This window comes from Callorhinchus milii, unplaced genomic scaffold (genome assembly GCF_018977255.1).
Source record: "Callorhinchus milii isolate IMCB2004 unplaced genomic scaffold, IMCB_Cmil_1.0 Scaffold1, whole genome shotgun sequence".
NCBI classification, from domain to species: Eukaryota; Metazoa; Chordata; class Chondrichthyes; order Chimaeriformes; family Callorhinchidae; genus Callorhinchus; species Callorhinchus milii.
The window spans coordinates 135,846,982-136,135,339 of NW_024704742.1; the positions used below are offsets into that span (position 1 = coordinate 135,846,982).

The 288,358-nt window shown below is 46.7% G+C and overlaps 2 protein-coding genes and 4 non-coding genes across 6 annotated transcripts in view; 4 read left to right on the forward strand and 2 right to left on the reverse strand.

Annotated features, from left to right (window-relative positions):
* Nucleotides 1-26,403: 26,403 nt before the first annotated feature.
* Nucleotides 26,404-215,917, reverse strand: dcc (DCC netrin 1 receptor; the record flags this gene model as incomplete). Its single annotated transcript, XM_007904042.2, has 28 exons — nucleotides 26,404-26,493; nucleotides 26,957-27,096; nucleotides 35,149-35,370; nucleotides 35,815-35,964; nucleotides 38,453-38,569; nucleotides 43,239-43,468; nucleotides 43,978-44,140; nucleotides 47,677-47,748; nucleotides 52,127-52,159; nucleotides 54,544-54,738; nucleotides 55,387-55,494; nucleotides 56,092-56,230; nucleotides 56,381-56,622; nucleotides 60,300-60,395; nucleotides 61,291-61,485; nucleotides 63,122-63,232; nucleotides 65,183-65,324; nucleotides 85,096-85,145; nucleotides 90,492-90,630; nucleotides 91,014-91,162; nucleotides 96,036-96,190; nucleotides 99,453-99,609; nucleotides 120,076-120,196; nucleotides 123,137-123,291; nucleotides 158,149-158,285; nucleotides 161,215-161,365; nucleotides 168,651-168,935; nucleotides 215,545-215,917. Coding segments are annotated over 28 exons (4,317 nt in total), but the record flags the coding sequence as incomplete, so codon positions are not given.
* Nucleotides 82,875-82,948, forward strand: trnaa-cgc. The gene has a single exon. It is a non-coding gene; the product is annotated as a tRNA-Ala (tRNA).
* On the forward strand, nucleotides 129,812-129,883 carry trnas-cga. Its single transcript has one exon. It is a non-coding gene; the product is annotated as a tRNA-Ser (tRNA).
* Nucleotides 170,848-170,919, forward strand: trnat-cgu. Its single transcript has one exon. It is a non-coding gene; the product is annotated as a tRNA-Thr (tRNA).
* A 36,015-nt stretch (nucleotides 215,918-251,932) lies between the features above and the next one.
* The window catches only part of LOC103187355 (RNA-binding E3 ubiquitin-protein ligase MEX3C), a 120,379-nt gene continuing 83,953 nt past the window's right edge, over nucleotides 251,933-288,358 (forward strand). Inside the window, exons 1-4 of the mRNA XM_042331976.1 lie at nucleotides 251,933-252,013; nucleotides 253,717-253,803; nucleotides 255,050-255,216; nucleotides 256,571-256,575. Of these exons, the coding sequence (XP_042187910.1) occupies nucleotides 251,933-252,013; nucleotides 253,717-253,803; nucleotides 255,050-255,216; nucleotides 256,571-256,575 (340 nt within the window). The remainder of the gene's footprint in view (nucleotides 252,014-253,716; nucleotides 253,804-255,049; nucleotides 255,217-256,570; nucleotides 256,576-288,358) is intronic.
* Nucleotides 266,748-266,820, reverse strand: trnaa-cgc. The gene has a single exon. It is a non-coding gene; the product is annotated as a tRNA-Ala (tRNA).

Here is a 288,358-nt window from a genome sequence, read left to right on the forward strand (position 1 = left end):
AAGCCAGTCCGGAACCTTGGAGTCTTGATTGACCCTCAACTATCCTTTCTACCCCACATCCGTAACACTACCCGCTCTTCCTTCCCCCACCTCCGCGACATCGCCCGGCTCCGCAATTGTCGCACACTGCAGACTGCAGAGACCTTCATACACACAATCATAACATCCAGGCTCGATTACGCAAACTCCCTACTTGTCGGCCTCCCCAACTCCTCCCTCCACAGGCTGCAGATCATCCAGAACTCTGCAGCAAGTGTCCTCTCCTGCTCCAGACTCTATGACCCTATTATCCCCATCCTCAGCTGACTCAACTGACTTTTCATCACACAGGGAGTCCAGTTCAAGATCCTGGATTTTCAAAGTCCACCATGGCTTCCCCCGCCCAGCGGGCTCCGGCCTGATTCGCATCTCCCGCCTCGCCCGCCCCACCATTGTCGAACAGGCCTTCAGCCACTCTACCACCACCCTCTGGAACTCCATCCCGCAATCCCTCCGCTTTGCCCAAACCCACCACCACCCCCTTTCTTGCCTCCTTCAAGACCCGTCTCAACACCCTCCTCTTCAGGCACAGGAGTGACCTTGGTTTAATCTCTAACCCAAAGACAGCACCTCTAACGATGCAGCATTATCTCCCATCCCCACAGCGCTGGGCTGGAGCTTCAGGTTGGACTGTGGCTGTGTTGTGCACAAGTTGTATGTTAATCCAGTAGATGGAACTCTTGGGGAAGGGATATTTTGCAGTGCCTTCTGACAAGATGAGAACGTGATCAGAATGGGACGAGGCAGGCAAAGCAGAATGATAAAGAAAGCAGGGAGTTCTCTGTGAACAAAGGGATCTTGTTCTTCATTTGTACACAGAATCCAATTTCAGACGCACAATTCCTGGTGGGTGTAGACTCAAAGCACTGCACTGCCCTTCATTCAGCACTGAATCCGCAATCTCATTCAACAAGAGACATGAGGATAATTAAAGGGGAGGTGAGAAGAAATGTTATCACGTCCAGAGCTGTTACAACACAAATGCTTTGTCACGCACAAAAAATGCTGAGACTGTAACAACGTTTAAAATGGGGCTTGGATCAATGTTTATTGAAGAGGAATCTTTTAACAGGGTATGGGGGGGAGGGAGAAGAGATGAGATAGACCAGGTGATTGGTATTTTCAGTGCACTGTTCACACTGCTCTGCGCAATTGTCTACCAAGTTTCGCCCATAAAATACACAGTCAGTCCACTTTACAATACATTCTGTGAAGAGCTTTGAGACATCTCAACGCCATGATATGTCAAATGCAAGGATTAATATTATTATTATTAATAATGCAGTGGGACAGCAAAGCCAATGCAGGCTTGGTGGGCCTCCTTCTATGCAAGGATTGGTGTCCTGTAGCGTATTGGTTAGAGCACTCACCTCGCAGATGAAAGGACCCGGGTTTAATTCCTGGGCAGGCGAAATGTAAGGCAACTTTCCTTATTCCACACGCCTCTGTTTTCCTAACAGTAAGTAGGAACCGGATTGTTAGTCGATTGGTGGATGGTTTTCCGGGGTTAACAATTACTTCCAAAAAATAAGTAAAACATAATAATTTGGTTACTCAATCCACTACCGTTTGTAGAACACTGATGTGCAGTAAGCAGTAAATATATAATGTTTACGAATACAGGCTGCTCGAGCTAAGATTTTATTGGATCCAATCAGTCAACAATCAAAATGTTTGCAGAGCTAAGCTCCTTAAATGAATGAAACACGCTGGAAATTGGTCCAAAAGCTCTTCCGAAAGAAGCTGCACCTCTGGTTATTTATAACTCAGTTTCAATTGCAGACGGATTAAGGTTTACGTACTCCTCAATCCACTGCCTGCTGCGTCCACTCGACTGGCTCTGACCTCCTGCATGTCGCTCGTGCCCTCTGCTCCACCGTTGGTGGACCCACTTCCCACAACGACAACAAATTACATTTGTACGGCGCCTTTCACGTCTGGAGGACGTCCCAAGGTGCTGGACAGTCAGGGATCCGCACCCGAGATGGTGGTTGGGATCAGGAAGGGTGAAGGGCGGGGAGGGAGGGTGACCAAAGGAATGGTCGAAGAGGAGGTCACTACACCTCAACACTTTGTAATTCTCTGCTCAATCCTTCCACCTTGCTCTCTCTCTCCTTCCCCATGTTCAGGTTGCCCTTGAAGACCTTTTCTTTGATCGTGTTTATGGTTATCTCCTCCCAGTTCAGCGTCATGCTCCACCACTGTCAAGCGCTCTGAGACGCTATCCTGTCTGAGGGGCGCTATATACATGCAAGTTGTTGTTGTTGTTACTAGATTTTGCTGCTCTTAAAGGGACAATATTATTAATAATACTAATCCTTGCATTTGATATAGCGCCTTATCACGTCGTTGAGACATCTCAAAGTGATTCAGAAGATACCGTAAAGTGAAGTGATTGTATATTTTGTGTGAGAAACACATGATTAATACTATTCTCAGTCTCACAGGTTTTTGGAGGATTACCCACTGAAAACAATCTGCCAATCGACTAACAACCATGTTCCTACTGACCGCTAGGAAAACAGAGGAGTGTGGAGTGAGGAAACTTGTCTAAAGCTCTGCGTTGTCCTGGAATCAAACCCAGTTCCTCTCGTTTGTGAGGGGAGTGCTCAAACCAATGTGCTACAGAACTCCTCCCGAGATGGAGAACGGGAGAGACGGGGGTTATAAATCGCTAACATGAATCATCGAGCCTCGGGAGGAGGTATGAGGGTGAGGGAGGGTCTCTAAACCATTGGCTACAAGTTGTTGTAGTTGATACTTTTCCTGTAAGGATCATAAGGAATTTTTGCCTATTAGTCACTCTCCACTGGACCAAGACTGTTACATCAATCATAGTGTAGCCTCCGGCAGGTTACTACAGATGAAGTCTACTGGTGTCACCTTCAGACTGGAGGGGATAGGGGTGGGGGGGTGGGGGGGGTTGGGGGTGGGGGGTCTCGCTTAGAGTGCCTTGGGTATCCCAGCCTAAATACATTTGGAATTAAATGGTTCATCTTAAAGGGACAGGCCTTTAATAGCCTTTAATAATACCTTCAAAGTCAACAGTTACTACACTTCACAGTGCTTCCTCCCAGACATCCTGTCACCTTATTAAAGATTATGAAGGGATTTCATAAGGTGGCCATTAATGGGCTGATTCCATTTATTGGTGAGTCCCAAACGCGAGGGTGTAATAATAATAATAATAATCCTTGCATTTGATATAGCACTTTTCACGTCTTCTCGACTTCTCAAAGCGCTTCACAGAATATTCCGTAAAGTGAATTGACTGTATATTTGTGGACGAAACACGGCAGCTAATTGCGGACAGCAGCGTCCCACAAACAGCCGTGGATCGAGTGAGTGACCACATTGTTATTTTTTTTGAAGGATGATTATCCCCGGAAAAGAGATCCGCCAATCGACCTACAACCAGGTTCCTACTTACTGCCAGGTAAACAGAGGCGTGTGGAGTAAGGAAACTTGCCTAACATTTCGCCCTGCCTGGGAATCGAACCTGAGTCTCTCGCTTGGGGGTGAGTGCTCTAACCACTGAGCTACAGGACTGTACAGTGCTCTCGGTAGAACACACCTGGATTACTGCGTCCAGCTCGAATCAGGTCACGCCTGATTAAAAGAAACTTAACCAACCTGTGCGTGAAAATATCTCTCCCAATCTCTCTATTTATTACCTATTTTAAATTGAGGCCCTCTAGTCACTGACTCACTTACCAGTGGGTATAATGTCTCCCTATTGACTCTATCCAAACTCCTTATCATTTTGAATGTGGAACTCACAGTTTGGTTTGGATATCACGGTGATGTGTTTCCGAGTGTGTGTGGCTCAGCTCCTGAACCATCGAGGCATTCACAGAGGCTTGACTCATGTCACCTTGGCGCCTGTTCTGGCCTGTTTCTGTACTTATACATTTTTAATAGATCTTTGTAGGATGTCTCCAAGCGCTTCACCGGATTTACTGTAAAGTGCAGTCACTACTTATTTGTATCCAAACAAAGCAGCTGCACAAAGCAACGTCTCACACTCTGCCAAGGAGCGAGTGACCAATTTTATTTGGGGAATTGTCGGCCAGAAAACTCCCTTCTCTTTTCCAACAGCGCCTACAAAGATCTACAGAGAACGTATATTACTGATTTTTTTTACGTCCACATGAACAGACATAAACGGGACTGCGGTTTAACGTCTCAATTGAAGGACAGCGTCTCGGACAACGCCACACACCCCCATCGCTGCATTGGACTGTGATTTCGAAGTCCTGACGTGGGAGCTTGAACCCACGATTTTCTGACTCTGAAGTGAGAGTGCTACCGACTGAGCCAGGCTGACACGCATGTTAAATGTCAAATGTCCCGCAGACCAAGACTGGGCGGAATTCGAGGCTGTGATATGGCCCTCCCTTCCCCCCTCCCCACCCAGCGTGTTGTTGGCCTTTGTGTCTGATTGTGGGCTGGTTGCTGGAGTCTGTATATGGGTCTGATCATTGCCAAGCTGCATTTTGCTCCGCAAATTAATTGCAGGCAATGAACAACAGCACTCAAGTGGAAAATCAGTGATGAAACCAACAATTACAGACACCGTTTCCCCAGCACTTGGCTTATCCTTACCCAAGACTCCACACCACACGAGATGCGTCATCAACCACAACCACCACGACAACAAATTGCATTTACACGCCGGTTTTGACAGCGGGAAGACATCCCAAAGCGCTTGTCAACGAGGGGTTTGCACCCCAGCTGCGGGATGCGATCAGAGAAGGTTGGAGGGCAAAGTGGTGGGGGAAAGGGAAGATCACGGTTCAAAAGGAAAGGTCTTGAGATGGGCATTTCGCCTGCACCCTTCACATACGATCACGTCTCAATATGTTACCTCTTTGCCCGTGCTTTCGGCCATCTTTCCTTCTTCCCAGCAAGCCTGCCGACCACTATACCGCGGCTTTCACGGGTTTCCGTACATGTGCCAGATACCTGGCTGAACCCCCCCACCCACCCAAAAGAATAAAATTTGCCTCTAAATTTAAGGTGGGGGGAGAATGGGAGAAATTTCAGCTTTAATTTGGGAAGCTGTTTTCTTTTTCTAAAAGAAACTCCGAAAGAAAAACAGGTTCCGAACTGAGGCCGGGAATAGGAATTGTCCACTTAAATGTGAAGTTTCCGATCGAATGGTTCCGGCCTCCTGTTTGTCCCTCATACCCTCCGTGCCACCGTCGGTAGCTGAGCTTTCGGCCAATATACCACGAAACTCTGGAACTCCCTCCCTCCGACTTGCCCCTTCCCCGTCTTCAGATCGCTTCGAAAGACCTTCCTCTTCGACCGCACCTACGGTCACCTCCCCCTCGTGTCATGCTCCGTCACTGTCAAGAGTGGCGCCATATAAGTGCAAATGGTTGTTGTTGTTGTTGTTGTTGAAGACATATGGTGTCAGAGGCTCAGCCTAGGATGTGAGCGTTGTGAGTACTTATTTATTATTGCAGAAATACAGCAAAAAATCAATGGGGAGAAGATTAATTCCCATTAGCTTGTGCGTGGATTCATATACACAGTGAGGCTGATGTAAGCTAAGTGTTGTGGTTATAATAATAATAATAATAATAATCCTTTCATTTGACTTAGCGCTTTATCACATCGTTGCGTTCCAACGTCTCAAAGCGCTTCACAGAATATATTGTAAAGTGGATGTATTTAGGTATTGTTTTGGAGGGATTATTCCCCCGGATCCACTAATCGACTAACAACGAGGGTTCTACTTACTGTTAGGTAAAAAGAGGCTATTAATCTGCCTGCCCACTGCGCTCTCTGGCTTCCTCTGAGATTGGTCGGGCAATTGCTCAGCTCAGGCTGTTTATTAACCCCATTGCTTAATGGTCTCATTTTTCCTCGGTCTGTACTCAGCCAGTGAACACTGAGAGACTTTGCCCCATCAGTCAACATCGCTGCCAGCCTGACCCTGAGAGAGGAATTCAAAGAACTTTAACATGTAATTGTACCTCTCCGGCTTGGCTATTCAAAATCCAATTTCTTTTTAAAATACATTACTTTTCATTTCAACCCAGCTTAGCTGGCGTCTATCTGCAGATGAAACCGAGACTTATTTTTTGATTGGAACTTTAGATAGAGTATAAATAAGATCTTCTGATACTTAAACCTGCACTACCCTAGGGAAAGCCCATCAGCTCATGCCTGCTTCAATCCTAAACCCCCCCACCCAACCCCCCTTCCCCCCATCACACCCGGACCTGTAGCGTATTGGTTAGAGAACTCGCCTCCCAGCGGGGCAAAACCTTAGGAAGGTTTCCTTACTCCACATGCCTCTGTTTACTTAGCAGCAGTAAGTAGGAACTGGGTTGACTATATGACTGTACGGGGTAATAACACATCAGCCCATAAAATGAAATCACTCAGTCCATGACTGTTTGTGGGACACTGCTGTGCACAATTGGCTGCCGCACTTCACCCACAAAGTATACAGTCAATTCACTTTACAGTATATTCTGTGAAGTGCTTTGAGACGTCTCGAAGACGTGATTAGGCCCTACATCAAATGCAACTATTATTAATTTATCGATATCCAGTCAACACAAGTCTGACGATCTTTGGAGCTTGAAGTAACGCGGTAATAAATCCCTCAGCTTCTGAGTGAAACACCAAGATACCAAGTCAATTATTAGAGGAAAGTTCCAACTGAATGGCAGACACTGCAACTTGTCAGCAGTTTTCTGCCCTCAGCCTTCTGTGATTGTAAGTGATTCTACGTTACAGGTCCGGGTGTGGTGGGGGGGAGGGGGGTTGGGTGGGGGAGTTGAGGATTGAAGCAGGCATGAGCTGATGGACTTTAGTCCCTCTACCCACCGCCCTCTGGAACTCATCTTAAGCCCCTCTGCCTCGCCCCCCCTTGCCTCTTTCAAGTCCCATCTCAAGACCATCCTCTTTGACCGCGCCTTCAGTCACCCTCTATACCTACCCTCCCTGCCCTCCACCCCTCCTGATCCCAACCCCCAGCTCAAGTGCAAACTCTTGACTGTCCAGTGCCTTGGTACGTCCTCCCAATCTGAAAGGCGCTGTACAAATGGAATGTGTTGTTGTTGTTGGAGTCAATACCTTCCGAATTAATATTTTGCCCTTGCGTTAAAAAGGCTGTGGGTTCGAGCCCTTCACCGGAACATGAGCCCACAGTCCAGGCTGACTCTGCTGGGGGAGTGATCTGGTATTGGAGGTGCCGTCCTTCGGGTGAGATGTTAAACCTCTGGACCTGTTGAGATGGATGTTAAAGATCCCATAGCCTTGTTGGTAAAGAGAAGGGAGTTCCTCCCGGTTTCCTGGTTGACAATTTTGCAGATAAATTACTTCACTTATTCCACGATATTGCTGTGTGCGAAGTGGCTGCTGTGTTTGCCTTGATGGGATAAGGCACTATATCATGCAAGGCAAACAGAGGCTTGATAGTCACAACACTTGACACCAATTGTTTGTGATGTGGGTTTCCACTATCTGGACATTTTAGTACTAAACGTGAGGATTAATATTAGTCTCAATGACACACTATGCCTTTGGAGGGTCTATGTTTCAGGGGCCCTGGCAAACAAATGCTCCCACATATAAACACAGACACATAAACACACACGCATACACACATACACACACACACATACACAAGATACATACATACACAGACAGACAGACAGACAGACAGACAGACAGACAGACAGACAGACAGACAGACAGACAGACAGACAGACATACATATACAAAAACACACGTGCACACACACAATAATAATCCTTGCATTTGCTATAACATCTTATCATATCTTCGAGACGTCACAAAGCACTTCACAAAATATACAGTAAAGTGAAATGACTGTATTTTGTGGGTGAAATACATACACACATATACACACACACACTGTTCATACTTACCAACTTACCATTGGTTCTGACAGTGGAGTCAGCAAATTATTCCCCTCTGTTATGTGGATGGGTCAGATCAATAATATCAGTGTTTAGGTAGTCAGCTTATCACTGTTATTTCACAGGAATAGATCATATTCCAGGAAAGATCTAGGGAAAGATGTGCTTTATCATTCCGGGTTCAATTCCCAGGCGGGGCGAAACCTTAGACAAGTTTCCTTACTCCACAAGCCTCTGTTTGCCTTACATTTGATATAGCGCCTTATCCCATCATTGAGACGTCTTAAAGCGCTTCATAGAATATAATATAAAGTGGATTGCCCGTGTATTTTGTGGGCAAAAGGCGGCAGCCAATTGTGCACAGCAGTGTCCCAAAAGAATGGTGGATTGAGTGACCGAAATATTATTCTTCAAAAAAGTGTTTTGAAGTGATTATTAACCCTGCACAAAGCGATCCGCCAAGCAATTAACAACCGGGTTCCTACTTACTGCAATCGAACCCAGAACTCTCTAACACATCACCCCAATGTGGGGGTCTTGACCCCGCAAACTTCTGACCCAGAGGTGAGAGCGTGAGCGACTGAGCCAGACTGACAGCCGTAAAGCAGGGGTATGCCAACAACCCGAGTCTTTGGGAACAAAGCCGTTGACTGATTTTCTCATTTGAAGCGTGTCATCTTGTTTTGAAGCATTGCCGTTTATGGCACCAGGAGTAAAGCAGGTCATTTATTGCCAGCCTGGGGTATGTTTCACTCGTTTTAGAAATGACGTCTACGAGGGCTGATTCATAAGCGTTTGCACCGACAATAGGTTCGAGCTTAAAAGACCCGCGTCAATCTTCCCAGCTTCAAGGTCAAAGGCACTGCAATATTTGCTGTCGCCTCTTTGTCAGAGCAGATGTTGAGTTGCTCCTCTGATCTGAAAATTCTGAGTCCTGTAGCGTAGTGGTTAGAGCACTCGCCTCGCAATTGAAAGGATCTGGGTTCAATTCCCTGGCAAGGCATAAGCTAAGGCATAAGTTTGCCCACTCCACACACCTCTGTTTACCTAGTGATAACTAGGAACCCGGTTGTTAGTCAATTGGCGGATCGATTTCCACGGGTAATAATCCATTCCCCAAGAATTAATAAATAAAATTGGTCATTCAATCCACGACTGTTTGTGGGACACTGCTGTGCGCAAATGACTGCCTTATTTTGCCCACAAACATACATACAGTCAATTCACTTCACAGTATATTCTGTGAAGCACTTTGAGACCTCACAACGACGTGTGATAAGGCGCTATGTCAAATGCGAGGATTATGATTATTTTTATTCTTATCACCCTTTGCGGTTTTCACCTCAATATGGGTAGTGACTGCGGTTAACCAGGCAAACGGCCTCAAATGAAATGTGAACGGTAACTTTTTTAAAAAATTGCATCCTATTATCGATTGAGCATGATTGATTAAACACAAGAGATGCTCAGAAGGAGTGTTCTGCTCCGGTAGAGAAGCATTACACAGACTGACACATACAGAGTGAGCAAAGCACTTTATCCACTGATTCATTCAGATACAAATCAGATGGATTTCTTGGAAGGAACTTGGGAACATGACTTGGAAGGAACAGGCAACTTTGGATCTAAGCTTCCCAAAGCTTCGTCTGTGTTGTAGACTAATCCATACAGAATTAATCACTAACAACATCTCCATTATTGTAGCATGTGACTAACAACAACAATAAATCATATTTGTACAGTGCCTTTCACGTCAGGAGGACGTCCCAAGGCGCTGGACGGTCAGGGAATTGGACCCAACTTGGGGGTTGGGATCAGAGGGGGTGGGCAGGAGGGTAGGGGTAGGAGGTTGACTGAAGGCGCGGTCAAAGAGGAAGGTCTTGAGAGACCGGCCTTGAAGGAGGCAAGGGAGGGAGCGAGGCGATGGGACTGTGGGATGGAGATCGAAAGAGTGGGGGCTATCAGGATTATTTTTTTTAAACCAGTAGGGGAAAGCGAGCGCTGAGTGGGGAGGGGGGGGGTGGGGGCGGGGGCGGGGTGGGAGAGACAAGGGAGGATGAAAGACTCCTGTGTGATAAACATTGCAATTCTCCGAGTCTGAGTTTTGTTAGCGAGAGCCAGAGAAGGGCGGGCGGAGGGAGAGAGAGTGAGGGAGTGAGAGAGAGGGGGAAAGGGATGGGGCGAGCCAGTCATATGGAGCGCTGGCACCAGTCCAGCTTGCTTTGCTCTCGATGAGTCTGTGCTACGCTTGCAGTTGTAGCACAGATGGTGTATTCTGTGGATCTGGCGATTGGCACACTTGACTGGCTGCCACAGGAATGTATAATACCCATTGAGCTGGGCTCCTTCCATATTCATTGCCAATAATACAGCACACCTGTGGCTCCGAGCTGCCTATGCGCACTCGGAATATAGACAAGATTGTTGCCTTTCCCCCTCACTGTTTTGTGCCAAACAGTAAAGCTATTTTATAGAGAAATAATTATTTTTACACAGAGGGTTGTTACGGTCTGGAATGCACTGCCTGAAAGGGCAGTGGCAGCAGACTCGCTAATAAATTTCGAAAGGGAATTGGAAATTTACTTAAAAAGGAAAAACTTTCAGGGATATGGGGTATGAGCAGGGGAGCACGACTAGTTAGCTCTTTCATATAGCCAAGTGGCCTCCTTCTGTGCTGAAAAATTCTCTGATTCTATAATATAGAGATCCATACATAAACTCTACAGTGAAATCTATTAATTATGATGTAGATTTATAAATAATGTGTTTGTCATATGGATCGGTATATAATTTCTGTATAATCTGTATCATATACACCTATACAAATTTAATGTTAATAATCCTTCCGTTTGATATAGCAACTTATTACATCGTTAAGACATCTCAAAGTGCCTCGCAGAATATATTGTAAAGTGAATTGACTGTGTATTTTGTGGGCGAATTTTATATATGTATAATATAAATCATGTAATAGATAATTATTTGGGGGAGGACAAGTTTGCAGGGCTATGGGGAGAGACCGGGGGAGTGGGATTGATTTGGATAGCTCTCTTCAAAGAGCCGGCACAGACATGATGGGCCGAATGGCCTCTTTCTGTGCTGTATAATTCTATGATTCTATGATAGAATATATGATTAATTTGCACGTAATTTAACCTATACATAAAATACATAGTAAACCTTGCTTTGACAGCAGCACTTTTCATGCCAGGAGGGCATCTTAAAGTGCTTCACAGGATTCACTGTAAAAAGCAGTGACCATGAGTTTGTAGGTGGACGTGGCAGCCAATTTGCGCAAAGCGACGTCCCACAAACCTAGTTGTTAGTCAATAGGTGGATCGCTTTCAAGACGTACTAATCCCTCAACGAAAAATTACTCACTGAATCCACGACTGTTTGTGGGACACTGTTGTATGCAATTGGCTGTCGCGTTTCGCCCACAAAACATACAGTATACATTATTCTTTGAAGTGCTTTGAGATGCCTCAACAACTTGATAAGGCGCTGTATCAAATGCGACGATTATTATGATTATTATTCTGCAATGTTCTGGAGCATCAGCCTAGACTGCTGGTTAAACGTGCCGATGTGCGGGGGGATTTGAACCCACATCCTTTTAATTCAGAGGCGAGAGATTCTACCGACTGAGCCAGGCTGACACGTGAGAGAAAAGGTAAGTCATAAGCGGGTCTCAGCCAACCGTCTGGCAAAGGTAAAGCACAAGAGAGCGTCAGGAATCGATCGCAGCCAAGCTATTGACATAGGGATTAATTTAATGCCCTGTTTCCAGTTAACACACCGGCGCTAATAATGCCTCTCTTTGATGGTGTATTCTAGGACCCGGACACACCACTGGAGCCACCAAGGCATCTTTTGGAGCAGTGCCATAGGTTCTATCATCAACATGTATTGACGTAACCTCTCCTGGTGATTAATTCCCTTTCAAAGAGAGCAGTAGATGACAGCGTCAGTGGGGAATCAGAGGCAACCGCTTGCCATCGATTTACTCTACACAAAGGTGACTGCCTCATCCTCTTTGCTGACCTGCTGTATTTCATAACAGGAGTTCCGTAGCTCAGTGTTTAGAGCACTCGCCTCGCAAGCGAGAGGACCCGGGTTTGATTCAGACCCAGAGGATCGAAGGTAACGGGTACTGTTTTGAGGAGAGAGGAGGTCAGAGAGCTCGGGGGGTGCAGAGGAGTGCAGGGACTTGAATACAAGGGTGAGGATCTTGAAATCGATCCTCTCTGGGACAGGCAGCCAGTGCAGTCTGGCAAGGACTGGGGTAATCGGGTTGTGGAGTCCTGTAGCTCAGTGGTTAGAGCACTCACTTTGCAAGCGAGAGACCTGGGTTCAATTCCAGGCAGAGGGCGAAACCTTGGGCAAGTTTCCTTACTCCACACACCTAATAATAATCCCTCCAAAAAAACAAAATAATAATAAATTGGTCATTTTTAATCCACGACTGTTTGTGGGACACTGCTGTGCACAATTGGCTGCCGCGTTCGCCCACAAATATACAGTCATTTCACTTTACAGTATATTCTGTGAAGCGTTTTGGAACATCTAGAAGACGTGAAAAGCGCTATATCAAATGCAAGGATTATTATTATTATTAACGTAATTTGATGCGGGTAAGAATGCGGATGGGAGAGTTTTGGATGATTTGGATTTTATGGATGGTAGTGGATGGGAGACTGGTGAGGAGGGCGTTAGAGTAGTCCAGCCAAGAGGTGACAAAGGCATGGACTAGGGTTTCAGCGGCTTTTGGGGAGAGGTATTTGCAGAGAAGGGTGACGCGTCAGAAGTGGAAGAAAGCAGTGCTGGTAAGGGACCAGATGTGGGGGAGGAAGGACAATTTGGGATCGAACCTGACTCCAAGGTTGCATAAGGGTTCGGAGAGTTTTAGGGGGAAGTCGGGAAGGTGGAGGAGGTGAGAGCCGTGGGATTTGAGACGTGACCAAGAGCAAAAGAGTATGGCTTCTATCTTGTTCAATTGAAGGAAATTTGCACTCATCCAGCCCCTGAGGTCTGAAAGAACATCAGGGGACTGGGGCTCTCGCAAAGAGAGGTGGAAAAACAGAGTTGGGTGTCGTCCGCATACATGTGGAAATGTACCCCATGTACCTCAAGGATGACATCCCCAAGAGGGAGCATGTAGATCAGAAAGAGGAGGGGGCCAAGGATGTCACGCCGCATGTGACCGGGTGAGAGTGGGAGGAGAAGCCATTTGTGCAGATGTACTGCTGGCGGTTTGTGAGGTAATAATAATAATAATAATCCTTGCATTTGACAGGACTCAAACCAGGCGAGTGCAGTCCCACTGAGGTGGATGACAGAGGAAAGGCAGTGGAGGAGGATGGCGTGGTCGACTGTGTCGAATGCCGCAGAGATGTCCAGGAGGACAAGGAGGCAGAGGGAGCCCTGGTCACAGATAGAGAGGATGTCGTCTGTGACTTTCACAAGCGCAGTCTCTGTACTGTGGGTAGGACAGAAACCGGACTGGAGGGGTTCGAAGCGGGAGTGGGAGGAGAGGTGTGTGCGAAGTTGATTGGCAACAATGCATTCTAAGACTTTAGCGAGGCGCTAGATGATGGTTGAGGGCTTGGTGGAGGAGAAAGGGATGTGAGAGGAGAAGGAGATGAGGAAGTGGTCCGAGATGGCCTTGTCCATAATGCTGAGGTCGGAAATGTCAAGGCCGTGGGTGATAACGAGGTCAAGGGCATGACCACAGTTGTGGGTCGGTGAATTTATATGAAGGGTGAGGAGGGCAGTGATATCGGCAGAAGTAGTGCAAAGGGAGCTTAGATGGAGGTTGAAATCGCCCATTATGAGCAGGTGCTCGGAGCAGAGGGACAGGGAAGAGAAGAGAGTAGAGATGTCTGTGTGGAAGCAGCCGGGGGGCTTAGGGGGCAGTAGACAAGGAGAATTTTCAATGGGAGAGAGGGGTGGAAGAGGGTGAGGTGCTCAAAGGAGGGGAAACAGCCAGAGGAGTAGGGGGTAAGACCAAGGGAGGCTTTGGAGATGAAGGCCACCCCGCCACCACGTTGGTTTGGACGGGGGGGTGTGGTGGAAGGTGTAACCTGGAGGGGAGGCTTCCACTAGGGGGACGGGGTCATTGGGGGAGAGCCAGGTTTCAGTCAGCCCAAGAATGTCAAGGTGCTCGTCCAGGATAAGGTTGTGGATGCTGAGAGCTTTATTTGTGAGGGAATGGACATTTTGGCGGGAAATGCGGATGGGTTTGCTGGAAGGAGGGAAGGGAGGAGAGGGAGGGAGTGTGATGCGGAGAGGATTTTGGGTGTCCGGGAGAGATGGTTGTGGAGAGTGGTGTGAGTGGAGAGTTGGGAAGGGTACGTATGAGAGAGGGGGAAGTTGGATTTTGCCTTAAGGAGGTGGTTTGAGCGGAGGGAGTGAGTGATGGAACACGTGGGGTTGCTGCTCTGGGACAGCCAGTGCCGGGAGCCACGATGGGCCTGACGGAGGATGCCCAGGCTGGAGCAGAGGGAAGTGGTGATGGGGTCCAGGAGAGAGAGAAGGCGGGGAGGGCGGTGGGAGAGAAGGACAGAGGGGGAGTAGCGGATAGAGTGGAGTGGGAGAAGAGACATAGAAGGGGGTAAGAGGAGAGACATAGAGGGGGAGGGTCAGGGCGAGACCGGGAACGAGCGATCAGCAGGGAGCGCCTCGGTTTACCCAGCAGTGAGTAGGAACCCGGTTGACAGTCAACTAGCGGATTGCTTTCTGGGGGTAATAATCCCTCCAAAAAAAAATCAGGACAATTACCAGGACAATCCCCTTCATTTTACAACATGGGATTTTGAAGCCGGTTTCTTTTAAGTTTCTTACAGGAAACCCACAGGTTGTCCCGCAGTTTGCGAACAGAAACCTTCTCCCAAATTAAATTTGAATTGAAAATGTTTCCATCACTAACGATAACAACTCTTGCATTCGATATAATGCTTTATCACCTTATTGAGCCGTCTCAATGCGCTTCACATAATATACTGTAAAGTGGATTGACTGTGTATTTTATGGGCGAACAGCGGCCAATCGCACACAGTGTCCCACACTGTCCCACAAACAGTGTGGATTGAGTGACCACATTTTTTTTTGAAGGGGTTATTACCCCCAGAAAGTGATCCGTCAATCCACTAACAACCAGGTTGCTAATTACTGCTGGGATTTGGGCGCTCTCTCTCTCCCTGGAGGGACACATCCTGCTTACCTAATTCTGGAAAATATTAGGTGAAGGTAGGCAAGAGCCAAGGCTTGGGGACCCCAAAGTATGTGTTTGGGGGTAACTGTTGGAGTCTAACCAGCTTAGAGACCCAGTTGATGAGTTGGTGAGGAGTGTCAAGGATGGAGGTGACAAGAGCACGGAGTAGTGCTTTGGCAGTGTTTGCTGTGAGACAGGATATGGGGAGAGGGAGCGCGAGAGAGAGGATTATTAACCGGCCAAAGATCCAATAACTATTCATTCAGAGGAGAAGTGGCGCTTGCAAGAGTCTGTTAATTTAGTCCGGGGCAGTGAAGTGAGTCAGAACTCATTACCTTCTGAAAATACTGAAGACATTGCGCCATAAAGATCTGAATTCACAGAATAGGTCTGCTTGTAAGTTATAAATCTGACATTAAATTACCTGGGGTTAGTGTAGCAGCCAGATCAGTAGGACGTAGCTGGCTAGACTGAGAGCTGGCCAGGACTATTGACAGCTGATCCCCATTCAGATTTATTATCATATTTTATATTCCAGACAGAGAGAGAGAGACCCAGAGCCAGCTTCACATTCAGGGCTTGGAGACTGAAGGTGCACGGAGCGTGTGTGTGAATATCATGCTGCATTCTCCCACCTGCTTAGTCCCCAGCCCACTACCTGCTGCCTCCACTCGACTGGCTCTGGCCTCCTGCTTGTCGCTCGTGCCCTCCGTTGCAAGATAGGTGGCCACACTTTCAGCCATTACGCCCTGAAACTCTGGAACACTCTTCCTCTATCCCTCCGGTTTTCCCATTCCTTCCCCAGCTTCAGGTCGCGCCTGAAGACATCCCGTTACCCTGCATGAGGGGCTCTGCAAGTTGGTGGTGTTGGTGTTGCTCCTGAGCCTTGCCACAACAGGCTGATGCTCTCTATCTGTCTGTGTGTCTCTCTGATACTGTCTGTCTGTCTGCTTGGCTGACTCTGCATGTTTCAATCTGTCTGCATGTCTTATGTGTCAGCCTTGCGCAGTGGGTAGCGCTCTCGCCTCTTGAGTCAGAAAGTTGTGGATTCAAGCCCCACGTCGGAACTTGGGATCACATAGTCTAAGCTGACACTCCAGTGCAGTGCCGGGGGCTGTTGCATTGTCGGAGGTGCCCTCTTTTGGATGAGACGATAAGTTCCCGTCTGCCTGTTCAGGTGGTTGCTAGACATCCCACGGCGCTATTCGAAAAGAGGAGGGAGTTTCTCTTTCCCGGTGTCCTGGCCAACAATCCCCCAAATAAAATGAATGCCTCACTGTTTATGGTACGTTCCTGTGCGCAAATGTGCTGCCACATTTCACCCACAAATACAGTTAGTCAATCCTCTTTACAGTAAAGTGCTGTGAGAAGTTGTGACGATGTGGTAAGGCGCTATATCAAAGTACAAGGATTATTATTATTATCCATTACAGCCTTGGCGAGCAGGGTTACAAGGAGCTGAGTGGGGAGATTCTCTGCTACTATTTTTAGGAAGTAAAACGGTAGATTGATAAAAAATTAATAACCTTTTCATTTGATACAGCTCCTTATCACGGCATTAAGCCATCTCAAAGCGCTTTGTGGGATTCACCGTGAAGTGTGGCAATGGTGCATTTTGTAGGCGGATAGTAATGGGAAAATTCCTTCTGATCTCTCTGACCCCCTCCCTCCCGATTTCTCTGCTGACAATCCTGAGACTGTAGCCACCACTCCCTCCACCATCATTCATTCTAGGTTGTGAGGAAGGTATCTGATAATAATAATAATAATCCCTGCATATAGTACCTTATCATGTCGTCGAGATGTCTCAAAGCGCTTCACAGAATTGATTGTAAAGTAGATTGACTGTGTATTTTGTGATCTCAGGCTCTGTGCGTTATTTTGTTGGTGCTTCTCTTGCAGCTGTGGCCTTTCCAGAATAGAATGATGTCCTATTCGTTGTGTATCCTTAATCAGATAATTGTAGTGTTTCAGAGGTCACTGCACCCATTAAACCTCTCCCTCCGCATTTCACTCACGTCCCAGTTTATGGACATCGACTGAATAATAAAACACACTGAAAAGCCGCTTGACATCTTAATGCACTGAAATTGGTAGAACAGCCACTTCACTTCACAGTAGGTTCTTGTGAAGCAGTTGGGGACGTCCTTCTGATGTGAAAGGTGCTATCTTAATGTACATTCGTATTGCATTTGTGTATTGCAATGTAACCAGAGGACATGGGTTTAGAATTGCAAAGGGCAATTTTAGGACAGACACCAGGAATAATAATAATAATCCTTGCATTTGACGTAGCACCTTATCAGGACATTGAGACATCTCAAAGCACTTCACAGGATATACAGCAAAGTGAATTGGCTGTATATTTTGTGGGCACATTGCAGGCTAATAGCGCACAGCAGTGTTCCACAAACCATTGTGGATTTAGTGACCGAATTATTACCATCTTTTTTTGAAGGGATTAGTACCCCTGGAAAGCGATCTGTGAATCGAATAATAACTGGGTTCCCACTTACTGCTTGGTAAACAGAAGCGTGCGGAGTAAGGAAACTTGTGTGAGGTTTCGCCCTGCCCGGGAATCGAACCCGGTCCTCTTGCTTGTGAAGCGAGAGTGCTGACCAATACGTAGTTTAGCTACAAGTACACATAGTCCGCCCTTGGCAGCAAATCATTGTCTAACCCCAACCCAATCGTGAGAGCACCATCAGCTCAAGGACTGTAACATAAATAATAATCCTGACATTTGATATTCCACGTCAGGAGGATGCCTCAAAGTGCTTCACAGGATTTTACTGCAAAGAGCAGTGACTGTGTACTTTGCGGGAGAAAGAGTTACCAGGAAAGGTGCTTCACACAAGGACACATTTAAGAAACAGCTTGACTTTGTGATGGGAGGACAGTGTTAAGTGTTGAAAGTTCAATCACCAATTTACCCAGACAACTGAGGACCGGCAATAAATGGTGGTGAAAGGCGATAACAACAACTTGCATTTATATAACGCCCTTCACACGGGGTAGCAGCACAGAGCGCTTATCCAGATGTGATAGAAGATAGAGAGTTGGCCTGACGCACGGACAAATAAAACAGCAGGTCAAATAGGCTTTTTTTTGTTTTGTATCAAAACATTTTATTTATCAAACAAAAATGCACCATCGGAATAACATTTCTATAAAAAACGAACATCTGACTGTTCTACAGTGCATTACAAAACCCCCTTTTGTTCATTTCCTCTCATGTGTACGTTTTATAACCAGGTAGAAGGAAGCCCCTTCCCGGGGACACACTAGATACCGTGGTTTCTAAGCTAAATTTTGGTTAACATTGCCTATATTTCAACATGGGAGGGGATTGGGGGAGGAGGGAGGGGGAGAGGGAGTGGGTGGGAGGGGAATTAAGTCCGTGAGCTCCGCTAGAAAACCTTCCTGTTTAACACCCCCTCCCACCCAGAAAATAAATAGAAACACCTCCAGAGATGAATTGCCCACCCACCTCTGCGGTCTTCTTCTCTGTCTTCCCCCCCCCCAGCCCCCATCCCCAGCCCCCAGCCCCCATCAGGTACGTCCACACTCTCGTCATAAATTATCGCAATTAGCCTAATAAATAAAATATTAATTATTAAAAAAAGTACACTTCCCGCCCACCCGCCCACCATCCCCAAACCCCTCCCCCCAACACATCACCCCCATCACCGAGTGGGCAATCCAATCCGAAAGGAATTAATTGCCCGCATCCATTTTACACTAAAAGTGGCACTGTTCTTGCTATGTGGTTACGAGTCTTCAAAATATGCCCCGCCCCTCCCCAAAATGTACAGTACTGTATATAGTGATAGGTTCATGCCCGATTGAGATACATTTGTCATTAACGTGTGCGGAGGGACAGTTGTCAGTGAGAGACACACAGCTCTGGTCTGCAATGGGGTAGTGAGCAAACCATAATGCGCTCCCAGAAAAGCGGTGTGATAGGCTTTCACCTGGAAGGAGATTCCACAGATTGGGACACAGCAAAGTTGACCAGGACATCTTTCTTGGAACCTAACTGAAAACCACAAAGCGCTGACCTCAGTGCTATTTTTCAGGTGATTTTTTTTTGGTCAGCCGGGTGTCTGACACTCGCGGAAACCCATCACCGTGCGTAAGAGTCTCCAAACCCAACTGAGAATTCCATGCATCCCACTTACACATGGAAATCTCAGAGATAGATTATTGGAATGGAATGTGCTCTCGCTCCCTGGAGGGACACCTGCTGCTTAGCTAATTCCAGGATGTATTAGGTGCGGGTTGACAAGAGCCAAGGCTTGGGGAGACCCCAGTGTGGGTGTGAGTGAACCACACTAACATGTGTTGCATCTCTTCTGAGCAGGATTGGGGGGAGTGGGGGGGGCACGTGGGAGAGGTCACCCCTTGCTTCCCTCCACCCCCCCATCCCGACTAGGGAATGGACATCAAGAAGTTCCAGTGACAGGAGTCACCACTGTTAACTTTCCTGAATTCCTTTCTGTTGGGCAATAACTGCTGTAATTCCACCCATTATTGGAAGAAATGTTTTGAGAGTTGAGTTGCCTAATGAGCATTGGCTTCTACAGTGCTCTGAGCACTTTATCCAACATAATTGATTCTCAGGGTGAGTGTGTAGTGGAGGGACATAAATATAACATAGCCACAAGCTAATCTCAAAGAAAGTTTAACAGGAACCTCTTCACACAGAGGGTGAGAATGTGGAACTCACTGCCGGAAGCTATGATTAAATCAAAGAGCATCAAAATATTTAAAGAAAGCTTAGTTGAGGGAGAGGGGAATAGGAGGGGGGAATAGGAGGGGTGGGGCCTTGGACTAGCTGGGCCAAATAGTCTGTTGCAGTGCTGTACAGTCAGTGTATCATTAGAAATGAAATTCGACAATGACCCTATAAAGAAATGAGTGGCCAAATTATTTGTGTATTCTGGTGAGGAGATGGGGGAGGGGAGCGGGTGGGTGGCTATAAGTCAGGACAGTTGGAGTTGAGGTTAGATCAGCCATGATCTAATAGAATGGCGGAACATGCTCGAGGGGCTGAATGGCCTACTCCTGTTTCTATGTTGCTGTATATAAAATGGGGGGAAAAGACTCCACAAATTAGCGGCCAACGGTTGACAATCCTTGGAGCTGAATCACAAGCAAATAGATCGCAAAATTAATGAGTCAGAGAATTGGCTCTGGAAATAAATAATAAGCCTGTCCGTGGTTCACAATGTTATACAACAATGACAACTTGCACTTATATATCACTCTCCACGCAGGATAGTGTCTCAGAGCGCTTAATGGTGGCCAAACCGACTACGAGCCGGGGGTGGGGGTAGGTGGCCGTAAGCACGGTTGAAGAGGAAGGTTTTCAGGCTGGTCTTAAAAAAGGGGAGAGAGGAGGCAAGGCGGAGGGATTGAAGGATAGCGTTCTAGAGATTTGGGGCATAGTGGCTGAAAGTGTGACCTCCGATAGTGGGGCTTAGGGTGAGAGGGACGAGCAGGAGGTTGGTGTCAGTTGAACGGAGGCGCCGAGTGGTGGATTGGGGAGTGAGGAGGTCCGAGAGGTAGAGAGGGACCAGAGAGTTATGTTGTTAAACCAGTCACGTTCCCCAACGCACAGCAAGCTTTGGAATTCCAGTGGAAAACTGAGCACAGTATTTTCAGAGAAGGTTTCGACGTGGACATTGATGCCGAGGAGGTATAGGTTTTGAGCTTTGGGTGTGAAGGATAATGATATTACTACACTGGAAACCGGATCCGGTGAACAGCAACAACAACAACCAATTATATTTACACTGCGCCTTTCACGTCGGGAGGATGTCCCAAGGATTTGGACCCGGACTGGATATTGGGATCAGGAGGGTGACCAAAGGCGTGGTCGAACAAGAGAGTCTCGAGAGGTGCAAGTAAATCCAAGATGAGAGCAAGGGAGGCGCACACAGGCAGAGAGATACATACAGGCAGAGAGAGAGAGAGAGACACACACACACGCAGGTAGAGAGTCACACACACAGGTAGAGAGGCACACACAACCAGGTAGAGAGACACATACACAGGCAGAGAGACACACACACACACAGATAGAGACACACACGCAGACAGGCAGAGAGAGAGAGACACACACACACATGCAATGCATAGATACTGACTTTGGCACACGGCCACAGAAGGTCTCACACACACATACACACAGCTAGAGAGAGGCACAGGTAACCAGAGAGAGAGATAAACACATGTAAAGATAGACAGAGACATACATGCAGAGAAAGACGCACACAGACAAATGCACTCGTTCCCAGTCATACAGATATCAGGCTCTGGTATCATGTGTTACTGAATACATTAGTGAGTGGTGAGAGTGGCTCAGCCACTTCATCTATGATTGCCCCCCCTACCCCCCTCAAATAGCCAGGACGGGGCAGTGAGCCTGTCAGTCAATGACACAGACTATAGAACTCCGTCAATTAACAAAATCAAGAGGATTATTTCAAATAAAACCTGGACGGTAGATTGCTTATGTCTGCAATGCTGTTGGATATTCAGACTGCAAGACAAATTCTCAAGCTGAACAAGCCCTTCAGATAACCACAGGTTGTTGAACACACACCACGATGAACGGAGAGACTTTCCTCTATTTATTGTAAAGTGGAGCAACTTTGTGAATGCAGCAGCCAATTTGCACACAGCAATGTCCCCAAAACAGCCATGAAGCGAACAATCAATTTTATTTGGAGGGGTGGGGGGGGTGGATTGTTTGCTAGGACATCGGGAGCGAGAAATCCCTTCTCATTTTTTTACTAAACAAAATCCACCCGAACAGGCAGACGACATTGGTTTAACGGCTCAGTGTTTGGGGCAAAGTCGGGTAATTGGAATTGAGGCACGGATCGACCATTGATCTAATTGAATGATGGAATAGGCTCGAGGGGCTGAACGGCCTACTCCTGTACTTATGTTCCTCATCCGAAGGACGGCACTTCCAACAATGTAGTGGTGCTCAAAGAGGTAGGTTTTATAGTGGGTCTAGAGACAGAATGGGGGTGTGGACAAGGAGTTGGAGGGGTAGAGGGAGGGAGCTCCAGAAGTTAAGTGGAACAGCTCAGAGTTCAACATATCTGACTCGTCTCATCCTTCACCCGCTGAGCCTCACTGGCTCCATAAAGTGATTTTAATGCCTTTTAATTCAATTAAACGCAAACAAAGTTGGGATGTAATAATGAGCGATTATTAGAGTGATTATGTGCGTAAGGCAGCGATCTCAAATTGCTTGCCATGTGTTCAGCCTCCCCCTCTCCCCACCTCAGGCCATTAGTCATCCATTCCTCTCAATTAACAAGCCAATTATTTGAGTGTTAATCATTTGAGCAACTTATCGGAGAGATTCAATTCTTCCCTGACGTTTCTGTGGCTTAAAGCCAGACTCTATTGTGGATTTTACATTAGGAAGATAGCAACCTAGGAACAAGAGTAGATCATTCAGCCTCCTGAGCCTGTTCCACCATTCTATTAGATCAGGGCTGATCTGTACCTCAACTCCAATGACTTGCCTTTGCTCCATATCCCTGGATTTCCTAACAGTAACATGCTTTTATACAGCTCCCTTTGTGATTATCCACCTCAGTCTTGAAAATGTGAATGGATCCACCATCCACAGCCTTTTGGGGGAAAGAGCCTTGGGACGTCCTCCTGACCTGAAAGGCGTTATACAAATATAATTTGCTGTTGTTGTTGAGAGTTCCAGATTTCCACTACCGTTTGGGTGAAAAACTGCCTCCTGATTTCACTCTAATTGCCCCCTTGTTCTGGGTTTTCTCACCAGAGGAAACAGTTAATCTATAGCTACTCTATCAAATCCCTTTATTATTTTCAACACCTCAATCAGATCACCCCTCAACCCTTGCGACCACTTTACACTGGGGATCAGCTGTAAGACAGGAAGGCCCCCGGCTTAAACTGAGGTGCAGTTACACTCCCAGTTTACCCCCTTGGCTGACCGTCTGACTCCGTATCTGCACTGACCTCGGTTACAGGGACTCTGAATGACACTCACACATCCCATTATAACACAGGATCTCAATTTATGCCCCCACAATTGCCTCATTATAAGGCAATCGGACTATATTCTGCAGCCATCAAAGTATAGTTTTGTTTTGGTTAACATATTGACACCCAAAAACCCATCACCATGCTTGAAAATATCCAAGCCAGACAGAGTTCCGTGCATGTCATCCATTGGGGTAACTGCGGATGTTAACTAGCTAGAACCTCACCATTTGCAATTGAGAGCATTGTTAGGGCTTTGGTTCTCAGGGTTAACAGGAGCCGAGTGGGTAGAATCCCCAGGCCCCGGAGAAAATTCAACACATTAAATGATAATTATCACATGGACAGAAACCTGCGGTTAAAGGCTGTGCTTAACATCGGGTTATCACATGGACAGAAATCTGCGGTTAAAGGCTGTGCTTAACATCGGGCTTACCCTCCACCGCCCCCCATCCCAGATAATGTTGTTGAGATAATGCTTTGTGCCAGAGAGTCAGTCTCAGTCTAAACTAAAACGCAGACACCCACACAATAATTCAGACACAATGCAAGGGTTTAAAGGTAATGAGAGTGTTTCAGAGGATATATGTTGACGAGCCCTTTTAGTGGGCAATTTGAGGGACAAGAGAACATGAGTCTAAGATTATAACACAGAGAGTAATTTGTGGAATCACCTTTTCTCTATTAAGGTGGTCAGAATATGGAACAAGATGCATATTTCTTATGAAGAATTTTTTGAAGAAATATCGCAATTTAGTTTCCCCCCACACACTACAGAGAACTAAAGAATTAAATTGGAGTTGTGTCGGATGGATAGCTCCAAGTTTGAACCAGAGCTGTAACAAGATGAAAGGATATTGGGAGGGAACTGGGAAGTAGAATTGATATTTTATACAAAAAAACATTCATTTAGACAAACGGGCAAACTGGCATTGATGTTTAGTTAGGTGTCAGATTGGTTCAGTCAATAGTACTCCCGTCTTCGAGTCAGAAGGTTGTGGGTTCAAAGCCCATAAGAGGAACTTCCATACAGTACTAGGCGAGCACTACATTATCAGAGGTGCCGTGGGATGAGACATTAAACCATCCCGTCTCCCTCTTCAGGTGGACGTTAAAGATCCTATGGCACAATTGGCAAAGAGAAGGGTGACAATTGGCTGACAATTCCCCAAATAAAATCGGTCACTCACTTCATGGCTCTTTGTAGGACTTTCCTTCGCACAAATTGGCTGCCGCGTTCAGCCACAGTCACTACAAAGTGGAGCCTGTGAGATGTGCTGCTGGCGTGAAAGGCGCTATAGCAAATGCAATAATTATTACTCTAAGAAATGAAGAGGTTGAGGGAGTTTTGTTACAGAATTAGTGGATGCTAGCTGCGGGCTGTGTAAGAATTCTGGTCTTAGTGTTGAAACTCGCTCCCCAAACTCGGTGTTTTTTAATCTTTCTTTCTATATTATATTTGGGGAATGAAACAAGGGTTTGAAGAGAAGGCGTCTTCTTAGTTGCTTATTGCTGACAGTGTGTGATATTGCAGTGGGGCCATGAGCCTACAGATATTTGATTTCAGTGGGGGGGGATAGAGAGAGAATGATGAGGAGAGAGAGGATGGTGGGGAGAGAGAGCTTAAACTGTGGCTTATTGACAGGTGTTGTTGTATCGCCCTTTATTTTGCTCCTGACACTGATCTCTGATATACGAGGGTGGCAATTGGGAGATGCACCCACTGGAATTCCAACCAGTCTCAGCCTTGTGCGCTCATTTTGCCTTCAAGCTTAATCTCACTCACACACAATTGTGGACGATGGTGAAATCCAGTCTTAATCTGAAAGCCAGTTTTTTTCTTACAATTATTCAAAAGGACCTGACTCCCAAATACTGAGGACCCACGTGGCTCAGCAACCGGACTACCGAGCCCACCACAGATAGCTATGACAACAGTAGCTTGCACTTTAACAGAGCTGCTCATGAACACCTTGAAGACAATAAGAGAAGCAGGAGAAAGGGCAGAAAATATAACTGTGTTGACCAAAGAGAGGGTTTTTGAAGGCGGGAGGAGAAAGAGCTTGAGGGAAAGGGGTTTGGGGAAAAAGTTGGAGAGCGTGGAGTGGGGCACAATGGCTGATAACATGGCCACTGATGAGAGAGTGAAGAATGAGTAGTCAGAATGGCAGAGGGTATGAGTGGGAGAATAAGCTCCAGGAGATAACTAAGGGAGCCAAGGTAGGGAAAAAGGGGATTTGAATTCAGCACTAAAGGCTTTGAGTTGAGCTTATTGTCGGAGGTGCCATTCTTCAATGAGATGCTAAAGTCCTCCTCAGCCTGTTAAGGTGGACGTTAACGATCCCGCGGCGCTATTTGAAAATGTGAGAAGTTTCTCTCCGTGTCGTGGCTGATAATCCCCGCAAATAAGATTGGTGATTCACTTCATGGCTGTTGGCAGGACATTTAACGACTGCGTTTATCTCCAAAAAAAAATCTCTTCCAAATGGACAGCACCTCCAACAATGTAGGGTTCCCCCAGCACTGCAGTGGAATGTCAGCCTGGACTATGTGAGCTCAAAGTCCTATCGCCGGGCTTGAACCCACAACCTTCTGACTCAGAAGTGAGGGCCCTGCAACTGAGCCAGGCTGACATGTGCAGGGAGTACTTGGGGGGAGGAGGGAAGGGGGAGAAACTACAAGCAGTTGTTTTTATCCCCAAACTAAATTGTGCTGGAGTGTGCGGATTATCTTACGACTGTTGTGGTGGGTGGGGTGGGGTGGGGGGGGTTTGGGGAGAGAGAGAGAAGTTCCTTGTTTCAAGTCAGCCGGTGAAACCCATTGCAAACGCACAAACAAACAAACAAACAAACAAATAAATAAATAAATAAACCCCTAACAAAAGCCTGGCGTGGTATTCTCGGAGGTCTCAGACGTACGAACACATAGAATGATATGTTGCTGATTTGAACCAGGGTACTTGTGCCGGCATTTCCTTGTTTGAACTGAAGCACGTTGAGGAGAGAGCGATATGCGTGTCCTAAAAAACAGTACGCCAACACCTTCCTGTCTGTCCTGCCTCCCCCCCCCCACCCGACCCCACTTCGTGGTTCCCCCCTTCCACTCCCTCCCCTTCTTCCCTCCTCCCCCCCACCCCCCCCTCCACACACACCCCACCCTTCCCCCATGTTGGCTGGTCTCTGGCGGGCAGGTTGGTGCTGGTTAGAAAGCGGAGCCTGTGATGGCATTTAGTTGCTTCATGAGACCCTCCAGACTGGCCATTTGCTCACTTAGGTCATCCTGTTCGTACACCTACAGGAGGGAAACGGGACAGGGTTAGGGCCGAGCCGAGGTTTCAACAACTGGGAGCAGCTGTGGGGGGAAAAGGGAAGGGAGAGGAGGACAACTGACACCCACGGAAACCTGTCACCGTGCTTAAGAGCCTCCAAACCACACCCTCCCCACCTGATCTCCCAGAGTTTGAGTGTAGGTTGGCAGGGGACAAAACTTGGGGGAATTTAACTAAGCAAACCAAGCATTTAAGTTGCCTTGGCAAGCTTTCTGTTATTTGTTCAGATAGGAGTAAGAGCGGGGGAGTGGGATTAGTTGGTAGTTCTTTCAAAGAGCTGACACATGCACGATGGGCGGTGAGATTGTATGACTCTAAGGTAAGCAGGAAATCCTTGGACCTGAGCTGGTTCCCAGTGTGACGTGTCTTGCTTTGCCTTGCTGGGTTTCTTTGTCACAGATATGGAACTGCTTGTATTGACCTTACATTAGAATGCTCCTCTGTCCTGTGGCTCTCCTCTGTCACCTCTGGGGCTGTGGGTACGGACACAGGAAGCAGCGGTGATCTGGCTTTGCCGGCCAATCCCAGCGAGGCTGTCTTGCCGTGACTCAGGGTAAGGTTAGAACCTGTAAATGCAGAAGGAGACCATGAGTCAGTGACAGGTCTCCAGAGCAGTAACCGTGTGGACCAGACTCTCAATACAGCCACTCTCAGTCCCGCTCACAACAGGAAACACTTTACACGGTTAAAAGGGCATAAGGGCAGGACAAGAGCAGGAGGAGGCCATTCGACCTGTTGAGCCGGCTCTGTCATAAAGTCTACGGCAACTCTTCAATCTCAACTCCATATCGTTTAATGTGTGTGTCTCGATCTATCTTATCTCTTTGTCTCTCTGTGTCTCTGCGACTCGTATCTCTGGCTCTGTCTCTCTCTCTCTCTCTTTCTCTCTCTCAGTTTTACCCAGAAAACACGCTTCACAGTTTAAATTGGGTTTAAGATTTGGATAAATTGGTCAGACAGGCTAATGCTGGGCAGAAGCTCAGACCTGAACTCAGGTTAAAGGGAATGTTACACAGCAGGAAATTGTAGGGGCTAGACAGAACCTATAATAATAATAATTCTTGCATTTGATATAGCGCCTTATCATGTCTTCAAAACGTCTTAAAGTGCTTCACAGAATATACTGTAAAGTAAATTGATTGTACATTTTGTGGGTGAAATGCGGCAGCCAATTGGGCGGAGCAGTGTCCTACAAACAGGCGTGGATTGAGTGATCAAATTATTATTTTAAAAGGGATTTTACGTCCGGAAAGGCAATCCGCAAATCGACCAACAACCGGATTTCTACTTACTGTAGGTAAACAAGGCGTGTGGAGCAAGAAAACTTGCCCAAGGTTTTCACCCTGCCGGGAATTGAACCCTCTCGCTTGCAAAGCGAGCGCTCTAACCACTGAGCTACAGGCGTATCCGTTCACTCAACATTAATCTTGAACTTGTCTCTTGAATTAGTTGGAATTGATATGTTTCCAACAGATAAAATTGTCTAAGATATTAACCTGATCGAAATTGACAATGGAATTATCGTCGTTAGTTTCATTAGTTCTATTATATTTGGCCAAATGAATGGTAAATACTGTTTTTTATTCAATTCTGATATCATCTGGCTCCTCACCCAACTCCCCAGTTCCATTATAAATAGGGTCCAAATCATATAAAACTCTGCCGCCTGTGTCCTCACCTTTCCTCCGCACCCCCATCACCCCAGTTCTTGCCACACTCCACTGGCACCCTGTTGCAGAATAGGTCAATTTCAAAATCCTTGCTCTTACTTTTGAGTCACTCTATGCCTTCATCTCTCCGATCTGCTCACATCCCACTCCACTACCTGCTGCCTTCGCTCAGCTGGCTCAGGTTTTCTACAACAACAACTTGAATTTATATAGCACCCCTCACGCAGGGCAGGGTCCCAGTTCGCTTCTACACGTCGCTTGTCCCCTCCGCTCCATCACTGGTGGCCATGCTTTCAGCGATTATACCCTGAAACTCTGAAACTCTCAGCCTCAATCCCTCCGTCTTGCCCCCTCTTTGCTCATCTTCAAATCGCACTTGAAGAATTTCCTCTTCGGTCGTGCCTTTGGTCAACTCCCCTCCCTCTCCAGCTCATCATCAAACTACGCCGTTACTAAGTGGTGAAGGACGCTATATCAATGGAAGTTGTGATTGACACATCGGGAGGAGATAATGTTGATGAACTAACTCCACTCTGACTATCCTCCATCGCGGAATCCCTCTACTCGCTCCCTCCCGCAAGAACGTCTCATAATGTACCTCGTTGGCCATGCATTCCCACACCCACCCCTCCAACAACCCCTCTTGGCTCCACCCTAACCTCAAGTGCCCCATCCAAAGCATTTTGTGATGTCCTCCAGATGTGACAGGTACTGTATAAATCTCAGTGGTACTATATTGAAATGAAGCAAGGGGAAACATGTAGAAATGCCTCATATTAAATGACAGCAACACTGTAATATAAAAATCCTTGCATTTCATATGGTGCTTTATCACATTGTTGAGACATCTTCAAAGTGCTTCACAGAATATACTGTCAAGTGAATTGAGTGTATTTTGTGGATGAAACATAGCAGACAATTCCACACAGCAGTGTCCTACACACAGTCGTGACTAGATTGAGTGACTACATTTTTTTTTGAAGGGATTATTACTCCCGTAAAGCGATCCGCCAATCGACTAGCAACCGGGTTCCTATTTACTGCTGGGTAAACAGAGGCGTGTGGAGTAAGGAAGCTTGCCTAAGGTTCCACCCTGCCTGGGAATCGAACTCAGGTCCTCTCGCTTGTGAGGCGAGTGCTCTAACCACTATGATACGGGACTCCATTTGCAGCCTCTGTACACAGCAGCCTCAGTGAACTCGGCTGCTTATCCCACAAAGTGGTTACAGTAAAAAATCCTAATTCCTTAAACAAGACTTGGACTGTAGTATAGCCTCTTAGATTGGCAGTAATGGCCTCTTACTGAAATGCACTCCCATTGCTCGGCCCGTATTAATGCATTAGCTGCAGATTGTCGCTGGCTCCCACTGCTGCTCGCGCTGAGTTGATGACATTAAATGCCACCATCTGCTGTACCTTTACCAGCCAGGCACCACAGTGGGACCCCGAGCTCGAGTCCAAATCCCTGATTGTCCAGGGCATTGAGACATCCTCTCGACGTGAAAGGCGCTATACAAATATAAATGTAATTTATTGTTGTTGAGACCTTAATAAGTTTCAGTTGTGGAACTTCTGCGATTTGGTCTTGGTTTGGAGGCCCTTTCAATAATCATCTAATTCTTTGCATTTGTTACAGCGCCTTTCACGTTAAGAGGACGTCTCACAGGATTTTACCATAAAGTGAAGTCATTATGTATTTTGTTTGCTGCAGTTCTTCAAAGAAAACAGCATCCAAGTTACAATTGGATTGAAGAATTTTCCACAATTTCACTCAAAGGAACATAGGAACAGGAGAAGGTCATACAGCCCCTCGAGCCCGTTCCGCCATTCTATTAGATCTGTACCTCAACTCCAAATACCCACCTTGACTTCACAGGGAATTAGCACTTCCGACAATCAAGTTGTGAGGTAGTTATGCATTAATCAAAATAGGGTGAATATTTAGTCATGGAGAGGGGTCATAGGTGTTTAGAGCCTGATAGTCTGTTGAATTTGTTAGATTGAGATATCAATCTGTTTATCGCTCTTAAGGTGTAAAAATGTTGGTTAAGTGCTTTTGGGTTATGTTTTTTTTGTTAGATTTTGTGAGTAAATGGATTTTATGGTCCTGTTGGAGTCTTTTAGTCCTCTCCCGCCCCAGACTCCGTGACCCCATCACCCCCACCCTCGCCCAGCTCCGCTGGCTCCCCATCCCCCAGAGGAGAGAATTCAAAATCTTCGTCCTCACTTTCAAGGCCCTCCACGGCCTTGCCCCCTCCTACATCTCTGACCTGCTGACCCCCTATCAACCTGTCCACTCCCTCCGCTCAGTAGGCTTTGGCCTGCTCCTTGTCTCCCGTCCGACCTGCCCTACCATCGACGGCCAGGCTTTCGGCCTCTCTAACCACACCCTTTGGAATTCCATTCCACAATCTCTTCGCCTTGATCCCTCTCTTGCCTCCCTCAAGGCAAGGCTCAAGACCCTACTTTTTGACCGTGCCTTCAGCTGCCCTTCTAACTCGTCTGCCCTCCTTCATCCCAACCCTGCCCCACACACTCAGGTCCTGATCCTTGATTGTTCAGCGCTTTGGGACGTCCTCCGGACGTGAAAGGCGCTTTACAAATGTAATTTTGTTGTTGTTGTTATTGTTGTTAGTCTGAACGACAGTTGAGTAAGCGAGTTTATGTTTTCAAACCGTCAAATTGCAAAAGATTTATTGGAGGAGATCGTGCTTAGTCAATTAGGAGTTAAGTTTGTCAAAATACAGAGATCTGATCGGGTAAAAAAAAGTCACATGGGCATATTTGAGACATGAAAGAGATGGAGTGGACAGTTGTTGGGTTTGGAGTTTTAAATAACATTTGACTTTAATATCACTAATTATAAAAATTCTGAATTTCGGAAACTTAGAAGAGATTTGAATTTATAATATATATATTATAAATAATCCTTGCACTTGATATTTAGGGTAAGGTTACTCCTTGGTGGTCCAAGTGCTGAGGCTCAGTAGTTAGATATCTTCTAAAGGATAAGTTATTTTGGCTTCATAGAATCATAGAATTGTACAGCACAAAAAGAGGCCATTCGGCCCATCGAGTCTTTGAATAGAGCAATGCAATGTCAATCCCACTCCCCGGCCCTTTCCCCATAACCTGCAAAGCTGTGCTCCTTAAATACCCGTCCACCACGTTTTTAAAAGTAGTTATCGAATCGGCCTCGACCGCCATTTCATGTGTTCCAGATTCCAACAACTCGCTGAGTGAAAAAATTTCTTCTCACGTCCCCTCGGCTTCTTTTAGAGACTATTTTGAATCTGTGACCTCGAGTTACCGACACACCCACCAGTGGAACCAGTTTTTCCCTTTCTAACCTATCAAATCCCCTCATGATTTTGAAAACCTCTATTAGGTCTCCTCGTAACCTTCTCTACTCCAATGAGAATAATCCCGGCCTCTCTCGCCTTTCCTCCTCATCATCACGATCCCTCATTCCTGGTACCATCCTCGTAAATCTCCTCTATACCCTTTCCAATGCCTTAACATCCTTCCTATAGTGCGGTGCCCAGAACTGGGCGCAGTATTCTAACTGAGGCCTAACCAGTGTTTATATGGGTTAATCAGAACCTCCTGACTCTTGTACTCTATGCCCCTTTTTATAAAGCCCAGTATCCCATATGCCCTTTTTACAGCTTTATCTACCTGTCCCTCCACTTTCAAGGATTCATTTACCTGCCCCCCCAGGTCTCTCTGTTCTTTCACCCCCTTTAAGATTGTATTACCAGCCTATATTACCTCCCCTCAATCTTTCTTCCAAAATGCATTACCTCGCATTTCTCCACATTGAATTTCATCTGCCACGTGTCTGCCCATTTTACCATTCTGTCTATGTCTTCCTGCAGTTGGCTGCTATCCGTCTCACTGTTTACTATCCTACCTAACTTTGGGTTGTCCGCAAACTTGGAAATGGTACTTGCTATTCCCAAGTCCAGATCATTTATATATAAATTGTGGAGTCCTGTAGCTCAGTGGTTAGAGCACTTGCCTTGCAAGTGAGACACCTGGGTTCAATTCCAGACAGTGCGAAACCTTGGGCAAGTTTCCTTACTCCACACACCTAATAATAATCCCTCCAAAACAAAAAAACAATAATAAATTGGTCATGTCCAATCCACGACTGATATGCACAATTGGCTGCCGCATTTTGCCCACAAGTATACGGTCAATTCACTTTACAGTCTATTCTGTGAAGTGCTTTGAGACGTCGAGAAGTCATGAAAAGCGCTATATTAAATGCAAGGATTATTATTATTATATTATTATTAAGAAGAGCAGTGGTCCCAATACCGATCCCTGGGGGACACCACTGCACACTTCCCTCCAGTCAGAAAAGCAGCCGTTCACCACAACTCTCTGCTTTCTGTCTCCCAGACAGTTCTGGATCCATACTGCCACTGTCCCTTTTATACCAGGGGCTTCTATTTTTCTTACAAGTCTTTTATGGGGCACTTTGGTAAATGCCTTTTGAAAGTCCATATAAACTACATCTACTGCACTACCTTCAACCACCCTCTCCGTTACCTCATCGAAAAATTCTATTAGATTTGTTAGACAAGATTTGCCTTTAACAAATCGGTGCTGGCTGTCCCTAATTAACCCATTTTCTTCTGAGTGAAGATTTATTCTGTCCCAGATTATAGCCTCCAGGAGTCTCCCCACTACTGATGTTAGGCTGACTGGTCTGGAGTTCCCAGGTCTGTCATTCTGCTCCTTTTTGTACAAGTACATTGGCCACTTTCCAGTCCTCTGGCAGAACTCCTGTGTCCAACGAAGATTGAAAAATTGTAGCCAAAGCCTCCGCTATTTGTACCCGTCCCTCCCATAGTAACCTTGCCTGCACCGACCGGACCGGGCGACTTATCTACCTTGAGCCCAGTCAACTTTTTCAGTACTTCCTTTCTGTTTATACTTATCCTATCCATTTCCTCTGACCCTCTCCTCCGATACTGCGGCATTTGGTGACTTCTTTTGTGAAGACAGATGCAAAGTACTCATTTAGTACATCAGCCATGCCCCCTGCCTCCACAATAAGATTTCCGCCTTGGTCTTTAATTGGCCCCACCCTACCTTTGACTAACCTTTTTTTCTTGATATGTTTGTAAAAAATTTTTAGGATTCCCTTCAATGTTACCCCCTAACCTTTTTTCGTAAAATCTTTTTGCCCCTCTTATTTCCTAGTAATTAGAGAAGAGAAGGTTTGGTCCTTTCAGAGTGCACGTGGAAAGAGCGTTTTATTCTCAAAGATAAGAGAACCATGACACAGTGTTCCTCCAGCACCTCACTGGAGTGTCAGCCTAAACTGTGAGCTCAAAGTCTTGATGTGGGAGCTCGAAATCACAACCTTATAAATCAGAGACGCGATGCGATTGAGTGAGCCAGGCTGACAATCATATCTCTCCTTAATCTCCTCCAGAGTAGATAACCCATGTCTACCAACCTGCCATCAGAACTAAGCCGCTTCATCCCAAATACTAATTCAGCGACTCGTGGCTGGGTATCCTCCAAGATTAGTTTGTCCTTTCTGTGTTTGGGCTCCCAAACTGAACACAATGATCCAGCTGAGATTCCTACTGATGCCAATTTGGCTCCACATTCCACAACCATCACTCTGGTTATGCTCAGTTTTTTAATCAGAGACTTAATAACTACTTAGAATGCTGACAGAATGCTGGTCTCAGTTGCCAAAGTTCTGATCCCCAGACTTCAGGCCACAGCTCGACTGATCCTCAGTGTTAGAAGCATATGGTTTGAGTAACGACTGCATAAACTGTGGGCTCTTCAGCATTGAAAAATGCCATAGGAACATAATAACAATGATAATAATCCTTGCATTTGATATAGCGCCTTCTCTCGTCTTCGAGACGACTCAAAGCGCTTCATAGAATACTCTGTAAAGTGAATTAACTGTATACTTTGTGGGCGAAAGGCGATGGCCAATTGCGCAGAACAGTGTCCTACAAACGTCGTGGATTGAGCGACCAAATTATTATTATTATTATTATTTTTTTGAAGGGATTATTACCCGTAGAAAAGCAATCTGCCAATTGACTAACAACCAGGTTCCTACTTACTGCTAGGCAAACAGAGACGTGTGGAGTAGGGAATCTTCCCCAAAATTTTGCCATGCCTGGGAATAGCCCCACAAGCATTTTGCCTCCAAATGTGAATGGACACAAAGGGCGATCAGATGTAATTGTGGTGGGAATACCAGTGACTGAAGGGGAAGGGGGTAGGAGCTAACAAAAAAGAAGGTGAGCTGGGAGGAGGTGGGGGGAAGAAGCAGGAAAGGCCTTTTTTCTTTTGCAAAGTATTATTGCACGGCTATCAGCTACAAATTTCCGGCAAATGGAAAGTGAGACACGTCCAACTGACTCTTAGTCATAGCACGAAATAATGGGCACATCGTCCAAGCTCAACAACAACAAATTACATTTGTAAAGCACCTTTCACGTCGGGAGGATGTCCCAAGCAGCTGGACAGTCAGGGCTGGGGGTTGGGATCAGGAAAGCTGGAGGGCAGGGATGATAGGGTGCAGGGTGTCCAAAAGTTCCAAAGGGTGGGGACAAAGAGGCTGAAAGCCCAACCGCCGATGGTAGGGCAGGCTGGACAGTCGACAAGGAGCAGGCCGGAGCATGCTGAGTGAAAAGGTCGACATGGAGTAAGCAGGTCACAGAGGTACGGAGGAGCAAGGCCATGGAGGGCTCCGAAGGCGAGGACGAGGTTTTGAACTCTATCCCCTGGGGGCTATAACTCACCTCAAGTACTGCTCAAAACATGACTCAAACTGAGTGGAGACACCAATACACATACCCACACATACTCATATATGCATACGCACACTTGCCCACACACACACTGACTGTGCATACACTCAGATACACTCACTGACACACCCAGGCTGCTGCTGCTCACCTGGTTGTTGAGAGAGGAGAGGTGTGTAGGGGACTTTGGGCTCCAGGGCACTCATGGGGGGAGGTAGCAGGGGGTTTGCGAAGCTGCGGAGTGGATGAGTGGGTCGGACACAGGCTGTAGGGATGGTTCTGCTCGGGGCCTCCTCCCCCGACGGGTGTTCAACCTGGGTCTGGGTTAACATAGACGGCTGCTGAGTGTGCGAGACTGGGACCTCACTCATGGCTGTGCGAAAGAAAGCAGAGGGTGAGACAGCGGTGGGTCAACAGACAGAGACAAAGCCCAGGAACACACTCACATCCATCAGGCCTGGGTCACAAAACCAATAGTAACCAAATAACCCTTGATTTGATACAGCGCCAATTACAGCCGAAACATCTCAAAGTGCTTCACAGGGAATTGGTGTCAAGTAGTGACTGTGTATTTGACTGTGTGGTAAACATGCGGTGAATGTGTGGTGAACATGCGGTGAACATGTGGTCAGCGTATTTTAAGCATGTTGTATGGAGCCAGCGTACATGTGTCACATTCACCTGAACAGAACTCAAGGCTGATTTACTGACACGATCCACACATCGTGTGCAAACGACAACTCATTCCGATTCAATGTCACGAGACACAATGAGGAGGGAGGGAGGGAGGGGAGGGGGGGAAAGGCGAGGTTCTCACCTGATACGAACCCCCGATCGACGGTGAGTGTGGGGAAGGGCATGGTGCGCAGTGTGAACTGCGGGTGTGGGTATCCGCAGGTCGGGGAGGGCAGGATGCCAGGATACTGGGCACTTTCCAATGTCGGGACAGGAATAGCACTGACCACAGCTGGAGGAGAGAGAGGGGAACAAACCATGGGGAGGGAAGCGGGGAAGAGGGAGGAGGGGAGGGAGTAAGGAGGGAGGGATGGATGGGGAGAGAAAGAGGAGAAGAATGGAGAGGGGGAGAGAGGTTTTACACACACAGTACTTTTGTTTTCTCTTTGTGAACAAATTGAACGATTTACATGTAAGGTACGATCAATCTCTTGGCGTTGATTGGTGCTGGTTTCAGAAAACCAGCTCTGGGAACCCACGGCATTGTTTTATATTTGGAGGAGCAAATTATCTTACGTTTATATGTGGGTCATTTACGTCCTGAAAGCCACACACCACCCCTGATCTGATAAACCCTCGGAGCTCCTCAGCGCTCCACCAAAACACATCATAATGAGATGTTAATTAACAAGAATAATCCTTAGATTTGATACAGCGCCTTTCGCATCGGAAAGACGTCTAAAAACGCTTCACAGGATGCACTCTAAAGTGTAATGACTGTCCGTTTGTGGGTGAACGTGTCAGCTAATTTTGAACACATGTCCCATGGACACAAACAGCCATGGAGTGAGTGACCAATTTTATTCGGGGGGGGATTGTCGGCCAGGACACTGGGAGAGAAAAACTCCCTTCTCTTTTCGAATAGTGACACAGAATCTTTTAACGTCCATCTGAACAGACAGACGGGACCTCAGTTTAACGTCTCATCCGAAGGACGGCACTCCTGACGAATGCAGTGCTAGACCCCACCACCCAGTACCGCACTGGAGTGCCAGTTTGACCGATCAAAAAGGGAGCATTGTCAGCCGGGGCACCAGGAGAAACTAGCTTAATACTTTTACAATAATGTCACAGGATCTTTCAACGTGACCAGGCAGCAACTTGGCTCATCTGCATGACAGAACCTCAGGCGATGTGGCATTCCTCCCAACACCGCATTGACTTGCCAGCCTAGATGTGGGGTTTGAACCCATAAAAGAGAGCGCTTAACCAACTGAGTCAAGCTGATACAGTCACATCAAAGTAACCTGACAAGACACTGCGAGGTAGAAATCATCGCAGACCTGGATTTACTTTATTAAATTATTATTGATAACTCTTAATTTATTTCCGTGCTACTTGTAAATTTTTATCCTGGTGTGCTGGCTGACAATAGGTAAGATGGATGTTGATAGGGTGTTTCCACTTGTTGGTGAGTCCAAAAATGAAGGGGTATAAATAATATAAGATGGAGCAGTAACAGATCTAACATTTAGGAGGAACTTCTTCACACAGAGGCTCGTGAGAACGTGGAATTCACTGCTGTGATTAAAGCAAAAAAAAATCAACAACAAATTGCACTTACACAATGTCCTTCACATAGGATAATGTCTCTGAATGCTTTAAAGGGACGGTATCAACCTCGAAGCCAACGGGAGAAGTGACCATAGGTGCAGTCGAAGAGGCAGGTTTAGAGACAGGATAATAATAATAGTAGTAATAATAATCCTTACATTTGATATAGCGCCTGATCATGTCGTTTAGACTTCTCAAAGTGCTTCACAGAATATGTTGTAAAGTGGATTTACTGTGTAATTTGTGGGTGAAACACGCAGCCAATTGTGCACAGCAGTGTCCCACAAACACTCGTGACCACAGTGACCACATTTTTTTGGGAGGGATTATTACCCCCGGAATCGATACGCCAATCGATCAATAACCAGGTTCCTACGAAGTAAACAGAGGCGTGTGGAGTAAGAAAATTCGCCTACTCGGTTTCACCCCGACCATGAATTGTACCTGGGTTCTCTCGCTTGCGAGGCGAATGCCTCTACTATGATATGGGACTCCATAAGTCTAAGAGCCAGGTTGTGAGTGGAGCCTGGCAAGAACTGGGCGCTGAGTTTGGCGCACGCAAGGATATGAGCTCTCGAGATTTAAAGTTCTCTCACTGTCAGCAGATCAATGGAATCTCATTACAAATTACTGATGACTGCATCTGGCTCTTCGTGGAAACGGGATAAAGAGCTGATCTCTGAGATATCAGAGTACACGTCAGCAATGGTAGTGTCCTGCTATAATAATAATAATAATCCTTGCATTTGGTACGGCACCTTATCTTGTCATACACAAAGCACTTCACAGAGTACATCGTAAAGTGGATTGTCTGTGTATTTTTGTGGGTGAAATGGGGCAGCCAATTGCGCACAGCAGTGTCCCACAAACAACCGTGGATTCAGTGACTAAATTATTTTTTTTTTTGAAGGGATTACCCCCGTAAAGCGATCCACCTGACAACAAAATCAGCCATTCACTTCACGGCTGTTTTTCGGACATTGCCCTGTGTAAATTGGCTGTTAGGTTTGTCTACAAAACACAAAGTCACTGCACTTCACAGTGAATCCTGCAAAGCATCTTAAGACATCCTCCCGACCTGTCAAGGTAAAATATATCAAATGTAAGGAGAATTGTCGCGTTAAAAGAGAAGGGGTCTGAGTGTCAGAAGCAGTGACGTTACTCACTTGGGTTGCTGGGTTGAGAGTCCATAGGAATCATCAGTTTAGGACGTGTGCCTCTACGAGCAGTGACTGAACGTTCAAGAGTTGACATGCTGCTCCCCACTTCATCAGGATCGGGCCCTGTGGGGGGAGGAAGAGCAGAAGGAAACATTTAGATCTTTTTTCCTATTTTCACCCACAAACTATACAGTCAATTCGCTTGACAGTATATTCTGTGAAGCGCTTTCAGACGCCTCGAAGACGTGATAAGGATAAGGCGCTAAATCAAATGCAAGGATTATTATTATGTCCAAGTTGCTGTTGTTGATACCTAGTTGGCTAATTGGCTAAAGACATTAAGTCTTTTCTACCGAAAGGTCATCGGCCTGAAACGTTAACTCACTTTCCTTTCTCCATAGATGCTGCCTGACCTGCTGAGTGTTCCCAGCGACTTGTGTTTTCAAGTTTATTATGCGTTGATTTTTAATGGCATTTCCTAACAAGGAAAATTCAGTAAACAGCAACAACAACTTGCATTTATGGAGCACCCCTCACACGGGGTAGTGTCCCGGAGCCCTTAAGAGCTCTGCGGATGGGTAATAAGCGTTTACACTTGCCTTATAGACCCCCTCACTCCCCCGCTTCCCTCAACTCAGACTTCTTATTAAAAAAATCCAGTTAGAAATTGTTGATTTGATTAATTTCTCCGCTAACGGTAAGCGCTCTGAGACGCTACCCTAAGTGGAGGGCGCTATATAAGTGCAAGTTGTTGTGGTTGTAGAAATGATCGCATGCTGGAGAGCTTAGAACGCTTCCTGTTAGAGAAAGTTGAGGTGATACTGTCCAGCCGTTTAAGGTAATGATTTGCGGGAATTAATTGGGAAAGGGTTTTTCCCAAAGAGTAATGGTGGTGTGGAATGATTCACCGAGGGATAGACGAATGGGGCATTTAACATGCAGAGAATTGGGCTTAGGATGACAGTCTTGGAGGAGCAATGATCGACACCAGATTATAGGTCAAAATGGCCTCCTACTGTGTCTGTTTTTCTCTAGTTTCTCTGGTATCTGCTGAATGAGATTGTGGTTAGCTAGCAGGGATATTACGCTCCAACACCATCAGTAAGTAGCTGCCCGCAGGCTTAAATCCTTTAATACTGGAGCTGCATGGCTTCACGTCATTGGAGAATGTAGATTGTAGAGGATTTGCAGGTCCCAAATCAAATTATATATGGTCCCATTTACCGACATTTCCTACACACAAGTAAAGTTGAAAATATTCGATAATTTGATATTATTATTTCAGTTCGTTTCATCAAATTTGACATGCCGTCTTATCACGCAAATAATACATCGGAAAGACGCCTCCATACACTTCGCATGATTTTCCTACAAAGTGTAGTGACTATGAGTTTTGTCAGTAAAGATTGGAAAAGACAAGGGAGTTTCTAATTCAAAGTTTGATAATGTTTAACTGGGGGGAACTAGTAGAAGTATTTAATATTATAAATGGGTTTGATAAGTTTAACACAAATGGGCTGTTTCCGCTGGTTGGGTAGTCCATAACCAGGGGACAAAAATATAAGATAGCGACTAGGATCTAAAAGATAATTTAGGAGGAACTACTTCACATAGAGGGTAGTGAGATTGTGGAACTCGCTGCTTGAAGTGGTGGTTAAATCATGTAGTGCAGAAGCATTCAAGAGGAATCTAGACCTTTATATGAGGGAGAGAGGAATAGAAGGACGTGGGAGGAAGTAAGAAATGAGTGAAGACTCCTGAGGAGTATAAACAACGGTATGAACTGGTTGGGCCAAGTTGCCTGTTTCCGTGCTGTAAAGGCTTTGTAAATGTTGGTAACTCCTGACTCCAGGCTGTTTGCATGAATATTTTCTCCCAATGCCCCGGGCAATAACACCAGATAAATCATTCATGGCGGTTTGTCATGGCTGTCAGTATATTGGCCGCAGAGTTTGCCCACAAATCTTCAGTTGGTACACTTAACAACAATTTCCTGTCAAAAGTTATTCATGGTTATACAGGTGATGTATCAAAAGAATCATAGAATCATAGAATTCCACAGCATAGAAGGAGGCCATTTGGCCCATCGTGTATGTGCCGGCTCTTTGAAAAGAGCTATCCAATTCAACCCCACTCCCCGCGCTCTCCCTGTAGCCCTGCAAACTTGTCCTCCCCAAATAATTATCTCTCTTAAAACCTGTTATCGAATCGGCTTTCACCACCCTTTCAGGCAATGCATTCCAAATCCCAACAACTCGCTGTGTGAAAACATTTCTCCTCACCTCCCCTCTGTTTCTTTTAACCGGTTCATCATAACCTTCCTGACTTTTGTATTCTATGCCCCTATTAATAAAGCCTAGTATCCCATATGCTTTTTGAACAGCTTTATCTACCTGTCCTACCACCTTCAAAGATTTACTTATACGAATCCCCAGGTCTCTCTGTTCCTTCACCCCTTTTGATTGTACCATCAGCTTATATTACCCCTTCTCATTCTTCCTCCCAATTGCATCACTTCACATTTCTCCACATTAAACTTCATCTGCCACGTGTCTGCCCATTTTACCAGTCTGTCTATGTCCCCTTGCAATTTGCTATTATCCTCCTCACTGTTTACTACTTTTCCAGCTTAGTATCATTGCAAATCTGGAAATTGTACTCCTTATACCCAAGTCCAGGTCATTTATATAGATCAAAAACAGTGTGATCCCAATACTCACCCCTGGGGGACTCCACTGAACACTTCCCTCCAGTCAGAAAAACAACCATTCACCACCACTCTCTGCTTTCTGTCTCCCAGCCAGTTCTGTGGCCATGCTGCCACTGTTGCTTCCTTCCTCGTTGGGCTGGACACATACTGATCCAGATAGTTATCCTGCACAGATTTCAGGAATCCTTCCCCCTCCTTGCCCTTTACACTGTTATTTTGCCAGTCTATGTGAGGATAATTGAAGTCCCCCATTATCACGACTCTGTTGGTTTTGTATCTTTCTGAAGTCTACTTGCAGATTTGTTTGTCTATCTCCTGCCCACTATTTGGTGGTCTATAGAACACACCTAACAGAGTAACAGCTCCTTTTCTGCTCCTTAACGCCAACCAAATAGATTCCGTTTTTGGACTCTCTGGCACATCGGCCCTTTCAATATTTTTAATCAATATTGCCAAACCCCCTCCTTTTTTTCCTTCCCTATCCCTCCTGACTACATTGTAGCCAGGCATATTCAGCTCCCATTCCTGGCCTAGTTTGAGCCATGTCTCCGTTATTGCCACAACATCATAACCCCATGTGGCAACTTGAGCCCGCAGCTCCCCAATCTTATTTGTCACACTCCGTGCATTTACACACAAGCACTCCCAAGACCGACTCTGCATTTCTCCCCCGTTAATCATCCTGGAGTTCCACATGGCACGCATTGTGTATGTAACCAGTCTCAGCTGCTCTGCCATATTCCCAGACATGTTTTAATATAAGCTATATTATTTTAATATAATATATAATATATATAATTTTATGTGATATATTATTTTAATATAACTTATACATTTTATAGTTATGCAGCTCTTTCCCCCTCTGCACCGAATTCCCACTCTCACCAAACTTCTTAACAGAATTCTCACTCTGTTCCACCTCACTCAGTTTCCTCCTCACGCCGCTGGGCTCTCTGCTCAAGAAATAATTATTTAGCAGTAATTTGAAGGTTTTTCATTCTAATCTTCAAATGCTTCCATGCCCTTACCACTGTGATTGCCTGCTGTCCTATTCCCCCTCTTGCCCCTTCCTTCCAGCCCCCCAACTCAGACCTGCTCCATATTCTTCCCTCCACCACCCCCCTCCACCCAGCCAACCTCCACCATTGCTGGGCAAGATTTCAGTCACTGTGCCCCTGTTCTCTGGAACTCTCTCCCCATCACCTCACTTCTCCATCTCCATCTCCTTCTCCATCCTAGATGTCAGACTGGCTTAATCAGTAGCACTCTCGCCTCTGAGTCAGAATGCTGTGAGTTCAAGTCCTAAGGTGGGAATATGATCTTTCATAGTATAGGCTGACACACTAATATAGTGCTGGGGGGAGCACTACATTGTTGGAGGTGGCATCGGATGTGATGTTAATTCCCCAATCCTCTGGAATTGTATCCTAGAGTCCCTTTGCCTTGACCCTTCCCTCCCCTCCTTCAAGGTTCATCTGAAGACCTTCCTCTTTCACCACACCTTCAGTCATGACCTACCCCGCTTTGCCCACCCCTGCCAAATCTAATCCCAGTTCAGGTACAAACCCTCGACTGTCCAGCGCCTCGGGATGTCCTCTCGACATGAAAGGCACTACATGAATGTAATAAAAATAGAAGTCGCTGGGAACAGACGCCATTCTGACAAAAGGTCATCGAGCTGAAACATTAACTCACTTTCCTTTCTCCATAGATGCTGCCTGACCTGCTGAGTGTTCCCAACGACTTCTGTTTTTATTTCAGATTTCCAGCATCTGCAGTATTTGCATTTTGTCATCGGGATGGTCCAACCTTTTTGGTTGCTGAGGGCTGAATGCCCTAGTTGAGAAACATTTGTGGGCCTCATAAGCAATATTTTTGTGTTTCCCTTCCAAAAACATAACATTTTACTGATTATGAATGGAGCGGTTGGACCAGATGAATTGGGGGGGAGAGAAATCAGCCTGTGGACTGCTTGTTGGACCACCTAAGTCAACTTAAATACAATTTGGTGGTGTTGTTTTCTGCGTGCGAGGTGCTGTGCTGTATGAGTTCAGGTTGCTGTTGGTATTGACTTGAGCTTACCTGAGTGAGAGCCACTCTTGCTGGTCAGCTGGTGTTCTGACTGGCTCTGGCTGACGGGGGTGATGTTCTGACAGCTTTGGTGTGCGGGTGAGCTTCTGACACTGGGCTCTGTGCCTGGGGGCTTCTCAATGTTTTTCATCTCCATCTCCTCGTGGTGGATCCACAGGTCTGGGGGCCTCAGGTCTTTTTGGCTCCCCTTCCTTTTACCTCCACTGTGTGCTGCACGTTTCCTGGAGACAGAAACACATTAGCAAACGTTGCATAATAATAATTTGGTCACTCAATCCACGACTGTTTGTGGGACACTGCTATGTGCAATTAACTGCCACTTTTTGTCCACAAAATATACAGTCAGTTTACTTGACAGTATATTTATTCTGTGAAGCGCTTTGAGACGTCTCGAAGATGTGATAAGGTGCTATATCAAATGCAAGGAATGTTATTATTAAAAGGTCACAGGAGTTTTGAAGAAGAGGACTCGTACAGGAAGGGCAGAGATGAGCAGGAATACTCCTCTGTGTTAATTAGCATATGGAACTCATTAAGGAATTTCGTATCAATTCCTTAACTAACGTCATTCTCTAACCTGTCCCTCACACCCTGCACCCAGTCTGCTATACCTCATACCCTCGCCCGACTTTCGCCGGAGGGGAGGAGGTGGGGAGGCAAAAGGACTGTGGGATGGAGTTCCAAAGAGTCTGGCTCGCTGTTTCTCTGTTGATCCAGACGAGGCACCTACTTTCTCTGCTGTGCTGAGGAACGGCGGGTACAGATGATAGCCACCACAATGACCACGACCACGGTCACGGCTCCGATGGACACCACGATGATCACCAGCAGGTTACTGTTCTTCTGAGGAGTCACGCTGCCGTGCGGTGGGTGCATCTGACCAATCGGGGGCTCTGGGGAGGAGACAAGCAAAAGCCAACAAGAGTTATTACGGTCTGGAATGCACTGCCTGAAAGGGTGGTGGATGCAGATTTTATAGTAGCTTTCAAAAGGGAATTGATAGCTACAATGCAATACAAAATTACATTTCTACCGCGCCTTTTACATCGGGAGGACTTTGCAAGGCATTGGAGGTGTTTATAAAGTCCCAAGGTGCTTAAAAAGGAAGGTTATGGGGTAAGAGCGGGGGAGTGGGACTAGTTGGAAGCTCTTTCAAAGAGCCAGCACAGGCACGAGGGGCCGAATGGCCTCCTTCCGTGCTGCAAGATTCTATAATTGAAATTAAAAAATACTGGGTATCGTTTGCAGTAGTTTTGAAAAACATTCCTTGTGTTATTTAGGAAATATTGATAACCACCCTCTGCTCTCACTCTGTTCTCCATGTGTATTTTTTTGTCTCTTACAAAATACCCAGGCCACCATTATTTTTTTTCCTCTGAGGCGAGCGATTTTTGATTTTGTGACCTTGTGTTTTTTTAATCATAATAATAACCCTGTGCGCAATTGGCTGCCGCATTTCGCTCACAAAGTCAGTCCACTTTAAAATATATTCCTTGAAGCGCTTTGAGACGTCCCATTGATTCGATAATCCAAGGATCGTCAATAATAATTATGGTATAATGGCATAACATTTGGTATAAGACTGAGCGCTCAACTTGCCCAAAGAGGGACGTAAGTCCTTGTGACACTGGAATGAGCGCAGTCAGTTGAGGAAGAGCTCAAATCCCCTCTCTTCCTGTCTGAGAGCAGCCCGGATACTAATCACAATGAACAAATCCCTTCAGAGAAGACCACTCTCCTTCCAGCTGAATTATTGGGAAGTGAAGCATGTTGAGCAGGAGCAGGCCGGGCAGGCTGTGGACATGGGAGCGGAGAGGAAGGCACCAATCCTGCCAACAGGACAGAGCAGTCCCACTTGACTTGGGGGTGGTGGGGGATTATCAAAGTGAGCATTAATTGGCAGCTTCATAGACTGCACACTGTGCCTTGAAGTGACTGCGGGGAGTAACTTCATGGCAAGACATCTGAGGACCTTTCAATGTTGTAACATTATTATTCTAGTAAAAAGGCACGTCTCCTTACTCCACACGCCGCTGTTTACCTAGCAGTAAGTACAACCCGGTTGTTAAGTCAATTGATAATAATAATAATATAGCGCCTTATCACGTCGTTGAGACATCTCAAAGCGCTTCACAAAATGTATACAAAATACATTATATTCCGTGAAGCGCTTTGAGATACCTCAATGATGTGAAAAGGTACTACATCAAATGCAAGGATTATTATTATTACAGAAAAAAAAGCTTAAAAAATTAAAGACTGCGTTTGTTGATTTGACAAATTGTGAATGCTGTGAAATGCTGTGTTATTAAGAGTAAATCTAGACTCCGAGCGGAAAGCCTAGCCATTGATGTGCTGAACACCACTAAATAAATCATTCCCTGTAAGAAAGGCACAATCCCTGAGGGGCTTTTATAGAGATGTGCAAGATGCTTAATGTAACAGCTAAACAATCCTTTCAGATATGCCGAGACACCAAGACAAGAGGGCACAGGGTCAGGTTGGGTGAGGGGCAATTTCAGGACACGAGGAAGTATTTCCTTACATAGATGGGGATTAACCAATAGGGGATATGGGAAGGGTGGCTGAGGGCAAGATTCATTTAATAATAATAATAATCCTTGCATTTGATATAGTGCCTTATCACGACTTCGAGACTTCTTAAAGCGCTTCAGAGAATATACTGTGAAGTGGATTGACGATGTGTTTTGCGGGTGAAACACGGCAGGCAGTTGCAGACAGCAGTGTCCCACAGACGGTTGTGGATCGAGTGACCAAATTATTTTTTGAAGGGATTACTACCCCCAGAAAAGCGACCCGCCAATCGACTAACAACTGGGCTCCTACTCACTGCTGGGTCAACAGAAGTGTGTGGAGTAAGGAAACTTGCCTAGTTTCACCACACCCGCGATTTGAAACCCAGGCCCTATCGTTTTGCGAGGCGAATGCTCTAACCACTACGCCACAGCGTAGCGGAACTCCACAGCTCGATGCGAGGACGGTGAGGGGAAGGGGATTCTGGAAGGATGAGATCAAAAGGGCCAAAGGGCCTTATTCATCCGAATCAATCTATGTGATGTTGATATCTGCCAGAGAAAATTTTCCGACTTGGATCTGTAAAAGCATCCGACCCACTTTGTTAAGCTTCAGGAGCGTTGAGCAGAATAGATCTCGTGGGCATTTCATAGGGGGCCACAGGTACTTGTGAATAATTCACAATTACCCGCTGGTTCCCCAGTGCCCACCAGGACCATTTGTTCCGCCTGCAGCCTTTGCAATTGATATTCACTGAAAGCAGCCTGTTCACAGGCAGCCAGAGTCAGGCAGGAAATTAACACATCCCAAACACAGACCCCAAGCCTCAACCTAATAACAATTACCTACTAACACACACAGTCACCACACTTTCCAGTATATCCTGTGACGCAAAATTTATATTATTTGATATCATTGTGCGATGATGAAGGCGCCATATCAAATTTGACGATAATAATAATCCTCGCATGTGATATAGCATACCATCACGCATTCGAGACGTCTCAAAGCACTTCACAGAATATAGTATAAAGTGAAATGACTATATTTTGTGGGAGAAACGCGGTAGCCAATTGCACACAGAAGTGTCGCACAAACAGTCGTGGGTCAAATTATTTTTGATTCTAATAATAATGAAAAGCTTTTGCAAAGGGAGTAAATGCTTCAGATGTGAAAAGAGCTTTACCAAATTTGATAAAGAAAATTCATATTATGTGGGGCTGGGGACTAATTGGCTAGCTCTTTCAATAGCTGGCACAAGCACGATGGGTCGAAATGCATCATTCTGTGCTGTAGGATGCTATGATTATTTGATATGCAATGAATACTGATTTTCACTGATTAAAATCGTGAAAGGTGCAAACAGAAGAATAGAACGTGAGAGAGAATGAGAGTGAGACAGACAGACAGACAAACAGACAGATAGAGAATAGACCAGAAGCTTCACTTGAATAATGTCAATTAGACCCACTCATGGTATCAATCCGGAGATACCTTGACATGTAACGGGTATAATGGGAGTGAAGTGGGGGATCAGCTTTAGCGGGCTGATGTGAGGGACTGCAGTGTGAAGCACTGCGATAATAGATGCATTCACACTGCTTATTGCCACTCATCAGCAGCAATGCTCTATCCCCTCATTATAAAAGCAGTTAACTTGGGTTCCTTTATATTCCCTTGATTTGTGCCAAATGACCTTGAATTGATGAGCAAATCTCTGGGCTATCAGCCCTCCCCCCCACCCCCCTCCCCATTCACACTGTCCACAATCCTCCCTGTTGAAGAGAGCGGCCATTTAGAGGCAGACAATTGCTATATCAAATGCAGGAATGATCAGCTACTGTAGCTCAGCCTGCCCTGTAACTCTTGTCTATCCCTCAGGTCAGGACCTCACCGTTCAGGCTGCTTCTGTCGATCAGGTTGGTGTCGGCCGGCCAGAAGCCTCCATCTCCGTGCACGCTCCGACCTGCTGGGCAAAGCAACAAGTCAGGGCTTAGGGTCTGAGTGGGCAAGAAGGGTAGGGGGCAGAGATGGGAGGTAGGGGTTAGGGGACGCAAGGCAAGGGAGGAGGAGCTGAGGTAGGGGAGGGGTGAGGTAGGAAGGGGGTGAATAGGGTATTAGGGGAAGAGGAGGAGAGGGTAAGGTAGGGGAAGGGGTGATAGGAGGTGAGGGAGTGAGGACCATCAGGGCAGAACATCATCAAGAGAGAAATCAACCATAGTAGAACTGAGCTGAGCATCACATTGAGAGTGAGAAATACCAAACTAATGGGAGGAGGTGGTGGGGGAGGAGAGGGGAGAGGAGAGACAGAGTGGAGAGAGGAGGAGGAGAGGAGGAAAAGAGAGAGGGAAGTGGGGGGGGGTGGGAGAGAGTGGGAGAGCTGGGATGGTTTGGGGAGTTTATTGTCATGGAGTGTGAGCCTTTTACGCACAAACACCACTGATTGAGAGGTTCTGCTGCCCGACACCGCCCCCCACCCCACCATCATCATCAAACTGCAGTGATCAGCAAACACAAACACGTTCCTTCAGACAGCGAGGTGACAGATGCCACGTACTTTCAAAATTCTAATAACAATCAAATGATAATAAAATAATAATTTATAACGTTAAATTTACGACTGTAAAACTTTCAGTTTGTGTCCTTTAAACTTCTACCATCCTCCTCTCCTCAAAAGTTTCGCAGCTCAGAAATTCCGCCCAGTTGTACTTATTAACGAGAGGGGCAATTTGGTGTTAAGATTTAAGAAGGCGCAGAATTGCGGAAAATTCAAACCCACCTTAAATCAGGAACTGGTTTCTTTGTAAGAACGGCAGAAAAATGACGGCTTCCAAATAAAAACTGGATTGAAGACCCAATCCACAACTGTGCTAATTGGCTGCCGCGTTTCGCCCACAAAATATACCGTCACTTCACTTCACGGTACATTCTGTGAAGTGCTTTGAAACGTCTCAAAGATTTGATAAGGTGCTATAAATGCAAGGATTAATATTATTATTATTGTTGTTGTCACAATTCCTTGCTACCTTAAATTTTATTGCAAGATAACATTTATAGGCTGAGACTAAATGATATTTGGGCATGAACCTTGACTCTTGGTTCCATTTATGTGGGGAGGAGGAATTTGTATACACTCTAACTCTCTAGCGAGGTCACTCTGGTGATCAGAGCTACCAAATTCCACCTCGCCTTATCCAGCAAGATTGCTTGGACTTAAGATTTAAGGTGACGCAAAAGTGTGGCATGTTCTTCAGCTCTGTGCCTGGTCTGCACATCACAAGCTGTCCTGTAAAGGTCCTCCACCAACCAGATACCCATTGAATAGCTGATGAGGAAACTCTGAGGCTTGGGACAACAGCTAATGTTTTAGCTGGTTAAACTCTGAGGTCCCCCAAACCTTGGCTCTTGTCAGCCTGCGCCTAATTCTCGCTGGAATTAAGTAAGCAGGGTGCGTCCCTCAGGGGAGAGAGTGCCATTCAATTCATGGGGATTCTTCCATGCAAAGGTGGAACTCTGAGTCGTTTGGTTTTGATGAATCTTAAGGACAGTGATGGGTTCCTGCGTGTGTCAGGCATCCACCCGGCTGACCAAAAATAACATCTCCACTTTACTTTGGATTTGGAAGCCTTTTTTCCCCGCAATTCTTACAAAGAAGCTTGCATCTAAATTAAGCCCAGATTGGCAAATGTTCTGCACCGTCTGAACATTTTAAGGTCAATTGATGACAGCACAGCCCAGCCTGACTTATCGGCAGGACTTGGAAGGGCAGACCAGTCCCTGTGGGCAGAGAATCCTCCAACTCAGCTCCTGTTAACCCAGCAAACCAAAGCCCTAATGGGTAAGAGGGTCCTAGCATCTTAACAAGCAGAAGGAAAGCTTGCCAGTCAGCGATATCCATGGCAAGCAATGCAGGTTTAGACTCCAACAACAACAACAACAAGATTTCATTTATAGAGCGCCTTTCACGTAGGGAGGAGGTCCCAAGGCACTGGACAGTTGGGTCGGGACCCGACCAGGGGGGAAATGGTCAGGGTGAGGGGAGGAAAGGGAGGGAGCGAGGAGGGGGGAAATGGTCAGGGTGAGGGGAGGGAAGGGAGGGAGCGAGGAGGGGGTAGGGAGTCGAGTGGGGAGCTGAAGGCACGGTCAAAGAGAAAGGTCTTGAGACCGGCCTTGAAGGAGAAAAGGGAGGAGGCGGCGAAGGCACTGGGGGATGGAGTTCCAGAGCCTAGGGCCTGAGAGGCTGAAGGCCCGGCCACCGATGGTAGGGCGGTTGGGGCGGGGGATGTGGAGCAGACCGGAGCCAGAGGAACAGAGGGTATGGGCAGGTAAGTAGGGGGATAGTAGATCGGAGAGGTAGGAGGGAGCGAGGCCGTGAATGGCCTTGTAGGTGAGGATGAGGATCTTGAATTCGACAGTTACCCCAACACACACCCTGGGGTCCCCAAGCTTTGGCTCTCGCCAACCTGCATTTAAAACTCTCTGGAATTAGGTAAGCAGTCTGTGTCCCTCCAGGGAGAGAGAGAGAGAGAGAGAGAGCATTCCATTCCAACAATCTATCTCTGGGATTTCCATGTGTAGGTGGGATGTATTAAATTCTCAATTTGGTGTGGATACTCTTAAGCAACGGTGATGGGTTTCCACGTGTGCCTAACACTCAGTTGACTCCCCCCCTCACCCCCAACCGTCAAGACAAGTTGGCACGTCAGGCCTCAGAAGCAGGTTTTCCTTCTCCTTAATCCTGGAGTACAATTGCACTCCCAAGTGTCATCGCCACACTCAGTGAGGGCTGGGATTCGAACCTGTGACCTTCCCCGCTATGTGATCCAGTGCTGCCTTTACCCGTCATGTGTGTGGGATTGGGATGGAGGGGGAAAAGCTCTGGCTTCAAGTGTTGAGTGCACCTTGAACACGCTCTTCAAGTAACATGCACTCTGCAGCGATTTGTGGCTCATACTACAGGAGAAAGGGGAGAGGAGATGGGGAGAGGGGCAGCAAGCAAGTGCAGAGGAGTAAGGATGGATGGGAGTGGGGAGGGGGAGAGGGAGAGAAGAGTGAGGGGAGAGAGAGGGAAATGGGAGAGATGCAAAGCAGAGGGCAAATGGGTAAGGGGAGAAGTTTGAAAGGGATGAGGGGAGAAGAGATAGGGGAGAGAGGAGTGAGGAGGTTGGGTAAGAGGAGAGGGGCAGGCTTGAGGGAAGAAGAGGGAAAGGGATGAGGGAGAGAGAAAAGGAGTGAGGGAAATTGTGCAAGAAGTGAGGGGGAAAATGAAAAGAAAAATGGGGTTCAACATAGAATTATAGAACAGAAAAAATATTTTAGGAAAAATAAAGAAACATCTGATTCGGAAACTATGTACAAAGAGCTGACTGGATGCAACAAGGTACAGAAATGGTCGACAAAGGTTCTGAGTTTAGTGTCTCAAACTCCGTTCAGTGTTTCCCATTGCAATTCTGCTATTTAACGGCATTATATTATCTTTTCTTTTTTCTTTTGAAAATAAATTCAGGTGTGTAAATTCAGCATTCATGAGCCAGGGAGCGAACATCACTGAATCTCCACACCTCCCTCTGTGCCAGGCTTTATTCTGTGCTTGCCAATTGGAACACTTATTCAGACACAATTTCTCAAAGCCTCTCTGTCTCTCTTTCTCTCCTCCCTTCCCTCTCGCTCCCATTTGAGCTCCGCGCACACTCACTTACACACTCGCTCAAAAACGCATACGCGCACGCACTGAAACATGTCAACACGCAGCAGAAAGGCATACAGACACAGAAATATGCACAAACTAGGAATCACACATGCACCACGGACACAAACCCAGAAAATCACGCTCGCTCAGACAAACATGTACACACAGAAACGTGTGCACACAGAAACACCCATCCACACATACATAAACATATACACACACACACTCAAAAACACAGACAAACAGAAATAAGCACATAGAAACATGCATGCACGGAAACATGCGCACATATTAACACATGCAAACATATTAATACACAGACACATATTAACACGTGCAGATAGAAACTCACAAATGCAGACGTACACACAATGTAAGACTAAGAAGCACGACAGCTGTGAAAATCAGACATACCAGAGTGAGAGGGCTAGTGTCACTCAGGAGACCTGACTCTGATCATTAACCACAAGACTTTCCTCGGCTGGAGTGAATATTTACCCGGGGGTAGGGATGTGGGTGGGGGTGGAGGGTGGGGCAGTGAAGAGTGCAGCGTCTCCTTCAGGTAAACAACTGAATAAACACTGGCACTGGACACAGTTAACCATTACACATTTCTGATTGAGTCAGTAGGTTGACAGGTTGGGGCCTACCGTACCTTGGTCATTAGCCATTTTATCAGGGTGTTCAACTGCAAGAGAAGACAATATCATTAGACCTCATGAGCTTGAGGGATGTGGACATGGGATGGGAGGGGCATGTGCTGCAGACATTACTAGCATGGGGCGAGGAGGGGCGGGCGTGTGGGAAAGGGAGCAAACAGAAGATCGCTGCATTTCTCAAGCCAACCGACATCTGACTGGAAGAGGGGAGGATAAGGGAGGGGAGGAGGACAGCCATTTTCACGTCAGCATCCCATCTCTCTCCCCCACAGACCCGGGAAGAGACACACAAAATATTCATCACTCGGCGCTTCAACTCTCTGTGGCCATTTTGTGCACAGCAATGCTCCACAAACAGCTATGACGTGAATGGCCAATTGGCCAGGACACAGGGAGAAACTCCTTTTTCTTTGCCAACGGCATCGCAGGAACTTTAGGCAGATAACACCTGGTTTAACATTTTATCTGATGCAGTGCTCCCCCAAGATTACACTGGGGCATCAGGCTATGAGATCAAAGTTCAGTAACTGGTTGAAACCTTGCACTGAAACATATAGGGGCAGAATTTGTGGTATCACTTAGCTCTTTCCCGGTCTTAATTAGCACAAGGAATGTCTTAAGAGATACAGCAACATTTTAGGGTATGGGGTAAAAGCGGTAAATGGGACTGAAAGGATTGCTCTTTTAAAGAGCACAGACTTGATGGGCTGATTGGCCTTTTTCTGTGCTGAAAATTTCTATGGTGACACGGTGATTGGGAGCCACAAAATCCCAACCCCACCAAAACAAGGGGTGATAGATAGGTCATGGGTTCAAGCTCCCACATCAGGGGACTTTGAGCTCACAAGTCTAGGCTGACGCTCCAGTGCAACAACAACCACAACAAAATTACATTTGTAAGGCACCTTTCATGTCGGGAGGATGTCCCAAGGCGCTGAGAAATGCTTTACAAATATAATTTGGATGTTGAAAGACTGCAAAGAGAAGGCACTTTCTCCCAGTGTCCCGGCCCCCGTTGAATTGATTGCTGACTTCATGGCTGGGAGTTTGCTGTGTGGCAATCGACTGCTGTGCTTTACAAGCGCTCAGGAATGACAGTTTTGTCAGCAGTTTCTCGTAAAATGGGTTGAGATATTTTGGCATTTACAGGCGCTGCTTCAAACAGAATTATTCTTATTGCAATTACAATTCTCTGTATTATTCTTATTACAGAGGAGCCTTATTATAACAAGGCAATTGGGATCCATAAGATCCCATCCCCACCAAAGCGGTGTAATAGCCAGTTTTGCTGGTCTTCCAGGTCATCAGATCTCCACCAACATCACTGCCTGTGAGCTACCTAAGAGCAAAGCAGGAAATGACATTGGAATTGATCTGATGACCCCCAAAACCGGATATTTTAAGGAAGCCAAAAATGGCCGACGTCCGGTTCATCAGGTCTCCACCGATATCACTTCCTGCGTGTAGCACTAGAAGTGGCATGGGCGATGACACAATGACCCACAAGTTGGACATTTTAGCACCGCAGCAGTATCACGTGGGGCTGATCTAAATGAGGAATGCTGCATATTCAAGCTCAATCATTCATTTTAATGACAATGCGGAAAAATAAACAGCTCCGTAAGTCAATCTCCCAAGTCAATTCTAAGGCGTTCTAATCTGCATGATCGCTCCTTGTTACCTGACTCCTGCAGTTGCACAAAATCATTTTAGAATTATTAACATTATCATTTCCATTATTCTTCCTGTAGCTAAATTTACAGCCTACTCGGCAACTGACTCTGCACTCCACGAGAAAGACGCGTTTTCACTATTGTGATTTTTAGGGAGAAAATAGAGGTGGCAGAGGTGGGGGTGGGGGTTAAGTATGTGTGTGGAGGGGGGGAGAGCTGGGAACAGGAGGTGCTGGAATAATAGGGAACTGTCTGTAGAGATTGTTATAAACCGTGTCTGCACATCATTAACATTGCTTTAAGTACAACTTATACAGTACAATACAATTTACATTTCCTATCTCGTCGGAAGGATGGCTTAAAGTGCTTAATATAGCTGGCTGGTCCCGAGCTGGGGTTGGAGGGATGGTGAAAGATGACTGAAAGCACGGTCAAAGAGGTAAGTCATACGTTGGGTATTATGAAACTGTAACACAAGTGGGAAGGGGGATGTGGAGCAGGCGACAAGTCAGATGGACTGTGGTGATGGAGTCCAATTGTCCTGTGAAGCTGTTTAAATGTGTGTTCCCGGTCAATGCCAAATGCCTTGTGACACACTGGCCGGGGTGGGGGGGGATTAAGTACGACTGCGGAGAGCAGTCAAGGCAATGAGCAAACAACAAAGACTACACGAGGGGAAGGACGGTCACTGGGCGACAGCAGCCTCTTTGAGTATAATGTTTCTTGCTGAAACCCCCAACCTTTAGGTGTTCTGAACAGGACGGGGTCTGACAGGGGTCCCAGGCCCTTGGCGTTGCGACCCTGGATTCGGAAGTAGTAGAGCGCGTCCAGGTTGAGGTCCAGGATCTGGTGGGTCAGCCTGTCCCCACTGACCGGCTCCATCACCCAGTCATCAATTGGTGCGTTCTTCTCAGTCGTGTAGAACATGGAGTAACCTGAGGGGAGGAGGACACGGACAAGGACGATCACCAGTTAGAGGATGAACTGTGAGCAACGATTAGACACTTTAGGGATTTTCAAGAAACGGGTATCTCAGAGATAGGGTGGTCTCCAACTGCCTTTTTTACCCATTTTTTAACAAAAAGAAATGATGTGCCTTTTTGAATGGTGAATCGCTTTCTGGGGGTAATAATCCCTCCAAAGAAATGTAGTCACTCAATCCGCGACCGTTTGTGGGATACTGCGGTTGCTATATTTTGCTAACAAAATATAAAGGCAACCCACTTATTAATATATTCTGTGAAGCGCTTTGAGACGTCTCAACGAGATGATAAGGCACTATATCAAATGCAAGGATTATTATTATTATTACAACCCACAGCACTCTGCTCCTTAAAGTCCCAGCATCCCAGGATTCAACCACTCTTCCTCTTAAACCCCATTCCAGTCATTCATAACCTCTTCCTGGTGCCTGGCTTGAAATTGCCCTTCACACACCCTTGAACTGTGTGGAGTCAGAAACTTGCCTAAGGTTTCGCACCGCCCGGGAATTGAATCCCGGACCTCTCGCTTGTCAGGCGAGCGCTCTAACCACTATGCTACAGGACTCCACAACCTAAGAGTTAGAAGGGTAAGGAACTCACCGATAATCTTTCCGTTGGCCTCTATTGGTGGCTGCCAGCTGATGATGACAGCTCGAGGCTTACCCTCTCTGCTGATGATCGTCAGATCCTTTGGGGCCGAGGTGGGTGCTGGTGCCGCAAGTAGGAGGCAGAAGATAGGGAGGAGAGTGAGCGTTAGGAGGAGAGACAGTGCCAATGTGGAGCATTGCAGAGGCTTCTAACACAGGCACCAACCACACACGCGCGCGTGCGCGTACATTTCAACCCCAGGTACAAACTCTGTCTCGTTGTATCACATCTCAGCCGAGGCCTGTCAACAGCTGCCTGTCAACAGTTATAGGTGCCAATAGGTGCCTGTCAATGGGCGTTTGCTGGAGTTTAAGCAGCTAAAACTACATAGCTTGATATTGACATTGTCTGCAAACTTTCCCGGTGCTTGTCCATCTAGGACCACCCTTATCCGTTAGGAATATGGCTTCCAGGTTAATGGGAGTTGAGTGGGATAACTCCCTGCCCCCAGTGGTCTGCCCTTCCAGATCCTGCCGATGTGCCAGGCTGGCCGTGCTGTCATCAGCATTACCCTGGAGTAATATAGTCTGGTTCAGGAACCGGACTACATACCGTCACAATGGGTTGACTCCATTGCGATATTCTATTGACAGTTCATCACCTTGGAACTAGTTGAACCGCAAACAGGCGCCGCTGACAAGCAATGAAAGGACTCACCGGCTTCAAACGTTTTAGAATGAGCCGTCATGCTCCACGTGCTGGACCTCCGACCTTTGGTTACCATGACGGAGAACTCATACATGGTGTTGGGTTTGAGGCCGGTGACGGTATGGCTCAGGGCTGTGGTATCTGCAGACTGGAGGGCAACCAGAGAAACAGAGAGAGAGAGAGAGAAAGAGAGAGAGACAGGAGATCAGGTCAGGACAACCACAACAACAGTTACGTAGCGCCCTTCAACCAGGGTAGCGTCTGAGAGGTCGGTGAGGAGACTTGAGGTCGAAGTTACCTTGAACTTGGTGTTGGCAGAGTAGCTGGTCCTCCATCGCACGGTGTAAAAACGCACCTCAGACACCAACCGCTGGTTCTTGGGGGCCGAGTTGTCTGCCCAGCTGACACGGACAGAGTCGTGGCTGACCGACATGGCCTGGACACCTACAGGTGGTAGCATGGGGGTGGAGGTCTCTGGGACTGAGGTTGGGAGGTCACCAAACAAATGGAACAAATCAACATCTAAAGGGTCAACAGGGTCTGGGAGGCGAGACCAAAAGTCATGCATCGAATCGAGGAATGGGGAATGGGGAACAGGGGTGTGGGTGCATAGGTGGGGGGGGAGGAGGAATGTGGGGGTTTGGGGACAGAGAAACAGCGGCAATAATTGCAAACGTGGTCAGAATGTAAACAATGACGTGAAATGGTGTGAGAAGATCACGGAGGAGGGAGGGGGAAAAAAAGTGCAGATTAATTGAGTCAGGAAAAGACCGTTTGACATCGGGATAATCCCCTCTCGGAGCGGTCTTCCCATAGGGAGTAAACAGGACCGATCTGAGTAACGAGCATTGGGATAGAGCAAAACAGGATAAGGCCTCTGGGGGCCATTAGATCAAAGTTACTCTATGTCTCACACCTCAGTCCATTTCTTTGTGATAACTATCTGATTCTCTCTTGAATTTACTGACACCATTGCCTGTTAGAGTTGTCTGTCCCACACACTCACTGCGTTCTGTAGATCTCTCCTGAGCTTGGACTCATGTTCCCTATTGTGTGGAGCTTTTCACCAAATTAACCATATAATCAGTTTATTGCTACACTTCAGTGTCTCTATCGTTTCAACAGGATCTCTCAACTCAGATTCCCTTCACCGGTGTTAACATTGCCAAGCTCTGTAGCCTCTCCTCATATCGGGGCGGATGGGATGGAGGGAGGGGGCTGGGGAAGGAGGGAGTGTGGGGAAGGAGGGAGGGAGGTAAGGAGAGAGGCAAAGGAGGAAGAGAGATCAGGAGAAAGGGAAGGAAAGTATGAGAGAGCGAGGGACGGAGGTGTCAGGTCCGCCATTAACCGGTGTAATGTGACATTGTAAATATGAGTACTGTCCATACTGTTACACAAGCAGAATGTGGATAGGCACATTGGGGGGTGTGGGGGGAGGCAGCGGACACTAATGATCGGGGGAGAGTGGGGGTGGGGAGAGAGAGAGAGAAGTAAAAACAGGGGGAAATTTAACCAAACAGAAATAAGATACATTGAAGTGGGACGATTTTGTCACGTTTCTTAACAGATTTCTTGTTAATTAAATAATGAGTTATGTCATCCTCTGTGCTACCTGGGCAGTCTCATGTGGCAAGTGAGCCGACCAGCAAGCAGGACTCCATGTGTGGACAGAGCACAGCACTCACAGAATCATAGAATTATAGAATTATACCGCACAAAAAGAGGCCAATCGACCCATCGTGCCTGTGCCGGCTCTTTGAAAAGAGCTATCCAAATCAATCCCACGCCCCGCTCTCTCCCCATAGCCCTGCAAACGTGTCCTCCCCAAATAATTATCTACCTCTTTCTTAAAAGTTGTTATCGAATCGGCTTCCACACTCTTTCAGGCAATGCATTCCAGATCCCAACAACTCGCTGTCTGTAAAAATTCTCCTCACCCCTCCTCTGTTTCCTTTAAAAAGTATCTAAAAGACCGACCCAGCCGCCAGTAGAAATAGCTTCTCCTTGTTCACCCTATCGAATCCCCTCATAATTTTGAAAACTTCTATTAAGTCTCCTCTTAACCTTCTCTGCTCCAAGGAGAATAATCCCAGTTCTCTCGCCTCTCCTCATAACTGAAGTCCCTCATTCCTGGTACCATTCTGGTAAATCTCCTTTGCACTCTCTTCAGTGCCTTGACATCCTTCCTAAAGAGTGGGACCTAGAACTGAACACAGTCTCTAGCTGAGGCCTAACCAGCGTTTTATAAAGGTTCATCATAACTTCCTGACGTTTGTATTCTGTGCCCCTATTTATAAAGCCTAGAATCCCATATGCTTTTTTAACAGCTTTATCTACATGTACTGCCACCTTCAAAGATTTACTTATATGAACCCCCAGGTCTCTCTTGTTCCTTCACCCCCTTTAAGATTCCACCATCAGCTTATATTACCTCTCCTGATTCTTCCTCCCAAAATTTGCATTTATCCACATTAAACTTCATCTGCCATATGTCTGCCCATTTTATCAGTCTGTCTATGTCTGTTAGCAGTCTGCTACTATTTTCCTCACTGTTTACTACTTTTCCCAGCCTAGTATCATCTGCAAACTTGGAAATTGTACTCCCTATACCCAAGTCCAGGTCATTTATATGTACTGTACAGCTCCAATGTGCTTGTGCCAGCTCTTTCAAAGTGCTGTTCAACTAGTCCCTGTCTTACGCTCTTACCCCATTGCTCTGCAAATGTTTTTAAGTACCTATCTAATTCCCTTTTGAAAGCTACTATCGAATCTGCTACCACCACTCTTTCAGGCAGTGCATTCCAGTCTGTAACAACTCTTTGGGTAAAAAAAAAGTCTCCTGGTCTCCCTCTGGTTCTTTGGCCAATTAGCTTAAATCTGTGGCCTCTGGTTTCCGACCCACCCACCAGAGGAAACAGTTTCTCTCTATCTGCTCCATCAAAACCCCTCATAATTTTGAACATCTCTATAAAATTTCCCCTCAACCTTCCCTAAGAGAATAATACCAGCTTCTCTAATCTCACGTCTAGGGATCTATCCCGAATGTTGGCAGTGTTACACATTAGGACTTTTATCCGAGTTTTCAGCTTTTTTTCCCTCGATCGGTCTGGATGCAGAAAGATCTGATCTCATCCCTCCAACTCGTCTGCTCTACTGTTCCTCCCCATTCCACCACAGCATTGAGCTGCTTATTAAAATTATACCCAGTGTCCTGGCCTCCACCATCTGTCCTGAACCAGTCATTAACAACCCTCTGGGTAAAGAAAGACTTCCAGGTGTCAGTCTGGAAAGTCCAGGCTGCAGATTGCGAGCTGGATTAATAATCATCCTTGCTTTTGATAGGGCACCTTATCAAGCCTTCAACACGTCTCAAAGCGTTTCACAGAATATACTGTAAAGTGAATTGACTATGTATTTTTGTGGGCGAAACACAGTAGACAATTGCACACAGCAGTCCCACAAAGAGTCGTGGATTGAGTGACTACATTTTTATTTCTAATAATAATAATCCTTGCATTAGATATAGCGCTTTTCACGTCGGGAGGACATCCCAAAGCGCTTCACAGAACACACTGTAAAGTGAATTGACTGTACATTTGTGGGCGAACGCGGCAGCCAATTGCGCACAGCAATGTCCCACAAACAGTCGTAGATTGAAAATGACCAATTTATTATTGTTTTGTTTTGGAGGGATTATTATTAGGCTCTGTGTGGAGTAAGGAAACTTGCCCAAGGTTTCACCCTCTGCCTGGAATTGAACCCAGGTCTCTCACTTGTAAAGCGAGTGCTCTAACCACTGAGCTACAGGACTCCACAAGACTCCTAGAAGGGATTATTAACTCAATCGACTAACGACTTTACTTACTGCTGGGTAAACAGAGGTGTGGAGTAAGGAAACTTGCCTGAGGTGTTGAGGGCTCTAACCAATACTCTACGGAATTCCAATGCGGTTGGGGAATGGAGATTGGGGTTGTGGTGGGGTTTAGTGTGGCGTTTGGGGAGAGTTAGGGTATAGGATGGAGTTGGGGTTGAGCATGTGATGGGGGTTGGGGTAGGTGTTGGGGATGGGGGTTGGGGTGAGAGCTATAGAGTATTGTGGGCTGTGTTATCAAGTCTAGGTGTCGTACTAATCAATATGCGTAGAAATCTGTTCCACATACATACATGTGACTTTCCTCTCGCCCACCCCTGTCCCCACCACCCCAGCAGAGCTGTACCTGACAAGGCCCTGGTGGTGGCACTCTCGTACAGCGGAACTCCCTCCCCAGCGTTGTTTAAGGCCTTCAGGGAAATGACATAGTGGGAGCTGGGTTCTGCAAGAGAAAGAAAGGTCATTGTTACCCTCTGAGTTTACCAGCAGTCAGACATTGAGGGTGATGTTCTCTGAGCATAAAACCCACACGATTTTCCAGACGGGTTATGACATACCACAATTTCTCAACCCTCCTCAAACCCCTTCCGACAATAGCTTTGTGAAGAGCCCCAAATTCTTTTATCTTTATCTTTTAAAGAGCCCCAAATTCACCGCTGATTATAGGAACTACGCTTGTTTTAAATGGCACACATACACCCGCATTCAATTTGTGGATCGAATTGATTAATAGTTGTAATCAATGTATTGTTGTTATTGTTATCATTGTTTTTATTATTATTATTATATAACAATAATAATACTTGCAGTTGATATAGCATCCTGTAGCTCAGTGGTTAGAGCAATTGCCTCGCAAGTGAGGGACCTGGGTTCAATTCCTGTCAGGGCAAAACCTTAGGCAAGTTTCCTCCACACGCCTGACAATAAAGCGCTTCACAGAATTGACTGTGTATATTGTGGGTAGAAATTATCATTGATATTATTATTGTTGTAATTATTGTTATTGTCATAGAATCATAGAATCACACAGCACAGAAGGAGGCCATTCGGCCCATCGTGCCTGTGCCGGCTCTTTGAAAAGAGCTATCCAAATCAATCCCACTCCCCCCGCGCTCTCCCCATAGCCCTGCAAACTTGTCCTCCCCAAATAATTATCTACTTCTGTCTTGAAAGTTATTATCGAATCAGCTTCCACCATCCTTTCAAGCAATGCGTTCCAGATCCCAACAACTCGCTGTGTGAGACAACAACAACAACAACAACAACAACAACAAGATTCCATTTATTGAGCGCCTTTCACGTCGGGAGGACGTCCCAAGGCGCTGAAACCGATGTACCTAGGTTTTCGATGGAGAAGTAGCGCTGTTTGCTGTCCACCCTCACAGTCTCGGCATAGGGGCTCCCCACCCCATAGCCGATGATGTACCCCCTCACGGCGATGTTGGGGTTCAGAGGTGGAGTCCAGCTCATCACAATGCTGGTGGTGAGTGGTCTAACATGTAGGGAGCTTGGCTGGTCTGGAACCTGAGATTCTGCCGGTCGGACAGAGAGGGAGAGAGAGAGAGAGAGAGAGAGGGACGTGAAAAAATAATAAATGTTAATAATAATTAATTAACAGTAGTAATTCTTGTTCACAGTTCATGTAGCGCCTTATCAATTCTTCGGGACATTCTCAAAGCGCTCCACAGAATATACTGTAAAGTGTAGTGACTGTGTGTTTTATGGGTGAAACACGGCAGCCAATTGCGAACAGTTGCGTCCCACAAACAGTCACGGATTGAGTGATTGATTAGTTTATAAATGTTAAATTGGAATTGATGTATAGAACAGCCATGATCTGACAGAATAGTAAAACAGACTCAAGGGGCTGAATGGCCTATTCCTGTTCCTATAAATGTCTCACCACTTAAACAGGTCCACGCTTTTGCTTTTATTTTTATTCTATTATAATAACAAAAAAAATCTGTTTTCACTCACTTGTGTGTATCTCAGATCTTCTACGTCTCTGAGATTCAATTCACCCTTTCCATCCCTGAACTCGTTGGGTTCTCTGTCCTACTGGTTTGGTGTCAAATTATTGTCACAGCCTGTAAACCTACACTTTTCGACTACACCTAATGACCCCTTTCGCACCCCACTCCCCTCCCCTAGTCCAACTCTGGCCTAGTAAATCGCTCCCAGACCCTATTTAAATGCAAGTCCTTGTTGTTCTGGGTTTACTTTCTCAATCCTATTCAGCCTCATCTTATCTCTGAGATACATTACAAATTTACATTTATATAGCGTCTTTCACGTCGGGAGGATGTCCCAAGGCGTTCAACAATAGTGGCTTGGCATTCAAGCTGACGATCAGAGCTGGGGGGCGGGATGAGGTGGTGGCATTGCAGTGAGTCAATTGGTTATTGTGTTCATCCACAAAATACAGTCACTCCACTTTACAGAGGCGTTGAGACGTAATAGGCGCTATATACGCAGGGTTTATTATACAAAAGTCAACCAGATCCATACACAGTCCACACTCCAGGTGAGGTCTGAAGAGCGCACTGTGCAGTTAGCGTGACTTCTGTTGCAACCAAGAAACAGGGTCTCTGGCCCATGAAGTTGGCAGTGCAGGTTTACAACCTTCCCGATCGGACTGTTTACCGACCGTTATCCCTGTGGAACCCTTCACACAACATGAAAACCTCTATCAGGCCAGAATGGTAAAACCAGAGGACACGGCCTACGATTAAAGTGGGATAAATTCAGAACGAATCTACGCAAACACTACTTCAGCGAACGAATAGTGAACCTGTGGAACAGGCTCCCCAGGGGAACAGTTGAAGCAGGAAATGTTGATTCTTTCAAATACAGATTAAATAACTTTCTTTTGGGAAATAACCTTATGGGATACAGTACATAGGTAGTTCGGGTATATGTGCATGAGACCGCCAGGAAGGTGGAAGGCGAACTAAATGGACCTTGGTCTTTTTTCGTCTAGCATTTCTTATGTTCTTATGCTACTCAGCTGCAGGGAGAAAACCTTCTCCAAATTGCCCCCTCAATCCTCGATCACATCCTTACAGAGTTTGTGTGCTAAATTGGCTGCTCCGTTCACCTACAAAATACACACTTCACCTACAAAATCTCAACATCTTATCTGATATAACAAAGTACATAAGGACTTACCGTCCAGGTCATTTTCAGGTGTTTCGACCGTGCGCCACTCAGACAGTGGGCCTGTCCCGTTCACTGTCATAGCGGCAACTTGAAAACTGTAGTGTCCGCCTTTGTCCAGACCTGTCAACCAAATTCCAGCCGTTGGTCAGAACAGGTAGAGGGTATTGAGTGGAATCTGTCTCCGTCACTATCTTACCCGCAATACAGCCCAAACCCTTATCCTGACATTCGGCCACGCCATACATTGCCCTTCATGCAGGTCAGTGTCTCGGATCCAGGGGTGGGTCAGGCACTGACTGCGGGGGGAGGGGACTGATCATAAGTGTGGTTGAAGAGGTGGGATTTAAAGATGGATAAAGAGTGGGGGGGGGGAAATGCAAGGTGGAGGGATTAAGGCAGGTATTCCAGAGGTGAGGAAGCATACAACACAACAACAACAACAAGATTCCATTTATAGAGCGTCTTTCACATCGGGAGGACGTTCCAAAGCACTGCACAGTTTGGTCAGGACCCGAGCAGGGGGGAAATGGTCAAGGGGAGGGGAGGGAAGGGAGGGAGCGAGGAGGGGGTAGAGAGTTGAGAGGGGAGCTGAAGGCACGCTCAAAGGGAAAGGTCTTGAGACCGACCTTGAAGGAGGAAAGGGAGGAAGCAAGGCGAAGGCACTGGGGGATGGAGTTCCAGAGCCTCGGGGCTGAGAGGCTGAAGGCCCGACCACCGATGGTAGGGCGGTTGGGGCGGGGGATGTGGAGCAGACCGGAGCCAGAGGAACGGAGGGTACGGGCAGGTAAGTAGGAGGATAGTAGGTCAGAGAGGTAGGAGGGAGCGAGGCCGTGAATGGACCTGTAGGTGAAGATGAGGATCTTGAATTCGATCTTCTGGGGGATGGGGAGCCAGTGGAGGCGAGCGAGGGTGGGAGTGATGTGGTCCCGAAGCCTGGTGCGGGACAGTAAACGAGCTGCAGAGTTCTGAATGACCTGCAGCTTGTGGAGGGAGGTGCCAGGAAGGTCGTGGAGTTTAGGATAGAGGAGGAAAGGTAGAGTTGGGTGTCATCCGCATATATGTGGAAGTTAACCCCATGTCTGCGGATGATGTCACCACAGGGGGAGCATATAGAGGGTGAAGAGGAGGGGACCGAGGACAGAGCCCTGAGGGACACCGCACGAGCCAGTGCGGGGGCTGGAGGAAAAGCCGTTTGTGGTGGAAATGTCCATAGACCGCCTGCTCTCCGGCACCAGGCTCCGCAAGCACATCGACACATGACATTTTCCTTTAACACGTCACTGGTTGCCAGTGCAGCAGTCAGGTTCTGGGCTCTCAACCAGTCAACCCCAACAGTCTCCTCCAAACCTCCCAGTGACGGCCATCTCGGGCACGAGGCTGGGGCAACCGGGTTAGGAAAATTTGGGTTTCCAGTGTTTGTTAAAGCATTTCCTTGTGATAATTAACCCAAGAGGCATAGTTTGTAGCATTTTCGAATGCATTTCCTGTGCTACTTATCACACAGAGTAAAGCATGTGGATTCTTGGCACCCATAGCTCTGGAAATTTCAATGCTTGACTCACCCGCTCCTGAATAGGCAGTCGTGAGCTCGGGATAATCTCATCCGAAAGACGGCATAACAATGTAGCCATCGGCGGCCGTGCCTTCAGCCACTACGCCCCGGAACTTTGGAACTCCCTCCCTTAACCCCTTCGCCTCGCGCCCTGTTTCTCCATCTTCAGGTCACGCCTGAAGACTTTCCCCTTTGACCGCGCCTACGGTCACCTTCCCCCTCTCCCTGGCTGGGCCACTGTTAAGCGCTCTGAGACACCGTCCAGCATGGAGGGTGCTATATAAATACAAGTTGTTGTTGGTGTAGTAGTCTACCAGCACTGCACTGGAGTGCCAGCAGACAGGAGGAGGTCTAAGTCCCAATATGGGGCTTGGGACGCACATCGGGACTTCCTCCCGACGTGAAGGGCACCGTACAAATGTAATTTGTTGTTGTTATTTGTGAACCCACAGTTTTCTGCCACCGAATGTATACACCCACGTGCACATCATGCACTCCACAGATAGGATGAAACTTACCTGTGAAGAGGTACCAGAGGTTATTGGGCTCCAGGGTTTCCAAGTCGCCTCTGCGGCCAATCTTTCTGTGCCGGATCTTGTAGCCGGTGATGAAGCCATTCTGCTGGTTGGGAGGTGGTGACAGCCAGCTGACCTTAATACTCTGCAAGACAAAAAGATGTTTGGCTACTACTTTTCCGTTGATCTCCACCGGAACAAGAGGAACGATCGGATCAAGGTTGTCAGTCTCTCCTTTGCCACCAGGTCAGAAGGTTATGGGTTCAAGCCGCCCACATCAGAGCTCAAGGCCCAGACTATACTTTACAACAGCAACTTGCATTTGTATAATAATAATAATAGTCCTTGCATTTGATACAGCGCCTTATCATTTCGTTGAGACGTCTCAAAGCGCTTCACAGAAAATACTGTAAAGTGAATTGACTGTGTCTTTTGCGGGCGCAACACAGCAGCCGATTGCACACAGCAGTGTCCCTCAGTCACGGATTGAGTGACCCATGACTTTTTTTGAAGGAATTATTACTCCCAGAAAGTGATCCGTCAATTGACTAGCAACCGGGTTCCTACTTACTGCTAGGTCAACAGAGGCATGTGGAGTGGAGTGAGGAAATTTGCCTCTGAGCACTCTGAGACTCTGTCTGGCGTGGAGGGCGCTATATAAATCCAAGTTGTTGTTGTTGTTGTTGCCTAAGGTTTCTCCCTGGCCGGGAATTGAAGCTGGGTCCTCTCGCTTGCGAGGTGAGCACGCTAACTACTGTGCTACAGGACGCTGTAATCACAGGGCATGAAGGGATTTATAGATAAGGCTGAGGAATCAATCCACTGGAAGACAGTGAGCCTGGCGAGGACTGAGGTACGGCATTGAGCTGTTGTAAAATCCCACACGGCATTCTAGCAAGATGTGAATGTTGTGTGTAGGTTGTGTGTGTAGAAAAACGTACACACACACAATGTACACACACTTAGATAACATGCACACACACACAATATACACACGCGTAGATAACATGCACACAACAACCACAACTTGGATTTATATATATTATAATATATATGTATATATTATATCTCCACGTGAGAATGTGGGTGGCAGAGTTTGAATGACTTGGATTTTATGGATGGTAGTGGATGGGAGACCGGCGAGGAGGGAGTTAGAGTAGTCCAGCTAAGAGGTGACAAAGGCATGGATCAGAGTTTCAGAGGCTTTTGGAGAGAGGCATTGGCGGAGATGGGCAATGCGTCTGAGGTGGTAGAAGGCGGTGCTGGTGAGGGACTGGATGTGGGGGAAGGAAGGACAATTGGGGGTCGAATCTGACACCAAGGTTGCGTACGGGTTCAGAGAGTTTTAGGGGGAGTCGGGTAGGTGGAGGAGGTGAGAACCATGGGATTTTAGATGTTGACGGGAGCCAAACAGTATGGCTTCCGTCTTGTCAACATTCAGTTGAAGGAGGTTTGCGCTCATCCAGCCCCTGAGATCTGACAGGCAGAACATCAGGGGACTGGGGGTCTCAAAGAGAGTTGGAAAAATAGAGTTGGGTGTCATCCGCATACATGTGGAAATGTACCCCATGTACCTCAAGGATGACATCCCCAAGAGGGAGCATGTAGATCAGAAAGAAGAGGGGGCCAACCCGCAGGTGACCGGGTGAGAGCGGGAGGAGAAGCCGCTTGTGCAGATGTACTGCTGGCGGTTTGTGAGGTAGGACTCGAACCAGGCGAGTGCGGTCCCACTGAGGTGGATGACAGAGGAAAGGCGGTGGAGGAGGATGGCGTGGTCGACTGTGTCGAACGCCGCAGAGATGTCCAGGAGGACAAGGAAGCAGAGGGAGCCCTGGTCACAGATAGAGAGGATGTCGTCTGTGACTTTCACAAGCGCAGTCTCTGTACTGTGGGCAGGACACAACACGCGCATACACAGAGATAAAGATATCAACCCCATATCAACCTGTCCACACCCTCACACACACACAATATACACACACGTAGATAACATGCACACACACACACATACACACACAACATATTATTGTTAGTTTATGGGATACTAATATATATATATATTTGTGAGACTGCAGTTCAAATTGGCTGCTGTGTTTTGCCCACAAAATGTCAATTCACTTTGCAATATATTCTGTAAAGCAATCTGAGTCATCTCAACAGCACGATTATTACATATATACACACAAAACATACACACACAGCATACCTACACACAGACAATACACACGAGGCACAATCACAAGATACACACACAGACACACACACACACCAATGCACACAATATACACACAAACACAACAGACATACACACACGCATACACATAGCTAAAGATATCAACGCCATATCAACCTGTCCACGCCCTCAGCTCATCAGGCTGTAGCCTGCTCCATGTCCCCTGACCAGCTCACCCCGCCATTGGCGGACTTCGGCTCCACTCTTTGGAACGCCATTCCATAATCTCTGCCTCGCCCCCTCCCTCGCCTCCTTCAATGCCCAACTCAAGACCCTCCTCTCCGCCTGTACCTTTGGCCATCATCCTACCCCCATCCTCCTGGCCTCCACCCTTCTAGATCCTAACCCCCTGCTCAGGTCTAAATCCCTGACTGTCCATTGCCTTGGGATGTCCTCCAGGCACAGTCAATTCACTGTGTAAATGTAATTTTGGATTGCAGTGTAAAGATACGGGCCAAAAGGAAATTCCACTTTCTGTCAATGTGGGAAATTCTGACTGTGATTTGCTAAAGAGGCAGTTGTGGAGGCCTGCGGTAAGTCCTGGGTTCCCAGCAACTAATTGCAGCGACTAACAGCTGTAATTATAGCCAGCGAAGCAGAGCTTCGATACATCACAGACAATTACGCAGATCTCAGGTAGAGCAGGCTGAGAGGCCAGACTCTCTTTGTCCTTTCCCCTTTGAGTACATGCCTCTGTCGGGCCCAAATAATGACGGTCCTTTGATAATCAAGGCTCCCGGGCTTTCTGCTCCATCGTGGGAGGGTCTATTAGCATTTCCATCGCGGAGATGAGAACTCCACAAAAGCGAGTGCTTACACCTCAGTGTCTCCTCATTAACATGACAATAGGGCGAGATCGAGCACAGCCAAAAGTGAGCATTCACCTCACATGGATGATTTGACCCTAATTTCTCTCTCTCCCTCTCTCTCCCGCGTGCCTCCCCCTCCCTCCACACTTATTGAGTAACTCCTTTCAGCTGAGCACATCACCGAGGTAACCTCCCCCCCCCCACACACACAAAATGTTTTACTTACAATAATAATCCTTGCATTTGATATAGCGCCTTATCATCAAGACCCTTACCCTCAATGTCCTTTCTCCCCCATATCCGTGCCATGACCCGCTCTGCCTTCCCTCACCTCCGCAACATTGCCCGACTCCGCCATTGCCTCAGCCCTCAGGCTGCCGAAACCCTCATACACCCATTTGTCACCTAAAGGCTCGATTACAAAAGCTCCCTCCTTGTCAGTCTCCCCAACTCTTCCCTCCACAAGCTGCAGATCATCCAGAACTCTGCAGCTCGTGTCCTCTCCCGCACCAGGCTCAGTGACCCCATCATCCTCGCCCGGCTCCACTGCCTCCCCATCCCTCAGAGATTATAATCCAACATCCTCGTCCTCGCGTTCAAGACCCGCTCCTTCCTCTCTGTCCTGCTGACCCCCCCAGCAACCTGTCCACTCCCTCCGCTCAGCAGGCTCCGGGCTGCTCCATGTCTCCCGCCCGATCTTCCCTACCACCAGCGGCCGGGCTTTCAGCCTCTCTGCCCCCACCCTTTGGAATTCCATCCCACAATCCCTTCACCTTGCTCCCTTTCTTGCCTCCTTCGAGGCACGACTCAAGACCCTCCTTTTTGACCTTGCCTTCAGCCACCCTCTACCTCTCTGCCCTCCCTCATCCCAACCCTGCCCCCATCCTCAGGTCCTGATCCCTGCCTGTTCAGCGCCTTGGGATGTCCTCTCGACCGAAAGGCGCTTTACAAATATAATGTTGTGGTTGTTGTTGTTGTTGTTGTTCACAAATGTAATTTTGGTGATTTTGTTCTTGTTGTTATCATGTCTTTGAAATGCCTCAAAGCGCTTCACAGAATATATTGTAAAGTTTAGTGACTGTGTATTTTGTGGGTGAAACGTGGCAGTCAATTACACACAGCAGCGTCCCACAAACAGCCGTGGATTGAATGACCAAATTATTATTAGTAGTTTTTGGAAGGAATATTACACTCGGAAAGCAATCCACTAATCGACTAATAATCGGGTTCCTACTTACTGCTAATTAAACAGGTATGTGGAGTAAAGAAATTTGCCTAAAGGTTTCGCCTCATCTGGAATTGAACCCAGATCCTCTCGCTTACGAGGCGAATGCTCTGACAGTTACGCTGCGGGATTTGCCTAGTTTTAGTCTTGAGGCCATTTTGCTCAATGTTTAAGAACGTGCGGAAAAATTCTTACATAATAATATATAATAATAATCTTTACATTTGGTGTAGCACCTTTCACGTCAGGAGGAGGTCCCAAAGCGCTTCACATGATATACTGTGTAGTGACTGTGTGTTTTGTCGGCCAACATGGTGGGGCTGTCATGTTGCTCACAGCAGCGTCCCCACAAACAAGCCATGAAAGTGAATGACTGATTTATTTGGGAGATTGTTGGCCAGGACACCAGGAGAGAGAAACTCCCTTCTCTTTTCGAACAATGCTTAACTTCCACCTGAACTGGGGCCTCGGTTTAAGGTCTCGTAAGCTTAGACTATATAATGTGGAACTTCAACCCATGAACTTCTGACTGAGAAACGAGAGTGCTACCGAACTGAGCCAGGCTTGAATCTGGTCTTAATTTTGACGTCCGCTTTTCCAATTTCCTAAATGAAAACCAGCTTCTGAATTACGACTACATTTAAGAATGTTTCCACAGGTCTAAGTAATAGCAAATTCAAGGCTTAGTCACAGACCGCATACTCCTACCAAAGTAAATTACTTCCCATTCCCTAGATTAAACCTCACCTGCCACCTGTCCGCCCATTCTATGTATCCCTTCCTATTCACTATTTACCAAACTCCCAAGTTTGGTGTTATCTGAAAAGTTTAGACACTATATCTCCTATATCTGATTCCAAGGCATTTCTGAACATAGTGACCAGTAGCAGCCTCAGGAAGATATGGACGCAGGATGATATGAACAAAGGAAGATAAGGGCAAGGGAGACCAGGAGATAGGAGCACTGGGAGACGGGGACAGTGGGCGGCAGGGAAAGAGATGAACACAAAGAGATATGGACACAGGAAGATGTGGATAGAGATAGACACAGAGGGAGATATGAACACCGAGACAACGACAGACAAAGGGAGTTGGAGAAGAGCAGGTATGGATATAGAGAAATGTGGACAGAGATAGGCAAAGGGATAACCTTTGGTGCAACCTTTGTGCTGAAGCCAGGGGTGGGGGTGAATCACGTGAAGTAGTTTTAGATAAGAAACGTCACGTTTGCTCAGCCCTGCGGCCACCATCATTACTCCGCACCTTCCTCCTCCCACCCACCCCGTTCGCCCCGCCAACCCAAATGTTTGTGCCACGCGCCCATCACCCGGGGAGAGAGAGAGAGAGAGAGAGGGTGGGGACGGGGCAGAAAGGCATCTCCTCTGCACTCTATTGGCTGGTATTGTCCTCCCTGTTGCTGAGGAATTGAAGAATTGACATGAAAAGGCGAGCGAGATTACTGACTGCTCACTCACTGAAACCCAAATAAAAGCCTTATCTTTACACAGGCTCCTGTGGCATAAAGCGGCAAATTCCCTTGTGGCTGTCTTTCTTTTTTCGGCCCCAGGTTTGATTGACTGGGGTAATGAAAGGCCCGCGCGGTCGCCCTGGCAACCGCTCTCAAACCCAAATTGCCGTCAACGCGCCAAGTTAATAACAAAAAAAATTGGCAGAAGATTACGGGAGAGAGAGAGAGTGAGAGAGAGAGAGAGCGATCGCTAATCTCTCGCAGGATGATGCACAGTCTGTTTGTGTGAGTCCTCACACCACCAGCCCCCCCGAGCACTATTGATAAAACAACTGAATCAAAGATTACCTGCCCCCCCACCCCCCACACTTCCCATCGCTATCCCCTCCCCCTCTCACCACCCCATCTCCTGATTCAACACACACTTTGGGGTCTCCCAAAGCCTTGGCTCTTGCCACCCTGCGCCCAATACTCTCCGGAATTAGGTAAGCAGGATCCGGCCCTCCAGAGAGAGAGATTGAGAGCTCATTCCATTCCAACGATCTATCTCTGGGATTTCCACGTGTAGGTGGGATGCAGGGAATTCTCAGCTTGGTTTGGATGCTCTTAAGCAACGGTGATGGGTTTCCGCAAGTGTCAGGCTGACAAAAAAAAAACCTACGCTGGGACTTTGAGCTCATGTAGTCTGGTTTGACCGTCCAGTGTAGTTGGTGGGGAAAGTGTTGCATTGACAGAGGTTCAAGTGAGAGGTTAAATCGAGCTGAACCCTTCTGTGACCTGTTCAGGTGGACGTTAAAGATCCTACGACTACCCGAAAAGGGAATGGAGTTTCTCTCACTCGGTGTCCTGGCCAACAATCACCCAGACAAAATTAATCAATAATTGCTGTTTGTGGGACGCTGCTGTGTGCAAATTGGCTGCTGCGTCCATCTACAGAAAAGCATCTCATCTGAAGGATGGCACCTCCAACCAAGCGGCGCTCCCCCAGCCCTGTAGTGCAGTATCAGCTTAGACCGGTGAAGGGCACCGTATAAATGCAGGTTGTTGTTGCTGTTGTTGTTGACCACTGACCGCAGCGGTGTGTGAGGAAGAGACACAGCGCTGGGTGTACCCGCGACGCGACACTCTGGTGAAGTGACAGGATCTTTTAGACAGCGGAGAGCCCGGTTGTGATTTGTCCTGTTAAACTTTGAGAAGCCCAGTTGCCTGGGTGACGTGCAGCCTGCGATGTGATGTGACGGGAGGACAAACTGCCGGGTGCTAAGTGAGTGGTGAGACGGCACACAGGAGACATTCACTGCGATCGCAGACATTTCTGGCTAACAAGCCGACACCTCGTACTGCGATGTGGAGCCCTGTAGCATAATGGTTGGAGCACTCGTCTCGCAAAGCGAAAGGACCCGGGTTCGATTCCCGGGGGGTGGGGGGGGCGAAACCTTTGGCAAGTTTTCTTACTCCACACGCCTCTGTTTACCTAGCAGTAAGTCGAAACGCAGTTGGCACTTGTCTGCGGCTAATAATCCCTTCAAATGTTTTTAAGAACAATAATTTGGTCACTCAATCCACGAAAGTTTGTGGGACACTGCTGTGCACAATTGGCTGCTGCGTTTCACCCACAAAATTCAGTCACTTCACCTTGAGACACCTCGAAGACACGATAAGGTGCTACATCAAATGCAAGGATTTCTCTCCCCCGGTGTCGTGGCCAACAATTCGCATATAAACCAATCGCTTGATGGCACTGCTACGCGCAAATCGAATGGTGCATTTGGTTTCCAATACACAGTCACTACACTTGAGACCAATGAAGCACTTTGACACATTTTGACATTGCAGGCGCTGTATCGAATGCAGTAATAATAATAACTATTATGATGATAATCTCAACCTGGGGTTCAAGATGCGTTTGCGGCCACATTTGCACGCAAGGAAGAGATGACAACCTTGATGAAATGAACCACGTGAAGGCCAATCTCCGAGGGGAAACTGATTGGGCTGATGTGCCCGTGAGCAATATCGGAGATCTCTCGGGGCTCAATGACTGTCACATCAGTTCAGTGTAACGTCAGCGCGAGCCAACTGCTAAAGCTCTGTCACCACCTGCCCCAGATGTCTGTGGATGTGTGAATAAGCCACTTTGAATACTCAAACACACACCCACCTGAAAACCTGTCCACATCACTGCTGGTTTTATCAACAGCCTCTACTTTAGTTTGTCTTGTGATATCTCTCCCGGGACGGGGCAGGGTGGAGTGGAAATGTCGTGAGAAAAGTTTTACAATGTCGTCTTGAAAGGGAGGGGAGAGAGGGGTTCAAGGATTGGCAGCTTCTTTCAGAGCGTCTCAAAATGGCTATCCTGGTCATTTCCTCTCCCTTCCTCTCTCCCTAGTTCCCTCTTTTTCTCCCTCATTCCCTGTCTTCCTCCCTCCTTCCCTTCTTTATTCCCTCTCTTCCTCCCTCGTTCCCTTCTTTATTACTTCCCCCCTATACCTCCCTACAACCGCCTCCCTCCCTCCCGCCCTCCCTCCCACTCACTCCTTAATAACTCCTCCGCTCCTCTCTTCTCCCCTCCCTCTATTCCTCTCCCTCCCTCCCTCCTACCACCTCTCCCCCTGTCCCCATGGAGATATCAAAGCATGCTAATGCACTGCTCAGTTAATTACCCATTCACTGACATACAGTGAACAGCACCTGTAACTGACCAAAGATAATTAATTCCGCACACCGTAAAATAGTGTGGCCGACATAAATATTCATCATATACTCCTGTGTGCCTGAACCAGTCGTTTAACCAAATATAAATGCACTCTAATCGTCAGTTGTATACTTTATATGACAACGATCCTCACGTTCAAAACAGCGTCTATAATATCAAAAGGTCTCCAAGCGCTTCACAGGCAATTGCTGTCAAGTGCACTCATTGTGTGTTTATGGGAAAACACGGCAGCCAATTTTCACCCAGCAAAGTCCCATGAACAGCCATGATATTTTTATTTGTGGCGCTGTCAGCCAGGACCGCCCGGAGAAACTCCCTTGAGCTGCAGGATCTTTATCGTGCACATGAACAGGCAAAAACTGGACTTCGGTTTTGCATCTCATCCGAAAGACAGTGCCTCCAACAATACAGTGCTCCCCCCCCCAGTACTGCACGGAAATGTCAGCTTAGACTGGGAGCGCAAAGTCCCGATCATGAGGAGTCAGGAATATAGAGGGAATAGTGTTTAGGATAAGAGCAGGGAAACGGGAGGAGAGTAGATAGGTTCAGTGGGGGTGAACCCAGTCAAGCTGAGCCAATCTGCTCTGAATTGTCTATGTTTCTGAAATATTCATGTGAGTTTCATAGAAGCAGAGAAAATATATATTGTATATACACGAAGGGTAGTGGAAATCTGCAATTCTCTCCCCCCAAATCCATTTAAATGTTCTAGACAGAGGTGGAAAGATTTTTGATAAGGATATCAACGATATGGGCCAAGGGTGGACGATTGGAGTTGAGGTGCAGATAAGCCATGATCTTGTAGAATGGCGCAACAGGCTAGAGGGGCTGAGTGGCCTACGCCTATTTCTGTGTTCCTATGAAATTTACAATGCAGAAGGAGGTCATTTGGTCCATCGAGTCTGCAAATAATCCCTCCAAAACCAAAAATAATAATAAATTGGTAATTTTCAATCCACGACTGTTTGTGGGACATTGCTGTGCGCAATTGGCTGCCGCGTTCGCCCACAATTATACAGTCAATTCACTTTACAGTATATTGTGTGTAGCGCTTTGGGACGTCCTCCCAACGTGAAAAGCGCTATATCAAATGCAAGGATTATTATTATTATATTATTAATGTCTCTCAGAGAAAGGTGTTCATTTATTCCCACTGGTGCAACCCGTCCCTATATACCACTTCAGGTCTCTATCCTTCATATACCTGACTATGTCCCCACTGAAACCCACAATGGACTCTGCCTCTACCACCTGACCTGGCAGGACATTCCACATCCCAACAATCTCCCTATATTAATAATAATAATCTTTGTATTTGATATGGCGCCTTATCACGTCTTCTCGACATCTCAAAGCGCTTCACAGAATGCACTGTAAAGTGAATAGACGTGCATTCGCGAGTGAAATGCGGTAGCCTATTGCGCACAGCAGCGTCCCACAAACAGTCGTGGATTGAGTGAGCAAATTATTAGTAGTAGTAGTAGTAGTACTTGGGAGGGATCATTACCCCTGGAAAAGCGATCCACCAATTGACTAACAACCAATAACGCTACTTACGGCTGGGTAAACAGAGGCGGGTGGAGTAGGGAAACTTGCCTAAGGTTTCGACCAGCCTGGGAATCGAAACCAGGTTTCTCGCTCGCGAGGCGAGTGCTCTAACTACTGAGCGACAGGACTCCATTGCTTTCCAATATACAACATTATATCAACCGCTCCCAGGGAGGGCACTTGATAACTTCTGACCTTTTTGCTCCGCTCCCTCCCCTCTGTGGTATTGACTGTCCACGTACCGTTAATGTCACTTTGCCCAACGAAACGGCGGACGCCTGTGGCTCGGACACTGCAGCTGGTTTTAGGTCAGCATGCCACCTAGTGGTCAGAACAGGTCACCGCATGCACTTTGCACTCCCCCCCACCCCATGAATTTTTATTAGCAGCGAAAGCTAAACTCAGAATATTCTCTCGTCTGTGACGACAAAACGTCCTAAAGCACCTCACAGGGAACTATCATCAAGAACCTCATGACCCCCCCGATGTCCTGTGGATGAAAACCCATGTCTGTGCCCGTTCGGGCAGATGTTTGCCCACAAAAACAGTCACTACACTTGTCAGTCATTAGCATAATGTACTTTAAGATGGTGAGATGTGATGAAATCCCATTGTTCTCTTTTTCTCTCTTTCCCCTTCTTTCTCTCTATCTCTCCCTCGCACCTTCTTTCTCTCTCTCGCTCCACTGTGCAAAATGGCTGACAAATTTACCGACATTTGCTTGATCACATCATTGAGACGTCTCAAAGCGCTTCACCGAATATATTGTGAAGTGTAGTGACTGTGTATTTTGTGGGTGGATTGTCACAAACAGTGTCTCACAAACAGTTGCGGATTGAGTGACCAAATCTTTACGTATTCGTTTTGAAGGGACTATTACTCCACGAATCATTGAACTGTCTCAAAGTGCTTCACAGAATATATTGCAAAGTGTAGCGACTGTATATTTTGTGGGCGAAACGTGGCAGTCAATTGCACACAACAGTGTCGCGGATTGAGTGACTAAATTATTATTATTATTTTTTGGAGGGACTATTACCCCCGGAAAGCAATCCACTGCCAGGATAACAGAGGCGTGTGGAGTGAGGAAACTTATCTAAGGTTTCACCCCACCTGGGAATTGAACCCAGATCTTCTCGCTTGCAGAGTGAGTGCTCTAACTACTAATTAACATTATTAGTAATATTACTGTATTGAATGCAGGATTGGTTATTAACTCTTGTTTATCGCCACCTCATTGCATCAATGGCAGGTAGGAGACACAGCTCAGATTTCCTCATACCACCATCATCATCCTCACCACGTGTAGAGCTTGAGGGAGAACAAGGACAGGGGGGAGAGGTAACGAGGTCAGTGAAGAACCAGATGAAATAACTGGTGCAGTTGATCCGGTTTATAAAACAGGATCGACTACAGATCTGAGGTGAGAGAGAGTGGCACACAGTGTGATTCACAGTCGGCTGGCAACCGGTAGTAACAGAGAGAGAGAGAGAGAGAGGTGAGCAGGTGAGAGCTTCAGCCTTGTGCTCTGTTGCTCACACAGAGAGAAAGAGAGAGATAATGAGCAAAGAGGCTGTTCACAGTGCGCTCTGTTGCTTTGCATTACTGTCAAAGAATGCACTTACTGCACACGGTGCTGATAGCCCGGTGATAACTCTACTCCTTCGCTTCCTCTCTCCCCATCACAGTGTAAAGGTGGCACAAAGCAACAGCATTTGCCATCTTACCCCCCCCCCATCCTCTCCCCCCCACCCCCACCCCCACCCCAATTCCTCCCATCAGTGTCCACTTTCTCCAGCCTTCTCCGCCAACCTCTTCACGTCTCTGCTGGGAACCCCAACCCGCTACCCTCGGGCCTATGATTCCCTCGTTGGACACCAGAAAAAATTCCATCTGGCCTTCGCCTGTGACCCCCATATTTTGTGTTTCATTTTTTTCTTTCTCCTTCTTTCTTTTTTTTTCTATTTGGAATAATAGAAATTCTCAGCGCAAGAGGCCATTTGGTCCATCAAGTCTGAACTGGCTTTCAGAGCAAGCTATTCATTCAATCCCACTGCCTCGCCCTATCCCTATATTCCTTCAAGCCTCCAAAACAGAAACAATAATAAATTGGTCATTTTCAATCCACAACTGTTTGTGGGACACTGCTGTGCGCAATTGGCTGCCGCGTTTCGCCCACAAATATTCACTTTACAGTCTATTCTGTGAAGCGCTTTGCGACGTCGAGAAGATGTAAAAAGCACTATATCAAATGCAAGGATTATTGTTATTATTATTATATACCTGTATAATTCCTTCTTGAAACCAACAACGGACTCTGTCTTCTACCACCTTTCTTGGTAGGACATTTCACAGTCGGACAACTCCCTGAATGAAAACATGCGTGTCAGCCTGGTGCACAGTGCAGCTCTCTGGTCTCTTGAGTCAGGAGGTTGTGGGTTCAAGCCCCACATTAGGACATGGAACACGCAATCTAAGCTGATGATCCAATGCAGTGCTGGGGGGGGGTGGGGGTGTTGAATTGTCGGAGGTGCCGTCCTCTGATCAGATGATAAACCGAGGTCGCAGACATTAAAGATCCCGCGGTGCTATTCAAAGAGAGAAGGGAGTTTATCGCTCCCGGTGTCCTGGCCAAGAATTCTTCAGTCACTCCATGACTGTTTGTGGGACACAGCTGTGTGCAAACTGGCTGTCGTCTTTCGCCAATAAAATGCACTGTATATCTTGTGACGGGTTTGAGACGTCTTGATGATGTGATAAGGCGCTGTATCAAGTGCAAGGATTATTATTACATTATTATTAACATTTATCCTAATTTTTCCTTCCTTCCTTCTATCTCACTCTCGACAACAATAATAATTTGTCAATTTGGTCACTCAATCCACTGTTTGTGGGACACTGCTGTTGCCCAATTGGCTGCCACGTTTCACCCACAACATACACGGTCAATTCACTTCACAGTATATTGCATGAAGCTCTTAGGGACGTCTCAACGGCGTGATAAGGCGCTGTGTCAAAAATCCAAAAAGAAGAATGACCAGTTTTCCTTTCACTAATCAGAAAAATGGTTTCCCTCTTTCACTGACACATCAAAGCTCCCGACACTATTTCCGCGGATGCCGTCTGAAAGTCGGGATTGATTTCAGCTTTCCTAACTTTCACACCTCATTATTCATCCGTTGCAAGACATCACCTGATAAATCAGTGGAATATTATTTCATTTATATTGATTCTCACCTTTGCCATAGAATTGTAATCAATGTTTTCATCGTCCTCCCCCCATCAACGCCCCTCCCCCCCCACCATACACACACAAGTTGCCTTTTCCCACACACGCATTCATAAAAACATCGCCCCAAGCATCAAAGTGGATCCGGCTGAGAGAGACCTTATATCATCTCACATTAATCTTTATTCCTGTATAAATTTCACTTCAGCAGAAGCTTGGCTCAGAGACTTAAAGCTTAACCTGTGTGTGTCGGGGTGCCTGTCTGTGTGTCCGTTTCTGTCTGTCTGTGTGGGGGTCACCTTGAAACACTGGTACTCTGCTTCAATCTCTCTGTCTCATTCCCTCTTTGCCCATCTTCAGATCACACCTGAAGACTTTCCTCTTCATCGGTGACTACAGTCTATTCACTTTACATTCTATTCTGTGAAGTGCTTTGAGACGTCGAGAAGACGTGAAAAGCACTATATCAAATGCAAGGATTATTATTATTATTATTATTACAGTCACTTTCCCGGTGGCTCAGAATCAAACTGCACCTGTTAAACTCTCTCCAAGACACCACTACGCATCAAACGCAATATACAAATGCAAATTGTTGAGTCTGTTTCCACGGAGTATCTGTGATTGTGTTTGCGCCTCTGTTTGTGACTGTGTGGGATATTACTGCAGTCACTGGGGTCAGGGAATTCTCCCACTCAGCTCCTGTTAACCCCACAACCAAAGCCAAGACAAGTAGGGTGGTCCTAGCTGGACAAGCAGCGGGAAAGCTTGCCAGTCAGTGCCCTCAATGGCAACGTGTTTGTAACTGGTTAGACTCCAGCAGTTTACCCCAACACACTATGGAGACCCCAAGCCTTGGCTCTTGCCAACCTCCGCCTAATACTTTCTGGAATTAGGTAAGCAGTCTGTGGCCTCCGGGGTGAGAGAGCGCATTCCATTCCAACAATCTATCTCCGGGATTCCCGGGTGTAGGTGGGATGCAGGGAATTCTCAGCTTGGTTCGGATTCTCTTAAGCAGCAGTGATGGGTTTCCGCGCGTGTCAGACACCCGGCTGACCCAAAAAAAAAGAGATCACTACTGCGTGCAAATTGGCTGACGTGTACGCCCTCAAAATACACAGTCACTACACTTTACAGAAACTTTGCAGGCACTGTACTAAACGCCAGAATTATTACCGTTATTGGTTCTACAGGAAACAGCCAGGAAAGTCCTTTGGGATTTTTACTGTTGAGTTAAAAAAGGAGAGGAAGAAAAAAATGTTGTAAAAGTCGTCAATAAAAGGATATCTTTATTACTCTGACTGCCTGCGATTGACTGTGTCAAGTGTATCTGTGAGCCTGTAATAGAGGTATCTCGGTGTCTGACACTGATTTTGACTCATAGAGGACTTGTCTCTTGTCAGTTGTCTCTGTTCGTGCTGATACCCGTCATATCTCGCTGTTGCCTGTCACACACTGTCCGCATGTCCTGATGAATTGAACGGCAGCGTGATTTACTCCTCTGCCACACACTCCCTCCTCGCAGTCAAGAGAATTACACAGATTGCCAAGCATGGAAATAGGCCGTTCAGCCCTACAATGATGTACCGGTGTTTATACTCCGCACAAGACCCCCCCACCCACCCACCCACCTCTGTCTCCTCTTCCCTTTCATTGACTTCCTTGTGGAGTCCTGCAAGGTAGTGGTTAGCTCGCTTGCCTCACAAGAGGACCCGGGTTCGATTCCCCCGGGCAGGATGAAAATTTCCTGACTCCACACGTTTACCTGGCAGTAAGTAGGAACGCGGTTGTTAGTCGATTAGCGGATCCCTTTTCTGGGGGCAATAATCCCATAAACGTCAACAATTCAATGAGGTCACTCAATCCACGACTGTTAATAATTCCTTCAAAAAAATGATAATAACAAACAAATTGGCCACCCATTCCACTTGTGGGCATTTCGTCCACAAAATATGCAGTCAATTCATTTTACAGTATATTCTGTGAAGCGTTTTGAGACAGCTCGAAGACATGATCAAATGCAAGGATTATTATTATTATCAGTCCTTGCCGGTGTTTATACTCCACACAAGCCCCCACCTCTCCTACTCCCTTGATTCACTTTTACTAATAACAATCCATGCATTTGATATAGCGTCTTATCACGTCTTCGAGAGTCTCAATAGCGCTTCACAGAATATATTGTAAAGTGAGTTGACTGTATTTTGTGGGCGAAATTTTCTCCAAGTTTCTCTTGCAAACAACGATGTGCTGTCTGCTTCAACACAGTTTACAGCAGCGAATTCCACGTTCTCACTAGCCCCTGACGTTCCTCCTATTAGATGTGCTATTAGATTTATTAGATTGCAGTTGACAGAGAACAAGGCTCCCTCTAGCTTTCCTGCCTCAGGCAGTTTATTCCATGTCGAGTTCACTCAAGCTACTGAGTCAGATACTGTGCGTTCACAAAACACACGTGGGACTTTGGAATCACACAGTCCAGGTTGACTCTCCAGTGCTTTGCTGAGGACCACAGAGTCTAACTAACTAAAACTGTGTGGCTCGCAATTGTCTGACTAGTTTCCCATTGATTGTCCACCCGGGTGCCAGTAGTTGGGAAGCTTATCAGTGGCACCACTTCCAGCCACTATGTATTGAAGCTTTGGAACTCTTTCCCTCAATCTCTCCGCCTCGCCCCCCTACTTATAAATGACATATAACATCAAAATGTCTCTAAGCAATTAACGTCAAGTACAGTGATTTCTTATAGCTAAGAAAATGTACAAGCAAGGTCCCAATAACAGGCACGTTTTGAATGATCCACAGGATTTTTAACGGGCACCTGAATAGGCAAACAGCAACGACTGCGGTGTTTGTAATAATGCTTGCTTTTGATTATAGCTCCTTACCAAATCTTCGAGACATCTCAAAGCGCTTCACAGGAAACACTGGATAGTGTCGCGACTGCATATTTTGTGGGTGAAACGCGGCAGCCAATTGCGCGCAGCGGTGTCCCACAAACAGTCAGTGGATTGAGTGACCAATTTGTTGTTGTTAGAAATTTTTTGAAGGAATTATTAACACCGGAAAAGCGATCCGTGAATCGACTAAGATTCTCCTGAGAGTGATCAGAATCTGGAATGCTTTGCACCACAATGTTCTCAGACTGTTCCTAATTTCCTGTGGTCCTGTGTTTGATAAAGAGACGGACACCATGACACATTAAGAGATATGAAGAGAGAGAGAGAGAGAGAGAGAGAGAGAGCAGGGAAAATTAATCAGATCTGCCGTCATCACATGAAATAGCAGAAGAGGTTTGATGCACTGCCGCTGTTACCATTATCCTGTACTAGAATGGGATGTGACTGGGAAAAGACCATGGAGGGATTAAACCGAGTGTGGAGTCCTGTAGCTCAGTGGTTAGTGTATTTGCCTCACAAGCGAAAGGACCCGGGTTCGATTCCCGGGCAGGGCGAAACATTCGGCAAGTTTCCTTACTCCACTCCTCTGTTTACTTAGCAGTAAATAGGAACCCGGATGTTAGTCGATTGGCGTGTCACATTTCCGGGTTCAACAAATCCCTTCCAAAAAAAACAGGAAATTAAAAATATATAATAAATTGGTCATTCAATCCACAACTGCAACTGTTTGTGGGACACTGCAATTGTTTTGAGCGAGTTCCACGATCTCACTACCCTCCAGGTGAAGCAGTTTCTGTAAAATTCTCTTTTAGATCCAGGTTACAGTGACTGTCCATAGGTCTTGCAGACTGATTGCCTCCGACTCTCAGTTGTTGCTCCTTTAATGACCGTGAACTCTTCTCTCAGTACAGTGATCATGAGCAACATCCTTTTCCTGAGCACAAAAGTACTGCAAGGAAACCAGGAGCTAGTAGCCTCCAGTCATCATTAAATATCAATGTCGGGCTCCAACACTCTGAGTATTTCTCCTGTGCAGCACTTTAAAGTCACTTCAGCTGCACAGTTTGAGCAATTTGTGGCAGCGAGTGAGAAGAACCATCCTTTTACAACAAGATGCCCTACGCAGTTTTTTGGGGGGTTTCACACGGCCACGAAATATCCTCACCCCATGGGCTCATTGCCCTTCAAAGCGTTTTTAAATCCCGCACAAAATTCCAGCAGGTTCTTAAATTCATTTTTTATTTATTATCCAGAGAGACTACAGATTGTTCTGGGATTGTTCTCCTCGGAACAGACGAGATTAAGGAGTCAATTCAATAATTTAAGATAATTGGCAAAAGAACCAGAGGAAAGACGAGGAGATTTTCTTTTCACGCAGCGAGATCTGGAATGACTGCCAGAAAGGATGGTGGTGGCAGATTCAATGATAACTTTCAAAAGGGATTTGGATAAGTACTTGAAAAGCAAAAAAAATTGGGGTAAGAGCGAATGGGATTCATTGGTAGCTCTTTCAAAAAGCCGAACCAGAGTCCTGAAATTCTCACATTCTTAGCTTCAAGACCATTGTGGCGTCCTGTAGCTCAGTGGTTAGAGTGCTCGCCTCGCAAGCGAGGGACCTGGGTTCGATTCCCGGCAGGGCCAAACCTTGGGCGAGTTTCCTTACTCCACACGCCTGATAATAATCCCTCGAAGAAAAAAGAACAGTAATAAATTGGTCAGTGTAGCGCTTTTCTCGTCTTCTAGACGTCTCAAAGAGCTTCGCAGAATACCCTGTAAATTAAATTGGCTGTGTATTTGTGGGCGAAACGCGGCAGCCAATTGCGCACAGCAGCGTCCCACAAACAGTCGTGGATTGAAGTGACAAATTTATTATTGTTTTCTTTCTTGAGGGATTATTATCAGGCGTGCGGAGTAAGGAAACTTGCCCAAGGTTTCACCCTGCCCGGGAATCGAGCCCAGGTCTCTCGCTTGCGAGGCGAGTGCTCGAAGCTACATGACTCCATTCCATTATTATTATAATTTCAGAAAGCAGTCTTGAATCGGGAAAGCCGGTGGGGGGAGGCGGAGGGGGAGGGGAAGTTGAGGTAAGCGAGACCATTCAGGACTCAATGGCGTAACTGTGCAGATGTCTGTCTGTGTCACTTTGCAGTGTGGACGAGATGACCCTCATTATGGTTCAGCCGCACCTCAAACAATCTCCATTCACTTAGCAATGAAAGGTTTCTTACAGGGATCAAGTCTTTTAGCAAAAGCATACACAAACACAGACAGGCACACACACACACCGACACAACACACAGCCATATCCAGTGTGCTGTGCATTCACTAAACAGAAGTGAAAAGAATTCAGGCATCAAACCCAACCACAATACACAATCTTGAAAGTTTCAGGTTAAAAGACCTGACAATTAAACTGGGGTTGAGATTCCTAGATTTACTTCATGTACTTAGCATTTCAGAACATCCAGAATTTGGCAAATTCTTAAACACGGTCTTAATTTTCTGTTTTATAAGCCTGCAAGGAGGCTCTCAAATAAAGAAATAAATAATAATAATCTTCGCATTTGATACGGCGCCATGTCAGGTCATCTCAAAGTGTTTCACTGTGTGAATGTTTTACTGTAAAGTTGATTGACTGTGTATTTTGTGGGTGAAACGCGACAGCCAATTGCACACAGCTATGTCCCACAAACAGCCATGGAGCAATTGGACCAATTTTACCTGAGGGATTGTTGGCCAGGACACCGGGAGAAACTACCTTCGCTTTTCCAACAGTGCCATGGAATCTTTAACATCCATCTGAACAGCAGATTATGGTTTAACATCTCATCCGAAGGATGGCACGTCTGAAAATGCAATGCCCACCCAGCACTGCATTGGAGTGTCAGCTTAGACGATGTGATTCCAAGCAGAGCTGTGCTGCAGTTTCAGCCGAGACTGTGAGCTCAATCTAAATGGGGTTTGAACCCACAACCTACTGACTCAGAGGAGAAGGTGCTACCAACTAAACCAGTCTGATGAAAGTTACTCAATCCCCAATCCCTCCTCCTCCTCCTCACAAAATCACAGCATCAAACGAGAGGTTCAGATGAAGAAGACCTCGTTGGTTCCATTTTGATCTCATTCTTCCAGAATCCGCATTAAAAACCTCCTCCTATTACAGCATTTGAACTGCTTCTTAAATGAATCCCAGAGTCCTGCCTTCCGTCAACCACCCTTCCAGCCATTAGTTACCGTCTGGGTAAAGAAATACTTCCTATTGCTGCCTCCGCTCAGCTGCCCGCCAGCTGGCCTCCTGCTTGTCCCTCATTCCTCCCCACCACTCAACCATCTGTGGCCCCGCTTTCAGCCACTATGAACCGAAGCATTGGAACTCTTCCCCCAACCCCTCCGCCTCGCCCCCCCACTCCTTCCCCTTTTAGATCACGACTGAACTCCTTCTTCTTCGACCGTGCTTACGGTCACCTCCTCCCTTACCCTGGCTCAACATCTGGCTCCGCCACTGTGAAGCCATCCAACAAGCTGCCTCGGGTGAAAGGCGTTATATAAATGCAACTCACGTGACTTACGTGTAGTGTCTGTTCTGAATTTGCCCCTTTGGAACCCTGCAACTTTGCCCATTGAGTGATTCAGCTGTTTGTTTGTTCCGTGCATTACAGACTCAGTCAAATTCAGATCTCTTTAAGTTCCCCTCTGGATAAACTCTCTCCTGAGATCCAGACTGAATTGGAGGTCAAGCACTTCATCATGGGTGACGAGGCTTACGCCGGGAGAGTCTGTGCACTTACCCGGGAGTTGACCACCTCCAGAGAGACATTCTGCGGAGCTCCACTTGGCACTGAAAATACAAGAGAAACAAAGGTCATGAGTTGTCTGCACTGGGTCTGCGACTCCCCTTATGTCCTCACGTCTCAAACGACTCTCAGTTTCAACCCTTTAATTTCCCCTCTGTGTAAAGAAATACTTCTTGTTTTCTATCCTGAAATTGCCCTTTGCATCTCTGACCCTGTGACCTCTTGTCTCCCTGCCTCAGTGTATCTGAAAGTTAATCGCATCAACTGTTTAGCAAACCTCAGTTCCTTAACTAGTCCTTAGAGGACAAGTGTTGTGTGTTCTGTAGGCAAACATGGCAGCCAACTTGCAAACAGCCATAGCGCAAATTGTTGATCTGGACAGTGTGTTAACCGTAAAGGCCGAGCCTTAGGACCTCCTCCTGATGCGAAAGGCAAAGGTAATTTTGTATTGCCATTTTTGTATTGATTATTGTGCAGGACACCGGAAGAAACTCCCTTCTGTTTTTTCCGTAGTGCTGAGCATCCACCTGGATAGGTAGTCAGGACTTGGTTTAACATTACTCCGCCAATGGAGAACTCCCCTCACACTGGGCTGGACTGTCAGCCTCGATTAATTATAATAAATAAATAATAATCCTTGCGTTTGATATAGCTCTAACCACTGAGCTACTCCCACTTTAAGATCGTGAGCGTAAAGTTCCGAGAGATGAGACTTGACCCAGAGGAACCACGTGAGCAACTGTGTCAAGCTGGCAGAGCAAGTGCCTGCTGGAACGTGGGTGGAGCGAGACAGCGACTGCACAGAGTGAAAGAGAGAGTCTGCAGTGAGCCCGAGCGCAGATGGTGAAGTTAGGAAATCATCAATAAATTAATGGGCTGAGAGCAGAACGCTGAGTGCGGCAGGAATGAACATTGGTTGGCGGGGAGCAGGAGTGGAAAGTTCACGTCAGCAAGATGATGTCTCGGCAGGCAAAGAGGGATAAGATTCGAAGTACAACAACAACAACAACAAGATTCCATTTATAAAGCGCCTTTTACGTCAGGAGGACGTCCCAAGGCGCTGCACAGTTGGGTCATGACCCGAGCATTGGGGGGAAATGGTCAGGGTGAGGGGAGGGAAGGGAGGGAGCGAGGAGGGGGAAATGGTCAGGGTGAGGGGAGGGAAGGGAGGGAGCGAGGAGGGGGGAAATGGTCAGGGTGAGGGGAGGGAAGGGAGGGAGCGAGGAGGGGGAAGAGAGTTGAGAGGGGAGCTGAAGGCACGGTCAAAGAGAAAGGTTTTGAGACCGGCCTTGAAGGAGGAAAGGGAGGAGGCGGCGAAGGCACTGGGGGATGGAGTTCCAGAGCCTCGGGGCTGAGAGGCTGAAGGCCCGACCACCGATGGTAGGGTGGTTGGGGCGGGGGACGTGGAGCAGACCAGAGTAAATATAAACTCAGGGGTTTCAGCGCGAGGGAACTTTTATACATTGGGCGAGAATTCGTGTGAGAGCTCGTAAATGAGAGAGAGAGAGACACAGAGAGAGAGAGAGAGTATGAGAGAGCGAGTGTGTTAGAAAACGAGCACATCCGTGTGGCAGCACATGTGAGAGAAAGCACATGAAAGGTCGCGTGAATGTCTCTGACAGTGTGCGCTCGCGTACTAGAGTGTACCTGAGAGCGTGAGAGCAAGTGAGCGTCCACGAGCAAGGACCTGCGTGAAAGAATACGTACGAGCCCTGTGAAAGCGTTTCAGAGTGTGTCAGAGCGTGCGTGAGTGCACGCAAGTATGTGAGCGTGCGTGGGCGTGTGTGAGAGCGCGCGTGTGTGAGCGCGTGTATATGTATGAAAGCGCGGGTGTATGAGAGGATGTGTGGTGTGCGACGGTATATTGTGTGCGAGCATCTGTTGCGCAACCGTGTATTTGGGTGTGCGTGCATGTGTTGAGCGAGCATGTTTTTGTGTGCACGCGTGTGTCTATGTAAGCATCCATGTGCTCGGAGCGAGGGGATTTGCAGGAATGTGACAATAAATAATACTTGCTTTTGATACAGAGCCTTGTCACGTTTTCAAGGCGACCCAAAGCACTTCACACAATGCACCGTAAAGTGAATTGACTGCGTATTTTATGATGTGGAATTATCGCAGGAACAAACCGGGGAGAAAGAAGGCAGGACAGACACTGAGCCACCTTCGTGGGGCTTTGAACGGCACGAGATTCGATTGAATTTGCGCACAGCAATGCCTCACAAACAGCCATGAGCAGAACAAGCTAGATATCAGAAGGACAGAAGAGGAGAGAGAGAGAGAGAGAAGTGGACAGGCGCGTGTGTGTTGGGTGGGGGAGGAAAAAAGAGGGGGAATAATTATAACAGGAGCAAAAAAAAATTGCAAGCACAACATGGTTTTGGGGTTGCCCGATGTCTGACTGATACGAGGAGACATTAATGTATGGACGGGAGCAAAGCCACAATCAGATTACACAGGCTTGAGCAGTCCTCCAAGGCTCTTGACGGATGGAGCTGAATTAAATGGAGTGAGAGGAACATTGATCACCGAGGTAGGAAGGCAGACTGCAGTTCACTGAGCGCTCAGCAGGAAGTCTGTGTATATATATTTGATTTTGTCTTTATAAATTATTAGCTGCTAAAACCTCGCCTTCACCTTCTCAGCTAACCCACGCTGAGCAGCTCGAGTTTCCTTTCCTGTCCTTCCCCTCCTCCATCTCCTCCGAATTTCATTTCCCACATGATTGCCTCCACCTCTCTCCCCGTTCCCCCCTAACCTCATCCCCAGCCCACACTACTTCCATCTGACCATTGGTGGCTAAGCCTTCAAGCCCACATGCACCTGTTCTCTGGAACTCTCTCCCCAAATCCCAGCTTCTTGCCCTTATGGGACCAGAGAGACACATACAGCACAAAAGGATGCCATTCGGCCCATCGAGTCTGTGCCGGCCCTCAGAAATAGCTCTTTCTTTAGTCCCATTATCTCGACTCTCCCTCCCCCAATCTCTCTCTCTCTCTCTCTTTCACACACACACTTTTTCTACTGATCTATTCATCTAACGACTCAACATGTTTCACAGGATTTACTATGAAGTGTAGGGCCATCAATTTTGCAGCCAAAAGTGGCAGCTGATTGTGGCCAGCAATGTGCCACAAACAACGAAGAAGTAAATGATTAATTTTACATGGCAGATCGTTGGCCAGAGAACTTCTCTTCACTCTTCAAATACCGCCATGAGATCTTTAACATTCCATTTGAGCAGGCACACGAGACCGCCAAAGGATGGCGTCTGTGACCATACATCAGTGTTATCTTAAACTGGAGCCTGAACTGCTTTAAAAGCGAAATGAAGAAACATTTCTTCCCACTGTGAGAATGTGACTGGACCGGTCCCTGGAGACTGCAGCGGTAAAATAAATCGAAACGTTTCAAAGGCAGATGGATAGACACAGGAACCTCAGTATAACTCCATCATCTGTGTCCAAAAAGCTCTGAATCCGTGTAGAAAGAAAGCAAAGTGAGATAAAATGGCCGGCTTCTGATTTCAGGGTGCTGAGTATGCCAATTTTGTGGAGTCCTGTAGCTCAGTGGTTAGAGTACTCGCCTCAAAATAAATAAATATGTAATAATATGCAATAATAATAATAATTGGGTCACTCAATCCACGACTGTTTGTGGGACATTGCTGTGTGCATTTGGCTGCTGTGTTTCGCCCACAAAATACACAGTCACTACAGGGTATTCTGTGAAGCGCTTTGAGACGTCTCGAAGACGCAGTAAGGCGCTATAGCAACAACAACAACTTGCATTTATATAGCGCCCTCCATCCAGGGCAGCGTCTCGGAGCGCTTTACAGTGGCGGAGCCTGACTCCGAGCCAGCAGGAGGGGTGAGGTGGCCGTAAGCCCAGTCGAATGGGAAAGTTGAAAGAGGGGAGAGAGGGGGCAAGGCGGAGGGATTGAGGGAGAGTGTTCCAGAATTTTGGGGCGACCTCCGATGGTGGGACCGAGGGTACGAGGGATGAGCAGGAGGCCGGGTGGTGGATTGGGGATGCAAGGATATCAAATGCAAGGACTATTATGATTATTATTATTATTATTATTATAACAGACTCTGTATTTTTGAAACAAGGGGTTGCGGGGATGTGGAGAAAAGACAGGGAAAGGAATTAAAACTATAAAGAAGAGCTAGTGATGGTGGAACAGGCTTGAAGACCTGAATGGCCTCCTCCTGCCCTCAGCTTTCCTGGCTTCCTTTACAGTCTGACTGCGGAGCGGCAATGATTGCAGGTGGCTAAATTGTTCCGAGCCTGTCTGGTTCGCAGAGGTCAGAATGGATATAAATCAATAGGAATTCAGAAATTCCAGAGCAGGTTTCTTCAGACTTAAAACCTTCTCCGATTCAGTGATTCTCCAAACTCCAGGCTCCGAAATTCGTTGCAGTGCTCGCTGGCTGACTGCTCACTTCACTGCCCAGATTGCGCCAGTCAAAACACCTAAATGTCAAGCCGGCAAGTAAGTAAGTTGTGCTTTGCTGAGAGAGAAATAGAGAGAGAGAGACAGAGAGAGAGAGAGAGAGAGAGAGAGAACCGTTCAGACACTGGGGATTCACGGAACAGTGCTTCTGTCCAGTTGAGACATTAAACTGAGGTCCCGTCTATGGCTCGTCGGGTGGACATTGAATATTCCTCCTCAAAAAAAGAGAAGCGAGGTTCTCCCCAGTGTCCTGGCTGACAGATAACTTTGATCATTCACTCTGTGGCTATTTGTGAGGACATTGCTGTTCGTGGAGAAAATTGGCTGCGTTCCCCTTACAAAATACATAGAAATAGGAGGAGGCCATTCAGCCCCTCGAGCCTATTCCGCCATTTTACAAGATACAGCTGATCTATACCTCAAGTCCAGTTACTTGCCCTTGCCCTATATCCCTAAGTCCTCTGACCTAACAAATATATATCTATGTCCGTCTTGAAGATGTGAATGGATCCAGCATCCACAGCCCTTTTGGGGGGAAAGAGTTCCAGATTTCCACTGCCCTTTGGGTCAAAAACTGCTTCCTGATTTCACTCCTAAATAATTTTAAGATTATGCTCCCTTGTTCTGGATTCCCCTACCAGAGGAATACACAGATACTACACTGTATAATGGGAGAGGGGGGGGTGGGGAGAGGGAGAGCGGAATGGAAAGGGAGAATAGAGGATTTATAAATAAGGAGGGATGCAAGACCACAAAAGATTTTGAAGTTCAGGAAAAACTCTCGACGGATATCCAAAGTGGTCCTGGAAATAAGTGGAGGCCTGGCAGGGATGTGAGTTGTGGGTGGCTGTGGAGCTTTGGGTCAGGGAGTAACCTGTGGAGGGTGCAACCATGTATCAGAGCTTCGTCCGTGGACAGGAACTGAGTCGCTTACCGTCGGACAATGTGCTGACCAGCACATCCTCGGTAGACACCCCAGCACCATGTCTATTGAAAGCCAACACCCGCAGGCTGTAGTCTGTGAACTTCCTGAGCCCCTCCAGTCTGTACGACAAGCCGTCCACCTCAACACTCTGAAACAGGAGGTGACCACACAACAAAGGATCAATTATGCGATATTTCTTAATTATGAAACTCCAAATTTCGATATAACCACACTCTCCTGAACAGATAAAGCAATCGAACAGGGAATGGGGTCAGAGTGGAGAGCTCCAATGGGGGAGCGAGCACCAGCATAGACATGATGGGGAGAGACAGCAGTTTGGTAAGTTACTGCTAGGGAAACCGAGGCATATGGAGTAAGGAAACTTTCCTAAGGTTTCGCCCCAGTTGAGAATCGAACCCGGATCCTCTTGATTGCGAGGCGAGTTCTCTAACCACTACGCTACAGGACTCCAAAACCCCCCCCCCGCCCGAGTGGAGGAAGGTCACGCATCCCAGTTCGACAACCACCCACCTGCTCATTGCGGTTGGTAATCTCCATCCAAAAGAACCTGTAGCCTTGGATTGGACCATTTGCATACGCTGGGGGTTCCCAAGAGGCCATGATGGAGCTGGAGGAGGTGGAGGAAACTCTAAGGTTTTCTGGTGATCCAGGAACTTGTACTAGAAGTGAAAGGCAACTTAGTCAGCGAGAGAGGGAACGAGAGACAGAGAGGGAGAGAGAGAGAGAGAGAATGTGGGAGAGGGAAAGAGAGACAGCGAGGGGTGGGGGGGGTGAGAGCAAGAATGAGGGAGAGGGCAAGTGAAACAAAGAGAAGGGGATAGAGAAGGAAAGGGAGACATAGAAGGGGATGAACTAGAGACACAGAGTTGGAGAGGGAACGAGAGAGATAGAGATTGAGAGAACGTGGGAGAGAGATAGAGAGAGAGAACAAGAGAGGGAAAATGGAAAAGAGAGAAGAGGAAAAAAGAAACGGAACGAGATAGGGAAAGAGAAAGAGAGAGAGGAAAAGACAGAGAGATGGGCAAAGAGAGTGGAGGGGTGAGAAAGAGATGGAAAGAGAGAAAGGAAGGGATAAAAAGAGAGCGACAGATAATTACACTCGAGACATCGGATCATCTTAGAGTACCATATGTTAAGAGCGTAGTCTCACACACACAAGCACACGGGCGCACACACAGAATAAAATAAACCAAATTCAAAATCATCAAGTCGGCGAATAATTCAAAGCACTGCAACAAGAGACAGATTACCAGTCAGAAACACTGACATGTTTTGTGTGAGATTATTGTGTTTGACAGTCTCTCTTAGTGTTAATAATCCTTGCGTTTGATATAGCATCGTCAGGATGTCTCAAAGCCTCTGCCCAGGATTTTACTGTGAATCGTAGCGGCTGTGTGTTTTGTGCAGCCGTGAAGCGAATGATCAATTTTATCTGGAGGATTGTTGCCCAGGACACCAGGAGAAAACTTCCTTCTGTTTTTCCAATAGTGCGGTGGGCGTGTTTAACGTCCACCTGAACAGGTACAGACGGGACTCAGTTTGAGGTCTCATCTGAAGGGGAGGACCAGAGCAGCACACACACCCCACCCCACCATTCTCCCCACCCCCCACCCACACAGCACTGGAGCGACAGCCTAAACTGCGAGAACACTGGAAAGGGTGATTCGTGCATCAGCGTGTTCGTTCGACGAGCTTGGCGTATTTAATCCCAAACTGGGGACGGGGAACCTTCTCACTCGGCTCCTGATAACACTGCAATCCAAAGCCCTAACAGGTAGGGTGGTCCTAACTGGACAAGCAGCGGAGAAGCTTGCCAGGCAACGGCAAGGTATGTGGTTGCAGTTGGTTAGATTCCAGCAGTTCCCCCAATGAATACTCCGAGTGGTGATTGAGCCCACAATCTTTCCAGAATTAGATAAGTTTGATGCATCCCTCCAGGGAGCAACGGTGCCATCCGTTCCAGAGACAGTAATTTCCATGTGTAGGTGGGATGCATAAAATTCTCAGTCTGATTTGGATACTCTTTAAGCACGGTGATGGGTTTCCGTACGTGTTACAGACACTCGGTCGACCAAAAAGAAACCTAACGGATGTGCAAATCAATTGCTTCTCGTTTCCGGCACAAAATACACAGTCAATTTCACTTCACAGTATAGTCTGTGAGGCGCCTTGAGATGTCCCAAAGACGTTATAAGGCAAATGCAAATCACATGCAAGGATTATTATTATTATCTCATCTGCCTAATAATACACGCTATCAATCGATATAATTAAGAATGCAGATTATTATTGTTGTTCTGTATGGGGCGTTTCAACTCTGATCAAATATATTTTGTGAAGCTTTCCGAGGTATTTGTTTTCACGTGAAACTTCCTGGATAAATGCCAGTTATTTAATTATTACTTTTTATTAAAATTAATCATTTGTTATTATCGTAAGTAGGCCACACAGATCCTTAACTGTATTGATGCCAGGTATTACATTCCACCCGTTCTCAGCCTCTAAAACCATCTTAAACTCTGTCATAATAATAATCCGTGCATTTGATATAGTGCCTTATCATGATGTTAAGACGACTTAAAGCGCTTCACAGAATATACTGTAAAGTGGATTGACTGTGAATTTTGTGGGAGAAACATGGCCTCTATTTATCCAGTCACTATAGTAAGAATTTGCATGTCTTTTGATGCAAAAACACAGAAAGTGGCTCTTCACTCAAACCCAGGGAGCCAGGCTACAAAACAACAACAACTTGCATTTATATAGAGCCTCTCATGCTGGGCAGCATCTTGGAGCGCTGATAGTGGTGGAGCCTGACACCAAGTTGGGGGGAAGGGTTGCCATAAGCACGGTCGAAGAGGAAGGTCTTCAGTCGTGACTAAAAGAGGGGAAGGAGTAGGCAAGGCTGAGGGATTGGGGGAGAGTTCCAAAGCTTAATGGTTGAAAGCATGGCCGCCAATGATGGAACAGGGAGGATGAGAGACAAGCAGGAGGCTGGAGCCAGCCGAGCGGAGGCAGCGGGTATCAGAGTAGGGAGAAAGCAGGTCAGGAAAGTAGGGAATGGCCAGAGAGTAAAGGGATTTGTGGACGGGTGAGAGGACCTTGAAATCGGTCTGTTCTGTGATAGGGAGTCAGTGGAGCCTAGCGAGGACTGGAGAGATGGGGGTACGTAATAATAATAATAATAATAAATCCTTGCATTTGATATAGCGCTTTTCACGTCTTCTCGACGTCTCAAAGCGCTTCACAGAATATGCTGTAAAATGAATTGACTGTATATTTGTGGGCGAAATGTGGCAGCCAATTCGGACAGCAATGTCCCACAAACAGTCGTGCATTGAAAATGACCAATTTATTATTATTTGTTTTTTTGGAGGGATTATTATTAGGCTCTGTGTGGAGTAAGGAAACTTGCCCAAGGTTTCGCCCTCTGCCTGGAATTGAACCCAGATGTCTCGCTTGCAAGGCGAGTGCTCTAACCACTGAGCTACAGGACTCCACAATATGGTTCAATGTGGGTGAGTATGCCCACCTACACCTTACAGTAAAATCCTATGAAGCATTTTGAGACCCACAAGCAGTCATGCATTGAGTGACCAAATTATTATTATTATTATTATTTTGAGGAGGGATTATTACCTACGGAAAAGCGATCCGCCAATCGACTGACACCCGGGTTCCTACTTACTGCTCGGTAACGAGAGGCATGTGGATTAAGGAAACCTGCCCAACATTTTGCCATGACCAGGAATGGAACCCAGGTCCTCTCGCTTATGAGGCGAGCTCGCTAACCACTAAGCTACAGGACTTCACGTACACACAACTTGCTTCTCGTCCTGTATCCGGAGAGATTGAATCCTATGTGCAGGCGAGACAAGCCAGGACATTACAGTTTAATCCCAGGACAATAGCCTTCACTAAAATCTACATTCTTACACTTTGGATGATTAATTTCCAAAGTAGGATCTTGGCATGAGCTTTTAAACTGATTAAAGAGTCTATGAGTGTGCGCGTGTGTCTGTGTGCGTCTCTGTGCACTTTCCCAGATTACCATATAGATCCCCAAGTGCCTGACCCCACCTGTCTCGTATGTGTGCATTGGCGTCAGTTATACAGCATTGGAAGGGATTATAGCCACATACAGAGATTTAGTACTTAGCGATTATAACTGTCCCATAATATTTTAATAGCATTCTTGGAGATAGCACAATGGTTCCTATTCCGATTCAGTGTTAAAACAGGACTCAGAGGCGAGCATTCAATGAACTCAGCCTCTCAAGCCAACTCTACTCAACACGAGCAGACTCAGAGACACATTAATGATAATAATCCTTACATCTGATATTGTGCCTTTCACATCTGCAGGACGTCTCAAAGCGCTTCACACGATTCACAACAACTATAACTGCATAGTTATAGGACGTCCTCCCGACGTGAAAGGTACTCCATAAATGTAATTTTGTTGATGTTGTATATAACATTAATATAATAATAATAATAATAATAATAATAATCCTTGCATTTGATATAGCGCTTTTCACGTCGGGAGGACGTCCCAAAGCGCTTCACAGAATGTACTGTAAAGTGAATTGACTGTATATTTGTGGGCAAACGCGGCAGCCAATTGCGCACAGCAATGTCCTACAAACAGTCGTAGATTGAAAATGACCAATTTTAATTATTATTTTTGGTTTTTGGAGGGATTATTATTAATATTAATTATAATTATAATTAATTATTATTATAGTGCTTTTCACACAGGATACTGTCTCAGAGAACTATACAGATTAATGTAAAGTGACTGTGTATTTTCTGGATGAACGCAGAACCCGTTTTGTACGTATCAACGTCGCACAAACAGCCTCAGAATGAGCGACAATGTAACCAGGCTGACATCTTAACTAGATTAATAACAGGAGGAAAGCTATCATAACAGACTGCAGAGCGTCAGTTCATAGTGATGAGCGAATCTGCTCGAAATGTTTAAACTAATGAAAGGGAAATGAGCAGCGTGATAGCGTACAGCTCCAGGCAGAAGGATTCGAATCAGTGGGACATAATCTTAAAAACTAGCTGGAAAGCGAGATCAGACAACACAAGAGTGAATGAGAAACCTGTTCACTAAGGTCACAGAGGCAGAATCAAATGGTATGTTTATGATGAACTCATCTTCAATTTCCTCACCTACTTCTTTTAATACCCTGCGGTGGAATCTCAGGTCCTGGAGATTTGTTTAGTTTTACTCTCATTATTTTCTCCGTTACCACCAATCGACCAACAACCAGGTTTTCACTTGCTGCTAGGTAAATAGCGGCGCATGGAGTAAGGAAACTTGCCTAAGGTTTTGCCCTGCCCTGGAATAGAACGCAAGGCACCCTCTCACCTGCGAGGCGAATGCTCTAACCAGTACGCTACAGGACTGAGCTGGAGCGATGATCTACTCCTGTGCGACATTGTGGCTGTGGGAGTTTTGGAGGTTGGACGGGGCAGTGAGATGAAGCGATGTCCAGACAGAAGGCCATGTGTACTTACGCTCAGGCTGGGTGGAGACCTTAATGGCCTGCGAGGTCTGGCCTGGCCCCACATCGCTGTAGGCCACAATCCTGAACAAATAGGTCTCTTCGGGCTTCAGGTTCCCCACGGTGAGCTGCAGGTCCCCAGGCTGAGAGGTGTTGAGGGCACGTTCCCTGAGTTGAAATAAAGGCAAAGAACATATCTGTGAGTGAGAGGGGAGAGGGGGTCGGGTGGGGGCAGTAATTATATAATATATAATTATATAATTATATAATTGCATTTATACAGCACTGTTCACACGGGGCAGAGTCTCAGAGTAGTTGACAGTGTCTGAGCCGGTTCTTTTAAAGAGCAATCCCTTTCAGTCCCATTTTCCGGCCCTTTCTGCTTATAGAACCATGGAACCCATAATTTATATGTCTTTATCCGGTCACTAGAGTAAGAATTTGCATGTTTTTTGGTGCGAGAACCCGGGAAGATCAGGGGCAAGCGAGACTGTTCTCTCAAACCTACGGAGCCAGGCTACAAAACAATTATATTTGCATTTACATAGCGTCCTTTAAGCAGAGTAGGGTCTCAGAGCGCCTGCCTGTGGCGGAGCCTGGCGCCGAAATGGGGGAAGGAAGGGAAGAGGTGACCATAAGCACGGTCGAAGAGAAAGGTCTTGAGTCGTGATCTAAAAAAGGGGAAGGAGGGGGTGAGGTGCAGGGATTGGGGGAGAGAGTTCCAAAGCTTCGGGGCGCAGTAGCGCAACACACCGAGAGCAACACACGCAAGACGAGAGCTGTTCGAGTGATCTTTCGAGGCTGACAGCTCTTTGTTAAAATATTCATACCACCGCAACCTTGTGCTGTTAAGTGATCAGCACAGGGCTCTGCTCAGCCCCGGGCTTTAAGAAGCGCCACCGGGATTATTGTAGCCTTTGGGCCATGTTCGAACACAGTTAATTCTTACAGCCATCACCCAACCGCACGGAAACGGCAAAGGATGGGCGGCGTGTGGAGTCACGGGGTGAGACACAGGACTGTGTTAAATGTGGCATCAGGAAACACAAAAATAATAATAATATGATACGGCGCCTTATCACATCATTGAGACGCCTCAAAGCGCTTCACAGTTTATACTGGAAAGTGGAGTGACTGTGTGTTTCGTGGGAGAAACGTGGCAGCCAATCCCACAAACATCAAAGGCGAGCCCTGGAGGACAGGCTGGTACTGGGGGAAGAGGTAGATTTTAAGGGAGATTTAAAGACAGACCCCGGGTGGGGTGGTGGGGGGAGGAACACTGAATGCTAGAGAGAGGCAGCTCGAGAGATTAGCGGTGTAGTAACTGAACAATCGATCACCGATGGTGAGTCGGTGATGGTGGTCACCGAAGGGGAGTGGGATTAGCCGAGTGGAGGGGCGAGCGTGGGGGGAGGGAGGGGAAGGGGGGAAGGAAGGCGACAGATATCTTCTGGAGAGGAGACAAACAGACAACAGAGAAAGAATGAGATATCAGCTAAGGATCAGTAAGTGAGTTGTGACACACTGTCACAGCTCATGATAAGAAAGGTGATAAAGTTTCACAAGTAATTATATTGAATGTCAGGCATTGGGTTAGACTAAGACACAGCTTGCAGTTAGCCAACTCACTGACTCGCTTCCCTCCTCCAGAGGGTGACCGGGAAATGAAGAGTGGCTCCCGCAAGCAGAAGCCTAATAAGAGTGGTCTAAGCTGGACCAACAGTGAGGCGCTTGTTAGCTGGTTAACCTCTAGTTGTTTAACCCAACGCTTTCCCTCCTAAGGCTTGGCTCTCACCAGAACAAGCAACACTCTCCTGGCTTGGAGAAGCAGGGTGCGTCTCGCTCTAACCTCCGTACCCCCATTGCACCAGTCCTCGCCAGGCTCCACTGGCTCCCTATCAGCACAATGGATCTGCTTCCAGATCCTCACACCCATCTTCATGCCCCGCACCTCCCTATAGCTCGCCGACCTGCTTATTCCTTATGCCACCACCCAGCACCCTCGCTCGGCTGACTCTGGCCTCCCGCACGTTCCTCATCCCCTACCCTCCACCATTGGCAGCCGTGCATTCAGCCACTCCGTCCCAAAACTCTGGAAGTCTTATCCTCATTCCCACCGCCTTGCCCTCTCCTCTTCAGGAAGAGCGTGCACATTCCATTCTAGACCCAGAGAAATGCGTAGGTGACATACACACGTGGAACTGTCAGTCATGTGTGTTACGTGCAGATAACATACACACGTGTGTTAGGTGTAAGTAACATACATATGTGGAACTGTCGATCAGGGTCAGTGACACAGTGTTAGGGCTCCGAGTGTGCTAGACACACAGCTGGCTGACCAAAAATTAAATGAGTGTATGCGATGATCAAGATTTACGGTAAATCACAGGATTGTGTGTTGCGCAAGTGGATATGGCAGGAATTAGAAGGGTAAAGCTCAAGACATTTAACACAACACGTTGTGGTATCTGTCACAAGCCGTGTTATGAAACGTGGCTTCTTTATTTCCCTGGTGACTCTTTGATTGACCCGAGACACGCTGATGGCAACAAACACAAACACAGGGAGGGTCAACAGCTGTAGTAAGTGATAGTTTCCCTGATAATAACAGCTTGCTTTCGGACAGAGAGAGAAAGTGAAGTGGATCGTGGCAGAGGGTGACAAGCTGTGGAGATGTGGAAGGACAGGCACTCTGTGCTGTGACAGGCAGCCGGCAAACACTGACTGACAAGGTCGCTGATCAGATAGGATGGCGCGCCTGACAATGACACGCGACAAGTGCGAGACCGCAAATTACACAGGCTCGTACGAGACGGAAGGGGAGACGGGCAAGGAAGAAGGAAAACTGGCGAAATCTAAATTAACCGGGGGCATTTAAACAAGGCACAACAACAACAACAACAACTGACATTTGCATAGCGCCTTTCACGTCCGGAAGACACCCCAAGGCGCTGGACAGTCAAGGATTGGACCCGAGCTGCGGGTTGGGGAGGGTCGGAGGGCAGGAGGTGACCGAAGGCGCGGTTGAGGCGAAGGGTCTTGAGATGGACCTTGAAGAAGGAAAAGAAGGGAGCGAGCCGAAGGGACTGTAGGATGAAGTTCAAAGGGTGGGGGCAGAGAGCTGAAGGCCGGACCACTGATGGTGGAGCAGGTCAGAACCTGCTGAGTGGAGGGAGTGGGCGGGTTGGGTATGGAGCACCATAAACATGACCATATTATTATTATTTCTTTTTGAAGGGATTTTTACTCCAGGAAAAGCGATCCGCCAATTGACTAAGAACCGTGTTCCTACGTGCTGCTAGGTAACCAGAGACGTGTGGAGTAAGGAAACTTACATGAGGAATCAAACCCCCGGGTCCTCTCGCTTGTGAGACGAGCACTCTAACCAATACGCTACAGGATTCCACAGGATTAGGGAGATAACACGTACCTGTTGATGCCTTCTCTTGTGAAGTAGACGGAGTAGGTCTGGATTGCTCCGTGGGTCTCGACAGGTGGGCGCCAGCTCAGACGGACAAAGCGACTGGACACTAGGACAGGGACCACATCCCGAGGGGCCGAGGGGAGGACACTGGAGCTTGGTAAGGCTGAGGGTTCAGGAGGAGAGGAAGCGGTCAGTGAGGGAGAGGTCACCAGAGAGGGCAGGGGCGTGGAGCCTAGTGGGGGTGCAGTATAAAGGTTATTACCCAGCAAGAGGGGGGGGGAGTGGGAGAGAAAAGGGTGGATAGAGGGAACGAATGGATGAACAAAATGTGGAATAAATAGAGAAAAAGAGGAGAAAGAAAAACTGATAACTTGAAGAAATAGCGAAAATTTTACTTCCAGCTTGGCATTGTAATATACACCTCCCTCCCCACCGACCCCCTCCCCCCCCCCACCCCACCACCCTCTTAGGACCACCATAACTAATGAAAGGTATGTGGTTCACTGGGGGAGGAAGATACAATTACTGACTGAATGTGGGAAGCAATCCAGTGCAATGCTGGGGGAACACTACATTATCAGAGGTGCCGTCCTTTGGGTGGGACGTTAACTGAGATCCCGTATGTCTGTTCAGGTGGATGTTACAGATCCCATGACACTATCGGAAAAGAGAAGGGAGTTTACAGTAAAGTCTACTGACTACCATTTGACATAACGCCTTAACACATCATTGACGTCTCAAAGCGCTTTACAGAATATATTGTAAAGTGTATTTCATGGGTGAAACTCATAAGGGAATTGCACACAGTGTCCCACAAACAGTCACGGATTGAGTGACCAAATGTTTTCTTGGATGGATTATTACACCCGGAATGCCTTCCGCCAAACGATTACAACTGCTAGGCAAGCGGAGGTATGTGGAGTAAGGAAACTTGCCCAAGGTTTGCCTCCACCCGAAAATCGAACCCGGGTCCTCTGAATAGGGCACAGACGGACCTCAGTTTATCGTCTCATTTGTAGGAAGGCATCTCTGACAATTCAGGGTTCTCTTCCAGCACTGCACTGGAGTGTCAGCCTGGATTATGAGTCCTCAAGTGGGGCTTTAACATTCACCCGACTTGTAAATAGCCAGAATCTAAATGAATCGCTCAATCAGAAACAAAGCGGAAGATAGTCTGGAAATAAATAAGTAATGAAGCTTGTATTTAAAATAGAATGCAATGCACACAAGCACAGCTCTAGAGGATATTTGGTCCATTTGACTTCAGCGTTCCAGAACCCCAGTTAGTGTCTCCGAGAATATCAGTCAGTATTTGAGGCTCAGAGAATTATTTTATTGAACTTGTGGTCACCAACCTATTTGGCCAACCAAACACAATTTTCTTTATCGAATTTTTTTTTATCATTTATGACTGCGCCATGTTTATCACAGCTACTGGAAACAACAAGGTGTTGGTTTGAAACGGATTTACGTGGACTGGACCAGCTATTTGGCGAGCCACGACATCATATTTTGTGGGACACTGCTGTGCGCAATTGGCTGCCGCGTTCGCCCACAAATATGCAGTCAATTCACTTTACAGTATATTCTGTGAAGCGCTTTGCGATGTCTGGAAGACGTGAAAAGCGCTATATCAAATGCAAGGATTATTATTATTATTATTATTATATCTATTCTGCCCATTGTACATGGTTATGGAGTTCTAGACCACTGGGTCCCATATTCCCTCCATCTCTTGGGAATGGCTGAGGCAAACTCCGTGATCCAGGAGGTTTTACAAAGGGAAGGAACCAGATAAAGATTTGAAAAAGAAAAGTGCTGGAGAGGAATGTGTGGTATTTCTTATATTAATCTGTAAATGTGTTATTGTTATTTAATTAGCACCAGTCTTACTGTACGTTCAGCACAGCACAGCGCACACTAAACACACGGCACACACACAGCACATACACTAAACACATACTAAACACCCACAATCTAAACACACTCACTAAACATGTAATATACAATCAATACACTGCACACACCCAATACACCATACACATTAGATACACGTGAGATGCACACAACACAAACTACACACACATACAGGACACAGCTGTTCCCCGTTCCCCAGTGGGTCGGGCAGGCTTGGGTCTGGTTACTTCAGGTCTATGGGAATCACACTGCACGGAGCCCTAGACAGTGAAGCTGCCATTTGTTGTGTTTGATGGGACATGGTTTGTGTTTGTCTAACGCTCCGTGAGAAGGGAGAGAACACGGCAGATTGAATTCCATACATTTTTAATGAAATATAAAAGAGCCCATCAGTCACCACAAACACTTGTGACGCTCAAACACGATTCTCCAAAGCAGCTCGACTCCAACGCTGCAATATCGCCTGACATGATGTGAGCTTTGTATTGTTTACTGCTGGCTCCAAGCAGCAAACACAGTCAAACAGCTTCACTCAACCATTCATTTCAGCCCTGGAACCCTGTGCCCTGTGCATCTGTACAGTCTATATCCTGCAGGCGCTATACTGTACACTGTACGCTCTATCTCTTTACCCTGACCTCTCTCTCCCTTGAACACACTACACCTGTACGTCCTGTGCTCTGTACATTACACTTACAGTTATTATCTACTCTATATAATCTGAACCCTGTACAGGTACTACTAACAACAACAAATTCCATTCAAACAGCGCCTTTCAAGTTAGGAAGATGTCACAAGGCCCTGGACCGTCAAGGATTTGCACTGAAGCCCGGGATTGGGATCAGGAGGGGTGGTGGACAAAGAAGGTGGGGGAGGGGGGAAAGGTGACCGAAGGCATGGTCGAAGAAGAGGGTCTTGAGATGGGTGTTGAAGGAGGCAAGGGAGGAAGCGAGGTGAAGGGATTGTGGGATGGAGTTCCAAAGATCGGGGACAGAGCGGCTGAAGGCCCGACTACCGATGGCGGAGGACATGGAGAAGGCCGGAGCTGAGCGGAGTTAGCAGATGGGTTGGTGTGGAACACCGGTGCGTCTTCAGTGAAACAGAAGGATTAACATAACACGGGTCCAGTATGGGGTTACTGTGAACACTCTGCCCCTTGTAACCCCCTTTATTGTATGTCCCTCTACACTCTGTACCACACACACTCTGTAGAACACAATACAATTTACATTTATATAGCGCCTCTGACGGGAAGGACGTCTCAAAACTCTTCACAGGGGTGGATTGATAACCAGGCTGGGGGTTGTAATCGAGGGGTTGTGGCGAGGAAAGGTAACCTATACACTGCTCTGTACATAGCAAAATTGCAAATCTGAGCTGTGGTGTACTATACACCCTTGGCTTCATCCACTGTCGGTTTGGCTCAGTAGGTGGCAGGCTTGTCTCTGGGTCAAGTGATAGTGGGTTCAATGCTGACCTCAGCTCTTGTCGTCAGCTGATACTTCCTCCCATCCCGTGTAAGTTGTATAAAGTGCTCTTTGTGTTAGTAACAATAATTCTTGTGTTTCACATAATCGTATCACACCGTTGAGACGTCTCAAAGCGCTTCGCAGAATACACTGTAAAATAAATTGACTGTCTATTTTGTGGACGAAACACAGCAGCCAATGGCGTACAGCAGTTTCCCAGAAACATCGAGTGGACAGATTATTTTTTTTTGCTTTGTGTTCTGATAAACTGCACTTTATGCCTGCTCTTACCAACTTACTGATCAGCAGGAATAATATTTCACTACTTATCCTCTCAAACCTTTCACAATTGTCTCAACCTTTATTAAATTTATTAAATTGGCTCTTAACCTTTCTGTTTCATTGAAGACACCTCTGATATACTTCTGCGTCCCCTCTCCATGGCTATTTTCTATAATAATAATAATCGTGCTTGCATTTTTAATACAGCAACCTTATCACATTGTTAAAATATCTCAAAGCGCTTCTCTGGATTTCCTGAGAAATGTAGTGCCTGTGTATTTGTAGGCCTAGAATAGTGTTGAATAACCATTTAAGGTCTAACCAATGATGACTTAATACGGGTGTCAGATTTTTGGCTCAGTGGGTAGCTTGCGAACCTCTAGATTAGAAAGTCTATGTGTTGAAGACACACACATCAGGACTTTAGCTCACAGCGTAGACCAGCAGAGACACACACATCCCAACATGGAATGCCAGAACCAAGCCCACCAAGTGAGCTTGGTAGTCTAGTTGCTGAGCCAGGCAGGTCCTCAGTACTCTAGGGCACTGCTGATGACTGACTAGTTAGCCTGGTCACAAGCAGGACTTGGAAGGACAGACCAGTCACTGGGGGCACTTAGTGCCTGTTAACCCTGTAAGCCAAAGCTCTAACGTTGAGGGTGATATTAGCTGGACAAGCAAAGGGAAGCTTACCAGGCAGTGCACTCAACGGTAAGTTATGTGGTTTTAGCTGGTTAGATTCCAGCAGTTATCCCAATGCACCCTTTGGGGACCCAAGTCTTGAACTCTAATTAAAGTCTGAAATGTTGTACACTGTCCAGCGCCTCGGGACGTTCTCCCGATATGAAAGGCGCTATACAAATGTAATCTTGTTGTTGTTGTTGATAAGGTAAGCAGGTTGCTTCTGTCTGGGGGAGGAAGGAATGGTACACTTATTCCATTGCAGGCACATGGAAATTTCCATACATATGTCCAACTCCCAGTAACGCAGTTTGGTTTGGGAGACTCTTAAAAGCAGTAAGATGTGTCATATACCCACCCGATTGATCAGAGAAACACACAGACAGACACACACATACACCAACATACACGTACATAAATACACAGATAAACACGCACAAACACACACCACATCCCTCACAGTGTGGACAGAAGCAATTAATGAAATTGCCCGCTGCAGCAGAGATAGAGCTTGCTGGACTGAGAGCTGATTGAATTGTATCTCACTGCTAGTCCGCATCCTGTGCAGTTTGTCTCAGAGGCAGTCTTATTGATTGCACCCGGCCAGGAGGAGCCTGGCACTGCATACCAATGTGAGCGCCATGCCACTCAGGGGACACCATGTTCTAACCAAACTAAACACAGACAGATGTTGGGGAGAGATTACATTTCACGACGGGGTGTGGCAACATGAATATAATCGTATGGGCGCATAAACCTACAGTAAAGAGTACACTGTAAATATCCAGCTCTGTGCCTTATTTTTCTTCGGTAAGGGCATCAAGGGATATGGGGCAAAGGTGGGTAATTGGAGTTGAGGTACAGATCAGCCATGATCTGATAGAATGGCCAAACACGCTCGAACGGCCTACTCCTGTTCCTATGTTCCCATGCACTCAGAATCCCACTCCTGTTAACTCTGCACGCCAAAGCGTTAACGGGTTGGGTAGTCCTAACTGGACAAGCAGCGGGAATGCTTGCCAGACAGTGATATCAACAGCAATCAATGCAGTTTTAGCTGGTTCGACTCCAGCAGTTATCCCAACTCACACTCTGGGGTCCCCAAGCCTTGGCTCTTGCCAACCTGCGCCTAATACTTTCCTGAATTAAGTGAGCAGGATGTGTCCCTCCAGGGAGAGCGAGAGAGCGCATTTCATTCCAACAATCTGTCTATGGAATTTGCAAGTATACACGGGATGCATGGAATTCTTAGCTTGGTTTGGATACTCTCAAGCACGGTGATCGGTTTCCCAGTGTGTCAGATACTTGGCTGACAAAAAAAAATCATCTGCAATGTTAAACAGCCTCTGGATGGAGATTTCACAAACTCAATTAGGGAACAAAGTCTATTTCAATGGCCACAAATCCTGGCTGGGTGTTCAACTGGCTCCATCGTGACACTTACTTCTTTTTTGTTGGTCAGCTGAGGGTCTGAGACATGGGGAAACTCACTGGAATGCATCAGGGTCTCCAAACCAAACTGGTCTACCCCTCCAAATCCTCTACAGTAGGCAAGAACCAAGGTTTGGGGATGCCAATTGCTATGGTTCAAACCACAGAGCTTGCTATTGAGAGCGCTGTCTGACAAACTTCTCGCTGCGTCCAGCCTAAGACCAATCTTCTGGGTAGGAAATAATTATAATAATAACCCTTGCATTTGATATAGTGATTTAACACATCACTGAGATGTCTCAAAGCACAGCACAGAATATTGCGGCAGCCAATTACAGCAGCATCCACAAACAATCACGGATTGAGTAACCAAATGATTACTTTTTTTTAAGGGATTATTACCCAAACTAAACGATCCGCCAATCAACTAATAACCGAGTTCCCAGCTACTGGGAGGTGAAAAGACCTCTTACTGTGGAATAAGGAAACTTGCCGAAGATTTCGTTCGGCCTGGAAATCAAACCCAGGTCCTCTCGCTTTCGAAGCTATTGTTCCAACAAATAGACTACAGGACCCTGCATACCTTCTCCAGTGACTAATCTGCCAACCCCAGGTCCTGCTGATGAGCCACGATATGCTATACTGTCACCAGTGCCCTGGAGTATTGAAGATTTTGCTGGCTCGGGGATTGGACTAGAGACTGTCACAGAGAGTGGATTCGATTCCAACCTTTCGTTGTAAAGCTTGTTAGTTCCATGAAACACTAAAGATGCTGTTTGTCTCTCTCCCTCCCCCCCCAACTACGCCAAGGACATTTTTTTTTCGGATGAATAAACAAATAAACAATTGGCTTTGCATCATTTCGTTGCAATTGGCTTTGTACCAGGTGGAAGGCTTGTCATTTTCTTATTAAAGACTGGCGGCCGGGGATTGTGGGCGGATAAGGTCAAATGGGCCAAAGGGTTTCTTCACCCCAACCTCTCAGTGATGGCTGTCTGCGTGCTGAGAGGATAGAGCACTGATTAATGACAGGGCAGCCTGCTCTCTCATTGCCCACTTTAATCAGCCTCTCCATCATCCTGTTAGTGTTACACTGGCAGCTTCAGTCAGTGAATAGTGAGATATAGGCTGTAACCTGAACCCTGTGGTACCAATCCCAGGGAGGAGGGAGGAAAGGAAGGAGGGGAGGGAGAGAAGGAAGGAGAGTGGGAGTGAGACATAGAAGGCGGGAGAGAGGGAGGATGGGATGATGGATGGAGGGAAGGAAGGAAGGAACGAACGAAGCCGGTCGAATCATTATCACAAATAGGAACAGACAGGCCCTCGGTATAAGGTCTTACCTGAAGGATTGCACCTCCAACAATGCAGCCCCTCTAACCACCCCACTACCCCCAGCACTGTGCTGGTACATTACTTGCTGTCAGAAAGCACAGGCTGTAACCTGAACCGTATGGTACCAATAACAATAACAGATTGATATTGAGTTAACACATGACATCACACGCTCTTAAATTAGACCTTTTATATATTATTCGGAAGAGACGTTAAACCGAGGTCCCATCTGCCAGTCCTAGGAGACATTAAAGATCCTTCCAGTGTCCTGGACAGCAATTCCCCGAAATAAAATTGGTCACACAGTCCACGGCTGTTTTTTGGGGATTCTGCTGTGCAAAAACAGTTTTTTCACCCACAAAATACACAGTCAATCCGCTTTACAGTATATTCTGTGAAATACTTTGAGGCTTTGAGATGTCTCGGCGATATGAAAGGGGGCTAGTTGTTGCTATCATTATTCATACTCTTAGCTAAACTATAGCGACAAAATAAATCGTATATCTTATACATAATCATACCACATGAGAGGTGAGACATTGCTTCACACTAACCCAGGCCTTTTCACTGTGAGACACTGTGTCTTTAAAGCCAGGAGCAGGGGGGGACATGGAGCTTTGCTCAAAATACAGCTGAGTTATTGGACAGGAGCTGGCATTTTGACCGCCACCTCCTGTGCCTACAATGGTGGCTCAGTTTCTCTGAAAATCAGCCGTAAATTCACCCCAATCACGCTTTAATGTTCCATCTTTGTTCAAACCCTTCCTCGCTCAATCCTCCCTTCATTCCCTCCCTCTCTCCGCCTCTCTCCCCAGTCCAGAAATTTCATCTGCAGAAAGCTACGCAGTTGAACATCCAACATAGCAGCTGCTGCAATCGTTAGTTAATATGCACCTCCCACCCCCCTTTTCGGACAGAGAGCTCTGAGTGTAGATCTTCAGGGGGGAGTTGCAGATTTCTGAAGGCAGCTCATTATATTCCCAGTGAAGATCTTCTGGTCATTATGTTTGCGAAGCCGCCTCACCAGCAGAGACATTGAGCATATTAATGAGAGGGGGAGCTCGCCCAGTCTTACAGCAGTGTAAGACGTAAGCAACAAAGAACAAACAAGTATTTACATTTGGACAGTGCCGTTGACATTGTGAGGAGGTCCCAAGGCGCTGGACAATCAGTGTTTCGGACTTGAACTGGGGGTTAGGATTGGGGAGGGGAGGGCAGGGAGGGAAGGAGGGTGATCAAAAGTATGGTCGAAGAGGAGGGTCTTGAGAAGGGTCTTGAAGGAGACAAGGGAGGGGGGCGAGGTGGAGGGACTGTGGGATGGAGTTCTGGAGGGTGGGGGCAGAGTGGCATCAACAAGCCCGACCCCCTCCTCATCCAGCTGCCCCCCCGCCAATGGTGGGCAGGGCGAGGCGGGGGACGGGAATCAGGCCAGAGCCCACTGAGCAGAGGGAGTGAGCAGGATAGTGGGGGTTAAGAAGTTGCAGAGGTAGGGGGGAGCAAGGCCATGGAGGGCTTTGAAGGTGAGGACCTGAATTTTAGACTGTATCCTCTGCGTGACGGGAAGCCAGGGGAGTCGGGCGAGGATGGGGGTGATAGGGTCGCAGAGCCTGGTGCGGGATAGGACACGGGCTGCAGAGTTCTGGATGATCTGCAGCCTATGGAGGGAGGAGTTGGAGAAGCTGACAAGCAGGGAGTTTGCATAGTCGAGCCTGAATGTTATGAATGTGTGTGTGAGGGTCTCTGCAGCCTGCGGTGCGAGACAGTAGCGTAGCCGGGAGGTGTTGCAGAGGTTGGGAAAGGCGGAGCGGGTCACGGCACAGATGTGAGATCAACTTGCAGTCTCACTATCAGACCCTGTTATACAGAGAGTCCCACTATCAGCACTGTGTTATAATAATAATCCTTCTATTTGATATAGCACCTTATCACATCTTTGAGACGTCTCAAAGCTCTTCACCAGATATACTGTAAAGTGAATTCATTGTATATTTTGTGGGCTTAAAGTGAATTGTGGACGAAATGCGGCAGCCAATACAGTGAGTCTAATCATCAGACCATGTTATTCAGAGTACTGTGAAAAGCCATGAAGTGAAAGCCTGAATCTATCTGTCAAATTCTCGGCCAGGACACCAAGAGAAATTCGTTTCCAGAACAAGCGAGATATTAACTCCATCCGAACAGGAGAGACAGGACCTCAGGTTAACATCCCATCTGAAAAGATGGAGTCTCTGACAATGTAATAATAATAATAATAATCCGTGCATTTGATATAGCGCCTTATCACGTCTTTGAGACGTCTCAAAGCGTTTCACGGGATACACTGTAAAGTGTACTGACTTTGTGCGCGAAATGCAGCAGAGATATCTCAAAGCTCTTCACAGAATAAACTGTGAAGCGAATCAACTGTGTATTTTGTGGGTGAATCATGGCAGCCAATTGCACACAGCAGCGTCTGGAATAAGGAAATTTGCCTCAGGTTTCTCCCTGCCCGGGAATCAAACCCGGGTCCTCTCGCTTGTGAGGCAAATCTCTAACCACGACACTATGGGACTTCCCAGTATCATGCTAGACAGTGAGCACAAATTAGTGGATAGTTCTTAAATCTAGCCTTTATTTCTTTCTTTAAACTGTTTTTATGTAAAGACGGTGGGCCAGTGGGTAGGAGCAGGTTGATTTTCGGGTCTCTGGTTTGTTTGGATGCAAGACCTGTCTCATTGCTATTACAAAAACATGCCTATTCCCAGCTCCCTGACACAGAAAATAGATTAGCCCATCACAAGTGACCTTGGCTTATCTGAGGCAATTACATAGATAATATTCTGCAGGTCAGGCTCAGGCAAATATCCTTTCAGTGCTGCTTCCAACATACATAAGGAGAGAGAGAGAGAGAGGAATTCTCAGGGCTGCTTAGTCTGAGCACTATCAGGGAGCACTCCCGATGGTGTAGTGCACGATGGCTGCTGAGGGCTGGATGCCCTCTTTGAGAAACGTCCGTGTGCCATAAGCAATATATTTTTATGTTTCTCTTCCAGAAAAATAACCCGACACTTACGGGGTTTGCAGGGAGTGGGGTGGGCCAGATGAAACGAAGGGAGGGGGAGGGGGGCGGCCAGTGGGCTGGATGCAGCCCGCAGGCCACTACTTAGACTACCCTCGCTAGTTCGAATCCCAGTTCATGCTGAGTTTGCTGGGATCAGCTGGGGCTAAGTTGCCAGGGTGGGGTTTTACCAACCACCCAGAGTCCCTGCTTTTGGTCCCCCTTTGCCGGTTGTGTGTGTATGTGTGGGGCAGCTGGACGAGGGGTGGGGGGGAGGGTGGGTCAGGCTCGGCCTTGATGCCCCTCTACAATCAAGTGATACAATATAATACAAATTATGTTTGTACAGAGCCATTCACATCGGGAGGATGTCCCAAGGCGCTGGACAGTCAGGGATCCAGATCCGAGCTGGTGATTGGGATCAGGAAGGGTGGAGTGGAGGGGTAGGAGGGTGACCGAAGGCACGGTCAAAGAGCAGGGTCTTGAGATGAGTCTTGAAGGAGGCAAGGGTGAGGGTGAGGGCGAGACGGAGTCTATTAAACTATTATTATTATTAAAATAGTTGTTAAAACAAACAGAGAGGAGTTGAAGAGAAATATTTTCACACAGCGAGTTGTTGGGATCTGGAATGCATTGCCTGAAAGGTGGTGGAAGCCGATTTGATACAACTTTAAAGAGAGAAATAGATAATTATTCGGGGAGAGCGCGGGGGAGTGGGATTGATTTGGATAGCTCTTTTCGAAGAGCTGGCACAGACACGATGGGTCGAATGGTCTCCTTCTGCGCTGTATAATTCTATGGTTTCATATAATAATAATAATAATAATAATCCTTGCATTTGATATAGCACTTTTCATGTCGGGAGGACGTCCCAAAGCGCTTCACAGAACACACTGTAAAGTGAATTGACTGTATATTTGTGGGCGAACGCGGCAGCCAATTGCGCACAGCAATGTCCCACAAACAGTCGTAGATTGAAAATGACCAATTTATTATTGTTTTTGGTTTTTGGAGGGATTATTATTAGGCTCTGTGTGGAGTAAGGAAACTTGTCCAAGGTTTCGCCCTCTGCCTGGAATTGAACTCAGGTCTCACTTGCAAAGCGAGTGCTCTAACCACTGAGCTACAGGACTCCAAAATGCCGTATCATGGCGTTGAGACACCTCACAGAAAATACTGTAAAGTGAATCGACTGTATATTTTATAGACAAAATACGGCAAACCAGTTGCGCACAGCAGTGTTCAACAATAGAGACTCTTTGCTACAGAGACTCAACTGACCGAATAAAATTAATTGAAGGTGTAACCTACACAAATTGCTATAGATTAAAGCATTTCACAGCCAGTCGTTGACAAATGCTTCAACCGCCAACAACATTTATACAGAGCCTTTCAGGGAAGATAGTGATTGGAACACTTCACAAGGGTGGGGTCGGATGCTGAGACGGGGAGGGGGGAGGTGATCATAGACATGTTCGAAGAGGGACGTTTTAGGATGGAATTCGAAGACAGATAAGGAGAGGGCACGATGAAGGGATAGAGGAAGTAAGTTCCAGAGGGCAGGGTGGAATAATAATAATCCTTGCATTTCATTTAGAAATAATAATCCTCGCAAATAAATTGGTCACTTCAATCCACGACTGTCTGTAATTGGCTGCCTCATTTCGCCCACAAATCCACAGCCAATTCATTTTACAGTATATTCTGTGAAGCGCTTTGAGACGTCTAGAAGACGTGTCCCAGAGAGAGCCGTGGATTGAGTGACCATATTATTATCATATATTTTTTATTTTGAAGGGATTGTTAGCCCCAATCGAAAGCGATCCCTCATTCGACTAACGAGCGGGTTCCTACTTAACTGCTCGGTAAACAGATGTGTGTGGATTAAGGAAACCTGTTACATGCTCCCCGCTATGCGGGAATTGAACCAGGGTCCTCTCGCTTGTGCGGCGAGTTCTCTAGCCAATTCGCTGAATCAATAAAGTGCACTGACTGTATATTTTGTGCGGGAAATAGCATAGTGTCTGAAAGCTCCGTTACTGACAGTGCGGAGAGCGGTTTGGTTAAACGCAATCTCGAGAAAATCTCTGCTTTCANTTTTTCAAATGTCATTAAATAAAGGAAGTTGTGTGTTTATTGAAGTCTTATTGCTTTTTTAAGACAAGGCCAAAGGAAATGAAATGCAGCAGTCTCAATGGTTTTTGGGTTATTGCCGTATTTATGTTAATAATTACCATGCCATTGTGCATAATTGATGCTGTTTAACAAACTGCGACTATTAATAATTTCTCTGCAGAATTGCAATGAATAATGTCATGTCTCAATGTAGATTTGTCACCCTGGATCAGTCAGTAACGCTCTATCCTGTGGATCTGAAGTTTGTGGGAAGGTTCAAGCCACACATCAGATCTTTGAGCTCACGATCTATCAGATCACCCAAAACTCTGCAGCCCGTGTCCTCTCCTTCACTAGGCTCCGTCACCTATCACCCCCATCCTCGCCCAACTCCACTGGCTCCCCATCACACAGAGGATACAGTTCAAGACCCTGGTCTTCCCCCTCAAAGCCCTTCATGGCTTTATCCCCCCTACCTCTGTGATGTCCTAACCCCCTACCAACCTGCCCGCTCCCTCCACTCAGCGGGATCCACCTGCTTCATGTCCCCTGTCTGCCCCACCATTGGTGGGCAGGTCTTCAGCCACTCTGCCCCCACCCTCTGGAACTTCATCCCGCAGTACCTCTGCCTCGCCCCCTCCCTTGCCTCCTTCAAGAAGTGTCTCAAGACCCTACTTGAGGTGTCCTCCTGACTTGAAAAGGGCTACATCAAATACAAAGATGAATATTTGGTCACTCAATCCACGACTGCTTGTGGGACACTCCTGTGCGCAATTGGTTTCCGTGTTTCATCCACAAAATACGCAGTCAATCCACTTTACATAATACTCTTTGAAGCACTATAAGGTGTCTCAACGACGTGATAAAGCACTATATCAAATGCAAAGATTATTATTATTCTGTTATTATTATCATGCTGATTATTATTAAGTCTGTCCTCATAAAGGAGGCCCTCTTATTCTCGGTAACGTCCCAGTGAATCCACACTGTAATTTCACCTGTTAACAGCCAGACATACTGAGAAGCTTCCTTACGTCAGCAATCTCAGAGGAAGCCAAGGGCTTTCCCCATCCAGTGCTGGCTAGACATTCTGAGTTTAGCCAAATGTCACATAGACTAGAGATGAGAGGGCAGGTGAGGAGATACTATGAGCAACCAGGCCAGATGGGCTGCACACTGGGGTGGCTGAGGAGGTGGCTAGCACCATCACTCATGTTCTAGGAACTACCTTTAGGGAGCATCAGGAAAGAGGAGAGCAGCCCAGGGAATGGACAAGAGAAACTAGCCTGGGATTCAGGACCAATGTTGTGCAGATTACAGACTCGAAAGAGATGTTCGGGTGAAGATTACTGCAAGTGAGGAAGTCAGAGAAATTTGAGGAAGTTCTGGGAAAAGTTGAGCTCCCAAGATCACAAGAGAGGTTTATGAAGAAGACCCTTGGTCCATTTCCCCACAAAATACACAGCCACTCCACTTTACAATATATTCTGTGAAGCGCTTTGAGATGTCTTAACGACATAATAAGGCGCAATATCAAATGCGAGGATTATTATTATCAATAGTATTATTATTTGATCTAATCCTTCCAGAATCCCCACTTTACCATCCTTCCAGAATCCCATCACAATATCCAGCTGTTTCTGAAATGAATCTAAACACATTAGCATTTAGGTTAGCCTTGTTCCAGCTGTCAATTTCCACCCACCGCTCACACCCCCCACTCTGTGTAAAGAAACTCTCTTTGTAAGGAAACACCAAAAATGACCCTTCACACCCCTGAACTTGTTCTCTCTTCCCCGTTGTATCTGACAGCGTTGCTCTAAGTGGGGTGCTGGCAGCTGCTGTGTGTACATTCCCAGAGGGAAGAGCGATAGCAGGAGTACAAAGCTCCTGAGCCCCAGGATGATGAGATTGAGTCAATGTGGTCTTAAGGGAGGACCTTCATGCCTGACTGCTCCATTAGAGTTTTGTAGGCAAACCACGGACCTGTGGATAAGTGACCTCAGTGCGTATTATAATTTGGATATTAGCGAACTCTTTAGCGCAGTATCACATGAACGATCGCTTCGCAAAAGGCACAGACGCCAATTGTCTGCCATGTTTGCCCACAAAACACATTTACTCCACTATATAGTGTATCCTATGTGACGGGCGCTGTATCAAATGCAAGCTTTACTTATTTGGAAGCTATTTATCTGCAGTCTTTGGAAAGAGTGGGAAAGCAGGAAGAAAAACTGAAACTGCGGTTGAAGAAGACAGCGTCAATATATTTAAGAGTAAACTTGATACATCCACGAGGGAGAAAGGAGAGAGAGGTATATGAGAGGGATATAAGAGGGGTGTGGGCTTGGAATACCATCATGGATTAGTTAAAAATAATAATAATCCTTGCATTTAATATAGCGTCTCACCACATCATTGAGACGTCTCAAAGCGCTTCACAGAATCTATTGTAAAGTGGAGTGATTGTGTACTTTGTGGGCGAATATTCCACGAAGGGTCGTCGATTGAATGACCAATTTTTTTTTCTTTGAAGGTATTATTATCCCTGAAAAGCACTCGAAAACCAATCGACTAACAACCGGGTTCCTACTTACTGCTAGGTAAACAGAAACATGTGGAGTAAGGAAACTTGCTTAAGGTTTCGTCCTGACAGGGAATCGAACCCAGGTTCTCTCGCTTTTGAGGCGAGTGCTCTAACCACAACCCTACAGGACTCTACTGGTGTAGACTCAACCCGACAGACTCCGTGCTGTAAAGTTCTATATAGGACCAAGACCATCAATTCCTTTGGTTGTTTAATAACCGGCTCCTCTCCCTTCGGGCTGTGCACCCAAGGCTATGAAATGTCGGTGTAAAGGCTGGTGCTGAGATTGGGCATCAGAGGACAAAACACCAAAGCAATCAATAATTTACCCACTGTTTGGATTCTGTATCAAATTATTTTTCTGTTATTGTCCGATGAAATATTCATCTCATTCATGCATTTATTCATGACTTGCGGGGGCTTTGATTAAAGCCTCCCTACCACCTTCCACTCATTGCATCTAGTCACACCAAACCCCATCCCCAACGCAGAATAAATATCCTTTCTGTCACACGCACTGTAATAATAAAATTGAAATTAAAGGCCATGGGGTTGGTCAATGCTGAGAACAACGGAGGGGAGAAAACAAGGATGATCCCCAGAGTTAGAGGAGTGAGTCATCAGTATAAACAATAATAACAAATCCTTACATTTAATATAGCGCCTTATCACAGCCTATACTATGCTGTAAAACGGATTGACTGTGTAACTTGTGCGCAAAAAGCGGCAGTCAATTTGCCACAAGCAGCGTCCCACAAAACAGCCATGAAGTGAGTGACCAAATTTTATCTAAGGGATTGTCAACCTTCTCAAGTAATGTAATGTTTTTTTTAAACATTTTTAACATTCACCTGAGCAAGCACAGAGGGTATTCCAAGGTCTTTACCACCTATAATGCAGCGTTACCACAGCAGTATCAGCACGGACTATTTGCTCACTGAATATTCTTTGGGCTCACAGTCTAGGCTGATGCTCCAGTGCAATGCTGGGATGGAAGAGGAGAGAACTACGTTGTCTAGAGGAATTACCCTTGTGGACATACTTAAACAAACCACACATCTGTGCCTGTTCAAGCATTAAAAACCCTGGGATACTGTGAGATTGGAGATAGATGGGAGTTTCTCCTGATGTCCTGTCTGACAAACTCTCTGAATGGCATACAACAAAGACTCCCTTGTCTACAGTCACTGCACTTTACAATAACACTGGGATCAGCCTCATCGTTCTCCTCTGTTCAACTATGGGTGGTGGGGGGGAGAGGGGGTTCAGCCTTGTGCCTCTCCACTGCGTTGTCTCTGACATCGGTGTCACCATTCAGTGTTGTCACTCTCCTCTGAGTTGTCTCTAACAGATGTCGGCTTGGCTCAGTCAGCAGCATACTTTTTATAGTACATTTATGCCCTGACATGGGATCATGTACATTTATAGAGCGCCTTTCACGTCGGGAGGACATCCGAAAGCACTGGATAAAATTGGTCACTCAGTGGCTGTGTCAAAAATAAGGGGATCAACCTCATTGTTCTCTGTGCCGTCTCTAACAGTGGGGATCAGCCTAGTCACTCTCCTCTGAGCTGTCTCAGTGGGTGAATTAAGACTCTGATGGAAAGCACACACTGTGGAACTGTAATTAATGTGCACAGTTGAAATTACAAGCTCCCTGGAGCAGTTTAGATTGTGTATCTGCTGATGTTAAGTCAGCTCCTGTGCCCCATTACACCCAAAAATGCCTTCATTTACACACGCAGGCCCATGCTGGAGATAGTGCGGTCAGCAAGGTCAATGCGATCAACACCAACACACCAAGCGAGGAGCGTGGAGACAGCAAGAAACCTCTCGTCAACCTCTGCTCGACCACAAGACAGCCCGGCTCGATCTGTTGGGGGTTCAAGCCCCACTTGTTAGCCCCACTTAACCCCACAAAAATATACAGTCACCACATTGGGGAGCGTTTAGCACGTCGCGTAGTGGTTAGAGTGCTCGCCTCGCAAGCGAGAGGACCTGGGTTCGATCGCATGTCAGGGAAAAACCTTACACAAGTTTCCTTACTCCACACACCTCCGTTTATCTAGCAGTAAGTAGGCACCCAGTGTTAGTCGATTATGATCATTTTCTTGGGGGTAATAATCCCTCCAAAAAAAAATAATAATTTGGTCACTCAATCCACGACTGTTTGAGAGACGCCGCTGCACGTATTTGACTGCCGTGTTTCGCCCACGAAATACACAGTCAATCCACTTTGCAATAGTATAATGATAATAATCCTTACATTTCCTATGGATGAGACGTCTCAAAGCACTTCACAGAACACACTGCAAAGTTTACTGGCGATTTTATATTTCTTGCAGCGCTTTGAGACGTCACGATAAGGCACTGTATCAAAAAAATCCAAGGCTTATTATTATAACAATTTAAATTAAGGCGCTATAAAAATTTAAGTTCTTCCTTTACTCCTGGCCGGGATTGGGGAGGGTGGGGGGTGGGTGGGAAACAGCAGTTGAGAGGGGAAGATGCTGTGTTGGAGACTGCGTAAACGCCAGTCTCTTCACCCTGAAAAGGGAATTTCAATAAAGGATTTGCGCGGTGTCATACCTCTGAATAATTAATGCCGAAATAAAGCAAACACAATTACAAACTGTACAAAAAGATACGTCCGTGGAGACAGCCCGTGCCACTCTGTCACACAGAGATAAGAGGCGGTGAGAAATTACAGATGTGTCCCCAGGACATCGCTCCTGTAGCTTTTATTAGCTGCGACAGTGAGAGCAAGGCACCTGCTTCCCAACACACTTCACAACAGCCATCAGAAAGACACTCTGTCCCCCCGGTTTTAGATCAATAATCCCCTACAAGGTACACAGTCACTACACTGTTCGGTTAATACTAGTAATAATAATCCTTACATTTGATATAGCGTCTTATCACATTGTTGAGCCATCTCAAAGCGCTTCACAGAATATTATTATAATAATAATAATAATAATAATAATAATAATAATAATAATAATAATAATAATAATAATAATAATAATAATCCTTGCATTTGATGTAGCGGCTTATCACGTCTTTGAGACTTCTCAAAGCGCTTCACACAATATACTGTAAAGTGAATTGACTGTGTGTTTTGCGAGTGAATCGCGGCAGCCAATTGCGCACAGCAGCGTCCCACAAACAGTCGTGGATTGAGTGGCCACATTATCATTATTTTTGAAAGGATTATTGCCCCAGAAAGCAATCCGCCATCCGACTAACAAGCGGGTTCTTACTAGCTGCTAGTTAACAGAGGCGTATGGAGTAAGGAAACTTGCCTAAGGTATCGCCCTGCCCGGGAATCGAACTAGCGTCCTCTCGTTTGAGAGCCGAGCGCTCTAACCACTACGCCACAGGGTTCGCATTCATGTCAGAAGGCCATCTCAAAGGATTGACTGTAAAGTGTGGTGACTGTATTTTGTGGACAACCAATTTGCACAGAGCAATCCCTCACAAACCACCATGCCACAAAGTACACAGTCAACTCGCTTTACAGTCTATTCTGTGAAGCACTTTGAGACGTCTCAAAGACGTGATAAGCCGCTACATCAAATGCAAGGATTATTATTATTATTATTATTATTATTAAGTGGTTTTATTCGGGGGAATTGTTGCCCAGGACACCAGGAGAGCAAAACTCCCTTCTCCTTTTGAATAGCGAATTCCGTCTTCAAATAATGAAGCATTTTGGATGATTTCCTAATGTGAAACATATAAATTGTTATTTGTTAAGCAGACAGTTTCCATTGTGCTGCTGAGAGGAGCAATGCAAGCATTTATATAAGGTGCGAGGACTGACAAAGATTTAAAGGTTTAGACAACAATCAAATCTCTTTAACGTGCATCGCTTATTGTGTCAACGAAGAGTGATGAAGACCTGGAGCTGAATGGCTGACCCACATTGAGGGAGACGTGGCAATGGGTTCTGCGAGCACTTGCCATTGTGAGGCAGAGGGAGGCGTTCAGCACTAAAGCCGGTAGCAATTAACGCAGAGAAGGTTTACACAATGCAGTGCAGAGTCACAGCACAGTGCAGACACACACACACAGTGCAGACACACACACAGCAGACTGCAGACACACACACAGTGCAGACACACACACAGCAGACTGCAGACACACACACAGTGCAGACACACACACAGCAGACTGCAGACACACACACAGTGCAGACACACACACAGCAGACTGCAAACACACACACACAGTGCAGACACACACACAGCAGACTGCAGACACACACACAGTGCAGACACACACACAGCAGACTGCAAACACACACACACAGTGCAGACACACACACAGCAGACTGCAAACACACACACACAGTGCAGACACACACACAGCAGACTGCAAACACACACACACAGTGCAGACACACACACAGCAGACTGCAAACACACACACACACACACACAGTGCAGACACACACAGCAGACTGCAGACACACACACAGTGCAGACACACACACGGTGTGGACACTGCAGACCCACATACAGTGCAGCCACATACACGGTGTGGATACACACACAGCAGACTGAAGAAACACGCAGCACAATGCACTGCAGGCACACACGCACACAATAAATACACACAGTACAGTCACACCCCTGCACAGACGCGCATATACACGTACAGATACACACTCACGTGCAGACGCACACACACACAGTGCAGCCACACAGAGCAGACTGCAGACACACACACACGCGTGCAGGCGCACACACACGTGTAGACACACACACAGAGCAGACTGCAGACACACACACACGCGTGCAGGCGCACACACACGTGTAGACACACACACAGAGCAGACTGCAGACACACACGCATACAGACGCACACTCACGTGTAGACGCACACGCAGTACCGGCGCACACGCAGTGCAGACACGCGCACACAGTGCACAATCTCACACACAGTCCAGACACACACACAGCACAGTGCAGAGTCACACAGCACGGTGCAGACATGCACATCGTACAGACACGCACACCATACAGACACGCACACTGTACAGACACGCACACCGTACAGACAGAGACACACAGTACATACACCCACACTTTACAATGCAGACACCAGTGAGCCAAACCCTGACAGTGGAATTAGAACAAAAAGCCATGATGAATCAGCCGGTTTCAGACAGGCCATCTGATCTCCGCCAACGTTAAGAGTCAGCGTGGCTCGGCTGGTCTGGTTACCACAGATAAATCCTATCCTAACACATCCACACGTGCAGCAGGGTATCTCTGGCTGGAGTTCAGGAGAGGTTTAAAGGGAATTGGAGAGGGTTGGAAGTAGAGATAGGCTGGGGTTCCATCAGACTGCTGGTCTGCTGATCATTGCTCACTGTGTGGGCGGCTGAACCTTCACTCCTTACAAGAGAGGCAAACCAACCCAGAATAATTCACAGCAGGGCTTCTTTTTTCGTAGATTATTGGACTAGATAGAAAAGCCAAGTGGAAAGGCTGGGAAGCAAGAGGAGGGTACAAGAGGGGGAGAGGGAAAACTAAAGGTAGAAATTGCACAGGGTGTTCACAAAATCCTGTTACTCCCCACCCACCCCCCCACCCCATTTTTTCTTGCAATTAATTTTTACTTTCTGTTGCAGATGAGTGCAGTGTAACAATGTCTGAAACCAGTAACTCTCTCCTCACTGACTCCACTGTGGCACCGAACACATGGCAATTGATCATTATGTGGACACCCTACAGTTGTAGGATGGATGGCTGACGTTGAGGTGCTTACCTGGCTCGGAAATGATCAGCTGCCCACTGGCATGTACGCTGCCCACGTCATTCTCCACCATACACTGGTAAAACCCTTCGTCTGACCTGACCAGCCCCAGCACTCTCAGGTTACTGCCGCTCTGCAGACACAAAGCAACGAAATACACAGTCACTCCACTTCACTAGGTCACTTCATTGGGTCACTCAATCCACGAGCGTTTGTAGGATTGAGACTGCTGTGTTCTTGCCCATAAAATATTCTCAATCCACTTAACGGTACATTCTGTGAAGCACTTTGAGGTGGCTCAACAATGTGATAAGGCACTATATCAAACACATGGATTATATTTATTATTGCACTTCACTGTAAATCTTGACAGCCCCCCCTTCCCCCACCACCCCTCTCCTCAGCACGCTATTGAAGTATCAGGACACCAGGAGAAACTGCTTCTCTGTGAAGTCGTGCAAGTGAATGGGTTTTAAATGGCTGTGTATTTGTTGGAGACCGAGGGAGTGGAGGCTCCGAGTTTCTGTGCGGTTTCAAGGCTCTGTTAATGTAAGGGACGCCTCAATGAGTTTGATGATATGAGTGCAGCGAAGCTTCATTTTGCGCTGTGAGCTATGTGTGTGTTTGACTCATTCTGTGAAACCAACCTTCACATTGCGCTGTGCTGCAATTACTGGTGCCCATGTACATAGCTAGACAGACAGACAGACAGACAGACCCACCCACCCACCAACTGACCGACCTCAGCCAGTTAAATCCGTGCATACATAATAATAATCATTATTTTAATCCTTGCACTTGATATCATGTTGATATTATGCCTTATCATGTTGTTGAAACCTCTCAAAGAGCTTCACGGAATATATTATAAAGTAAATTGTCTTATGTATTTTGTGGGTGAAACGCGGCAGCCAATTGCTCACAGTAGTGTCCCACAAACGGTAACGGATTGAGTGACAAAATATTTTTGTTTGGAGGACTTATTATCCTCGGAAAGTGCATCAATTGACTAACAACCGGGATCCTACTTACTGATAGATAAACTAAGGCCTGTGGAATATAAAAACTTGCCTAAGGCTACGCCCCACCCAGGAATCGAACCCGGGTCCTCTCGCTTGCGAGGCGAGAGCGCTAACCACCACATCTTTGCCATACGACAGACGTCTCTGAGCACTTCACAGAGACTGTGGGGAACAGTGCAGTGACTGGGACGAGAGAAGGAAGAGTTTAACAACGACAGGGATTTTTTTAGAGGATTTTGAAGACGGAGAGAGAAAGAAGGGAGGGATTTTGTAGCGTTCCACAGAGCAGGATCATAGTGGCTGATAGCTCGGCTGTGGATGGGTGAACAGATAATAGCAAGAATAATCCTTGCATTTGATATAATACCCTATCACATCGCCGAGACAGCTCAAGGATTACTGTAAAGTGTAGTGAATGTGCATTTTATAGGCAAACAAGACAGCCAATTTTATAGGACAAAGCCAATTCTAATGGCTTTCTTCCTCTAGCAGCCATGAAATGAATGGTTAATTATGTCGAGGGGATACTTTATCTGTGTCTCGAATGTGGTAACTGCTGAAGATTAGCCAGCTAAATCCATAGTGTTTAAGGGTGTCTAAGCAACTATTTCAGGACAGGGTCCAGGAAGTATTTTTTACTCAGAAGGCAGTTGACAAACAGAATGATGAACCCCTATATTCTGATATTAGCAACTCCATAGAACAATATTATCAGTGACACCTCTATATAGTCTGATATTAGCAGTGACAACTCAATATCATCTGATATCCTATCAAAAGGCAAAATAAATGAATAATAATTTGGTCAATCAATCCATTACTGCTTGTGGGACACTGCTGTGTGCAATTGGCTGCCGCATTTCACCCACAAAATATACGGCCAATTCACTTTACAGTATATTCTGTGAAGCGCTTTGAGACGTCTTGAAGATGTAATAAGGCGGTATATCAAATGCAAGGATTATTATATTAGTGGCGACACCTCTGTACAGTCTGATATTAGCAGTGAGCACCTCTATATAATCTGATATTAGCGGTAAGCACCTCTATATAGTCTAATATTAGCAATGAGCACCTCTATATAGTCTGATATTAGCAGTGAGCACCTCTATATAATCTGATATTAGCAGTGAGCACCTCTATATAGTCTAATATTAGCAGTGAGAACCTCTATATAGTCTAATATTAGCAGTGAGCACCTCTATATAGTCTGATATTAGCAGTGAGCACCTCTATATAGTCTGATATTAGCAGTGAGTATCTCTATATAGTCTGATATTAGCAGTGAGCACCTCTATACAGTCTGATATTAGCAGTGAGCACCTCTATATAGTCCAATATTAGCAGTGAGCACCTCTATATAGTCCAATATTAGCAGTGAGCACCTCTATCTAGTCTGATATTAACAGTGAGCACCTCTATATAGTCTAATATTAGCAGTGAGCACCTCTATATAGTCCGATATTAGCAGTGACACATCTATGTAGTCTGATATTAGCAATGACACTTCCATGAACAATACAATACAAGATCACATCTGACTTCCAAAGGCAATGGACAGTCTGGACATAAGCTGGCGGTGTTGGGATCAGGGAGGGTGGAGGGTAGGGAGGGCGGCCTAAGTTGCAGTCAAAGCCTTGAGAGGTGCTTTGAAGGAGGCAGCAAGGCGAAGGGAACGTGGGATGGAATTTCAAAGGGTGGGGGCAGAGAGGGTGAAAGACCAACCGCCGATGGTGGAGCAGGCCAGACGGAGCGGAGGGAGCGGACAGGTTGATATGGGGTCAGCAGATCACAGAGGTAGGAAGGAGCAAAACTGTGGAGGGCCTTGAATTGGAGGACAAGGATTTTGACCTCTGTTCTCTGGGGCATGGGGAGCCAGTAGAGCCGGTGAGGGTTGCGGGTGATAGGGTGGATGTTTTATCATTGTGTATACTGTGATAATACGACACTTTCTGCCATGAAACAATTAAATATCGCAAAATAGCCCACTCCCTCTGCGTGTGAGTCCCTCCCTCCAGTATGACGACAGACCCCTGAGATGGCTCACACACCACAATCTGAAAGTAATCGCTGGGGATGACCACTTCACCGTTCTTGATCCACTTGACAATAGGCGATGGCACTCCAGTGAAGGAACATTCAAACTCTATGTCCATACTCTCATAGGCGTACAGGTTGGAAGGGTATCTAACGAAGCTGGGAGGAACTGTTCATAAAGGAGAGAGAGAGAGGCAGTTAATAACAACACATGACACCTCCAACAGTCTTAACGATAACACCTCTATATAATCTATTAGCAATAACACTTCAATATAGTGGATATGGTTTCTTCTTGTGGGGTAAACAATTATAGGGTTTAGTTTGCGATTTTTTTAGCCAATTTTTTTGGTCAGCCACTCTGACATGTGCAGAAGTACATCACCGTGCTTTAAGTGTATCCAAACCATACTAATAAAAGTTCCATGAAATTGGGGGGGTGAATGGCCTACTCCTTTTCCTATGCCTCTGGTATTCCATTCCAAACAGAGACCCACTGCTTACCTAATTGCGGAGAGCATTTCTTGTGCTGGTTAACACAAGAAAGGGGTTCTGAAACTCCCTCAGATTTTATCCCTATGTTTCACCTCTCCCTGGGCAAAACAGCAAAGTCCCGAAATTCCTCATGGTCTTAGCCTGCGGATCACTTTGTCCAGCAAGACCTCTCAAAACTTAACGCAAAATACTGCAGATGCTGGAAATCTAAAGCGAAAACAGAAGTCACTCAGCATCTATACACAAATGAAAGTGAATTCAACGTTTCAGGTCCTTGGCCCTTCGTCAGAACTGGGGCACGTTGGATGGGAGAGGCTTTTAAGGGCTAAGGGAGGGGGGAGGCAAAGGAGAAAATGGGGTAGAGGACAGGGGATAATGAGGTGTTAATGATGGGAGGGGATTGTAACAAAGCAGGGGAATAATAATTATAATAATAATAATCCTTGCATTTGATATAGCGCTTTTCACGTCTTCTCGACGTCTCAAAACTCTTCACAGAATATGCTGTAAAATGAATTGACTGTACATTTGTGGGTGAAACGCGGCAGCCAATTGCGCACAGCAGCGTCCCATAAACAGTCATGGATTGAAAATTACCAATTTATTGTTTTTTGTTTTGGAGGGATTATTATCATATAGAGGTGTTAATAATGCAAAACAAAGGCGCGGGGGGGCAAAATTGGAACAAAATAGGCAGACCAGAGAGAGAGAAAAGGTGTATCTGGGACCCAGATGATGTGGAACAGCGAAGGAGACCGTGGATGGAGAGGCCAGAGTGCGAGTGGGACGGAGAGTTGAAATGGCAAGAAACTGGAAGCTCAGGGTTGTGCTTGCGGACAGAACAGAGATGTTCGGCATATCGATCGCTGAATCTGCATTAGGGTCTCCCCAATGTAGAGGAGACCACATCGTGAGCAGCGAATGCACTGGTGGTTGTACACGTAAATCACTGTCTCACTTGAAAACTGTGTTTGGGGCCCTGGACAGTGGTGCGGGAGGAGGTGAAAGGGCAGGTATTGCATCTCCTGCGCTGGCATGGGAAGGTGCCGGGGGAAGCAGAGGAACTGTTGGTGGTGATGGAGGAATGAACCAGGGGGTCACGGAGGGAACAGTCCCTTCGGAATGCTGAGAGGGGAGGGGAGAGAAAGATATGTTTAGCGGTTGGATCACGCTGGAGGTGCCAGAAATGGCAGAGAATCATCTGTTGGAAAATAATTCCAAAATAGCTGTTCCAGTGAGCCACAGCGCAAGCTCGAGGAACAGCACCTCATTTATCTGCCAGGAACCTTACAGCCCTCTGGCCTCAATATTGATTTCAACAATTTCAGACCATAACAGCTCACCCTCCCCCTCTTCTGTGACCATTACCACTGTGCCAGATACACCATTTCTCTCTCTGGTCTGACTATTTTGTTGCAACTTCACCCCCGCCTTCGACTTGCATTATTAACACGTCTAATCCCTGTTTTGTTGCAATCCCTCCCCTTTATTCTGCATCATTGACACCCCTTTAACCCATCATCCCCTGTCCTCTACCCCATTTGCTCCTTTCTCTTCCTTGCCTCTGTTAGCCCTTAAAACCCTTTCCCTCCCAACATGCTCCAGTTCTGACGAACATGTCGTGGACCCGAAACCTTGAGTCACTTTCTCCGAAGATGCTGCCTGAACTGCCGAGTGTCCCCAGCGACTTCTGTTTTCCTCTCAGAACTCAGGTCTGAATCGTGGCATTGGGTTTCTGCTCATTGGCCAAATTAAGAGTGAACACAGTGCAGAATTGTGGATTTTTTAATTAAGCAAGACTGAATTTAATGTCTTTCTGCAATTCTGCACGCTGTGTACAATTCTCAGACACAATGGTCACACGGACTAAGACTAGGAGGAATTTCAGGCTTCACGTATGGGAATTAGTAGGTCGTGCTTTTTGTAAGCATGATTAGAGGGCTCAGCTGGTAAAACGCTAATTGTATTAACAGAAGCTTGGAAGCTCTGTCAGTTTTCTTCGCTGCCTCTCAGTGTATCATTACTTTGACAGCAAACATACACTTCTCAGCTGTTAAAGAGATTTATTCCTGTTAACTCAGTACCACTGGGCAAGACAGGGAGGACAGTGGAATACATCAACAACCAACAACAACATGTTTTAACAACATTATACGGCATTCCTTCACTTCAGAAGGATGCCCCAAGGCACTGGACAATTGAGGGATTGAACTGAGCTGGGGTTTGGATAAATGAGAGCTGTGTGTCGGGGGATGATGGGAGGGTTGGAGAGGAGGGGATGAAGATGACCAAAGTCAGGGGAAGGTCTTGAGATAGACCTTGAAGGAGGCTACCGACAGAGCAAGGTGAAGCAATTCAGGGATGGGATTGATTGCCCATAGAGCAGAGGGAAAGGATGAGTTGGTAAGATTTAGGATAATGGTAATAATCCTTGCATTGATATAACGCCTTATCACTTCTTCTTATCTTGAAGCGGTTCACAGAATATACTGTTTATTTTGTGGGCGAAACGCAGCAGCCAATTGCGCACAGCAGTGTCCCACAAACAGTCGTGGATTGAGAAAGTCAGAATGGTAGGGTGGTGCAAGGCTGGAGGGCTTCAAAGGTGAGGACAAGGATCTTGAACTCAATGTGTTCTGGAAGGAGGAGATCAAATGTGGGTTATTCTTCACTCAAACCTCTCTTGTGGTCCTAGAATCATAGAATCCTCAGCACAGAAGGAGAGCATTCGGCCCATCGTGCTAATAGCTCAGCCCAGTAATAGAGATCAGCCTGATTATAATAATAATAATCCTTGCATTTTATACAGCGCCTTATCACTTCTTCGAGATGTCTCAAAGCGCTTCATAGAATATACTGTAAAGTGAATTAACTGTATATTTTTGGGGCGAAACACGGCAGCCAATGGCACACCAGTGTCCCACAAACAGTCATGGATTGAGTGACCAAATTATTATTCTTATTTTTTGAAGGAATTATTACCCCCAGAAAGGTGATGTGTCAATCGACTGACAACCGGGTTCCTATTTACCACAAGGTAAACAGAGGAGTAAGGGAACTTGCCCAATGTTTCGACCTGCCAGGAATCGACCCCAGTTCCACTCACTTGCGAGGCGAGTGCTCTAACCACTGAGCTACAGGACTCCACATTGGTCCCTTCTACATTGACTCCGGCATTGGTATCACCCAACAAATTCTCCGGTCGGGACTGTGCTTGCGATAAGCGATTCTAGACAACTGGAGGCTCCAGCAAGCAAACGTCCAAGTAATTCTCCCGGAGACGAGTTAATTATTAATCCTCCAAATCAATGTCATGGAAATCAACCCACCACACTTGAGAAGATCCAATACTCCGGACAAAGTGATTCCATTTCTTAGAACCAGTAAAGGCTGACAGTGCATTAATAGATTAATTGTGCATTAATTGTGTGTCAGCCTGGCTCAGTCATTAACGCTCGGCATGAGACTGTGAATTCAAACTCCCCTTTGGAGGCTTGGTATATAATGCTAGCAAAGTACTGTATTGTTAATGGTGCCAAATGAATGAAGCTGTCTGACCTGTGCCTGTTCAGGTGTCAGTTAAATATCTATTGGAAAAGAGAAGGGAGTTTCTCTCTCTCTCTCTCGAGGTCCTGGTGAACAATAAACCCCAAATAAAATTGGTCACTCACTTCACGGCTTTTGTGGGACATTGATTTGAGCAAAACTGGTTGCATCCTATCACCTACAAAATACACAGTGGCTGCATTTTACAGTAAATCAAGTGCTTTCGGACTTCCTCCCGACATAAAAGGCCCTAAAACCAAACAAAGATTTGGTCTTGCAGGCTACTGAATATACTGTAAATTGAATTGATTGTGTATTTTGCGGGAGATATGCAGCAGCCAATTGTGCACATCAGCGTCCCACAGACAGCCGTGGATTGAGTGGCCAAATTATTATTTAAAAACATTTTTTTTGACAGAATTATTACCACCGGAAAAATGATCCAGCAATCAACTAACAACCAGGTTCTTATTTACTGTTAGGTAAACAGAAGCGCCTGGAGAAAGGAAACTTGCCTAAGGCTTCATCCTGCCCGGGTCCCATAACACACGGCTCTTGCTTTGAGAGGTACGTGCTCTAACCACTAAGCTACAGCACTGCACAAGTCCAAGTTTCCTCTTAAATCATGCTTCTCTCTTAATCCTCCCTGGACCTGACGTTTTTCATCTAAAGCATACAGCTCAAATCCACGAGGGAATGTATCAAGACTTCCAAAGTTTTACTCTGGAGCAAAGGAGATTGAGCGAGCCCAAGAGATGGGGATCAATGATCAATAAAAGGCTGAAGAGCTTGGATGATGCAGGCGTAAGCAGGTTATTTAACTTAAACTGTGAGTCCAGAAGGAAACCAGAGGATATCAGTAGAGAATTAACAATCCTCAAGCAAGACTAGAGATTGTGGGACTGATCTCCCCCTTGAGATGTAAGGAATAGGTTTATGAGAAAAGCACTTTAATGCTAAGCCTGCCTGGTACCTCTCCTCTCATTAATAATCCCTGTATTTGACACAGCCCATATAATGTCCAAATGCTCCCAAGTGCTCACCAGTAAACAAACACAGCATCCGATTTGTCTTCCTCCAGGTCCTCACAAACACTAACTAACTAAATGATCAATTTATTTGTAGAAAATGCCCTTTATCCATGTCTGTCTATCTATCATTCATCTGTGCATCCGTCTGTCCATTCATCCGCCCATTTTCCCATCCATGTTGGTGCTCGCTCCCCCATTGGAGCTCTCTACCTCAATCCCATTCCCTGCTCTCTCCCCATCGTGTCTCTATTGATGTTTCAACTGGATGGCTCCTTGCCACCAGCTACAAGTAACCTCACTTGTCAAAGTCTTTATTTCCTGCTTCTCTCTTTGAGCCATGGCAAATTGATTAAAAAGGGATGAGTGAGAGCATGTGAGAGTGACAGAGAGAGAGAAAACGCGAGAGAGAGAGAGAGAGAGAGAGAGATAGTTAATTCCTATGTGAAGCAGCTTGCCCTTGTCAAGCAAGAAATGTCATGGAGTTTGGTGCAAGGATTATGGAAATATCGACACTTGTTCAAACAAGAGCGACACAGTCAGCCACAGGAGCTTATCCTCAAAACCAAACCCTAAACGGTGCTCCCTACAGGCTTCTCTCTGGCTCAAGCCAAAGCGTTCAGCACACAATGAGTTGCTTCTGAATTTGGGGAGTGAGGATGGGGGGGTTGTGTGGGGATGGACGGGAGGGGAGAGGTTATGGGAGAGGGGGTAACAGTCACCTTTTTATTTTGCATTGGGCTAAGCAGTATGTAGGTGTAAACAACCAGTGTGGTTATCTATGGAGTCTCGTAGCGGAGTGGTTAGAGCACGCAGCTCACAATCGAGAGGACCCAGGTTCGAATCCTGGGCAGGGCAGAACCTTAGGCAAGTTTCCTTACTCCACACGCCTCTGTTTACCCAACAGTAAGTAGGAACCCGGTTGTTAGTCGATTGGTAGATCGCTTTCCGTGGCTAAAAATCCCTTAATAAAAATGCTAATAATTTAGTCACTCATACCACTGCTGTGCCCAAATCGGCTGCCAGATTTCGTCCACAAAATATAGTCAATTCATTTTACAGTATATTCTGTGAAGCACTTTTGAGACGTCTCAACAACATGACAAGGCGCTATATCAAATGCAAAGATTACTATTATGGCTCAGTCTGTAGCTCTCTTGCTCCAGGTCGGAAGTTTGTGGGTTCAAGCCCCAACATCAGGGACTTTAAGTACACGATAGGCTGACCCTCTAGCACTGTGTTGGGGGGAGTCCTGCAGTGGGGGATGTTAAACTGAGGTCCCGTCGGTGGCTGTTCTGGGAGGGAACGTTAACTTCCAATGAAGTTATTGGAAAAGCAAAGGGAGTTTCTCTTTCCCGGTAGTTCCCTGGCCAACAATCTCACCGGTAAAATTGGTCATTCACTTCATGGCTGTTTGTGGACACATTGCTATGGGAAAAACTAGCAGCCACATTCATCAACCACTACTCTCAACCTATCTACTCTCATCCCATTCCCATCATCAAAGTCACCGAATCAGTCAGGAGAGAATGATTCAGATAATAATAAGAATAATCAGCGTCTCATCACTTTGTTGAGGTGTCTCAAAGCGCTTCACAGGATATACTGTAAAGTGGATTGAGTCCTGCAGCTCAGTGGTTAGAGCACTCGCCTCGAAAGCGAGAGACCTGGGTTCGATTCCCAGCAGGGCGAACTTTGGGCAAGTTTCCTTACTCCGTACGCCTGATTTCACTCACAAAATACATAGTCAATTCACTTTACTGTGTATGCTGTGAAGGGCTTTGAGACATCTCGAAAACGTGATAAGGCGCTATATCAAATGCAAGGATTATTATTATTATTATTTGTCAGGTTTACTTTCTCATTGTCATTCAGATGCTTCTAAAAGGCTCCTCTGAGCCTTCTAACCGTTCTCTACACAATCAGACAAACAAGTCAGGTACTAATCTCTCCGCACGACACACGTGGTAGATTCCTGCTGTGGGCTGAGAGCTAAGCTCTCTGTACGACACGGGTGCTGAACACAGGCCCGTGGGCTGAGTTAATCTGCTGCGTGCGGTTAGATTTCTCAACGTGCCGTCCCCGTGAGCTTAAAAATAACCGCAATGTAATTTTAAATTATAAATAGAGAGCTGCTGAGGATGTTAAATTAAATTATGATTTTAAAATTGTATTAGATTTATCTCTAAGTGCACGGGAACAAGGTAACTGAACTCGCAACAGCCCCCAAGGAGCTGGTCACTGACTCAGGGCAGAGATGAGCTGAGTCAGTTGTCTTTCTGCCTGAGTTACAACCGCTGGGTTTTCAGATAGACAGCTCTCTGCAAACACAGCCTCCTGTGACCGATAGAGCCTGAGGGAAATTCTCTGCCTCATCCCCTCTGTCTCTCTCTCTCTGTCTTCTCTCCCCGTCTCTATGAAGTCCTGTAGCTCAGAGAATGACCCGAATTCGATTCCCGATGTTGTTGTTGCCAACCTGTGCCTAATACTCTCCAGAATCAGGTAAGCGGAGTGTGTGTCTAAGGAAAGAGAGTGCCGATTCCAATACTGATATATATTCCGTGTGTAGGTGGGATGTTATGCTATTCTCAGTTTAGTTTGCATTCTCCTACACATGAGTCAGACACCCGGATGACCAAAAAACCCTGCCTCTTCGACCGTACTTATGGTCACTTCCGTTTCCGTCATCTTCCTTCTCCTCTGCTCAGTGTCCCACCCTGGTCGCTGTGAAGCTTGCGAAATCATTAGCGGACGTAAAGGTTGTGTGTAAATGCGAGTTGCTCTTAATGGCTGTAACTAGGAGAAACTCCCTTCTCTTTTCAAATGATACCAAGGGACTTTAATGTCCACCTGAACAGGTAGCTGGACTTCGGTTTAACGTCTTGTCTGACGGACTGCATAAGGTGACAGGGATTTAACATCATCAGTGTAGCTGTTAGTGAAGTGACAAATGGTGATTATGATTCCCCTATATTATAATCATATTGGAACCTATTAGCTTCTAATACCATATTTTAGAAGACAATAGTTTCTTAATCCTCAATAATCCTTTAATCTTGGTAAGGAGTTTTGAGGCGAGCACATTTTCAGCTAACCAGGTGTCTGACGTACGCAGAAAGTTGTTAGTGGCTTAAGAGTCTCCAAACCAGACTACTGAGAGCTCACACGTGAGGGAAGTTTCTGTGTGTATGAAATAGAGTGTGTGCTCACCCCTCTCTGTCTCTTCACCCCGCTCGCTAAACCCCGGATATTATTAAATGGCAACCCATAAAATTCCTCACGTCCTGTAACTTCGACGTCAAGTGTAGTGACTGTGCATTTCTAGACAAACGTGGCAGCCGATTTACACACAGCAATGCCCACACAAAAAAAAGGCAAAGACCAATTTTATCTGGGACATTGTCGGCCAGGACACTGCGAGAGAAATTCCTTCTCTCTTCTAATCACGCCATTAACCAGTAGCGTCCACTGGACCAGGAAGACTGAACTTTGGGTTTAATAACTCATCTGAATGATAGCAACAACACAGCAGTCTAGTCTACACGTGGAGTTCCCTAGTGTATTGGTTAGAGCGTATACCTCGCAAGCGAGAGGACCCGGGTTCAATTTCTGGGCTGGGCAAAATCTTAGGCAAGTTTCCTTACTCCACGCACCTCTGTTTACCGAGCAGTAAATAAGAACCCAGTTGTTCGTTGATTAGTGGATGGCTTTGGGGGATAAAAATCCCTTAGAAAAATAATAATTCGGTCATTCAATCTAAGACTGTTTTTGGACACTGCTGTGCGCAATTGGCTGCCTGTTTCACTCACAAAATACACAGCCAATCCACTTCACAGTACAAACTGTGAAGCGTTTTGAGACATCTCAACGACGTGATGAGGCGCTATATCAAATGCAAAGATCATTATATGGTATTATACGAGTTCAAGGTCTGCGATGTGGGGCTTAAACCCACAACTTGTAAACCCAGAGGTGAAAGTTCTACTGCCTGAGCTGAGGTAATTGGTAACTAGATGACCGGAGGGGTATAGTCTGACTGGGAGATCTATCTTGTTCCTGTGTGAAGGAGTTAATCGACAAAGCAGTAAATGTAATTGATGACAAGCTGCTGCACGTTCCCAAGGACTCAGCAAGGCTCCAATTTCATCTTTATCAAATAAAAGTGTTACGGAAAATTAAGCCCTCTGCTATAAACTCTCCAGTGGTCGCGGCCTGAGATTGACGGGGAAAGGGAAGTGCCAGATAATTGGAGTCATCGCTTCACTCAACCTGTGACTCTAAATTCATGGCTCATTCACTGATTACTCAGCAGAAACCAGAACACACAACTACCTTTTATAGGTTTGCCTTTTAGAAAGAGAGAGTGGAAGAGAGAGAGAGAGAAAGAGAGAGACAGAGAGAGAGGGGGGTAAGAGAGAGAGAGAGAGAGCAAGGGGAAGAGAGAGAGAGAGCAATAGAGAGCGAGAACGAGAGAGGAAGCAAGGAAGGAAGGAACATCTGTAAATGCTTCACAGGATTTACTGTTAAGTGCAGAATTTACTGACTGTATTTTATAGATGTATTGTGTAGGTGAACACAGCAGCCAATACTGCTACATCCCACAAACAGCCATGCAGTGAGTGACTGATTTTACCTGGGGGTTTGTTGGTCAGGACACTGGGAGAAACTCCCTTCTCTTTTCCAGCCCCAACAACATGGGATGTTTAACGTCCACCCAGGCACTGACGGGGCACCTTGTTTTAAACTCTCATCCAAAGGACAGCACCTCAAACAACACCGCTGTCCCCCAGCAACACGCTGGAGTGTCAGCCTGGATTGGGATTGTGAGTCCCAATGTATAGGCGCTTGAATTGAGAGGCGGGAGGGGGAGTGACTGAGCCGGGCAGCCTGTGACTTGGGACTGTCGATCTTCACAATCAAGTCGCTCCATATGGTTATAAACAATTTACACCTGGTTTACGATGACCTCTCCCACACCCACACCTATCCACCCACTCACACACCCACCCACCCACTCACATACCCCCCCCCCACACACACACACCCACACCGCTAAACAAACTGTATTCTGGGCTACTTTCAATCTGCATAGTCCATGTTTGTGCAGAATATATTGCTGCGTGATGGAGAGATGGAAAAGTAGGTGTAAACCCTCTGAATCATGATCCCAAGCGAAGGGCTCAGTGTAAATGTAGTTGTATTTCACACTTGCCAGGCACTGTGTTCTCTTGTGAGAGGTGTCGTCCTTTCTTTCAGTGAACATTTCTGTTTTAAAAACCCAGGTGTCAGACACGTTTGTGAGTTCAGAGTGTGCAGGAACAGTAATTGCTTCAGACCATGCTATTAGTTCAGCCTAATGTCATGTGAAAGGACTGCAGAGCCACTTCAATCCCAAACCTCTCAGGCTATCTCTCTGTGTGATTCTCTTCACACTGTGAACGTCAGTGTCGGGGTAGCTTTCCAGCTGATGCCAAGCACACCATTCGTACACAAGTGAGCCTACGAATAAAAATCTTAAGTCAACGGGCAGCTTGGCTCAGTCACTCTTTCTCTCTCACGCTTCTTGGGTCAGGGGGTTCAATAACAACAGCAACTTGCATTTGTAGCACCTCTCAGGCAGGGCAGGATCCTAGAGGGCTCGACAGTCAGTATTGGAGCATGTCCTGTGACCTGAAGATGGGGAAGGAAGGGGCAAGGTGGAGGGATTGAGGGATAGAGTTCCGGATTTTGGGGGCGTAGCGGCTGAAAGTGTGGCCGCTGATAGTGGAATGGAGGGCATGAGTCTCATCAGTGCCGCTTCTATTAAAAGGTTAATAGGCGCTGCATTCTATTTAACTGTCAGGTGTGTTTAAAAGTATTTCCTGGGCGATGTTAATCACAGCTCCCTTCGGAGCCACCAGGAAGCCAAGCGAAGGAGGACGCACACAACGGTCACAGGCAGTCACAGTTTGTGCATTCGATCTGCCCGGGAAATACCCATTATTATAATTAATACCATTATTAATCTGAGACGTGCTGAGCGCTGCAACATACAGTGGCAGTGACCGTGGTAATTGACACAGCCACACGCAGGAGGCTGGAGCCACTTGAGCAGAGATAAGGAGGGGTAGTGGGTTGAGGAGAAAGCAGGACAGAGGGATATGGGGCAGGAAGGGATTTGAAGACGAATGAAAGGAGCTTGAAATTGGGTTCAAGCCCTTACATCGCGACTTTGAGCTCACAGTCCAAGTTGACGCTCGAAATGCACTGACAAGTGTGACCGCAAAACACACGCACACCTGCAGGCACAAACAGTGTGCACACAAGAACGCAATCACACGCTCACGCGTGCAATGCATACGAACCACTCATCAGCAAACGTGCACACAACCTGCGCAGCATGCGAATTGCGCACACGAGCCTGCCCACAAACTGTCCAAACTCTCAAAGGTTGCTCCCAATGTCCTGGCCTACAATCCACTTACTAATCTTGGCTGTTAGTGGGACATTGCTGTGGGCAAATTGGTGGCCACATTGCCCAACCAACACACAGCCTGCAACTTGACAGAAACTCGCCTGCGAAACTGCACCGCTCAGTATCTGAATAAAATGCCAAGATTATTACCATTGTTTGCTTTACCAGTCAGCAGACCTCGGATTAACATAACAAGAACAAATTACATTTGTGCAGCGTCTTTCGTGTCAGGAGGAGGTCCCAAGGTGCTGGACAGTCAGGGATTCGGACCCGAACGTGGGGTTAGAATCAGGAGAGGTGGAGGGTAGGGGTAGGAGGGTGACCGCAGGCAAGGTCAGAAAGGAGGGTCGTGAGACTTGCCTTGGAGGAGGCAAGGGATGAAGCCAGGTAAAGTAACTGTGGGATGGAGTTTCAAAGGGTGGGGGCAGAGAGGCTGAAGGCCTGACCTTCGATGGTGGGGTAGGCTGGGCTAGGCTGGGGATGTGGAGCGGACCGGACCCCACTGAGCAGAGCGAGCAGACAGGATGATATGGTGATAATTATGATAATAGCTGCCTCCTCGCCATTTCCCGGCCAGACTGACAGCACTAACGGAGTGACTGTTGGTGTGTCCTCCTTCGCTCAGCTTCTGGAAGGTTCCAAAGGGAGCTGTAATTAACATTGCCCAGGAAATACTTTTAAGCACACTTGACAGATGTTTAGTTAAATGGAATGGAGCGGGCATTAACATTTTAATAGTAGGGGCACTGATGAGACACGTCGATGCGATATTACCCACTGTATAGGGGTGTTTTGTCATGGTAATGTAATTAATCTTACAGAATAATAATAATGACTGTGTTTTTGTGCTCATTTTGAGTGATAATGTACTTTACTTAATTTAATATTCATTTGAGCTCAAACACTCCAATACCGATGCTTTGCTCGGCTCTTGTCCCTATAATAGATGTACGCTCCATTTTTGTCTCATGTTATGAAAGCTTAATTACCTTACATGATTTTTTTCTTCCACGAGCTATCTAACCAAATTCGGCCCAAGGGAAGGCTGAGGCTATCTGGGATGGGTTACCCATGTAGATAGCTTTCTTATCCCGCCAACAAAATAGTTCCCGTATCTACATGATAGAGTCCCATAGTCTAGTGGTTAGTGCACTCGCCTTGCAAGCAAGAGGACCAAGGTTCGATTCCCAGACGGGGCGAAACCTTAGGCATGTTTCCTTACCCCAGGTGCCTCTGTTTATCTAGCAGTAAGTAGGAACTCAATTGTTAGTCGCTTTTCAGGGGTAATAATCCCTCAAAGGGTATTGGCCGGTACCCAGAGGAACTCCTTTCTCTATGAATTGGGTCACTCAATCCATTACTGCTGTGCACAATTGGCTGCCGTGTTTTGCCAGCAAACTACACAGTTAATCCACTTTACAATATATGCTGTGAAGCGCTTTGAGACGTCTCAACGACGCGATAAGGCGCTATATCAAATGCAAAGAATATTATTATTATTTTAACAGCCTTGGAAGATATTTTAACATCACTGCTGAAAAGATAGACGGGACCTTGATTTCATAAAATTATTTTAAAAAATAATCCGGGAATGACATCTCAATGCTCTTCACAGGATTTACTGTGAAGTGCAGTGACTGTGTGTTTTGTAGGAAAACACAGCAGTCAATTTTGTTCACAGCAAAGTCCCACAAACAGCCATGAACAATTTTATCTGGCGGACTGTTGGCTGGGACACTGGGAGAAACTTGCTTCTCTTTTCCAACAGCGCTACGGTGTCTTTAACGCCCACCTGAATCTCAAATGAGCTGTAGATAGATTTCGGGGGAAGGGAAGGAGCTGAGCTCTCTCTAACGTTATCTTATGGTTCGACTGAAAATACTGTAAGTATTGTTCTAGGTTTACTTTATCAACATATCTTAGAATTTTATACACCTCTGTGAGGTTCCCCTGAGGTCTCTCTTTAGAAGAGTTTTACATCTTCACTCATATTGTTGTATAAATAATAGTAATGACTCTTGAATTTGACACAGTGCCTTATCATGTCTTCATGACGTCTCGAAGCGCTTCACAGAATAGACTACATTTTGGGGCAAAACGTGGCAGCCAATTGCGCACAGTCGTGGATTGATTGACCAATTTATTGTTATTATTTTTTTTTCTCCCCCACCCCACACCCTCCTGAGGCAGATCAATGGGTCTGTTCAATAGAGAGTTGGATAGATTCTTGGAAAGTAAGGGGTGTTAAGGGGTGTGGAAGGGAAAGGTAGGGGAAAGATAAGATACAAAGATCTGCTATGTTCTGGAGGGCTGAATGGCCTCCTCCTATTCCTAGCTGGCTATGAAATGATCTCAAAACAGAACAGCAGCAGATTAGTTCTGTGCAGTTCTATAGCTTAGTGGTTAGAGCACTCGCCTCGCAAGCGAGAGACCCGGGTTCCATTCCCAGGCAGGGCAAAACCTTGGCCAAGTTTCCTTACTTCACACGCCTGATAATAATCCCTCAAAAAAAACAATAATAAATTGGTTACTTCAGTCCACGACTGTTTGTGGGACACTGCTGTGCGCAATTGGCTGCCGCATTTCGCCCACAAATATATTGTCAATTCACTTTATGGTATATTCTGTGAAGTGCTTTGAGACGTCTAGAAGAGGCGAAAAGCGCTATATCAATTGCAAGGATTATTGTTATTATTTATTATTATTTTTATTATCAGTTCAGCCTCGAACAGACAGCAGATAATGCCAGGCTAAATAGGTTTGAGAATCCATTCAAAAGGGAAGAATGGTTAAGGAATTATCATCCCTTATTACGGAATCCTTTAAGATATACTTCAAATCACACTTCATTGGAACTCGCTCTTCCCCCACTCCAGCAATGTTTTCACAGAACCGAGCGGAAAGTGACAGGCGAAGAGAGTTATTCATTAAAGCTGAGGCTTTGGTCAGAGGCGGAATTGAAAAATGTATTAGGAGGCATATAAAGGGCTTAGTAAACAATCTGAGGATGCTTTATTCTGGATTTGTAGAAAGGTGAAAGGGTTCAACCAAAGATTTCATTTCAAACTCGACTGGAAGGTGACCTCAACAACTTATATTTACATAGCGCCCTTCACGCACAATAACGTCTCAGTGCCCTGTATAGTGCCACGGTTAGATGCCAGGGTTAGATGCCAGGGTTAGTCAATCCTCTGTAGTAGTCCAGTTACTGAGCCAGGCAGGTACGCATTACTCCAACAACAACTTGCATTCAAATACAACTTGCAGTCACCGATTGTGGCACAGAGAGCACGAGGGACAAGCAGGAGGTCAGAGCCAGTTGAGCGGAGGCAGCGAATAGTGGGTTGGGGAGTGAGCAACATCTCAGAGCACTATATAGTGTTTAGTGCCAGAGTTGGACACCAAGCAACAGAGAAGTAATCAAGCATTGAGTCAATTCTCTGTGGTGGTCTCGGAAGTCCTGTTACTGACCCACACAAGTCCACGATACGCCAGGGCATTACTGATGACAGACCAACAACAACAACTTACACTTGTATAGCTTCACATCAGAGGGATGTCCCAGGGTACTAGACAATCGGGGGTTTTGGACCCATGCTGGGAGTTGGGGTCAGAAGGGGAGGGAGGCGTTGGGGGTTGGGGGGTGAAGGTGGGAGGGTGGTCGAAGGCACGGTCAAAGAGGAAGGTCTTCAGACGGAACTTGATTGGGGCAAGAGGGAGTGAGGCGGAGGGATTTCAGGATAGAGTTGCACAGTGTGGGGGCAGAGATGCTGAATGCCCAATCACCATTGGTGGGGCGGGAATTGCGAGGGACTTGAATAGGCTGGTGTCGGCCAAGCAGGTTATGATATGGGGTTATGAGGTCTGAGAGGTATTGGGGAGCAAGACCGTGGAGGGGCTTAAAGGTAAGAACAAGAAATGGGGAGCCAGTGAAGCCGAGCAAGAATGGGTGATAGGTTCCCAGAGTCTGGTGCGGGAGAGGACACGAACTGTCTGAATAACCTGCAGTTTGTGGAGGGAAGAGTTGGGCAGTCCAGCGAGTAGGCAGTTGGCGTAGTCAAGCTGAGACGTAATGAAATCCAGGCCACTTGGGGGTAGACCAGTCACAGGGGGTAGAAATTCTTCCCACTCAATCCTGTTAACCTTGCAGTGCTAGACAGTGATTTACCTGACGAGCTACGCGGTTTTAGTTGGTTAGACTCCGGCAGTACTCCGACACCAGCTGTATCCCACACACCATGGGATTCCCCCCCAAAGACTTGGCTCTTGCCAACCTGCGCCTAATACTTTCCGGAATTCCATGCGCAGGCTGCAGCCGTGCGGGGAAAGAGTGCGCGTTCCATTCTAAAAAATGGGAATTTCCTTGTGTAGGTGGGATGCACAGCATTGGAGTACTTGACCTCTCAATCTTCTCACCCAGAAAGGCGAGAGTATGACCGACTCACACCCAAAGCCTTGAAGTAGCCGTTCCCTTTAGGAAAGGGGCTCTCTTCCCTTCTCCTTTCTTGCCCCCCCATAATAATAATAATCCTTGCATTGATATAGCACCTTATCACGTCTTCAAGATGTCAAAGCAAATGTAAAGCGAATTGACTGCATTTTGTGAGCAAAATACCATAGCTAATTGTGCCCGGTAGTGTCCGAAAACAGTCGTGGATTGAATGACCAAATTATTATTATTTTTATTTACATTATTTGATTTGAAGGGATTATTATTCCCAGAAAGCTATCCGCCAAAGAACTAACAATTGGGTTTCTACTTAGAGCTTGGTGAACAGAGGGGTTTGGAGTAAGGAAACTTGCAAAGGTTTCGCTCTGCCCGGGAATCAAACCCAGGTCCTCTAATTTACGAGTCGAGTGCTCGACCACTGAGCTACAGGACTTCACACACAATGAGGAGGAAGGTGGGGAGTTCAGTGTAAGGAAATTGAATGCTTTGGATTAAAGGTTGTCGAAACGAACTCGAGACCTTGTGAAGAGTGCGAGTTTATCGCTACTGTAATCCCGGCCTTCCCTGAAACATATGCTGCTGAATAATGTACTAATCCCCCTACCGCACCATACAATGGAGAGACAGAAAATATATAGATGTGTTTTAATAATAAAAGCCTTAGATTTGATACTGCGCCTTTTATGTCGGGCGGACGATTCGAAGTGCTTCACAAGATTTACTGTGAAGTATAGTGACTGTATTTTGTAGGCAAACACAGCAGCCAGTTTGTGTGCAGCAAAGTCCTACGCAAAAAGCTGTCGAGTGAGCGACCAATTTTATTTGGGGGATTTGTTGGCCAGGATACCAGGAGAGAGAATGTCCCTTCTCTTTTCGAATACTGCAGTGCCTTAACTAGCGTCTAATTCACCAACAGATGGAAACAATCTATCACTATTCAATCTTGTCTTAACCATACATAGTCAGTCTGGTTCAGTTAGACTCTTGCCTCTATCAGAAGGTTATGAGTTCATGGGGCACATCAACAATAGCAGCGACAACAAATTATATTTGTATAGCACTTCATATCAGGAGGACGTCCCAAGGTGCTGGACAGTCAGGTATTTGGACCCGAGTTGGGGGTTGGGGTGGAGGGGTGGAGGGCAGGAAGGGTGGGGGTAGGAAGGTGCCCCCGAAGGTGCGGTCGAAGAGGAGGGTCTTGAAATGGCCCTGGAGGAGGCAAGGGAGGGAACGAGGTGAAGGGACTGTAGGATAGTGTAGGGGACAAAGAGGCTGAAGGCCCAACCGCTGATGGTGGGGCAGGTCTGGCGAGGGAAGTGGAATAGGCCGGAGCCCACTGAGCGGAGGGAGCGGAGAGGTCTATATGGGGTTAGCAAGTCACAGAGGTCGGGGAAGAACAGGCTTTACAATGGAGAGGTGGGGAGGATTAGTACATTAATCCCCCCACCTAACCTTCTCAATTGTGGTGAAAAATACCAGGAATCCCCCCATATAAAATATCCAAGTTGCCTTTCCAGCTTGAAGTTCATACCCATCAGGTCTGGAAGGTTGTACTGTCACTCACATCAAGTTTCGCTGTAACTGTGATTTTTTCTTTATACCAAGGATGGATCGCCACTCATTCAGAATATTAATTCATCTCAAAATAAGGCTCCTTTATAGCTGTGAGATCTTTCTGAGAGCTTGGGAAAGATTTACAGCTGGAGATCAGGGACCTGACTGAATTTGTGTATTAAATCTTAAAGATGGCAATGATAATTTCTGACGCTCACTGTGTATTTTATTTTGATCAGTCTGGTGTCTGACACGAGCGGAAATCCATCACCGTGCTTAAGAGTATCCAAACCAGATTCCATACATCGCATATTGAAATTCCCATTTATTGGAAGGGAATGCTCACTCTGTCACCGGAGAGATATTCTTGAAGGAGGCAAGGGTCACTCTGTTACCGGAGAGAAATTATCATGGGCACTCTGTTACCTAATTCCGGAATGTAATGAGTGCAGGTTGGCAAAAGCCAAGGCTTGGGGAACCCAGAGTGTGTGTTGGGCTAACTTCTGGAGTTAACCGTAACACTGCATAGCTTGCCATTGAAAGCACTGTCTGGGAAGCTTTCCCGCTGCTTGTCCAACTAGGACCAACCCTATAACAGTACAATTCACATTAAATTATCACCTTGCACCTTGGAAGAATGTCTCAAAAAGCTATCGGGCATCCTCCCCACTGGATTTCGCTTGTAGGGTTAACAAGAGCTGAGTGGGAAGAATCTCTGCCAGTCCTGCCAATAATAATAATAATCCTTGCATTTGATATAGCGCCTTATCACGTCTTCGAGATGTCTCAAAGCGCTTCACAGAATATACTGAAAAGTGAATTCATTGAATATTTTGTGAGTGAAACGCGGCAGCCAATTGCGCACAGCAGTGTCCCACAAACAGCTGTAGATTGAGTGACCAAATTATTATTATTTTTATTTATTCTTTGAAGGAATTATTACCCCCAATTGACTAACAACTGGGTTCCTACTACTGCTAGGTAGTAGGAGTCCTGTAGCTCAGTGGTTAGAGCACTCGCTTTGCAAGTGAGAGACCTGAGTTCAATTCCAGGCAGAGGGCGAAACTTTGGGCAAGTTTCCTTACTCCACACAGAGCCTAATAATAATCCCTCCAAAACCAAAAACAATAATAAATTGGTCATTTTCAATCTACGGCTGTTTGTGGGACATTGCTGTGCGCAATTAGCTGCCGCGTTCGCCCACAAATATACAGTCAATTCACTTTACAGTGTGTTCTGTGAAGCACTTTGGGACGTCCTCCTGACGTGAAAAGCGTTATATCAAATGCAAGGATTATTATTATTATAGGTAAACAGAAGCGTCACAGACTTAACTTTCGCTATTGTGGTGAAAAATCGCTCCTTATAAAACATCCAAGTTGCCTTTCCAGTTTGAAGTTCATACCCTTCAGGTCTGGAAGCTTGAACTTGTGGACAAAGCAAACTTGCCCAACATTTTACTCTGCCGGGAATCGAACCCAGGTCTCTCGCTTGCGAGGCCTCTAACCACTGAGCTAAAGGCCTCCACAATAAAGCCAGGCTGACTGGTTTAGCATCAGCAGTGCCCTGGAGTACTGCTGACCCACCTGGCTCAGGAACCAGACGAACAAAACCACTGCAAAGGGTTGGATTTGATTCCAATAATTTGCTGCCATTCAGTTCTGTGAGGAGGTGGTTAAGTTATACATTCGATCTCTTTTGGAATGTATAAAATATTTAACAGTAAAGATAAGGTAAAAACCACGGCATGACTTCAAAGCCGAGCAAGTTAGCGCCCGCAGGATATAACTGGAGATGATTGAAGAGCAAAGGGATATCAACGGGGAGCAGAAAAATCCTTGACAACTTGTAGCTCGGAAAAACATTTTTTCCCACACTTCTACAAATATTTAAAAAGAAAAAAATATGAATGTTCCAGAGTGTTCGAGAGGTAAGGCAACCTTCAATCCACAACTGTTTGTGGGACACTGCTGCCGCGCAATTTGCTGCCGCATTTCGCCCACAAAATATACAGTCAATTCACTTTACGGTTTAATATATTCTGTGAAGCGCTTTGAGACGTCTCGAAGACGTGATAAGGCGCTATATAAAATTCAAGGATTATTATTAAATAAAACTCCTGAGCTGTATGGTTGTATGGTCTGCTCTTAGTCAGAATGCTGTGAGTTCAAGCCCCAGTTTTAAGAGTTTGAACTCACAAACTTGGGCTGAGTGCAATACCGCGGGGGCTTCACCTTGTCGAGGTGCTGATGAGATGAGATGTTAAACTGAGGTCCCGTCTGTACAGGTGGATATTAAAGATTCAAGGGTGCAATTGAAAAACATCATTCACTTTCATGGCTGTTTGGGGATCTCGCTTTGCGCGAATTGGCTGCCACATCCACAGGCAGTTACAAGACTTTAATCCTGTGAAGCATTTGTGACAAATTTCCTGACAGGAGAGACGCTAAATCAAATGCAAGGATTATTATTAGCAGTGGTATTATTAACACAGAAGTGTGAAGAGGTTGGAGCAGGAAGAAAGGCTTTGGAGTTTATTTTAAATGGTGGAAATGCAGCAAACGTTCCTAAAGGTTATTACTTTTACATGAATTTCCGAGTGAAATTATGCCTCCAATAACAATATTGTATATTAAATTAAATATTGAATTTATTATTTATTTTCATGGCATTATCCTGTAGCTCAGTGGTTAGAGCACGCCTTGCAAGCGAGGGAGCTGGGTTCGACTTAAGGGCGGGATGAAACTTTAGGCAAGTTTCCTTCCTCCACACACCTCTGTTTACCTAGGAATAGGTAGGAACGTGGTTGTTTGTCGATTGGAGGATCGCTTTTCCTGGGGTAATAATTCCTTTTAAAAAAAAATTGGTCACTCAATCCACAACTGTTTGTGGGACACTGCTGTACCCAATTGGCAGTCGCATTTCGCCCACAAAAATACACTACCGTGTATTCTGTGAAGCGCTTTGAGACGTCTCGAAGAAGTGATAAGGCGCTATATCAAATGCAAGGATTATTATTGTTATTATCACTGTTCTCTGACTGTGTTTGTTATTCTAAGTCCCTTCTGTCTGTTGGACATCAAGTCCTGGATGAGGGCAAATTTCCTACAGTTGAATGTGAACAAGACTGAGGCCCTCCTGATTGCCTCGCGCCAACGCCTCAGCACCTCAGGCTCTGGCAGCATCAACCTCCATGGTTGCACACTACAACTCACCGCCAGTCAGGAACCTCGGTGTCTTGTTCAACCCTCAACTGTCTTTTCTCCCCCACATTCAAGCCATGACCCGCTCTGTCTTCCCTCACCTCCGTAACGTCGCCCGACTCTGCCACTACCTCACTCCTCAGGCCGCTGAAACTCTTGTTCATGCCTTCATCACCGCCCTGCTTGTCAGCCTTCCCAACTCCCCCCTCCGCAGGCTGCAGATAATCCACAACTCTGCAGCCCATGGCCTCTCCCGCACCAAACTCCGTGACCCCATCTCCCCCACTCTCACCCGACTCCATTGGCTCCCTATCCTTCAGTGGATCCAGTTCAAGATCCTGGTCCTCACATACAAAGTCCTCCATGGCCTCGCCCATCCTACCTCTGAGACCTCCTAACCCCCTACCAACCCGCCCGTCCCCTCCGCTCAGCCGGCTCTGGCCTACTCCATGTCCCCCGACCCACCCGCCCCACCATTGGTGGGAGAGCCTTCAGTCACTCTGCTGCCCCCAACCTCTGGAATCTTATCCCCCAGTCACTCCCCCTCCTTAGCCTCCTTCAAGTCCTGCCTCAAGATCCTCCTCTTTGACCATGCCATCGGCCACCCCCCTTCCCCTCCCCTCCCTTCTCCCTGACCCCAGCTTGGGTCTGAAATGCTGTACTCTGTCCAGCGCCTTGGGATGTCCTCCTGACGTGAAAGGTGCTATTCAAATGTAATCTTATTGTTGTTGTTGCTCTGCCTTGTCATAGATTCTTTCAGGTGAAGAAGACCCTTCGGTCCCTCTGATCTCATGTCTCCAGAACTCCCATTGGTAGTCCTCCCACCTGCCCTTGACATTATCTTTACTACTCTATGTCACTCCCTACTTCTGTGACCTGCTAACTCCATACCAGCCTGTTCGCTCCCTCCACTCGGCAGACTCTGGGCTGCTCCAGGTCCCCCGGCGTACCCACCCCACAATCGGTAGTTGGTTCTTCACCCTTTGGAACTTCATCCCACGGTCCCTTTGCCTCTCCCCCTCCCTCAAGGCCAGTCTCTAGATCCTCCTCCTTGACCGCGTCTTTGGTCACCCTCCTACCCATACCCATGCTCAATAAAATCCGTAAATAAACAAGCTAAACTGTAGGTCGATATTGTCCGTCAGAGTTCAAACTAAATAAAAAATAGACGATAAAAGTTTAAGTATAAAAGACTTAAGGGTTTGAAAAAGATTGCTCGTCACATGTGATGTAAAATGTTTGTAAAAATAAATCCTTACCTGTGATATGGGGCCACATAATGTCATCAAGACGTCTCAAAGCACTTCACTAGGTATGCTGTAAAGTGCAGTGACTGTATATTTGTAGGTAAACATGGCAGCCAATTTGCACACAGAAGGTCTCAGAAATAGCCATGAAGTTGAATGACTGACTTTATTAGGGAAGGGATTGAACTTGTCAAGAGGGAAGCTGACAGAGATCTAGGAGTGTAAGTAGACTCATCGCTCACTCTATCAAAACAGTGCGAGGCAGCAATAAACAAAGGGATACTGGGCAATAATGCCAAATCAATTGAGCTCAGATTCTCATAAGTCACACTCAAGCAGTTATAATGCTCTGGTCAGGCCTCACTAGGAGTATTTATTACAGTTTTGGTCGCCTCGACAGATATGATCAGAGGTCACAGGTTTGGAAGTGTAAGGACAGCCACCAGAAGTATTTCTTTGCCAGAAGGTAATATAACAAAAATAATAATCCCTGGCATTTGATATAGCGCCTTATCAGTTCGTTGAAATGGCTCAAAGCGCTTCACAAAATACACTATAAAGTGAATTGACTGCGGATATTGTGGGCGAAACGCGGGAGCCATTTGCGCACAGCCACCATGGACAAAGAGTCGTGACCAAGTTATTATTAATTTTAAAAAAATTGTAAGGGATTATTACCCCCACAAAGCAATCTGCCAATCAACTAACAATTGGGTTCCTACTTACGGCTAGGTAAATAGTGGCGTGTGGAGTAAAGAAACTTGCCTAAGGTTTTTGCCCCACTGGGGTCCACTTGACCTCATATACCTAGGAAATCTTTTAAGAAGTAAAAGACGGTTAAGAAAGAGCCAACGAGATAAAGACAGGAAGTACACAAAGACGCTTGGAGAAACACAATGTGTGTGTGGTTATGGTTAATGGATTGAAGTGCTCAGAAATAAGGAAATTTACAAACACACCCGGGCTTTGGATTGAGAATGATTGGTACACGCACTCACTGCTCCAAGTGCGGCTGGAAACATCGCCTTAAACAACACGTCTCTGAGCACTACAAAGCGTGACTGAAATAACACTTCGCATCACACTGCAAACCCGTGTAATCCATTCCAGCCGTTTCAAAATAAAATTGAAATACACATTTCAAAGAGTTAGTGCGGTAAACTGCAAGCAACATCTGTCGCTGGTTTTATTACAGGTCCTTTCAATTCCTGGCCCTCTGGGTGCTTTTCCCTAGATTATAAAAGGCAGAGCCGTGGAGATTTACATTTTAATTGAAAAAGGAGGCAAAAAAGGAACATTTACTGCTGCACAATACACTACCGTGTGAGGGAGCCAGGCCTAATCCAGACCAGACCCAGGCTGAAGCCAAGCTGGGAACTGAAGGTAATTTGGCTGCGTAATAATAATATTAATAATAATAATAACATGTGGCGGCCTGTAGCGTATTGGTTAGAGCACTCGCTTCACCAGCGAGAGGACCCCGGTTCGATTCCCGGGCGGGGCAAAACCTTAGGCAAATTTCCTTGCTCCACACGCAGTAAGTAAACCCGGTGGTTTGTCCATTTCCAGGGGTAAAAACCCCTTAATAAAAATACAGTAATAATTTGGTCACTCAATCCACGACTGTTTGTGGGACTCTGCTGTGCACAATCAGCTGCTGTGTTTCGCCCACAAAAATATAGTCAATTCACATTACTGTGAAGCGCTTTGAGACGTCTCAACAATGCTACATCAAGTGCAAGAACTATCACTGATATAATCGTTGCATTTGACATGGCAACTTTCATGTCGGGAAGACAATCAAAGTGCTTCACAGTCATTATTGTGAAGTGCAGGGATCGTGAATTTTGTATTTGGACGTAGCAACAAATTTGTACACAGCGACGTCAACAAACGTGGAGTCCTGTAGCTCAGTGGTTAGAGCACTCGCTTTGCAAGTGAAAGACCTGAGTTCAATTCCCGGCAGAGGGCGAAACCTTGGGCAAGTTTCCTTACTCCACACAGAGCCTAATAATAATCCCTCCAAAACCAAAAACAATAATAAATTGGTCATTTTCAATCTACGACTGTTTGTGGGACATTGCTGTGCGTAATTGGCTGCCGCGTTCGCCCACAAATATACAGTCAATTCACTTTAAAGTTTGTTCTGTGAAGCGCTTTGGGACGTCCTCCAGACGTGTAAAGCGCTATATCAAATGCAAGGATTATTATTATTATTATTATTATAAACAGCCATGAAGTGAGTGACCAATTTCAGGTTAAAAAAATTTCTTTTCAAACAGTGCCAATGGGATCTTTAACATCCACCTGAACAGGCGGTTTAACGTCTGATCTGAAGAATGGCCATACCAAACGATGGGAGCGTTTCCCCCAGCATTGCGCTGGTTCATAAGCCGAGACAGCGCGGAAGATGACGAGAGAGCAATGACATGTAAGGAAACATCTGACAAAGTCAGCACTCGTTGTGCTGACTGTGATTATGGCAATATGGGGAGGGGGAGTATTCCTTATACAGCAGTCAAGTGGGAACACGCAGACAGTTATAAGCAATGAATTACGAAGAAGAGTAATTTGATTTGTTCCCAACGAGCAGTGGGAGTCTCCGCTGTGCAATAACAAGCTTTGTTTCCTTTGTTTTACAGAAGCCGATAGATTTCACCAACTCCCGGTCCATCTAAGGATCTGAGGAGACAAGTGTGCTCTTTGCTCTCACAAGCTGCTTTGCGAAGCTAATGAACAACAAGATTCAATGCGCTCCATATTGTAGAATAATAATAATAAACCTTGAATGTGATACAGCGCCTTATCGGGTCATTGAAATGTCTCAAAGCGCTTCACAGAATATACTGTCAATTGAATTGACCGTGGATTTTGGGGGCAAACACATGATAGTCAATGGAGTTCTGAGGAAACCTGGTCCTTACATTACGGTGAATGTAACAGAGGGGTATAGCATAGGGGAATAGGTTAGAAAGAATGTACAGCACAGAAACAGGGCACTTGGCCCAAACAGCCTATGTAATTATACTCCACTATACTTGTCATACCAGTTATACTAGTCTTCACACATTCCTCGGTCCTTCCCACACCCTTCCATTCCTCTTTCCCTCATCTACACTATCTGATTCAACCACCGCTTCAGGCAGCGAGTTCCACAATCTCACTACCCCAATCTCACTACTCTTGCCATGAAGTAGTTCCTCCTAATTTTGCCTTTCAATTCCCCCAGTCGCTATCTTATATTTGTGTCCCCTGGTTACGGACTCCCCAACCAGCGGAAACAGGCTATTTATGTTAACGTTATCAAACCACTTTATAACAGCAACAACAGCTTGCATTCATAGAGAATCTTTCTTGTTGGGAAGACGTCTCAAGGCGCTGGGCAGTGAAGAGTTTGTGTCCGAGCTGGGGGTTGCGATCAGTAGAGGTGGAGGGTAAAGGAGGACGTGGGTGGGAGGATGACCGAAATCACGGTCAAAGAGGACAGTCTTGAGATGGCCCTTGAAGGAGGCAAAGGAGGGTGAGAGGCAGAGGAGGCTCTGGAATGGATTTCATTGCCGGCAGAGCAGAGAGGTCGAGAGGAGCAAGTCTATGGTCAAGAAACCAGGAGAAACTCCCTTCTCTTTCGAGGGACAACAGGCCAAGCCAGGCTGACACTTGTTTTAAAAGGAAAACTTTAAAAGGAAAAGTTTTCAACGTCCAGTTCCGAGGAATAATAATAAAAATAAAAAAAAACGAACCGGAAAAAAAAAATCTCAGAGGAATTAAAAGGGATGAAATTGCCTCTGCACGCCTTAGGCTCCTCGCTGCCTAACCTGTTTAATTGTGATCACAGTCGGAGCCAAGCGATTATTGTAGATGGAAAGAGCAAAACTTTGAAAATGTCATGGAAATACAAGCGAGAGAATTGCGTTTAATGCATTTCAACGAGAAGTTACTGGGCTGTTGTGGCCAGGAGGAAATGCCATCTCCTCACTCTACTCCAGAGTAGATCAATGGTTCTCATTTACATTAGGCTGCCTGATAGCGTCACACACTGTGCCTGGCTGCATGCCAATCAGTGCTCAACGTGATGGCCTCCAACACTAATGGGTTATATAATTATGTGATAATCCAGCATTTGATATCCCGCCTTATCACCTCACTGAGATGCCTCAAAGCGCTTCACAGGATTTAGTGTAAAGTGGATTGACTACGTATTTTGTGATAATTAATTATTTGGGGAGGATGATTCTATGATTATGGGCGAAACGCGGCAGCCCATAGCAGTCAATTGAGTGACCAATTTTTTTGTGAGGGATCATTACCCCCAGAAAGCGATTCCCCAAGCGAACTAACTACTAGGTTCCTACTTACCACTAAGTAAACACAGGTGGGTGGAGTAAGGAAACTTTGAGGGATTATTGCCCACAAAAAACAATCCACCAATAAAGGGAGTTCACCATTAAAGGGAGTTCTCTGATCTTCCCACCACAGTTCCTCTCTATCAGGTAGACACAGAGAAAATGGAGAGGGCTGGAAGGAAAAAGTGAGAGAAGGAGGAAGTGAGAGAAAGAGAGAGAAAATGGAAGACCCGGAGGAAGAAAAAAGAGAATGAGGAAAGAGGAAGGAAGGAAGAAATGGCGCCATGTTGCTAATGCACAGAAGCATGGAAACACAGGAAAGACATGTATAATATTTATTGCTGACCTTGGCCACTTTTCTTAGGACTCTGTGTGCACCCAACACACACACACATACATACATACACACTGACTGAGGCAGTGAATAACCTGCATGTCTCTGGCAAGGATGATCGGACCAGTGACGTCTGCCTACTGGACCACTCGAATTAAGGGAGTTGTCAATCATTGTCTGGCCAGTGGCTGTCTTCGAGTAGCTTAAGGCTTCCCCTTCACTCTGCCCCGAGCGGAACCAATGTGCAATAAACATGGTTTTCTCTCAATTTCAATTGCTCACCAACCCATTCATCATAGGAGCAGGAGGAGGCCATTCAGCCCAATTAATTTCTCAGTGTGAGCACTCGGTCAAAGGCCCGGGCCTAATCTACATTGCCCATCATGGGCAAACAGGAACATGGAGTCCTACAGCAGCGTTGTGGTTAGAGCACTCACCTCGCAAGCAGGAGGACCCGGGTTCGATTCCCGGGCAGGGCGAAACCTAAAGCAAGTTTCCTTACTCCACACGCCTTTGTTTACCTAGCAGTAAGTAGGAATCTGGTTGTCAGTCCATTGGCGGATTGCTTTCCGGGGATAATAATCGCTTTAAAAAAATTAAATAATAACAATTTGGTCACTCCATCCCAAACTGTTTGTGGGACAGTATTGTGCGCAATTGACTGCTGAGTTTCAACCATAAAATATACAGTCAATTGATTTACAGTATATTCTGCGAAGCGCTTTGAGACGCCTCAAAGGTGCTATACCAAATGTAAGGATTATTATTATTAACGTAGGAACATAGACACCCTCTGTCCACAGAAATGTTGATACATTGTGAAGAAATACTCTGGGACACTACCCTTCGTGAGGGGCGCTATATAAATGCAAGTTGTTGTTGAGTATGGAAACATCAGAACAATGTAACACAGAACCTTGGGAACACAGGGATTGGGAATTAGGCAACATTATAATCTGGGAACCTGGCACCGTGTGAACCAAACAGGAATAAAGTAAAGAGGAAATGCGTACTCCATTACCGACACAGAGAAATTTCCACGCACTCAAGAGTCTGGATCGGAGACTCTTAAACACGGCACGGTGATGGATTTCAGCGCGTGTCAGACAGCCAACCCACCCTCCCACCCCAGATAAAGGAATGGACAAGTCAGGGCTTAATCAATGTCAACTGGGCAGCAACTGAGTGTTGGATCGCAGGGGAGTGGGAATATAGAAACATATTCTATTTACTTCTGATCTCACTCCCTTTACTGAGGACTCTGTACACACACATACACATATGCACCACATATTGACTGAAGCAGCGGATTGAGTTCAAGATCCCCATGCTCACTTTTCAAGCCCTCCAGGGGTCTCACCCTCATCCTACCTCTAAGACCTCCTCAAACCCTACTGACCCAGTCGCTCCCTTCACTCATCGGCCTGCTTCAAGTCCACATCAGCATACGGGCAGCTATTCTGCCCTACTCTCTGCCATTCCATCCCAAAGTCCCTCCGACTTGCTTCTTCACCTCTTTAAAGGCAGATCGCGAAACATACCTCTGACCTCACTTTTGGTCCTCATCCCCCTCCGCACTCTGTCAGTTCCCACCCCCATCTTAGATGCAGAGCTAGCACTGCGAAGTGCTTTGAGACGTCCTCCAGACACAGTAGATAGATGCAATTTTTTTCCCCTTCTTTTTTGGTCAGCCGGGTGCCTGACACATGGGGAAACCCATCATCCTGCTTAACAGTATCCAACCAAGCTGAGGATTCCATGCATCCCACCTACAGGTGGAAATTACACGGCTAGTTCCAGGACTCTGGATTATTCCCAGTGCCTCATGCAATTGTGTATCAAAACAGCAGGTTCAAACACATGAATGCATGGCGGAGAAATGGTGCAGAATGGAGGGCTTTCAGGTTCCTAGAACATTGGGAGCAGTTCTGGGGCAAGTTGGACCTGTAGAAGGCGGCTGGGTTAAACCCGAACAGGGCTGGGACCAATGTCCTTGAGGGAAGTTAACTAGTGCTGTGGGGAAGGGTTTAAACTAATTTCGAGGGGGGAAGAGAATCAGGATGTAGAATTAGGGAGGGGAATCAAGCTACATAGAAGGCTGGGAGAGAAGAACAGCAATGTAATAAGGAGTAGTGTTCAATGTGGAGAAATATGAAGTCATGCATTTTGGGAGGAAGAATGAGAAGAGGTAATATAAGCGAGAGTGAAGGAACAGAGAGACCTGGGGTTCATATAAGAAAAGCTTTGAAGGTGGCTGGACAGGTAGATAAAGTTGTTAAAAAGGCAATAGGGATATTAGGCTTTATAAATACAGCCATAGAATACAAAAGTCAGGAAATTATGATAAACCTTTATAAAACACTGTTTTTTTAACTAAAACTAAAACTAATTAATAATTAATAATAATAATAAAACTAAAAAGCTAAAACACTCAGCTAGAGATGTCTAGTCATTGGAGAGGGTGCAAAGGAGATTTACCAGGATGGTACCAGGAATAAGGGACTTCAGTTATGAGGAGAGGCGAGAGACGCTGGAATTATTCTCCTTGGAGCAGAGAAGGTTAAGAGGAAACTTATCAAAAATGTTCAAAATTATGATGGGATTTGATAAGGTGAATAAAGAGAAACTATTTCCACTGACAGGAGGGTTGGTAACCCGAGGACACCAATTTAAAATAATTGTTAAAAGAAACAGAGGGGAGGTGAGGAGAAATGTTTTCACGCAGCGAGTTGTTCGGATCTGGAATGCATTGCCTGAAAGGCTGGTGGAAGCCGATTCGGTAACAGCTTTTATTTGGGGAGGAAAAATTTGCAGGGCTTTGGGGAGAGAGCGGGGGAGTGGGATTGAATTTGTTAGCTCTTTTAAAAGAGCCGACACAGACACAATGGGCCGAATGGCCTCCTTCTGTGCTGTATAATTCTACGATTCTATGACTCTAAATAGATGTAAAGTGTATTGGAATTCTATTAAAATTGTATTAAAATGACCAAGTTCACGAGCTCTGAAACGCGAGCAGAGAACCCAGGAGCGATTGGGAATCTGTCAGAAGTGCTGAGCATCCACACTGTGTTTCTTGGCAAGGCGACAATGCCATCTTGAATATTAACAAGGAAAATGAAGGGCCAGCTGCCAGCCAAGAGAGATATTTGCCTTGCAAGCCACCTAATGGCTCTTGACAACGGATACAACCATAAAACCGCAGAGATTCTTTTTAATTTCAAGCTGTAAATTTTCCTTTTTCTAAAAAGATACGTTAACGCTTCATAAATCAGTCGAGGGGTGAAAAGAGCCAGGTTTAACAAATTGTTCTGACAACTATCGGACATGCTGTCAAATCAAATAATCTAATACTAATAATGCTTGCATTCGCAAGAGCGCCTATTATTTCAAAGCACTGCACTTCACAAAGTTTTCATTAAAGTGTAGTGTATTTTGTAGGCGAGCGTGGCAGCTAATTTGTGCACAGCAATGTCCCACAGACAGCCCATCATGTGAAAGACCAATTTTTTTACAATTTGGGGAATTGTCGGGAGAAACTCCCTTCTCTTTTCGAATAACATGGCAGGATTTTCAATCTCCACCTGAACAGGCGGAGTTTAACTGCTCATACAAGGGATAGCATCTCTGAAATGCACACTCCTCCGAGCACTGCAATGGTTTGTCAATGCAGTTCTTTACACCAACTCGCATTTAACAGTGCTCCAAGAATATCAGCGCTTTATAAATATAAGTTGTTGTTAATTATGTTACTTCCTGGTACCTTGCCTGAAATTGCCCTGTGCAACCCTGAACCTGTCTCCTCTTGTCATGCTGGCTCAGTACAGCTGAAAATTATGATTATTAATAATAATAATCCTTACTTTTGATATAGCTCCATATCATGTCATGGAGACGTCTCAAAGCGCTTCACGGAATACATTGGAAAGGATATTTTGTTGGCGAAACGCAACAGCCAATTGCGCACAGCAGTGTCCCACAAACAGTCATCAATTGAGGACCAAATTTTTGTTAAAACATCTTTGAGGAATTATTAGCCCCAGAAAGCAAACCACCAATCGACTAATAACTGGGTAAAGAGAGGAGTTGTGGTGTAAGGAAACTTGCCTAAGGTTTCCCCTGGGAACTCGGATCTCTCGAGCACGCTAACCACTGAGCTAAATCCACTATTATTCTAGGTTGAGTTACTCAATCGCATCTAGAATCTAACACTCCATTACAAAGTCCTCTTCAAGATGTTTCTATTCAAGGGTGAAGAGACCTGGCTTAATCGAGTTCTTTTCCATGGCTCGTGGCCACATGAGGTCTTTCCCAGATAAGCAGAAGCAGTTCGATTTCCAGAGCCCCTCAGAAGAACAAACTACAATCTTCTGTAGTTCCCCCAAGTGGGTTTTTAAAGACAAACACATGTAAACGTGCGCACACAGACACAATCAATAACTCCTCCAGATCCAGCTGCAGGCAGGAATTGTCCTATAAACAGCACGGCAAATCTAGGCTGAGCGAGGCGGCTCTGATTTACAGGCACTGAGGGATAGGTATTCTGATTATCTCAGGTCACGTTGACAAGCTGTCAAGGTCCTCAGCTACTGAGGGAAGCGAAACGGTGACGCACAAGTCTGAGGTGGAAGGATTAAGGGGTTCACCGTGTCACGCCGCTTGGACAAAGTCTTTTGCTGTTTGACAGCTGCCTTGACTGGAATGGTGGGGCCTGTGAGAGTGTGTATAAGTGGAGGATTGTGTTACTAGACTGACACTACAAAGCACCACCACCGCAACAACAAATTGCCTTTCACATCGAAAGGGACGTCTCAAGGCACTGGACAATGAGGGGTTTGCACCCGAGCTGGGGGTTGGGATCAGAGAGGGGTGGAGGTCAAGGGACGTGGAGGAGGGAAGAGGACCGAAAGTACGGTCGAAAAGACAGGTTTTGAGGCCTGCCTTGATGGAGGTAAGGGAGGGGACAAGGTGGAGGAGCTCCAGGATGGAGTTCCAGAGGGTGAGGGCAGAACAACAACAACAAGATTGCATTTATAGAACGCCTTTGACATCGGGAGGACGTCCCAAGGTGCTGGACAGTTGGGTCGGGACCCGAGCAGGGGGGAAATGGTCAGGGTGAGGGGAGGGAAGGGAGGGAGCGAGGAGGGGATAGAGAGTCGAGAGGGGAGCTGAAGGCACGGTTGAAGAGGTCTTGAGACCAGCCTTGAAGGAGGAAAGGGAGGAAGCAAGGTGAAGGCACTGGGGGATGGAGTTCGAGAGCCTAGGGGCTGAGAGGCTGAAGGCCCGGCCACCGATGGTAGGGCGGTTGGGGCGGGGGATATGGAGCAGACCGGAGCCAGAGGAACGGAGGGTACGGGCAGGTAAGTAGGGGGACAGTAGGTCGGAGAGGTAGGAGGGAGCGAGGCCGTGAATGGCCTTGTAGGTGAGGATGAGGAATTCTATCCTCTGGGGGATGGGGAGCCAGTGGAGGCGAGTGAGGGTGGGAGTGATGTGGTCGCGGAAAGGCTGAAGGACAGACCATGGATAGGGGGGCTGGAGACATGGAGCAGGCAAGGATGGTGAAGTTTTAATAGGTCGCAGAGGTAAAAGAGGAGCAAGGTTCAAATCCTGCCATGACAATTGACAATTTCTCTGTCAAGACATCGTCTGTCTTGATTCAGGATACAGGCGGCCATCTATTGCTGTGAGGAGGAGATGCTGTTTGGGGCTGGGCCACTTCAGAGGGTGTTAACCGTCAATGTGAGGTCAAAAATCTCAAGGTCTTTTCAATGCTCTTTTTGATCACCTCCCCACCACACCAAACGTCCTAAGATCTCCTTACCCTTAGATCAGCTGTGAAATGTTTTAAGACGACCTTCCGGCATAAAGGGGCTGTGTAAATGTAAATCGCTCTTACATGTAAGCTTTTTTTGCCCCCCTACCCTACCCGCTCTCACATCCTCCTGACGTCCTCGATGCTCTAGGTAAAGAAATACTACCTGTTGTCTGTCCTGTAATTGCCCCTCACAACACTTGAACCTGTTGTATCTGTTGTATTGGCTTTACTTCAATCCCAAAACTATTTAGAATCTTGTACGCCTCCGTAAACCTGTCCCCTGAGACGTCCCTTTTCAAGGCTATCTTGTCTAATGGTTGCTCCAAACTAACAACAAAATTACATTTGTAAAGGGCCTTTCACATCCGGAGGTTGTCCCAAGGCGCTGAACAATCGGGGATCAGGACCCGAGTGTGGGAGGGGGGCAGGGTTGAGATGAGGGAGGGTAGAGAGAGTAGGAGGGCGGCCGAAGGCACTGTTAAAAAGGAGGGTCTTGAGTCGTGCCTTGAAGGAGGCAAGAGAGGAAGCAAGGTGAAGGGATTGCGCGATGGAATTCCAGAGAGTGGGGGCAGAGAGGCTGAAAGCCCAGCCACCAATGGTAGGGCGGGTCGGGTAGGAGACCTGAAGCAGGCCGTAGCCTGCTGAATGGAGGAAGCGGACAGGTTGATAGAGGGTCAACAGGTCAGAGACGTAGGAGGGAGGGGGCAAGGCCTTGGAGGGCCTTGAAAGTGAGGATGAGGATTTTGAATTCTATCCTCTGAGAGATGGGGAGCCCGTGGAGCCGGATGAGGGTGGGGGTGATGAGCCCGCAGAGCCTGGTTTATAGAGCCTCAGAGTTCTGAATGATCTACAGCTTGTAGAGAAAAGATTTGGGAAGACTGACAAGGAGGGAGTTACCGTAGTCAAGTCTTGAGGTGACGAATGCGTGTATGAGGGTTTCAGCATCGTGAGGGGTGAGGCAGTGGCGGAGTCGGGCAATGTTATGGAGCTGACATAAGGCAGAGCGGGTCATGGCATGGATATGGGGGAGAAAGGACAGTTGAGGGTCGAACAAGATGCTCAGGTTCCTGACCGACTGTTCCTGGTGAGGTGGAGTGTGCAACCGTGGACGCTGATGCTGCCAGTGCCTGAGGTGCGGAGGCGCTGGCGCGAGCCAATCAGGACGGTCTCGGTCTTGCTGACATTCAGCTGTAGAAAGTTGACTCTCATCCAGGACTTGATGTCAGACAGACAGTCTGTCAGACAGCAGTTGTCCTGGAATTGAGGGTAGAGGCAGTGGGATGAAGTAATCCACGTACATGTGGAAGTTGACCCCATGTCAGCTCAACGTGCGCAAAACTGAGGCCCTCCTGATTGGCTCGCGACAGCGCCTCCGCACCTCAGGCGCTGACAGCATCAGCATCCAAGGCTGCACTCTCCACCTCTCAAAGCCAGTCAGGAACCTCTGGTCCACGCCTTTATCACCTCAAGGCTGGACTATGGAAACTTTCTCCTCGCCGGCCTTCCCGGCACCTCCCTCCACACTGCAGGTCATTCAGAACTCTGCAGCTCGTGTACTGTCCCGCACCAGGCTTCGCGACCACATTACTCCCACCCTCGCTCGCCTCCACTGGCTCCCCATCCCCCAGAGGATCGAATTCAAGATCCTCATCCTCACCTACAAGGCCATTCACGGCCTTGCTCCCTCCTACCTCTCCGACCTACTATCCCCCTACCTACCTGCCCGTACCCTCCGTTCCTCTGGCTCTGGTCTGCTCCACATCCCCCGCCCCAACCACCCTACCATCGGTGGTCGGGCCTTCAGCCTCTCAGCCCCGAGGCTCTGGAACTCTATCCCCCAGTGCCTTTGCCGCTTCCTCCCTTTCCTCATTCAAGGCCGGTCTCAAGACCTTTCTCTTTGACAGTGCCTTCAGCTCCCCTCTCGCTCCCTCCCTTCCCTCCCCTCACCCTGACAATTTCCCCCCTGCTCGGGTCCTGACCCAACTGTCCAGTGCCTTGGGACGTCCTCCCGACGTGTACAAGGCGCTCTATAAATGGAATCTTGTTGTTGTTGTTGTTGTTGCGGTGAGAGGAGAGGCGGTGGAGGAGGATGGAGTGGTTGAGGAGGAGGAGGAGGCAGAGGGAGCCCTGGTTACAGATGGACAATGTAGTTTGGCACTTTGACCAGACAGTTTCCAGAGCTGTGAGCAGTCTGGAAACCCGATTGGAGGGGCTCATGAAAGGAGCAGAGCAGTCGAGGAATGAGCGAAGCTAAGGGTTGCAATCCCAGGATTTGGTAGCACGATTACCATAAGGGAGAGTGGTCCAACTGGCCTGCGGGCTGAGATGCCCCCCTCCCCACACCTCCTCCATTTCATCTGGCCCGCCCACTGCCCCATAACCCGTAAATGTTATGCTATGTGTCTGGAAGGGAAACACGAAAATAATTGCTCGTACAGCACATGGACATTTCTCAAATAGGGCATCCAGCCCTCAACAGCCAAAAGGTTGGACCACTCTAAGTTAAGGGATGTCACCAAACTAGTGAGCCTGGATACTATCAGGTGTTTTGTGGACTTACCCATCACAGTGAGCTCCGCCGAGGCACTGATGGTCTCGTTCCTGTAGCTAGTGGCACATGTGTACAAGCCAGCGTCTATCTCAGTCACGCCTCTGATCAGCAGGTTACTGCCAGCCAGCAGTGAGTGCTTCCTCGACCTGAAATATAAGCAATCGATCCAATGGTTGGTTGGTTGCTGGTTGGTTGGGACTGGTTTTCAGCACTGGGGAGGGAGGGGAAATGGTGACTGCATTTTGTGCAAGGTGTGTGCAAACCATGTGCAAAAGATGTCTTTGCCGCCTGCAAACTGCTTTTAAGCAGAGAGTGCGAGCCACATATCCTCTGTGCGTAAACCTACCCAAGTACAAATGCAACACCAAACATGAAGGTTTCAATGATAATCCTTGCATTTGATTATAGCGCCTTATCACGTCGTTGAAATAATAATAATAATAATCTTTGCCATTGATGCCTTATCCCGTTTTCGAGAGATCTCAAAACGCTTCACAGACGATACTGTAATATACTACAATACAATATACTGAATTGACTGTATGTTTCGTGGGTGAAATGCGGCCAAATTATTATTATTTTTTTGAAGGGATTATTACTCCTAGAAAAGTGATTCGCCAATCGACTAATAACTGGGTTCCTACTTACTGCTGAGTAAACAGAGGCGTGTGGAGTAAGGAAACGTGCTCAACATTTGCACTATAGACAGAAATTGAGCACAGCCATTGTGGTGTACCCACAGAATGTTCTTCCTCATTCCTCTTCGTCCTCCCCTGACCTCCCTTCAAAAGTATTTACTATTAAGCAGTCAAATTTAAGTTCTATTTTCACTTGGTTACTGATAAAATGTTCAGCAGCCTTTTATTTACTTTCAGAAACATAACTTATCTTTGCTTTTCCTTCCACATGGTTCTCCTTCCACATTTCCCCCCACCCCCCCAAAAAGAATAATTTGTGCTGCAGTGGGTTGAAGATGATTTGGTATTGGAACGAAGGCACATTCCAACGTTTCAAAGAATATCTGTGTCTAAATGGAACTGTGATTCACAGCTATACTGAAATGCTGAATCGAACAGATTAAAATAATTCACAATGCTACTAGATTTCAAAATGCAAACAGGAAAGATCTCTCAAAGCTCTTTGCGGGATTTATTTAAGGTGGATTCACTGTATTTTATGGGTGAAACGCAGCAGCCAATTTCGCACAGCGGATTAGACCCTGGATATCTTTAGGACTAAGGTTACACCTCTTGACAACCACTCTCAGCATTGCACTGGAGCGTCAGTCTTGCACTGAGCCAGGGATTCAAACCCACAGCCAGAACAACAACAACAATATAACACCGCTCACCCAGGGTAGCATCTGAGAGGTTTGACAGTGGGGCGGAGCTCGATTCCGAGCCATTGGGGGGGGGGGGGGGTGTGGTGGGGGGGGGAGGTTGGGGTGACCATAAGCACATTCGAAGAGGAAGGTCTTCAGACCCGCAGACGAGGAAGGAGGGGGGCACGGCGGAGGGATTGAGGGAGAGAGTTCCAGAGTTTCGGGGAATAGTGACTTAAAGTGCAGCCACTGACGGTGTGGAACGGAGGCCACGAGAGATAAGGAGGCCGGAGCAGTCGGGTAGTGGAGTGGGGAGTAAGAAGATTGGAGAGGTGAAAGTGCTACCAGCTGAGCCAGGCTGTTGCTTATTCACTCGCCCAGCGAGAGGTGTGTCGCATAGGAATAAATCACTGGAGTGACTCAGTCATCAGCTGTGGGCTTTGTGCTCACAAACAAACCTCAGCAGTGAGTGAGCAGCCAGCGATGGGGATGAGTTGCAGGTGACAGATGCCTGCATCAGCAATCGCTTTGAAACACGAGTTATCCCAGGCCGTGAGGAATAGCTAGAGGAGAATCAATTTGGCCGCCATGTAACTTGCCCAGTAAATACATGTCAAAGATCTGGAGGGCTTCCAGGCATCTCCCAACCCTGAGCTCAAGTAGCGCACAGATTCACCCCCGACTTAAGAAATAAGCAGCTTTGGATCTAAGATTTATCTTGAAGAGGTGACACACAAATATTTCTCAACAGCGGTCGGGCCCTCAGGGTCTCCGCCCCATCCTTTGGATCTCCAACCCCTTCGTCCCGTCTCCTTGCTTCCTTCAAGGCCCATCTCAAGACCTTCCTCTTCTTACCCCCTGCCCTCCCTGCCCTCCATCCCTCCTGATCCCAACCCCCAGCTCGGGTGCAAAACGTTGACTGTCCAGCAGCTTGGGACGTCCTCCCGACGTGAAAGGAGCTGTGTCAATGTAATTTATTGTTGTTGTTTAATAGTCGGAGGGGGGTGGGGGGAAGAGTTCAAAAACAGGTTGAAATCCCAGAACAAAGAGCCCGCTTTCAAGTTTCCTCTCCCACACCCCTTGGCCGTGAAAATAGTTATTCCTCTAACCTGGCCCCTCTATTACTCACGTGACTAATCCTTATTTTACGATCTCTTGTTAATCACTTCCCGAATCGTGGGAAACAGCACCATTCTCTGTGTCTCTCTCTCGATTTACCCAATCAAGTGGATCTTGAAAAACACACCCGGATTCTTACTTCGCTCTCCCTTCTCCAGGGGGAATTGGCCACTCACTAACGTTCAATAATTAGTTATTACTGCAGTAACATTCATTATAGCCCATCACTGGGATCAGTTTGTGGTGAGGGAGGGTCACAGATACACAAACATACAGTCAGAGAGAGAAAGACAGAGAGAGACACACACACACAGACACAAAGAGAACGACAAAATACACACACGTATGGACACACAGATACACACAGACAAAGAGAGAGGGACAAACACACGCAGAACGAGACAGTGAAAGAGAGGAATAGAGACACGGAGGGATAAGACCAAAAGAGGCTAAGGGATAGACAGAGAAGAGACAGACACAGCGAGGCAGACAGAAAAGAGGCAGAGGAAGACACCTGAGACAGAAAGCGCGACAGAGACGAAGAGACAGAGAGCGAGAGATAAAGCGAGAGAGAGAGAGAGACGCGCACACACACACAAAGACAGGCAGAGAGAGGTCTTACAACACAGACTTACCTGGTCTGAATAATTTCATCTCCTTTCTTCCAAATCACCAAGGGGGCTGGAAATCCAGAGACAGAACATTCCAGAATTCCGTCCCTTCCCTCCAGGACCGCCAGGTTGGATGGCCGCTGAAGGAAGGCGATTTGCCGATTAACTCCAGATTCTAAAGCGGAGAACACAGGAAATGTCAGTGATTTCAAGACCATTTGCTGCAAACCTCATCCCATGTCATGCATTACAAGCCAGCGAGGCCTGACGTATATAAAATGTCACTGCTTAAAAAAACACATGCATTCCAGCCATGCACATCGCACAAAAGGAGGCCTTTCAGCCCATCCTGTCTGTCCTGGTGCTCTCTCCCCCACTGGAGCTCTCTACTCTAACCCCATTCCCCTGCTCTCTCCCCATCGTGTCTGTCCTGGTACTCTCTCCCCCACTGGAGCTCTCTACTCTAACCCTATTCCCCTGCTCTCTCCCCATTTTGTCGGTCCTGGTGCTCTCTCCCCCACTGGAGCTCTCTACTCTAACCCCATTCCCCTGCTCTCTCCCCATCGTGTCGGTCCTGGTGCTCTCTCCCCCATTGGAGCTCTCTACTCTAACTCCATTCCCTGCTCTCTCCCCTTCATATCTATAATGTTGCTTGCTCCTTCACTGGAGCTGTCTAGGTGATCCCATTCCCTGTTCTGTGCCCGTGTTCTGTCATATTTTTCCTCTTCAAACACTTATCCAATTCCCTTTTTAATGACGCTTGTCACATGTTGTAAAACATTCTGTGTTTGTCCGTATACCAATCCTCTCCGGGAAACAGAATCTAATGTTCCCCATAACTTTTCAGTGACAATCATGACCTTGCGACCTCTTCTTACTGATTCAGGGTCCAGTGGGGATAATCTTTCACTATTTTTCAACAACTTGCACTTATCCAGCACCATTTACATAGAATAACGTCTCAAAGCACTTTACAGAGATTGAGTGAGAGTCCGAGCTGCATGGAGGACGTGGGGGGGGGTCAGGATAGGAGGCAATTGCCCAAAGGCATAGTCAAGAAGATAGATCTTTATAGGCCTTTGAAAGCAGAGATGGACTTAGCGAGGTGGAAGGGTTTAGGGAGACAGTTCCAGAGAGCAGGGCTAGAGTGGCTGAAAGCGTGTCAACTGATGATGATGGGGAAGGAGGGGGGAGATATTGAGCAGACCAAAATTGGCGGAGTCAAGGCAACAACAACAACAACAACAAGATTCCATTTATAGAGAGCCTTTTACGTTGGGAGGACGTCCCAAGGCACTGGACAGTTGGGTCAGGACCCGAGCAGGGGGGAAATTGTCAGGGTGAGGGGAGGGAAGGGAGGGAGCGAGGAGGGAGTAGAGAGTCGAGAGGGGAGCTGAAGGCACGGTCAAAGAGAAAGGTCTTGAGACCGGCCTTGAAGGAGGAAAGGGAGGAGGCAAGGCGAAGGCACTGGGGGATAGTTTTCCAGAGCCTAGGGGCTGAGAGGCTGAAAACCCGGCCACCGATGGTAGGGCGGTTGGGGCGGGGGATGTGGAGCAGACTGGAGCCAGAGGAACGGAGGGTACGGGCAGGTAAGTAGGGGGATAGTAGTTCCGAGAGGTAGGAGGGAGCAAGGCCGTGAATGGCCTTGTAGGTGAGGATGAGGATCTTGAATTTGATCCTCTGGGGGATGGGGAGCCAGTGGAGGCGAGCGAGGGTGGGAGTGATGTGGTCCCGAAGCCTGGTGCGGGACAGTACTCGAGCTGCAGAGTTCTGAATGACCTGCAGCTTGTGGAGGGAGGTACCGGGAAGGCCGGCGAGGAGAGAGTTCCCATAGTCCAGCCTTGAGGTGATAAAGGCGTGGACCAGAGTTTCAGCCGCGTGAGGGGTGAGGTAGTGCCGTAGTCTGGCGATGTTCCGGAGGTGATGGAAGGCGGTGCCAGTTGTGGCGCGGATATGAGGAAGAAAGGACAGCTCAGGGTCGAACAGAACACCGAGGCAGAGGACAGGGTGGGGGGAACAGTTTCTTGACCTTTTTTATTCCAAGGAAGACAGACCCAATCTTTCAAGCTTTTCCCTGCAAGGTTCCCTAGTTCTATAAACTCGCAGGAGTGATTCACACAGGAAGCCATGATGGAAACAGGAAGTGTATCACGATTTAATAATAATCCTTGCATTTGATATAGCGCCTTCTCATGTTATTCAGACGTCTCAAAGCACTTCACAGAATATATTGTAAAGTGAATATTGTAAAGTGAATTGACTCTCAGTCCCAAGGTTCTGGAACTCCATCCCCCAGTGCCGTCGCCGCCTCCTCCCTTTCATCTTCAAGGCCGGTCTCAAGACCTTTCTCTTTGACCGAGCCTTCAGCTCCCCTCTCGACTCTCTACCCCCTCCTCACTCCCTCCCTTCCCTCCCCTCACCATTTCCCCCCTCCTCGCTCACCTCCCTTCCCTCCCCTCACCCTGACCATTTCCCCCCAATGCTCGGGTCCTGACCCAACTGTACAGCGCCTTGGGACGTCCTCCCGACGTGAAAGGCGCTCTATAAATGGAATCTTGTTGTTGTTGTTGTAATCTTGTTGTTATTGTTGTAGTTCTGTAAGACCTTATTTGAGATGTTACTTTTCAAGGATGGTTTATAGATGTTTTAACATTGCAAAGTTCAGTATACATTTACAAGGAAGTTGCCAGGGATATGTGGCTATAAAAAAGAATAGACAGGTTTGAGCTGTCTGTTTGAGCTCTTTGGGGATGAGACTATTGAGAGGTACCTAATAGAGGAGTTTAAGATTACAAAAGGATCTGATAAAGTGAGAATTACAAGCATATTTCCACTTGCTGCCAGAACAAGAGGGAATAACTGTAAGACAGTCAGGAACAGATCAGATAATTTAGGAGAACATCTTCACGCAGAGAGAAGTGAGAATGTGGAACTCGCTGCCAGAAGCTGTGATTTAAGCAAAAAGCATCAAGAGTATTAAGGCAAAACTTGACAATAATAACATTTCATATAGCGATTACACTGTATATACTGTAAAGTGAATTGAATGTACGTTTTGTGGGTGAAACGCAGCAGCCAATTGCGCACAGCAGTGTCCCACAAATAGTCGTGGATTGAGTGTCTTTTTTTTAAGGCATTACTAACCCCAGAAAGTAATCCTCCAACAACCAGCTTCCCACTTACGGCTAGATAAACAGAGGCGTGTGGAGTAAGGAAACTCGCCTACGGTTTCACCCTGACTGGGAATCGAACCCGGGTCCTAACACTTGCGAGGCGAATGCTCTAACCACTACGCTACAAGATTTCAACTGATACAAACATGAGGGAGAAAGGAACAGAGCAGGATAGGAGGGGATTAGGAAGAGTGGAGGAGAATAAACACGTGAACGGTCTCATTGGGCAGAATGGCCTGTTTCTGTGCTGGGTCAATCTATATAACACTCCAGAATCCCTGCGCTATCACGTGTTCACCTTCCCAACCAGTGGCTGTCACACTATCTCCAATTGGACAGGGTATTAAAGAGCATATTAAGTAAATAATTGGAGACGTGCTGGGAGCCAATTAGCCTCTAAAATGTGGAGAGTGTCAATGTGTTACAGGCTTCTCCACTTAAAGGAATACAATTCACAAGTAGTCAGTGTCTGTCTGGAGCAGTTAGCAGCATGCTATATCCCAATGGCAATAACTGTAATAAAACTTAACTGTGTCCTAACTAAAAAGTGATCCCAGAACAGATACAAGGCAGTAGAGTAATCCAGAGGGGGAGCAAGCACCAGCTCAGATACGATGGAGGAAAGAGCAGGTGAATGGGATTGCAGTAGAGAGCTCCAGTGGGTAAATGAAAGCGTCGACAGGATAATGATCCGAGGAGGGGAGTGGGATTAGAGCAACAGCGGGGGAGAAAGCACCAACATAGACACGATGGGGAAAGAACAGGTGAATGAGATTAAAATAGAGAGCTCCAGCGGTTGGGGGGGCGGGGGAAGTGAGCACAGATTCGAAGGGGAAAGGGCGAAGGAAAGGATTTACAGTAGAACTCCAGTGGAGTTTATGTGCAGATCAACGATAAATCTAAATATTGGCTCAATATAATGGGGAACAGAACAGAATCTCATCTCATACGAACTCGATAGACACCACTGTTGTTACACAGACGGCAATCAGCAGGAGAGCTATTGAAATGATCGATAAACAGCAAGCCTGCTGCCCTCTTGCCGTGTATCATCCCGCTCCCTTGAAAGCATTTAACGGCAATCATTTTCCCAGCTTATGAGATATTTTGCTAAGGATAATGTTGGGCTGGTTCTTGTTCATCCCCCAGTGAGCTACTAGCAGAACCATGTCTGAACATTCAGCTAATCTCAACCTCTACTTAAAAGGGAAAATCTATTATTCACAGTGGCATTCCCCATACTCTTACTAAATTACTGTTAACACGATCCAGCAACTGATCTCAGCATTAGAGGCAGGCTGGGCTCAATAGCGGAGAGAGAGAGAGAGAGAGAGAGAGAGGTAGAAATAATAATAATAATAATAATAATTGCATTTGACATAGAGCCTTTTCACATCGTTGAGATGTCTCAAAGCGCTTTGCAGAATATACTGTCCCACAAACAGTCGTGGATTTAATGACCAATGTTTTTTTTCTTGGAGGGTTTACTATCCCCAGAAAACGATCCACCAATTGACCAAAAGCGAGGAAACGAGAGAGAGGTGAATCGAGAGAAAAACACAGATCGAGTAAGAGCGAGAGAGTAAGAGAAAGACCTAGAAAAAATAGAGGATAGAGAAAGCGATAAGGAAAGAAAGAGAAACATAGAAACAGAAGGAGGCCATTCAGCCCCACGAGCCTGCTCCGCTATTCTATAAGATCATGGCTGATCTGTACCTCAAGTCCAGTTACCCGTCCTTGTCCCATATCCCTTAAACCCTGACGTAACAAATATCTATCTAGATATTGACATAAAGAGCTAGGAGGAAAGGGAGAGATTAAATAAAAAGTAAGCAAAGGGAAGATAGATGCATAGAAAGAAAGAGAGCAAGAGTATTTATATTACCCCCGGAAAGCGATCCGCCAATCTACTAACAACCGGGTTCCTACTTACTGCTAGATAAACAGAAGTATGCGGAGTAAAAAAAATAGCCTAAGGTTTCGCCCCGCTCAGGAATCGAACCCGGGTCCTCTCGCTTGTGAGGCGAGTGCTCTAACCTAACCACTATGCTTATGTCCTCCCAATAAGGATAGTCTTAAGAGGAGATGGAGCTCCTTACACTTAATTCACAAAGCCAGACTAGGCTATGGGACTGCCTTACGACGGATAATAAGGAATATTATCATTGATATCATTATCTCCTCCAAGCTCAGTGAGCGTACAACGTACATTTTGCTCCAGTTCAACCTTTCCCTCCACGACAAAGCCTCATGTAAGTTACAGAGCCTGAGATTGGAAGCAAGAGGTTTCAGTAGGATCCTAAGTATCACATTAGAGTATTATTAATATTTGAATTGATTCATACATTAAACTCTCCAAATTGTATTGTACCATCTAATCCCTTCTCCACCGGCAGACACAAAGGTAATGGCAATGATCAGCACTCAGTCAATTACCACGACCATAGCAAATCGTTTCCACTTTATCTCATGATGTACCATTCATCATTATGTAAGCGAGGTCTCCTTGGAGCTGAACTGGTTCCAAGGTGACACGCTTGGCAATGAAATATCAGAATCGAACCAGACCTCTGTGGCGCTCTCGGTAGTCAGGTTCCTGAGCCAGGGAGTTCCGCAGTATTCCAGGGCACTACTGATGACAACAACAACTTTCATTTATATTAGCGCCCCTCACCCAAGCGAGCGTCCCAGAGCGCTTGACAGTGGTAGAGGACGATGGCAAGCCAGGTGGAAGGGGGAGGTGACCGAAGGCGCGGTCGAATAGGAAGGTCTTCAGGCACGATCTGAAGATGGGGAAAGAAGGGAGAATAGAGGAAGAGTGTTCCAGAGTTTCGGGACTTAATGGCTGAAAGCGCGGTCACCGACGGGAGAACGGAGGTACATGCAGAAGGCAGGTGCCAGTCAAACGGAGGCAGCGGGTTGTGGGTTGGGGGGTAAGCTGGTCGGAGAGATACAGAGGTGTCAGGGCATGAAGGGACTTTGAAAACGAATGCAAGGATATCGAAATCGATGCTTTTGGCGAAAGGGAGCCAGTGGAGCCAGTGGCTAGAACTGGTGTGATGGGGGTACGGCGTTTAGTACGGGTGATTTGATTCACATATTAAACTCCAGAAATACCCAAAGGTTCGGTTCCTGAGCCGAGCTTTGGCACTGGTCAACCTGCGGCTGCCCTTGGCCCCCTCCTGATCCCAACCCCCAGCTTCATTGCAAACCGTCCAGCGCCTTGGGACGTCCTCCCGAAGTGAAAGGCATTGCACCAAATTAATCTGTTGATGTTATTGTTTATTGTTCTTGCTTGACGTTTATCCCTCTCTTCATCCATGAGCCAAATCAATCAGTTGCTCATCTCACGGTTGTTATGTGTGGGACGTTGCTAGCGCAGATTAGTTGCTGCGTTAGCCTCTGTAATAACATTCACTCTCATTTCTAATCAATCTTATAAAGAGCTCCAAGGCATTTGTTTTACATGAAAGCCGCTGTGTAAATATCGTTATTATTAATAACAGGCTTGTGTGAGCCTATCATTGCTCTCCTCGCCCGGCTCCCCTGGCTCCATACGTTCTCCAGATCCTTCCCCCCACTTCTACCTCTGTGATCTCCTCGGTCCTACTCTCCAACCCCATCCCTCCACTCAACCAGCTCAGGCCTGTTCCACATTTCCCCTCTCCCTCCCCTCCACACCGGCTCTATGGAACCCTTCGTCTCACCTCTCCCCTCTACTTTGAAAACCCAGACCTTCATTGCACCTTCAATCACCTCCCCACTCCCCCTTCCCACTCCCCATTTTCCACCCACCATTGGCTCCAAATAGGCCCACGCACTGCCCACCTTTAAAGTCCAACATAAGACCCATCTTTCCGACTGTGATTTTTCTGATAGCCAAGTGGCGGATCGCTTTCTAGGGATAAAAATCCCTCCCCCAAAAAAATTTGGTCACTCAATCCAAGATTGTTTGTGGGACACCGCTGTGCGCAATTGGCTGCCGCATTTCGCCCACAAAATACTCAGTCAATTCCCTTTAAATTCAATTCACCAACATCTTGGGACGTCCTCCCAATGTGAAAGAGGCGATACAAATGTAATTTCTTGTGGTCATTGTGTTTGTATGTTCCGTGAAGCACTTTGAGACGTGAATAAGGCACTGCATTAAACGCAGAGGCTATAATTATTATTATGGTATTATTATTTCCTCCCACACACTCTCCTCAGCTTTGAGTCGTCCCAAGATGATGTGTAGTGTATAATGTGATGTGTTGTTGTTCAGTGGCTGCTCAGAGCACGTCTCACCAGACAGGACTTTCAGGTCGACATCGTTTCCGGTGCGAGAGCTCCCGGGATTCTCAGCCAAGCACCGGTAGGAAGCAGCATCGGATGCCTGTAGTTTACTGATGGCCAGGGAGCCGGAGGGCAGAACTGAGAGCCTGGCATCGCCCACGCTAGGCTTCAGGTCCTCCCGGTTCTTCTGCCAGTGGATGGAGGGCATGGGCTCGCCCGTCACTTCACACCTCAGGATGGCACTGTCTCCCGCGTAAGCCGAGACCGGCTCCGTCATAGAGATGAACCTCAACGGGCCTGAGGGAGATGAGGAAAAGAGATGTGGGTTAGACAGGCTCAAAGGTAGATTCCCCCAGGGTAATAATAATAATAATAATCCTTGCATTTGATATAGCGCTTTTCACGTCGGGAGGACGTCCCAAAGCGCTTCACAGAACACACTGTAAAGTGAATTGACTGTATATTTGTGGGCGAACGCGGCAGCCAATTGCGCACAGCAATGTCCCACAAACAGTCGTAGATTGAAAATGACCAATTTATTATTGTTTTTTGTTTTGGAGGGATTATTATTAGGCTCTGTGTGGAGTAAGGAAACTTGCCCAAGGTTTCGCCCTCTGCCTGGAATTGAACTCAGGTCTCTCACTTGCAAAGCGAGTGCTCTAACCACTGAGCTGTCAGAGCACTCAACCACAACAACAATAACTTGCATTTATATAGCGCTTATCACGCAGGGTATTGTCGCAGAGCGTTTCACAAGTGAGAGGACCCGGGTTTAATTGGAAGAAACCTTAGGCAAGTTTCCTTACTCCACACGCCTCTGTTTACCGAGCAGTAAGCAGGAACGTGATTGTTAATCAATTGATAGATCGCTTTCCGGGAGATATAATCCATCCCCAAATCCACTACTGATTGTGGGACACAATACATTCTGTGAAGCACTCTGAGACGTCTCAATGACATGAAAAGGCTCTTGACCAGCTCGGGTCCGAAACACTGATTGTCCTCCTGCCGTCCTCCTGACATTTGTTTTTGTTGTTGTACATCAACTGCAAGGATTATTATTATAAATTTATGCTGATCCCATTGTCTCAAAATGTAAGAGTTCCTTAAATTTATCATGTTCACAAAATATACTGTAAAGTGAATTGACTGTACATTTTGTGGGCGAAACGCAGTGGCTAATTATAATAATAATCCATATAATCCTTGCATTCGATATAGCGCCTCATCAGGTCTTCAAGACGTCTCAAAGGGCTTCACAGAATACACTGTAAAGTGAATTGACTGTATATTTGTGGGCGAAACGCGGCAGCCAATTGCGTACAGCAGCGTCCCACAAACAGTCGTGGATTGAGTCACCTTTTTTGGGGGAGCGATTATTATCCCTGGTTTCTATTTGCCGCTAGTTAATCAGAGGCGTGTGGAGTAAGGAAACTAGCCTAAGGTTTCACCCTGCCCAGGAATCGAAGCCGGGCCGTCTCGCTTGCGAAGTGAGGTCTCGGAAATTTATTCTTGAATATTTTAACATTGGTGTTAAGCCTGAGAACAAGAGGTATTTCAGGGCTCTTTAGAGCAAATGTCTGACACAAAAGGGATAGAGCAGAAAATTGAAGAGTGTGAGAAGAGCCTTTAAAAAAAAACGACAGCCTATTCTGTGGCATCCCTATCTCTTCTTAAAGAGTCATAATGAAGTGTCACATCTAGTTCTAATTTTTCATACGAATTAATATAGCTCACAAAGCGCTAAGAGAAATAGTGTGCAGCTCAGGCAGTCTCAGCTCATCCATAATTAAATTGGATTTTCTCATTAGCTGCTAAACATGTCCAAAGAGACCCCGGTGGATTGCAAGTTCAATCCCCTCGCCTCACTTCTTCCTGCGAATCAACTATTAAATTTACCAGGTAAAAGAGCATTGAATAATATGTCTTGATCCACTGTGAACTTCCGAGCAGAAGTTAGCACCAGTCGCATAAAGATTATTATGTGCTGGAAGCCTAAAGTGCACCGATTTTAGTTGTGTGCTGCTGCCGGCAAAGGTATGTTAAAGATCCCCCAAAAAACAATCCACAATTGCTTGGCTTCAGACAGAAAATACACACCAATCCACTTTGCAATATATTCTGTCAAGAGCTTTGGGACATCTCAACGACGCCATAAGGCACAATATCAAATGCGAGGATTAAAAGGATTAGAATTATTTATTTGTGGAGTCCTGTAGCTCAGTGGTTAGAGCACTCGCCTCGTAAGCGAGAGATCTGAGTTCGATTCCCGGCAGGGCGAAACCTTGGGCAAGTTTCCTTACGCCACACTCCTGATAATCATCCCTGAAGAAAAATAAATAAAAATAATAATTTGGTCACTCAATCCACGATTGTTTGTGGGACGCTGCTGTGCACAATTGGCTGCCGCGTTTCGCCCACAAAATATGCAGTCAATTCACTTTACAGTCTGTATTCTGTGAAGCGCTTTGAGCTTCTCGAAAGCGTGAAAAGCACGGATTATTATTATATATATTGTTCATCCACCAAATAGTCAGTCAGTCAGTCAGTCAGTGAGTGAGTGAGCGAGCGAGCGAGTGAGCCAGAGAGTGAGCCAGAGAATGAGTCAGAGAATGAATGATTGGCAGTGTCAATAAGTGAGTATGAAAGTCACTTTACAGTATATCCCGTGAAGCACTTTAAGACATCCTCCCAACAAGAGGCAGCCGGTATCAAATGGAAAGATTTTTTATTATTTGCTGGAATCTAAAATGGATCAATTTCTTACTGGATTCTTCAACAGTGACGTTTACATTAAATACTGAGCCTTTCACATCAGGAGGATGTCTCGGGGCTTTGAACTCGGGACAGTGATGGGGGTGTTATTTGTTGCAACCAATTTTCCTTACAAATACACAGTACAAATTTGCCGGCAGCCATACACGGTACAAATACACAGTAACTACATTTTACGGAGTCCCGAGAAGCATTTTGAGGCGGTCTCGGTGACATGATAAGACGCTATATCAAATGTAAGGATTATTGTTGTTCAACATAAAGCGTAGTGACTGTTTGTGCGCAAAACATTCACTGCACAGTCACTACACTTTGTAGTGAATCGTGTGCGGTGCTTTAAGCTGCCCTCCTGACGTGAAGAGCACTATATCAAATGCAAGGTTTATTAAAAGGGCTGAAGGGGATTTTTTCATCCTCAGCTCTCGTTCTCCCTGGTGTACCTGGAGTTCGATATTGGATGGGCCTCTTCTCTGGTGACAGCATTCTCTGGTGACAGGATATAAACTTATAAACTGAAGCTCGGGTGGTTAGAAATCAGGTCAGGAGACATTTCTTTACCCAGAGCGTGTGAGAATGTGGAACTCACAGCCCAGGAGGTTATGCAACGTATAGGAAGTTGAGATGTTTAACAGAGAGAGACGGGTAGATATTCCACAAGTGAGGGGTTTAAGGGGTTACGGAGGAAAGGCGTACATGGGAATTAAAACATCTGCGAATGATCGAAACACAATGGTTTGATGGGCCGAACGGCCGAATGCTGCCTCTGTGTTATAATAATACTTACATTTGCTATTGCACCTTATCAGGCCAACGAGACGTTTCAAAATGCTTCACAGTACGTACTGTAAAGTGTAGTGGCTGCGTATTTTCTCGGCAAATGCGGCAGTCTATTTGCGCACAGCAACAGTACACCAACAGCTATGAAGTGAGCGATGAATTTTATCTGGGGGAATTGTTGGCCGGTATCCAAAGGAACTCCTTTCTCTATGTATTGGTTACTCACTCCACGGCTGTTTGTGGGACACCGCTGTGTGCAATTGGCTGCCGCGTTTCACCCACAAAATATAGTCACTCCACTTTACAATATATCCCGTGAAGCGCTTTGAGACGTCTCAACGACATGATAAGGCGATATATCAAATGCAAGGATTATTATTTTATAAGATTGGGGGGAGGGAGGAACGAATTTAAGGAAGCGCGGGAGTGAAAAATAGAGGGAGAAAGGAATGGAGGGTGAGGAGGAGAGAGGGAGGGAAAGTAAGGAGAAGTGAGGGTGAGAATGGTGAGTGAAAGAGGAGGGCTAGAGGAGAGAGAGAGTGTGTGAAGAGAGGAGAGGGAAGTAAGGAAGGAATATATATTGTCTCTGGTTACAGGCCAAGCCATATTTAGCCGTTTGCTGTTTTATTGATAGCTGAAGCCTCACAGGTCATGAACATTTGATGTCTCTCTATGTCCCGCACTCTTCCTGATACATTAAGCATCTCAGTACACACAGCAGTGCTGGTTTACAATGGCTCCGAGGAGCATTTAATTGTGATTTACTATTAATTTCATAATCCTGAGGGGGATATGGCGTTTCACACTAAATGAATGTGGAGCTGGGAGGAACTTACACGAGGTCGGCTTCTCTGCTTCCCGCTATAATTAAACTCCGCAGATAAGACATAATGAGTAAGTAATACAATGCCGAATAGAATTATAACCCATTTCAATCCACATCCTTCACAAGCAGCTTTCAGAAACACATGCAGAGAGATCATTGGTTCCTTAGCATGAATAACAATAAAAATAATAATCCTTGCATTCGACGCCACGCCTTATCATGTCCAAACATTTCAAAGCGTTTCACAGTGAATGTGTATTTTGTAGGCAAACACAGCAGCCAATTTGCACACAGCTACATCCCACAAACAGCCAGCAATTGAATGAGCTTTTTTTTTATTTAATGATGAATTAGCTGTCAACGTCTGCACAGTTTGTAGCACTCTTGCCTCGGAGTCAGAAGCCCCACAAAGAGATGTTCAATTTACAGTCTAGGCTGACAGACCAGTGCAGTGATGGGAGTAGACTGTATTGTCAGAGGTCCTGTACTTTGGATGAGACGTTAAACCATCCTGTCTGTCTGTTCAGGTGGACGTTAAAGATTCTGCAGCACTAATCAAAAAGAGAAAGGGGTTTCTCTCTCCCAATGTCCTAACCAACAACCCCCCCCACCCCAGTAAAATTGGTCAATGATTTTGTGGCTATTTCTAACACATTGCTCAGTGAATATTGGCTGCCCCTTTCCCCAACAAATACACAGCCACTAACTTTCCATTATGAAGCGCTTTGAAGTGCTTTGAGATGTCCTCTTGTGACAGGCGCTATATTACATGAAAGGATTATTTGTTTATTTATTGCTTATCCATAGTTTGCATCCAGGCATTATTAACCCCAGTGTACATCTGGGATATATAATAATAATAATCCTTACATATCATACAGTGCCTTATCACGTCATTGAGACATCTCAAAGCGCTTCACATGATATAAAGTAGATTGACTGTTTATTTTGGGGGCGAAACACATACAGCTATGGAGTGAGTGACCAATTTTTCCAACAGGTTGCTCGTTTTAGCTGTCGTTAAAATATCATCGGAGGGACAGTACTTCCGACAATGCCGTGCTCCCCCAGCATTGTATTGGGGTGCTAGTCTGGACTGCGACCTGAGAGCCTTCAAATGAAGCTTGAACCCACAACCTCCTGACTCTCAGCAGGAGTGCGAGCGAGCCAGGTTGACACCTAAGGTCTAAGTGAACCTGTATTATTATAACAGTGATGCTGATGTGTTATAATGAGGGCTCCACCATAATTATCACCTCACATCGATTACATGGATCTTATATATATATATAACTGCTAACATTGCCATACCATCTGACAGGGCTTGGGGATAGTGGCAACATGCAGTGCCAGTGTGAACCTTTTATGCCTGTAATTAAACCCTAAACAGCTAATTACATCTTGCCGGTAACACTTTGTACTGGGGGGAGCATAATTAGCAGGAGCACCAAAATGAGATACATGTTTTACTCTCAGCCAGAACCCTCTCTGTAAGGCAACCTGTGACGCAACATTAAATACAAAAGCCCTTTTCAATCAATCCCCATATAATTAAAATAAATTGCTGTTATCGCTAATTAATTTCGGTGCTCATCGTGCTTTTCAGTTATCACACAATTTGTTCACAATTTCAAGTCTATTTGGATTAAGGATTTAATTATTTAAGGACGGCAAATGGATAGATTGGGTGCACGCCAATAGATTGGGTTTTAAGAGGAACTGGGACAAGCTGTGTGACTGGAAGTGTGGGGGGGGAGGGTGGGGGAGGGTCTTGTCTTCTTTTGATTGTCAATGTCAAATGAGTACATGAAAGCGTTCTGTGAAAAGCATATTTCACACAAGGTGAGGGTTGAGGTACAAGGGATAAGAATAATTCAATAAGATGGGGCTCTTCAGCCTTTGAAAGACATGTCACAGAGGGTATAAGAAGTGTGGACGATAGTAATAATATGCCTTACATTTGGTCCTCCTGACGTGATAGGCACGCTACAAAATGTAATCTGTTGTTATTGTAACATCCCACAAACGGTTATGAAGTGAATGATCGATTTTAATTGGGGGGATTGTTGGCTGGGAGAAATTTCCTCCTCTTTTCGAACAGAGAGAGTGTTCCAGAGTATCGGAGAGTAGTGGCTGAATACGCGACCTCCAATGGTGGAGCGGAGGGCGCAAGGGACAAGCAGGAGGCTGTGGATTGGGGAGTGAGGAGATCAGAGAGGTAGGGAGGTACCAGGGGGTGAAGGGATTTGAGAACTTATTTGTTATTGACTGGAGACCAGGCATTGAAGTCAAACTGAGGCCATTATTGGGCACCCGCTCCCTCCCTGATTAGACTCGCCATCTGAAATTAGCTGCCAACTAATTAATGCTAGATCCTCACTCTGGACATCTTATTAACATTCGGGGCTTTAACTGGCACATGGAGCTGTTAGAGACACAGTCTCGGAGTCACTCAGCATCTCTGACGTGTGTATACTGTGATAGTGTCAGGCTGGAGTAGACCATACACTATCTCACTAACCATCCAAACTGGGACACTAACCTATGTGAGAGTCACGATATAAATGCAAGTTGTTGTTGTTGATAAGGAACTTAAGTTGTGCTAATGTTAGGGTTGCCATCTCCGAGGCGGGAAAACAAAATGGACCTCTGCAGGCGCCATCTTGGTAAAACCATGCCCTGCAATGGTGGTGAGGGTTAGGGTAGACATCTTGGTACAGGAAGTGCATGCAATGCATGATGAGGGGGGCACGGGAGAGACAGATACGTATATGCATGCGTCCCACTATGGTCACTCTAACAACATGACACATTAAACCTTTTCACTGCAAACACTGAGGCAGTACAAAAAACAGATATTAAGAGTATAGAGTGTCCTGGCCAATATTCCCACAGATACCTAATGGTGGGGCATGGCTGCACTATTGCCACAGTCACTACACTGTAGGGTAATTACTGCAAAATGCAATGCGGCAGCTCAAAGTGATGAGGAGCTATAAACATAAGAATATCGTTGCATTTGATCTGGCACATTATCATATCGTTGAGATATCTCAAAGCTCTTCGTAGAATATACTGTAAAGTGGATTGACTGTATTTTGTGGGCAAAATGCGGCAGACAATTAGGTACAGCAATGACAAACAGTCATGGAGTGAGTAACCGATTTTTTTGGTGGGCTGGGTTGGGTTATTAGCCCCAGAAAGGAATCTGCCAATCGACTAACAACCCGGTTCCTACTTGCTACTAGGTAAGCAGAGGTCTTGAAACTTGCCTAAGGTTTCTCCCCGCCCACAATCAAACTTGGGTTCTCTCGCTTGTGAGGCGAGTGCGGTAACCATTACACTACAGGACTCCTTAGTGGTTAGAAAGAAAGAAAACAGCACCAGGAGGGATCTTTCACTGTCTGTCAACACAGAGCTTCTGCTCGTAAGCAGTTGGCGAGGACTCAAGGAAGCCACTTTTGCTTTGTTGAACGCTTCTGTTTACATCAATAAAACATTGAGAATGCTGTCACACGATGCACTCTGCCTGCCTGTCAGCTGTGGGGAAAGGGTGGCTTTCAGCAAAATCTCAACCCCAGGGTTAAAGAGAACAAAGTGCCACTGGAGACTTTGAACTCACGGTCCTGGTTGACTCTCCATCCATCAGATTCGACCTTAAACCTTTGATCTTACAGAGCCCTGTAGGCGATATGGAGTCCTATAGAGTATTGGTCAGAGTATAAGCGAGAGGACCTGGGTTCGATCCCTGTGCAGGTCTAAACCTTACTCCACACATCCCTTTCTACCTTTTGTGATCCTGTAAGTAGGAACCCAGTTGTTAGTCGATTGCTGGATTGCTTTATGGGGGTAATAATCCCTTCAAAAAATAATAATAATAATAATTTGGACACTCAATCCACAAATGAATGTGGGACACTGCTGTGTGCAATTGGCTGCCGCTCCCAATCTCTGCTGCCGCAGTTTCTCCCACTGCACTGGTAGACAATCCCTCCCAGATAAATTGGGCTTTCACCTCAATTATGGGACCTCACCGAGTACAAAATGACTGCTGCAATTGCCTGTAAATAACAATTATAATAATATCCTAGCACTCGATATAGCCTCTGTCATACTAAAGCTCTTCACAGCTAATTGCTGACTACGGCTGTGAATCTGTATTTTGTAGGCGAACACATAAACTAATTTGCGCAGAGCAATGTCCCGTAGAGTGAATCATCGATTTTATTTGGGGGATTGTTGGTTAGGACACCCTGAGAAAGAAACTGCCTTCTTTTTTCAGGTGAAGCCATGGGTTCTAAGGGGAAAGTCTTCAGGTGCGATTTGAAGATGGACAAACGTGGAGGGATTGAAGCAGAGCCTTGGCACATAGTGGCTGAAAACACAGCCGTTGATGTTTGAATTGAGGCTCGATGGACTTGCACAACAAATATTGACTGAAGCTTGGCTTAACATTGCAACCGAAGGATGGTGGATATACAGTCACTGCACTTGACAGCCATTCCCTGTGAAGCCTTTTTTTGATGGTATAGATGTTGTCAAATGCAAGGATTATTATTACAGTAGAGACAGGTGACCAGGGTGGTCGATGGCAAGAAGCCACAGAGATAGGGTGAGGGCAAGACTGTGGAGAGATCCCATGATAAGTCCTGTAGTATATTAGTCAGAGTGCTCGCCTCACAAGCGAGAGAACCCGGGTTTGATACCCTTGCAGGGCGAAGCCTTACTCCACATGCCTCTGTATACCCAGCAGTAAGTAGGAACCAGTTCTTAGTCGATTGGTGGATCACTTTCCAAGGGTAATAATCCCTTCACAAATCAATAAATAAAAAGATATACTCAATGCCCGACTATTTGTGGGACACTGCTGTGCACAATTGGCTGCCATGTTTGTCCACAAATATATTTTACAATATATTTTACGTTACAACCCATTTTATAATATATTCTGTGAAGCGCTTTGATAAGGTGCTATATCAAATGCAAGATTTATTATTGTTATCCCAGTTCCTCCAGCTACGTCACATACAATAGGACCACCCTCCCCTTCCACACACCCCCACGTCACCTCCCCCCACAAGGTGTGAGGGTAATTTGTCCCGGCAGCAAGGCCAATTATGAAGCAATTAAAAGTTCATTTTAAAAAGAAAACACAAATCATTAGTCAATGTACGGAACCCGCTGGCTAGCGATAACAGCCAGACTGTTTAGCATTCCCATTGAAGCTCTCATGATCTATTAGTGGAATCCAACCTCATGATGAGAACGTGGGGATTTTTTTCAACACCCCCCTCCCTCTACTAAACTGTTCACGATCCAATATTTGTGTCAAGTAACACAAATATCGTCTCTTATAATTATAGGGTGGCAATACTACAAACCTACTTAGGTTAACATTGCCATTAAGGCTTTGATTCGAAAGAATGAAACAGATAAGACTTGTCCTATTCCGAAGCCCCTATCAATATTTCATGGCCGTAAGCCTGATATACGCTTAATGTGGATTTCTGTTAATAATTAATGTGCTGCCCTTCGACAACAAATGTAAGCTATTTAAGCTGAACAGGCCCTGAGTAATACCAACCAGCTTGCCGTATGAGAGGCTCAGGCTTGACCAGCCAGCCCCTCTCGTTCCCATCTCAAGACCATCCTCTTCGACCGTGCTTTCGGTCACCCTGCTGCCCCCCACTGCCCTCCACCCTCTCCGATCCTGACCTCCAGCTCGGGTCCGAAACTCTTGACTGTCCAGTGCCTTGGGACATCCTCCCGACACGAAAGGGGGTGTACGAATGCAATGTTGTTGTTGAGTCAGAAGGTTATGGGGGGGGGGGTTGAATAATAATAATAATCCTTGAATTTTATATAGCGCCTTAAAACGTCGCTGGGACGTCTCAAAGCGCTTCACAGACGATATTGTAAAGTATCTATTTTACAATATATATATATTTTGTTTATTTTGTGGGCAAAATGCGGTAGCCAATTTGCGCACAGCAGTATCCCCCCAAAAAGTTGTAGATTAGAGCACTCGCTTTGCAAGTGAGAGACATGCGTTCAATTCCAGGCAGAGGGTGAAACCTTGGGCAAGTTTCCTTACTCCACACAGAGCCTAATAATAATCCCTCCAAAACCAAAACAATAATAAATTGGTCATTTTCAATCTACGATTGTTTGTGGGACATTGTTGTGCGCAATTGGCTGCCGCGTTCGCCCACAAATATACAGTCAATTCCCTTTACAGTGTGTTCTGTGAAGCGCTTTGGGACGTCCTCCTGACGTGAAAAGCGCTATATCAAATGCAAGGATTATTATTATTGTTATTATTATTATTAGATTGATTGACTAACAAGCGGGTTCCTACTTACTGCTGGGTAAACAGATATTTAAACCAAGTTTCAATCGGTGCTTATTCAGGTAGATGTTAAAGATTCCCCAACTGTGTTGCAAAATGACCAGAGAGTGCCCAATGTCCCTGGCTGCCAAACATCATATAAATAAAATGGCTTCCTGTCTGTGTGTGGAAGCTTACTGTATGCAAACCTCCTACATTTGCCAACAAAGATACAGCCATACAATTTTAGCCATTTTGACATTATGGGCGATGTACCAAATACAAGGATTATTATAAATTGACTTCCACTTTCTCTCCCCCCCCCCCAACACACACCAACACACACATACGCACACACAAACATGCGTGCAAACCTTCTACGGGTATGCTTAACAAAAGCAGCTTGGCTTTAGTGCTTTGTCCAAAGCAATACGTGACTCATTTGTTAGAACGAAGGTCTCTCTGGATACCAAAAAACAGGCAATTTGCAAGTCTGTGTACCCAGCCCATTAAATCACTGGCTCAGTCCATTCAATCATGACACGGTGGACTGGGAGCACTTAACAGAAAACCACATTTAACATAAAAGTGATTAGAATTTGAAAGCAGGAACGGATGGCTTGAGGTGATACTTGGTAGGTGATTGACTGGCTGGAGGCCGCTGAGCTTTAAACACAACAATAATCGAGGAACTTTTCATGCTTGGAACAAGGCAGGTGTCTACCAGAGTCAGGGGGAAATGGCTGGGTTGCCAGTCACTGAGAGCTACGACCTCGCACAGTATTAAAATTCTGAGCCCAAATTTCAGGCTGACAGGGTTGTGCTCTGCATTGTCGGAGATGCCATTCTTTCGGATGAGACGTTACACTGCGATCCCATCCATCAGTGTCTATTAAGGTTAAAGACCTTGTGACGCATTTGGAAAAGAAAAAGTAGTTTCTCCTGCTGTACTGGCCGACAATGACGCAGGACAAAGTCCTGTAGTGTAGTGGTTAGAGCACTCGTCTCACACGTAAGAGGACCTGGGTTGGATTACCGGCCAGGTGGAAACCTTAGACAAGTTCCCTTACTCCACACGCCTCGGTTTACCTAGCAGTAAGTAGGAAGCAGTTTGTTAGTCAATTTCTGGGGTTAATAATCCCTCCAAAAAATATATATATATTTGGTCATTCAATCCGTGACTGTTTGTGGGACACTGCTGCTGTGTTTCGCCCACAATACACAGTCAATTCACTTTACAGTATATTCTGTGAAGGGCTTTGAGACATTCAAACGACATGATAAGGCGCGATATCAAATGCAAGGATTATTATTAAAGATCCCGCGATGCTATTGGAAAAGAGAAGGTAGGTTCTCCCAATGTTCTCGCTGAGAATGTCCAGATAAAAACTGGTCATTTGCAATTGGGTGGGGAGTAATATATGAATAATTATTGCAAAAATTATACCAGGCACAATTCCATGTTTGATACAGTCGTTCGCTCACTTTGTGGGTGTTTGACATTGCTGCGTGCAAATCAGCTGCCGCTACACAGTCACTACACTTGACAGTGAAGCCCATTGTGAAGCCGGGTAATTTAATCTTATGAAAAGGAAATGGTAAAATAAACACATTAAATCCGTTTATAAAGAGAGTGGGCATTGTGAAAGATTACATTAGTTGGTCATTGGAGAGCCTGAAAGCGATATCTCTCTCTCTCTCTCTCTCTTTCCTGTGCTGCGTATACCCAAGGACGGAGACTGTAATTAAAGGCAGATTAATCGTTGCTCATCTGTGCTGATTCAGCTCATTACAATGATGATCTGGCCAGAACCTTCCCTGCAGATTATTGTTTGATGCGAGAAAGAATCCCTGTGAGTAACGGAGAGGGCAACACTGTGAATATTCACCAATGCATACTTATACAATACAATTTACAGAGATTGAGTTGCTTTCACATCAGGAGAGCAGCTCAAAAGTTTTACACTACTGCCTGAACACCCAAGCTGGTGATTGTGGGGGGAAGCTGAGGAAGGTGAGTGGGGGATGACCAAAAATAGGGTGAATGGCGGACTTTAAACATGGAAAGGGAGGGTTGATTGGAAGGTCCATAGGGTTTATTTATTGATTGGAGTTCCAGAAAGCGAGGGCTGAATGGTTGACAGCTCACCCACTGATGATGGGGCAGATGGGGTGGGAGATATGATGCAGTTTGCTGTTCACTGAACAGAGGAAAGGAAAGGTGTTGAAAGCAAGAAAGAGGGAAGGTGGGGGAGGTAGGGAGGGAAGAAGGAAGGAAGGAAGACAACAACAGCAAACGGCAACTTGCACCCTCCATGCAGGGTAACGTCTCAGAGCGCAAAGAAAGGAGGGAAGGAGGGAGGAAAGCAAGACTTTTTCAGCACTTTAATCATCTTAAAAGTGCTTTCCAGTAGTTTATGTGAAGTGACTGCGATTGTGACCCGGGTTGTGTTGATGGCCGGGGTCACCTGTTTAAGATTTCAGACTGGGATGTTCCATTTACTCAGTGAATGCCGAGAGGCTGAGACAATCTGCGGCAGAACAAAGTGCCATTAAGCACAGAGTTTCAGCGTGTAAGAGCATCACTTATGTGCAGCCAGACACCAATCTCCCTGTCAGACTGTCAGGCCTGCACCCAGGACCCTGTATCCATCACAGCTACATTTTAACAGTCAGTACTAGGGGTCAGCTAATGGAATGGAACAGGGCCTCTGTAAATTCACAGTAAGACATGGGTTCAGCAATTGGCAGTGTCAGGGGATTTTTCATACAAAGTGAAAGCTTTTATATATATAGATAGATATATATACATTGAATTTAAAGCCGTCTGTCGTGTTCATTTCTGGGTCGGAAGATTGTGGATTTAACCCCCCCCCCACACATCCAATCAGGGACTTTACGCTCACAGTCCAGACTGACACTCTGGAGCCCTCTTCCTCTGACCCTCCGCCTCGCCTCCTCCTTCCTCATCTTCACGTTGTGCCTGAAGACTTTCCGCTTCAACCGTGCATAAGGTTTCCTCCCATTCTGTACCATCCCCCAGGCTCGGGGTCGTGCTCCACCGCTGTCAAGCACTCCGAAACTCTACCCTACGCGAGGGGCACGATATAAATGCAAGTTGTTGTTGTTGACCCTCCAGGGCAGTGTTGGAGGGAGTGTCCTTAAAAGCAGTCCACTGGCTCCTGCTGTGGGGAACTCATTCGTGTTTGACTAAACATTTTTACATTCAAAAACGAATGGAAATTCGCCAAACCGTGGGCTTTGTTTCCACATTAATCCCTTCATTTCCAAACCCTGCTGTGCCATTGTCTGCTTGACTGACAGTGATTACACAGATTTGTATTAATACCTGGCAACTGCCATTATAATCCTGCCCTCTGGGCCCTTTCATGAAGCAAGAAAAAAATGGCAGACGGGACCTTGGTTTAATATTCCTTCCAAAGAATGGCACCTCTGACAATGAAGCACTCACTCTACACTGCACTGGAACTTAATATTAATCCTTGCATTTGATATAATGCCTTATCACTTCCGTGAGACGTCTCAAAGCTCTCTACAGAACTTATTGTAAAGGTGAATTGACTTTCTCTTTTGTGGATGAAACAATTGCAGCCAATTGCGCACAGCAGTGTCCCACAAACGGTGATGAATCGAGGGACCAAATAATTTTTTTTTTTGAAAGGATTATTACCCCCAGAAAGTAATCCGACAATCAACTAACCACTGGGTTCCTACTTACTGCTAGATAAACAGAGGCGTGTGGAGAAAGGAAATTTGCCTGAGGTTTCATCCTGCCCGGGAATCGAACCCGAGTCCTCTTGCTTGCAATAATACAATCAACCAATATGCTACAGGACTCCTTACAAGACAACTTACACAGTGAGCTCAAAGTCCCCAACATGGGGCTTGAATCCACAACCAGTGGGTCCTTTGAGGGAGAGCAAACACACACGAAAGGTCTCAGAACATAACAGATTCAACATGTGATTCTTATATAATATATAAGTATAAGGGATTATTACTGTAGCTTAGCGGTTAGAGCATTCGCCTCGCAAGAGAGAGGACCTGGGTTCAATTCCCAGACAGGGCAAAACGTTGGTCAAGTTTCCTTCTTCCTCTATTTACTTAGCAGTAAGTAGGAATCCAGTTGTTAGTCAAATGGTGCATCACTTTTTGGCGGCAATAATCCTTTCTTTAAAAATACAATAAAATTTAAAAAATCTTAATAACAACAATAATAATAATCTGATCACTGTTGGACGCTGCTGTGCGGAATTGGCTACCGCAAACTACCACAAAATATACAGTCAATTCACTTTAAAATATGTTTTGTGAAGCTCCTTGAGATGTCTCGGAGACGTGATAAGGCCCTTTGTTAAATGAAAGGACTATTATATGATTATAAAAATCCTGTGTAACTTTCACTTTCATTCACGTTTAAAAGAAAAAGCCTGGCGACTTGCAAAACGCTCTGTCCATAATAAAGAGAAAATCTCTAAATTACATTACCGCCTGAAACACCTCAATTGATTTTCGGCTCCATTTTAAATCCCATTTTAAGATGAAAGCAGAGAACTGTGTAAGGAGCTGTCGTCCTCAGTACTTTGTCTGAGCCGTGTAATTACACAACCACTGCTCATCTTTGACTAAAAATGAATAGGCCACTCAAATCTTTCACAGCTAGTCTGGCTTCATCTATTAAGTGTAAGCAGTTCCATGTTCACCGCTCCTCTTAAGGCTATCCTTATTGGGAGGTCAAAAAAGGAGTAGCATAGTGGTTAGCACGCTCGCCTCGCAAGCGAGAGGACCCGGGATCGATTCCCGGGTGCGGCGAAACCTCAGGCAAGTTTCCTTACTCCACACGCCTCTGCGTACCTAGCAGCAGGTCGGAACGAGGTTGTTAAGTCGATTGATAGGGGTTATAATACCTCCCAAAAAAATGTGGTCACTCAATGCACAACTGTTTGTGGGACACTGCTGTCCGCAATTCGCTGCTGCGTTTGCCCCACAAAATAGTGAACCCACTTAACAGTACATTCTTGCAAAGTGCGATGAGAAGTCTCAACGACGTGTTAAGGTGCTATTTCAAACGCAAGGATTATTGTTATATTATTATAAGTGAGAGCCCCTTGGAACTGAACTGGATTCACAGTGACGTGCTTGGCAAGAGAATGTCGGATTCGAGTCAACCCTCTGCTGTAATCAGTAAATCTGGTTCCTGAGCAATTGTTAATCGACGGCACTGCAGGGAACTGCTGATGACAACAACAAAATTACACGTGTATAGCGCCTTTCACGTGGGGACAATATTCCAAGGCACTGGACAGTATTTCGGACCAGAGCCTGGAGGTTGGGATTGGGGAGGGTGAGGCAGGGGGGGAAGGAGGGTGAACGAAGCACGATCGAAAAGGAGGGTCTTGAGATGGGTCTTGAACGCAAGGTAGAGGACGATGTGTAGGGACTCTGGGATGGAATTCCAAAGGGTGGGGGCAGAGTGGCTGAAGGCCCGCCCACTAATGGCCAATGGCGAAATTGACTCATCCTACAGCAAAACATATAGCTTAACCTCCTTTAAAGTATTAAATACAACATTTCAGAGCAAATACAATAATAATGGCGATGTACGATTCCAATATCCTATGTAATATTAAATGTAAAATGTTTACAGTGATCAACTAGTCTAGTTCTGCAAAGTCAACACGTTTTGTATTTTTGTACAGTCTCAAGTCACAAGATTACAGTCGAGGTTTGCAAGAAAGTGGTTCTGACCCATTTGACCTCCCCCTGACAGAATATACTTCATAGAATCCAATGAACACCATTCTAAATGATCGAACCTTACAGTTCAGTGTTGCCATTACGCACGCTTCCTACATTTCTAGGTTTATAATTCATAAATAAACTGCCTCATCACCATTGTGTGAAGTATGAAAAGCAGGAGTCTGTATAATCCACGCATCTTTGTTGCCATAGGAGCTCGCCATCGATCAGTTCCTGATGCGATACATGCAAATTCAAGTCGCATTCTCTAAAACAGGGTCTTTACTGCAAGGATTCAGAGCAACGAATTAGAACAAGAATGTATATCAAATAGAAGATTTATAATTGCCATAATTAAGAAGAAGACAAGGGGAAAAGTTCAGAAAATTGCTTTATTTCCTAGAAGCTTGTTATATAACCTGGTACATTTAGCATCGGTGCATTGCAAAAGACCCATCTTTGAGGCCACTATTGATCCTGGATTTATTAACACTCCACATCAATGACATCATTCCCCACTCTCCAACCTCTCGGTGTCGTCCATCCTAATGCAGCTCAATTGCCATGCAACGCCAGGTCTCTGCTGCTAAAGATGGCTTAACATCAGCCGAGGGCGTTTACAGAGATTTATCACAGGCTTTAGCCAAAGCAGAATCAGTCAACGTGACTGTGCTTGTTTGTTAGGTGAGAGATGTATTATTAGGTCACCGGCTGGAACACATGAATACCTGGAAAAGGGTAGCGAGTATCTCCCACTCACGTGCCCAGATAATAATAACAATAATAACAAGAAAATGACATTTGTGAAGCGCCTTTCACGTCGGGAGGACGTTCCAAGGCGCTGGACAGACTGAGTTACGGACCCGAGCTGGGGCTCAGGGTGGGTGGAGGTCGGGGGGGAAGTAAGGAGATCGAAGGCCCGGTCGAAGAGGAGGGTCTTGAGGTGGGTCTTGAAGGTGGCGAGGGAGGGGGTGAGACGGAGAGACTGAGGGATGGAGTTCCAGAGGGTGGGGGCAGAGTGGCAGAAGGCACACCCACCTATAGTAGGACAAGTAAGGCGGAGGACGGAGCCCATGGGCGGAGGGAGAAAACAGGGTGGTAGGGAGTTAGGAGGTCGGATAGGTAGGGGGGAGCAAGGCTGTGGAGGGCTTTGAAGGTTAGGACCAGGATCTTGAACTGTATCCTCTATGAGATGGGAAGCCAGTGGAGTTGGGCAAGGATGGGGGTGATAGGTCACGGAGCCTAGAGCGGGAGAGGACACCGGCTGCATTCCCTGCCTATGATATCATGTTGTTGAGACGTCTCAAAGCGCTTCAAAGAATACACTGACTGTATATTTTGTGGGCGAAACGCAGCAGCCAATAGCGCACTGCAATGTCCCACAAACAGTCGTGGATTTATCTTAAGGGAGTATTACCCCCTGAAAGCGATCCGCGAATCAACTAACAAAAGGGTAAACTTACCGCGAGGTAAACAGAGACCGTTCACGTCATGGCTGTTTCTGGGACAAGGCTGCGCGTAAATTGGCTGATACACAGTCACTACACTTTACAGTAAAATCCTGTGCTGTGCCTTGAGAAGTCTTGACATGATAAGGCGCGATAATAAATGCAACTATTATTGCTGTGTGTGTCTCTCTCTCTCTACCTCCTTACAAAGCACCAGCTCTAGGCCTTTTGTGTGGACTCTTCTCATGAGTGCTCCACATCCTCACAGCCCTGGTGCCTGATCCAGAACTTCCCCTAATTTAGATCATGACTGAAGATCTCATTACACTTCGGCCGAACTTACAATCATTTCCTCCGTCCCTGTTGCTCGACGTCAAGCTCCACCACCGTTAAACGCTCTGAGACGCTGCCTCGCGTGAAGGGCGCTATACAAATCCAAGTTGTTGTTGTTGTTGTTGCCTCCACGGCAGGGACTTTGAGCTCAATTACGGAGCTCTGGAGTGTGGTCTTTCAGGTGACACGTTAAACCCAGGTTGTCTCTCTTTTCAGGCGGTGGTTGAAGATATCCACAGCGTAATCAGAAAGGAGAGGGTGATTTCTCTCTCCCATTATCTTGGCCAACAGATAAAATTGGAGGATTTTGTCCCTACGAAACACATAGTCAAAGCGCTTTGAGATATTTCTCAGCGCTGTTTCAAATGCAGAGATGATGATTGGTATTATTATTAATAACATCTGTCGTGCATCTGTCCAGCTGGTTTACAGCACAGAAAGCACAGCAAAGGATTATGAAGTAACATGTTTAGAGCCACATTATCCTAGTATTTAGATTAGGCGATAATTAACTCAGCTAATGTAACAATATTCCTTGCATTTGATACAGCGCTTCATCGCATCCTCAAAAATGTCTCAAAGCGCTTCACACCCGTCTACTGTAAAGAGTAGTGACTGTACCGTGTAAATAAATGTAGCAGACAATTTGTGCACAACATTACACCACAAACAGGCGTCAAGTGAAGAGAAATTCCCTTCGCTTTTGCCAATAGCCTCACAGGATCCTTAACATTGGCACACAACACAATACAAAATTATATTTGGATCGTGCTTTTCACGTTGGGAGGACTTCCCAAGGTGCAGCTGTTGTGGATGTGAGGCAAAGCAACAACGACAACAACAACAACAACAACAAGATTTCATTTACAGAGCGCCTTTCACATCGGGAGGACGTCCCAAGGCGCTGGACAGTTGGGTCAGGACCCGAAGGCAGAGTCTTGGGTCAGGCAGAGCAGGTCATGACAAGGATGTGGGGTGGAAAGGACAGTTGAGGGTCAAACAAGACGCCAAGGTTCAGACTGGCTTAGTGAGGTCTGACAGTCATCTGAACAGTCACAGCCAGGATTTGGGTTTAACGTCTCAGCGTCGCTGACAATCAAGCATTCCCCAGTACTGCACCGGAACATCAGCCGAGACTGTGAGCTCAGAGAAGTTATTTGAAGATAGCAATACTCTAGGGTTTCTCTCTTCATCAAGTTTCCCCTCAAACCGTTAAGAGAATGCAAAGTGGTTCAGTGACGTAAGTAAAACTCTCATCATGACCCAGATCCACTAAAAGGGCTGGTGGCATGTGGTCGCTCATCCCAGGGTGCTCATGGGACCTTCATAGGCACAGCGATGCTTACCTACAAAAACAGTCATTACACTTGGTATAACTACTGCAAAGTGTTTCAGAGCATTAGGGTGCTACAGAATGCATGTTCCTTCCATTCTAGACTGCAAGGATTCTTCCCACTCAGCTCCCGTTGACCCTGCAAGCCAAAGCCCTCATGGGTAGGATGGTCCCAGCTGGACAAGCAGCGGGAAGCTTGCCAGGCAGTGCTTTCAATGGCCAGCCATACAGGTTAGGTAGTTGAACTCCAGCAATACCCCAATACATACACTTAATACCAACCTGCACTTAATACCCTCTGTAATTAGGTAATCAAGATACATCCCTCTTGGGGGACAGTCCGTATTCCATACCAGACACAGGACTTCCCATATGTAGGTGGGAAGTATGGAATTCTTAGTCTGGTTTGGAGACTCTTAAGTATCCCAGACACCTGCCTGACCAAAAATATTCAAACTAAAAAAAATACTCAATCATACCAACCCCTCAACCTTCTCAGAACAGGGAATCACAATAACATTTGCATTTGATATAGCAGTTCAACACATCAATAGGTTGCCTCAAAGCGCTTCACAGGAGGTAAAATGACTGTGTATTTGTTTGACCCAACTTTGCGTAAAAAAGCCCTTCAGCTCAGAGAACATTCAGCTGAGCACCTGAACTCCCAAATAATGGAGAAGTTTCCAACGTATGATTCTGTCATATTCCCTAAATCTTCCCTTTTCTCTCTCTCTATTTCTTACTGTCTCCCTCTCTCCCTCTCTTGCAGAACCCTAGAGTTTTACAGCACAGAAGATGATTTGGCCCATTGTATCTTTATTGTCCCTTTACATACAGAACAACCACACCAACAACAAGAAAATTTAATTTATAGAGCGTCTTTCACATCTGGAGGACATCCCAAGGTGCTGGACAGTCAGGGGTCAGGACGCGAGCATGGGGGAGGGGTGGGGAGGGGTAAGGGAAGGCAGAGAGGTGGGAGGGCGACTAAAGGCACGATCAAAGAACATCAAGGCACATAAATAGTCCATTCCACACAAGTAGTCTGTGATTATTCTGCACATGAGCTACCACTCCTCCTAATCCCCTCTCTTATCTTCTATTCCCTTCTCCCTCATTAAGGCATTGTATCCTCTTAAATAGATTGACGCGTTGTACTTAAACCACAGCTTCCGACAGTGAGTTCCACATTCTCACCTCCCTCTGCATGAACAAGTTCCTCCTAAATTCCCTATTAGATCTGCTACTTGGCTAGCTTTATATTTATGCCCTCTCGTTTTGGACTCACTAACAGCCCATCACCATCCACCTCACTGAACCTTATCATAATCTTAAACCCTCTATCAGGTCCCTCTCAATCATTTTATCACCAGAGAAAGAAAAGCTCCAACCCATCCAATCTTTCTTGATAGCTGTATGCACTCATCCCTGGTAACACTCTTGTAAATCTATACAAAACTCTCTCCAATGATCCAATATCCTTCCTGTAGGATACCATCCAGAACTACACAGGACTCCAAGTGTCTATCCAAGGTACTCTGTACTGGCTCTCATTCAGAGCTGTGGTAAATTTTTCTCTCCCTTTTTTCTCCTTATCGTTCTCTTTCTTTCTCTCGTTTTTCTTTTTCTCTTACAGTCATAGAATCACAGAGTATTACAGCACAGAATGAGGCCATTTGGCTCATCGTGCCTGTGCCAGCTCTTTGAGAAGAGCTAACCAATCAGTCCCACTCCCCCCCACCTCTTTCCCCATATCCCTGCAAATTTTTCCTTTTCAAGTGCCTATTCAATTCCCTTTTGAAAGTTGTTCATCCTCACCCAGGCATTCGTCACCCCAAGGCTCGATTATAAAAACTCCCTCCTCATCGGCCTTCCCAACTCTTCCTTTCACAAGCTGCAGATCATCCAAAACTCTGCAGCTCGTGTATTCTCGCGCCCCAGGCTCCGTGACCCCATCACTCCCACCCTCGCCCGACTCCACTGGGCCCCATCCCCCAGAGGATCGAATTCAAGATCCTCATCCTCACTTTCAAGGCCATCCATGGCCTTGCCCCCTCCTACCGCTCTGACCTACTGACGCTCCAGCTTGCTCCATGTCTCCCACCCCACCGCCCACCATCGGTGGCCGGGCTTTCAGTCTCTCTGCCCCCACAGTCTGGAACTCCATCCCACGGTCCCTTCGCCTCGCTTCCTCCCTTGCTTCCTTCAAGGCCGGTCACAAGACCCTCCTCTTCGATCGTGCCTTCGGTCTCCCTCCCACCTCTCTGACTTCCCTCACCCCTACCCCACCCCTTCCCCATGCTCAGGTCCTGACCCCTGACTGTCCAGCACTGGACATCCTCCCGACATGAAAGGCGCTCTATAAATGTAATTTTGTTGTTGTTGTTGTTAATGAATCTGTTTCCACCAGACTTTCAGGCAGTGCATTCCAGACCGTAACAACTCCCTTGTTTTTTTCTCACTCTCTTTCCCGCTCTTTCACTCTCTCTCCTTTCTTCTTTGCAGATGCTCGACCCCCCACATCCCCCAATGCTTTTGGTTTCCAGATGCCCCAAATCCCACCTAATCTTCGTCCATGAGATTACATTGTATTAGAAACCAGGCAGGAGAGGAAATCAGAGTTTCCCAGATCAGCCTCGGGCATCTCAGCCATCGGATGGAATTAACAGTTCAACAAAAAGGTGGTCCTGCACCCTGAATGTACATAAAAACCCTGAGTATAATCCAGCCGCCAGCCTCCATCACTGGCAGAATGCCAGGCGCACCATCTAGGACATTTTTGCATTCTATTAATCCCCAAGTTTCACCAAATTTTGAATCTCCTTTATTATAATAATCCTTGCCTTTGGAACTCTATCCTACAGTCCCTTCACCTCGTACCCTCCCTTGCCTCCTTCAAGGCCCGACTCAAGACCCTCCTCTTTCACTGCGTTTTGGGTCACACTCCTTCCCGCCCTCCACCCTGATCCCAACTACCAGTTTGGGTCCAAATCCCTGACTGTCCACTACCTTGCAACGTCCTCTGGACGTGAAAGACGCTATACACATGTATTATTATTATTATAGTTTGCTGTTATTTACGCCTTATCACATCGACATGACATTTCAAAGCGCTTCACAAGATTTTACTATAGGGTGTAGTGACTGGATGTTTTGTAGGCGAACATGGGAACCAATTTGCGCACAGATGCCAACATAGAAATCCAGCGATGTGAAATATAAACAGATCTCCTGGTCCAACCAGTCTATGCCCTGTAGAGTAGTGCTTAGAGTGCTCGCTTCGCAAACGAGAGCTCTTGGGTTCGATTCCCGGGCAGGGCAAAATCTTAGGCAAGTTTCCTTACTACATTCTCCTCTGTTTACCCAGCAATACGGAGGAACCCAGTTTTTAGTCGATTGGCGAATCGCTTTCTGGAGGCAACGAATCCCAATCACAAAAACGTGGTCACTCAACCCACGACTGTTGTGTACGATTAGCTGCCGCATTCGCCCACACCACACACCGTCAAGCCACTTTGCAATATATCCTGTGAAGCGCTTTGAGACGTCTCAATGACATGATAAGGCGCTGCATCAAATGCAAGGATTATTATTATATATATTATTTGCCAATGCTTAAGACTCCAAACGAGCCACCATCCCTCCCCTCTCCTCTACCCTCTATTCCCTATTCCCTCGTGTATGCGCTAAGTTTCCTCTTAAATACATTGAAGCTTTCAACTTCAACCACAGTTCCACATTCTCAATGCTCAGTGACAGGCCAATATTGTGTGATGCCTGGTGTCTGACTCAATATCAAGTCTGTCTGAACTTCAAAGACTCCTTTCTACCAATCTCTGTTTCAAATATACTTTTTATTAACTTCCACACACATCCTCTGCGTCTATTTCAACTCTGAAGCAAAGGCCTGGGTTTACATTACCTGAAGCCTTAAATATTAATTTAACACTGCAGTTCTCTGCTTAACTCTCTCCTCACCAGATGCTAATGGTCAGGTCTCTCCAATCTAGCTCGCCTCTAGCCAAGCAGGGCTTTGAGCGGCAAATCAGTCATTGGAGGCTGGCGTTCTTCCCACTTGGCTCATGTTAACCCCCAAAGCCCTTAGGGAGAGGGAGCTGGACAAGCAGTGCCAGTTGGGCTCTGAGAGCCAAATTGTGCAGTTTTAGTTAGTTAAACTGCACCAACACTCAATTTAGGTTCCACGAGTCTTTGTTGTGGTCAACCTATGCCTAATAATAGCTTAATAATAATAATGCTTGCGCTTGATATAGCGCCTTATCACATCATTGAGACGTCTCAAAGCGCTTCACATAATATCGCAAAATGGATTGACTGTATATTTTGTGGGAGAAACTCGGCAGCCAATTGCATACAGCTATGCAACTAGACAAGTAGGGTGGATCCCTCAAGGGAGAGAGTGCGGAAGGTAAACAAGAAGTAGAGATCTGTGAGGGAGGTTAGAGTGGAGAAAAGGAAGAGTAAGGGAGGTGAGAGAGGCGGGACAAGTGAGGGAGGTGAAAATTGTAGGAAGCACTGAGGACGGTAGCTATGGCCATGGTTGGCAAAAAGGCACAGAAGAGAACTGAGACTGAGTGAGAGAGGGATGAGTAAGAATATTTTGTCTCTATTAGTCTCTATGGTTAGGTGTCTATTATTAAGCGGACAATGTAATGAGTCTAATGAGCACACTGGCTTTGTTAGGAGTTCCTAAGCCTCTATCCACCAGCTTATAAATTAATAGGACCCAGTATTTTTAAGAAGGATTGATTTCCGTCTCCACGAAGCTTATTCTCCATGAAACATTTCCTATTCGTGGACATCGATCCCGCTCCTAATTCACCACAAATAATTAACTTATAAAGGAGCGTAACCTCGTTCTGGGAAATTCGATCGGAGTAATTTAAAAAGAATTAGAGTCAGGACGGGAGAAGGGATGAGCGTGTACAGGAATCTCTCATTGATGATCTGTCAGAAAGTACCGTCAACCTCTTATTTTCAGAACTAAGACATCAGTAGGAGCTGAAACCAGGAAGCATATCTTCATAAGAAGACTGGAACAGGAGTAGACTATTCACCTTACTAAGCCTCGTCCACCATTTCATTATATTGTGACTGATCTGCAACTTAATCCCATTTCCTGCTCCTTTACCATAGCGGAGGCTAGTTAAGATGATGAAACTCCTTTCTCTGAGTCAGAAGATTAGGTTCAAACCCCACGTGAGGAATTTGACTGCCCAAGACTCTCCTCTTCGATCATGCTCTCGGTCACCCTCCTATCCCCACCATCCCTGCCCTCCACCCCTCCTGATCTTAATTCCCAGATTGGCTGCAAATCCTTGACTGTCCAGCACTTTGGGACGTCCTCCTGACGTGAAAAGCGCTAAACAAAATTAATTATTGTTGTAGTTGATATAGTGCCTTAATGCATCGTCACGGTATCTCAAAGCTCTTCACAGGATCTGTTGTGAAGCGACTGTGTATTTGTTTAACCCAATTTTGTGCAAAAAGTCTCGTAATTCAGCCTCTTCAGACCAGGGGACATTCTGGTGAATCTGCGCTGCACACCCTCTGAGGTCAGGACATATTTTACTGAATTGCAGTGCCAGAAACTGAACACAATCCTCCAGCATCTGCAGTGTTTTGTGTTTTGTTTTCCTCCAGAGAGGTTGGCCTGGGCCCAGTACAATGGAAATACCACTTTTTCATTGTAGTAGAGTATTCTCTCCCTCTCGAGATAAAGGCCAACATCCCATTAACCTTCTTGATTGCTTTTCATACCCGTGAACCAGCTTTTAGTGACCTCTCAACCTGGATGCTTCAATCCCTTTGCTCATCCGCCAGTTCTAGTCTCTTCCCGTTTAGAATGTGTTTGATTTGTCATCTGAAGTGAGCCACCTCACCTTTTGCCTTGTTAAACTGCATCTGCCATAGTTCTGCCCACTCGTCTAATCTGTCTATATCGCTTTGCAATTTACCGCTCCCATCTTTACAATTTAGTATATCTCTCAGTTTAGCATCATCCGTAAATTTAGATCTGTAATCTTGTCTAGATCTGTAATGAGACTTGCATACGGTTTCAAACCCGGATCCTCTCGTTTGCTAACCATTAATCTATGGGACTCCACAGTGATAACACTTGACAATGTTGATAATGATAACATATCTATATAATGGGAATTCTTAAAATACACATTTAGCGGGAAACTACAGTGATATTTTTAGCTCTCTATGTACGTTAGGCTTCCCATCATGAACTCTGATGTAGAGTAATAATAATCCTGATATTTAGTGTTGCCTTTCATGTTGAATCTTTGTGGGGTAATGAACACTTGGAGGAGGGTTAACAGATACTTCCTGGTGTCGGTCGTGAAATTGCCTTTTGCAACTCTAAACCTTTGCTTGTTCTCCTGTCTTAGTGCAGCAGCAACAACAACAACAACAAATGACATTTCTATATCGCTTTTCACATCGAGAGGACATCCCAAGGTGCTGGATAGTCAGGGATTTGCACCCGACCTGGAGGTTGGGATCAGTAGGGGTGGAGGGCTGGGAGGAAGACTGAAGGCGAGGTCGAAGGGTTAGCAGGTCACAGAGGGAGGGAGGGAGGAACAAGGGAGGGCTTCAAAAGTGAGGATGAGTAATATTGTTCTGGGTCTACTTTATCCCTTTTAAAATTCCAAACACCTCTCTCTATAAGGTATACTCTGAGTCACTTTCCCTCTAGTCTCAAGAGCCCTGGCTTGTCCAGTCGTTGCTCATATCTCATTCCTCAAACACTGGGAATCATCCTTGTTGCTCTCCTCTGCACTGCTCTAAGGCGTGGACAGCCCCCTTATATGACAGTGACCATAACTGTATGCAGTACTATAGGTGCGGACTGACCAGAGAGCTATGTAGCTTGAGTAAAACGTCTGGGGATCTGAACTCAACTGATTTGGCAATCATTATTATCAACTGTTTTAAGTTGACGTACTGTAGACTTCTGCAGCATATTGGTTAGAGCGTTCGCCTCACAATCGAGAGGGCATAGGTTCAATTCCCGAGCAGGGACAAGTTTCCTTTCTCCTCACGCCTCTGTTTACCTAGCAGTAAGTAGGAACCCGGTTGTTAGTCGACTGGTGGAGTGCTTTCTGGGGGTAATAATCCCTTAAAAAAAAATATGATAATTTGGTTACTCAGTGCATGAGTGTTATAGGATTTTGCCGTGCGCAATTGACTGCTGCGTTTCACCCACAAAAGATACAGACAATTTAATTTACAGTATATTCCGTGAAGCGCTTTGAGACGACGTGAAAAGCGCTTTATCGAATGCAAAAATGATTATTATTAAGGACTGAACACAATCCTCATCCATGCCTGATGGATTCAAAGGGTTAAATACCTGTCAAATCTGCTTTAAGAAAAACGCTGCATTCAATTTTCATCCCGAAACTCCTGCAAACCTAAAGCTTTCTTCTTGCCTTGGTATTGAGATACCTTCAATAACAAAGCAAAAGCTGTTTTCATTATGTGGAAACGTATTGGGTCTGAATGTATTGTGTATGGATGTATTGTGTTTAAAATGTATTGTGTGTAAATGTATTGCATGTAAATTCACGGCATGTAATTCACCGCGTGCACCAAGTGACTGCTGCAGAATGGAAGCAGTGACTCACACAGCACTCACTTGGGTTTGTTTAGCTCCCGGCCACACAAAACCTGAACATTTTGTCAGTAAGTGAAGCAACTAACTAATTAGCTGATCGTTAAACCAACATAAACCACCCCCCACCACTCAGGGTTTTCGGGAGATGATAAGTGAAGGATGGAGCGGCACTATAATAATAATAATAATCCTTACTAATAGAGCGCCCTATCACATCTTCGAGACATCTCAAAGCGCTTCCCGGAATATAATGTAAAGTGAATCGATGGTATATTTTGCGGCAGCTAATTGCGCACAGTGGTATCCCTGTAAAACCCACCCAGAGACCTCCTTCCCAAACTGACATAGTTGTTGCCTCAATGCAATTGTTCCGAGATGCAGAGCAATCGTTCACTGATCTCTGCTGCTCACTTTAAGCGCTTCAGAGCACATAAGGATTTGGGGAAATCGTAATGTCAAACTACTTCAACTGTTCTGTTCTATACCTCGCTCTTCTCACAGATCCCCCCACCCCAGCTTGGTTTCAGATTTTCTTTTACATTTTTGATCAATAATATTGATTTTGTGTTAATCTGGATTTTTAGCCAATTTTTCGACTACAAAATGTCCGACTCCCAGGCCCAGAGGTCATCATGGACACATTTGCTGTGCGATCCACATGGGCGTCCCCATTCTGGGGCAACAATACAACTCAACAACAACTTGCATTTATACAGGGCTCTTCACACAGGGTAGCATTTTGACGCACTTAACAGTGGCAAAGCTTGATCCCAAGGGGCAGGTGACCGTAGGCACGGTCGATGAGGAAGATCTTCGGATGTGATCTGAAGATGGGCAAAAAAAGGAGCAATGCAATGGGATTGAGGCAGAGGGTTCCATAGTTTCGGAGTGTAGTGGCTGAAGCATGTCCGTGGTGCTTACTGGAATTTGTGGATAGTGGAGCTGGGGAGACCGGTGAGGAGGGCATTGGAATAAAACAGGCTAGAGGTGACAAATGCGTGGGTGAGTGTTTCCGCTGGGTTGGTGTGAGGTGCGGTCACAGGCTGGCAATGTGACGGAGGTGGAGGAAAGTGTCCCTGGTCAGGGACTGGATGTGGAGTAGGAAGAACAGTTGTGGGTCGAACCTGATGCTTAGATTACTTACAGGTTAGGTAAGTCTGAGGGATAGGCTGCGGAGGTTGAGGGGTCAAAGCCGCAGGAAAGAAGACATTGACGAGAGCCAAGGAATATGGCTTCCCCCGTGTCAACATTCAAATGCAGAAAGTTTGCACTGATCCATGCCTCGATGTCTGACGAACAAACTGACAGAAAACCCTTTGAATATAAAGTTAAAATGAGATGAAGGAGCAAAATCCTACCTAGCGATGGCCTTGATATCTTAATATTTAAGATGGCAAAAAATAGCGGGAAACGCTTACAATCGATTCTAATTGTGGAATGAAGATTTCATTTAAGAATTTTCCATATCTCTATGTCATTACGTGTCACGCTTGGCGTAGTTGCTCGTTTCACTTCTGGGTGGGAAGGTTGTGGGTTGAAGCCCCATGTTGGGACATTGAGCTCAAAAAATAAGGCTGACACTCCACTGCAGTGCTGGGGAAGCTCTGCATTGTCAGGGGTGGCATCCTTTAGATGAGACGTTAAACTGAGATCCTATTTGTTTAGGTGGATGTTAAAGATCCTGAAAAAGAGAAGGGAGTTTTTCCCGGTGGATTGGTCAACAATCCCTCAGATAAAATTGGTCACGCACTCCATGTGACATTGTTGCGAGCAAATTGGCTGCCATATTCACCCACAAAACAGTCATCACCTTTCACACCAAATCCTGTGAAGCATTTGAAACATCTTGTTGCTGCGAAATGTGCTGTACGAAATGCAAAGATTATTATGATTAAGTGGCCCAGGGCTTTGGGAGGTCCTTCCGACGTTGTACAAATGTCATTTGTTGTAGTTGTTGATGTTGTTATAAATAAATAATTAAAAAATCCCTGATTTTAGTAGAAAAACAGTCTCACAAGCTAAGGCTAGGAGAAATCCCAGGTCAATAATAATAATAATAATCCTTTAATTTGATATAACACTCTATCACTTTGTTGAGATGTCCCAAAGCTTCACAGCATATACTACCAAATGAATTGACTATTTTGTGGGCGTAAGCGACAGCCAATTTGCGCACAGCAGTGTCTCACAAACAGCCATGAAGCTAGTGACCGATTTTATTTTGGGGGATTGTTAGCCAGGACACCAGGTGAGAGAAATCCTCTTCTCTTTTCAAATAGCGCCATGGGGGTCTTTAACATCCACCTGAACAGGCAGACGGGATCTCAGTTTGACGTCTCATCTGAAGGAGGCCAAAGCTTTACGATTGAGGTCTGTGTTTTCCCAAAGGTGCTGAGACCCTGACAGTGATTTCAGAATGAAGTGCAGGCACTTTACACAGCGAGACGAGCGGAGATGGTCTGGAGAACAACCCTCCCTCTCCAGAGGTCAGAGCGTGGTGGGGGCAGATGAAAGAGATCACCATGGACCTCCCACGTCAAAGAAAAGTGAACACGCTCCCTGGTTATTGCTGGTTTCAATTTGTGCCTTGCAATTGAATGTGATTGCTCGTTGCCTGCAGCCCCTCACAGCCTGGCATCTCTCAGGGCTCCAGAAATGGAAATCAATATCACACCAGCCAGAGTCCGTCACACGCTGTTTATTCCATATTTGTTCACTGAATCTCCGTCTTCCTCGCGGATTACCGAAGCCACCATGACAACAACTTGTGGTTATTCACTTCGGGAAATGATTATCCCACTCACTGTAACCAGGCCCCTTTGCAGATAAGCAAACTGTGTGGATAATTGGACATTGCGTAAAATACAAATTGACCACAATTCTGACTAAGAACAAGTGTTCTATCAGTATCACACTGTGCCAGCCTCTCTCTCTCTCTCTCGCTCTCTCTCCCTCACTCCTCCTCCTCTCTCTCTCTCTCGCGTGTGAGAGGACCCGGGTTCGATTCCCGAGAGTTCGAAACCTTACACAAGTTTCCTTACTCCACACACCTCTATTTACCTAAGTAGGAACCCATTTGTTAGTCGATGGGCGGATTCCTTTCTAGGGGTAATAATCCCTCCCCCCAAAATATGTGGTCACTTAATCCACGACTGTTTCTGGTTTACATCTGTGTTTTGCCCCCAAAATACACAGTTAATCCACTTTACAGTATATTCTGTGAAGCGCTTTGAGACATTTCAATGACTTATAATAATCCTTGCATTTGATATAGCGCTTTTCACGTCTTATCGACATCTCAAAGCGCTTCACAGAATGGGCTGTAAAGTGAATTGATCGTATATTTATGGGACTTGATAAGGTGTTGTCTCAAATCCGAGGATTAGTATCAGTAGTACCAAGATCGCAGGAGAGATTCAGATCAAGAAGATGCTTATAATATAATAGTATAATAAACCCTTCGGTCTATCTTATCTGATCCACCCAGAATATCCACCCTATTGTCCTTCCATCACAGATTTGAACTGTTTCTTAAATGAGACCTAGTGTCCTAGCCTCAACCACCCTTCCCGATAACACCCCTTCCTGTCGTTAATTATCCTAGGTGTAAAGAGTGCTTCCTGATATCTATTCTCAAATTGCTCCTCACACATCTTGAACCTGTGCCCACTTGCCTGTTGCCTTGATATATCTGAAAGTATTGTTCTGTGTTTACTTCCTCAATATCATTTACAATCCTCTACGTGTCTTTAAGGAGCTCCTCTGAGACTTCTCTTTGCAAAGCTGAAGAGCCCCAAGCTTGTCTAATCATTCAAAGCTGGTTCTTCTGACACTGAGTAAGGACCAAAGGCAACTCTACTTATTCAAAGTCAAGTCGGCCTCTAACCAAACAGTCACACATTAGAGCTACTTAACATTCGCTTCCGCCAAAGCCTTTACATCTCATTCCTTCAGAGTGTAGTCGATCCCCAGGCAGGATTTGACTCAATTCATCCTTAAAGGCCCCTATTGTCAGCGGTATCTTTGAGCTCTGCCTGGGTTAACCTTCATAAAGTGTCAATAATTCTCAGACAGATTGAACGCAGTGTGATATCCCATTGAAGGGTCCAGGGAATCACCTCTTGGAGACATAACATTTCTGTTCTCTGTAGCCCTTTATCCTCTCAAATGTGTGGTGTTAGCCTTGGCTCAGTTAACAACCCTTTGAACTCTGGATCAGAGGGTTTCAAGCCCCCGTGTAGGGGAAATTGAGTTCACAGTCTAGGCTGACACTCGGGTGCTGTGCTGGGGGGAGCACTGAATTGTCAGAAGTGCCATCCTTCAAATTTTTTTTGTGGTGTAAGTTGGGAGTTGGCCTGAAGCCGCAGATAAAGAGATAGATTTTTACCTAATAATAATAATAATAATTCTTGCATTTCATGTAGCACCTTATCACGGCGTTGAGACGTCTCAATTTTTTGAGACATCTGTATTTTGTAGGCTATTGAATAGGTCTTGAAAGCGGAAAAAGAGGGAGGGAGGAGCAGAGGAAGAGGGGGAGTAAAGGAGGGAGGGAAGGAGGGAGGAAAGGAAGGAGGGAGGAAGGGGGGAAGGAGGGAACGGTGCAGAGGGAGTGAGGTGGAGGGAGAGAGCGAGGTGGAGGCAAGCAGCAAGGCCGGGGTATTTAACAATTCCTCCTCAATAGTTGAGGAATTTAAAGTGGAAATGAAACTGTAGGAAATTGGCGGGTGGGGTGGGGGGGGCGGTGGGTAGAGTGGGGAGGGGTGGGATTCCATGACTGCCTTGGTCACTGTATTGGGGAGGAGGAGAGAGGGAAGGAGTTCCTCGAGCAGAGAATGATTATCTGAATGAGACGTTGAATATTGTATAAAGTATGATGAAATGTTCACACAGGATCCATCTCTCTTCTGGCGTCCTCTATATCCTTCCCCTCTGCACTCCACAACCACTGCAAGCCAAAACACAGCAGATTGGTCTACCGACTTTGCCAATCCCATCTCCCTTTGGCTCGCGATGTGCAACAGGAGGGGAGTGCGAACGACTCACTCGTCAACTAAGGCTGAGAGGCTGAAGCAAAAAGCTGCAACTGAGCGAGAAAGAGAGGAAGAGAGAGAGAGTCTGTTGCCTTGTTCCTATTCTACTGAGCTGAGAAAGGCCTAGTCATTCCTCGCTGTCGCTTAGAGCAATGGCAAGGAAGATCTTGCAGTTTTATTAGTATAGCTATGATGCTTGTATTTGGTTCTATAACCTCAAAAAGTCTCCTGGTTGCCTCACCGCTTGTTTTCTGTGAAGTGCAGTGATTGCGAAGTTTTGATGGTACGCTATGGGGTGTTAGCTGGCTAGACTCCAGCAGTTACCTCAACACACACTCAGGGGTCACGCCAAGGCTTGGCTATTGCCAACCTGCGCCTAACACTCTCCGGAATTATATAAGCAGGATGTGTCCCTCCAGGCAGAGAGTGTGCATTCCATTCAAATACACAGGAATTCCCACGGATAAGTGGAACTCTTAGTCTGGTTTGGATGCTCTTAAACATATTTTGGGGGCGGGGGGTTGGTCAGCTGGGTGTCTGACACATGCGGAAACCCAACAATATGCTGAATCAATCAGTGTAGACGTCAGTCAGTCAGATTGGGAATCAGTCAGTCTAGACATCAGTCTGTCAGTCTAGACATCAGTCAGTCAGATTGGGAGTCAGTCAGTCAGTCTAGACATCAGTCTGTCAGTCTAGACATCAGTCAGTCAGATTCGGAGTCAGTCAGACTAGACATCAGTCAGTCAGATTGGGCATCAGTCAGTCTAGACATCAGTCAGTCAGATTGGGCGTCAGTCAGTCAGGATTGACATCATTCAGTCAGATTGGGCGTCAGTCAGTCAGGATTGACATCAGTCAGTCAGATTAGAAGTCAGTCAGTCAGGTTAGACATCAGTCAGTCAGATTGGGCATCAGTCAGTCAGTCTAGACATCAGTCAGTCAGATTGGCAGTCAGTCAGTCCAGACATCAGTCACACTTTGGCTGTGGGTTGCTAGGCTGGCTTTTGAGCTAATAAGGCAAAACGCTGACCCAAGAAGTTATCTGTCACAGCCTCCGCCAGTGCATTAGCTCTCTGGCTCTCTGTCAACATACAGAAGCCAACAAGGCAGATCTCCAGGCCATCGCTGACCCATCAATAATGTTCAGGAATAATGTTCTTGTCAACACTGGTCCATTCTACCCATTACAGGTTTGGCTCAGAGCTTCAGTGACGGCTGCTGAGACACCAGAAGTGTTGTGGATCACTGTGAAGTTGGCTGCTTTTTGTGCAATCTCTTCATTGCCAGCTCTTCCCCACGGAGCCTCCACTTACTTTCAGTCTCTTTTCTCACCCTCCCCTCTCATCCACTCCAGGATTACTGTTTTTCTCAGTCGGTGTCTGACACGCACAGAAACCCACCCCCTTTCCTGAGAGTCTCCAAACCAAACAGAGATAGTAACAGGAGCCAAGTGAGAAGAATTTAATAATATCACCATCAAAAGAATCCCCGACAGAGATGTCAAGATACTATTTTTTTTTACATACACTGAAAGTTATTAGAACGTGAAACACTTGAGCAAAAACACTGCAACACAAACCACAAAGGGAATTACAGCAGAGAATTTGAACTCACATTGCACTCTAACACTCCAGCACATTACTGGGGGGAGCATTACACTGTCAAAGGTGCAACTATCAAACCGAGGTCCCTTCTAGGTTTATTCAGGTAGACTTTCAAGATAAATAATGACAATCATATTCCTTTCATTTGATATAGAGCCTTTCATGTCGAGAGGACATCCTAAAGTGCTGCACTGGATTTACTGTGAAGTGGAATGACTGTGTACTTTGAGATTGAATACGGTATTTTTGTTAGGTCAGGGTATCAGGGATATGGGACCAAGTCAGGTAATTGGAGTTGAGGTACAGATCATCCATGATCTAACAGAATGAGACTTGCCTAAGGTTTCGCCCTGCCCAGGAATCAAACCCAGATCCTCTCGCCTGCGAGGCAAGTGCTCCAAACTACAGTACAAGACTCCAAATACACTACAGGACTCCACTTGGAGTGGAGTGGGTGTGCTGTTTCCCGCTGGTCGAAGCTAGCTTCGCTTTAAACTGCCCTTAAATAAGGAATGCCACAAATTCTACTTCACAGAGCCTTTGTCTGCTCTGTCCAAGGACCTAATAAAAAGTCGGAACATGCTTGATGGGCCAATTGGCCTCCTCCAGCTTCCATGTTTCTATGGAGGTAAAATTTGCGGCGTTCCTTATTTAACGCAGGCTTCAAGTAACACTACTTTAAACCTTCAGCATATTTCACACTCAACAACAACAACTTGCACTTATATAGTGTCCTCCTCGCAGGGTAGCATCTCAGAGCCCTCACTCGCCTGGCAAGCGAAAGGACCAGGGTTCGATTCCTGTTAGGGACGAAACCTTAGGCAAGTTTCCTTGCTCCACACACCTCTGTTTACCTAGTAGTACGTAGGTACCTGGTTATTAAATCGATTGGCGGATCGAATCAAATGTCACCCCTCTTCCCTGGCCCCCTTCAAGACCCGTCTCAAGACCTTCCTCTTTGACCGTTCCTCCTTCCCCCACTGCCCTCCACCTTCCCCGATCCCGACCCCCAGCTCGGGCCCGAAACACTGATTGTCCAGCTGCTTGGGACATCCTCCCGACGTGAATGGCCCTCTACAAATGTAATGCCGTTGTTGTTGTTGTTGTTATTGTTGTAAACCAGCAGGTGGCAGCACACACACCTCCAAGTAAAGCAAAGTGGTTTCTTCCTTTAAAGATCCCAGCACCATCCAAGGCCTCCACCGCAATACATGATCTTTCGGGCAAAATTCCTACCCAGATCAAGATTGACTCTACTTAAGTAGCATTTTGGAGATGGTTATTGGGGGGAATCTGTTCAAGTTGCACATAATTATGAGGGGTTTGGACAGGGTAAATAGGGAGAAATTATTTCCATTGATGGGGGGAGTCAGGGACGAGGAACATAGTTATAAAATAGCCATAAGAACATCGAAAGGAGAACTTGGGAGGATATTTTTACACCAATAGTGGTGCGGAAAAGCTGTAACCCAAACGAATCTTCCTTGATAACTGTTTCATTGATATTTCAGAGGACTGTTGGGACAAATCGAGTGCATAACAATCTGTATAATAAGAACAAAAGAACATAAGAATTTTCTACGTGAAAGAAGAGTAAGGTCCATCTTCGTTCATCTTCCATCGTATTGGCAATCGCATTCCATGTCGTGTCCCAAACTACGTATTGTAAGGCGAGATATTGTTTCCTAATAAAACAATACCTAACAAAAAAATCTATCGAATTTGTTCTTGAAAGATTCAATGTGTTCTGCTTCCACTCTCTCCCTTTCCATCCGATTACTAGTCTCTGACTGAAGTATTGATTCTTCAGACTTGTTCTGAATTTTATAACATCCGTCAAAGAAGTGAAGGACGTTTCACTAAGGTGGGGGCGGGGGGGTGAGGGTGTGGGTGGATGGGGGAAGGAGGGTGGCGGTGGAGAGAAAGGAAAAAGATCATAATTTGAGAAAATAAAAGAATAACACTAAAAGCGTTTTATTTGGGAGAAAACGCTCAAAGCAATATTGTAGCGGCTGGAAATAACAAGGATAAAGCAGATTTTCTTTTCAAATTACACCCTGTTCCTGAATTCATCTGAATCTTGTCAGCCCTGCTCCAGAGTGATGCCACGGATTACGACTGACACGTTTCCTGACTGATCGTAATGGAAAGTCAGATATTTGTTGAGGAAATTACAGAAACATTTACATTAGCTGCCTCCCCCTCCTCTTCCCCTGTAACACACGGTGGAGTAGCATTGACAGGTTAGCTGGTCCCTGTGGTTGGTTTTCTCTAGTGCTATTAATCTGGCATCACTTGGTGCCTTCAGTAAGTGTCAGTCTGGCTGTAAGGGGGACAACGAGACTTTGCGCAGTCCAGGCTGACACTCCAATTCAGTGCTGGGAGGAGCTCTGTTTTCGCATACAAAACACGCAGTCACTACACTTTATAGTATAATGATAATAACCCTTGCATTTGATATAGCACTTTTCACGTCTTCGAGACGTCTCAAAGCGCTTCGCAGAATATACTGTAAAGTGAATTGGCTATATATTTGTGGGTGAAACATGGCAGCCAATTGCGCACAGCAGCGTCCCACAAACAGTCGTGGATTTGAAGTGAACAATTTTCTTATTTTTTTTATTTCTTGAGGGATTATTATCAGGCGTGTGCAGCAAGGAAACTTGCCCAAGGTTTTGCCCTGCTGGGAAACGAGCCCACGTCTCTCGCTTGCGAGACGAGTGCTCTAACCACTGAGCTACAGGACTTCACACTTATTATTATTATTAGATATAATGATAATAATAAATATTAATAGATATAATGCCTTATCATGTCATTGAGATGTCTCAAAGCATTACACAGAATATACCGTAAAGTGAATTGAGGGTATATTTTGTGGGCGAAACATGGCAGCCAATTGCGCACAGCAGCGTCCCACAAACAGTCGTAGATTGAGTGACCAAATTATTATTATTTTTAAGGGGATTATTAGCCCCGGAAAGCGATCTGCCAATCGACTAACAACCGAGTTCCCACTTTACTGTGAGATAAACAGAGGCGTGCGGAGTAAGCAAACTTGCCTAAGGTTTCACCATTCCTGGGAATTGAACACGGGTCCTCCACACTTGCGAGACGAGTGCGCCAACATCCTGTGAAGTGCTTTCGAGACGTCTTCCCGAAGTGAAAGACGCTGTATCAAATCTAAGGTTTTATTTTATGTGTTCGTGGTCAGAAGAGCCGACCTGCAGCTGAGATTGCGATCTCAAAGACCTGAGGTGAGGCTGGAGGGGCCTGATCTCGAGGGGAGAGTGTGACTGAGTGAGCCGGGCTGACAGAGGAACGCAGCACGCTGCTTCACATTCTGATTCCAAGCCCTGGCCCACCCTCACCCATATCACCAGCCCACAGACGTAACTCGTAACTCAAAACGCCTTCGCAAGAGGAAGCAGAGAGGAGGAGAAGGAGGAGGAGGAGGAGGAATGATTTACAGGGGAAAAGGTCGGGAATGGAAGGAGAAAGTGCTGACACAGTACAGAGCGTTGATCAGATTTGAGAAGGGATTTGGTTATGAATGTAATCGCGAGTTCCTCTCTCAAATGCCTGTTCACCTACGTACAATAAGGAAGAGGCTCATTGTGTCTGGTTTTCTGTAGGAGCTCTCCTTTCAGTCCCACTCCTCTGCCTTAGCCCGCCTCTTCACCCCCCCACCCCCACACACACACCATTAGATTATATTTCTGTCGCGTAGTGAAGTCCTGTAGCGTGCCCACCTAAGGAGAGAGGGAGAGAGGATCCGGTTTGATTCCCAGGCGGGGAAAAACCTTAGGCAAGTTTCCTTACTCCACACACCTCTATTTACCTAGCTATTGACGGATCACTACACTTCCAGAAAAAATCTTGCGAATCTCTGTACCAAATGAAAGGATTGTTATTATTATAAATTATAAATTGTTATTATTATTATTATTATTAGAAAGAGCCTAACCTGATGTCCCACAAACAGCCATGGACTGAGCGACCAATTTTATTTGGGGGATTGTTGACCAGGACGCCAGGAGAGATAGAGAAACTCCCTTCTCTTTTCGAATAGCCCCATGGGAGTTTCCTTACTCCACACACGTGATAATAATCCCTCAAGGAAATAAATAAAATAACAATTTGGTTACTCAATCCACAACTGTTTGTGGGACACTGCTATGCGTAATTGGATGCCACGTTTTCCCAACAAAGGTATAGTCAATTCACTTCACAGGATATTCTGTGAAGTGCTTTGAGACGTCTCGAAGACATGAAAAGCTCTATATCAAATTGTTTACTATACTTAAAGCCCAGGAAATGCAGAATCTATTGACTATTCACCATATAAATGACATGGACTGGGGTATAGGATGTACAATTTCAAAGCTTGCAGATAACACTAAGCTAGGAAGAGTAGTATATGGTGTGGAGGATAGTAACAGACTGCAGGAGGACATAGAAAGACTTGTAAGATGGGCAGACACACGGCAGATTAAGTTGTATTCCAATAATGTGGACTAATTTTGGGAGGAAGAATGAGGAGATGCAATATAAACAAGGGGGTAGAATCCTAAAGGGTGTGAAGGAACACAGAGACCTGAGAGTTCATATAAGCAAATCTTTGAAGGTGGCAGGACAGGGAGATAAAGCTGTTAAAAAAGCATACGGGATACTAGGCTTTATAAATAGGGACACAGAATACAAATGTTAGGAAATTTTAATGAACCGTTATAAAACACTGGTTAGGCAAATGAGGCAAACCTCAGCCAGTTCTGGGCACCACGGAAGGATGTCAAGGCATTGGAGAGGGTGCAAAGGAGATTTACCAGGATGGTACCAGGAATGAGAGACTTCAGTTATCAGGAGAGGCGAGAGAAGCCGGGATTATTTTCCTTGGAGCAGAGAAGGTAAAGAGGAGAATTAATAAAAGTTTTTAAAATTATGAGGGGATTCGATAGGGTGAACAAGGAGAAACTATTTCCACTGGCGGGTGGGTCGGTAACCCGAGGACACCAATTTAAAATAGTTGTTAAAAGAAACAGAGGGGAGGAGGAAATTTTTCACACAGGGAGTTGTTTGGATCTGGAATATATTGCCTGAAACGGTGATGGAAGCCAATTCGATAACAACTTTTAAAAGAGATGTAGATAATTATTTGGGGAGGACAAGTTTTGGGGAGGACAAGTTTGTAAGGCTATGGGGAGAGAGCGGGGGAGTGGTATTAATTTGGATAGGTCTTTTCAAAAAGCCGGCACAGACACGATCAGCCGAATAGCCTCCTTCTGTGCTTTATAATTCTAAATGCAAGGATTATTATTATTATATCTTTCTTTTCTCCATCAATCCTCTCCCCCAGTTTCCTCCCCTCCTGATGGTATGTCACTCCTTTTTTCTTTCCACTGGGCTACTCTGTTATGAGGGAGATTGCTGGCCAGGTCACTGGGAGAGAGAAGTTCCCTTCTCTAAAAGTCATGGCACATCAGAGGTTTAATGAACTAGTGGTACAGACTCCATTAGGTGAATGCCGTCCTTCTCTTCCTATGTTCCTAATTTTTTTGTCGTTGTTCCTGACGTAGGCACAGACTCCGAAACAAAGGAAAGTATATAATATAATTATATAATATTGCACTAATATAATAGTAATCCTTGCATTTGATATAGGGATTTATCATAACATGGAGACGCCTCAAAACGCTTCATAGGATATATTGACTGTGTATCTTGGGGCAGCCCGATTCCCCACAAACAATCGTTGTTGAATGACCAATTTTTTGGGGGGAGGATTACCAGGCAAAATAATCCAACCATCTACCAACCACCGGGTTCCTACTTACTGCTAGGAAAACAGAAGCGTGTGGAGTAAGGAAACTTGCCCAACGATTCGCCCCAGCCGGGAATCGAACTCGGGTCCTCTCACTTGCGAGGCGAGTGCTCCAACCCCTATACAGGACTCCACAATTGGGTGCAGACTCAGACAAGGGAGTGAACACAGTTCAGATTGAACGACTTTATATAGAGAGCGTCAAGTGTGTGGCGCAGACAACCCAAGGAACCAATGGGAACCAGCAAAGCACAAGAGGGAATTGGGCAGATATCTGGCGTAGAAATAGAAATAGATCAAGGACAGACGAGACAAGGGTAGGATTAACTCTGTGATCATCCAGATGAATAGCAATGGATTGCTGCCTTGTACAAACAATCATAAAAACATTTAGATTGGGGTAGAGAATGGAATGAGACCAGACTTGTTGGACCGATTGAGTTTTATGTGTTCCTAAGTGTTTGCGCGTTAGCTGCACATGAGGCAGATGGAAGGATAACTTATTAAGGATCGCTTTAAACCCTCAACAAGCAAAAGGAGCAGCTGTTGTTAACAGGCTGAGGCGTGCCATCCTCTTCCACGTCCAATGTTCCTCCGTAGAGTCTGGGATCACATCCAAAATACCATCAATAATAATCTGCTTCCACCCAGGGCAAACATGGGATTTCACACATCTGAAGTTGAGCAAATTAACTCCCGCAGCTTCGCCCTACTCTGCAGTCATCAATCTGGTCAGGTGAATCTCAAAACCAAGGTCTGGTCTATCTGTTCAGACGGACATTAAAGATCCAATCAACGGGAGTCCCCACTCCCTGCTTGGAGGGAGTTATATAAGTGCAAGTTATTGTGCTGTTATTCCAGTGTCCTGGCCAATAATCTTCCATCTTATATTGGTATCTACAGTTAAGTATAGTGACTGTGTATTTTGTAGGCAACCAGCCATTTTTGCACACAACAATGCCCCACAAACAGACATAAAATGAATGATCAATAGTATCTGGGGGATTGTCGGGCAGGACACCAGGAAAGAAACTCCCTTCTCTTTTCCAATTGTGTCGAGGGATCTTTACCATCCACCTGAACAGGCACAGACGGGACCTCGGTTTAACATTTCATCCAAAGCACTCATCTTCCTAGACAATGCCTCACCTTTTTTTGAGAGAACCCCCTCATTGACTCATTCCAATTAATGTATTTCCATCCCTCCATTCGCCCCACACGTACAGTGCCAACATAACTCCTCCATTTCTTGGACAGACAGACAAATCAATTATGATCAGCTATTATTTCAAGATGTCTTCATCTGATAAAATAAAATTGCCTTCAACTCTGATGTCCCACGTTGGCATTCAATAATAATTTGTTCTTGTAAAGCATCTCTCAGGTGGGCTGAAAGACTTGAAGTGATTAATGCAAAGATAATAGGCACCCACTCAAAAAGTGAAGGGAGTTTCTGTGGATGTCCTGACTCATGATTCCCCTCAATCACTCACTTCAATGTGTCACTGTTTGTGAGGTATTGTTGTACATAAATTGGTTGCCGCATTCACCTGCAAAATGCAGTTATTACATGTTCCAGTTAAGTCTTGGGAAGCTCTTTGACAAGTCCTCCCACCTGAACAGGAGTAGACAAGGCTTTGGTTTATCTGCCAATGACATTTCTGCACTCCCCTCAGCATCGCATTGGAGCATCAGCCTAGTACAATGTCAGTTCAAAGTCCTAACATGGGGCTTGAACCCACAACCGTCTGAGTCAGGCTGTCACATAGAACCATAATAATAATAATCCTTGCATTTGATATAGCTCTTTTCACGTCTTCTCGACATCTCAAAGCACTTCATAGAATAGACTGTAAAGTGAATTGACTGTATATTTTGTGGTCGAAACGCGGCAGCCAACTGCGCACAGCAGTGTCCCACAAGCAGTCGTCATTGAAAATGACCAATTTATTATCTTGTTTTTGGAGGGATTATTATCAGGTGTGTGGAGTAAGGAAACTTGCCCAAGGTTTCGCCCTCTGCCTGAAATTGAACCCAGATGTCTCGCTTGCAAGCCGAGTGCTCTAACCACTGAGCTACAGGACTCCAAATGCAATTAGAATTATACAGCACAGAAGGAGGCCATTCGGCCCATCATGTCTGTGCCAGCTCTTTGAAAAGAGCTATCCAAATCAATCCCACTCCCCCACACTCTCCCCATAGCCCTACAAACTTGTCCTCCCCAATTATCTGCCTACAGAGGGTGGGGCAAGAGCAGAAAAGGATTTCATAATCCTTGCATTTGATATACCACCTTATCAAGTCATTGAGACGTCTCAAAGTGCTTCACGGAATATATTGTAAAATGGATTGACTGTGAATCTTGTGGGCGAAGATTCTGCGCTCAGCAGTATCCCACAAACAGTTTGGATTGAGTGAGCACATTTTATTTGGAGGGATTATTTCCACCAATCGACTAACGACCGGGTTCCAATTTACCACTAGGTAAACAGAGATGTGTGGAGTAAGAAAACTTGCCTAAGGTTTCAGCCTGTCTGGGAATCAAACCCGGGTCCTCCCACCTGCGAGGCGAACAAGCTAACCACTACGATAAGGGATTTGAATGAGGAGCCTGGCGAGGATGGTATGTGGAGCCCTGATCCTGGGCTGCGGAGTTCTATACCAGCTCCATTCTCGACATCGGTAACAAGATAAGTCTAACCCAAAACGGATAGACTGGAGTGCGACTTAATTGGGGGAAATTTCAGCTTTTCCGCTCACTGTAAAGCATGTCTAGCACTTTTTAATTAATGTTACATATTGTACATCTGCTCATAATTTGATTAACACATCAATGTGGACGTGTGCCAATAAGTATGGCAATATCGGGGAAAAAAATCACGTTTTTGCCATTTCCAGACACCCTCCCCCCACTCCGCTCCACATGCAGTCTCTCACTGAGATTAGAAACTCTCTTCCATCTCGACTATGTGTTTCTCTCTATTATACTATTGTTTCTAGATTTTCTCAGACTGGAGATTTCTATGTGTGTTGGTTAGTCAGGTATATGTTTGGCTACCTCACTGGCTGGTCCTGTGAGGATGCTGACAGAATAATAATATAATAATAATCTTTGCATTTGATACAGCACCTTATCACGTAGTCGAGACATCTCAAAGTGCTTCACAGGACATACTATAAAGTGAATAACTGTATATTTTGTGGGGGAAATACATATACATATCTATTACAACAACAACTTGTATTTATATAACTCACAGGGTAGCATCTCGGAGCGCTTTCACCACTGCCCGGGTTCCTACTCTCCTTCTGAATTTCGTCTGTGACCAGGATTCCCTCTGCCTCCTCGTCTTCCTCGACCTATCGGCTGCATTCAATACGGTCGACCACTCTATCCTCCTCCACCGCATGTCCTCCCACCTCAACCTTCAAGGCCCTGTCCTTGAGTGGTTTAGGTCCTACCTCTCTCACCGTCTCCATTTTGTCTCTGCAAACGGCTTTTCCTCCAGCCCCCGCACTGTCTCGTGCGGTGTCCATCGGGGCTCTGTCCCCTCCTCTTCACCCTCTATATGCTCCCTCTTCGTGACATCATCTGCAGACATGGGGTTAACTTCCACATGTATGCAGATGACACCCAACTCTACCTTCCTCCTATACCCTCAACTCCACGACCACCAATGTCCTGACAGCTGCCTGTCCGACATCGAGTCCTGGACGAGAGATAACTTTCTTCAGCTCAACGAGCGCAAAACTGAGACCCTCCTGATTGGCTCACGTCAGCGCCTCCGCACCTCAGGCGCTGACAGCATCAGCATCCAAGGCTGCACTCTCCACCTCTCAAAGCCATCAGGAACCTCGGCGTTCTGTTCGACCCTGAGCTGTCCTTTCTTCCCCACATCTGCACCACAACTGGCACCGCCTTCCACCTCCGGAACATTGCCAGACTACGGCACTCCCTCACCCCTCACGCTGCTGAAACCCTGGTCCACGCCTTTATCACCTCAAGGCTGGACTATGGGAACTCTCTCCTCGCCGGCCTTCCCGGCACCTCCCTCCACAAGCTGCAGGTCATTCAGAACTCTGCAGCTCATGTACTGTCCCGCACCAGGCCTTGCTCCCTCCTACCTCTCCAACCTACTATCCCCCTACCTACCTGCCCGTACCCTCCGTTCCTCTGGCTCCGGTCTGCTCCACATTCCCCACCCCAACTGCCCTACCATCGGTGGCCGGGTTTTCAGCCTCTCAGCCCCTAGGCTCTGGAACTCTATCCCCAGTGCCTTTGCCGCCTCCTCCCTTTTCTCCTTCAAGGCCGGTCTCAAGACCTTTCTCTTTGACCGTGCCTTCAGCTCCCCTCTCGACTCTCTACCCCCTCCTCGCTCCCTCCCTTCCCTCCCCCTGACCAGTCCCCCCCTGCTCGGGTCCCGACCCAACTGTCCAGCGCCTTCACGTCCTCCCGACGTGAAAGGCACTCTATAAATGCAATCTTATTGTTGTTGTTGAATACTCGCCATGCGGGTTTTCAGGCATTCATTGAAATTCCATCCAGAGTCCCTGCAACTTGGTCGCTCCCCTCGTTCAAAGTCCATCTCAAGATTTACCGATTTGACCTTACTTTCGGTCACCTTTCCCTCCCCACCTCCTTCTGCTCCTACCTCCAGCTTGTCTGCCCAGGCCACCAGTGCCAAGTGCTTTGAGGAAGTCCGCTTGATGTGAAAGGTGCTATGTAAATGCCATCACATTTCTCTGTGTCTAGAATGGACTGCGCTGTGTCTCTCCGGAATAATGCGCCCTCCTTACCTAGACCTGGAAAGCATTAGGCACAGGTTGACGAGAGCCAAGTCTTGGGAACCCCCAGAGTGTGCGTTGGAGTAACTGCTGGAGTCTAACCAGCTAAAACCACGCAGCTTGCCATTGACAATAAATTTCTGGTGAATTGCCTGATGCTCGTCCAGGATCACGTGATCTGTTAGGGCTTTCGCTTTGCAGGGTTCGCAACAGCAACAACTTGCATTTATATAGCCTTCACATAGAATAACACATCAGAGTGCTTCACAGTAACAGGAGCTGAGTGGGAAGAATCCTTGCCCCAAGTGATCAGTCTTCTCCTCCAAGTCCTATTGACAAGCCAGGCAGGGGCTGTTAGCAGTGCCCTGGAGTACTGTGGATCTGCCTGATTACTGAGACCAGCATAGGCCTGACTTACTCTTCATATTCTGTTGCCAACCGCATCATTTTGGAGCCAATTTAGCTCCAACGAGATCTCACTTACCTCCCCACCCAAGGAGGATAGTCAATCCCCTCCCGCCGGCATTATGTTTCATCCCAGAGTAAGGAAACCAGAAATGTCTCTTTCTGTGCCGGCAAAGGAGGCTGACGGCAAAGACATTCATCTCACCCCAAGATCCTATTGTTTCAGTTGATGCATCAGTTATTGAGCTCAATAACAAGGTGCTGAATTGTACAGCAGTCCAACACTGACACATCCGTCCTCCAATGCACTCACTGTGAGCAGAGATTCCAGCTGTCAAACTGGCTCAGGCAGTCAAGCTCTGGCTTTAGGGTCAAACGGTTGTGGGTGCAAGCCCCCACCCCTTCCCTTCCCCCACCCCCGCTCCTCCCACATCAGAGACCCTGAGCTCACAATCCAGGCTGACGTTCTGGGAGGTACCGTCCTTCTGATGAGACGTTCAACCACATCTCATCCTGTTCTTGCAATATTATTGGAAAAGGGAAGGGAATTTCTGATACGAGGGAACCCCACTAGCTGCTTTTTGCTTAAAAGCCTAGCGTTTGGAGGAGGAAAGGAACAGTGAAGGAGGTGAGAGAAAGGAAAGAAAAGTGATGGAATGTAAGGTAGGAAGGAAGGAAAGGAAGAGTGAAGGAGATAGGAGCGAAGAAGAAAAATTGAGGGAGATACAGTTGGCAAGAATGAGGGAGAGAAATTTTGAGTTTGAATTGAGGTAAAAATAATAATACTCCTTGGATTTGATATAGCACCTTATTAAGTCGCTTCACATAATGTAACTGTAAAGTCAATTGACTGTGTACTTTGGCTGTGTCTTCACAACCAGTCTTGGATTCAGTGACTGAATTTTGGAGCAATTATTCCGCAATCGACTAGCAACCGGGTTTCTACTTACCACAGGTAAACAGAGGCGTGTGGAATAAGGAAACTTGCCCTGTCTGGGGAAAAAAAACCCAGGTCCTCTCGTTTGCGAGACAAGTGTTCCAACCACTACACTAGAGGACTCCACGATCTTTATTAAGGTTTAAAATTTACAAAAGCAGAGCTCGTCGCATGATTATTCCTTTGCCGTGAGTGGCAAACGATGATCTGAAGAGGTTTGTGATCTATTAGTGGAGGGGTTGGTGGGGGGGGGAGAGAAATGTGAGCGTTATCAGCGAGTAACAAGCTGACAACACTGTGAGGAGGTGATGTGTTAATTGTGACCGTTTCAATATTTATAGAGCTCCTGGGCGCTTCCAATTATTACGTTTCAATCCTTCATCGCAGAGTATGTAGGTTCAATCTGTCAGCAGCTAATATTTGGGGAAGAGCAGACAGCTATGTATGAAGCATGTAAGACTGAGAGCAGAGCTTGTGAAATAATAGGCAGCTTTTTTTTTCCCCCCTGAAACATACAATATAATGTTCCATTGAAGTTGACATTTCACAGATATACCTATCAGCGGAAATAGTCTCAGGAAAGAGCAGGGAAATTGGATTTGTGCGGAGAGCTCCAGAGGGGGAGAGAGAGAGCACGGGGATGGGCTTAGAGTAGAGAGCTCCAGTGGGGCAGCGAGAACCAGTGCAGACACGATGAGGAGTGAGCAGGGGTATGGGATTAGAGAGCTCAGACAGGGGGATATGAAATAGGAGGTCATTTAGCCTGTCGAGCCCATCACCCCAGTTTATTAGACCACAACAGAAATTTCTAAATCCTATTTCTCTGCCTTTCCCCCCCGCCCCCCACTCCCAAAATGTAATCTATTGTTGTTTTCTCTATACGCTATTTTTCACAGGAGACATTCGGACGAAGAAAGCCCTTTAGCCCATCTGATATCATCCATTCAGAGATGCCCACCCGACCATCTGCCCATCCCAGCTGTTTTTAAATGAGTCCAGTCCAGCTGGGCTGTGAACTGGGGGATTGAACCCACCACCCAGATGTCAGAGTGTGAGCTTGTGAGCCAGGATGGAGGTTCTGGCTGTGACTCACCCGCCACGGTGATCCGGGCTGTCCTGCTGACGATGGCCCCGGTCCCCTCCACCGAGGCCTGGCATTGGTACAGTCCCTCGTCGGGCCGGTGGTGCCGGGAATGTACCACGTTCTGGATGAGGAGGGATCCGTCAGGCAGCTGCTGCCTCCTCTCGTCCAGGGCCAGGTTGAGGAAGACGCCATCTTTCCGCCAGCTGACAGTCACCGCAGGGCCCTGGTCTGCCACCCCCGAGCAGTTCAGGAGGACAGAGCCACCTCGAACCGTCACCGTGTCCGAAGGCTCGGATACAAAGCGCAGAGAGATGAACCTTTTAATCTGAGACCCTGAAACGACAAGAGACGAGAGCCATGGGTTAAAGGTCACATCCAGTGTGGGAGGGGGTGTGTGGGTGGGGGGAGGTTAGAAGATTTTATTTCAATAAGACGTGGATTTAGTGATTGGGATCCTAAGAACAAGCCAACTGTAAGGCACTATATAAGGGAATTAAGAACAGGAACTACTCCATGAATGGGATACAAATTGGTCACTCAATCCACGACTGTTTGTGGGACGCTTCTGTGCGCAATTGGTTGCCGCGTTTCGCCCACAAAATACGCAGTCAATTCACTTTATAATATATTTTGTGAAGTGCCTTGAGACCTCGCGAAGACATGATAAGGCGCTGTATCAAATGCAAGGAAAATTAGACAATTATATCATCATAATTATGGGATAGAACTTGTCAAGCGGGAAGCTGAAAGAGATGTAGAGATATTATTAATAATAATTAATTATTACTAGAAGATATTATTGATAATAATGAATAATAATCCTTTGCATTCGATACAGCGCTTCATCACGTCGTTGAGACATCTCAAATTGAATCGCAGAATGTATTGTAAAGTGTAGTTACCGCATATTTTGTGGGCAAAACGTGGCAGCCAATTGCGCTCAGAAGTGTCCCACAAACAGTTGTGGATTGAGGAACCATTCTTTTTTTGGAGGGATTGTTACCCCCGGAAAGCAATCCGCCATTCAACTAACAACCGCGTTCCTACTGACTAGTTAAACAGAGGCGTCTGGAGTAAGTAAACTTTCCCAACGAATCAGGTATATAGTGAGATGCAGTGAGTTGACTATTTGCTCACTATGTCAATACAAGGTGAGCAGCAGATAAATAAGACAGGCAGGATACCAGGATTGCTAAATCATTAAATTCACATTCCCAGAAGCCATCTCAAATCATACTCAAGTTGATCAGTTCTCTGTTCAGTCCACACCTTGAGCAATGCACATAGTTCTGGCAACAAGTGGCCCTTGAGTCAATGCAGAGGAGAGGAGAGCATAGGAACATATATGTAGGCCATTCAGTCCCTCAAGCCTGTTCCACCATTCTATAAAACCATGGCTGATCTGTACCACAATGCCAATTACCCATCTTTGCTCCATATCCTTTGATCCAATCACAACTTTCAATAAAGGAATTAGATAGGTACCTGAAAAGGAAAATGGGGAATGGGGAAAGAGTTGGGGAGTGGGATTAATTGGTTAGCTCTTCTAAAGAGCCCAACAGATATGATGGGCCAAATGGCCTCCTTCTGTGCTGTAATATTCTATGATAATCTTACCTAACAAACACAAACTGCCTCAGTCTTGAAAATTTGAATGGATCCAACACCCACAGCCTTTTGGATTATTTTTTAGAGCAACGAGGATGTTGCAGGAATGAGCTATGAGCAGCAACGACTAGACAAGCTACCAATCTTCAGTCTTGAAAAGAGACATCTCAGTGGGGACTTTATAGAAGTGTAAAATATTTTGAATAGCACTGGAAGGTAAACCCATTTCAGGTGTACCAAAACAGGAGTCCCAAGGCACTGGAAGAGTGCACGGTCAGGGCACAGGTGGATGGATACTTGGGGAGTATGGGTGGAAGAAAGGCAGAGAAATCAGTTTAGATGATCTGCGGGTTCCAACCTGCTTCACGTCCTCCACCTCGCTCGCCCCGCTATTGGCAAGCGAGCCTTCCACCACTATGCCCCACCCTCTGGAACTCCATCCTGCAGTCCCTCCACCTCGCCCCCTCTCTTGCCAACTTCAAGACTCATCTCAAGACCCTCCTCTTCGCCCGTGCTTTCGATCACCCTTCTTCCCCCACCCTGCCCTCCATCCTCTCCGACCCCAATCCCCAGCTCAGGTCCGAAACACTGACTGGCCAGTGCCTTGGGACGTGAAAGGTGCTTTACAAATGATGCCCTTCCACACTGACTACAACACACACACACTGACTACCAACACACACACACTGACTACCAACACACACACACTGACTACAAACAGCACACACATACTAACTGTTAGCACATACATACACACACGCAGACTGACTACCAGCACATACGTACACACGCACAGAGTCTCTACACTTCACAAAAAGAAGGGATGTTCTTATTGGTCAAAATAGTAAAACAAGCTTAACAGCAAACAGAGCAAAACACTTCTAAAGAGTATGAGAGTAGGATTAGTCTCACAGCACTGAATCGTAGGATGGCATTATTGCTCTGGGGGGGAATGGGGACAGAGTGGGGAGGGCCTGTGTTGATTGACGGAGGACAGAAGCCCAGCCGGACTTATCGATCTTGACTGTCTGACCCAGTTAATGGGGGAGCAGTAGTTCATGGGGTGGGTTGGGGTTGGCTGGGCTTGGCTTGGCTTGACTGGGGTAACGAGGCTAATTGTCTCACTCTAACCCCACCGTGCTGAGCCTCAGTACTAAATGAGCTGTGGCCCTGAGGGCCTGTTGGTAGACCTGTTAGCGAGGCCTGGTGTGCTCTCTGATGCTGCTGTTTATCGATCAAATTAAAGACCATTAAATATGTCAAAGAACAAAGCCTCTCTGCGCTGAACACACTCAAACGCCTCCCCTGCTCTGCTGCAGTCGTTAACTCTTAAAGTGTCAGCCTGAGCCAGTCAGCAGCGCTCTCTCCTCTGGGGTCAGAGGGGTGGGAGTTCAAACCCCTCTCGTCTGGGAATTTGAGTCACGGTCCAGGCTGGGGAGGCACTGCCCTGGCATTCACATCCTGGCTGTTTACGGGACATTGCTGTGCGCAAATCGCATCACTTTCCTAGAATTATATAGCGCAGAAGGAGGCCATTCGGCCCATCGTGTCTGTGTTGGCTCTTTGAAAAGAGCCATCCAAATCGATCCCACTCTCTCCCCATAGCCCTGCAAATTTGTCCTCCCCAAATAATCATCTAGATTAGATAATACTTTCATTAGATAATTATCTGGGGAGGACAAGTTTGCAGGCCTATGGGGAGAGAAGTGGGGAGTGAGATTGATTTAGATAGTTCTTTTCAAAGAGTCTGCACAGACACGATGGGCCGAATGGCCTCCTTCTGCGCTATAATTCTATGATTCTGATACAGTAAATCATGTGCTTTTTTTCTCTCTATATCTCTCTGACACACACTCTCACTATCTTTCCCACCCTCTCTTTTTCACACTCTTTCTCTCCTTCACTCAATCTGACTCACACCCTCTCACTCTCTACCCTTCTTTCTCACACTTTCTCTTACTCACTTTCCATCTCTCTCGCTCTGTCCCACACCTTCTCTTTCTGCGTGTTTCGCTCTATCTCTCTCTCACTATCTTTTTCACCCTCATCGCTCTCTCTGCGTCTCGTACTTTGCTGCTGGAGTCCGTCGGGCCCTGTGATAAGCAACCTACCCTGAGGGTGAAGAAAGGAAAGCTCAGAGAGAGAACGAGCGAGTGAGAGAGAGAGAGAGAGAAAGAGAGAGAGAGAAAGAGAGAGAGCGGTGAGGGTGGTTGAGGAGAGCCCGAGTCCGGTGGGAAATCTAAAATGGAAAGTCACAGGTGTGTGAGTTCCTTGCAGCCCCAAAAAATAGCTCAGTCAGAACCGGGGACCTGGTTCATTAACAGTGAACTGATGATAGCAATGCCTCGGGGAACGGCAACCAATCCACTGTGAAAATGGGGACCGCAAGATTCCTGGTCACCCTCTCGGGGACAATGAAATTACTGTTGGGTCTAAAAATACCCCACCTATGAGAGGGGTGATCAGTGTTGAGCTCTCCCCGTGGAGACCCACTCGGCAAAGCCAAACCGGTCTCTCTCTCTCTCTTTCTTATATTTCGACAAGAAAAAGGCACTGTATCAAATGCAAGGAATATCATTCCAACTGCTGCATAGTCAGTGGTTTGGGGAAGAGGAACATGGCAGCCATTTTGCTCACAGCAAGTTCCCGCAAACAGCTGTGAGGCGAGTGAATGATTTATGGGAGAAACTCTTCTCTTTTCTAATAATCCCATGAATCTTCATCGGAGATCTAAAATCCAATAGACAGGATATCGGTTTTAATATCTTATTCAAAGAACGGCAGCTGCCATAATATAACAACAACAACAAATTACATTTACACAGGGCCTTTCACGTCGGGAGGACGTCGCAACGCGCTGGACGGTCAGGGAATTTGGACGCGAGCTGGGGGTTGGGGGTCAGGACCCTGTCGAAGAGGAGGGTCTTGAGACATGCCTTGAAGGAGGCAGGGTAGGGAGCGAGGCAAAGGGACTCTGGAATGGAGTTCTAACAGTGCGGGCAGAGAGCCGATGGTGCCGACAGCCGATGGTGGGGGGGTGCGGAATCTCCCCCATTCCCCTCCCATCATCCTTCAGCCCAGTACTGGGGGGAGTGCCACGTTGCTAGAGGTGCAGTCCTCAGACTGTTAATATTAAACCATGTTCAGAATCCGTTCGGTTCTGGTATAAAGACTGATTAAACAGCGAGGATAACTGACTAGTCACTGCACCGACTCCAGTACCAGATGGGCCATTGGGCCAGGCCATGTCCCTGGAACACCCGACACTAACATCCATCTGTCTACATTGGCAGCATTTTGTCACTTCTCCACCTGGCTCCATCAGGTGGGAGCATGTGGTGATAGTTGAGCCTTCCAACTGAGGTGAGAGCCAAGAAGAGCCGATCCAGCTCAGAGAGAGAGAGAAAGAGACAGAGAGAGCAACAGAGAGAGAGGGAGACACACAGAGAGAAAGAGAGAAATAGAGGCATGGACAGAGACAGGGAGAGAGGGTGAGAGAGACAGAGAGAAAGAAAAAGGTAAAGAAAAAAAGCCAAAGGAAGGAAAGAAGGAAAGCGAAAGAGAGAGACAGAGAGAAAGAGAGAGATGGAGAGAAAGAGAGAGACAGAGACAAAGAGAGATAGAGAGAAAGAGAGGGATAGAGAGAAAGGTAGAAAGAAAAAGGAAAAAGGAAAAAGAGGGGAAACGATGAAAGAAGGAAGAAAGGAAGGAAACATTTGCGTTTTTAAAGTGTTTCCTCGCATCACAAAGTGCTTCACAGATAATTTCATCGAGTTGGGTATCTGTGACCAAATGCGGGCAGCCCTCTCCTACATGAAGTACCCGAGAACAAACAAATTGCTCCCTCCCTTGACTGATGGCTGTTTATGGAACATTACTTTGCCCAAATTGGTCACCTACAAATACATAGTCGCTGCACTTTACAGCAAAATGAAGTACTTCGAGATGTTTTAATGTGATAAGCCACTATATCAAACGAGAGGATTAGTTTTTTATGATGATAAAACTCTTTCTATTGTCTTCGTAGAATCCCGTGAAACCTTGGAGGGCGTCCAACACCAATTCACTAGATTAATTCCTGTGCTGAAGGGAATCAGCTATGACGAAAGGCTGATTAGAGTAGTTATATTCCTGGGTGCAGAGGAGCTTGAGGAGTGATGTGATTGTGGTATTTAAGATAATGAAAGGATTCCCTTCACGCCTGGCGCCTCCCTGCCTTTCTAACCTCCTTTCTCCCCAGTCCACTACCCGCTACCTCTGGCCTCCTGTCTGTCCCTCGCCCCCTACGCTCCACCATTTCAGCCCCTACCCCCGAAGCTCTGAAAATCTCTCCCTCAATCATTCCGCCTTGCCCCTTCTTCCTCAAGAACCAAGACCGTCAGAACCGAGGTCAGGAAGTGTTTCGTCGCACAAAGGGTTGTGAATGTTCTGCCCCAGATAGCAGCAAAGGCAGAATCAATAGAAGTATTTAACAAAGGGATAGACAGCGGCTTGGGAAGCAGAGATATTACTAATAATAACCTTGCATTTGATATAGCGGCTTATCACGTCGTTGAGACATCTCAAAGCGCTTCACAGAATATTGTGCGCAAAATGTATTAAGGATAAAATATCAAGGGGTTCTGAGCTTTTTTTGGAAAGCCTCACATTTGAATGTTTCTTCTCTGCGACAAACAAAACATTTGCTCAGCTCCCCCTGCCCGTAGATTGATTTTTCAAATGTTTATTATGCTGTAACGCCAAAATAAATGGGGCCGGTGAGATTGTTCAGGGAGAAGTAATGGTCGCTTCACAGGAGCCAACAAGGAGTGTCTGCTGCACAAGGGTTGACGTGAGCAATAACAGAAGCAAAAGAGTTTTGCTACGTGAATTCAAAACTCAATACTGTGGGCAAAGTGTGCGCATTACAGTGAATAGCTTTGAGACATCTCAACGAGTTGATAACGTGGCGTATCAAATAACAACAATAATGATAATAATCCTTGCATTTGATACAGCGTCTGATCAAGTCTTCGAGACGTCTCAAAGCAATTCACAGGATATACTGAAATGTGAATTGACTGTATATTTTGTGGGCAAAATGCTAGATTATTATCGTTGTATTATTATTGTACTGTACTCAATATTGCTGTCCTGCAGATCAGACATGAAATATCAGTGCCTGTTCGGGTAGGCATTTTAACGTTCAAAACTACCATGGCACTATTCCAAAAAGGAAGGGAGTTTCTCTCGCTTGGTGTCCTGCTCATGATAAAATTTGTCATTCACTTCATGACTGTTTGTAGGACGTTGCTGTACAAATGGCTCCCATTTTCCCTTACACACAGTCACTAGACTTTACCCTAAATCCCGTGAAGCACTTCGAAATGTCCTCCCGACGTGAAAGCTGTTGAACCAAATCATTATTATGAGTCGATTTTCGTATTGATCACGTAAGATTGGTTATCGAGTTAAATGTCTAACATTCTGCTTTCGTTTTTATTCCTCGTTCAAAAGGTTGTGGGTCACGTTCCCAGCGTTGGGGACTTTGAGCTCACAGTCCAGGCTGGCAATCCAGCACAGTACTGGGGGAAGAATGTTGCAATGTCAGAGGCACCATTCTTTGGAAGATACTTTAAATCAAGGTCCCATCTACCTGTTCTTGTCTTTTCCAACAGTGCTGAAGGATCTCAACGCCACCTGAACAGGAAAACAGGGCCTCAATATAATGTCTCAGCCGAATAACGGCAATCCGAGCATTTGGTGCCCCTCAACTCCCGGCGCAACACTGGAGTGCTAAGCGCTCTGAGACGCCACCCTGCGTGGAGGGCGCTAGATAAGTGCAAGTTGTTGTTGTTGTTGAGTGTTAGCCTGCACCGTGAAATCAAAGTCCTGAAGTGGGGACAATAATAATAAGAATAATCCATGCGTTTGATAGAGTCGTTATCACGTTGTTCAGACGTCTGAAAGCGCTTCACAGCATATACCGTAAAGTGAACTGACCGTGTATTTTGTGGGTGAAACGCTACAAACAAATGCCACGACTACTTTCCCGCCCGCGCCCGCGCCCACGTCCCCATTCTTAACTGTAAAAAGATAACCGCTCGCTGGGAGACGCAGATCTGACAGGTTTGAAGCTCGTGTTACTGGCATCTCCGCTAAATTTCTGCGTTGCCAGCCGAACGCTGGGCTTTTGGTAGCGCGATGAAATTAATTTTCTCCCAATGGAATACATAGCAAATGGTTCCCGACGCGAAGGCTGGCACATCGCAGAGAGATGAGAGGGAACACTTCGACACATTACAAAATGACAGTGGTTTTGATCTTATTCAACACTCATTCTGATGCTGAGGTTGTACCTGCTGCATCTCCAAACTGCTCCATACCCATGAGACACACACCCGACGCAAGCTTGAAGGGAAAGTGGAACCATCTGTTTTTCTCTGTGTTAAAGAAGAGCCAGTTCATTCATAATATGACAGCCGCTTGTATTAATGTAGTGTCCTTCACTCCAGGGTAGAGTTCCCGGGCGCTCCACAGTCTGACAACGAGCCAGGGGGAGAGGGAGGGAAAAGGTGACCGCAAGCTCAATCAAAAAGAAAAGTCTTTAGGTGGGATTTGCAGGTGGAGGGGGCAAGGCGAAGGGATTGAGGGTGAGAGTTCCCTCAATAGCACTGAACCCTCAATAAATCCTTACATTTGATACAGCGCCTTATCACGTCTTTGAGACGACTCAAAGAGCTTCACAGAATAAGTGAAGGATGAAGTCAGATGGATGGGGAGGGGGTCAGAATCAGACTGGATAGGGAGGCAGGAAGGAGGCAGGGAGGGGAAAAACATTTTGATAGAACCCCTGAAGCGCGACACAGAATGTACTGTCGTGATTGTCGTATGTGGTGACTGGTTTTGTTGCCAAAATGGACTTGTGCATGTCCCACAAACAGCCATGGAGTCATAAAAAGGAGGCCATTCGGCCCATCGTGTCTGTGACAGCGTTTTGAAAAGAGCTATCCAAATCAATCCCACTCCCCCCTCTCTCCCCATAGCCCTGAAAACTTGTCCTCCCCAAATAATTAACTACGTCTCTCTTAAAAGTTGTTATTATTCAAGATCCTCATCCTCGCCTCGAATTCAAGATCCTCATCCTCGCCTACAAGGCCATTCACGGCCTTGCTCCCTCCTACCTCTCCGACCTACTATCCCTGATCTACCTGCCCGTACCCTCCATTCCTCTGGCTCCGGTCTGCTCCACATCCCCCGCCCTAACCGCCCTACCATCGGTGGCCGGGCCTTCAGCCTCTCAGCCCCTAGGCTCTTGGACTCCATCCCCCAGTGCCTTCGCCGCCTCCTCCCTTTCCTCCTTCAAGGCCGGTCTCAAGACCTTCTCTTTGACCGTGCCTTCACCTCCCCTCTCGACTCTCAACCCCCTCCTCGCTCCCTCCCTTCCCTCCCCTCACCCTGACCAGTCCCCCCTGCTCGGGTCCCAACCCAACTGTACAGCGCCTTGGGACGTCCTCCCGACGTGAAAGGCGCTCTATAAATGCAATCTTGTTGTTGTTGTTGTTGAATTCTCATCATGCAGGTTTTCAGGCATTCATTGAAATTCCATCCAGAATGTAAAAACCCATGAAGTAAGCAAGTGACCAATTTTATTTGGGGGATTGTTGGTCATTGCACCAGGAGAGAGAAACTCCCTTATCTTTTCCAATAGCATCACAGGATATTTAACATCCACCTGAGCAGTCAACAACAACAACAAATTACACTTGTATAGCGCCCTTCATGTCGGAAAGACATCCCAGTCACAGACAAGTCCTTGGTTTAATGTCTAATCCAAAGGACTTCAACAATGCAGTGGTTCCCCCCACAATCGATTGGTGTCTCTGTAAAATGTTCTGAGATGTGACTGTGCTTTTTTTGGGGGGTCGGCCGGGTGTCTGACACATGCGGAAACCCATCACCGTGCTTAAGAGTATCCAAACCAAACACCGACACATGGAAATAGATTGTCGGAATGGAATGCGCTCTCTCTCTCCCTGGAGGGACACATCCTGATTACCTAATTCCTGAAAGTATTAGGAGCAGGTTGGCAAGAGCCAAGGCTTGGGGACCCCAGAGTGTGTGTTGGGGTAAATGTTGGAGTCTAACCAACTAAAACCACTTAGCTTCATAACTGTACATGAACAATGCTCTATAAACACAAGTTGTCATTGATTCCATAATAAGAGAGAGACAGAGTGGATATAATGAGGCGGAAAGCAATCAGATTTCAGAACGATTTGGATGCTTTAGGTGGTATTTGGATTATGTGGCAGATCAGCAGGGATAAATGTAAAGTAATTAGCAGGACTGTGTGCTGGAAGAGGCCCAGAGAGAAGCTGATCAGGTCAGAGATCAGGAGCAATCAGGTTAGAGGTCAGGGTTTTCCGTTGAATGGGCTCCAAATTAGTTGGCCTGGCTCAGTTGGTAGCACTTGCCTCTGGCTCAGAAGGTTGGTTGGTTCAAGCCTGACGTCAGCAGTTTGAACTCAGTCGAGGCTAACACTCCAATATATTGCTGGGAGAAGCAAAGGTGCCGTCCTTCAGATGAAATGTTAAATCAAGGTTCCATCCTGTCTGCCTGTTGAGGTGGACATTACAACAACAACTTGCATTTCACGCAAGGGAAGCATCCCGGAGAGCTTGACGTTAAAGACCCTATGGCACTATTGGAAAAGAGAAGGGAGTTTCTCTCTCTCCAGGATTCCTAGCCGACATTCCCCCAAATAAAATTGCTCATTCACTTCACGGCTGTTTGTGGGATATTGATGTGAGCATAATTGGCTCACCTACAAAAATTCACAGTCAAACACTCTACGGTCAATCTTATGAAGTACTATATCAAATGTAAGGATCATTATTATTATTATTGGCTGCCCTAAACTCTACAAAGCACTCAGATTGACAAGTTCAATAATCAATCGCTATTTACCCTTTTGTAACCCTTCATAATCTCGAGGATTTTTAATCATTCGAGATCAGACTTTACGTCTATCGGTCCCCCATTCTCTGGAAGCCCATCCCCAAGTCCCTCTGACTTGCTCCCTCTCAAACTTCAACATCAAGGTCTGGCTCAAGACCTTCCTGACCTGATTGCGCTTTCAGTCATCTTTTCTCTCTCCATTTCCCCCATCTCCCAACAACACGTAGGCACAGTCGAATTGGAAGGTCTTCAGGCGCGACCTGAAAATGGGGCAGGAAGGGGCAAGGCAGAGGGACAGAGGAAGAGTGTTCCAGAGTTTCGGGGCGTAGTGGCTGAAAGTGCGGCCACTGATGGTAGAACATGCAGGGACGTGCAGGAGGCCGGAGTCAGTCGAGTGGAGGCAGTGCGTTGTGGGTTGGGGGGGTAAGCAGGTCGGAGAGGCAGAGAGATGCCAGAGCATGAAGGGATTTGAAAACAATTGTGAGGATCTTGAAATCAACTCGTTTGGTGATGGGAGGCCAGTCGAGCCTGGCTAGAACTGGTGTGATGGTGGGGGATGGAATTTAGCACAGGGGGAATATGTCAACTTCAGCTCTTGTGCCAATCTCCTTGGGACGCCATTCCAATATTAAAGTCACTGTATAAATATAAGTTTATTTTGGGTTATAAAGTATCTCTATTGAGGTCAACCCCTTAACCTTCACAGCTCCGTTGAGAAAAGTCCCAAGTCTCTCCTCATATAAGTGAATCCAATTTCCCTCCCGCCCCCACTTCTTCCATCCCTGGTGACATCCTAATGAACCGAAGCTGGGATTTTTATATCCTTGCTTGTATAATTGAGTAACAATTTACAGTTGCCACAGTTCTTTGTTAGGTGACCATCTGCCATAGCTCCTCCGAATCCCCGGAGTCTAAACTTTCCCTCAGGCAAGAGGCGACCCTTCCCATCCTCCTCGAAAAGACACGACCCTCCCCCAGGGCGATCTCCCTGGAGAAGCCTTCAGTGTCTAGGCTGATGCTCCAACACAGGGCTGGTGGTGGGGGGGGGGGGGGGGGCGGGGGAACACTAGGAGGTGCCATCATTCAAATGAGACATTGAATAGATCCCCGAAGGGAATTCGGGTTTAAGTGAACGTTTCAGGTTTCGTGGCACGACTGGAAAAGAGAAAGGAGTTTCTCCCGGAGTCTGACTTGAAATACAAATGTAATTTCATTGTTGTTGTTGCTGTCCCGGCCAACGATGTCTAAATGAATCATTTGCAGGAGTAAGGCAGGAAAGGGTATTACAGATAAACGAGACTTAAAGGATTTCTCTTTTAAAGATCCATCACAGACACAATGGGCTAAATAGCGCCCATCAGGGTTGTAAAGTTGTAATGTTTTACAGTCTTGAGTTGGAAGTTGCAAACTACAGCACAGAAGGAGAACATTTGGTCCATTGGGTCTGTCCTGGTGCTCGCCCTACTTCTGGAGCTCTCTACTCTAATCCCATTCCCTTGGTCTCTCCCCCCATCATGTCTGTGCTGGTGCTCATGCCCCCCAGTGGAGCGCTCTAATCTTACCCCATTCCCTGCTCTCTCCCCATCGTGTCTGGGCTGGTGCTCTCTCCCCTCACCGGAGTTCTCTACTCCAACTCCAATCCACTCGCCCTCCCCTTTGTGCCTGTGTTACACACGTGACCACTTTTGCCTGTGAAGTGTTTTATGACCTTCTAGAGTCTCTTTCAAAGGCAAGGAATGTACTTTCAATCATCAGCTCATCTCAAAGTACATCTTTGCTGTGGAAAATAACCAAGTCCTTCTTACCTTTTCAGATACTGGTTAGGTGACCTATACGAGTCTTTGTGTGTGTGTGTTCCCCTCAAGACAAACGCTATCTATCACCGGCAATGAATCTGGAGAAATCTTCTGTCCCACGAGGAACAGCTTGAGGAGAATGAGCCAGGCTCCTCCATTACCTATTGGCACTTCACGTGGAGTTAGACCATTCCCTCTCTTACCACAAAGGACACCGCGTATAAATTATACAGCAGAGTCATTAAAGCTGTCAAGGATAAATCTTCCCGTTTTGCCACAGCTGTCAGGGTGGGAGAGGAGGGAGTGGGGAGGGGGGAAGAGGGATGTCACCTCCTCCCAGATCGTCGCCACGGCGACTTCAAGTCGGCCGGTGGAGCGTGAAGGACCCCTCTCCCATCGCGGGGGGGGGGAAACAGAAGGACAGACGTCCAGTCTACTTGCCGAGTTCCTCCATCCCAGCAAGAGCAGCTCCCATCAGTAAAGGAAACGCATGCACCGTCAAGGATCTCAGTTAATGGGCCCAACACAAGACTTTGTGGGCACTTTGTGCTCACGGTCCAGGCTGACACTTCAGTGCTATACGAGGAGGTGGGGGGAGTACATGTTGCACAGAGGTGCTGTCCTTCAAATAAGATGTTTAAACCTACTTAAAGATTTGGCCACGCAACACCGCCCCAGGAGCCAGAACCGTGAGCTCAAACCCTATCTACTCAGCTCCATTTGATGCCGATGAGGGCTATTTAGTCCTTTGTGTCTGTAATGGCTCTTTTAAAGAGCAATCCTTTTTGCCATTTACCTTCAATACCTTTACGTATTGGGTAGCGCCACAGAATCATGCGCAGTCAATCCATCTTACCGTATATCCTTTGAAGCGCTTTGAGACGCCTCGGCAATTATAATAATAATCCTTGCATTTGATACAGCGCCTTATCACGTCTTCGAGACGTCTCAAAGCGCTTCCCAGAACATACTCTGAAGTGATTTGACTGCCTATTTTGTGGGCAAAAGATAGCAGCCAATTGCGCACAGCAGGGTCAATTTTTTTTTTATTACCCCCGAAAAGTGCTCCACCAATCGACTAACAACCGGGTTCCTTTTCACTGCTGGGTAATTATTATTATCTTTATCATTCACCTGAACAGTTTGCAGACACCCACAACCTTCCGAGAGGGGCTGGGAGAGACTGAGCCAAACCGAGAGGCTTTTCTTTTAAACAGCTGGCAACAGCGGACGCAGTCGTCAGTTGTCAAACGCCAAAGAAATCCACGAGACTCTGCCTTGTCCTTGCTCTGACTGTCTCACCGAGCGGCCCCGAGGGAGCGCAGCCTTTGCCATCATTATTTAGGGATTTGTCCCGAAGAAGCGAAAAATATTTATAAATATTTATTTCCCATTCGAATATTCATAACCCTGGTCCCCTTTGCACCGCTCGCCTTTCAAACACTCCAGCTGTACAGCCAGCCTGGCTCACTTGGTAGCGCAATTGCCTGTGGGTCAGAAGGTTACGGGTTCAAGCCCTCACGGTGGGCTTTTGAGCTCACAGGCCAGGGAGAGTGGGAGGGAGGGAGAGATGGAGGGAAATAGATAATAATAATAATAATAATAATAATCCTCGCATTTTGATATAGCGTCTTATCACATCTTCGAGACATCTCAAAGCGCTTCACAGGATATACTGCAAAGTGCATATTGTGTGGGTGAACCACGGCAGCCAATTGCACGCACCAGCGTCCCACAAACAGTCGTGGATTGAGTGACCAAATTCTTATTATTTATTAAAGAAATATTTTTAAAAGGATTATTACCCCGGGAAAATCAATCGACTGAGAATCGGGTTCCTACTTACTGCTAATAATAAAAATAATAATCCTTGCATTTGATATAGCGCTTTTCGCATCGGGAGGACGTCCCAAAGCGCTTCACAGAACACACCGTAAAGTGAATTGACTGTATATTTGTGGGCGAACGCGGCAGCCAATGGGAAAAATAGAGAGAGTGCGAGACAGACAGCGAGAAAGAGAGAGAGAGTGAACAAATACAGAGAGAAAACAAATAAGAGAGAGAGAAGGTGGTGATGGGGGGTGGGGCGGGTTAGGAAGAGTGTGACCTGTATTGTGGGGCCCTTTGCCTGTTTTGTTGATGGACAATAGACTGGGATTCAAAACGATCCAATGTCAAAAGCTTTCAAGTCAAACAGTGAATCAGCCGACTGTGATTTGTCTGAGGGCAATCTAAAGATGGCACCCAGTCAGGGTCTCCCACAGCCTCCCCCTCCCCCCATACCCCCACACTCACACGCCACACACACCCCACACATGTACACACACACACACCCATCAGACAGGCCTGAATGTCAGAGCCACGACATTAATGTCCGTCTGCTTTCACTGCGCCTGAATTCAGAAGTAACTCCTATCCCTCTCCATCTCTGCTGTTACTGAAGAGATCAATAAAGCCACCGGGCATTATCTCCTGCCTCCTGCCACCTCCACCCCCTCCCCGACACACACACACACATACATACATACACACACACACAGAGCAAAGCCCCCTCAGGCTATCTGCCCTGCTCTCAGCTCAACAGTTCACTCTCTTTTCTCATTCTTTCTCTCCAAACCTTAACAAACCTCCTCTGGTCGTGTTTCTCAGTTTGGTTTGGAGCCTAGTTAAGCTTGGTGATGGGTTTCCGCATGTGTCAGACGCCCGGCTGACCACGGGAAAGTCATACACTCAGGTGGAGACAGAAACTGAGGCTATTTTCCCTGGAGCAGGGTTCCTGACCCACAACTAAATTATCACTCGTCTCCTGACGATTTGTGGGACATTGCTGTGCGTTTCACCCACAAAATACACAGTCGATCCACTTTGCTTCACCCACAATACAGTCAAATCACTTTGCAGTATTTTCTGTGAAGCGCCTTGAGGCGTCTCAACAACGTGATAAGGTGCTATATCAACGGCAAAGATTACTATCATTATTTCTCCATCTATTTGTTTTCTCCTTCCCACCGTTTCTTCTCCCTCTATTTGTTTTCTCATTCTCTCTATTTGTTTTCTCATTCTCTCTATTTCTTCTCTTGTTCCCCCGTTTTCCCTTTAAAAGGAAATTGGACGGATATTTGAAAAGGAATGTGTGTTGGGGGGGAGTGGGGCTGAGCTGTGACATTTGCACTCCGCATCGCAATTTAATAAATAATCTGATAATCCCTGCATTTGAAACAGAGTCTTTTCACGTCGAAACCTCTCAAAGCACTTCATAGAGTTTTCGGCCTGTAAAGTGTAGTGACTGTGTATCTGTAGGCAAACATGGTAGTCAATCCATGATTGTTTGTGGGACACTGCTGTGTGCGATTGACTGCCTTGTTTCGCCCACAAAATAATACAGCCAATTCGCTTTATAATATATTCCGTGAAGCGCTTTGAGACGACTCGAAGACGTGATAAGGCGCTACATCAAAAGCAAAGGATTATATTATTTGATTGTTATAATTTACATACAGTAATGTCCTACAGACAGGAGACTGTCCACCAGGACATTGAAACTTCCTTCTGTACTTGTGCACAATAATATGTAATCCGTGAATTTCACATGGATTTTAAAGATCGCTCGGCCCTATGAGTTTCACCCACAAAATGCACTGCGAAGCGCTTTCGAGACATCCCGCCGATGTGATAAGGAAATCACTCCTTCTCACATTCCTCCTGATTCGCAGGGCCGATAGGATGTGAATTAATGAGCGACTTGGAGAGTTTAAACTGGGGGGGAAGCGAGAGTCTCTGTACGCAAACAATGAGCTGAGGTTTAATAATATAAGATGCTCCTGAGGCAAACACGACAGCCAGTCTGTGGCAGGAACATCATACGCACAACAATGAGAGGTTAAATTCATGGAAATCAGAAAAGAACAGGCTCTGATTCCTCCCCCAGCCCTAGCCCCTGGCGTTCAGTAATCCATGTTGGGGAGGGGAGAAAAAAAACAAGACACGACTCGCAGATAAGTGGTGTTTTAGCTGCTCTGTCACTATCCCCCCCTCTCCCCCAACCAACCACCCACCGTAACCTGACAGTCAGCTGGGCTGTTTGGCAGCTCGATTCAGTGCTTCTGTTTCAGTGTTTAACATAAATGAGGCCGTGTCCGATCAATTTACTGACACCCCCCCAGGGCACACGGCTCAGCTGTGCCAGAGAGAGTGAGAGAAAGACAAGAGAGAGAGTGAGAGAGACAGACAGAGAGAGCATGAGAGATGCGGAGAGTGAGAGAGACACAGAGAATGTGTGAGAGATACAGAGAGTGAGAGAGACACAGAGAGAGTGTGAGAGACACAGACAGAGTGAGAGAGAAAGATAGAAAGTGTGAGAGACACAGAGAGAGAATGAGAGACACAGCGAGAGTGCGCGAGACAGAGTGTGAGAGATACAGAGAGTGTGTGAGACACAGAGAGTGAGAGATACAGAGAGTGAGAGAGACACAGAGGGAGTGAGCGACACAGAGAGAATGAGGGTCACAGAGAGAGTGAGAGACACAGTGAGAGTGAGTGAGATACAGAGAGAGTGAGTGAGACACAGAGAGTGTGAGAGACACAGACAGAGTGAGAGAGACACAGAGAAAGTGTGAGAGACACCGAGAGAGAATGAGAGACACAGAGAGAGAGTGAGAGATACAGAGAGATTATGAGATGGGAAAGAGACTGAGAGAATGAGACAAAAAGTGTGTTTGAGACAGAGCAAGAAAGGGTTAGATAGAGCGAGGGAATTAGAGAGAGTGAGACAGAGTATTGAGACAGAGATAGTGTGTTTGACAGAGAGAAATAGAGCGTGTGAGAGACAGAGAATAAATAAGATGAGAGAGACAAAGATTGAGACAGGGTGCGTGAGTGAGTCAGTGAGAGTGAGACAGACAGATATAATAATAATAATAATCCTTGCATTTGATATAGCGCTTTCCACATTTTCTAGACGTCTCAAAGCCCTTCACAGAAGCTTGAAAGACAAAGCAAGAGAAACAGAGAAAGAGAGAGCACAGAGAAAGAGAGAGCAGGCCAATGAGAGAACGACAGAGGGAGAGAGAGAACGAGAGAATGTGAGACAGAATCTAAGAAATAGCGAGAATGAGAGCGATCCTTGCATTTGATATAGCGTCTTATCGCGTTGTCAAGCCATTCAAAGCGCTTCACAGGATATATTGTAGAGTGAATTGACTGCATTTTGTGGGTGAAAGTGGCAGCTAATTGTCCCACAGAACAGTAAAGGAGTGAGCGACCAATTTAATCTGGGGGATTGTTGACCAGGAGAGAGAAACTACCTTCTCTTTTCAAATAATGCCATCTTTATCTTTAACATCCACCTGAACAGCTATACAGGACCCTGGTTTAACACCTCATCCAAAGGACGGCACCTCTGACCATGCAAACCTCCCCCCCCCCACAGCACAGCATGCGAATGTCAGCTTAGACGATGTGATTCCACATTCCCACAACTTTCTGACTCAGACAGCTACGATTGAGCCAGGTTGACGCAAGAGAAAGTGAGACAGCAAGGAAGACCAAGCAAGCAAGAGTGAGAGAGAGAGAGAGAGACATCCACACACACACACAAACACACACAGCCTGAGAGATGCCAAGAGTGAGAGATAGAGAGAATAACAAGGATTCTTCCCACTCAGCTCGTGTTAACCCTGCAAGCCAAAGGCTTAAAGGGTGCTTATGATTGTACCATCTTCCTGGCAGTGCTTTCAATGGCAAGCTGTACAATTTTAACCTGATTGAACTCCACCAGTTACCCCAACGCACGCTCTGGGGTCCCCAAACCTCAGCTCTCTCTCTCTCTCTCTCGCTCCAACCTGCGCCTAATACCCTAAGGGTTTAGATAATTTCCACATGGAAATTTTCACGTGTAGGTGGTATGTACGGAGCTCTCAGTCTAGTTTACTACTCTTAAGCATCGTGATGGGTTTCTGCTCCTGTCAGACACTTAGCAGAAAAAAACAGAGTACGTCTGTGAGAGTGAGAAAGATAAAGAGAGAGAGAGAGAGAGCGCAGTGTGCAAGAGCGAGCAAGAGAGAGTTCAAGTGTGAGAAAGAGCGTATGAGAGCGAGAGTGCGAGGAAATGTGAGAGTTTGAGAGCGCGAGAGGGCAAGAGAGAGTGTGAAGGTGAGAGAGAGAGAGAGTGCGAGGCACGAGATTGTAATGTAAAATAAGTGGCACTTCATACTATCACTGCTCAGATCAACGTTTCAATCTATTCTCTTTACAGATGGAAAACACGATGTGTCATATAACACATTCAATAATTATCACCATTGATTGTGAAGTATCACACTTTGTGTGTGTATATGAGCGAGTGTGTGTGTGAGATGGGAGGCGGGGGGGGGGGGGGAGAGGTGTAAATTTCAATGAGGAAAGCTGGATTCTCTCCCCTTATTCTAAATAATTGGGGGAAGATTAAGACAAAAGCCATGCATTCCCCAGTATTGACACCCACATCAGCCTGGCTCAGTGAGTAGCTCTCACGCCTGTGGGTCAGAAGGTTGTGGGTTCGAACCCCAAATCAGGACTTTGAGCTCAGTCTAAGCTGCCATAAAGTGTTGGAGGAGCAATCCATTACTCTAGGCACTGTCCTTCAGATACGACATTAACAACTCCATTTACACTGCCCCCTTCAAGCTGGATAGAGTCTTGGAGAACTGCAATCATTATAATAACAATAATCCTTGCAGTTGATATAGCCCCTTATCACATCATTGGGACGTCTCAAAGCGCTTCACAGAATATACTGTAAAGTGGATTGTCTGTGTATTTGTTGGCAAAACACAGTAGCCAATTGCACACAACAGTGTCCCATCCCACAAACAGTCATGGTCTGAGTAACTATACTTTTTGGGGGGGAGATTATTACCCCCATCAATCAACTAACAACCGGGTTCCTACTTACTGCTAGGTAAGCAGAGGCATGTGGAGTAAGGAAACTTGCCTAAGGTTTGCCCAGGAAGACCGTGTTGAACCCGGATTGCGAGGCGGACGCACTAACCACAACACTACAGGACACCGCTACAGTCATATAGGCCTATAAATCGAACGATGCATTGTCAGAGGTACCATAATAATAATAATAATAATCCTTGCATTTGATATAGCGCTTTTCACGTCGGGAGGACGTCCCAAAGCGCTTCACAGAACACACTGTAAAGTGAATTGACTGTATATTTGTGGGCGAACGCGGCAGCCGATTGCGCACAGCAATGTCCCACAAACAGTCGGAGATTGAAAATGACCAATTTATTATTGTTTTTGGTTTTGGAGGGATTATTATTAGGCTCAGTGTGGAGTAAGGAAACTTGCCCAAGGTTTCGCCCTCCTTTGGATGAGATGTCAAACTGAGATCCCAGCAATGCCTGTTGGACGTGTTTCCCGAATCCCCTTCCTCTGCTCACCCCTTTATTAAAATTCTCCACATATAGGCCAAATAAAAGAAAGGCAAGTGTCATTGATTGCTGGCTCTCCATTTCACTGTGTCTCTAAGTGTCCTGGTTGTGTAGACCAGAGCCGTCTAATCATATTACACAAGCGAAATAACATTCATTCACAGGATATCATCACCCGCAGCGGATAACACGGATTAGCTTTCACTGGCTGATTTCCAATTGTTTTTCTTCCTAATCGCTCTTTGTGGAGATGTTTAATTGTGGGCTGGACACAAAGGTCTGTATCAAATTCATCTCCACGGGAGTGGAGCAGAGTAACTCATTAATGCAGGTCTCAAAGTCAGGTCAATCTCATTGTTATTACCCGCAATAACGTGTATTTATACAGTGCCCTTCACATAGGGTTACTACATCTTAGAGCTCTTTACAGTGATGGGGTCAGACACCCTGGCGGGGAGACGGGAAGGTGGCTGTAGGTGAGCGATAAATAGTTGGGATTCAAGGTAGGGTTTGAACACAGAGAAGGTGAGATGGAGGGGCAGAAGCAGGGAGTTCCGGAGGTTGGGGATGGGAAGGCTCAGCAGCCGGAGTGGTGAGGAGGGGTGAGGAGTGGTGAGGGAAGAGCAGCCTGAGTGAGCCAAGGAGTCGAGGGAATTAAAATCCTCACCGGCATTGGGTCTGACACTGAAACATCTCAAAAGGAAACATCTCACTGCTCAATTCCCTCCTCGCCTTTGTCTACAAAATACAGTAAATCCTCGGCTTCCGCGCTGAAAAAAAGTCAGAGCCAGAAAAATCCACCGCACATTAAATCCTGAGAGGTGTTTAGTGACGTCCGCTCGCAGCGCAATGCGCTGTGTCAACTGCAAGGAAAAGTATTGTTTATTACTTGTGTGGTGGCCATTTTGCACACAGTGAGGTCCCACAAACAGCCAATAGATTGGTTTTATCTGAAACTCCTTTCTCTTTGCCCAATAAAGTCATGGGATCTTTAACACCCACCTGAACAGGCAGGTATAAAGGTCCTTCCCTCCCCCCATAACAAAATACACTTTAATATACATTCTATGAAGCGTTCTGAGGCTTCTGAACGATGTGATAAGGCCCTATATCAAATGCAAGAATTATTATTATTATGACACTAGTATTTGCAGTTGATGGAGCACCGTATTACGTCCTCAAAACGTTTCGAAGCACTTCAAAGCCCTGTGAGGTGTAGTGACTGTGCTTTTTTGGCCACTCTCACGTTAGCTCGTTAGATGTTGGGCGTTTCATTCGAAATAGAGGCTGGAAAGTTTCAGAATGCTAAGCACTTTGGCTAAATGAAACAAAATGACGTGGGCGAGATGGGATTTGGGGAGTAAGAGCAAACAGCAAAGCTCTCCCTACCTAGACCTTTGCCCTTGCTCTGATGCTAGTTTACACGGCTTGTCTCTTTTCCTTCTGAATTCAAATTTAATCCAATATAAAAATTCAAGACTAATCAAGATAATCCAGGGAGAGGACCCTGTCTCTCATTCCCTCTCTGTCTCTCGCTCACTCTCTCACATTCTCTCCTGCTCTCTTACGCTCTCACACACTCTCTCTCTCTCTCTCTCTCTTGCTCTTTTGCTCTCTCGGGCGCAATGTGCATGAGGTGATGAGAACTGACCAGGTAAAGAAGTAGATAGCGAGGAAAAAACACACACACACACAGAGAGAGCGAGAGAGAGAGAGAAACACAAACATACAGACAGTTACAACACCCAAACGCGCTTGACAATACTAACTGGGCCTTGACGCTGACGGTGGGAGTTGAGGGGGTGGAAAGATGACCAAAAGTGCGGCCAAAGAGGTATGTTTTGAGACACACTTTGAAAGAGGGAAGAGGGGGACAAGACGCACATACACACTCACACATCCAATTAGACAGGAGAAGAGAGACACTCACTCTCACACCTGATGTCACACTGTTTTCATATCCAAGGTCATATTTAAGGTCTGTTGAAATAAAATAATGGGCTTGGAAGAAATAAGTACCAGACAGCCTGACACAGGAGCTCATAAGTAATCAAATGCTCCGATTCACTGACCCACAGTCAGGTGTGCGTCCAGTAATGGTGTGAAATTGCCTGCCGTGTTTCGCCCACAAAATATACAGTCACTCCACTTTACAGTATATTCTGTGAAGCTCTTTGAGACCTTTCAACGATGTGATAAAGCGCTATACCAACTGCAAGGATTGTTACTAATATTAGGACCTGCCTTTTGAAAGCCATTTACAGAGCTTTCTCTGAAGTGTAGTGACTGTGTGTTTTAAAGGCAGAATAACAATTTGGAATGGAAAACAGCCCTGGAAAGGAAATTCATGTGCATTTTTAAAAAAAGAGAAGTAAACACTTCTAATAATACTAACCCTTGCATTTTATATAGCGCCTTATCATGTTGTTGAGCGCTTCACGGGATATACTGTAAAGTGGATTGACTGCGTATTTTGTGGGCGAAACAAAATTGGATTTATTATTATTAGATTTATATATTATTACATATTTGGATTAGATAACCTTACTTTTATGACAATAAAATCAATGTAACGGCTCACAAATCAAAACTGCTCACAGATAAATCAGTCGGCCTTTAAACATCACTCTGAGCTCGGTTCCTTCTTCTGTCTTCTGTCTCTGGTGGAATCAAAATCGCCCTAAGCATTTACTCTGTGTCTTCTTTTATTAACTGAAGATAAGTAAATTGGATAAGCTGTCAGTGATCTTTACGTAAAATGGGTAATCGAGAAAAATGACCGAGTGTATGTATCTCGCTGCAACAAGGTTTGGGGGAAGGAATTAAAAGGCAACATGATCTGGCAGAAGGGAACTTGCTCAGGGCTATGTGGAGATGGTCAATCAGGATTGGGTGTGAAAGAAATGGTAAGTGTCTTGTAAACCACGGCCAACTGACTTTGGAAGGATTCCTTGGTGTTAACCCAAGTCTCTTACCTCCAATACTGGGAGGATTTGGCTGTGTTTTGCAAAGGTTGGGTTAGTTATGGGATCGGACTGGGATTCTTCTCCTTAGAGCAGAGAAGGTTAAGGAGAGATTTAATGGAAATGTTCAAAATGATGAGGGGTTTTAAGAGCGTGAATAAGGAGAAACCGTTTCCACTGGCGGGTGGGTCGGCAATCGGATTTAAATAATTGACAAAAGAACCAGAAGGGAGGTGAGAATATTTTTTTATGCAGGGAATTGTTCCAATCTGGATTGCACATATGGTTCAAAAGGAAATTCGATGCATACTTGAAAAGAAAAAGATTACAAGGCTATGGGGAAAGAGCTGAGCGCGGGCGGTGGGGGTGGGACTAATTGGGTGGCTCTTTCAAAGACCTGGCACAGGCACGATGGCACAGGCACGAATGGCCTCCCTCTGTGGCTGTTGGATTCCATGACTCTATGATTGTCTGGTAGCACCTTGTGTCAGCCTGGCTAGGTTGGTAGCACTCTCGCCCCAGAGTCAGAAGGTTGTGGGTTCAAACCCCATGCCCCCACCCTGTGTGTGGGACATCACTGTGTACAAATTGGCTGTAGCGTTCGACTACAAATACGCAAATCACGACACTTTGCATAAAATTGGAAGTGCTTTGCGATGTTATAGGCGCTATGTGAAATGCAGGGATTATTATTAATTATTAATTCAAGAACGTTATCCAACTGACAGGCTGCGCAGCGAAGTCTTGGTTTGTACCGTAACTAGAGCTTCCATTGAACTGCTCTGAATGTAGCTGTCATCGTGCTGTCAACATTACAATATTTAACGCACGGGTAAGCAGAAGGTATCTCGATTAAATGTCTCATTTTAAGGACAGCACCTCCGACAATGCAGGACTCCCCCAGCACTGCTCAAGACTATTTCTTGTCGCGCAATCCGTCAGCCGTGTCTTAACAATATTCAGAGTTAGCGACAATAATTTCTACATAAATCATGTGGAGCAGGTTAGATGTGAAAGCTGTGGAGGAAATCGAGTACAACAATCAGTTAGCGTACGTTCTGACACCGACCCACTGTAGCTGCGGTTAATTAAGCATCATTCCGGGAGAGGTTTAATGAAGATTACTGGAGTCTAACCTGCCTGAGCCACTTGCTCGTGCTGTTAAGCTCTGCTGTGCTCTGAAACATTTTTCTGCAAAAGTGTCTTTTGCTAGATTCAAGTTAGAGGGATATTCGGGAGATGTAGGGGGTGTAAAAGGGCAGGAGAGTGAGATTAAATGGCCTGACAAAATGGCAGAGCAGGCTGAATGGTCTGCTGTTCTCATGTCAGCCTGGCTCAGTCGATTACACTCTCATCTTTGAGTCGGATGGTTATGAGTTCAAGCCCCAGGTCGGGGACTTTGGATGCCCTGACATGGGACTTGAAGATGTTAAACCAACGTCCCGTTTGCCTATTCGGGTGGATGGTAAAGATCCCATGGCACTATTGGGAAAGAGAAGGAAGTCTCTCTCACCTGGTGTCCCACCCGACAATCCCCCAAATAAAATTCATCACTCACTCCATGGCTGTGCACAATGCTATGCATTGCTATGGAGTCCTGTAGCTCAGTGGTTAGAGCACTCGCTTTGCAAGCGAGAGACCTGAGTTCAATTCCAGGCAGAGGGCGAAACCTTGGGCAAGTTTCCTTACTCCACACAGAGCCTAATAATAATCCCTTCAAAAAACAAAACAATAATAAATTGGTCATTTTCAATCTACGACTGTTTGTGGGACGTTGCTGTGCGCAATTGGCTGCCGCGTTCGCCCACAAATATACAGTCAATTCACTTTACAGTGTGTTCTGTGAAGCGCTTTGGGACGTCCTCCCGACGTGAAAAGCGCTATATCAAATGCAAGGATTATTATTATTATTATTATTATTATTACGTTTCACCCACAACATACAGACTCAAATCCACTTGTAGTATATCCTGTGAGATGCTTTGAGACGTCTCAATGACACGATGAAGCACTGTAGTAAGGAATATTGTCTGGGCTGACAAGACCTCTCCAGTGCGTTGTCAGAGGTGCCGTCCTTCGGATCAGACCCCGTCTGTGACTGTTCAGGTGGACGTTAAAGATCCCACAGCACTTCTCTAGAAGGGAGTTTCACCTGGTGTCTTGGCAAACATAACACTTAGACAGCCACAAGGTCAATGGCCAGTCTGTCTGGAAGACTGGCTGGGGATTACTGAAGAGGATTAACTATCGCAACAGCATCATCAGTGGGGTAAGAGCCAATCTGTCACAAAGTCGACAATTTTCCTATAACTGGATCACTGTTTGTCTCAAATGACTGGGCCAGACACTGCCTTCTCTTCCCCAACAGCACCGAAGGATCTTTAACGTCCACCTTACAGGCAGGACCGCGGGTTTAACGTCTCATCCAAACAGCAAACTCTCACCGTGCAATACTCCCCCCAGCTCTGCACTGAATCGTCAGAATGCGCTCCGAGGTCAAAGACCCCGACATGGAGGGCTTCAGCTAACACCCAAAAGGGATGCTAAACTTCTACAAGACGTTGGTGAGACCCCAGTTGGGGGTTTTGCCCCCATTTTTGAATGCTGCGCTAGACAAAGAACATCAGACCTATGGAGAGAGAACAGCGGACATTAACCAGGTGATGAGAGGCTACGGTTCATAAAATCATAGAATATTACGGAACAGAAGGAGGCCATTCGGCCCATGTACCGGCTCTTTGAAAGAGTTACTAACTAGTGCCATTCCGTAACCCTGCCAATGTTTCCTTTTCAGACACCTATCTAAATCGCTCTTGAAAGCTATTAGCGAAACTGCTTCCACCTCTGATTCTTTGATCAATTATGAAAACCTGGGCCTGTTTTTGCTGAAGCAGAGAAGGTGGTGGCTGGTGGGGGTTAGGGGGTTCCAAACTGATGAAGGGTTTTGATAGAATAATGAAGGGACCTTATTGCCACAGGTTGTCAAGTCAGTGACAAGAGGACGTGGACTGAGTATGATGATCAGAAGAGTATGGCATTGTTCTAACACAAAATGTCAGGAGCCTTACCACAAAAGGCTGTTGAATCCGAATCCATAGCAGCATTTAAAAGAGAATTGGATAAAAAGATGAACTCAAATAAGAACGTGAGTTACAGTCAGCGAGCAGGGGAATGGGATTAGAGTAGACAGCGCTAGTGGGAGCACGGGGGGCGGGGGGGGGGGGAGGTCAGTACTACCACAGACACGATGGGGAAAGAGCAGGACAATGGTGTCAGCCTGGTTCAGTTGGCAGCACTCTCGCCTCGGAGTCAGAAAGATGTGGGTTCAAGCCATACTTCAGGACTTTGAAATCATTTAGTTCAGGCTGACGGTCCAGTGCAGTGCTGGGGGAGTCTGTATTGTTGGAGGTGCCATCCTCTAGGATTGCACGTTAAATCGAGGTCCCACCTGCCTGTTCTGGTGGATGCTAAAAATCTCGTGGAACTATTGCAAAAGCAAAGGGAGTTTCTCCTTGGCCAACAATCCCTCCAATAAAATTGGCTGTTCACTTTATGGCTGTTTGTGTGGCAATGCTATGCACAAATTACTAAATATACAGTCACTATACGTCACAATAAATCCTGTGAAGCACTTTTGAGACATCCTCCTGAGATGCAGTAATGGAGGAGTGTTAGTGACACCATCCTTTGGATTAGATATGAAATCAAGGTCCCGTCTACCTTTGCAGGAGTGATGTTAAAATATCCTCCGAGGCTGTTAAAATAATAATAATAATCTTTGCATTTGATATAGAGCCTTATCGCGTCTTCGAGACGTCTCAAAGCGCTTCAGGGAATGTAGTGTAAAGTGAATCGACTGCATATTTTGTGGGTGAAACGCGGCAGCAGTGTCCAGCAAACAGTCAGTGATTTGAGTGACCAAATTATTTTTCTTTTTTTGGAGGGATTATTACCCCAGGATAGTGATCAGCCAATCGACCAACAACCGGTTTTACTACTTACCCCGAGGGAAACAGAGACGTGTGGAGTAAGGAAACTTGCCTAAGGTTTCGCCCCTGCCCGGGAATCAAACTCAAACCCTCTCGCTCCAAACACTACACCACGGGACTCCACAAACAGAAGGGAGTTTATCCCCGGTTTCCTGGTCAACAGCTCCACAAATTTAAAAAAAAAATGATGGTTCACTTCACAGCCGTATGTGGGTCATCACTGTGTGCAAATAATTGCATTCCCTCTGCACGTCTGATATCTGTAAAACACACTGGTTGGACTGCCTCAGAATCAAACACGGTTCCCTTGGGAGGTTAAGCGAAGCAAGTGTGTGTGTGTGTGTGTGTGGGGAGGGAGAAGGAAAGGGGGGGAATAAAAATAACCACCAACGTACAGAATGCCGATGCTTTGAAATTCTTTCGCTGACACGAAAGGCAAATTGAGCGCAAACTGTTCCCTTATTAATGTAACATTATAATCTAAATTATTCAGGTCCCGATCTGCAAAAAACTCGTTCCCAAAAGGATTGGTTGGGGGCTGAATATTTGATCTTGGGAAGTAATCTTTTTCCGTGTTGTATACGCTGTAAAAAATAATCAGTGTCGAGCAACCCATTTTGAAAGAAGCCCACACTCACTATTTATTCATCACACTCACGCCCACGATTTGTAAGGGCTTCAATTAAGCTTGGTGTAGTTCGGTCCTAAGACATCCATTATCCTTTCTGTAGAGCAAGCTTGTAACAGGTGAAGAGCGTTTTACTGAAAAGCCGTAGCAATTGAATCTATCCTTCTCCCATCTTTCACGGCGGGGCGAAGCCTTGGGAGTCCTGCTCCGACCGTGCAGTCCTGCGGCTCAGTGGTCAGATCGCTCGCCTCGCAAGCGAGAGGACCCGGGTTCGATTTTTTTCCGGGCAGTGCGAAACATTGGGCAAGTTTCCTTCCTCCACAAAAGCTTCTGTTTGCCCAGCAGTAAGTAGGAACCCGGTTGTTAATCGATTTCCTTTTCTGGGGGTAACAATCTCTTCAAATAATAATGATAATAATAATATCCCTTCGCAGCTGTTTGTGGGACATTCCTGCCTCAATTGCCTTCAAGCGCTGGATCTTTAACATCCACCCCATCAGACTCCGGCGTATTAATGTGGATCACTTCCCTTCTCCCATGTCGTTCCCACCCCCCCCTCCTGTCCGTCCGTCCGTCCGTCTGACCCCATTGATAGCCCAGAGTCACCAGGGTCTCAGTGCAACAAGCTGAGTGATTCATTGGCCAACAGGACCAATGTCCCTCGGGCTAAATAAACACTTGAACCGTAAACTGATCTGCACATATTTGTCTTCATTGGCTGCTAATTTGCACAGACAGGACCATGTTTCTTCATTTAGCCTCACATATCTCGGTGTCAAGCCAGGCTCTGGCTGCTTCCTGATCCATGAAGGAGCCAGGAAGGCTCTGCCGACACCCTGGCCTGGCCGCCACGACCGGCTCAATCCTCTCCCCATCGTCCTACACGTCACAACATCGCTATCAACCACCACACACACACACACAAACACACGCGCACATGCTCCCTCTCACACACACACACACACACACACGCTCTCTCTCTCACACACACACAAGCTCTCTCACACACACGCTCTCTCACACACAAATGCTCTCTCACACACACACGCTCCTCTCACACACACACACACGCTCTCTCTCACACACACACACACGCTCTCTCACACACAAATCTCTCTCTCACACACGCTCTCTCTCACACACACGCTCTCTCACACACAAATGCTCTCTCACACATACACACTCCCTCTCACACACACACACACGCTCTCTCACACACAAATGCTCTCTCTCACACACACTCTCACACACACGCTCTCTCTCACACACATGCTCTCTCACACACACGCGCTCTCTCACACACACGCTCCCTCTCACACACACACACGCTCTCTCTCTTTCACACACACTCTCTCTCTTTCACGCACACTCTCTCTCTTTCACACACACACACACTCTCTCACACACACACACACACTCTCTCACACACACATGCTCTCCCTCACACACACGCTCTCTCACACACACACACACACACACACACACGCTGTCTCACACACACACACACCACACACGCTGTCTCACACACACATGCTCTCTCACACACACGCGCTCTCTCACACACACACACATGCTCTCTCACACACACATGCTCTCCCTCACACACACATGCTCTCCCTCACACACACGCTCTCTCTCACACACACACTCTCTCTCACACACACACACACACACACGCTGTCTCACACACACATGCTCTCTCTCACACAAACACACATGCTCTCTCTCCCACACACACGCGCTCCCCTCCTAAACACGGTCAGACTCACGCTCTGATACAGCGCTCTCTGAAAGAGTTGGGAGACAGGATTATCAATAAGAACGGGGGTTGGAGCTTGGCTCAGTTGATTGCTCTTCTGTCTTGGGGTTATGGGTTCAAACCCCTCGTTGGGGCTCGATCGGGGGCGGAGGAGAGGGCAGGAGCACCTCATTTTCAGAGGAGACGTCCTTTAGATGAGATGTTAAACCAAAGTCCCCTTCTGTGGGTTGAGGTGGACTCAAAAAGATCCTGCGATCCCATTGACAGCGCAAAAGGGAGTTTCTCTGGGTCGACAATCCTCCAGATTCATTAGTCGTTCCCCTCACATACCGCTCATGTGACCTGGCGGTCACAAAAAACAGTCACTACTCTTTTGACGAGGGGTTGGACCCCTGTTATAAAGCAGAAGTTTGAGGGGAGAGCCATAAAATCACACGCCATGTTATGGAGGATCACGGAAGAAACAATAAGCCTTATATTTGGTATCAGAGCCTTTCACGTTGGGAGGGACGTCTCAAAGCGCTTCACAGGATTTACTGTAAAGTGTAGTGACTGTGTATTTTGTAGGCGAACATGGCAGACAATTTGCACGGAGCAAAAGGGACGCCAATCATCAGCACTTCCGAAGGGTCAGGCGTGCAGGAAGTCAGCCGATCAGGGATGGAAGTCGGCCATTAGGACAGGAAGTTGGTCTCTGGGCCGGTCAGGGCAGGAAGTTGGTCACTGGGCCGGTCAGGACAGGAAGTTGGTCACTGGGTCGGTCAGGGCAGGAAGTTGGTCACTGGGCCGGTCAGGACAGGAAGTTGGTCACTGGGCCGGTCAGGACAGGAAGTTGGTCACTGGGTCGGTCAGGGCAGGAAGTTGGTCACTGGGCCGGTCAGGACAGGAAGTTGGTCACTGGGCCATTAAGAGCAGAAAGCCAGGCTTCCTGTGGAGCGATTTGAGATGTTGTGGGACGTGACGAGGTGCGGTTTAAACGTAAGCGACTTCTTCGGCTCTTATCTCCACCTCAGAGAATCTCTGGCGCAGTCACAAAAACCGAACAACAATCCTTACAATCAGCTGCGGAGCCAGAATTAGCTCAAAGAGTCAGGTGAAGTGACTGTGCGTTTGCGTTTGCAGGTGAGCGCCGCAGGCAATGGTGACCCGTTCTCTCGGCGGAGAATGGCCCGCGCTCATACATATTCACAGACGCCTTCGATTTGTTAATGCAGTGGAAGACGAGAGTGAGGTTATCGAGGTGACGCGAGGACACACTCCCTGACTCTCAGTAGATCAGACCCTCGGCTGAACTGAGTGGAGCTGAGCATCAGTGAGATAAAACCAGGGAAATTGTTCAACTATAATCTACTGTTCAGCTTGAAATCACTGCATTTCCTGTCCGCCTCAATGCCTTTCTTATCCACGTTACCTTCTGTGCTCTCTCTCTCTCTCTCTCTTTCTCTCTCTCTCCCTCCCGAAGCCTCTCTGAACTCGTGATGACTCTATTCGGCGCTGTTTCTTAACTCAAATGCACTGACGTCAACTCTCGGGAACACTGTTCCAACCCACTCCGCTCGCCGAGTCGGAAGGTTTACCCCCGACACACACTCGCGCACACACGCACACACTCACATTCACTCACTCACTCACTCACTCACACACACATTCACTCACTCACACACTCACATTCTCACACTCGCACATTCACTCACACACTCACTCACTCACAAGCACATTCACACACTCTCACACACACACATACACACTCTCACACACACTCACACTCAGTCATACACACTCACACACACACACACTCACACACACACATTCACTCACTCACACACACATTCACTCACACACTCACTCACTCACTCACACACTCACTCACTCACACACTCACTCTCACACGCACATTCACTCACTCACACACACACACACACATACTATACACACACACACCAGATCATACACACACACCAGATCACACACACACACATACAATACACACACACACCAGATCACACACACACACACACTATACACACACACACACACCAGATCACACACACACACATTCAATACACACACACACACCAGATCACACACACATACAATACACACACACACACACCAGATCACACACACACACCAGATTACACACACACACCAGATCACACACACACACACCAGATCACACACACACACACACACCAGATCACACACACACACACACCAGATCACACACACACATACAATACACACACACACACACCAGATCACACACACACACACCAGATCACACACACACACACACACCAGATCACACACACACACACACCAGATCACACACACACACACCAGATCACACACACACCAGATCACACACACACACACCAGATCACACACACACACACACATACACACACACATACATACACACACCAGATCACACACACACACCAGATCACACACACACACCAGATCACACACACACACCGGATCACACACACATACACACACACACCAGACCACACACACACACCAGATCACACACACACACACCAGATCACACACACACGCGCACTGCAGCAAAAATGCTACGTTAGAAGAATGTACAGCTTTTTAATAAGATAAATTTACGATGTGAATCTGAATTATGAATTTATATTAACTTTATGGAGCTTCAAAATCAGCAGAGACCGAGTATCACAACACAGCACATAATTCAGACCTAACCAGGACCTGGAGTATATAAAAAATGTGCCAACGTGGGGGTGGGGGAGATGTAGTCAGTGAGTTTCACTCACACAGTCTGACTTACACCAATGTCTGCTTAACCCAGACTGAGAATTCCACATAGGAACAGGAGGAGGCCATTCAGCCCCTCGAGCCTGCTCCGCCCATTCTATTAGAGCATGACTGATCTGTACCTCAACTCCAATATATATATTGGAATTCATCTCGCTCTCCATCTCTCTCTCTCTCTCTCTCTCTCTCCCTCCCTCCCTCCTGCACTCCCACTCTCTCCTGCTCACTCGTTCTCTCGCTCACTCTCTCGCTGACTCACTTGCTCACTCACTCGCTCACTCACTCACTCGCTCTCTCCCTCTCATTCTCTCTCGCTCACTCGCTCTCTCTCTCACTCACTCACTCGCTCACTCACTCTCTTGTTCTCTCGCTCACTCTCTCCTCTCTCTCACTCGTTCTCTCACTCACTCGCCCTCTCACTCTCCTGCGCACTCACCCACTCACGCTCTCACTCACTCACTCACTCACTCTTTCTCATGCTCCCACTCACTCGCCATCTCACTCGCCTGCTCTGATTCACTCCCTTCGCGCTCCCAGGCTTTCACTCCTCACGCTCTCACTCACTCACTCACTCTCTCTCTCTCTCCCTTTCTTTCACTCATGCTCTCACTCTCTCCCTCCCTCTCGCACTCACTCTCACACTCTCTCTCTCTGCGCACCCAAGCAGCAGTGATAGGTGATTAAGCGATAACATCTGTTAATTAATGCTGCGCTCTCCTATCAAACACAGACAGTTGTTCGGCCCTGTTATCTCGAACGTCCCTCAACTGACAGACAAAAAAATGATCTCCTATGCTCAGTACATGAGTGACAGACACACAATGGATCGCCTCAGACTCGGGGTGGGGAAGGGGGAGAGGAGTGGTGGGGGGAGTGTCGGAGACCCTGATTTCCCTCCTCGGTCAGGCCAGTTTTATCGGTTATCAGCGACGGCATATTTGCTCTGTCACGTCGAAACCGTCAGCCTTCCAGACTCCGGGAAAACTCCTGGAGGCAAAGCAGCAGCCGGAAAACGCCAGTCGCTTGTTCATCTGGCGAATAAAGCCACCGGATTGCAACCCGCCACAGCTCGTTCGTGGGAGGCCGCGGGATGCGATGTTAAACATACAGACCTGTAGCTCAGTTGTTAGCACGCTCGCCTCACAAGCCAGAAGACCCGGGTTTAATTCCCGGCCAGGGCGAAACCTAAAGGCAAGATTCCTTACTCCGCAGGCCTCTGTTTACCCGGCAGTAAGTAGGAACCTGGTTGTTAGTCAATTGGCGGATCGCTTTCCAGGGTAATAATCCCTTCAAAAAGTAAATAATAATTCTGGTCACTCAATCCACAACTGTTTGTGAGACGCTGCTGTGCGCAATTGGCTGCCGCGATTTGCCCACAGTCAATTCACTTTACAGTACATTCTGTGCAGCGCTTTGAGACGTCTGGAAGATGTGATAAGGCGCAATATCAAAAGCAAAGGTTATTATTATTAATATTATTTCTCCCGGTGTCCTGGCTGACAATCTCCCAGATAAAATTGATTATTCACTTCATGGCAGTTTGGGGGACGTTGCTGTGTGCACATTGGTTGTTGCGTTCATCTACACAACACACAGTTGCTACACTTGAGAGTAAATCCTGTGAAGCGTTTTACGATGTCCTGCCGACCTGAAAGGCACTGTATCAAGTGTAGCAGTGACGTGATAAGCCACTATGTCAACCACAACAACAATAACCTGCATTGATATAGTGCTCTTCACCCGGGTCAATTGTGCGCAGTTGGTTGCCATGTTTCACCCACGAAACTTATAGTCACTACACTTTACAGCATATTGAGACGTCTCGAGGAAGTGATAAGGCGCTATATCAGATGTAAGGATTATTATTATTATAAGGAATGTTATGAGAACCGCATTAATTCCCAACAATACCTCTGGTGGACCGAGAAAGATTGGTCCAATTTGATTTCTTGAGGTGTTGCCGGTCGGCTGGGCTGTAATGAGAAGGGGAGCTAACCACTGTTTAATTTCAGGACAATTAGGAAACAGGGTTATGAATTCTCCCGAACCATTAATCACCGGTAATAAGCAATTCATCATCACCCACTCGCACAGTCTGTGCCTTACAGCACTCTCTGATATCCTCGCAACAGCAAGCAGGGCCAAGATGAGAGATGTGTTGTGTTAACTATCACCTGGGTTAACCAGCACACAGTGAAAAGGTTGTCTTAAACCAGTCCCCTAATGGTAGTTTGTGTCTAACCCCTCAATCGTATGTACACATGGACGCACGTGTATGTAGAGAAAGATTTCGAGAGTAAGAGAGAGGTACAGGGATCTAGAGATAAGAGAGAAAGAGATAAACAGGACAAAACGAGTGAGGAAAAGCTGATAATGATTCTTATTTATTGAAGTGCTTCATTGAAATGTCTCAAAGTGCTTCACAAGACTTATAATAAGGATAATCCTTGCATTTTATATTGGGCCTTATCACATCGTTGAGACGTCTCAAAGCACTTCATGGAATATGCAGTCAAGTGAATTGATTGTGTGTTTTGTGGGCGAAACACGGCAGCCAATTGCGCACAGCAGCGTCCCACAAAACAGTGGTGGATTGATAATCTATAGTAAATCTAGTTACTATGGATTGCAGGTACTGTGTATTTTGTTGTATGTGAGGATACAACAACAAAATTACATTTGTATATCACCTTTCATGTCGGGAGATCGTCCCAAGGCGCTGGACAGACAGAGTAATAAATGCAACCCTGCATTTATATAGTGTTGTTCATGCGGGATAAGGTCTCGCAACACTTTACAGTGACAGGGTTGGACAATGAGGAGGGTTTGGAAGTGGGAAGAGTCATGGTCAAAGAAATAGGTTTTCGTGTAAGACTTGAAGATGACTAGAGAGGAGGAAAGCCGAGGGAAGGGGCAAGGAATTGGAAAGCTAGGCCACCGATGATCGGGTGAAGGCATCCAGCCCAATTAGGGCTTGAGAAGAGAAGTAGGAGGATAAATTTATAGCACAGTTAAAGGCCATTCAGACACTGTGTTGACCATTCAGGAGCAGAGAGATAAAGAGATGGTGAATCAATTCACAGGTGAGTCTGTGTCCAATTTGTGTGTGTGTGTGTGTGTATTTTTTAGGCGAACGCAGCAGACAATTTGCCACCAAATAAGGAGATCAAGACAGAGACACACGTAGATATAGATAGAGCTAGAGGATGAGAGCTGCAGAGAGGGCACGGACATCCAGAATAGAGAGACAGGGCGTGAGACACACATACACAGATCGATATATATAATAATAAATAAAGAATAATAATAATCCTTGCATTTGATAAAGCGCCTGATCACTCACATCTTTGAGACGTCTCAAAGGCACTTCACTGAATATACTGTAAAGTGAATTGACTGTGTATTTTGTGGGCGAAACGCACTGCCAATTGCGCACATCAGCGTCCCACAAACAGCAGCTATTACTATTATTATTAAAGGGAGAGCTGGAAAGAGATACGGAGAGAAAAACCGAGATCTAGGGATTTAGAGAGAGAGAAAGACATTTACGCATGTACAAAGAGATTTATAGAAAGAGCTGGAGAGAAAGATGTAAAGAGAGGAAGATATACAGTGAGAGAGAGAGATCTAGCAAACTAGAAATAGAAAGACAGTCAGAGAGAGATGTTGGTATATATTTAGAGAGAGAGATGGTGGTGGGGGGGGGGGGGGGTGGGGAGGTGAGAGTTGGATGACACATGTGGAGGTTTGAAGGATAGACTTGTTCTGCAGCGAGTTTCATTATAAACCAGCACAGACATACCGCGAAACATGACATATTATTTTTCCGGAATTAGGCGCACGAAAACAACACAAGTGTTTTTTTTCCCCCCGCTCACAAAAGAAAGCCCTCGCCGCAATTTATTCCTGTTGTTCTCGCTGTCCAAACAATTGCGCAAAGACAGCCCAGCATTTATCTGTCTGGGTACCAAGGCAATGAGTTTTCCTTGAGGCGACTAGACTCTATTCTTCTGTCCAACACTGGGCCAGTAACACTCACTCACTCTCGCTCCCTGGCTTACACCGTCTCTCACCAGCGTCCTTCCATTCAATTACAAACCTCTTTCTTTCCTACCCCCCCCTCCACCCACCCCACCCCACCACCACTCCAACCCCTCCCCCATATCGCCCGCACGGAGCCTGAGAGCAATTTTGGCTAAAAAAGAAAACAATTCAATTTTCTCTTGAGACGTACACAGACGTTTTTGAGAGATGAACTCAAAAATCTTTTGTGTGCATGCGTAGGCGTGTTTGTCCGTGTCTGTGTGTGTGTGTGTGTGTGAGACAAGGGTTATGTGTGTAGAGAGCTGCATTTGGGTGTGGGGGTTGGAGTAGGAGTTCTGTTTGCGTGTGTAGGGTGACCGTGTTTGCGTGTCGTTGTTGTTGTTGGTGTTGTGTGATTGCGCTGGTGTAGGGCGACGTTTTTTTTCCCGCCGGGTCAGACCAAGCCTGGGTTACGCACACATGATGCGACAGTGCCAGCCGGAGGAAATCACCCCCCCCGGGGCCGGATGTGGCCCGCGGGCCGCCAGTTGGACCACCAAGGTCTAGGCTTACAATCTAGTGGAGTTCTTGGTGGGGTGGGCGGTGTGGGAGAATTGTGGCGTATTGTGCTCAGATGATACATTAAATCAAGGGTCTTGATTGTCAAGACTTGATCATTCATTTCCTGGCTATTTGCTGTGTGGCACGTGACTACACGGGAGAGAAATTACAGTGTGAAAGAGTTTGGACACGAGAAAGCACAATATCTGGTGAAAGGATGATTATTATCATTATCAAATCTGAGGATAAATTCATTCCATACCGCCCACGGATTGCGTCCTTCTCCGGCATCGAGAGTGCGGTCATATTCACTGTAATCTGTCTATAATCAGATTTTAGTCAGGGAAACAGCAAATAAAACAACACTTATGCAGGGTTTACTCAGCAAAAACAACATCAGGTACCAGAATTACACTTCATTAAAGTGTAAGTGTTTTGACAATTAATCAGCAGTCTGGTCTTTCACCCATATCACTCAATAATGGCGCTACCTTTTTTTGTAATGAATAATTTACGGTCGTTGCAGCTCCAACGACAATGTAGGATAAATTAATGCTTGGCATTTTATTGCTTACACTTGGAAATCGCTGGGCCCAGTGTTGGCTCTCGTTACAATCACCGCCACTCCCACACACACACTCACACAAACACACATGCTAGACACACACTTCCCTTCGAGTCCTGTAGCATATTGATTAGAGCACTCGCCTCGCAAGCGAGAGGACCCAGATTCGGGGCAAAAACTTAGGCAAGTTTCGCCCCCAAAATATACAGTCAATTTACTTGGCAGTGTATTCCGTGAAGCGCTTTGAGATGTCTCAACAAGTTGATAAGCCCGCTAGAGAAGCACGGAAATCTACGAGACAGTACGAGGTCATTCAGCACATCTTATTGATGCTTCTGTTTGCTCCTCCAATGCAGATTCCTATCCTAATATTTTTCTTCTTCAAATATTTGTCCAACTTTAAAGAGAGGGTCCCATTCTGGGAAGAGATATTCCAGCACAGTACTGGAGGGGGGGTGTCGGGGGTTGGGGTGTGGGGGGGTTATGGGGTGGGTATGTGGGGGAGAGCCCTGCATTGTCAGTAGGTCCTGTCCTTCGAGCGAGATGTTAAACCTAGGTCCCTGTCTATTCCCTGTTCAGGGAGGCGAAAAGATCTCACAACATCAGTTAAAAAAAAGCCAAGGGCGTTTCACACAGCGCCCTCAGGATATTTCACACCCGATCTCGCTCGCACACAAAATTGCTGCCACATTTGCCTGCAAAAGCAGTCACTACACTAGTTAGTAATTACTCAAAAAAAGGCTCTTTTTTTCCCCAATTATTTTTGAACGGCCGCCCTAAACAGGCGACATAAGGTGAGGCGTTATGAAAAAAAAAATGCAAGTTCCTACTTCCTCCCTTCCTTTCCAGTAACTGCAACATAAGGGGATTGATAGGGACGTTTCAAGAATGTTCTTCTTGTTGTTCCTCTCCAGCAGCGATAAGCAGCTAATACACACTATTCTGATTGAACAATCAAGTGCAATTGTCTGAGTGAAATGGAACAGGGGCTGGTACCTGTACAAAGAAAGTGCTTCCTGCGTTCAGGTCTCTGCTTACCATGCTTCTGGTCCAGGTGTCGCCCTTAAAAGAGCACGCACGCAATGGGCCGAATGGCCTTCTTCTGCGCTGTAAATGTCTTCGGTTCTATGTTCCGCAGACCAAAAAGAGGCCACTCAACAGCAAGCTGCATTTATACAGCGCCCTTCGCAAAGGACAGTCTCTCGCAGAGCTTAACCGTGACGGGGTCAGGGATCAGACACTTAACGAGAGGAAGGGTTGGGGGGGGGGGGTGACCGTGTGTGCAGCTGAAGAAATAATAAAAATGATTGTATTTGATACATACAGCGACTTTCATGTCGGGAGGATGTCTCAAAACTTCACAGGATTTACTGTAAAGTGCAGTAACTGTGCATTTTGTAAGCAAACGCAACAGCCAATTTGCTTACAGCAATGATGAATGACCGATTTTATCTGAGGGATTGTTAGCCAGGACACGGGTGTTGGGGGGGTGGTGGGGGGGAGAACAAGAAACAACAAAAACTTGCATTTATACTATGCTCTTCACAAGGGGTAACATCTCAGAGCCCCTTAACAATGACGGAACTTGACGATGAGCAAGGAAGAGAAGGGAAGTGACTGTATGTATTCAAATGGACAAGTTGGGGACAAGACTTCCTTCTCTAGTATCTCTAGTACAATCTCCCCAAATATTGGAATCAGCCTATTTGATCTCATCCTTCCAGAATACCTGCCCTGGTGTCTCCCATCACTGCATTAAATGTCATCAACCAGCCCCCGAAAAACTGCCTAGACCTGCATCAATTGTCCCTCTGCCAGTGTCTGATCTGAAGAGTCACAGCTGTTTGCGTCGAGTTGGTGCCCTGAGCTCTCGGCAGGCTCTGTATGAGCTGTCAATCCACCTAGGGCTTCAGAGAGAGCTCATGTACCCCTGACATCAAAGGCCAGAGTCTTTTGTTCTTCGTTCCTCTGTTGTCACTCAACACGGCCTTTTATTATCCATCGGACTGAGTTAAGCAAGTCACAAGAGGAAGCTGCCCTGAGTCTCGTACCTGCCTTTAGCAGATATAATGGGGACTGCAGCTCCACAACGCACACAAAGAGGTCGTCTCAAAGTGCTTCATGTGAGTGACAAATTCGGTCACCTCTATCCACTGTTTGTGGGACATTGCTGTGCTCAATTGGCTGCCGCGTTTCCCCCGCAAAATACACAGTCGATCCACTTTGCAGTATATTCTGTGAAGCGTTTGGAGACGTCTCTACGGCCTGATAAGACGCTGTATCAAATGCAATGATTATTTTATTACTATTTACTGTGAACTGTAGGGACTGTGCGAACCCTGCAGCCAATTTGTGCACAGCAACATCCCCGAAACAGCCATCGAGTGAATCATAGAATGATAGAATTATGCAGCAGAAAAGGAGTGAAACTCGGCCCATTATGTCTGAAACTCCCTTCTCTTTTCGTGTAGTGCAATGGGATCCTTGATGTCCACCTGGGCCTCAGTTTACTGTCTGAGGTGAAGGACAGCACCTCGACAATGAATTGCTCCAATAGAACTGCACTCTCCAGCCTGGACCTGGAGTTCAAAGTCCCAGATGTGGGGATGACCAAAAGGTGTGGCCTTCTGACTCACAGGTGAGATTGGTTCTGAATGGGCCGTGCTGACACCTAAATGCCAGCGCTTGCTTTACTGTCAAGATTTTGCCATCAATTCACAAGGTATTTCTCTCTGACAGGATGCAAAGAAGGGTTTGGAGGAAGGATTTCCTCTGATCTCCACCTCGTTTTCTTCTCTCCCTTCTAACTCGAACTCTCTCCACCTCCCTCATTCCCATTCCTCCAATTTACAATTGACCTGTATGTTCCACCAACCCCCCAGGTGGGGGTAGGGGGTGGGGGGGTGAGGGCAAGGTGGGAGGAAGGGGGGGTGGTGTGGTGGGAAGATGACCAAAGGCGTGGTCAAAGAGGAAGATTTGGAGATTCTGGAGATTCCCAGAACGGGGAAAGATAATTGGCAGTGATACTTTGCTTCTGCTCTCAGGAAATCTCTCCTTAAATCATTCTGCCTCGCTCCCCCCATCATCGCTTTTAACACCCAACTCCGAAACAGGGCTGGCGAATCTTAAACTTAGAGCGAGGCCATTTAGGAGTGAAATCAGCAAGTATTTTTTCACCCAAAGGCGAGTGGAAATCTGGAACTCTCTCTCCCCCAAAAGGCTGTGGGATTATGGATCCATTCACATTTTCAAGCCTGAGGTGGATAGATGTTTGTTAGGTCAGGGTATCGAGGAACATGGAGCAAATGAGGGTAATTGGCGTTGAGGTACAGATCAGCCATGATCTTATAGAACGGCGGAACAGGCTGGACGGGCTGAATGGCCTACTCCTGTTCCTATGTTTGGATGTAATATAAAACCCCGACTTCTTTGACGGGGTCTCCCCATCTCCCATCCAGCTTGTGCTCCCGCTCCTTATCTGGAGACGTTCCCCTGTGCGAAAGACCCTGCGTAAGTGCAAATTGTACTGTTATTGAGTTTCTGCTCAGACACGCTATTGCAATTCCAATTAGCCTTGAGCTCTCATCAGTCTTTGACTCCTAGATACCACTGACTGCTCATTCATCATCCGTGTCTGCGCTCATTCACCAAGACCACAAGCCTTCCTCGGGGGGAGGGGGGGGGGGCAGGAGAAAGGAGAGAGAGAGAGAGAGAGAGGAGAGGGAGACAAGTGAGAGGAGAGAGAAAAAGAAGGGAGAGAGGGGGAAGCAATACAATACAAAATTATAGTGCCTTTCACGGCAGGAGGACGTCCTAAGGCGCTGGAGGAATGATAGAAGATGTACGGAAACAGGGAGAGAGGGGGGTAGGGGGCGTGGAGAGGGGCAGAGCAGAATGAGGGAGAGGGGGTGGATGACAGGAGAGAGAGAGAGAAGGGGAAAACACAGAAAGAAAAATTCTCTTTCTAATATTCCATCTAATTGCCCACTTAGAAAAGGTGAGTGTACTACAACAACAACACAGTTGTATAGCGCCTTTCACGTAGGGAGGACGTCCTAAGGCGCTGGACAGACAGAGTTTTGAACCCGAGCTGGGGGTCGCGGTCAGGTGGAGGGCAGGGGCAATGAAAGCACGGTCGAAGAGGAGGATCTGAGATGGATCTTGAAGGTGGAGGGGGCGAGGTGGAGGGATTGCGAGATGGAGTTCCAGAGGGTGAGGGTAGAGTGGCAAAAGGCCCACCAGCCAATAGTGGGGCACACGAGGCGGGGGATATGAAGCAGGCCAGAGCCCGCTGAACGGTGGGGGCGAGCAGGTTGGTAGGGGGTTAGGAGTTCGCAGAGATAGGGGGGAGCGAGACCATGGGGGGCTTTCATGGTGAGGACCAGGATCTTGTGTGATGGGAAGCCAGTAGATGGGAAGGATGGGGGTGATAGGAGAGAGGACACGGGCTGCAGAGTTCTGAACGATCTGCGGTGGATGAGGATAGAGTGGTCAACGGTGTTGAAGGCAGCAGAGAGGTCAAGGCTATAAATGGGAGACCGTTTCTTTGCTAAGAAGGTGGAGTGACTGTGCATTTTGTAAGTAACTGCGGCAGTTAATTTGTGCACAGCAAAGTCCCATATAGATCCGTCAAGTGAATGATCGATTTTATTTGGGGGATTGTTAGTCAGGACATCGAGAGAGAGAAATTCCATTCTCTTTTCCAAGGGATTTTTAAAAGGCACAGATGGTTCCTCAGTTTAACATCTCATTTGAAGGACAGCACCTCTGACAACGTGACACCCCCATCACTGCACTGGAGTATCAACCTGGACTCTCTGACATAGGGATTGAACCCACAACCTTCTAATTCTGGGGTTAAGAGCAGACGAGGTTGAGCCAGGCTGAGAGGATATGGGCTGTCAGTCTGCCTCCCCCTAACCTTCCCCCTCCCTCTCTTATAATAATAATAATAATAATAATCTTTGCATTTGATACAGTGCTTTAACACGCGTTTGAGACGCCTCAAAGCGCTTCACTGCAAAGTGAATTAACTGTATATTTCGTGGAGGAAACACGGCAGCCAATTGCGCACAGCATGGATTGAGGGACCAATTTTTTTTAAAAAAGGGATTATTACCCCCGGAAAAGCAATCCGCCAATCGACTAACCCTTCTCTCTTCCCGCTGTCCCAACATTGGAGCTTTAAGCCTCACTCAATCCTGACAGGACTTACACTGAGCAGAGGGAAAGACACAATCAATCTCTATTGGAAAATACCAGAGGCATGAATATTAAACGAGTGCTCCAAATGCACTTTTTAAAAAAAAAAAAGTGGGTCTATAAAACAAGTTGACTGACATTGGGGCTCCAGCGCAAAGGGTCCGTTGAGGTTTGTGGGCTGAGCTAGTCTCGTCTTATTGATGTAAAGGACTTTGGGGGTTGAGAGGTGGAGTTCTCACTGCAGAGTTGTGATGGTGGAGAAAGTACGTGTCTGGGTGCGTGTGTTGAGAGGATTGATAAGAAAAGAGAAGGGAGTTTCTCTCTCTCTCTCTCACTCTCTCTCTCAGTGTCCTGGCTCACAATACCCCCGATACAATCGGTCGTTCACTTGACTATTACGTTCACCCACAAAATACACAAAACTTCACAGTAAAAACTCGCAAAGTGCTTTGTGAACGTCTCAACGGTGCGATAAAGCGCTGCGTCAAATTTATGGTGAGCATCCTCAGTAAAAAAATAATTTAAAAAAAACATTAAAAAAATGAATCAAGAAAATTGGTCGCTCAATCCCCGACGGTTTGTGAGTGACTGCTCTGTGCAATTGGCTGCCACGTTTCGCTCACGAAATACAATGCAATATGACGTTATATAATAATAATAATAATAATCCTTGCATTTGATATAGCATCTTATCACATCTTCGAGACTTACTGCCCAGTAAACAGAGGCTTGTGGAGTGAGGAACCTTGCCCAATGTTTCGCCCGGCCCGGGAATCAAACCCAAGTCTCTCGCTTGCGAGGCGAGTGCTCTAACCACCGGGCCAGAGGACTCCATATCAAATGCAAGGATGATTATTATTATTAATAATATAATAAAAAAGTTTGAGATCAGACCAAGGGTAAGAGAAGCAAACTGTCCTCTTTCCTCCCAGGTCTGTGAAGCTCTGCTCAGAGATGGTAGCGATAACTCAAGTCCCCGGGCATCAGCCCTTTAGCCTTAACCATCTCCAAGCAGTCAGCCTGTCACTGCGAGTTGATGTCTGTCGTCCTTTTGTCTTGGAGGAGGCAGTGTTGTTGTTGGGGGGGGGAGTGGGGGGATGCTGTGGGGGAGAGGGGAGAGTCACAGATGCTCACTTGCAGCCCACCAACCGATGTTACTGACAGGAGCCGATGAGCCCCTCAGTCTAGCCTTGATGGAATGAGTGTCCGATGCCACGCTCGGCAGTCCTAAGGCTGCTATTTATTACTCTGGAGGGATGGGAGTCGTGACTTAAGTATTATTCATGATAATAAAACATTGTTTGATACAGCGCCTTTCATGTCAGGAGGACGTCTCAAAGCGCCTAATTCAACTGTCTGAGCACCAGCTGAGCCGAGTTGGGGGGGTGGGGAGCCGGGGACGAGGGGGGAGGAGGGGTGAGAGAGGCCCAAAGCATATTATAACAGGCAAATTATAATTAGAATTCCCTGTATTTGATACAGCACCGAGGAACATTTCCAGGTGCATCTCACGGAATTACTGTCAATGAAGGGACTATGGATTTTGTTGGCAAACGCAGCAGTCAATCTGTGCACATACACACACAGAGAGACACGTGCACACAAACACAGACACGCACACACAAACACAGACACGCACATACAAACAGAGACACGCACACACAGACACAGATACGCACACAAAGACAGACACACGCACACAAACACAGACACATACACACAGAGACACGAACACACAACCACAGACACGCACACAGACAGAGACACGCGCACACAGACAGACACGCGCACACAGACAGAGACACGCGCACACAGACAGAGACACGCGCACACAGACATACGCACACAGACACACGCACACAAACACAGACACGCGCACACAGACACAGACACGCGCACACAAACACAGACACGCGCACACAAACACAGACAGGCGCACACAAACACAGACACGCGCACACACACACAGACACGCGCACACAAACACAGACACGCGCACACAAACACAGACACGCGCACACAAACACAGACACGCGCACACAAACACAGACACGCGCACACAAACACAGACACGCGCACACAAACACACGCACACAAACACACCCACACAAACACAGACATGCGCACACAGACACGTACACATAAACGGAGACACGCGCACACAAACACAGGCACGCACGCACAAACAGAGACACGCACACAAACAGACACGCGCACACAGGAGACTTGTACGCACAGCGACGCACACACAAACAAGCGCACTCAAACAGACACGTGCACACAAACAGCAACGCACACACAAACAGAGACAAGTACGCACAAACAGAGACACGTGCACACAGAGACGTACACACAAACAGACACGCGCACACAAACAGAAACGCACACACAAACAGAGACAAGTACGCACAAACAGAGACACGTGCACACAGAGACGTACACACAAACAGACACGCGCACACAAACAGACACATGCACACAAACAGAGACCCACACACAAAGGCATAGACCAGTGCACACGTGCACACACACACACGCAAACAGACACACACATACACACAGATAGACACACACACACACACACACCCAAATAGACACACACACACATTTAACCTGAGGATTGTTGGACCGGAGAGAAGGAAAAACTTCCTTTTTTTTGGCCCCCTATAGTGTAGCAGATCTTACAGTGAAGACCAAACAACATGGTGACTTCAGTGTTAATGTCTGATCCAAAGGACGGGCTCTGACGTGGGGCTTTGACCCAGCGATTGCCTGACCCAGAGGTGAAAGTGCAACAAGCGAGCCTGACATCCAAACATCTGAATAATGGTCACAATCCTTTGCAACTGATACAGCGCCTTATCACGTCGTCGAGACGCCTCAAAGCGCTTCACAGAATATACCGCAAAGCGAATTGACCGCGTACTTTGCGGGCAAGCAGCAAGAGACCGGAGGGGAGAAACAAAAACAAACACGGGGAATAAATAGGTGGCGAATTTGAGTCAATGGGGCTGAAGCGCGTGAGTGTCTCCATCTCTTGTTTGTGAGGGCTTTACAAGATGCTTTTAAATATATTATGTCTGGATTAGAGGTTCAGGGTCTGGAGTTGGAGGAGCGGGGGGTTGGGGGGAGGGAAACAACAGAGGGGAGAGTTCAATTAATCATTTCTTACTTGAGGTGCCCTTTAACCACCCAGCTGGTGAGAGTCGTAACACAGCTGTCGGGATCCCACTGAGCTGGGAGAAAATAGTCCATGCTTCGTTCACCAACTGTTCCTGGTGCACATAAATGGATTCACGGGCTCAGTGCGGGGTATTTATGCGTTGCAGATGCACCGAGCTGGGGAGAGGGGCAGGAGGAGGGGAAGGGTGCGTATGCATCTGGGCCAATCAGTGGCAAGTGAAGTTTAAGATAGTTAATAATAATAATAATAATAATACTTGTATTTGAAATAGCGGCCAATTGCGCACAGCGGTGTCCCACAAACAGTCGTGGATGGAGTGACCACATTTATTTATTTTGGAGGGATTATTACCCCTGGAAAGCGATCTGCTAATCAACTAACAACTGGGTTCCTACTTACCGCTGGTTAAACAGAGGCGTGTGGATTAAGGAAACTTGCTTAAGGTGTCACCCTGCCGGGAAATCAAACCCGTGTCCTCTCGCTTGCGAGGCGAGCGAGCTAACCACTACACTTTGGGACTCCGCATAGAATCCATAATAACGATGACAATTTAAATAGCACCTTTCACATCAAGAGGACCTCTCAAAGCTCTTCACAGAGCTGACCAGGAGTCAGCGGGCGAGCTTTCAGTCCGTTGCTTTCTGGGACTCCATCCCAGAGTCCCTCCGGCTCATACCTTCCATCAAAGCTTGCCTTCAGACCAACTTGGGTTCCCAGTGAAATGCTCTGAAACACCTGTTCACTCTCATCACTGAACATAGGAACAGGAGGAGGCCACTCAGCCCTTCGAGCCTGTTCCGCCATTTAATTAGATCATGGCTGATCTGTACCTCAACTAATCCTTTCAATTCCAATCTCCTGCTTTCTCCCCATATCCCTTCATCCCCTGACCTTCCAAAAACCTATCAACCTCACTCTTGAAGGTATGGATGGATCCAGCATCCACGGCCTTTTGGGGGAGAGAATTCCAGATTTCTACCACCCTTTGAGTGAAAAAAATCTTCCTGATTTCACTCTTAAACGGCCTGGTTCTAGTTTTAAGACTATGCCACTTGTTCTAGATTCCCCCACCAGAGAAAATAGCTTCTCTACATCTACCCTATCAAATCCCTTCATTATCTTAAATACCTCAATCGAATCACCCCTTTAAACTCAAGGGAATACAATCCGAGTTTACGCAGCCTTTCCTCGTAACTTAACCCTTTTAGGCCTGGTAACATTCTGGTGAACCTGCGCTGCATCCCCTTCAGGGCCAATATATCTTTCCTGAGGTGTGTTGTTCAAAACTGAACGTAGTCTCCAGATGGGGTCTGACTAACACTCTGTACAGCTGAAGCATCAATTCTTCCCCTTTGGATTCCAGGCCCTTGAGATAAAGGCCAACATTCAATTCGCCTTTTTGATCACCTTTTGCACCTGGGAACTAGTTTTTAGTGATGTGTGGATATGGACACCCAAATCTCTTTGCTCCTCCGCAGTTCTTCATTTCTCCCCATTAAGAAAATATTCTGCTTTATCTTTTTTCGGTCCATAGTGGATGACTTTGCCCACTCACTTAATCCGTCTAAGTCCCTTTGTAGCTTCCTACAGCAACGACAAAATTACATTTGCATAGCGCCTTTCATGTCAGGAGGACGCCCCAAGGGAATGATTCCCATCTACACAATTTACTGAGCCTCCTAGCTTAGTGTCATCTGCAAACGTGGTTATAAAACTTTCTATTCCTTCACTTATACCAGCAGTGTTCAATACTAACTCACAATCAATGCATTGCTTCTGGGCTCTGAACTCAGATTAAAACTCTTTAGAGTTGTATCCCATTAATACTGGTCCTCGGTTTAGTGTAGCTTTATAATGAGGTAAACTTCTGGCGTTGTTTTGACGTGCACGGGACGCGACGTCAGCGCCACTCCCTGAGCGCGACCTGATGGCATAGGCTGTCACGGGACCTGACTGCATTGGGTGCTATAGCCGTGCTCACGGGGTGGGAGAAGAGAGAGGCTGAGAGAGGAGAGAGGTCAAAAGGAGAGTTCATTAAGGACGCTCAATTAGCGCTAATTAGGAAATAGGATGAAGTGTTTTGAAGTTAGTGTTTCTTGACACACACCACCCCCCCGTCCTTGTGTCAATTCATCCAAGGAACAGGTTAAGAGTCACCACACACATTTGGCCCCATCAATCCCAGTTGGAAGGACAATACTCAGACCAACAATCAAACAGTTTTTGACCTTCTCCCCACCCCCAACTACGCCAGGGTCAGTTCCAGTCTTAACACCTGCCCGACACAGCTGGGCCAGCCAACAGGCTCCTCCATCTGTCACCGGTTTCCCGAGTACTCGAATGGAAATCCTCCCAGCGTGAAATAGGGATTTCTTTCAATATATTTTTCGTTAGGGCTCGGTGCAGAGAAAGGGAAGTGGGGTTTCTTTCTGAAAAAAAATAGGCCAGAGCAATTTTGAAGATTTCCCCCAGAGGAGAAATATGTCTCCACCTCAATTTTTCTCTTTCATTCCGAATCCATTGTAACTTTTAAAAATTTGACTGAGTCGGAGGTTTACGAGTTCAAACACCACTCGTCGGGGACTTTCAGCTCAGAGTCTGGGCTGACCCTGCCTTCGCAATCCAGGGGCAAGCATTGCAGTGTTGGAGATACCAAGGTCCCATCTGCTTGTTAATAATAATAATAGGTAATAATAATAATAATCCTTGGGTTTGATATAGCACTTTGTCGTGTGTTACGACGTCTTAAAGCATTTGTAAAGTGAATTGACTGAATTTTGTGGGCAAGAAGCGGCAGCCAATTGAGCTGTCACACAAACAGTCGTGGATTGAGGGACAATTTTTTTTTGAAGGGATTATTACCCACCGGAAAGTGATCCGCCAATCGACTAATAACCGGGTTCCTACCTACTGCTCGGTGAACACAGGTGTGTCCAGTAAGAAAACTTGCCGAAGGTTTCGCCCCCTCTGCCTGGGAATCGAACCCAGGTCCTCTCGCTTACGAGGTGAGGGCGCTTGACCACTATGTTACAGGACTCCACCAAATTAAATTGCTCATTCACTTGATCGTTGTTTGTACGTGTGGAGGTGGGGGTGGGGGGTGGGGAGTGAGCCTCACTGTGCATCAATTAGTGTTCACCTACAAATGCACGGTCACTACACTAGGCAGCATTTAGCGGAGTTTGGATGAGCTGGGGGTGCTGTACGGGATGGGACGCTTGCTATTATTATGGAGAAGAAGGGCACAGTGTGGGGGTCATTTGCCTTTTAAAATGTCGCTTGAATTTATTCACTGTCGATGCGGCAATAAAACCAGGAGATGAATGGAATTACTGATTAAAGACTAAAAGCTCACAGCCAGGGGAATGACTTCACATAAGAATCACTCTCCATATCCACCGGATGATTTAAAAGGCAGCAAAAACTCATCATTAAATAGCCTCATTCAGGAGTTCAGGCTTTCAGTTACCATGGTCACAGACTTGTGCTATATCTAAAGCCCCCACCCCACCCCCCTGTTCCGATCGGAGCCCTCAGGATCCAGTGGGGAGGATATATTAATGATAATCTGTGTGTTTAAATTCCCCATGAGTTCACGTCTGCTTCAAATCCTGGCGGAAATTCCCAGATGGAATTCAATTTATTCAATTCGCCTTACAGTTTTTTTCTGCGCTTTGAGACGTCTCGAAGACATGATAAGGCGCTGTATCAAATGCAAGGATTATTATTACTAACATTATTATTTACGGCAGAGCAAAGGCGCTCTGGGGTCTCCCCAAGCCTTGGCTCGAGCCAATCTGCGCCTAATACTTTCCGGAATTAGGTAAGCGTCCCTCCAGGGAGAGAGCGCGCATTCCATTCCCACAATCTATCTCCAGGATTTCCATGTGTAGGTGGGATGCGTGCAATCCTCAGCTTGGTTTGAATGCTCTTAAGCAACGGTGATGGGTTTCCGCGTGTGTCAAGACACCCGGCTGACCAAAAAAAAAACTATCTGGTGACGAGAGGGATTTCTGACCTTGAGCCACATTACTTTAGGAGTTTAAACTTCCTCTCGAGACCTTCCGGGTTAAAATAGATGGGTCCAACCATTAATAATAACACTAAATCTTCTTTGTGTTTGATACAGAGCTTAGAAAGTTGAGGCGTTGGGGGGTGGGGAGACGGGGAGGTGTGTTCCCGCAACATCTGTTCCTCTTTCAGTCTCGCCTTTTCAGCTTTCTTTTATCCCTTAAATATCAAAATCTACCACCGCCTCGGAGAGCAAAGCACAGTACCTCCTCGCAGTATCTCGGCCCTTTTCACACCCCCTACCCCCCACACAAGCGGTCTCAGTGACCCCACAGCCTCAGCACAAGTGGTCTGAACTCTCAAAGTGGTCACCAGGGAGCGAGCCACAATCTATGGCTAATAGAGGCCACAAACCCCACTCCTCTTTGTTCGTTCGAGTGTTGTCTGACCCACTCCCACAGCCTGGGTTTGTTGACTCTGCTCACGTCAGGATTTGTAGGCAAATCTGTGGCTTATCTGCTTTCTTCCCCCCCCCCACCCCCAAACCCCCCCACCCCCCCTCCCCCATCCGACACACACCGCCTTCGAACCAGGAGCAACGAGGTTAGGCACCGCTCTTTAAAGAGCAAGCGTATCACTTCACTGAGCACCAGCACTGAGCTCTGCTCCTCGCTTTAATTACGTGTCAGTCTGGCCCAGTTGGAAACACTCTTGTCTCCGAGACAGAAAGCTGTGGGTTCGAGCCCCACGTCGGGACTTTGACCTCACATAGTCTAGACTGACACCAAGCGCTTACATTATTGGAGGTGCTGCCCTTTCAGATGAGACGTTAAACTGAGGTTCAGGTGAACATTAAATATCCCACGGCACAATTCGGGAAGAGAAGGGAGTTTCTCCCGGTGTCCTGCCCAATGATCCAACCGTCTGATAAAATTAGTCATTCACTTCACAGCTGTTTGTGGGAAATTCTGTGTCCAAATCGGTTGCCACTACTTTCCGCCCACAAAATACACAGTCAATTCACTTTACCGTATATCCTGTGAAGCACTTTGAGACATCTCGACGACGTGATATAAGCCGTTATGTCAACTGCAAGGATTATTATTATTATTGCACTACATAGTAAAATCATGCCAAAAAATCCTGAAGACGTCCTATTGACAAAAAAAGGGCTTCATCAAATAATAATAAGATTATTTGGATTATTTTTTGATTTAGCACCTTATCACGCCGTTGAGACGTCACAAAGCATTTCACAGAATATACTGTAAAGTAAAGTGTCTGTGGGCGAACTGCAAGGATACGTTTACTTTTTGGAAGAAACAGTACATCGTAAGCCATGCTTAGAAGTGCTGAATAAGGAGTGGGGATGGAAATGTGGGTGTTTAACATCAAACCTGTCAGGAACACGGAAAAAGCAATGAACTATCGAATCCCTCTGATAATTCTCTGTGGCAGTCTCACTCCAATATAATTCTACACAAGTCTTTGAAGGCTAAGGCAAATATAAATAGCGTTTATATAGCGCCCTTCAGGTAATAATAATAATCATTGAATTTAATACAGCGCTTTTCACGTCTTCTAGACGTCAAAACGCTTCACAGAATAGACTGTAAATAAAATTGGATTTTTGTGAGCGAAACGTGGCAGCCAATTGCGCACTGCAGTATCCCACAAACAGTCGTGGATTAAAGTGACCAATGAATCATTATTATTTTTTTTCTTGAGGGATTATTATCAGGCGTGCGAAGTAAGGAAACTTGCCCAAGATTTCGCCCTGCCGGGAATCGAACCCAGGTCTCTCGCTTGCGAGGCGAGCGCTCTAAACCACTGAGCTACAGGACTCGACCGCTAATTCTTGAAAAAGAGAGAAAATGGTCTGGTAATGTCTTGGAGCACTTCACAGTGGCGGGGTTGAACACCAAGCAAAGGGGGAGTGGGGTTGAGGGAGTCAAACAGATAGGTTGAATATAAAGTCAGAGAGAAGGTGGAGGTGTGTGGAGGGATTGAGGTAAGGGGCAATGTTGATTGAAGGCTCGGTCACTGATGGTGGCATAAGGAGCTAAGGGTATGCAACCGGTCAGTGTTAGCTGAGCAGAGGGGGCAACTGGACAAGTGGGGTACAGTGAAGAACCTCTAGTCTATACAATCACAATATCAGGCAATGAGTCCAAAGAGCCTGTATTAACTGGAGCACGAGAGTGGGGTCCAATGTGTGAAAGCACCACATTTTCAGAGGCGCCAAGTGAGTCATTAAACCGAGGTCCCGTCTGCCTGTTCAGGTCAACGTTAAAGATAACAGTGATAATAAATAATAATAATAATCCTTGCATTTAATACAGCACCTTATCGGGTAGTTGAGATGCCTCAAAGTGCTTCGCAGAATATATTGTAAAGTGAATTGACTATAATAATAACAATTCTTGCATTCGATACAGTGATCTATAACATAGTTGAGACGTCTCAAAGTGCTTCGCAGAACGTACTGTAAAGTGGATCGACTGTATTTTGAGGGCGAAACCCGGTAGCTAATTGCGCACAGCAGCGTCCCACGAGCATTCGTGGATTGAGGGACCAAATTTGTTTTGCTACCGGAAAAGTGTGAGGAAGTTTCTCCCGGGTCCTGGCCAACAACTCCCTGGTAAAATTATCATTCGCCTCATGGTTGTTTGTGGGACGTTGCTGTATCGACTGCCCATTTTGCCCACAAAATAAACAGTCACTACACTCAACAGCCATTTCCTGGTGAAGTGCTTTAGTGAGACATTCAGAGGCTGAAGGCGCTATAGCATGGATTATTTATCTCTGGGGGTGGATAGCTATTTGTTAGGTCAGGGTATTAAGGGATATGGGGCAAGGGCGGGTAATTGGAGTTGAGGAACAGATCAGCCATGATCTTATGGAATGGCGGAACAGGCTCGAGGGGCTGAATGGCCTCCTCCTGCTTCTGTGTTTCTAGGCAACAAGTCTACAGGACCATAACATCCTGACAACCGGGTCCCATCACCCTGGTAATCTCCTAGCAACCACGTCCCGTAACCCTGGTGATCGCCTTAGCAACCAGGTCACGAGACCTGGAAGCAGATTGGGTACCCTTCCCCCTCTCCGGATGTGTGACATGGGGGAGGGGAGGTTTAAAGGGGGGGGGGTGGGGGTTGGGAGGGGGAGACGACATTATGAGGTAGTGATGTACTGATTATCACAGTGGATACACGGGTTAATCCTGACCACCTCCCGCCCCTGTTGGCTACTTGAGCAAGGCAGTGGCTTGTCGGATGCCAATCTCCTCCCCCACCCCCCCTCCACCCAAAAAACAACACACACACATCCATCCTCCCCCCTCCCCAAAGACAAACACACACACACACCAATCCAGCTACGCACAAACACACACCCGCTGCTCACACTCACACACAAACTCATCCCCCCCCTCCGCCCCAAGACACATAATCACATACCTATCCTCCCCACCAAGAGTCACCCACACCCACAATGACACCACATACCCCCCACCCCCCGACACACCCGCGGGCACACTCACACGAAAACATCACCACGTTAACACATGCACACAGCTCGCTGCCTAGCAAGGAGGGGATAAAATGGCCGGTGAGAGGGTGTGGTGCTGGTTCATACGACCGAGAGGTGATTGAGCACTCGCACGATCGATCGGAAACCACGCGCCCCCCCATCATCAGAGCCTTAGCACTGCCAAGACACGGCTAAGTTAATATCTAGAGGACTGGTGTCAGTTCAGGTCACAGCAAACAGCAATGCATTCTCACTTAATATTCAGCTCCACCTCCCCTCCCCCTCCTGAAAACGCACAGACTTTGGATCGACTGAATCGAACACACACGCACACATCCACACACAACCCTCACCCCCCCTCCCAGTCATGACACCTTCATTTATCACCCTGTATTTGAGCCAAACCCCTCATTTCCATTCCACAGGAGGTTCCCCAGCACAACCGCTCTCGCTCTCAAAAGCCCATCTCCTCATTAATAATAAATCCTGCGTCTTGTATTTGATATGGATATGCCTGACTGGCTCCAGCCTCCTGCACGTCCCTTGTGCCCTCCGTTTCGCCGTCAGTGGCCGCACTTTTAACCGCTACCCCCAAGAAAATCTTCCTCTATCCCTCCGCCTTACCGTTTCGTTACCCCTCCTCAGTTCCCACCTGACGACAGTCCTCTTTGACGGTACTTACAGTCACCTCCCCCTCCCCGGAGTATAACATAGCTTGCCATTGAATGCACTGTCTGGCAAGCTTTCCCGCTGCTTGTCCAGCTAGGACCACCCTACCCATTAGGGCTTTGGCTTGCAGGAGCTGAGTGGGATGACTCCCTGCCCCTCCAGTGACTGGTCTGCCCTTCCAGGTTCTGCCGATGAGCCAGGCTGGGCTGTGCAGTGCCCTGGAATACTGCAGACCCTCATGGCTCAGGAACCGGACTAGAGACCGTCACAGAGATCTGGCTCGATTGCAGGTTGAAGGGACTCCAGGATGGAGTTCCACAGAACAGAGCAGCCGCTTGCAAAGACAGCAAGTGAACAGCAGGTGAGAGTGCAGGTTCTCATATGTTCTTGGCTGGGACGGAGGCAGCAGTACACAATTATAATTTGTGTCTCGCAGTTAATCAGTCTGACAAATTAGGAGTCGCTCACGGGAACACTGCTGACTGCAGTAACGGACGACAATACATTTCCTGCTTATCTTAACGTTAGTCGGCACAAATTAGCAACCGGAATTATTGTCAGAGGTTATGTCCTCAGCACAATCTCTCGTCTCCCACAGGAGAGAGAGGCACAGCACCAGTTTACCAACTAACCAACACCCAACCCATCCCATCATCGGGAAAGCCGTTAGCCTTAAGGTGACCAGGCAGATGCATTTGGGAACAACAACATGCATTTCCATAACAAGAACAATTTCCTTGCATTTGATACACCACCTTATCACATCAACGAGACATCTCAAAAGCACTATGCAGCGCAAATTGAATAGACTGTGTATTTTGTGTAGGCGAAACCTGGCAGCCAATTGCACACAGCAATTGCAAACAGTCGTGGATTGAGTGGCTGTTCTTAAGGGATTATTACCCCCTGTAAGCGATCGGCCAATCGACTAACAACCGGGTTCCTACTTACTGCAAGGTAAACAGAGGCGTGTGGAGTAGGGAAACTTGAGTAAGGTTTTGCCCCACCTGGGAATTAAATCCGGGTCCTCTGGTCACAAGACTCCACTATGCAGTATAACAGGTATGTACTTTATCAACGACAAAGTGCCTTTCATGTCGGAGGACAATGCAGTATAATATAATAATCAGTCTAAACCAAGGAGGTATTTCTCTCCCTGTGAACTGAGTGTGGGATCAGGACAAATCCCGCTGCAGTATAATACAGTGCTATCCATTTGTCTCAAACCCATTTATATCAAATTGCACATAATTTGACAAAAACTGCACATTTTTCTGTCGCTAACAGCACTAGAACATTGTGTTATTGCTTGGTCAGCACGATGTCAACATCAACGGATAGGACTCCACTACTAATAATAATGCTCATTGCATTTGATAATGCCTTATCGCTTTGGCAGGAGGTCTCAAAGCACTTCACAGGATTCACTGTTAAGTGTTAAAATAATATCTGCGGATACAGTGTATAGTTTGGGACATGACATGTCAAGCACCTGCCAGGATGGTGGAAGGCAAACTAGATGGAACTTGGTCTTCTTTCACCTAGCAAATTCTTAGGCTCTTATGACTGTATTTGTAGGTAAACACAACACCAACAACAACAAGATTACATTTGTAAAGCGCCTTTCACGTCGGGAGGACGTCCCGAGGCACTGGACAGTCAGAGTTATGGACCCAAACTGGGGGGTAGGGTAGAGGGGAGGGCGGGGGGGAAGCGGGGAGATCGAAAGCACGGTCGAAGAGGAGGGTCTTGAGATGGATCTTGAAGGTGGCGAGGGAGGGGACGAGGCGGAGGGACTGCGAGGTGGAGTGGTGGAAGGCCCGCCCGCCAATAGTGAGGCAAGTGAGGCGGGGAACATAAAGCAGGCTGGAGCCCGCTGAGCGGAGGGAGCGAGCAGGATGGTAGGGGAGTTGTAGGGGGGGAGCAAGACCATGGAAGGCTTAGAAGGTGAGGACCAGGATCTTGAATTGTATCCTCTGTGTGATGGGAAGGCAGTGGAGTTGGGTGAGGATGGGGGTGATAGGGTCGTGCTGCCTGGTGGCGGGACAGGACACGAGGGCTGCAGAGTTCTGGATGCTCTGCAGTCTGTGGAGGGAGGAGTTGGGGAGGCCGACAAGCAGTGAGTTTGCATAGTCGAGCCTTGATGTAATGAAGGCGTGTATGAGGGTTTCGGGGACCTGCGCTGTGAGACGGTGGTGGAGACAGGCGATGCTGCGGAGGTGAGGAAAGACAGAGCGGGTCATGGCACAGATGGGGTAGAAAGGATAGTTGAGGGTCAAACAAGACCCCAAGATTCCGGACTGGCTTAGCGAGGTGCAGTGTGCAACCATGGATGGCGATGCTGTCAGCGCCTGAGGTGCGGAGGCGCTGACGGAAGCCAATCAGGAGAGCCTCAATTTGGGCACAGAAGTGTCCCACAAACAGCTATTGAGCGAGTGACCAATTTTACCTGTGAATTGTTGGACAGGAAACTGGTGAAGAGAAACTCCCTTCTCTTATGGAATAGCGCGATGGGATTTTACCCCATTGCATTGGAGTGTTAGCCTAAACTCTTTGAGTTCAAAATCCCAACATGGGGCTTAAACCCACAACCTTCTGACTCAGAGGTGAGAGTGCTATAAACTGAGCCAGGCTTCACTTCAATGGGATGGACGAATGAGACTTCCAATGCTAGATGAAGCACTTTGAGACAGCTTGATGACATGATAAGGCGCTATATTAAATGCAAGGATTATTATTACTAATTATTACTAATGCCTATTCTGCAAAAAGCACACTCAAATGAAATGGGTTTACAGTTGATATGCTAATGCACTATTCATACATACATATACTATTTATAATAATTACATATATATATATAACAAACCTTGTGTTTCTAAATAAAATATTAAGGTTCCAGACTCATAAATTTAATTTAATGTTTTGAAGGTTGAATGTTTTCCGTGGATTTCCTGGCCTGCAGCAGGTGTCACGCTGTTAAAGTAATCAAGTTAGTGTTTTCAGCTCAACCCAAAGGCGGAATTTATTGCTAGGTTGAATGGCTGGGATGAGTGTAATTTATAACGCGTCCGTTGGGAATGCATAGTAAGAGAACAAGAGAGGGAGAGAGAGAGAGAGAGAGAAGACAGAGAGAGAGAGAGAAAGAGAGAGAAAATGCCTCAGGTGCTGTATCCAGTTAGCTCTAACCCCACCATCCCCAATGGTTTAGTTTTGCCCACGAAATACACAGTCACTACACTTTACACTATACCCTGCGAAGCGCTTTGAGACGTCTAGAAGACGTGATAAGGCGCTGTATCAAATGCACGGATTATTATTATTTCTTAATTAAGAAACCCAGCAGTACGCAACACAGCCATACAGAAAACACCACTCCAACACTATCCATTATCGGAGTGCAGTTCCCTCAGAGAATCTCGACTCAACTCAACTCTGGCTTCCCACGGTTTGGATTTCTTAATTCAGAAATTCCACCGAGAAACAGCGCAAAATTGCCCTTATCGCGATAGATGTAATTTGTGATCAGAGTTATTTTACTAAAAATAATAATAATCCTTGCATTTGATATAGCATCTCCTCTCGTCGTTGTGGGCAAAACTCAGTAACCAAAGCCACACAGAGGCGTCTCACAAACAGTTGTGGACTGAGTCACCAATTTAGAAAAAACACTTTTTTTAAGGGATTATTTCCCCCCGGAAAGCGATCCGCCAATCAACTAATAACCCGGCTCCTCCTTACTGCTAGGTAAACGGATGCTTGTGGAGGAAGGAAACTTGCTTAAGGTTTTTCCCCGAGATCCCCGGGAACCTAACCTGGGTCATCTCGCTCTAACCACTACAGGACTCCTTTTTGTATTATTTCTCGGTGAACGCTGACTTAAACTGTGCCGAGAGCACTCTCAAAGTGAGGTAATTGCTTCCTTTTCAGTTCTCAGTCATTCTTTTTTTTAAATGCAAATATTGTTTCGAACGTTTACGCATTGTGCCAAGCTGTGAGTTATCGTTTTGTGAGATATTATATTTTTCCAGCATTGGTTTCCCCTCGAAGAAGCCTGAAATCAAGTCTCGCTTCAATGATTTTTGACCAACTTTTCGCACCCTCCCCCCCACAAAAGTGAGCGATAGTTTGCACCCGAATTAAATAAGAAACAGCACAAATTATGTCACATACAATAATATTAATATTCCTTGCATTTGATATAATGCCTATAACATTGAAAATTCTCAACGTGTTTTGCAGTTTTTTGCCAAGTTTAGTGACTGTGTACGTTTCGCCCACAAAATACATAATCAATTCACTTTACAGTATATTCTGTGAAGTGCTTTGAGACGTCTTCGAGACGTGATAAGCCGCTGTATCAAATGCAAGGATTTATTATTTATTATTATTTTGTAGGTGAACGCAGCTGTCAATTTGTCCCACAAACAGCCATGAAACGAGTGACAGTTTTATCAGGCCGGGGCACTGAGTGAAACTCCCTTCTCCTTTTGAGTAGCCTTGCGAGACCTTTTAATGTCTGCCTCAAACATGCAGACAGGAATTCAGAGGATGGCACCTCCAACAATGCAGCACTCCCCCAGCGCAGTGTCAGCCTAGACTGCGAGCTCAACGTCTGGACATGCGGCTTAAACCCACAGCCTTTCGCCTCACAGTGAGAGTGCTACGAGCTGAGCCAGGCTGACACTCTTCCAAACTGGAGGAGAGGAGGGCCAGAGGACACAAAACATAGGATTGTTAGTTTAGAGATTAGCAGGACTAGAGCCAAGGTTAAAACGAACGCGAGTTTGCGAGCCACACAGCGGCTCTATTCAAGGGTAATTAAGCAGATTCTTAAGTCAATTAGCAATGCAGAGCGACTCCATTAAAGGTTCTATTAACACAGACATGCAGCCAGGAGCTGAGGTCTACACGTCTCTCAGCATTGATTTTCTGCTGGATTGCGAGCGAGCGAGCGAGAGGGAGTGGGGTGGGGAGGGGAGGGGGGAGCAGGGGGTTTATAGCACAGGCTGGCAAACGGGGAAGGGGAGGCAGCAGGCACGACCAAAGCGAATTGACTGTATAATGTGTGGGCGAAATGCGGCAGCGAATTGTGGGGTTCCACAAATGACATGGATTGAGTGATCAAATTACTTTGCTCCCTCAACACACTTCCGCGCACACACACACACACACACACACTGGGTTGGATGGGGAATGCCCGACCAAAAGCACTGGTTCAGAAAAATCCATAATAGCTTAATAATATAATAATAATCCTTGCGTTTGATATAGCGCCTTATCATGTCTGCGAGATGTCTCAAAGCACTTCACAGGATGTACTGTAAAGCGAATTGACTATATGTTTTGCGGTTACAACGCGGCAGTCAATTGAGCACAAAGATAAAGGGAATCAGACTAATAATTGAAGGAAAATATAAAAGGGTTTGTGTGTGGAGGGGGAGAAGGCCAAGCACAGATCCAGATCAAAAAACAAACTGTTAACACAGGTATGGGGGCTGAATGGTCTTCTACTAGAATAATTTTACAGCACAGAGTAATAATAATAATAATCCTTGCATTTGATATAGCGCTTTTTACGTCTCAGACAGAATATACTTTAAAGTGAATTGATCGTATATTTGTGGGCGAAACCCGGCAGCCAATTGCACACAGCAGCGTCCCATAAACAGTCGTGGATTGAAAATGACCAATTTATTATTGCTTTTGTTTGGGAAGGATTATTATTAGGAGGCCATACAGCCCAACGTGCCTGTGCCAGCTCTTTGAAAGAGTTATCCAACTAGTCTCACTCTCCCGCTCCTACCCCAAAGCCCTGCAATTGTTTCCTTTTGTAGTACTTATCCAATTCCCTTTGAAAGCGACTATCAAATCTGCTTCCATCTCCCTATCAGGCAGTGCATTTTAGACGGTAACAATTCTCTGGGTTAAAAAAAAAAGTCTCCTCGTCTCCCCTCCGGTTCTTTTGGCAATTATCTTAAACCTGTATCCTCTGGTGACTGACCCAACCGCCAGAGGAAACAGCTTCCCCCTCTTCTGTAAAGTTTCTGAGGGGGGGGAATGGGGAGGGTAGCACCTGGTTCGTATGGAGAGAACAGGAGAGCGGTCTCTGGTGGGGGTCTGAGTGATGGAGATGTTTTCAGAATTTACAACACAACAAGGGAAAAAAAACACAAGGATTATCAGCAGAAGCCGAACTCTCTCTCCGAGGACACATTTCCACTATCAATATCTTTCCATTTCATCTTCCTTCTCTGACAACTCACACACACCACAGCAATTTCACCACAGCTCAAAGCACACAGCAAGGTCCAAAAAACAGCCGTAAAGCGAATGACCAATTTTATTTGGAGGATGGTTGGCTGGGAAGAGAAAAACTCTCTTCTCTTTCCAAATAGTGGCGAGAGATCTTTACGTCCACTTGAACAGGGACCTCAGTTTAACATCTCATGTAAGATGGCACCTCCAACAATATGGCTCCGCTAGAACTGCACTGGAGCATTAGCCTAAACTCAAAGAGCTCAAAGTCCCGATGCGGGACTTGAACCCACAACCTTCCGAATCAGAGGCAAGAGGACAAACTACTGAGCCAGGCTGACCCCTACATTTAATAATAATAATACTTGCATTTGATCTAGCGCCTCATCACATCGTTGGGACGTCTCAAAGCGCTTCGCAGAAGATATTGTAGAGCGGATTGACCGTGGGCAAAACATGGCAGCCGATTGCGTACAGCAGTGTCCCACAAACAGTCGTGGATTGATTGACAAATAGATATATATATATATTTCTTTTTGGAGGGATTTCCTTTCAGCTGAGTTTCATCAATTTGTAGATTTGAAAGCGACATTATAAAGCAGTGAGAACACGATGGTTTAATTTGCGAATTGACTTTGAGAATGAATTTCTGAATAAGGAACTTAATTGATTCCTCCTTCGAGGATTTGGTTGGAGGTGATGGTAAGCGAGAGCGAGAGAAAGAGAGAAGACTCTGTAAACAAATCTGATCCCTGTATAGTGGATCATTTATTTGCATAGGTTCCCAGAGAATTTCTCAGCCAATGCTGCGAATCCCAAACCGAACAGAGGATTAAAAAATATATAAAAACAGAAAGGCAAATTTTCTATCCACGGAAGAAAATTGATCAGTATTCTCCTTTTCTCTCTCTCTCTCTCTCTCTCTCTCCCCCCCTCCCCCACTCTCTCTCGCCTGCCTTTTCTCTATTCCCCCATTCTCGCTCTCTCTTCCCTCTCCCTCCTTCGCCCCCTTCTCTCCCCCTTCTCCCTCCGCCCCACCACCCCGCTCGCTCCCTACCTCCCTCCCCCTATCTCCCCCTCTCCCCCCTTCTCTCCCTCTCTCCCCACTCTTTCTCTCTCCCCCTCTCTCCCCACTCTTTCCCTCTCCCCCCTCTCTCCACCCTTTCCCTCTCCACCTCTCTCTCTCTCCCCCCCCCCTTCTCTCCCCCTCTCCCCACCCTTTCCCCGTTACTCTCCCTCTCTCCCCACCCTTTCCCTCTCACCCTCTCTCTCTCCCCCCTTCTCTCCCCTTCTCCCCACCCTTTCCCTCTCCCCGTCTCTCCCCACTTCTCTCCCCCTCTCCCCACCCTTTCCCTCTCCCCCCTCCCCTTCCTCCCTCTCTCTCTCTTCTCTCCCTGCCTCTCCCCTTCCCAACTCTCTCCCCCCTGCCCCCTCTCCCCATCTCTCCCCTTCTCTCCCTCTCTCCCCTCTCTCTTCCCCCCCCATTCTCTTTCTCTCTCTCTTCTTATCTCTCTCCCATTTTCCTTCCTCTCCCTCATGGTCACTCTCTGCCCTCCCTCCCTCATCTCTCTCAGTCAACGGAAGACCTGTGTAGGTCACTCACAATTACAAGATACATTTTACGCCCAACTGAGAAATTGGAAATAAAATCCTCAGTGCTCAAAGAATTAAGAGTCTTGTAGCGTAATGGTTAGAGCACTCGCCTCGCAAGCGAGAGGACCCGGATTTGATTCCCAGGCAGGACAAAATCTTGGGCAAGTTTCCCTGCTCCACACGCCTCTGTTTACTGAGCAGTAAGTAGGAACCCGGTTGTTATTCGATTGGCAGATCGCTTTCTAAGGGGTAATAATCCCTCCGCCCCCAAAAATGTGGTCAATCAACCTACGACTGTTTGTACGCCATTGGCTGCCGCAGTTCGCTCACAAAATACACAGTCCATCCACTCTTCACTATATCCTGTGAAGCTGCAGCTCTTAAGACAATGCAGTTCGCCTTCACCTATCCCCCTTGACACCGTACTGGGAAACACCAGTAGATCTTAATCTGGTCCAAACTAATCCAAGTCAGTTGGAAATACGTTGAGCCAATCCAGGATCTCACACAAGCAGCCTGTGTGGGCAAAAAGACATGCACGTTTGGATGAACGCAGTCCTGGGCAGTGAGAGAGGGGGAGAGGGTGCGAAGAGATCTACAATATCAGAGGTGCCATTCTTCGGATGAGACGTTAAACCGAGGTCCCTCGGAACAGGAGTAGGCCATTCAGCCCCTCGTGCCTGTTCCGCCATTCTGTTAGATCGCGGCTGATATGAAGGACAACCATTATTTAAATAGAGAAGGGAGTGTCTGCCTAGCGTCCTGGCCAACAGATACAACTGGTCACTCGCTCGCTGCACGGCTGCTGGCTGTGCGCAATTTGGCGCTACTTTCACCAACAAATGCACAGCCACTACACTTCACAAGCGGTAACCTGTGATGTGCTTCACACAGCACAAAAACAGGCCATTCAATCCAACGAGTGTCTGCTGGTGTCCTCACACCCTACGGTGGGCAGAGCACAGCTGTTGCACAGTGCCATGGGATCTTTAACATCCACCTGGACAGGAACGGCCCAGTCCTTGGTTTACCATCTGATCTGGAGGACTCCGTTATTTGTAAATAGGAGGGAGTTTCTCTTGGTGTCCTGACAACATCAGGAAAGAGTGGGGCAGTGGGACTAACTGGTAGCTCTTTGAAAGAGCCTGCACAGGCATGATAGGCCGAATGGCCTCCTTCTGCGCTGTAAGTCTCTATGATTCTAACAATCTCCAGGATAAAAATAATCGTTCACTTCACAATTGACTGACTGCTGAGTTCACCTCCAAAACAGTCATAGTAATTTGACAGTAACTCCTGCGAAGAACTGCTTTGAGACGCGATGAAGAGTTGTGACATATGAAGATTATTATAAATGTAATAGGATGACATCTCCAACAATGAGGCCCAGCACTGCGCTGGGGCATCAGCCTAGATAGTGAGCTCAAACCCTTGACATGGGGCTTGAACCCACAGCCTTCAGACGCTATTGGGGGAGTCGTGTAGCTCAGTGGTTAGAGCACTCGCCTCGCAAGCCAGAGGACCTGGGTTCAATTCCTGGACAGGGCGAAACCTTGGGCAAGTTTCCTCACTCCACACGCCTCTGTTTAGCTTCGCAGTAAGTAGGAACCCGGTTGTTAGTCGATTGGCAGATTGCTTTTCCAGAGGTAATAATCCCTTCAGAGATACAAAACGATAATAATTGGGTCACTCAATTCACGACTGTTTGTGGGACGCTGCTGTGCGCAACTGGCTGCCGTGTTTCGCCCACAGTCAAATCACTACCGTACATCCTGTGAAGCGCTTTGAGACGTCACGAAGACGTGATAAGGCGCTATATCAATGCAAGGATTATTATTATTATTGATAATATTCCAGCAGGAGGAGGGAAGCAACCATTGTCCCTATCTGTCCCAATCAATAACCAAAGGCTACTCCGATTTCACTGCACCATGTAAATAAAATCAGCTCTTTAGTTCCCGAGGATGCTATTGATTAATCCTTCACAGTAGCATCAAAGAACGGAATCTAGTCTCAGTTCCCTGAGGTGACCGGACCACAGCTGTCCATCAAAACAATTCATTTAAAACCCTCTAAAGCGGAGAGGAGGTGAGAGGAAAGGCTGGAGGAACTTTTTCTCTTCCCTCATCCCCTCGCACCGTCAAACTACTTCTGCTTAATACTAATCTTCGCAATTTTTCTTAGAGGGGTTACTACCCCCGGAAAAATAATCCGCCGATCGATTAACAACCGGGTTCCTACTTACTGCTGGATAAACGGACACGTGTGGAGTAAGGAAACTCGCCTAAGGTTTCGCCCCGGCCAGAGAATCAAACCAGGGTCCTCTCGCTTGTGAGGCGAGTGCTCTAACACACACACACAGTCATCCACAAACACAATCATCCACACACACATACAATCATCCACACACACACAATCAGACACACACACATACACACACACACAATCATCCACACACACACAATCAGCCACACACACTCCAATCATCCACAAACACACAATCATCCACAAACACACAATCATCCACATACACACACACAATCACACACACAGTCATCCACACACACAATCATCCACACACACACACAGTCATCCACACACATAATCATCCACACACACACAATCATCCACACACACACACACACACAATCATCCACACACACACACACAATCATCCACACACACACACATATATAATATCATCCACACACACACACAATCATCCACACACACACACACACAATCATCCACACACACACACAATCAGCCACACAACACACACACATAATCATCCACACACACACACAATCATCCACACACATATACAATCATCCACACACACACAATCATCCACACACACATACAATCATCCACACACACACACAATCATCCACACACACACAATCATCCACACACACACACACACACACACACACAATCATCCACACACACACACAATCATCCACACACACACAATCGTCCACACACATAATCATCCACACACACACAATCATCCACACACACACACAATCATCCACACACACACTCCAATCATCCACACACACACACACAATCATCCACACACACACAATCATCCACACACACACAATCATCCACACACACACAATCATCCACACACATAATCATCCACACACACACAATCATCCACACACACACACAATCATCCACACACACACACACACACACAATCATCTACACACACACACAATCATCCACACACACACAATCATCCACACACACATACAATCATCCACACAAACATACAATCATCCACACACACAATCATCAACACAATCAGCCACACACACACACACACACAATCATCCACACACACATACAAAATCAGCCACACACACTCCAATCATCCACACACACACACACAATCATCCACACACACACACAATCATCCACACACACACAATCATCCACACACACACACAATCATCCACACACACACAATCAGCCGCACAACACACACACACACACACACACAATCATCCACACACACAATCATCCACGCACATACACAATCATCCACACACACATACAATCATCCACACACACACACAATCATCCACACACACACAATCATCCACACACACACACACACACACACACACAATCATCCACACACACACACAATCATCCACACACACACAATCGTCCACACACATAATCATCCACACACACACAATCATCCACACACACACACAATCATCCACACACACACAATCAGCCGCACAACACACACACACACACACATACACAATCATCCACACACACATACAATCATCCACACACACACACAATCATCCACACACACACACACCCCAATCTTCCACACACACACACAATCAGCCACACTGCACTGCATTTTCCTGGACTGTGTGAGTTCAGAATGCTGACGTGGGGGTTTGAACCCCCCAATCCTCTGACTCAGAGGTAAGAGCGCTACCGAATGAGCGAGACCGGCACCCAAACACAGTAACCGGTCAACGCCGCACTATTTCCGTGTGGGTTCAGAGCTGAAGGGAAGTCAGGGACAGGGGATGAGAGGGTGGGATTGTAAATAATAATTAAAATAGGTGGGATACTTGGAATTGAGGTACGGAGCAGCCATGATCTAATAGAATGGCGGAACAGACTCGAGGGGCTGAATGGCCTCCTCCTGTTCCTGTGTTCCTATATACTCCTATGTGGGGGGGTGGTCGGTGGAGTGCAGTTGGGCGTTAAAGACGCTAAGAATCGTTTCGCAAATGATTACGGAGGCAGAATCCTTCACACTGCCCTCCGTGGGAATCCAGTTACGCAGAGCGCTGTGGTTGCATTGCTCCTCGATGATATCCTGGACCTTTAATGACTGCAGAAGAAAATACCATCAAATATTTAAGGAGGGGAAGAAACAGCACTTTGCAGCACAAATCTGCTACAGACACGATACACTCCAAACACCGAGGTGAAATGGCAATGTGCCAACCAACTGTACTCATCAACCAGTTTGACAGCCTTCAATTAATGCAGTCCGGTTGGCCGTATGTGGTCTATTTGTGGGACGCCGCTGTGCGCAATCGGCTGCCGCTTTTCACCCCCAAAATACCACAGTCAATAAACTTCACAATGTATACTCCGCGAAGCGTTTTGAGACGTCTTAACGGAGCGATAAAGGCTCTATGTCGCAGCCCAGGGTTATTATTGTAAACGCACAGTCCCTCCGCTTCACAGCCAAACCTGTGAAGCGCTTCGAGAAGTCCTAGCGATGGGATAAGCCGCTATCACCAAATGCAAGGATCATTATCATCATCATTGCTGCAATGTCGTACAGCACTTATCTCAAAGTGCTCCACAAGGAGTCCACACCATAGCTCCACAGAGCTATACAATACAATACAAAATTACCTTTGAACAGCAGACAAGAGATCCACAACAAACCTCCAAAATTCTAATGCCTTGAGTTAACTCAACTTACTCACCCTTCCGGGTCAGAAGGTTGTCGGGACTTTGAGCTCACAGTCTAGGCTGACACCCCAATAAAGTGATTGGGGTACGCACAGAAATTGTCACTCGATCCACAACGGTTTGCGGGCCACCGCTGTGCGCAACACAACATATCCTGTGAAGCGCTTTGAGACGTCTCGACGACGTGATAAGGAGTTATATCAAGCGCGAGGATTATTATCATCGTCATTGTAATCAGGTGCCGGCTGGCGAGAGCCGAGGCTTTGGAGGACACCTCAGGATGAGCTACACGTAGTCACTTTCGAGCGCAGTGACTATTCTCGGAAGTGCATCGCAGTCGCCCGTTTTTTGCGGCAGCAAACGCGCTGCGAGACGGGGCGTGGGGAGGATCGAGAGGGCGGGGAGGATTGAGAAGGTGCAGTCAATGGGAGAAGAGGAGGAAAAGAAAGAGGCAATGTGATGTTAAGGCAAAAAATAACAAAACCCATGGCAATACTGTGACACAGCCCGGGCTGCGTAACAATAAACACAGCAGCCGGGCCGAATGGGACTGTGAAAAATCAATTTGGAAGATCCATTCTACTGCACAGAAGCTTTTTGGCTCTGGGGGTCACCTCAAATCTCATCTCGACGACATTACTCCCACCGATGCTTTGTACGTGAGCCGCGGCTTCCAGACAGCCCGCAAATCACTCGACTACCTTGATCTCTTCATTCCCCACCGTCTCAACACCCCACCTCTCTCCGCACCCCCACCTCCCCTCGATTTCCCTCCCTCCCCCCCCCCCCCCCTCCCCGATCAGTCTCCGATCACATTGTTCTGTAAAGCCTTTGAGAAGTTTAATTCTTCGGCAATGTTTCCTCACTCCGCACCCCTCAGTTTACCCGGCAGTCAGTTGGTCGATTGGCGGGTCCGCTCTCCCGGGGTAACAATCCTTCCCCCCAAAAAAAAAGAATTTGGTCGCTCAATCCACGACGCCACTCTGTGCGCCATTCACCCACACAATACATAGCCACTCCACTTTACAGGACGCTCTGTGAAGCGCTTTGCGACGTCTCGATGATGTGATAAGGCGCGGTATCACATGCAAGGATTAGAACGATGTTATTAATGCAAATTACAGCTTTTCCCTGATTGAGCTGTGCGCAAATTGGCCGACAAATTCACCTTCAAGATACAGTTACTACATTTTGCGGTAAACCCTGTGAGACATCTTCCCGTCGGCACAGTATCAAAACACAAGGATTATCTTTTAGGATTCTTATGAAACCTGTCGACTCGAAGGAGGGTTTTTTTTTGGGGGGTTAATAAGGAAAGTTGTGACAGAGAATCAGCCTCAGACCAGCTCATGGGAGACTGACGCTTCCTGTTTGATCTGCGAGAATTTTAACCAATTTTCAACAGAGTCCACACAGAGCATTCGATACTCCTCTAATACTCAAAACCCTTCACGTGGAATGCTGTCAAGTGCAGTGACTCAACACCGCAACCTCCACACACGCAGGGACCCCCCCCACCCACCACACGCACACGCACACACAGCCCCCCCCCACACACACAGCCCCCCCACACACACACACAGTCCCCACACACACACACGCGCACACAGCCCCCCCCCCCCACACACACACACACCCACACACAGCCCCCCCCACCCACCACACGCACACACACAGCCCCCCCACACACACACACAGTCCCCCCCACACACACACACACCCACACACAGCCCCCCCCACCCACCACACGCACACACACAGCCCCCCCACACACACAGCCCCCCCACACACACACAGTCCCCACACACACACACACCCCGCCCCCCCCCACACACACACACAGCGCCCCCCCCACACACACACACAGCCGCCCCCACACACAGCCCCCCCCCACACACACACAGTCCCCACACACACACGCACACACACAGCCCCCCCCCACCACACACACACACACAGCCCCCCCCCACACACACACACAGTCCCCACACACACACAGTCCCCACACACACACGCACACACACAGCCCCCCCCCCACACACACACACAGCCCCCCCACACACAGCCCCCCACATACACAGCCCCCCCACACACACAGCCCCCCCCACACACACAGCCCCCCCACACACAGCCGCCCCCACACACACAGCCCCCCCACACACACAGCCCCCCCACACACACACACAGCCCCCCCCACAAACAGCCGCCCCCACACACAGCCCCCCCACACACACACAGCCCCCCACACACAGCCGTCCCCACACACAGCCCCCCCCCCACACACACAGCCCCCCCACACACACAGCCCCCCCCACACACAGCCCCCCCCACACACAGCCGCCCCCACACACAGCCCCCCAACACACACAGCCCCCCACCACACACACAGCCCCCCCACACACAGCCCCCCCCACACACACAGCCCCCCCACACACACAGCCCCCCCCACACACAGCCCCCCCCCCACACAGCCCCCCCACACACAGCCCCCCCCACACAGCCCCCCCCCACACACAGCCCCCCCCCCACACACCCCCCCACACACAGCCCCCCCACACAGCCCCCCCCCACACAGCCCCCCCCACACAGCCCCCCCCCACACAGCCCCCCCACACACAGCCCCCCCACACACACAGCCCCCCAACACACACAGCCCCCACACACAGCCCCCCCACACACAGCCCCCCAACACACACAGCCCCCCCACACACAGCCCCCACACACACAGCCCCCCCCCTACACAGCCCCCCCACACAGCCCCCCCACACAGCCCCCCCCCCCCCCCCCCCGCCCCATACACACAAATTTCTCCCAATTTTGTTTCAACGTTTAGATTGAACCATTAACGAAAAGAATTTGCTGCGTCGCCACTCGGTGCCTCTCGGTCATGTTCCTCACCATCTCGTTCTTAGTGAGTGAGAGTCCCCCCACACGGGGAACCTCATCACTATGGTTATTAATAATAACAACAACAACTTGCATTTATATAGCCCCCCCCACCACCCCCCCCTTCTCATGTGGGAGGGAGGAGGTGACCGTAAACATGATCAAAAAAGGAAGGTCTTTCGGCGGGATTTGAAGGTGGGGAAGGGAGGGGATAAGGCGGAGGGATTGGGGCAGAGGTTTCCAGTTTCGGGGCCTGGTGGCCGCTGATGGTGGAGCGGAGGAACACGAGGGATGAACACGAGTCCGGAGCCGCCCGAGCGGAGGCAGCGGGTGATGGAGTAGGCGGTTAAGCAGGTCCCAGAGGTAGGGAGGTGCCAGCGCATGGAGGGATTTGACCAAAAGTCAGAGGATCTTGCAATCGATCTGTTCAGTAATTGGAAGCCAGTGTGGCCCGGCAAGGACTGGCGTGACGGGGTTAGCGAGTTTTGTCCCCAACTCCTCCCTCCACACGCTTCAGATGGTCCAGAACTCTGCAGCCCGTGTCCTCTCCCGCACCAGGCACCGTGACCCTATCAGCCCCATCCTCGCCCAACTCCAATGGTTTCCCATCACACAGAAGATACAGTTCGAGATCCTGGTCCTCACCTTCAAAGCCCTCCACGGTCTTGCTCCCCCCTACCTCTCCGACCTCCTAACCCTGTACCAACCTTCTCAACAACAACAACAACAACAACAAGATTCCATTTATAGAGCGCCTTTCACGTCAGGAGAACGTCCCACCTTCTCGCTCCCTCCACTCAGTGGGCTCCGGCCTGCTTCACGTCCCCCGCCTTGCTCGCCTCATTATCAGCGGCCGGGCCTTCTGCCACTCTGCCCTCACCCTCTGGAACTCCATCCTGCAGTCCCTCTACCTCGCCCCCCTCCCTCGTTTCCTTCAAGACCCATCTCAAGACCCTCCTCTTGACCGTGCTTTCGATCTCCCTGCTTCCTCCCACCCTCCCCCAACCCGAACCCAAACCCCAGCTCAGATCCGTAACCCTGTCTATCCAGCACTTTGGGACGTCCTCCCGATGTGAATATAATTTTGTTGTAGCTGTTTTGTGGAGCTGGGGAGACCTGCGACTAATAACACCTTATCACGTCATTGAGGGGTCTCAGAGGGCTTCACAGAATATACTGTAAAGTGGATTGACGATATATTTTGTGGGCGAAACGCAGCAGCCAATTGCGCACAGCAGCGTCCCACACACAAATTCAGTGACCGAATTATTATTTATTGTATTTTTTTAAGGGATTATTATCTGCCGACGCCTAACAACAGGTTTCTACTCATTGCTCGGTAAACATAGGTGTATGAAGTAAGGAAACTTGCCCTGGAATCGAACCCGGGTCCTCTCGCTTGCGAGGCAAGTGCTCACTTAAGAGTAACCGAACCAAACTGAGTTCCATCTCACCTACACACGGAAATAGCTGAGATAATTATGGAATGGAATGCACACTCTCTCCCCGGAGGGACACATCCTGTTTACCTAATTCCAGAGAGTATTAGACACAGGTTGGTGAGAACCAAGGCTTGGGGGAGCCTAGAGTGTGCGTTGGGGTAACTGCTGGAGTCTAACCAGCTTGAGAGGAATTGGCAATCGTCCCATTGCTCGTCCAGCCAAGACAACCCTTGACAGTAGGCGTTTGGCTTGCAGTGTTAAATGGAAAAGAGTAGGGAGAATCACTGGGGAGAACCTAAGTGACTGGTCTGCCTCTCCAAGTCCTGCCTACTGGAGAACTGCTGAGAACAGCACAGTCCAGCCTGACTCATCGGCAGGATCTAGAAGAGCTGACCAGTCACTGAGGCCAGGGAATCATCCCACTCAGCTCCTGTTAACCCTGCAAGCCAAAGCCCAAACGGATAGAGTGGTATCGAGCTGGACGAGCAGCGGGAAAGCTCGCCAGTCAGTGCCATCAATGGCAAGCTATGTGGTTCCAGTTGGTCAGACTCCAGCAGTTACCCCCAAAGCACACTCTGGGCTCCCCCCCCCCACCCCCCGCCTCCGAGCCTTGGCTTTGGCCAACTTGTGCCCTAATACTCTCCGGAATCAGGAAAGCAGGACACATCCCTCCAGGGAGAGAGAGTCCATTCCGACAACCTATCTCTGGGATTTCCACGTGTAGGTGGGGTGCGTGGAATTCTCAGCTTGGTTTGGAGACTCTTAAGCGACGGTGATGGGTTTCCGTGTGTGTGTCAGACACCCGGTTGACCAAAAGAACTCGGCCCGTGAAGCCAGTCATGTATACTATGTGCACGAGCACCACTTAGTGGAAGAACCAGAGTGGTGCAGCCACCTATCTTTCCTCATTGCCACTATGCCACCGTCCCCATTTAATTTAAATGCCGCATCTTCTGTTTTTCAGGCCAACAAGCGTTCATCTCCAAAGGGATTTGCCAACCCATTGCCTCTGCTTAGTATTTTCCCCACGCAACCCTTTTATTGTCCCAATATGGTGTTCGCTTCATCTTTCTCTGGAAATTATGCTGAGTCTTTCTGCTCAGCCTCACGTCGCATTTCTCTGAACGTCGCAAGTTCCAAGTTTTTAGACGATCAGAGAGGCACATCATGCATCGAGGGGAGGGGCGGGGGGGGGGGGGGGGGCAGGGGAATGTGGGGGGGGTGGTATTGCAGTGGGAAAGAAAGAGAGACATAAACAGCACATGGGTCTGTTTTGGATCACAGCTTATAAAACAAATCAATGAGCATAAACGGTGCAAATCTGCTGTAGAAGGGTTTTATACCTATACCACACCTGGAATTCAGGGGTATTTAATTCATGCGCTATACGCACACACACATACACACACACTCACAAACCGAATGCACACCCCGCACGCACATAGCTTGCGCGCACCCAAATTTGCTCGCCCACACGGCCGTTGGGAGTGACGCCTCGGTGCGGAATTGGCTGCCGCCTTTCGCCCACAAAATACACACACAACCCACTTTGCAGTATATCCGCTGAAGCGCTTTGAGACGTCTCGATGACGTGATCTAATGCAAGGATTTTTATCATTACTGTTATTTTTGGACAGCTGGGTATTCGACACAGATGAAGCCCATATCACTGTGTCTAAACGCTATCCAAATCAGACTGAGTTCTACACATGTATCCCATCTACACATGATGTCGGGAATGGAACACGCACTGGCTCCCCGGAGGGATGCATCCCGCTAACCTAATTACAGAGAATATTAGGTGCAAGTTGGCAAGACTCGGGGACTCCAAAATGTGTGTTGGGGTGACGGCTGGAGTTTAACCAGTTAATACTGCATAGCTCATCACTGAGAAACCATTCCACTGCTTGTCCTGCCAATGACAACCCGACCAGACCAGCTCTGGTTTGCAGTGTTAATAGGAGCTGAACGGGAATGATTCCTCCCCCTCCCCCCCCCTGATCAACACACTATTCATAAATGTGTTG